This window comes from Aspergillus mulundensis (assembly GCF_003369625.1).
Source record: "Aspergillus mulundensis strain DSM 5745 chromosome Unknown scaffold_4, whole genome shotgun sequence".
Classification (NCBI taxonomy): Eukaryota; Fungi; Ascomycota; class Eurotiomycetes; order Eurotiales; family Aspergillaceae; genus Aspergillus; species Aspergillus mulundensis.
The window spans coordinates 246,799-463,644 of record NW_020797892.1 but is presented as its reverse complement, the minus strand read 5'-3'; the positions used below and the strand labels follow the sequence as shown (position 1 = coordinate 463,644).

The 216,846-nt window shown below is 48.5% G+C and overlaps 70 protein-coding genes across 70 annotated transcripts; 34 read left to right on the top strand and 36 right to left on the bottom strand.

The window, feature by feature from the left end:
- Window positions 1–16,285: 16,285 nt before the first annotated feature.
- On the top strand, window positions 16,286–17,669 carry DSM5745_04699 (putative integral membrane protein; the record flags this gene model as incomplete). The annotated part of the gene is made up of 5 exons (XM_026746715.1): window positions 16,286–16,438; window positions 16,502–16,669; window positions 16,741–17,114; window positions 17,165–17,232; window positions 17,287–17,669. The coding sequence occupies 5 exons, from the start codon at window positions 16,286–16,288 to the stop codon at window positions 17,667–17,669; spliced, it is 1,146 nt and encodes a 381-aa protein (XP_026604195.1).
- A 578-nt stretch (window positions 17,670–18,247) lies between these two features.
- On the bottom strand, window positions 18,248–21,701 carry DSM5745_04698 (stromal membrane-associated protein; the record flags this gene model as incomplete). Its single annotated transcript, XM_026746714.1, has 9 exons — window positions 18,248–19,528; window positions 19,578–19,683; window positions 19,740–19,784; window positions 19,841–20,009; window positions 20,077–20,229; window positions 20,314–20,507; window positions 20,563–20,992; window positions 21,043–21,417; window positions 21,470–21,701. 9 exons carry the CDS (start codon window positions 21,699–21,701, stop codon window positions 18,248–18,250), a joined length of 2,985 nt encoding a protein of 994 aa, XP_026604194.1.
- A 334-nt stretch (window positions 21,702–22,035) lies between these two features.
- On the bottom strand, window positions 22,036–24,206 carry DSM5745_04697 (uncharacterized protein; the record flags this gene model as incomplete). Its single annotated transcript, XM_026746713.1, has 13 exons — window positions 22,036–22,171; window positions 22,234–22,372; window positions 22,434–22,522; window positions 22,586–22,686; window positions 22,734–22,854; window positions 22,908–22,942; window positions 22,993–23,272; window positions 23,332–23,357; window positions 23,405–23,529; window positions 23,581–23,620; window positions 23,669–23,735; window positions 23,784–23,992; window positions 24,054–24,206. 13 exons carry the CDS (start codon window positions 24,204–24,206, stop codon window positions 22,036–22,038), a joined length of 1,521 nt encoding a protein of 506 aa, XP_026604193.1.
- A 445-nt stretch (window positions 24,207–24,651) lies between these two features.
- DSM5745_04696 (TauD/TfdA dioxygenase family protein) lies at window positions 24,652–25,801 on the top strand (the record flags this gene model as incomplete). Its single annotated transcript, XM_026746712.1, has 4 exons — window positions 24,652–24,918; window positions 24,981–25,055; window positions 25,103–25,170; window positions 25,219–25,801. 4 exons carry the CDS (start codon window positions 24,652–24,654, stop codon window positions 25,799–25,801), a joined length of 993 nt encoding a protein of 330 aa, XP_026604192.1.
- Window positions 25,802–25,857: 56 nt separating this feature from the next.
- Window positions 25,858–26,388, bottom strand: DSM5745_04695 (peptide-methionine (R)-S-oxide reductase; the record flags this gene model as incomplete). The annotated part of the gene is made up of 2 exons (XM_026746711.1): window positions 25,858–26,231; window positions 26,331–26,388. 2 exons carry the CDS (start codon window positions 26,386–26,388, stop codon window positions 25,858–25,860), a joined length of 432 nt encoding a protein of 143 aa, XP_026604191.1.
- A 1,426-nt stretch (window positions 26,389–27,814) lies between these two features.
- Window positions 27,815–28,512, top strand: DSM5745_04694 (ORMDL family protein; the record flags this gene model as incomplete). The annotated part of the gene is made up of 3 exons (XM_026746710.1): window positions 27,815–27,947; window positions 28,045–28,403; window positions 28,465–28,512. The coding sequence occupies 3 exons, from the start codon at window positions 27,815–27,817 to the stop codon at window positions 28,510–28,512; spliced, it is 540 nt and encodes a 179-aa protein (XP_026604190.1).
- Window positions 28,513–29,422: 910 nt separating this feature from the next.
- DSM5745_04693 (uncharacterized protein) lies at window positions 29,423–31,153 on the top strand (the record flags this gene model as incomplete). Its single annotated transcript, XM_026746709.1, has 2 exons — window positions 29,423–29,528; window positions 29,592–31,153. The coding sequence occupies 2 exons, from the start codon at window positions 29,423–29,425 to the stop codon at window positions 31,151–31,153; spliced, it is 1,668 nt and encodes a 555-aa protein (XP_026604189.1).
- A 497-nt stretch (window positions 31,154–31,650) lies between these two features.
- Window positions 31,651–33,540, bottom strand: DSM5745_04692 (calponin homology domain protein; the record flags this gene model as incomplete). The annotated part of the gene is made up of 2 exons (XM_026746708.1): window positions 31,651–33,310; window positions 33,374–33,540. The coding sequence occupies 2 exons, from the start codon at window positions 33,538–33,540 to the stop codon at window positions 31,651–31,653; spliced, it is 1,827 nt and encodes a 608-aa protein (XP_026604188.1).
- Window positions 33,541–34,238: 698 nt separating this feature from the next.
- On the top strand, window positions 34,239–34,679 carry DSM5745_04691 (uncharacterized protein; the record flags this gene model as incomplete). Its single annotated transcript, XM_026746707.1, has 2 exons — window positions 34,239–34,259; window positions 34,308–34,679. The coding sequence occupies 2 exons, from the start codon at window positions 34,239–34,241 to the stop codon at window positions 34,677–34,679; spliced, it is 393 nt and encodes a 130-aa protein (XP_026604187.1).
- Window positions 34,680–35,180: 501 nt separating this feature from the next.
- Window positions 35,181–36,785, bottom strand: wetA (developmental regulatory protein WetA; the record flags this gene model as incomplete). Its single annotated transcript, XM_026746706.1, has 1 exon — window positions 35,181–36,785. One exon carries the CDS (start codon window positions 36,783–36,785, stop codon window positions 35,181–35,183), a length of 1,605 nt encoding a protein of 534 aa, XP_026604186.1.
- Window positions 36,786–39,823: 3,038 nt separating this feature from the next.
- On the top strand, window positions 39,824–40,909 carry DSM5745_04689 (uncharacterized protein; the record flags this gene model as incomplete). The annotated part of the gene is made up of 1 exon (XM_026746705.1): window positions 39,824–40,909. The coding sequence occupies one exon, from the start codon at window positions 39,824–39,826 to the stop codon at window positions 40,907–40,909; it is 1,086 nt and encodes a 361-aa protein (XP_026604185.1).
- A 3,739-nt stretch (window positions 40,910–44,648) lies between these two features.
- Window positions 44,649–48,269, top strand: DSM5745_04688 (uncharacterized protein; the record flags this gene model as incomplete). The annotated part of the gene is made up of 2 exons (XM_026746704.1): window positions 44,649–47,000; window positions 47,049–48,269. The coding sequence occupies 2 exons, from the start codon at window positions 44,649–44,651 to the stop codon at window positions 48,267–48,269; spliced, it is 3,573 nt and encodes a 1,190-aa protein (XP_026604184.1).
- Window positions 48,270–49,184: 915 nt separating this feature from the next.
- On the bottom strand, window positions 49,185–50,035 carry DSM5745_04687 (GPI anchored serine-threonine rich family protein; the record flags this gene model as incomplete). The annotated part of the gene is made up of 5 exons (XM_026746703.1): window positions 49,185–49,348; window positions 49,455–49,558; window positions 49,653–49,784; window positions 49,853–49,934; window positions 49,981–50,035. The coding sequence occupies 5 exons, from the start codon at window positions 50,033–50,035 to the stop codon at window positions 49,185–49,187; spliced, it is 537 nt and encodes a 178-aa protein (XP_026604183.1).
- Window positions 50,036–52,033: 1,998 nt separating this feature from the next.
- On the top strand, window positions 52,034–52,459 carry DSM5745_04686 (uncharacterized protein; the record flags this gene model as incomplete). The annotated part of the gene is made up of 1 exon (XM_026746702.1): window positions 52,034–52,459. One exon carries the CDS (start codon window positions 52,034–52,036, stop codon window positions 52,457–52,459), a length of 426 nt encoding a protein of 141 aa, XP_026604182.1.
- A 451-nt stretch (window positions 52,460–52,910) lies between these two features.
- On the top strand, window positions 52,911–54,619 carry DSM5745_04685 (Smr domain protein; the record flags this gene model as incomplete). Its single annotated transcript, XM_026746701.1, has 2 exons — window positions 52,911–52,940; window positions 53,024–54,619. The coding sequence occupies 2 exons, from the start codon at window positions 52,911–52,913 to the stop codon at window positions 54,617–54,619; spliced, it is 1,626 nt and encodes a 541-aa protein (XP_026604181.1).
- Window positions 54,620–54,916: 297 nt separating this feature from the next.
- Window positions 54,917–56,975, top strand: DSM5745_04684 (zinc knuckle domain protein; the record flags this gene model as incomplete). Its single annotated transcript, XM_026746700.1, has 2 exons — window positions 54,917–55,999; window positions 56,055–56,975. The coding sequence occupies 2 exons, from the start codon at window positions 54,917–54,919 to the stop codon at window positions 56,973–56,975; spliced, it is 2,004 nt and encodes a 667-aa protein (XP_026604180.1).
- A 260-nt stretch (window positions 56,976–57,235) lies between these two features.
- DSM5745_04683 (putative haloacid dehalogenase-like hydrolase) lies at window positions 57,236–58,229 on the bottom strand (the record flags this gene model as incomplete). The annotated part of the gene is made up of 5 exons (XM_026746699.1): window positions 57,236–57,430; window positions 57,512–57,674; window positions 57,758–57,967; window positions 58,029–58,061; window positions 58,105–58,229. 5 exons carry the CDS (start codon window positions 58,227–58,229, stop codon window positions 57,236–57,238), a joined length of 726 nt encoding a protein of 241 aa, XP_026604179.1.
- A 381-nt stretch (window positions 58,230–58,610) lies between these two features.
- DSM5745_04682 (uncharacterized protein) lies at window positions 58,611–59,678 on the top strand (the record flags this gene model as incomplete). The annotated part of the gene is made up of 1 exon (XM_026746698.1): window positions 58,611–59,678. One exon carries the CDS (start codon window positions 58,611–58,613, stop codon window positions 59,676–59,678), a length of 1,068 nt encoding a protein of 355 aa, XP_026604178.1.
- An 81-nt stretch (window positions 59,679–59,759) lies between these two features.
- On the bottom strand, window positions 59,760–60,821 carry DSM5745_04681 (putative metallo-beta-lactamase domain protein; the record flags this gene model as incomplete). Its single annotated transcript, XM_026746697.1, has 3 exons — window positions 59,760–59,954; window positions 60,005–60,626; window positions 60,697–60,821. The coding sequence occupies 3 exons, from the start codon at window positions 60,819–60,821 to the stop codon at window positions 59,760–59,762; spliced, it is 942 nt and encodes a 313-aa protein (XP_026604177.1).
- Window positions 60,822–61,319: 498 nt separating this feature from the next.
- On the bottom strand, window positions 61,320–66,207 carry DSM5745_04680 (uncharacterized protein; the record flags this gene model as incomplete). The annotated part of the gene is made up of 3 exons (XM_026746696.1): window positions 61,320–61,478; window positions 61,532–62,956; window positions 63,007–66,207. The coding sequence occupies 3 exons, from the start codon at window positions 66,205–66,207 to the stop codon at window positions 61,320–61,322; spliced, it is 4,785 nt and encodes a 1,594-aa protein (XP_026604176.1).
- Window positions 66,208–68,650: 2,443 nt separating this feature from the next.
- has1 (ATP-dependent RNA helicase HAS1) lies at window positions 68,651–70,655 on the bottom strand (the record flags this gene model as incomplete). Its single annotated transcript, XM_026746695.1, has 4 exons — window positions 68,651–68,902; window positions 68,965–69,225; window positions 69,275–69,996; window positions 70,055–70,655. 4 exons carry the CDS (start codon window positions 70,653–70,655, stop codon window positions 68,651–68,653), a joined length of 1,836 nt encoding a protein of 611 aa, XP_026604175.1.
- A 3,908-nt stretch (window positions 70,656–74,563) lies between these two features.
- On the top strand, window positions 74,564–76,821 carry DSM5745_04678 (transient receptor potential ion channel family protein; the record flags this gene model as incomplete). The annotated part of the gene is made up of 2 exons (XM_026746694.1): window positions 74,564–74,936; window positions 74,999–76,821. The coding sequence occupies 2 exons, from the start codon at window positions 74,564–74,566 to the stop codon at window positions 76,819–76,821; spliced, it is 2,196 nt and encodes a 731-aa protein (XP_026604174.1).
- Window positions 76,822–77,790: 969 nt separating this feature from the next.
- DSM5745_04677 (putative U1 snRNP complex component Yhc1) lies at window positions 77,791–78,627 on the bottom strand (the record flags this gene model as incomplete). Its single annotated transcript, XM_026746693.1, has 4 exons — window positions 77,791–78,191; window positions 78,241–78,306; window positions 78,371–78,499; window positions 78,561–78,627. The coding sequence occupies 4 exons, from the start codon at window positions 78,625–78,627 to the stop codon at window positions 77,791–77,793; spliced, it is 663 nt and encodes a 220-aa protein (XP_026604173.1).
- Window positions 78,628–81,716: 3,089 nt separating this feature from the next.
- DSM5745_04676 (DUF3602 domain-containing protein) lies at window positions 81,717–82,205 on the top strand (the record flags this gene model as incomplete). Its single annotated transcript, XM_026746692.1, has 1 exon — window positions 81,717–82,205. One exon carries the CDS (start codon window positions 81,717–81,719, stop codon window positions 82,203–82,205), a length of 489 nt encoding a protein of 162 aa, XP_026604172.1.
- A 2,000-nt stretch (window positions 82,206–84,205) lies between these two features.
- On the bottom strand, window positions 84,206–85,449 carry DSM5745_04675 (actin-related protein ArpA; the record flags this gene model as incomplete). The annotated part of the gene is made up of 3 exons (XM_026746691.1): window positions 84,206–84,268; window positions 84,316–84,630; window positions 84,685–85,449. 3 exons carry the CDS (start codon window positions 85,447–85,449, stop codon window positions 84,206–84,208), a joined length of 1,143 nt encoding a protein of 380 aa, XP_026604171.1.
- A 431-nt stretch (window positions 85,450–85,880) lies between these two features.
- Window positions 85,881–86,588, bottom strand: alg13 (N-acetylglucosaminyldiphosphodolichol N-acetylglucosaminyltransferase catalytic subunit ALG13; the record flags this gene model as incomplete). The annotated part of the gene is made up of 3 exons (XM_026746690.1): window positions 85,881–86,019; window positions 86,073–86,211; window positions 86,264–86,588. The coding sequence occupies 3 exons, from the start codon at window positions 86,586–86,588 to the stop codon at window positions 85,881–85,883; spliced, it is 603 nt and encodes a 200-aa protein (XP_026604170.1).
- Window positions 86,589–86,898: 310 nt separating this feature from the next.
- On the top strand, window positions 86,899–88,112 carry DSM5745_04673 (mitochondrial 37S ribosomal protein mS35; the record flags this gene model as incomplete). The annotated part of the gene is made up of 2 exons (XM_026746689.1): window positions 86,899–87,454; window positions 87,517–88,112. The coding sequence occupies 2 exons, from the start codon at window positions 86,899–86,901 to the stop codon at window positions 88,110–88,112; spliced, it is 1,152 nt and encodes a 383-aa protein (XP_026604169.1).
- A 913-nt stretch (window positions 88,113–89,025) lies between these two features.
- On the bottom strand, window positions 89,026–90,540 carry DSM5745_04672 (uncharacterized protein; the record flags this gene model as incomplete). The annotated part of the gene is made up of 3 exons (XM_026746688.1): window positions 89,026–90,023; window positions 90,078–90,159; window positions 90,229–90,540. The coding sequence occupies 3 exons, from the start codon at window positions 90,538–90,540 to the stop codon at window positions 89,026–89,028; spliced, it is 1,392 nt and encodes a 463-aa protein (XP_026604168.1).
- Window positions 90,541–91,874: 1,334 nt separating this feature from the next.
- DSM5745_04671 (putative chromatin remodeling complex subunit (Chd3)) lies at window positions 91,875–96,412 on the bottom strand (the record flags this gene model as incomplete). The annotated part of the gene is made up of 3 exons (XM_026746687.1): window positions 91,875–92,512; window positions 92,563–96,094; window positions 96,155–96,412. 3 exons carry the CDS (start codon window positions 96,410–96,412, stop codon window positions 91,875–91,877), a joined length of 4,428 nt encoding a protein of 1,475 aa, XP_026604167.1.
- A 374-nt stretch (window positions 96,413–96,786) lies between these two features.
- On the top strand, window positions 96,787–98,496 carry DSM5745_04670 (TrmH family RNA methyltransferase; the record flags this gene model as incomplete). The annotated part of the gene is made up of 1 exon (XM_026746686.1): window positions 96,787–98,496. The coding sequence occupies one exon, from the start codon at window positions 96,787–96,789 to the stop codon at window positions 98,494–98,496; it is 1,710 nt and encodes a 569-aa protein (XP_026604166.1).
- Window positions 98,497–104,667: 6,171 nt separating this feature from the next.
- Window positions 104,668–105,689, top strand: vosA (the record flags this gene model as incomplete). Its single annotated transcript, XM_026746685.1, has 5 exons — window positions 104,668–104,785; window positions 104,839–104,923; window positions 105,007–105,053; window positions 105,103–105,211; window positions 105,269–105,689. The coding sequence occupies 5 exons, from the start codon at window positions 104,668–104,670 to the stop codon at window positions 105,687–105,689; spliced, it is 780 nt and encodes a 259-aa protein (XP_026604165.1).
- A 1,086-nt stretch (window positions 105,690–106,775) lies between these two features.
- DSM5745_04668 (uncharacterized protein) lies at window positions 106,776–109,570 on the top strand (the record flags this gene model as incomplete). The annotated part of the gene is made up of 2 exons (XM_026746684.1): window positions 106,776–106,907; window positions 106,967–109,570. The coding sequence occupies 2 exons, from the start codon at window positions 106,776–106,778 to the stop codon at window positions 109,568–109,570; spliced, it is 2,736 nt and encodes a 911-aa protein (XP_026604164.1).
- Window positions 109,571–109,646: 76 nt separating this feature from the next.
- On the bottom strand, window positions 109,647–110,744 carry DSM5745_04667 (ribosylnicotinamide kinase; the record flags this gene model as incomplete). The annotated part of the gene is made up of 2 exons (XM_026746683.1): window positions 109,647–110,463; window positions 110,575–110,744. 2 exons carry the CDS (start codon window positions 110,742–110,744, stop codon window positions 109,647–109,649), a joined length of 987 nt encoding a protein of 328 aa, XP_026604163.1.
- Window positions 110,745–111,152: 408 nt separating this feature from the next.
- On the bottom strand, window positions 111,153–114,614 carry DSM5745_04666 (DEAD/DEAH box helicase; the record flags this gene model as incomplete). The annotated part of the gene is made up of 1 exon (XM_026746682.1): window positions 111,153–114,614. One exon carries the CDS (start codon window positions 114,612–114,614, stop codon window positions 111,153–111,155), a length of 3,462 nt encoding a protein of 1,153 aa, XP_026604162.1.
- A 1,577-nt stretch (window positions 114,615–116,191) lies between these two features.
- Window positions 116,192–118,324, bottom strand: DSM5745_04665 (putative HMG box transcriptional regulator; the record flags this gene model as incomplete). Its single annotated transcript, XM_026746681.1, has 3 exons — window positions 116,192–117,733; window positions 117,796–117,941; window positions 118,018–118,324. The coding sequence occupies 3 exons, from the start codon at window positions 118,322–118,324 to the stop codon at window positions 116,192–116,194; spliced, it is 1,995 nt and encodes a 664-aa protein (XP_026604161.1).
- A 1,696-nt stretch (window positions 118,325–120,020) lies between these two features.
- DSM5745_04664 (uncharacterized protein) lies at window positions 120,021–121,073 on the bottom strand (the record flags this gene model as incomplete). The annotated part of the gene is made up of 2 exons (XM_026746680.1): window positions 120,021–120,758; window positions 120,825–121,073. 2 exons carry the CDS (start codon window positions 121,071–121,073, stop codon window positions 120,021–120,023), a joined length of 987 nt encoding a protein of 328 aa, XP_026604160.1.
- Window positions 121,074–122,031: 958 nt separating this feature from the next.
- Window positions 122,032–123,166, top strand: DSM5745_04663 (40S ribosomal protein eS6; the record flags this gene model as incomplete). Its single annotated transcript, XM_026746679.1, has 5 exons — window positions 122,032–122,136; window positions 122,272–122,344; window positions 122,500–122,520; window positions 122,593–123,010; window positions 123,070–123,166. 5 exons carry the CDS (start codon window positions 122,032–122,034, stop codon window positions 123,164–123,166), a joined length of 714 nt encoding a protein of 237 aa, XP_026604159.1.
- A 1,126-nt stretch (window positions 123,167–124,292) lies between these two features.
- DSM5745_04662 (ribose-phosphate diphosphokinase) lies at window positions 124,293–125,474 on the bottom strand (the record flags this gene model as incomplete). The annotated part of the gene is made up of 4 exons (XM_026746678.1): window positions 124,293–124,719; window positions 124,786–125,158; window positions 125,248–125,339; window positions 125,404–125,474. 4 exons carry the CDS (start codon window positions 125,472–125,474, stop codon window positions 124,293–124,295), a joined length of 963 nt encoding a protein of 320 aa, XP_026604158.1.
- A 610-nt stretch (window positions 125,475–126,084) lies between these two features.
- Window positions 126,085–138,390, bottom strand: tom1 (E3 ubiquitin-protein ligase TOM1; the record flags this gene model as incomplete). Its single annotated transcript, XM_026746677.1, has 4 exons — window positions 126,085–126,179; window positions 126,235–134,310; window positions 134,367–138,267; window positions 138,343–138,390. The coding sequence occupies 4 exons, from the start codon at window positions 138,388–138,390 to the stop codon at window positions 126,085–126,087; spliced, it is 12,120 nt and encodes a 4,039-aa protein (XP_026604157.1).
- Window positions 138,391–139,522: 1,132 nt separating this feature from the next.
- On the bottom strand, window positions 139,523–143,093 carry DSM5745_04660 (peroxidase/cytochrome P450 family protein; the record flags this gene model as incomplete). The annotated part of the gene is made up of 7 exons (XM_026746676.1): window positions 139,523–139,852; window positions 139,915–140,041; window positions 140,091–142,269; window positions 142,322–142,514; window positions 142,567–142,615; window positions 142,672–142,769; window positions 142,827–143,093. 7 exons carry the CDS (start codon window positions 143,091–143,093, stop codon window positions 139,523–139,525), a joined length of 3,243 nt encoding a protein of 1,080 aa, XP_026604156.1.
- Window positions 143,094–144,743: 1,650 nt separating this feature from the next.
- On the top strand, window positions 144,744–145,798 carry DSM5745_04659 (trans-2-enoyl-CoA reductase (NADPH) TSC13; the record flags this gene model as incomplete). Its single annotated transcript, XM_026746675.1, has 3 exons — window positions 144,744–144,783; window positions 144,842–145,057; window positions 145,119–145,798. The coding sequence occupies 3 exons, from the start codon at window positions 144,744–144,746 to the stop codon at window positions 145,796–145,798; spliced, it is 936 nt and encodes a 311-aa protein (XP_026604155.1).
- Window positions 145,799–146,160: 362 nt separating this feature from the next.
- Window positions 146,161–147,259, bottom strand: DSM5745_04658 (putative alpha-1,6-mannosyltransferase subunit; the record flags this gene model as incomplete). Its single annotated transcript, XM_026746674.1, has 3 exons — window positions 146,161–146,391; window positions 146,481–146,914; window positions 146,968–147,259. 3 exons carry the CDS (start codon window positions 147,257–147,259, stop codon window positions 146,161–146,163), a joined length of 957 nt encoding a protein of 318 aa, XP_026604154.1.
- A 1,341-nt stretch (window positions 147,260–148,600) lies between these two features.
- rvb1 (RuvB family ATP-dependent DNA helicase pontin) lies at window positions 148,601–150,196 on the top strand (the record flags this gene model as incomplete). Its single annotated transcript, XM_026746673.1, has 4 exons — window positions 148,601–148,744; window positions 148,841–149,060; window positions 149,119–149,666; window positions 149,732–150,196. 4 exons carry the CDS (start codon window positions 148,601–148,603, stop codon window positions 150,194–150,196), a joined length of 1,377 nt encoding a protein of 458 aa, XP_026604153.1.
- Window positions 150,197–150,501: 305 nt separating this feature from the next.
- Window positions 150,502–151,056, bottom strand: DSM5745_04656 (uncharacterized protein; the record flags this gene model as incomplete). The annotated part of the gene is made up of 1 exon (XM_026746672.1): window positions 150,502–151,056. The coding sequence occupies one exon, from the start codon at window positions 151,054–151,056 to the stop codon at window positions 150,502–150,504; it is 555 nt and encodes a 184-aa protein (XP_026604152.1).
- A 2,154-nt stretch (window positions 151,057–153,210) lies between these two features.
- On the top strand, window positions 153,211–153,931 carry DSM5745_04655 (v-SNARE protein VTI1; the record flags this gene model as incomplete). The annotated part of the gene is made up of 3 exons (XM_026746671.1): window positions 153,211–153,390; window positions 153,455–153,857; window positions 153,894–153,931. The coding sequence occupies 3 exons, from the start codon at window positions 153,211–153,213 to the stop codon at window positions 153,929–153,931; spliced, it is 621 nt and encodes a 206-aa protein (XP_026604151.1).
- A 382-nt stretch (window positions 153,932–154,313) lies between these two features.
- On the bottom strand, window positions 154,314–155,297 carry DSM5745_04654 (DSC3 family protein; the record flags this gene model as incomplete). Its single annotated transcript, XM_026746670.1, has 1 exon — window positions 154,314–155,297. One exon carries the CDS (start codon window positions 155,295–155,297, stop codon window positions 154,314–154,316), a length of 984 nt encoding a protein of 327 aa, XP_026604150.1.
- A 703-nt stretch (window positions 155,298–156,000) lies between these two features.
- Window positions 156,001–156,782, bottom strand: isa1 (Fe-binding Fe/S cluster assembly protein ISA1; the record flags this gene model as incomplete). The annotated part of the gene is made up of 2 exons (XM_026746669.1): window positions 156,001–156,038; window positions 156,092–156,782. 2 exons carry the CDS (start codon window positions 156,780–156,782, stop codon window positions 156,001–156,003), a joined length of 729 nt encoding a protein of 242 aa, XP_026604149.1.
- Window positions 156,783–157,499: 717 nt separating this feature from the next.
- DSM5745_04652 (ARMH3 family protein) lies at window positions 157,500–159,844 on the top strand (the record flags this gene model as incomplete). Its single annotated transcript, XM_026746668.1, has 7 exons — window positions 157,500–157,580; window positions 157,639–157,842; window positions 157,896–158,049; window positions 158,102–158,214; window positions 158,286–158,620; window positions 158,672–159,082; window positions 159,142–159,844. The coding sequence occupies 7 exons, from the start codon at window positions 157,500–157,502 to the stop codon at window positions 159,842–159,844; spliced, it is 2,001 nt and encodes a 666-aa protein (XP_026604148.1).
- Window positions 159,845–160,356: 512 nt separating this feature from the next.
- Window positions 160,357–161,706, bottom strand: DSM5745_04651 (MRG family protein; the record flags this gene model as incomplete). The annotated part of the gene is made up of 4 exons (XM_026746667.1): window positions 160,357–160,568; window positions 160,619–160,994; window positions 161,095–161,326; window positions 161,543–161,706. The coding sequence occupies 4 exons, from the start codon at window positions 161,704–161,706 to the stop codon at window positions 160,357–160,359; spliced, it is 984 nt and encodes a 327-aa protein (XP_026604147.1).
- Window positions 161,707–162,538: 832 nt separating this feature from the next.
- Window positions 162,539–163,135, top strand: DSM5745_04650 (Cnl2/NKP2 family protein; the record flags this gene model as incomplete). The annotated part of the gene is made up of 1 exon (XM_026746666.1): window positions 162,539–163,135. The coding sequence occupies one exon, from the start codon at window positions 162,539–162,541 to the stop codon at window positions 163,133–163,135; it is 597 nt and encodes a 198-aa protein (XP_026604146.1).
- A 770-nt stretch (window positions 163,136–163,905) lies between these two features.
- DSM5745_04649 (Ctf8 family protein) lies at window positions 163,906–164,361 on the top strand (the record flags this gene model as incomplete). Its single annotated transcript, XM_026746665.1, has 1 exon — window positions 163,906–164,361. One exon carries the CDS (start codon window positions 163,906–163,908, stop codon window positions 164,359–164,361), a length of 456 nt encoding a protein of 151 aa, XP_026604145.1.
- A 1,040-nt stretch (window positions 164,362–165,401) lies between these two features.
- DSM5745_04648 (Dabb family protein) lies at window positions 165,402–165,786 on the top strand (the record flags this gene model as incomplete). Its single annotated transcript, XM_026746664.1, has 2 exons — window positions 165,402–165,503; window positions 165,574–165,786. 2 exons carry the CDS (start codon window positions 165,402–165,404, stop codon window positions 165,784–165,786), a joined length of 315 nt encoding a protein of 104 aa, XP_026604144.1.
- A 428-nt stretch (window positions 165,787–166,214) lies between these two features.
- Window positions 166,215–169,045, bottom strand: DSM5745_04647 (putative GTPase activating protein (Gyp5); the record flags this gene model as incomplete). Its single annotated transcript, XM_026746663.1, has 4 exons — window positions 166,215–166,277; window positions 166,335–167,276; window positions 167,346–168,944; window positions 169,010–169,045. The coding sequence occupies 4 exons, from the start codon at window positions 169,043–169,045 to the stop codon at window positions 166,215–166,217; spliced, it is 2,640 nt and encodes an 879-aa protein (XP_026604143.1).
- Window positions 169,046–169,794: 749 nt separating this feature from the next.
- DSM5745_04646 (Rab geranylgeranyltransferase BET4) lies at window positions 169,795–170,764 on the bottom strand (the record flags this gene model as incomplete). The annotated part of the gene is made up of 2 exons (XM_026746662.1): window positions 169,795–170,168; window positions 170,254–170,764. The coding sequence occupies 2 exons, from the start codon at window positions 170,762–170,764 to the stop codon at window positions 169,795–169,797; spliced, it is 885 nt and encodes a 294-aa protein (XP_026604142.1).
- An 826-nt stretch (window positions 170,765–171,590) lies between these two features.
- Window positions 171,591–174,357, top strand: DSM5745_04645 (WD40 repeat domain-containing protein; the record flags this gene model as incomplete). Its single annotated transcript, XM_026746661.1, has 2 exons — window positions 171,591–172,425; window positions 172,700–174,357. The coding sequence occupies 2 exons, from the start codon at window positions 171,591–171,593 to the stop codon at window positions 174,355–174,357; spliced, it is 2,493 nt and encodes an 830-aa protein (XP_026604141.1).
- Window positions 174,358–174,891: 534 nt separating this feature from the next.
- Window positions 174,892–177,480, bottom strand: DSM5745_04644 (WD40 repeat and Utp12 domain-containing protein; the record flags this gene model as incomplete). Its single annotated transcript, XM_026746660.1, has 2 exons — window positions 174,892–176,875; window positions 176,927–177,480. 2 exons carry the CDS (start codon window positions 177,478–177,480, stop codon window positions 174,892–174,894), a joined length of 2,538 nt encoding a protein of 845 aa, XP_026604140.1.
- Window positions 177,481–179,649: 2,169 nt separating this feature from the next.
- DSM5745_04643 (putative transcription regulator BDF1) lies at window positions 179,650–182,188 on the top strand (the record flags this gene model as incomplete). Its single annotated transcript, XM_026746659.1, has 3 exons — window positions 179,650–179,753; window positions 179,803–181,792; window positions 181,853–182,188. 3 exons carry the CDS (start codon window positions 179,650–179,652, stop codon window positions 182,186–182,188), a joined length of 2,430 nt encoding a protein of 809 aa, XP_026604139.1.
- Window positions 182,189–182,955: 767 nt separating this feature from the next.
- DSM5745_04642 (uncharacterized protein) lies at window positions 182,956–184,215 on the top strand (the record flags this gene model as incomplete). The annotated part of the gene is made up of 4 exons (XM_026746658.1): window positions 182,956–183,099; window positions 183,169–183,267; window positions 183,341–183,882; window positions 183,942–184,215. The coding sequence occupies 4 exons, from the start codon at window positions 182,956–182,958 to the stop codon at window positions 184,213–184,215; spliced, it is 1,059 nt and encodes a 352-aa protein (XP_026604138.1).
- A 193-nt stretch (window positions 184,216–184,408) lies between these two features.
- dph3 (CSL family zinc fnger-containing protein) lies at window positions 184,409–184,715 on the top strand (the record flags this gene model as incomplete). The annotated part of the gene is made up of 2 exons (XM_026746657.1): window positions 184,409–184,603; window positions 184,659–184,715. The coding sequence occupies 2 exons, from the start codon at window positions 184,409–184,411 to the stop codon at window positions 184,713–184,715; spliced, it is 252 nt and encodes an 83-aa protein (XP_026604137.1).
- A 673-nt stretch (window positions 184,716–185,388) lies between these two features.
- Window positions 185,389–186,184, bottom strand: DSM5745_04640 (frataxin family protein; the record flags this gene model as incomplete). The annotated part of the gene is made up of 2 exons (XM_026746656.1): window positions 185,389–185,661; window positions 185,825–186,184. The coding sequence occupies 2 exons, from the start codon at window positions 186,182–186,184 to the stop codon at window positions 185,389–185,391; spliced, it is 633 nt and encodes a 210-aa protein (XP_026604136.1).
- Window positions 186,185–186,500: 316 nt separating this feature from the next.
- On the top strand, window positions 186,501–187,916 carry DSM5745_04639 (uncharacterized protein; the record flags this gene model as incomplete). The annotated part of the gene is made up of 1 exon (XM_026746655.1): window positions 186,501–187,916. The coding sequence occupies one exon, from the start codon at window positions 186,501–186,503 to the stop codon at window positions 187,914–187,916; it is 1,416 nt and encodes a 471-aa protein (XP_026604135.1).
- Window positions 187,917–188,042: 126 nt separating this feature from the next.
- DSM5745_04638 (SNARE-binding exocyst subunit SEC6) lies at window positions 188,043–190,322 on the bottom strand (the record flags this gene model as incomplete). Its single annotated transcript, XM_026746654.1, has 1 exon — window positions 188,043–190,322. The coding sequence occupies one exon, from the start codon at window positions 190,320–190,322 to the stop codon at window positions 188,043–188,045; it is 2,280 nt and encodes a 759-aa protein (XP_026604134.1).
- A 450-nt stretch (window positions 190,323–190,772) lies between these two features.
- On the top strand, window positions 190,773–191,057 carry DSM5745_04637 (mitochondrial 54S ribosomal protein uL30m; the record flags this gene model as incomplete). Its single annotated transcript, XM_026746653.1, has 2 exons — window positions 190,773–190,812; window positions 190,834–191,057. The coding sequence occupies 2 exons, from the start codon at window positions 190,773–190,775 to the stop codon at window positions 191,055–191,057; spliced, it is 264 nt and encodes an 87-aa protein (XP_026604133.1).
- A 496-nt stretch (window positions 191,058–191,553) lies between these two features.
- On the bottom strand, window positions 191,554–193,443 carry DSM5745_04636 (sphinganine-1-phosphate aldolase DPL1; the record flags this gene model as incomplete). The annotated part of the gene is made up of 4 exons (XM_026746652.1): window positions 191,554–192,565; window positions 192,614–192,747; window positions 192,806–193,283; window positions 193,352–193,443. 4 exons carry the CDS (start codon window positions 193,441–193,443, stop codon window positions 191,554–191,556), a joined length of 1,716 nt encoding a protein of 571 aa, XP_026604132.1.
- An 854-nt stretch (window positions 193,444–194,297) lies between these two features.
- Window positions 194,298–195,906, bottom strand: hcsA (homocitrate synthase; the record flags this gene model as incomplete). Its single annotated transcript, XM_026746651.1, has 5 exons — window positions 194,298–195,252; window positions 195,304–195,371; window positions 195,422–195,502; window positions 195,565–195,788; window positions 195,843–195,906. 5 exons carry the CDS (start codon window positions 195,904–195,906, stop codon window positions 194,298–194,300), a joined length of 1,392 nt encoding a protein of 463 aa, XP_026604131.1.
- Window positions 195,907–197,263: 1,357 nt separating this feature from the next.
- DSM5745_04634 (DUF4448 domain-containing protein) lies at window positions 197,264–198,380 on the bottom strand (the record flags this gene model as incomplete). The annotated part of the gene is made up of 3 exons (XM_026746650.1): window positions 197,264–197,345; window positions 197,404–198,235; window positions 198,299–198,380. 3 exons carry the CDS (start codon window positions 198,378–198,380, stop codon window positions 197,264–197,266), a joined length of 996 nt encoding a protein of 331 aa, XP_026604130.1.
- A 1,033-nt stretch (window positions 198,381–199,413) lies between these two features.
- Window positions 199,414–200,309, top strand: DSM5745_04633 (uncharacterized protein; the record flags this gene model as incomplete). Its single annotated transcript, XM_026746649.1, has 3 exons — window positions 199,414–199,734; window positions 199,810–200,207; window positions 200,264–200,309. The coding sequence occupies 3 exons, from the start codon at window positions 199,414–199,416 to the stop codon at window positions 200,307–200,309; spliced, it is 765 nt and encodes a 254-aa protein (XP_026604129.1).
- Window positions 200,310–201,235: 926 nt separating this feature from the next.
- DSM5745_04632 (uncharacterized protein) lies at window positions 201,236–201,754 on the bottom strand (the record flags this gene model as incomplete). Its single annotated transcript, XM_026746648.1, has 1 exon — window positions 201,236–201,754. One exon carries the CDS (start codon window positions 201,752–201,754, stop codon window positions 201,236–201,238), a length of 519 nt encoding a protein of 172 aa, XP_026604128.1.
- Window positions 201,755–202,373: 619 nt separating this feature from the next.
- On the top strand, window positions 202,374–203,076 carry DSM5745_04631 (aminoacyl-tRNA hydrolase PTH2; the record flags this gene model as incomplete). The annotated part of the gene is made up of 2 exons (XM_026746647.1): window positions 202,374–202,695; window positions 202,772–203,076. The coding sequence occupies 2 exons, from the start codon at window positions 202,374–202,376 to the stop codon at window positions 203,074–203,076; spliced, it is 627 nt and encodes a 208-aa protein (XP_026604127.1).
- A 755-nt stretch (window positions 203,077–203,831) lies between these two features.
- Window positions 203,832–205,841, top strand: DSM5745_04630 (U4/U6-U5 snRNP complex subunit SNU66; the record flags this gene model as incomplete). The annotated part of the gene is made up of 1 exon (XM_026746646.1): window positions 203,832–205,841. One exon carries the CDS (start codon window positions 203,832–203,834, stop codon window positions 205,839–205,841), a length of 2,010 nt encoding a protein of 669 aa, XP_026604126.1.
- Window positions 205,842–216,846: the final 11,005 nt, after the last annotated feature.

Here is a 216,846-nt window from a genome sequence, read left to right as displayed (position 1 = left end):
GCATTCAATAATCAAGTTGACTACCCTATTAGGAGCTAGTAGTTTCTCATAACATTAGAGATAGAGACATCAACAAATTAGTCACCCTCAAGCATGGTACTGGGAGTTCACGCATAACCCTGAGCACGGACTTCGCTTAATGTGCCTCGATTCTGCATATCCTCTTGAGCCCGTAATAATTGCGCGAGGCCGGAACGAAGTGGAGGCCCGCGCACGATAAATCGTAGGTCCCGGCTCCCGGTCACGTGAGCTTTATTAGGGATCATGTAAAACGGCAGAATCGCTCAGGGTCGCTGTGATTGGTCCAAAAAAAACACTGTCACATGACCTCTTCTTACCGCCTAGACCTCGCGGCGTTGGGATTACTGTGATTGGTCTAAAAAAAAACACTGTCACATGATCTTTTCTAACCGCCTTTCGTACGTAGCTCTGCCTTAAATATATATATCTGCCTTGCAGAGCTAGGGGGTTTAAGGGGGCGCAGCCCCCTTAGTTCTTAAATTCTTAAATACTACTTAAAGGCCTTATTCTGCAAAGAAATAAAGCTACGCCCTATTTCCTAATTAGGCCAGTATTATCACTGCTATGGTGTTGCAATTGCGCAGTGTTGTAATAACGCAATTTAGTGGCCTGAGGCCGCCGGATGAAGAAAGGCCGCGCCAAGGCGGCAGCCAGTTACATAACACATAGTGGCCTAAGGCCGCCTAACGAAGAGACTTCGGCGCCGAACTAGCCCCGCGCCAAGGCAGCGGCCAGTCACATAACGCATAATGGCCTAAGGCCGCCTGACGGAGGAACTTCGGCGCCGAACTAGCCCCGCGCCAAGGCGGCGGCCAGTCACATGACGCATAGTGGCCTAAGGCCGCCTAACAGAGAGACTTCGGCGCGAACTAGCCCCGCGCCAAGGCAGCGGCCAGTTACATGACGCACAAAACACCAAGTTCGACTTAGAACTCTGACTTAGAGAATTAGTAATTAGTTCTTACTATAGATATACAACGCCTTCCTATTAAAGGCCTTATTCTATAGAGAAATAGAGCTACGCCCTATTTCCTAATTTGGCCAGGTTACCCTTCCGCGCCTCGCGCATGAATCCCGGCATTAAAGCCTGCGCCCTAAAAATGACGGGACCTACGTACCTAGGATCGATGGTCCGCTGTTTCAGGCTTGTCCTTAGCGCAGCGCTAGATGCAATTTAGGTTTGATGATGCATGAACTTCTCAGCCGTCATTCAGAATCAACATTGTCAACGTCGCTAAGAACTCGGAAGGATTCTAACCCTGCGGCGATCGCCTTCCAGTTCCCATCGGTTCGCAGGCCACGTTCTCATTCCTAAACAGAGCAACCTTTTGTTCGTTATGGTCCAAGCGGCGACAGACGTGTCTAGCCGCCTTGATCCCCTCCCTTATATTCGGATGTTCCGTTGTACTCATTGGGTTCTGCCTTCCCGCTCCGCCTTCTGGCTTCTGCCACCAGGTACCGCCTTTAGTGGTTCCGCGTTTATGGCCATGTGTCTACGTTTGTTTTTATATTTAGGGACCTATACCTTTTATTTTTATAATATATTTAAACTTTGCGTGTAGCTAGGTTAAATCCCTTTATTATTACTACCGCCTTTATTATTTTTAGTAATTTTTAGGGCTGTTTAAGCTTTGTTTAGGGTATATTAATCCCTATATTAATCCCTAACTCCAGCACCGCCTGCATTATATCTAGTGCTTTTAGGGGGAATTTTTTTATTATTATTACTATTTTTACTAATATTTAGCTATTTTTTAGGCTAGTTTAACTTTATTTAGGCTTTTTAATCCCCGGATTTTTAGGCATGTTAATTTTTTTATTTCTTTATTTTTTTGTACTGCCGTCCCTGCTAACTCTGGTAGTTTTTTAGGCTAGTTTGCCTTTATTTAGGCTTTTTAATCCCTAGATTTTTAAGCATGTTAATTTTTTTATCCCTTTGTACTAGCAACCCTGTTTAGCTTTGCTTAGGGTAATTCCTGGATGTTTAGGCATGTTAATTTTTTTATTTTTTTATACTAGCAACCCTATTTAGCTTTGCTTAGGGTTTTTAATCCCCGGATGTTTAGGCACGTTAATCCCTTTATTTTTTTATACTAGCAACCCCGCTTGGCTTTGCTTAGGGTTTTTAATACCCGGACGTTTAGGCTCTTTAATTCCCTTTATATGCTAACTCCGGCAGTCTTTTAGGCTATTATTTAGGCACTTTAATTCTTGGATTTTTAGGCACGCTAATTTTTTTTATGCGCTGCCTCTAGCGGTTTTTTAGGCTATTATTTAGGTATTTTAATCCCTGGATTTTTAGGCACTTTAATTCCCTTTATACGCTGACTCTGGTGGTTTTTTAGGCTATTATTTAGGCACTCTAATCCCCGGATCTTTATGCACCACTTGGCCTATATCCAGCGTCCCCAGTAGTGTTTTACCCCTAGTTATTTCTTTGTGGCTACCTCTCTCACTGGCTCTCCCGTGGTTTTTTAGGCTATTTTAGCTTTATTTAAGCATTCTAATTCCCTAATATTTAGGCTAGTTTAGTTATATTTAAGCACTTTAGTCCCTAAAGCTAGCCTTATTTAGCCTATATTTAGCTCCAGTAATGTATAGTTAGGCATGTCCCTTTATCCCTTTATATTACTATTCCCGCTAACTCCAGCAGTCTTTTAGGCTATTTTAGCTTTATTTAGGCACTTTAATCCCTAAATATTTAGGCTAGTTTAGCTTTATTTAAGCTATTTAATCCCTAGATTTTTAGGCATGTTAATCCCTTTATTTTTTTATATTACTATTTTTACTAACTCCGGCGGTTTTTTTAACCTAGTTTAGCTTTGTTTAGGCTCTTTAATCCCTAGATATTTAGGCATGTTATTCCCTTTGTACGCTAACTCCAGCAGCTTTTACCCTTAATAATATTTTACCCTTAGTTAGCCCTTCGTGGCCAGCTTTAATCCCTAAATATTTAGGCACCACTTAGCCTACGTCTGGCGCCCCCAGCTATATATAATTAGGCTAGTTTAGCTTTATTTAAGCACTTTAATCCCTAGATCTTTAGGCACCGCTTGGCCTATATTTAGCGCCCTTAGTATTATATAATTAGGCATGTCCCTCTATCCTTTTATACTACCGTCCCTGCTAACTCTAGCAGTTTTTTAGGCTAGTTTAGCTTTATTTAGGCACTTTAATCCCTAGAGCCATCCCCGCTTGGCCTACGTCCAGTGCCCCTAGCAGTGTTTTGCCCTTAATTAGCTTTTTATGGCCACCTTTTTTATTATTCCTATAACCCCTTTTTTACTAGTAAAGTGGGCGTAAACATTTAATTATGTAAAAGTTATTTTAGGGGGCCTAGTTTATATAGGGTAAAGGTGGTAAAAAAAAAACTTTTATATAAACTAGGCCTATAAATTTACCTATTTAATTAAACTGGTAGTATACTTCTTTCCAGCCTTATTATTTTTAGGATATGTTTTAAGGGTGGATTAGGCTTGCCTGCCCTTAATACTAGCCCTGGGTACCGTGTGTTTAGCTATTTAAGGTGCTATGTGGGCTTTTAAACACGCCGGGAGTTAGTTTTTTACTATAAACGCGTTTTTTTATTTTATTTTTTAACGCGTTTTAGGTCCTATTATGGGTATAGCTTTAAATTTATTATAATTATTACCTTTAGTTATGTTTTAGCGCGTTGGGATAAAGCTGCCAGGCTTACTATAGTTAGTATTTTTACTTAGGAAATTATTTTTTAAATATAAATATACCGCTTTTTTTCTAATTTTTTATTATATATGCTTTTCCTTCTTTTTATTCTTTTCTTTTTTTATTATTTTTAGCTAGTTTTTTATTATACCTTGCTATTAATAGCAATAACTGCGTCCCCGCCCTTTTAATCCCTATTTAAAGGTCCTAAAATAAGGGATGGTTTACTACGGCTGTTGCTATAAAAGGGTCCCTAGGGATTTTTATTTTATTAATATTTACTATGCGCCATGTAACCATACTGTTAATATATATAGCTAGGCATAGTTTTTTAATTAGCATTATTATATTTAGTGTGGCAAGTCCTATATAAAAACTAAATAAAATATAATATATAAGCCATGTATAAACTAAAAAAGTGCTTATATTATAAACCTTTTTTTACTAAAGCACTGCTGCTAGAAGCTTACATGCTAAATTTTTTTGCCTAACTAGGAGCATTATTAAAAATATAATTAGTGCTATTATAGTAGGCCTTTTCTTACTTAGCCCTACTTAATAGGGTTTTATTTTAATATTACTAACCCGGGGGATAATCTAATTCTCCTAGATTATAAGTAGTATGGCATTTTTCTATCCCGGCGTGAAGTACGGGCAGGAAATAGGTGTTATAATAATTATTAGGCTAATAAGCTAAATCCCTACTGCTAGCTAACCTTTTTAAAGGTATTTTAGGACTTAATAAAGCCCTAAAATAAGCTTAATCTTAGCTATATAAATATAAAGTGCTTGGAATACCATGCTTTGCATTAAGAAAATAAGGTTTTAATTAAGCATGGCTTAAAAACCTTTTTTAATAAGTATTATAAAAATAGTTTAATTAAGCTTTAGGTACCTTTACCACCCAAGGATTTTTATATCCTGCAGTTTTTTAGTTTAAATAACCGCGTTGCCACCACCTTTTATTTATAAATTTAGTATATTAATAATTAGCTATTTTTTACTTCCCTCGGGCATACGCAGGATAAATAGCTTAAAAATACCTAAAAATATATATTTTAAATTTAGGGTATAATATATTACCACTAAGGGCCTTTAAAAAGTTAGTTTTATTTTACGCCTTGCTTTATTTTTATGGCTAATACTCTTAGGCTTAAAATCTTTATATACTAATATGTATATACTAGATCCCTAGGCTGCCCGCATACTATAAAAAAAGTAAAATATACATGTTTCTTTTAATTTTAGGACTATTATTTATTATTTAGGTAATATTTTTTATTAAAATAACCCTTTTGCCAAGGTATTTGCACCCTAATCTTAGCTTTTTATAGTTTTAATATTTAGTATAAATCTTTTGTTATTATTAAGATATTTTACGTGATAATCCCACTAAATTTCTTTTAATACTACTATCTCTTACCCTAATATTAAATAAGGCCGGTGGCTGCTAGTATAATAATATTATTTTTTTTAACAAGCTGGCTGGTTTTGTCCCCGATGTTGCTAATAATTTTACCTATAATAAGCCTTATTAGTATATATATCTTTACTTCCGTGGGATTCCCTGTTTATATAACATGTTTATTTTATTTGCTTTGCCCGGTATTAATAATTTTTATGCCTAGGATTTTATGTAGCTTTGCTAAAATCACTATATTATTAATAAGTTTAAATACTTATAAGGTACCCTGGATAACACGGTGGATAATACTAATAATATTAAGAATATTGCCTTTCCTAGTTTAAAAAATTGGCAGTATTTAACCTGTATTTATTAGTCCTATTCTCTATATTTACCCCTATTTTTTACTTTATTTTATCCCCGCGGTGGGGTTGGCTACTATTAGGCTATAAAGCTTATTAAGGGCTTAAATAAAAATAATACACCCTGGTAAAAAAACAGGCTTTTTAGTTAAATATAGGCGTGCTGGGCAATATACACCCATAATGGTTTTTTTAATATATTTTACCATGGTGCCGCTTTTTAGCAGTAGTTTATTATTAAGGCTTATTTAATAATTAAAAAAAAGAACCTAAAATGGCACCAAAGCCACTAGCAAGTAATTTATGCAAACTTATTTAAAAAGGTTAAGAAGGTGGTTACCCGTGCTGGGAAGGATAGTATTAACTTAAATAAGCTAGGCCAGCCTGTTATACTGCCCTTATCTTATATTAATAATAGCTGCTATTAAACTAACTAGTACTAGAATTTTATAGTTATTATATAGGCTTATGGTAAGCCTACTTTATTTATTATTTTTATAGCTAACCTTAAATAAAAGGAGATTACCCGTGAATTAATCCTAGGTAATAATAATTAATTAATATAGGATACCTTTGCCCGCCTGGATTTAATAGCATATGTTTTTTATATAAAGCTTAAGGCCTTAAAAAAAAAGATTATAAATAAAAAACATGGTATTTTTAGTAAGCACTGGGCCATAGTTTATATTATTAAATATTAAAAATATGGTTTACCTTATACTTATATATTATTATAGCTAAAAAATAATTATTAATTCCTGGATGCTAATTAGGTGGATTAGATTATTTTTATAAAGCTACCTAATCCGGCTGGTTAGGGTAGGAAAAAGCTTTATAAGGTTATATAAAAGTTTATAATACATACCCCGTGCGGTAAGCATAACCTGGACATGGTTTATATAAAAATATTAGGTAATAATTTAAAGGTATGCGGCAAGGGCTATTTAAAGCCCTTTTTTAAAAAAATTACTATTTATAAAAATAATTATTTTAAATACTATTAACAGGACCAAGGTTGTTTTTGGGTTAATTACCTTACCTATTAAAATTTTAATAGAAGCCGGGAGTAAATAAAGGTTAAAAATAAATAGGTTATGCTATATAATAATTATTTTTATGTAAAGTACAAGGCCTATATTAATATTAAGGTTTATAGTAATATTAAGGTTATTTAGTACCTGTATAAGTACCTTTACAAGGGTTTTAATTATATAATTATTAAGTATACCTTTAATAAGATTAAGAATTATATTAACGGGAGGTATTTAGGATTTGTAAAGGCTATTTAGCGTATTATAAAGTATAGTATTAATAGAATAACCTTATTTATTATATTTTTAGTTATTTATAATTATATTAACTAAAATATATATTTTAATTTTAATAACCTGCTCCCGCCCCAGGATTTAATTAACATGTAAAAAAAAAAAAAAACCTATTTAATGGCCTATTTTAAGTTTTATAATAATTTTAAGAATAATAACTTTTTTAAGTACTAGTACTAGGATATACCATATTATTATACCTAAAATACTAAGAACTATGCCTGGAGGCCTTGTAAAACCTATAAGTTTAAGATTAGTTACATGCATTTTTTTAAGCTAACCTAGGCTAAGTTTTATTATATATATTATTTATTATTTATGGTACATGGTGCAACTAGTTTTAAAAACCTTTAAATTATTAATAGTGTTTTTTATCCTACCTATTAAAAGGCGTGTTATGCCCGAGGTATTTTAACGCGGGATAACAAGTAAGTGTATTATTTTAATAAAGTTAAGAAGTTTAAGACTAGTTTTACTTTACAGCAAATATTTAATATAACTATAATTTATGTTCCCCTTACCCGTGATGCAGCCTCCGCTATTTAGACTTAATTTACTAAGAATATTAGTTTAGATTTTAAGTAATAAGTTATAAATTAAAATATTAAGTATAACCCGGACATGAATAGGTCCCATAAAAATCTAGTATTATAATATTTATAATATACCCTTGCTTAGGTGGACTTAATACTTTTTAGCTATAATTTACCTAAACCGCAGGAGCCCTGGCAGTTATATATTAATAATTAGTTTAAAAAGATTTAAAATAAAATAGTATATAACTATATACTCCAGGCGGAATTTTATAACTAGTATTATAAGTATTTAAACGCTGGCCAGCGGGCCGCATTTAATATAATTATTATTATTATTAATATTAATTTAAGTTATGCACTTTTTTTTTTATATAGGGCGGGCGGAACCAGTATAATAATAAAATATATATATATTTTTATTCACGGCTAATATATTTTTAAGCAAGACTTTTATATATAATACCCTTGCGGAGTACTATTAATCGCGCGGGGAGATTATTTTTTATATTATATTTACTAGTGTGGCTTTTTTACTACTTCCTGGTGGGCGTATGGCGCATAAACATTTTTATATACTAGTTCCCTATAACAAGATATCTAAGTGCGTGGTAAAGCGCGGTACAGGGCTTGCGGAGCTACTTTACCATATTATTTTAGTTATTTAGGATAAAATACTAATAACGTCTTAATTTATGTTTAATGCTATTAATAATATACTTAAGAATATTTAACATAATCTACCTGGGGGTACAAGGCCTTTTGGGGAATTATTTACTATGCTAAGTAGTAATTTCTAGCAGATTTTATTAGTTATTATATAGGGTAACTATGTAGCTATGGTGGGTGCCTGCCTTTAGCATGCTAGGGTTTAGGAGTATTTAAAAATTTTAATATTAAAAAAGAATATATGCTTGCAGGCCACCTTAAAAAGTAATTACCTATTATAAAAATAGCTTTAAAATCTTTATATAAATAAAAAAATATATAAAGTAATTTATTTACTAGATTTTATTAAGTTCGTGCATGTTATTAATAATCTTATTAATAAAATTTATTCTCCTGCCTATTTATCCCGCCTTCCCGTGCCGGATTCCCGTGCCCAGAGCTATTTAAATTTTAACCCCTTTTTTTATATAGCCTTTTTTAAAAACCATGCTATTTTAATAGCGCGTAATATTAAGGTTAATAATTTTAATTAATTACTTTTAAAAAGTTTGCCCGGAGAGGCAGTTTACCTACCCTTAGTTAATATTTATAATATTAAAATATAACCTACTAATTTAAATAAGGTAAATAATATTAATATATACACCCCTAACTTCCTGCGCGAATTACATACCCTAAATTTATTAAAAAAAAAATATATTTAAAGGTAGGAGCCTTAGTGGTCTTAATATATAATTATAATCCTTTTTTAGGTTTATATAATAGTACCTAATTAGTTATAACTAGTATTAATTATTTTTATTTACATGTATATATTATAAGTAGTACCAAGGAGGGTAACATGCACATACTACCATATTTAAAATTATTATTAATAAATAATAATTTTTACTTTATACTAAACCAGACGTAGTTTCCCGTGCGTTTAGTATTTGCAATAATTATTAATAAGTTTTAGGGGTAATTATTACTTTATATAGGGGTTAATTTTTAGCGCCTGGTTTTTATATATAGTTAATTATATATAGTGCTATCCCGCACTATTATAGCCCGTAATTTACGTGTGTTATTTTTTAAAAAAAATATAAAATAGGTAACTAAAAATATTATGTATTTAAAGGTGCTGCAGTGTTTTTAAAATAGGGTAAAAAATATATCCCATAATGCCTAAAGCGTGGATAATACCTAGGATATAAAAATAGTATAATATATACTTAGTGCGTGTAATATATATTTTAGCTATATGTATTATATTTATTTTTTTTACTTTTAATTTTAGTTAGGTACCACGTGATTAAAACCTCTTGGCATAAAACTTAATAAGTTATTTTTTTTTTTTAGGTTTTATATTTTATTAGCCTGTTATATAGTCCAGTCCTGTGCATTTTTATTAAATTTATTTTATTTATTATATTATTTTTGTGTTAAGCAAGTAATATGTCTTAATTTAGTTTTAAGTATAAGGGTTATACTATTATTTCTAGTAGGTTGCTTTATATTTATTTTAGCATGGTAAATACTAACTTTAGTTTTATTATTTAGGTTTATTAAATTTTAAAAAGCGCTGCTAGACCCCTGCCCTTGACTAAGTGCCTGTTTATATAAAGTATTAGTATTATTATTTGCTAATAATTTTTAAGTATGCGCCTTTAACTATTTATATAAAGCCTATGGCTATGGACCCTTTTAGCATTTTTTTTTTATTTTGTTTTTATAACTATTTTTTTTATTTATGGCATTTGCGGTATTTACACTAATAATAATAATAGGGACTATGGGCCTACTACCTTAGCCCTAGCCTTAGCCTTAGCCTTAGCCTAAAAGGGTAACGGTCCCTGTGGTCCTGTTTATTAGGTATATTAAAAAAAAATATATAAATACATGCGAGGGGGTAATTATGGTTTTAATATTAATATAGCTAAAAATATAAAGCTTAATAACTATTACCGTGGTGCGGCTATTTTTAAATAGTTTATTTATAAGGGGTGTTAGGTTTTTTTACAAAATTATTTTAATAAAAAGGCTGTAAAGCAGGCTTAGTTATTACCCTAAATAAAATACTATTTAGTATATATAGTTTACTATAAGCCTGCCCGGAATACTAGCTAAGTATTAGCTATAAAAATAGTGGTTTTAATGCAAGGTCTCCGTAAGTTATATATATAAATAGCTTAAAGGGTAAAGTAGGATAGTGCTAAGGGCATTAAAATAACCAGGTATTATTAATTATAGGAACTAGCAAAGGTTATTAACTTTTAGCCTAATATTATATTTAGGTTAGGGTATAAAGTTATTTTTTTACTATTTTTTAATTATTTGTACTATTAGTTTTTTTAGTTTAGCGTGTGTAGCTTGGGTTTTTAATAATCCTTTAGATTTTTTACTTAAAAATCTTCCCCTCCTACTAAACCATAAATTTTTTTTTTTTTTTTTTATATTTTTTTTTTTATATTTTTTACTGCTGTTTTTTAACTGCTGCCACTGCTATTATTATGTTTTTTATATTCACCGCCCGCGCACTTAATAATACCTATTATTTTATTACTAGCATGCTGTATTTAAATAATGTTAATACTAGTAAAAATACTAAACCGTGTATTATAGCCCAGATTTAGGGCCTAGACCTAGGTTATAATAAATTTATTATTTACCCTAAGAAAGGAGTGCCTTTTAATATAAATTACTAAAATTACTAGTGCTATAAGTTTTTTTTTAAAGCTATGGCCTTTTGCTAAGGGTAGCTATTAGTAACTAATCATGCCAGGGGTAATTTTATTCTTACTATATATGTAAAATTTTTAACCCCGTGAGTTTTATTTAATAATAAATATATACTATACTAACTTACTTGCTCCTGTTTAATATTCCTAGTAATTTTTTTAAGCCTAAATATAATATGCACTGCCCCCTAATATGCCAGGCAATGGTTATTTTTTTTAGCTTTTTTATTAATTAGGTTACTAATAAAAATAGTTTTAAGGTGTAAATTATTAAGATAATAATGTATAACCATAGTTAAAAAACATTTAACTTTTTTACCCTGGTTTATACTATGTTTTATATAGCCTATAAAATCCTTTTAACCAACCACTTGGCCCATTTTTTAAAGCCTATTACTAGTTAAATACTAAAGTTTACTAGCGCTTTAGTAAGCTTTTTTTTTATAAAAGCATGCGCTATATTTATATACAAGCCTTTATAATTTTATTTTACCCCTTTACTCCTGGTATTATTACTCCCGGGCGTGGTAATAATACTATGTTAAAAAAGTGCAAGTGTAAGGTAGCTAGTAATAGTTACCCCCTTGTTACTAGGCTAAATTTTAATAATAATAGCCTTAATATTCCTAGTAATAACATGCTAATAAATAATACTATTACTAGTACCATGCCTGTAAATAATACTATTACTACTAAAAATAGTATTGCTAAGGCCTTTACTAGTAAATACTTTTTTTTTTCCTAGTTTAATTTAGCACCTTAATCCTAGTTTATATTAAAGGCTATTCTAATAATATTAGCAAGGCATAAAAATAAGGTTAATTTTTTTTTTGGGGCCTTTAGCTTTAAGTTAAAAAAATTAAAAATAAATTTATTTAAGTCCTTGGGATTTAAGGTGTTGGGGTTTAAATTTAACCTAAATACTAATAAATTTATAAATAAGGCTCCCCCCGCGAAGAAAAGGTCTAGGAATAAAAAGTAAATAATTACTTAGTGGTACTTAGTTAATATTATCCTAGTGCGTAGTAGTAAAGCACGGTGTTTATAAAAGGTGTTTTTATTTTTAATACTATTTAATATATTATTAGCTAACTAGCTTAAAAAAGTCCATAGGCTACATATATAGTAAGCTTATATTTTAACTTTTTTTTTATCCCTAAAATTATTTACCTTATTTACCCTATTTACCTCCGCTTTTTTTACTTAAGTGTCCAAGTATTTAAGGGTTTAGTTTTTTATTATTTATATGGGCTTTTACTAGATAGGCTTTTACTAAATAGGCTTTTACTAATAGGCTTTTATATTTGGGCTTCTTTTATATTTAGGCTTTTTTTTTAGGCTTTTTTTTAGGCTTTTATTTTATTAGTCTATGCCTTGGTACCTTTTAATAATAGGCATCCTAGTATTAATTAGTACCCAGGCTAATATTAACTTAATATATTTATTTTTTAACTTACCTTTTTTTTTTTCTTAAACTTTGGTCTGTCCCTGTGATTTGTTATTATTAGTTTTTAAATAAAAAAGTAGGCACTTAGCTTTTAAAAAATATACTAAAGCTTAGCATTTAATAATAAATTACTTTAGTATACTTAAAAAAGTGCATGCACGGTGGCTTTAGTACTAATACTACAAGCAATGCTAATATTAATATTAGGCCAAGCCTAATAGTCCTAAGGTGCTTTTAAAGGTGCTTTTTAAGTAGGTATCTCCGCCTAAGTTACTTTTAAAGGCGTATTTTAAATAAACTATTTAAGTAACAAAAGCACTGCTTAAACAGGTATTTAAATAGCATTAAGCACTATTTAAACAGGTATTTAAGTAGTATTAAGCACTGCCTAAATAGGTATTTAAGTGGCATAAAGCACTACCTAAACAAGTATTTAAATTACCCCTAAAGGCGCTACCTAAATAATACATGCATGGTGGCTTTAATAGCGGTTTTATAAGCAGTTTTATTACTAATTTTAGGCCAAGCCTAATAGCCCTAAGGTGCTTTTAAAGGTGCTTCCCGGGTAGGTGTCTTTGCCTAAGTTGCTTTTAAAGGCGTATTTTAAACAGGCTATTTAAGATGCTCCCGGGGGAGCTTTTTAAATAGTAATGCCTAAATATTACTTTTAGGTATGTTATTTTAAGCAAAGCCTATTAAATACTCCCGTAGGTGTATTATAAAAAGGCCTTTTTTAATTAGCTTTTATAGGCGCAATTTAAGCAAGGTTTTAAATAATTTTTATAGTATTTTTCTTGCTATTACAGTGTGTTTTAGGTTAATTTAGCCATTATTTAGGTTTATAGTTTTTCTTTAGATTTTTTGCTTAATAGTTTATTTTAGGTTAATTTAGCCATTATCCAAGTTTATAATATTTTTTAAAGGCTTAATAATTTACTTTAGGTGCTTTGCTACCAGCGGGTTATATTTTTTTTTAAGGGTTTAGGGCTTTAACCTTGCGGTATTATTTTTTGCTTAGTAGGGCTTTTAGGTTTTACCTTACTATTATAGTAAATTAATCTAATAAACTAATCTAATAAGAATAGTGTATGGTGTGTGTAGTATATATATAATTATTAAAATAATAGGTAATATAGGTACTAGTATCCCATAATTATTAAAATAAAAGGTAATATAGGTATTAGTATCTTATATCCAAGTAAATAAGGCGCCCCTTATTTACTAAATATATTATTTAAAATAGCGTGTAATATCCTTTATAATATACAGCCCCTAATAGTACTAGTTATACTATAAGGGCTACCTTTAAGTTTAAATAGGCTAGCCAAGCTAAACCTTTCCTAGGTAAGAACTAGCTTATGCTAGTATAAGGTATTTAAGATATTTAAGCTTTGTTTTTTTTATACCCTTTTTAGGGTTAATAAAGTATATTATATAGTAGGGTTACTTTAATCCCTACTAGCTAAAATTAGTTTTAAGTATTAGTACTTTAATAGCGCCTATAGTATACTATTAAATATTATTTATTAGTAATATTAATTAGCCCTTAGCATTTTCCTAAAGTTACTATGCACAAAGGCTAAATACTTAAGGTTTTTTACTTAGGGTACTACCTACAGCCTATATTAAAAGTATTTTTAAATAGCTTTATTTAGGTTTATACCCATAAATAATAAAAGGCTTTAGCTTAAAGTTTTAACAGCGCTACTTTATTTTTTTTAGGTATTACCTTTTTTTTACCTAATAATATATAACGCCCTAAAGGGAAGAAAATAAAATTAAACTTTTAGCCTTATAATCTTATTTAAAAGCAGCTCCCGCGGCCCACAACTGCCTAGTATAGGTATTTAGGCGTGATATATATTTTTTATAAGCAGGATAAATTAACTAACCTAGGTTAATAAGTATATAGCTAAGTATTTATTAAATATTTTTATTTTACTAGACCCTAAGGCCCGTGGGTAGTTTAGCCACCTTTTAGTAGGTGTTTATAATGTCTTTTTATTCCCTAGTACCCGTGGACGTGTATTTATGCGGTAAATATTTTTTTAATTTACGGTTTCTTAATAAATATGTTTTTATTTATATTTGTTTAAGCTTTTACTTGCGGCCGACAATCGGGAAGATAAGGGCCGCTAATGGCGCCTACGGCGCCGCGGCCGGAACCGCTTGTAACTTGATAAATTATAAGGGCTCTCCACCTAGCTGAATGATCTACTACCCCGGCTCTGGACGAGTAATCTCCGCCTGACTCAGTGCTGGAGTAGTTGACTGTTGAACAGCTTGACCAACGTGACGCCGTGACCAGCCATCCAGACCATCGCGTTGACCCGTGGTAGCTGTTTTCGCATCGAGTTACCACGGCAAGCGGCTGATCACTATACAAGTCCCAAGAAAGAGGCCTCGGGCTGTCAGCGGTCTTTCCTTTTCTCATGCTCTCAACTCCGGAGTACAAACACGAGCCACGACTCCTCTTGACTCGTCTCATCACCCTGCGCTCCAGGAGAGTCATGAATCGCCACTAACAAATACTCCGTACATCGTGCCCCGGGTCCGAACCGTTGCTGGGCTTGCTGCGGAATCACTTGCTGTCCCCAATGCAGATCCCAGACTCGTGCTCGCATTCGTCTCGGACGTCTCCACGAAGGAGATCGACGCCGCTAAACCGTGCGGAAGTTGGCCCGCGAACGCCTTCAGATCCCAAATCCCAATCCCAAATCCAGGTGCGTGCTGTGCTATCCTTGGCGTAGGCGCTCATCCTTTAGCGAGTCAGGAAACCAGTGCTCACGCTAAGAGTGACGCTATCAAAGAGTCAAGCATCACTATGAGATCCCCTATATTATTACTAGCGCTCAGACGCCGCTCGATTCAAAGTGCGCTAACAAATTACCATCAAAGCCTTATTCATCCTTCTGAGCACTGCGTTGCTAACATTGGTATTCAGTCGTTCCAAAGATCCTGCCGTTGCGGTATGACTATCATGACGAGAGTCAGCATCTAAAGGTCTCGCTCAACTGTCATATTGCCATACCATGGTTGAAATCCTTTTTAGCGGGTATTCTTTCGCATTATAGACCTTATATGGCATGGGTCCCACTCCACATGACAAATCCGCGAGTCTGTGTACTTGCCTGTGGGTATACATGCGCCTGCCTTTACCCAATTGTCACTAACTCGGAACTGTACTTGACTGCTGATTTGACACTTGATCGAATCATTCCAAACTTTCTCTCTCTGAGTCTGCACTGACATTTCCGCGGGTGCCTGGAGTTGCCATGCTCTATAACCGGGACACGGTCCGGGAGTCCATAACTTTTTTGTGAAGAGCACTGTGCCCTCTTTGCACAAAGCTGCTTGAGAGGTCTCCATCTTCAGATCCCAAGCGCAGGGTCATATGCCCATTGCCCACCGAGTCCACACTGCATTTGCAGTTAGGCGCCCGCTTTCGGGTCAACTCGCCGCTCGACATCAGGACGGGAGACAAACCTCGAACATTACCTTGGTTAATGCCATTTAGCTATGTGCCGCAACTGGCATTTGATATCTCCACACATCTGTAGGCCAGGAGGAACCGGCGAAAGTCGGAACGCTATACTGCTGCTGGTGATATGGAACGGCAAGATTATGGCTCTATGACTAGGTTTGCCCATGAGCAAGACCTGTCCTCATGTAGGCGCTTGTTATCATCGTCATGACTATACTATCATTCAACTAATTTCAATAGCCAGCGCTACATTGGTTAAATTCGAACTAGCGGCACCGCAACGGTGGCTCCGGCTAGTCATCTGGGCTTGGGACTGAGACTAATTGGCTTTGGCGATCTCTTTAGGATCATGACTCCATGAGGCTGTTACTGGCTGTCTTTCTGGCCGTGGCCCGTGTGCAATGTTTTGATTGCATTACTTAGTGCTCCATGTCCCTCCCTCTTTGCCTTCGAGCCGCTGGTGATTCTCGATCCTCATTTCAACAGTCTAGATCTACGGGAATGAAGTCTTTCTGATCCCACTTTCCTGACATTACCGAGCGTACGGATTACTCTTCGACCGTGTCTGGTCTCTGATTTATAACGCCCTCGCCGCCCGTGTTCGATCCGAGTTTCTGGGACATAGGAGCGTCGTAATGGCTCTCGGCGTACCTCGCGGTCGACATGCGTTGGCAACCAGTGCCATCTTCACCTGTCTGGCCACCGCGCTCGCAGCAGTCCGCATATATACAAGAGCATTCATGGTGAAACAGATGGGGTCGGATGACTGGACAATTATCATATCCCTTGTATGTTGCTGAACTCGAAATGCCGCACCGCTGGAAAGGGCTTCGCTAATCTTACCTACACAGCTTTTCAGCTGGGCTTTCTTCGGTCTCTTCGTTGGAGGTTTGTCTCTTTATTTCGCGCCTACATTACAGCTCAAAGTTAACACTAGTTTTCTCCACCTAGAAACTGCGTATCTCATGGGAGAGCATTATAAACTCATTCCTGAGGAAACATACAGGAAACAAATGATTGTACGTGTACTCTCGCGGGGACCATGAACAGTCTGTGCTAGTCAGGAGTGCTAATCATGCATCTCCTGTAGTGTTTCTGGGCGACAGTTCCCATATATCAAGCCAGCCTGATCACCACGAAGGCGTCCATTCTTTTGCAGTACAAGCGTGTCTTTGCCACCCCACGCATGCGCGTAGCGTGCTATTGCTTAATCGGATTTCTCGGAGTATGGGGAACTTGGACGTTCATCAGCGCGTGGCTGAATTGCGTCCCAGTCGCAAAGTTCTGGGACCCTAGCATCGATGGCTACTGCTTGGATAAGAAAGCCCTATGGTTCTCCAACTCTGGAATCCATATCTTCACCGATATCGCCCTCCTTCTCTTTCCTATGCCAGTGCTCAAAAACCTTCAGCTGCCGCGGCGGCAGCGGTTCGCCCTCATGGCGGTCTTTGCCCTGGGTGCTTTGTATGTCCCTTGTCCTGTCCTTTCCCTCATCTCCGCTAACTAGCCCTAAGCGTGCTTGTCACCAGCATCCTCCGTTTACAGAGTCTCTTGGTTATTTCTGACTCCACAGATCCAACCCGTGGGTTTCCCACGTCACCCTCTCTGGAAAAGTCTCAATGCTAACAGCCTCTAGACGACAACGTAGGAGCAGCTACCTGGTCCGCAGTCGAATGCAACACCGCCATCATCTGCGCCTGTCTCCCCGCAACCCGCGCCTTCATCTCAAAACTTATCCCTCGCTTGTTCTCCACCGGCAAGAGCAAGAACACTACAAACCCTTACGGCCGAAGTCGAAGCGCGAACTTCCCCGGGTTCCAGGCGTCCGCCGCTGGCACCAATGAACCCCCACCCGGTTACCACATGAATACATTCGGCAAGCGCTTTGATAAAGACATCAGCCTTCTCTCGACGTCGCCGCCGACGGAGATCAAGGTCACGACGAAGATTTCCCAGGAATCTGTGATCACGCCGCAGCAGGATGAGTTTTCCAGCCTGAAGGGGCTGATTAAGGATTGAAGTCAGTCCCAGTCCTGTATGACCTGTTCTCGACACGAGCGATTTCTTTTACCCTTACTCCTTCTCTCTAATTTATCTTGGCTTCTGATACCACCTTCTCTCGACCGGCGGCTTTGATCTTATTAGCATTTTGACCTGCCCAAGGCGCCATTCTATACCCCAGTCAGCCATACCCTTCTTTGATAACTGACTATCTCTTATTATTTCTTTCTGTCTACGATGGTACGAATGGAAGACGGGCAACTTCGTGTTACATATTATGTGATGATAATAGTCAACGTTTCTGACATTTGTCTGTATCATGCCTTACTCAAATTACTGTGAAACAGGGTTGTACAAGGAAAGACGGACCATTTCCCTCCACAGGGTATTTATTAAGATATACGGTGACATTGCGAGCTAGCGCCAGAGTCTAAAAGACACAAAAGGTCCGCATTATGTACAGCATGAAAACTTCGTGGGAAGATATCAACTAGGAAAGAGAACTCCAGTAGAAAAGGAAAGCGCAAAAAGACAAGTTACCGTAGCCAGTTTTGATAAGACAAGAAGCAACGAAGAACGAGGGAGTAAGTCTTAGGTTACTCCCAAACGTTAGAAAACAAGTCATCAGATCCTCCAAACCCGCCTGCCGGTTTAGATGAAGTGTTCGCATTCGTGGTAGTCGTAGAAGAGATAGGGGCCGCACTGGCCCAGCCGCCGAAGTCTTCGTCCTCTGCGACAGAGGGCGCAGGGGGCTTGGATGCTGCTGCCGAGGGGGCGCCCCAACCAGCGCCGACGTCGTTGGCGGTTAATGTGTCGGGAAGTTTCATCATGGAGGAGGGCTGCGGGGCGGCGGGAGCGGCCGGCTCGGGTGTGCCCCATGCGTTTGAACCCCATGGATCGATGGCTGCGGCATTGAGACTGGGGAGAGGTGTCGTGCTTACTGGCTGAGGTGGCGCTACAGTTGGCTTGGGTGCGGGGTTGCTAAGATTGAAGGCAGAGCTTAGGTCCGGCTGCGGGGATGTCACTTGTGGCGGCGAGCGCACTGGGGGTGGTGAGACGGCAGCAGTGGAAAGCGGGGGAGAGGACAGTCCAAAGAGGTCGTTGGACAGGGAGGCCGAGGGAGGGTTAGCCTTAGGTGGCGGGGGAGATTGGAAGCTGGAGAATCCCCCGAAGTCGTGGCTGTTGGATGATATAGATGTAGTGCGCGATTGCGGCTTTGTGGGAGGAACGGTTGGGGATGTCAGGCTGTCGAACAAGCCACCGCCTGCGCTTCCAATTGAAGCTGTAGGTGAGGTCACCTTGGGTGCTGCAGGTGCCGACTTGGAGTTGGCGAAGTTCGTCAAACCTGCAAAGGGGGAGGGCTTCTCTGCAGGCTTTTGAACCGGGGGAGAAGTGGGGAAGCTCAAGCCACTGAAGGCGTCGGTCAGACCGCCCAGGTTGGAAGAAGAGGTCGATTGCGGGGGCGGGGAAGTCAGATCCCCGAACGAAGAGGTGCGCTCATGTGCGGCAGGCTGCGGCTTGGAGTAGAGAGAGAGGATCGATTGCTTCAGGTCTGGCCTAGACATCCCACCAGCCGGCGTAGACGCAACACTGGCGGGACGGTTGTTCGCTGCGGGTTGTGCACTTCCAAAGAAATCGAGGCCGAGCAAGGAGTCGCCGGGTCGCGAGGGTTTCGGAGCAGCCTGCGGCTGCTTGGGAGGAGCTCGAATTGAAGGCTCGGTAGTACTGGGGCGGATCGGGGGAGCGACATCGTCATCACCAAAGAGATCAATGGACGCCTGTGGACGATGTTGCACTGCAGGCGGCTGTCTGGTCGCGGCCACTCTTTGCGAAGCGGAGCGTTCAATCTTTGCTTTTTCCTGGACGACAGCGAGAGGCTAGGTCATTAGCTTCTGTATACGCCGAAGCACAGGATAAGATACTCACAACATCATCGTCGCCTCCGGCATTCAATGTTGAGGGGTCGGGCATTGGTCCGTCCATAACCCAGCGCTTAGATTCATATTTGGTCCTGATGAAGTTCTCTATCTTCCTGTTTATTGTCAATTGCAGTTCACGAGTAGCGTGTAAGGCATAAGCTTCACTCACGCTTCTGACGGAACATGGCCCGGTGCCAACTTCGCTTCCCAGTACCTATCCGATGTATTAGACCACCATATCCATAAAGTCAATTTTTTCGGGAAGCTAACTTATTCGCTCTCGCATTACCCCAAAGAACAACGCTCTGAAGTTGTTCATCGGTCCACGCATCAAGATCCACAGACTTCACTCGACTGATATGGGTGCCCATGCCCCTGTGTATGCCCGAACACCGAATGCAGACGAATATTCCGAGGTTCCAGGATGCCCATCGTGGATCTAGCAAGAGAGTATTAGTGGCCGTGGCGCAATGATGGTCATGAGTTTGAGCGCAAGGAACACTCACGTTTGTTGCGTTTACAATCGGCGCATGTCTTGTTGGCTTCGAGTTTCAAGAGAGCTTTGATAGTCTGCTGGTTCTGGGCCGCCTGGGCGGGGTTAGGACGGCGAGACATAACCGGTTGAGATACCACAATCTGCTGTAATGACTGAAGGGAGACTGGCAAGGACAGGATAATAGGGGAAAGAGGGAGTCTGCTAGCAAAAAGTGGATGGACAATGGAGCAACCTGGAGATTATTCACAAGTGGCGGTTCCGATGCGGTGTCGGGGCTTGAGCGCCTGAGCGCCTGAGGCTGCAAGACCCTGCCCGATAACCAGCACGTGATACGGCTTGCCTTTTCGATGCCTAGGCCCTTGACTCTTCAACCCATTGCTCATCTTTCTCGTCGATTTCAAAACGCATATATATGGGCTCTCCGTTCGCAATCCTTTTAACCTAGTTGTCATTTAGGAGGTCTTTCAAGAACCTCCATCTACCTAGAGACTTATACCCTACCGAATCCCAGTTGTTGAGCTTCTTAGGGAAACTAGGTAGGATGCTCTCCAGGTCAGCGTCATGAGCTATAATGACCAGGACCTCGGCTGAAGCATCGAAATTCTGCACCCTCTCTACCGCGACTTTAGCATCATGAGGGAATGGTTTCAATTCCGTACTTGCCTCGTAGAACGGTGTCGTTCTATATTCCCTCGGTCTCGTTCCCTTTCTCGGGTGGGCTTTTTCAATGACACTTCCTGGGCAAGCAGATAACGGCAGACGCTGAGGATTCAGGGCGTCTTCATCCAGCGGCGACGGGTGGATTTCATCCGGAAGAGGAACCTGGGGTGTCGGGCGGAACTCCCCAGCATGGTGAGCGACATCGCCTCCAAGAAATAGGAATTTATCCTCAGAGGTTCGCGCAAGACCACACATGTGGTCGTGGGCTATACACCATTAGTAAATGCATCAAGCAGGCTTGATGTGGTCGACTTACTATGACCCTTTGAGTACAGCAAGAAGAAGCTCCCGTCGCCAAAGTAGTCAATGGCTGGGAAGCCGCCGATCTTCATCGCGGCACCGGTGAAATCAAGCTCAACGACTTCCCGTCCCTGGAATGCATCGTCAAGGGTTCTAGCGTCCGGGTTCCTCGGATACCCAGGGAACGTGGTCTTGTCACTCTTGAACCCAGGCCCGACTATAAGCGCGGTAGAGGAGGGGAAACCGGACGGGTCTCCGATATGATCGAAATGATGATGGGACCAAACAATAGCGTCAATAGACTCGAGCGAAACACCCCCTTCGCATAGTTGATCGGCGACATCCTTCGGGGCATCAATAACCCCCTTCGAATCCTCGATCGTTCTAACAACTTCGACCCATTTCAGAAAATTGTTCGCAAGAGAAACGTGAGATACACTAACCTCGCGGAGGAAGCTTCTCCTTCCAAGCCTTCGGCAGCCCTAGATCAAACAGGATCTTCTTGCCCTTGGCTTTGTTCTGAACTAGAAAGCTATAGGAGGGAGCAGTCATAGTGTCATGTCCTGCAACCTGCTCTTTGATCATGAAACTCGTTGGAAGAGTAACATGGCCGCCGACAATTACCGAAACGTCGACCGTTGAGCCGCCGTCCGTTGGTAGGTCTAGAGATGGCATTATGCTGCTGTTTTGCATTTGTGAAGGTGTTCAATTGGGCTGTGATGTCACCGTAGACAGCATTTATACTCTGTAGTTTGGCTCGGGAGGCCCGCTCCTACAATGGAGTAGGTTCCAAGGTTGGAGCCTGAGTATATCTGGAATATTATGAGGTTATCCGGGATCAACTTGCATAGTACCATCTGCGCCATACTTTCTAGGTACGGTGCAAGGCTTTCTTCACTCGAATCATATTTCGTGTGCCCTTATTAGACATTCTATTCTGCGGATACTGTGGTCATCATGACGGCATACGGATGCGGTCATTCCACTTCAACTCTCCAGGGCCGACACACTACATCCGCACCTCCGACACACTACCAAGAGCCTCCTTCTCCTCCATACCAGCATGAGAACCGCGATGTTGTTCGTCGCCTTCGGCATGGGGGGTCATTGATGGCTCCAGTCCTCGTTCCAGAATGTATGAATGGCTTCAGAAAAGACAATATCTCAGCATTGAAAACCTGGAAGACGAGTCCAAGAGCCTACATACCTCTTTACATAGAAATACATCCCCAGGAGCGCCAGAATACTTCCCCCGGCGAATGCTGTAGCAAGGGGGAAACCAACCGGGTACGTGGGGCTATCGGCCGTCCGCCATGCGCGGAGAGGTATGGTTGCGTGTCCGACGTCTGCAATAACTTATTAGCCTTATACAAGCAAGCCCAGGTGGGCATATGGTAATAACCCTACAAACAAGCGTCACCGATGCACCGACAAGGAGCGATCGAGCCTCCGGCTCCTTTCTGAGGATCTCGCTCAGCCATGCAAGGAGGGAATACCTAAAGAAGAAAGTCAGAACGAACAGATCCCTTTGCGGCCTCTAGTTAGTTAGGGCAATATACCCCCACGCCGCTGTGGCAAAGGTCAGGAAATAAAAGGTCATGATTGTAGGCGTTGAATTGGGCCATGTGGAGAGAACAGCGCAGCAGATTATTTGCAGGACCTGGTAGTGTCAAAAAGCGATATCGCAAATATGGATAGTAGACTTACTGCAGGGCCGACTGAGGTCTGGATACGCCATTTCTTCCAATCGCTAATAGCGTTCAGTAGAACGTTGCTTACAATCGATATGCCATATCCGCCGAGGGGAATTAGGTTGACGGTATACGTGCTGTTAAGTCCTATTAGCACTGGTCAACTGCAAATAAGTAGCCATGATCAAACCTGTATAGCGGTTCCCCATTTGGCTCTTCAAGTCCCTATAACCCGGTTAATTCTATTTGGCTCCTCGAGAAGCAGCACAGCAGACCTTCAGATATAAGAGGAAATAACTGTTAGCCCTTTGGCTCCAGGCGTACTGCAGATAAGCTGCCATGTAGAGCCATGCAAGTGGGTTGAGTGTAATGAGCTTGGCTTTCCTGAAAAGTCTCTTATAGTCAATGAGCTTGGAAGTCTCGGTGTCGTTCTTCTCCATGCGTCTAACAGCTAGACGGCGCTCAGCATTGGTTAACCACACTGCTCGTGTAATGCTCGGTGAGTCTGGAATGATCAAGAAGCCAATGAGACCCCAGAATATTGTTATGCAGCCACTTCAATTGAGTTAGGGCTAGCTCGAACAAGAACGGAAATCTTCTGAAAAGGAGCATACCTGACTATGAAGAGCCATTGCCATCCCTAAATAATCAACATTAAATTACGAAACACGATGCAGGAATACTAACTTCAAGGCCTCCTGCACCGTTAAGGTTCTTGTATAGAGCTGCTTGCAAGATGCCGAGGAACATACTTCCTGCAACGCCACTGACGCCGAAGATAGCCAGCCTTTTTCCGAGCTCAGCCGGGGTGTCTGTATAGTCGGCGTTAAATAAAAAAAGTGTCAGATGGACGCAGTACGTACACCAGTTGAAGATAAGACTGACCAAGCCAGGCCACGATGTCTGATATCGTCAGTAGTGAACAATCCCGTATAAACGCGCGCGTCATACTGATTCGAATATACCGAGAAAGAAACGGAGTGCATAGACAGCCCGAGCATTCTTTGCAGCGTATGTCCTGCCTCAGTGTTAACAATAACATTGGCGTCAAGAGGAAGACACATACGTTAGGGTCAAAAGTCCCCAAATAACCTCGCAGGCAGGCAGGAATATGGACGGCCGTATCAGAGTCTGGATCATTTGTGAAGGAACGATGGCCAAGGCGTATCCGACAGAGAAATAGGTGGTAAACTCGACGAGCTCGTTGCCGTACAAAGACAGTGCTTCTTGCCATCCGGACACATAAGCCTGCGTTGTCGACGATTGGTCCATGTCCTAGGAGAGTATATAGTTAGGGCTTGGTACCGCGTGAGTAGAATGTGAATTTGACCCATACCTTGGTGAGACCTGCCACGAAGGCCCAAGTGAGAAGCAAGGTGTCAAGCTTCAAAACAAGCACTCGCTCTGGATTGTCGAGTTGGAGGACCCGCGTAATCCATTTTGTCTCCCTCGTCGATCTCGTTCTCGAATCCTGAGCTTGGATGTCCATATTGTAAACCGATGAATTCAGGGCCACAATGACTTCAGAATTTGAAATGCGAGATGGCTTCCCTCTTCCTGGGCCGTCAAGTCTGCGATGAATTTGTAGTGATGCTCCAATGGCGTGCTTGCCACATCTTGTGACGGCACATACTGCCCTCCAAACAAGGCCGCGCCGAGTATCGCTCGAATATCAATGGAGAAGATCCTAAAACTAACTGACCAGGAGGCATGCAGCGTAGTCACTAGGATGCAGTCGGTCAGTGTCCGAAACTGTCCTATGGGGCATAGTGCTACGCGTGACGCCTTTCTTGGCCGGGATGAGACAATGTCAAGTTACTGCAAGCTTCTTACTCCAAGTCTTGACTAACGGCTATATATTCAAAGGCGCTGTTATTTCGTGGGGTCTGACTGAGAAACCTTGTTCAATTACAAGCGGCAACCACGTCGTTCTCATGGCTACAGAGCCTCTATACCCTGCTTACCTCCCTGTACGGCCAGAGGGCTTCACACCAACCCTAGACATTCCACTCTTCGAAACAGAAGAGCCGGGCCTACGAGCCGATCCAGAATTACCAGAGATTCGATCGTCAAAAACTGCCTTGAAAAATGTTACGCCGCGCGTTGGAACCGAAATTCGCGGCCTTCAGCTGAGCCAGCTGACTCCGGCAGGTTTGGATCAACTAGCACTCCTGGCAGCTCAGCGGGGTGTCCTTGTACTTGTGAGTCAATTTCGCAGTAGGGTGCGTCTGTGGTTACTTATTACCGAGCCCGCCATACAAAGCGAGACCAGGATTTTGCCGACATAGGGCCGGAGAGGCAGTTGACAATTGCGAGAAACTTTGGTCCCCTTCACAAAGTAAGAGATACCAAACGAATCTCGAGCAGGACTTAATATGTTCCAAGCATCCGACGATGGGCTACCCCAAAGGCACCGGGCCGGAGTTTCAGGTAGTCTACGCGGACGAGAAAGTGTACGTCGACCCAAATCACCGCTGAGCTCAGGGCCTAACGACGAGCAGAGGAAACCTCCGTGATCTTCTGGGCTCACAGACGAACTACGACCTGTGGCACATCGACCAAACCTTCACCCCGAATACACCCGGTGCGACCCTCTTCTGGGTCCTCGAGATCCCCGCATCAGGCGGAGGTGATACGGCCTTTACGTCGTTGACGGCAGCCTATCAAGCCCTCTCGCCTCCATTCCGCGAAGGCCTCCATAGCCTGAAGCTCCTACATACTAGTGCAAGCGTTGGAGAAGTTGCTAGGGTAGGTCAAGAGCGAGCTCTCAAGGAGGCCGTCAAGACAGAGCACCCGCTGGTCATATCGCATCCGGTGACGAAGGAGCCAGTGTTGTTTGTAAACCCGACCATCGCTCGTCAAGTTGTGGGGTATAAGCCGAGTGAGTCAAATCTATTGTTGGGCTTCCTGCACGATCATATCCGGTCATTAGACTTCTCTTGTCGAGTATCTTGGGAGAAAGGGACGGTTGTCGTCTGGGACCAGAGAACAGTCGCTCACTCGGCAGTTCCGGACTTCAAAGATGGAGAGCGCCGCCATATGGTCCGTATTATTCCGTACGGAAGCCAGCCCCAACCTCTGTAAGATGTGTATTTCATCATATACAATCCAAATCTATTCAGTTGAAACTCCAACAGTCATCACGCCTTAGCCTTAGCTCCCTCCCCATCGTCCTCCGTAAACTTCAAACTGACACTGTTCACGCAATGCCTTTCATCAGTTGGCGTCGGGTAGCCTTCTCCCTTGAAGACATGCCCCAAGTGCCCCCCGCAGTTCGTACAAGTGATCTCTGTTCTCTCCATTCCGAAGGAGCTATCCACATGCCTCTGAACCGCGCCGGGAATCGAATCAAAGTACGCGGGCCATCCGCACCCGGATTTGAATTTGTGGGCCGCTTTGTATAGTGGTGCGTTGCAGCCCGCGCATGTGTAGACGCCTTCCGAGGGGTGATGGGAGTCGTATTCGCCTGTGCCGGGCCGTTCGGTGCCCTTTTGGCGGAGGATGCGAAATTGTTCTATTCGGTCGTCAGCCTTTTCATTTTTGCTTCGACGAAGAGGCTCGAGTAAAAGCAAAGGATCGGGTTCGTTGAGTGGGTAGGATGGAGACTGCTTACCTGGGCTCAGCACAGCGCGCCACTCGTCCTCGCTTCTGTTGTCTGGGGGCGGAGCCATCTCGCTGTTCTGCTTCTGGGATTCGGTTCGGGCACCTGAGCTGAAGAAGGTACCTAGGAAAGGAATATACGGAGCGGATCTGAGCACGACTTTTGAAGCCGAAGTTGGGGGAGGGAGGCGTTGGAGACGGATGGCGGGGAAGCGAGTGAAACCGAGGGGTGATAAGATGCGGAGAGGGGTCTTGATGAGGCGCATTAATGCTGTTGTTCGGATTTGATTTGGGTCTTCTTTTTCTCGACTAAAACTCGGTGATTTGCTGGTAGGAAGAGTAGAAGGATTGAGATCTGTAGCCACCGAAATGATAAAGTAAGTCAATAAGTTAAAGAAGCCAGTAGATTTGTAAATTTGGCGGAAGTGTCCCCATTTACGTCATCACAAGGAATACTCCGTAGTCATTAAGCACATAACTAATCAGCAACGCTCGAGATTGTGGCAAAAGATGTGGTAGTTAGTAAATAGGTTTATAGAATGTATGGGGTATGTCATGTTGACAGAGCTCTATAGATTCGCAGCGAACGCCCCTGAGTGGTTGATAAACGAGCTTGTTAGCTGAGGACCCTGGCCGTTAGAGATATATCAGCGCAATATCCCCGTCATTAGGGGGTAAGATTGAATTATTTATTTATCGACGATATGGTATGCGTGGATGTGATTTTGAATTGCTAGAGTAGTTGAAACATGCCCAGCACTTGTGATTGATAAATGGGTGAAACTCGCATTCCGAGGATCTAGATTCCGAGAGCTGCAGTAGACCTGTCTGACTCTGCACTGTGCAGAGATCAATTTGAGATAGGAGATATTTTTGGACATTCTAGAAAACAAGCATCGATCGAGTATCAAGGCCTAGAACGCGCGACAGCCCTGAGCCTGGACATGTCCATACAGGCATTGCATTTGCCTTCGAATTCCGTTCTGATGGCTATTATTAGACACCTCTCATCTCCCTCCTATTCAAGGCCCAGAAGCCTGGCTTGACTTTTTTTTCTCTGAGAGTTCAGGACATTCGCTTCCGAAGAATTGAGTCAAACTTGACCACAACAGTCATAATAGACTTTCTAAACCGCATTTCGGAGTATTGGAAGTTGAAAGGCTGTATTTCTACTGCTGCAGGTCTGAATACTCACCCATCCCGTGACCTGCCGATCGGTCGGAATATCTCCAGTTCTTCCGTGCCGCCATTGTTACTTGCTATTACTGGTATCATTAGCTATTATCATCCCTCTCCAGCTCCGTCACTCTCGGTCCTTTTTGAAATTTCTTTTTTCTCTCTCCAGCTTACTTTCTCGCCTTTCTTTCCGGAACCTTTTACAGCCGCTTCTTTCACCGATTGAACACCGCCAAAGTGTCGTCCCTACTCATGCCCCGTGCCATCTCCTTCCCACCGGAGGTTGACACAAGTCCGCACCGGCTAGCACCAGACCATAACATGTCCCAGAGCAAGGCTGGCAGGCGGAGGAGGTCGAGTAGTATCATCTACCAGGAACCCGCCGAGTCCATTGAGCATACTAGCGACCAGGCTGCCCTCCCGAACTTGAATGCGAACTGGGTTAATGCTAAAGGTGAGTGATTTGCGTGGGCTGTTGTTGCAGCGCTACTGGGCCCTTCTCTGGAAGCTCTACAAGCAAAGCAACCATTAACGGCTTTGTATCGCTATAGGTGCCTGGACCATCCACTTTGTTCTGATTGCGGCCTTGAAGATCTTCTACGACATCCTCCCCGGCATTTCGCAGGAAACATCATGGACTCTCACCAACATCAGTTATATGTTTGGATCCTTTCTCATGTTCCACTGGGTGCGGGGCATCCCATTTGAATTCAACGCTGGCGCCTATGACAACCTCAACATGTGGGAGCAAATTGACAACGGGGACCAATATACCCCGGCGAAGAAGTTCCTGCTCTGTGTGCCAATTTGCCTTTTCCTTCTCAGCACGCATTACACTCACTACGACCTGACGTACTTTGTCATCAACTTCCTAGCCACCTTGGGAGTGGTCCTTCCCAAGCTACCCTTCGTACGTGTTCCCTCTCTCCATTTGACACGGATGGCATTGGCTTGGCTAACCCAGAGTACAGTCCCACCGATTACGGATAGGCCTTTTTTCCGATATACCTGAAGAGTAACGGAGAGGCTCTCTTTATTTCCTATTGATCGTTTCCTCCTACGCATTTCCTTGCTACCACTTCGCCGCGTGTCCTTCTCGTGTTTTGTTCCCTCCTTTAAGTCTACTACTCTCTACTTTTGTCCTACTTTAATACCTACTCCCTGTTCAGGAGCCATACTGCTGGCAGATTGGGGCGGAGTCTATCTTTCACCTGCTTTGTTTCTGGGCGAAAGCAACAGTCTGGGTCCGAGATCAGGCATCAGACTCGCTGCGACACGAACACAAAGCCAACCACGCGACCAGAAATGACGCAAAAGATTGGGGATAGAAAGGTGTTTGGCGAGGGACTTAGAAAGGACAGATATTTTATTACAGATATCCCACGATGCTTTTTCAGGACCACTTTCTTGCTGCTTTACTACAACTGTATTATACTTGGGTGTGTGCGCTGTTTGTATTACGAGGCTGGTCTGGTCATCAATCACTGCGCAGTCTTACTGCAGCTTACTTTTCCATCACACATCCCTGAAACATGATTGACTGATAATTGGGCGGATGATCTTCATTTGTCTCAAAGCTGTTGTCTTGCAAGGGATGTTCCCCGAGTCATGAACAGAAACGGTAAACTAAGTAATAGGCAATAATGACAGCCATTCCATGATAACAGAATAAAAAAGCAAAAAGATACTTATACAATCAAGTCAACGCACTTGGCGCTGCTGGGAATCGAACCCAGGTCAATTCGGCCACAACGAATTATGATCACCACTACACTACAGCACCTTGATGTATCAACGTGCTGGCTGAACTTCTAGCTCTATAAGGTTGCTTTCATTGTTGACAATTCAATGGACTTCACCTCCGCACTGGACTAGCTCATCCTCAACTTCCACCGACCACGACTCAATCAATCCTCTTCGCCAATCGCGATGGCTATTTCAAACGAAGAGGCTCCCCCGCCTCGCCTACATCCCGCGAAGCCTCTTCCCTTCGAGTTGGTTCAACATGTGGGCATCTTTTTCGAGGAGAGTCTACGTACGTACCCTCCCACGCGTCTTCGCGTCGCGGTAGACTTAATTTGACTAATATGTACATTAGATCTTGAAGCACTCAGACTGCTCATCAACACCCTGAGCACAGATTCCAACACAGATATTCCAGTATTCACTCCATCACCGCAACATCTCGCACTCGCTGCCACCTTTCTCGTCCATCCCTCCACCACCGCGCGACTAAAGACAGATGAAGAGCAGGAAACGCCGCATGTATCTCTCCGCATGCTGCACCTGGTAAACAATCTTGTCGGGCCTGTAAACGCCAGGTTCGATTTGGCGTTTAAATTCAAGCACTTTGAGGCCTCGCGTCATGGGGGACGGCGTTATATCGACGGTACTTCCAGAAAATTGACGAACAGCGAGAGGAAAATAAACCTGGATGAGGATATCCCTATTGAACTTGCACAGTCGGCCTCGGTCTGGTCGCGTGCTGAGGACTTCTGGCACGCCGTAGGATGGGCTTTCAACTGCGCTGTCCTGCATCCGGCCCGGTGGAAGTACTGGCGGATCTGGCTGGAGTTTATGTGCCAGGTACTAGAAGATGATTGGGTCCAGCGCCAGCGCATAATGGAACAGGACCCCTCGCATGACGACCAAATCTTGAAAGACAGCATCATAGTTAACTATATCGTCAATTCTCATGCCGGCTTCGGCCGCGACCGTCGCATCCTGCGCGCCATATTCGCCGACGGCGGAGCGTCTGCGGTCAATGAATTTCGCGAGGTCTTTCGTAAGGAGCTGAAGCTGTCACGGAAGAAGGAAAACAAAGATAAAGACTCAAGGAAGAGGGGTGCTGCGGTCAACGTGGATGCAGATGAATACGGGGATTTCTACGTCTCAACCGATCGTGAAGACGAGGGCAGCTCCCCCGGCCGCGGGTCGAAGCGTCCATGCAGAGGAGCAGCCGCCAGGACTAAAAATGACGCTGCCATACCGACCCCAAACCCGATTCCTGACTCTACAATACCAGACCCAACACCCTCTTCCTCCCTCCTCGGTGACATGGCCTCACTCGCCCTGCGCCAGCGCCTCTGCCATCTACTCTCTATCGTCTCTAATTCCTTCCCAAAGATGTTCATGCGCCTCCTAGACCTCTACCAGCTCTTCGTGGAAAATATCCGACACCTCCCCCTCCCAATCTATCAGGCCTTCGTCTCTCCGCTTGCCTTAACCCACTCCATCCCCGCAGACTGCTCGACGCTCTGCGAATTGCTTCTGTTCGGCCTCCGCGATTCATCCGCAGCTGACTCAGACGAGCAATACCTCACCCAGAGCAAATTAGAGACTTGTTTTCTCCCGTATGCCGCCGCATCGTCGTCCCTCTCCGACAACGTCAAGATGTCCATAACCCTTGAAGCCCTTCTTGTTCTGCTTGCCGATGGAAACATGATCCAAGTCACGGAGGAGACAAAGCAATTGACGAAGAAGGGGATCATAAGGCGCGCGGAGAAGGCTCAGCATGAGACGAGGAAGAACCAGGTCGCTCGGATGTCAGAGGACCTAGAGTGGGCTTGGCTCGGTGAAAGTGCAGAGCGACTGACCTTTTTGGTCGAGGAGGTGATCCCGGCTAGTGCCAGGGTGACTTCTACTGCCATCGGGTCTTGATTATTCTCCTTTTTTTCTTCCGTTCATTCGATGTACTTAAATAACTCTTGCATTGCATTGCGGTGCGCTGGCTTGTTTCGGTAGGACGGTTTACCATGTCTTGTTTCATGCAGTCTCTTCGTCCATAGATACCCCTCTTGATTTATATTGTTATTTAAATATGAATTTATAGCACCCGTTGAATTTACCAAAAGCCCCCGTACTACGTAGTTTCGTGCTGACGATGGTGTATGGGGCTAGTGAAGTAACCTTCTACGTGGAGTGTGCCGAGGTTAGGGCTAAGGGGAAATGAGTATAGTATTGAGAGGCGCGATCGGGAAGGACTTGGTGCCCTTGTAGCATGCAGGAGTGGTAGTATGTGCACTTGAAGAAGACATCTTATTGAACACAATGCAAAAAGGGGAATGGGTTGGTAAGAACATAAAAGACGAGTATCCAGTCGCAAGCAAGCCAACAGCCCAAGCCAAAAGCCCAAGCCAAAGCAAAACAAAACACAATCATGTAGGCGGCCGAGGGCCAATAATTTGCCGCCTTGCACCTCCAATACCCAAACCAGGGCCACCCCGGTTCTGGTTATCACCGCCCATAAAGCCGTACTGGTGTACATCCCAAGCACCGCCAGGCCCCGCATTCAGTGATGGGTCCTTGACGCCTCTCGCCGCAGCTTCCTGCGTCTGCTTCTGGCTCTCTTCCCACTCTCTTTGACGCTCGCGCTCGCGCTCCATTTCGCGTTCTAGGAGGGATTTGGAAGCCCACCCGCCGGCGCGGGTCTTTTGTTGAGACGCAAGACGGCGGCTGTTCTCGGCGTCCACTTCGGACGTCGTGGTGTAATCTTGGAAGCGATGGGTAGCGGGCTTGGGAGCCACAGGTGCCGGGTTCGACGATAAGAAGCGGTCGACTCGGCTCTCTGATGCCTGGGGTTTTGGTGGCTGGGCAGCACTAGCAGGGTCGGGGAGAGGCCGTCGAGGGGGCATGGGCGGGGGAGTTTGCATCTCAGCAACAGATTCTGGAGCCTGGTGTCGTTCCCACTCGCCGCGGAGGAGACGCCGTTCTTGCTCAAGAGATGAGAGATCGTAGCTTGGTTTAGGTGGTACAGGGCGCTTGGTTTCGGTTGGCTTGTTATCATTCTCCTTGAATACTTGTCGTTCGCGTTCGTATTCGCGCTCCCTTTCCTTTGCAAGCTCTAATTGCTGCTCCAGTTCTTTGACGCGCTGGCTTTCCTGCGATTCAATGGGTGTAGGCTGTGTAGGCGCGGCTTGAGTTGCTCGATATTGGCTGAGAAACTGGCCGGTCAGGCGGATGTCATTCGTATCTTTACGCCGTTGTCTCTCGTTCTCAAATCTTTCCTCTGCCTCCTTTTCCTCGCGCAGACGTTGTTGTTCTTCTTGCTCCCACCGACGCTGTTCCTCATCCCACAGTCTCCGCTCCTCCTCAACATCTCGCCGCTCTTTCTCCCTCAAGCGAGACGTCTCTTCGGCCCATCGGTGCTCTTCCTCCTCCCGGGCACGTGCTTCTTCTGCTTCGCGCTGTTGTCGACGAATCCGCTCAGCCTCTTCTTGTTCGAGCCTCAGTCTTTCTTCCTCTTCACGTCTGCGGTTCTCTTTTTCCGCGACACTAGGCACATGAGGGGCAGCAGTAGTGATTTGTCGACGGGCACCAAACGCGACACCTTGGTTTGCTTGGCTAGCACCTCCCATGTATCCATACTGGTGTATGTTCCAAGCTGGCTGCGTAACCTGATGATCCGATTTCTTACTCCAACTGCTAACCGTCTGAGGAGACTTTGCGGGACTTGAGCGGCCAGAGGCGTTAGAGTTGGCGTCACCGAATCGGTTTCTCGTAGGCGTGTGGGGACCCTGGCTGGAGCCGGTCAAAGACGGACTCAAGGTGCCGGCTTTGCTCTGTACTCCAATTGCGCGTGGAAATTTACCAGGTTGGATTGCATTTGCCCGACGGCTGAATGCTGAGATACATTGAAGGACTTGCGCAGGGTCCTTGGCCTCGTAGAGGTCGACGGTAAGGAAGACATCGTGGGGAGGAAGGCTTAGAGGAGGAAGTTGACAAGCGCGGAGGAAATGCGATATGTTTTCCATCTGAACGAATGGCATCGAGGATTGCTTGTACTTGACACCGGGCGAAACCGCAAGGTTAAGAAGCCTATATCGGGGCACTGTCAGCAACCGGGATTGGGGGATTCAGCCACGACCGTGTTTATCTTACTTGCAGAGCGCGACACCATCTTTGAGTGCTTCAAGAAGGTCCCCAGGTGCTAGCCTCTCGCGCAACACTTCTTCAATCCAGGAGCGGACTTCGGCCGCGGCTTGCGGGGTATAGCGGGACAGGCGCAAGTTGCGCAAGTCCTTATCTAAAGATGAGACAGAGGCCATCCTTGAAAACAAGTTTTACCTGTCTTCAGCAGACCCTAAAACACATAAACAAATAAGTCCAAAGGCGCCAGAGGGCTATATCTGGGCCTGAAGGGAGGGGGATCGTCGCAACTTTTGTGTTGACAAAGGGGGAGCGAATGACGTAAAAAGGGGCTCGAAGACAGACGGACAGGAGCACACGAACGAATTCGTGGGAAGAAAGCAGAAAGAATATCTCAGTGATAGAATGAAGTCGGATTAGCAAGAAAAATATAGGAAGAGAAGACGTGAGGGTCCAGGGCGGGAAATGGAATGCCTTTGGGCCGTTATTTACCGTACGGGTAAGCCAACCAGTCAGCCGATGACGCAGCCAACGCAGTACTGCGGCGCAGCTCAGGATTTCCCCGAATATCTTCATCTCCACCAGTCAATCCGATTCGCCTGCCTGATTGCAATTCCCTCGCTTATAATTGGCAATCTCCCCTCTACAGACAGATGAGTCCGATCAATAGTCTGTGGTTCAAGTGGAAAAGCCTCCGGTTACCCTGGCGAAGATCCTTCCTCGTCGGTACGTTCGAGATTCGTCCATGGCCCTCAGCAAGACTAACATCGTTCTTTGCCAGGGCACGATCTCGCGGGGAACACATACTGGGAATTCAGGGACCAATTGAATGCGGGCCGCTTCCGACGGATCCTCAAGCCTCCGTCCAAAACCCACTATGGCGACGTTGAAGTTAGCCGTGAGCTGTCTCCTGTCTAACCCTTTGCTTGGCCAGGTCTGACCCTAGTCACTTCCAGCTCAATGGCACCAATGGCTTCGCTACGTTCGACCCGAACCCCCATCCATCCAAGAACAGCAAGAAGATATCCTGAGGCGGCAAAGAATCCTGTTACTGGCAGATATGCAGAAAAAGAAATGGGAGGCTGAACAATCCCGTTTGGATGCGCCGGCAACACAACAACCAGGACCTGCAACGCAAACAAGCGACCCGACATTGAGTGCCGCCTCTGATGCACCGGGATCAGGACCTAAGGCCCAGGCGAATGACCTGGCTCAGGGCAAAGCATCAGCCAAAGAGGATCCCTTCTTTCGGCCCAAGGATGCACCAGGTGAGAAGTGGCAGCCTGAATCATGGACCCCTACGCCGTCTAAGAGGTGAGATTAAGGCGGTCAATGAGTTCAGTTCAGATACCCTGTATACCAAGCGGCCATGACGGAAACCCTGTGTACAAATATATATAATTACGCATGCAAAAGCATTGTTTAGACGTGAGTACTGCACGATAGTTATCGGTAGTCATGGGAGTATGAGATTAGAAGGGGCAGTGATACCTAGTTTTCTACTGAATGGATGACTTTACAAGTTCTTCAATTTGTGTTGATAGATAATGACTCGGAATTGCAGAGTTTGAAGTGTAAAATTGCATTGATAAGTGTAAATGGGTATTATCCTAAACCGGTATGCCCGCAGATCTGATCTAAAGCTTTCTCCGAAAGACCCGAAACACCCCAATTTTAATATAAAAACAGACTTTCTAGGCGCCAAAACGACCGATGCTGAAGCGAAAGGAAGAATAAAGACCAGGAAAGATGAAAATGCAACAGAGACACCCGAAACATATTAAAATGCATATGCAGATTATGCAGTGGACGGCTTTGATTAGCAGAAAACGGCTTCTAGGGCTTCGACATCGCCACCGGCCTTCCGCACCGCCTGCAGCGCAGCCTCGCTGAGCTTGCGCCGGCGATCGCGGGCCTCTTGCTCCCGTCTCGCTTTTGTCTTTGAGCTGCCGCTTGGGGCGACACCGGTAAGGATCTTCTGGCTGTCGTTGGCCGTGAAGTTGACAAACGACACTGTGACTGATTTGTCAGCCTTTGGGCTTGTGGATAGATTGGTGGGAGCCTTGACAGGCTTGGGGATGTTCGTTGATTGACCAGATAAGTTCCGGCCGTGATGACGACGAGGAGTATTCTTCAGTACCATACCGTCTCTGCGTTGAGTTGGCGAGGTTCCCGTTTTGGGGGAAATGGATGGCGATCGCGATGGATTAGGAATGTTCGGAGTGGTGAAGGAAGTTGAGTCAACGTATGTCTGTGGTGCGTGTGTTTCGAAATTGTAAGAATGGCTGTCCTGGGTATTGGCGGTCGTCGGTATAGCGGAAGAAGGAAAAGATGAAGAGAAATCAAACTGTGTAGGGTCTAACTGAATCATAAGACCCCCTTGCAGGAGGTCGCCGTGGTTAGCAGATGCTTGGATTGGCCGCTGCGGGGCCGGAGATGCAATTATATGTTGATACGAAGCGTGGCGCTGTGTGACCTCAGACGGCATAGGCGACCACCATGTTTGAGGATCATTTAGCTCAGGCGTGTAATGGAATGCTGATGTCCCGAGAGAATCGGAGTGCCAAGAAGACATTGACTGGGGATCGGAGGAATGTGGTGAAGAAAACATTCCACCTGCCGAAGGAGGGCTTGGAGTTAATGTAGATGTGTTTGACTGGTTTAGATACCTCTGGTGCTGACTGGCTAGAGCATTGACGGATGGTGACGGCATGGGAATTGCTGGAGATTGGGTCATATAGCCAGAGTCGAATTGCTGAGGCAGCTCCGTTGATCCTTGAAAGTTCTCTGCCGAGTTGTTCATCTGTGCGGCCGTGTGCTTGGAGATGCTCTCCCTTTGAACAAGGATGTCGGATGGAGGTGGCGACAATGGTAAGCCCTCATCAGAGCTACGGATAGTGAAATTTTGTAGTCGTTGAGCCCAGGCCTCAGGATAAGCCATCCTGTAGCTGCCTTTCTGGAGTTGAGAAGAGCGCATCAAGCCAGGGGAGAAGCTCTGTTTGCGTAGTAAACCGCGGTGGTCATTGGATTCTCGGTGACGACGGATGGTCTTTGGGGTGAATAAACCTCCCTTGACTTTGGAACCAGGAGTTGCTGGAGGGGTTGAAGGCGATGAGCGGGGTACGGAAGCCTGGGAATGTCCGGCTGAAGCGGCATCAAGGTCAAGATTCAAGCCCAATACAGCCGAAGGTTGCGTGCTATCTTGAAGAGAGAAGTTGTCTTGGTCGGTAGAGCAGCCCGTATTTTGTGAAAGTGACCAGAGATCTTTGCTCCAGTCCTGCGTTGACTGACGGGTGAGCTGTGCGGTGGAGATAATGGGAGATTGGTCGCCACAGTCGGTTGCGAACGAGTCGAGTGGGAATATTTGGTCGAATTCGCTGGAAAATTGAACATCTTTGCTGGCGTCCGTACTCGATGTGTCCATGTTGACGTACTGGTTAAACAGATCATTGAATGAATGATCGAATGGTTGAGCGAACATCTTGCCAGGCGGGAGATCACCTTTCCGTTTGCGGCGACGAAGAGGCTGCCAAAGACTCGACCCAGTAAGCTGTAAGCCGTATCAGATATGATTGGCGATAAGACTGCGGATATAAAGCCTGGTCCGAAACCAAAGTCTTGGATGGCGAGCCAGATCCGCAGGTACGGTAGGTTATGCAGGTGGAATGCAGCGCGTAGAGACTGTTTGATTGATTGACAACCGAAGAAAACACTGCAGAGGATGCAAAGAAGACAAAGCAAACAAACAACAGACCGATGGTCCTATTTGAACTGTCACGGCTCTCTCCAGCCTCTGCATTCCCTTTGCATTCCAGTCCTTCTATAGTAAGAGAGGAATGCGCACTAATGAGCCAAGCGGGGTGTTGATATCGTCCACTGTCTGCCAACCGATCCCGACTGAAAGAACTATGGATTCCCAAGTAACCTCAGCGGCCAATCATGGACGAGATAACCGACGTGGCTGATCGAGTTCCTCGAACCTCTCGACTGGGTGACGAAAGTTGGACTCGAGTGCTGAATGGCCACCCACTGGAATGCAACGCTCACTATGCCAGAAACGGAGTAAGCAAGTATCAGGCGGACGTGCAGCGGGGGCAAGTAATCCTGGACAGCTCTTCGACGCGAGCACTTGCAGGCGATAGATGCAGATCAGTCGGCTCCAACGGGGAATCCGTTCGGGCTTTCACTAGTTCCCCGACCATGGAAGTGGTCTTATATTCATGAATATAAGCGTCATCGTTGATCTTCGCCATAAGCCAGCAAGATAAAAGTAGTATCTCTGGGCCACAGTAATCAACATCACTTCTTCACCCACCCAATCGCCTTGTCGAGTATTCCCCGGTCGGTGGAACTATTATTTTTGGCATCGAGGGTACTATCCAACCCACTAGATGCCGATAAAGCTTGGTGGACTGTTTGTCGAGGGTCGATGTGATGGCTGGGTTGCTGATAGGAATGTGCGCCCCCAGCAATAATGCACGGAACAGGCCCCTGGTATGCCAGAGGATAAAGACACACCCGTACTTGGCGCATCTGTGCCCCACACGTTCAGAGAATATTTGTGCCGATCTGCAACTTCTGAAGAGATTCTTGCTTCAGGCTGGGCATCTATTATTAACCCAGGTACCAGATTGTGGGGAGGCTTTGGTGGTCGATATTCGCATTCAGCCTCTTTGATCCTTTGATCCTTTGGCTCTAAACAGACTTGACTTGCTCTGCACTTTGTTTCTTGTTAGCCTTAGCACAGGAGGAGGCTTACTAGTCTGCAGGGGTCTGAACCTAAAGGTGGGTTGCGAAGGCGTGCCGATGTAGTTTCTTTGTTCTCTGCCCTAAAGTCGGTCTGTCGTGCGGGAACCCAGCAGCATTACAGGGCCCTATTGGATGGGTAAGTCAAATGTAGCCATTCTCGCTCCCGTCGAGGGAGCTGCGCCCCGACCTTCCTGGACTCGTGGTAGCACAATCTCATCCTGTGAGTCGAGATGCCATGATTAGGATCCAAGCGCAAGTGAACAAAGGCGTACGACATATGGATTCGAAGGCCATTCCTCAAGGCGGCCAGCTCCAGGAATCGACACAAGAGTAATTGTCGAAGTATGCAGATCTGATATGACAAAGAACAGGACATCTTTTTCCATATTGCCTCTTGGCGCACGAGTAGAAAGCCACGCCGAAGCATTTCAGCCATGGTGACAAAAATACCCATGACAGGGGGATTCTATGAAACAAGCTTAGTTGTTTGATTGAACGTCTCAAGTGGTTTGTCAGGGTTGAAAGCCGTCTCATTGAGGATGGAATTCACATCCATATCCATCCCAAGATTGGGTATGCTGAGCGGCACACATTCGGTTGCTGCCGATAGAATGAGGAAGGGGTGAGACCGGCCTCTTAACTCTTCCCAGGCTGTAGCATATCAAGTAATAGAGCTCAGTGTGAGTGATGGCTAGGTTTTGTTTGCAATTCTATATTGGCGATCAAGAAACCAGCATGAAGTTCATCAGGCCTTGGAATGTGATGGAAAGTCACGTGTATGTACAATCAGAAAAGAGTGGCACGTGACTGAGCGCTAGCCCGTTTCTGGTCACCCAAGGGCCAAACCTTGGAAGCCGGCCGCCCGATGAGGAGGCGACAATGGAGCGGAGTCAGGTGCCGTGGCTTTGTCGATGACGGAAATATCACGACCTGAGTGTCAGCAGGGAATCTCTCCCCTTCTTCCTTCCCCAGCACTACTTCGCGTGCTATCTTTCCCATACACTATCATTCTTCACTATCTCAAGATTGAACTACATCTATCGCGACAGTTCATTTTTGAGTAGTAGTCGCCTCTTCCGTCTTTTCGCGCCGTCACCCCTCCCCGCGTTACTCGGACGACATCCCCACGAACAGCGGGCGTGACTCTAGTCAACACTCGCCGTCCATCGTCAACGATACAATTACTTCACTTATACTGGACTGCCAGTATTGGGCTTCGATATCCTTCGGCTTCGATACCGCGCATATACAAAACCTGTGTATCCAGTCTTCGGCTCTCCCTATTCTGACCAAGCGAAACACAGTCTATATGCATCACGTCAAGGAAACCCTGAAGACCGCATCTTTTACAAAACAATCACTTGAGAATAACATTATTTCAGCCATTTCCCAGAACTTGACGCACGAATCAAACATGTACTCCAAGCTACACGTCCAGGGAAGCCCCTGTTTTCCTCAGTAAACGGGACTGCTACCGACCGTCTACCATGGACTCTTACGAGCGTACTGGGAGGCCTTTTAAGCCATACATCTTTAACAACAAGAACAATTACACCTACCTTCTCTGCGTCCGCCGTAGGCTCATCTGAGAGTCTTATCAAAGCGGAGTTTGATACTCGATTTTGATATACATTACATCTCGGACATCTGTTCCTAGATTGGCTTCTTTCTTCAGGTGAAGTGCCGGACGCGTCCGCCTAAAGATTAGCAAAAATGAGCGTCGAAAACATGAGCAAAAAATCTTGGGAATCACTCTCTTCAACATTTTCGCATCTCGAGATTTCGCTCTCTCGTGACAGCTGTTATGCTTCAGATGAAGTGTCTGCGACTTTTGTCCAACCTGCGGTTACCAATCCAGCCACGAGATTGTCAGTCGCTCGTTCGACTGAAGCTACTTTCCCGAAATCCATACTGAAAAGGCCATACGCCGACATCGAGGAAGATGAAGAGTCGGAATCCGGTTATGCATCGGACTCATCGGATTACCCTGATGGAATATTTGAAGACATTGATGACGACATGTGCGACATCGTCGACTGGGATGACACCTCCGAGGTCATGTCCGAGCTCTGTGTCGATGATATTGAGTCTTTCGATGGCTCATTCATTTCGTTCGAGTCTTCGGTGCGTTTTGACTCAAACGTGCAATATATCGAGCCATTAGAATATCAGGAGGATGAGACTCCGGACAATGGCATGACCTTTCATGAAATGATGCTGGCAGCAAAAGTGTCATCTTACCCCAACAAATCCCATGAGGAAACGTACAGTGGAGCCGAAACCAGCGATGTCGACGAGGCCAGCCACGAAGCTATCGCGGATTCTATCGAGCAACTTCCGGAGCATACTGGCGATATTCTTGACCTTGACAAGAGGCTTTTCGTGGCTTACATGAATGGCATCAACGGGATTGGGAATCTTGAGTATAAAGCACGCCTTCGTGACCGGGTAGCAGACTTCAAGTCAGGTCGTGTGCCATCGCCTTTCTTGGACTTGGATAGCGCCAATGCGCTCTACCTAGACAATGTGCTTAGCCATGTTATTGGCACCTTTCGCAACATCGTGGTAAAGGATGAATTCTCCGAGCTCGCCAGGATTTGTGGGGTGCATATCCCACAAGGGACGTTGTCCACCCAGGATGTATTTGACAAGATCGAGCATCTACTATCCGAACGATTAACCAGTGATGACGTGGACATTGGGCCGGATGAGCTGAGCTTTTTTGCTAGCGGAGTCGCATACGCGCTTGAAAACTGGAGGTGCTATTCGGCCCCCAGTCCCATTCAGTCAGCGGCGTAAGAAGGCTCAACCCGCTTGGAAATAAAAGCTCTGCTATTGCCAATCATATTGAACGTTTTACGAAGACCCATGATATGGAAATGCATTTAAGCAGGATCTGAATGCTGTTCTCTTTCTCTTTTTAGCGAAAGATGTAAAAGTTCTCACGACGAATCTACAACCATTCGCACATTTTTTTTTTCATCCTTTTTTGTTGTTTCCAAAAAGAGCCGAAACTCATCCGTAGATCAGCGCCTCCGGCCACTACTGTTGGGAACACCGTTGGAGAACACCGTGACGACCCGCCTTGCTTCGTATCAAAGCCTATAGATAGGAGGGGTACCACGCTCGGAGGGGAGCATTCTGCCAACCAGGCTCAGAACGCGGAACGGAGAAACTCTTGACGAGGTTTATGTAGAACAAGACCTTTGATAGAGTATACAGGTGTATCTTGCCCCTTCGAGCTGTGATCCCATATAGTTGTCAACCAAGCATCACAATAGTCCAAGTCCTCAAGCGGTGACTTTGCAGTCGGCACCAGTTTCTACATGAAACAGCCCCGGCCCCGGCCCCCAACGTCCCGTGCCGAACTGCTTTACAGTACCCCATCCTTACCGACTCTTGAGCTTCTAGATTCTAGACCATCCCACCCCCGGACGGATAGGTGTCCTGAGGCGGGCCCCAAAGATGCCGAACTGTTACTGTAATGTTGGGTTCCGATGCATGCTGGACCGGCGTATCGGCGTGAATGCCTAGCCAGCTACAATCCGTTCCAACTCATCATAGGCACAGTTGCTGATTTAGTACTACGTAGTGCTGTCAGAAGGAACTGTGTTACTTTGGGCAATGGTGTCGTTTGTACGCTCTACGCTACCTAAGAAAGGCGGATTACTAGATACTGACCTACCCTAGCGGCAAGCCAGAATGCCATCCTTGTGGACAACTTACCGGGTCTTATGCAGTAAACCTTACGCATAATATATTTATGTTCTTAATTATTCGTGAGACAAAAATGCTAGATACGAACAGTAAAGGTACCTACGTATCTCTATAGGAAGGTCTAGTACACGAGATTAGCTTACCGGAGTACTCTGGGTAGTGCCGGGCGCCGAATATACGGGATCTGACTCAGGCTGAGAATGATACATATCTTACTCCAGGCCACGGGGTATACTAAGATTTAGGGTGCCTATTTTGTCCAGAATGGCCGTCAGGCCTTGCCGATGATCAATCTCCTATAGCACACTATATAGCACATCCCAGAGCACTAAAACTAAGTGGCTAGGCTTAAGGGTCAGCCCTTGTTTACCCGCATAGTCATATGCAGATAATCTGCGATTTCGTGATATAGTAAGATGAGACTGGGCTCAATTGCTTCGTTGAGGGTTTTAAGGCGTGCACCGAGTCGGGGGGTGATCCTAGTGGCGCCGCCCCAGGTCTTCAAGGTCGTTGCTACTGTCTTAGTTCCGCTTACGACCTCAGCTTGGGAAATCGACGCAGCCCTAACTTAAGCTGAGCCGCGGTCTAACAAGGTGCGGACTCTGCGGATCATGGAAACCACAGGGACCGGTTCCCCGAGTCAGGAACGGCCATTGCGGCTCGAGCATGAGTACGTCCACCGTCAAAGGCGGAGTCGACCGGCGATGCCGAAGTTTCGCCATAATTTCTGCTGTGTGAAGATAGTTATTCAGCGTCATGACGAGGAATGTCTCACTATAATTCCACAGATATTGCGATCTGAGGCGTTAGCTAACCAATTATCGAGGCTCGCTACCGATAAACTTTGGCCGGCGGCACCGAATCGACAAGCCATGACCCGCGCGAGCCACATGCACGCCCATGGTTCGCGGCTAAAAAAGCTGAATCTCGATTGAATCAGCGAACGAGGCCGTCCGACTCGCTCGAAAGTCGAAACCCAGGGTGAATCATGGCGAGGGGGTGGGTAAGCGGCACAATTGGCTAGAGAGGGTCAAAGCGGAAGAGGAACTGACTCGATGTGGAAGCTTCATCGACGGCGTGGTGCTGCCTTGGAAACATTCTAAAAGAACTTCGACGAGGGTTTCATGTGCGCTTCAAGTCTTTGGCCAATTAGCTCTATGGAGAGAATGCTGGAAGGAAGAAAGCGTCTTGGAGGTCAAAGATGCGGCGATAAATGGACTGCTTCATGGCAGGGATTTGTCATTGTTCGTATATACCCTGGTCTTCGAATGCATTTGACGAAAAGCTGGGCGTGTAGTGCTAGGTATCTATCAGACAGTCTTGTTGTCTTGTATTTTGTTTGCTTTTGGCGCTGTGACGACTGCTCCGTGCAGGGACGGGCTAAGCCTACAGTAGATGGATGGCAGCGGGTTTATTGAGATTGCCCAACTGCATTCCAGTTCTTGTTCTCCAGAAAATTGGCCAAGGCGGCAGTTAAATCCAGGGACCAGGTATGGTCACGGACATTAAGTCTTGCATTCGAATTTTTGGAGTCAAGCCAGTTCGGATCATGACCAGGGCAAAAGCAAATAGTATATGCATGTTGTGTCAACGGTGAGATGTCAAAGTCGTCCTTCTCCAGACTTCGGGCCAAAACTGCCCCTTTCCGAGGGTCGAAAGTTCTTTGCACATTCCTTTGCCTGCCTGAAAGGGTAAAGTGCATTGCGAATAGCCCCAATCGCAATGGAAGGGCAGTGGAACCAGGAGGGTCGGCGATCAGTCGGGGGTCTGCATCCTTGTTATCAATTCGATGCAGCGCCAGCCGGTCCCCGCGAGACGGGAGAACAGGAACCAACAGGTTGGACTAGCACGGGAAGCTGCCAGACTATTGGAATCATCGACATGACCAGAACCATGGAATAAGAACGAGACTATGAGTGCTTGCCCGCTAATCGCCGACAGCTCGATGGCTGAACGCGACGATCGTAGGATTCGTAGCAAATGCTCCGCGCCCTCGTGCTCTCTAGGATGCTCGTGGCTCTGCTTCTCGCGGAGTCAGTCAGGGACATCAGAAAAGAGGCCCACTGCCGACGGCATCCTATCATTTATGATTTGCGGGCTCTCGGGCTGGATACGCCATGGGCTGCTCCACCGTCTCCTGATTCTGCAAGACTACTTTTAGTGTGGTCGAGATGCGGGTACCTTAATGTTTCCAAGGTCCGACTGGGAGAAATTCAGTTGGCGATGGTTTGACACAGCTTGACCACTCCTGAATCTCTTTTCTCTTCTCCCCCAAGCTCTCACAATTCAATTCCTCGCTCTCTTCATATCCATCTATCCATCCATTCTTTTCTCTTCATTCATACCACCCTCGTTCCCTCCCGTCTGCCCGACACTTCCTCGGACGAAATGAACCACGGTCGCTGCTGTTAGATTGATCTGTCACACAGGGTATGTTCTAGGAGCAGCCCCCTCAACTCCGCATCTCACGCTTATCCTGCACCTTTCTTGCCTTCTTTCTTTTTCTGTCTCCAGGGCTGCCAGCCTGCCAGGCCGTTGAACCAAAAAAGTAAAAATATCACAAAGTTCAGGCTGCAGGCCAGGGATGTGGAAAAGTGTCCGGCCCCATTCGCCTCAGACAAACCATACAGCGGCACCGCCTGAAGACTCAGCAGAGAGAGCAGCCCTGCCGGGGTGAAATCGCTAGAAGTGCAGGCTGACGCAGATTTCTTACGTCTGATGTGTCTTGGATTCGACTAACTTTCTCAAAGAGAATCACCACTCCTAGTATCCGACTTGCCATTCTCTACCCTCCTCCCCGCTTCTTGACTGCAAACCAAAAATGCAGCACATCAGAGGGCCAGAGCCCGACTTTGGCACGACGCTCTCATTATCACGCTCGCGGTCTCGTTCCCGCAGCGCCAGTATCTCCAGTGATTCGCAACTTTCCCTCATCCACCTTGCCCCTCCATCCGTGAACCCGCCTCCGTCTTTCATCGCACCGGCTTCAGCCTGTCAAATTATCACCTCAGATCAGGAGTTCAACGCTGCCGATTTTGTAGCGGACGACGACGACGATTCCGGCGCTTTCGTCACTCCCGAAGCTTTGTCCGCCCTCAATGGGTTCCTCGATCACCTCCTTCTCAACATTTTAGCAGCTGCAAAGTCGACGCAGCTAGCGTCAATTCGACCTGCTGTTGCAGACGTACTGAAACCACGACTGGCGAATCTGGTCGTTTCCGTTGCTGAAGAGGAATTGGGCGAGTACCTTGGAGATGAGAGTGACAGCGAGTTTCGAGGTGGACAGGACCCGGAAGGCGAATTTGATCTCATTCGTACCTGGAAATTGACCCGGCTGCGCTGCATGGTGTACACACGCCTCGGCGACTTGGAGGAGGACGATGAGGAAGAATATATCGCCCAGGAAGGTCTAGTCGATGAGGAAGGTGCACCCCGACGATTCACCAATCACATCGGCAACATCACGCCTGCTGCCGCCATCTTCCTAACTTCAATCATTGAGCACATTGGAGAGCAGGCTCTCGTGATCGCTGGCGAAACAGCTAGGTCTCGACTCTCAACCAATCTCGTGGTTGAAGATGACACGAAAGAAAGAGGAAGCATGAACCGGCTGGTAGTGGAGGAGCTCGATGTGGAGAAACTGGCATTGAATCCGACACTCGGACGCCTCTGGCGAACATGGAGGAAGCGTACTCGTACACCTAACCTGTCTCGATTAGCATCCCGCGACTCTCTACGACGACGTGGCACCATTGCTATTGGTATGCATAGCAGGAAGAGCAGCTTCTCTATTGCCGATGATTCTCTATCGCCCCTTTCGCCTCCTCTCGAGGACCCTCATTCTGAGTCTCAGCCTGAAACTCAGCCTGAAGTTGACCCAGTATCCATTCCTCTACCCATGGGCAGAAACGATATCCAGGAAATTGAGAATGAGGATTCTCTAGAATTTGACACCGGCGAAATCCGGACTATGCAAGCTGTTGTCGCGCACAAAGTACGCCCACAAAGCCTTATGGTTCTTACTTTGCAATCACCGAAATCGCCATCCTCACATAATAATTCGCCTATTACCCCCCTTTCCGCTCGCAGTGCTCCTCCGCTCTCCCGCCATTCAAGATCTCGATCTCTCCCAAGTCCGACATACCCCTCTGAAGCTCCACCAGCAGTTGATCCGGCCTATCCTGTTCCTCGTAGACCATCCCCAGCAGCTTCTGAAGAGCGAAGACGCCTTGAGACCATGTATGAACAAGAAGAGCGAGAGGAGACAGAAAATGTGGAAGAAGGTAACAAACATCGCAAGATTGGGACTCAGCCAGAACACAAATCGGAACCGTCGGATACGTCTGACAGCCGTCGATCAGAGAGCGTTGCCCAAGAAACTATCACCCTCCCCGGTGAGAATGTGACTAGTCCAGTCAACGCCACCGAAGCTTCAAGGCATCCCGTTGAAAAAACTGGCGGAGCCATTGAAGGTCAAGGGGCAGTCGAAAAGTCAACCTCTGTACAGCGACCAAAGCAGAAGTTGAGCAGGGATGTTACGCGTAAGGGAGAACGACAGTTTGCCCCTGTATCAACCAGTGGCATTGAAAGTTCGCCCGAAAAGCAAAGTGAAGGAGTACCCGCTCTCATGCATCCTGTCAGCCTTAGTACTTCTTCAGCAGAACCAAGTGCGAGCCTACCTCCCACCCCGGCTCGTGAAATTCGCCCTTCTTTCGACAGCGTTCGTGGGTCGAGGCCTGCGTCCAACTCTAGTGATAGCGGACGCTCTAGCTGCTCACGAACTCAACAACGTCCCAGCGCCCTTAACCTAACAAGTGGTAGCCAGCGCTCCGCAACATCATCAGTCTCAAGCTCGGTAACAGAGCGTGCGGCTGTGCAGCGTATCCCAGCACGACCCTCAACTTCCGCAACATCATCGCCTCATCCTTCAATTGTCGCTAAACCCCGTCGATCCGGCAGCTTCAGCAGTGGCCGGGAGAAGCGCCCAATGACTGCCGGTTCTACGACGTCGCAGAAGCTGAAAGGTATCGTGAACCGTTCAGAGGAGCTTAACACGCGGCGTGATTCGGAAGGAAGCACATCTACTGGAGAGAAAGCTGGCTTGGAAGAACTTATTCGCAGTGATGAGACGCTCCACTTCACTCTTACACCTAGAAGTGTGAGGGAGATGGATGTATGTTACCGCCATTTTAGTGTTTCCAGCTCATACTGACTTTCATAGTTCCCCAAAGTCCAGCGATCAACTACTGCCGATTCGGACGCTAGTCGACCAAAGATATCACCCAGAAGCCAACCCTCACCCAAACCCAGAGCTTCTGAGAAACCTAGGCCTGCTCCAATCCAAGTACCTCGTGCAGCTACGCCACAAAGGCCCAAAGTAGGACAAGCTCGCGATGCTCGACCCAACTATGAATCATGCTCCGATCTTGCACAATTCATTCGAAACTCGGGCCCCGCCAGTCCCCCAATCCTCACCAAATCAGTTAGTCGTCAGTCTTCCGATGCGCAACTGTCAAGGAAATCTTCTCGGGCTGAGAGTGCAATGTCGGGCTCCATTCGCGGACCGCGAGCGCAAGCCAGGTCTACCGCACTTCCCAAGGCTGAGGCAAACTCTACATCGGATTTGATCGACTTCATCCGTGAAGGTCCACCCACTGTTGGAGCACGTCGCATTCCACGCACTGTCGCGCCATTCCGTACCACCATGGACTCGGACGACCTTGCGTATGAGCAAGCTGCGACTCCATCAATCTCCAGCACCCAAGGTGAATCGACAACAACCAGGTCCCAGGTCTCCGTGGGCTCCCGCACGGACTTGATCAATAAATCAAGCTCCAAGTCCAAGGCAGGGCCGACGAAACCGCCTTCGAGGTCTTCTGAAGTTGAAGACATGCCTAAACGAGTTCAGCGCCGAGTGCCAGACCCCTATGCCCTAGATTGGGACGATGAGGAGCTTGAGGCGATGTTGGAAGAGGAAGAGGAGAAGAAGAACCCGACAAAGCCAAAGCGTGACGAGGAAAGCTTGATAGACTTCCTTCGCAATGTGCCCCCTCCCCCTGAAACTCAGACCCAACCGATTACCCCGCGGACCAAAACGCCAACCGGCGGTTCATCCTCGATGAAGGCTCGCTTACTCCGCAACGCCTCGTCTGAGAAGGCTCCCATTTCAAAGGGGCCGTCTACCAAGTCTTCTCAGGCCTCTCTACGCCAACAGTCCGATCAGTACTCAAGGAGACCGTCTAATTACACGGTCAAATCAGAGCGCAACACAGACGCCATGTATGGCTTGCCGTCTGTCTCGGAGCGGCAGACAGATACCGGCGCACTGGCGGACTTTCTGCGCAATACAGGGCCTCCCTCGCCCACTCGCCCTCAGCCGCCGTCAAAGGACACAAGCTTTGCTCGCCGGTTCTTCATCCGACGTAAGAAAGTTGAAGCCTGATAATACATTATCATAAAACCATTTTTATTCATTCTTTTTTTTCTTGACACGTCATCTTGGTCTTCATTTCTCTCACTTATCAATCACGAAGTTTCCATGCCCTCGGTGATGACCTGTCTTGTCTGTCTTTGAGCGTCGCGAAATGTCTGGTGACACTCCCCTCCAAGTTGCAGGTAGACATCGTCGTCTTCTTATCTACCTGATTTTATTATGGCCTGCCTCGTTCCTATGGCTCTTTCGCAAACCTTGCACGGGTATCTATTTCTATCTCTATGCTTCTGTTTGGGCTGCCATCCGCCAAGTATGGTGACAGCCATTCCTGGTCTCATACATGTTCCATTTCTTTTCTTCTCTTCTTGTCCAATACCCCATCGGTTTTTATACATATATCTATTTTCTCTTCGCATTTCTTTACTCTTTCCCTTGGAAAAGGGTGATCGACTGAGTACATATTCGAAATGTCTCCCAACCTTCTTGGGCCCTCCATCTTTCGGCGGTTTTCTCCTACAAAATTCCTTGTCTATCACTTGTTGGTTCATTGTTCTTGTGCCATCGACTTCCAGATTTTCATTACTTTTCTTATTATTTGGTCTACACAATGGATAGAATTGGACTGCAATGAGAACAGAGTCTTTTTGACTGCCTTAGTCACGATAGTTGAAGACTATTATTGCCCAGCACAGGCTAAGAGACGTACCAAGAGCACCAACTTTAATTATACCGAATATCACAAGTCAATCTAGTCCTAACTCCTAAGCGATTATTACGTACCAATGTCCATAACCATATCCGCATTCATTCATCCATCAAATCACATCGCATCATATCATCGACGAAGTCCAGATCGACCCCTACCTCGCGCCTTGGGTTAGGCTTGGCTGCTGCCCTCACCTAACCCTAACTCTGACGAGAGGTTTACAGAGCCATCACAACCAAGGCCATCACACCCGCCACAGCAGCGGGCCCGACATAAACGCCCTTCACATGGGCGGCTCCGTTGGTGTCGTCTGTCTCCGTGGCAGCAGTCTGGGACTGCGTTCTAGTGGCAGTGGCGGTGGCGGTAGTAGTAGTTTCTGTGTCTGTGATTTAGTTAGAGAGTCGCACGACCAAATGTAGGCAGATGATGCCTCGATTGAGGAGAGAGAAGGTAAGAAGCAAGGAACAGCCAAAGGATAGGATACTAACCATCCTCGTCGTCCGCGACCTTGGTCACATTGAACCTGGGACTCTGAGCCAGAATACCCGTGCTGTCCTTCTCGGTGGAGCGGAAGTTGATTTGGTAGTTGTTTCTAGTTCATTCTGTTAGTGTGCCGTGCAGATACTTCTTTGCCCTTCAAGCAAAGACTTGGGGTTTTGCTTAGAAGGGGGCAAGGAATAACATACGCGAGAGGGATATCCGCGACCTTCTCAACACGGTACTCTTCCTTGGACGCGTCGACATCAACCGCCAGGTCTTTGTTAACATTGTGGCCGTCCATGTTGACGAGGGTGATGGTGAATTGCTCGGGGTCAGAGCTGCACATTTATGAAAGGGTTAGTTTATTTGAAGTTCAAGATGCTTGCTAGGATAGATGGGTATTTACGGCACTGAGCCCCATTTGATGGTGAATGGCTTGCTGAAGTCGACCTTTTGGTTGGTTGTGCTGGGTGAGGTGATAGTCAAGGCTTTTGCATGTTAGTATGGTACGTGGGTTTGAGAGGATGAACTGACCCAGTGCGGAAATCGCAAAGGCGAGAAAGAGGGAGAGCGAGCTGATGAGCTGCATTGTGCTGATAGAGAGGTTTGGAAGTTTAGAGAAGATGATCAACGGAAGAATTGGAATGATACAGAGAATAGTGGATTTATTAAGAGGGATTGACGGACTTATATAGAGTACTTCACACCGCATCGCCACATAGAGAGAGTTTCTCATCAAGCTAGGGGTTCCGGGGCTATACAAACCGACCTCACATAGCCGACCGTTTTTCTTGCCCTAAACTGCCAGAAGAGCTATTTGCGAAGATAGCCAAGACATCTGACATCGGATACATCTGATTCGTAAGTCAGAAAAAGGGAATATTGGTTGTCACTGCAACGCCCGAACAGCTATCTTTTCTTCAGAGAGCAGAGGCGATTATGCTGGCAGTAGTCGGTGTCAGTGGGATACTAACAAAAGATCAAATTCTGTCAGGTGAGATATCAGCTCGCAGTGATAGCGAAAAGCCTCTGCAGGCGCTATTGACGGTTCGCAGCTGCAGTTGGACGTCTCATGTGGGCTGCAGGCGTTAGATGCCGGATAGGTCAGATCACAGATGTGATGCCCAGGCAACATCCCATCAGCTCGCAATGGCACCTAGTCAGAGGACTATCTCACAGATGTCGGCAGAGTCACTCCTCAATGCGTCGGGCAGTTGTCTCGGACAAAACGCACCACGATGATTGAGTCACATTCTTGATATAGGCAACCACAAAGAAGCTAAGGCAAATTCTCTTCGACGATAACCACTGGCTCAGATCACCTTCTGAGTATCCGCTTGGAGATCCAACATGCTTTGCCTGTGATAACAACGTACACGAAGTACGTGTCCCCTACACCGCGTCTTTCTTAGGAGGTATCGAATGCCATCAATTGAACTTGAGAATGCTCGGCGACATTGAACGATCCAGTCTTAGACTTCGTGAAGCGAGCAGAAAGCTTTGCACGGAGAAATGGTTGAAGACGACGCCGCAGGAAAAGGAGCCTGGACGGGCTTAACTTGTGTATGACGGAGTATACCGCTGTTTTCGTACTGACATACCCATATACCGGACTCATATTGCAAGAGTACGACTTCACGCAATGTCTCCGAGTACAATGCTCTATATGTTGCAGTACAACCCAGCGTTGTCACGCGTGGACTCGAGAAAATCTGTCGTTGAATTGAAAGATAAATTTACGCAGGCATAAAGTGTAGGATTTGGACAATGCACCGCGGGCTATAGCCATGGCCTTTCAACCTCGCAAAGTGCATGCTCTAGTTGGGATATAGGACCGTTCGAGTGGTAGTGATAAGCCTGAAAACATTGAGTCCTCAGCAGACTGCCAAATTTGTGCTGGTAAGACCGACAAGGAGTTCAATGTGCAAATATGGCACAATTTCTCCGAATTGCGAGACGTTTAACAGTGCCATTTTGATGAGCGCAAGCTTGCTAACAACCGGAGGTGTTGGGTTAGAAGCACAAGCTTCTACCGATGATGTTACATATTTTAACACTGCTTATCGGAAATGTAAATAGCGGTCGGAGAAATGTACCGCATCGGCCTCAGATCTTCGCCCGCAGCAAACACTGACCAGATACCGCTGCCAGGGCCTGACCCCAGAGTGTTACCGCAGCACTGGTTGCATGCTGCTCATAGGGTGGCGTATGTGGCCCCGAGGGAATACTCGCGCGGAGGCTATGGTCTTTGACGGTCTGGAGCAGCGTTCAGGGCCCGTAACCAGCATGGATGCCCCAACAACCTTGTTAGATGTCATCCATACCGGGTGCATATGCGCAGAATCGTGAAGCACGGCATGGACTGTATCGATTGTCTTTCCTAGGGTGAGCCAAGAGTAGTATAAGTCATTCATGGAAGACGTCCCAAAAGACACCCCAAGATGTATAAAAGGCCGGGGCATCTCCCCCGTAAACACATCGCTTTGATCATCAGTATTTGCCTTGCCTGCTCCAATCAGTTCATAAGCATCTTTCAACCTCAAGCTCCACCATCCTAGTGAGAGTTATTCAGCCTCGGTACGTCAACATGAGGCTCCAACTTGCGACTATTCTTATCGGCCTGTGCGGCGCTACCCTTGCGGCTCCAGCCCACCAGCAGCGGGATAAGCGGCTGTGGCCATTCCCATTCCCTGGCGAAGGCCTCGAGCCGGGACCAGAGCCAGCACTGCCTTTCCCGAGCCTTCCTTTCCCGAGCCTTCCTTTTCCAGGCCTTCCTTTTCCAGGCGCGCCCGACGACGAGAACGGCTTTCCTCCGATCTTCCCAAGGCCTCCATCTGCAGGCGGCGGTACCTGGGGGGGAGAGTCTCCTTCAGGCAGTGTCTCTGAGGACGGCGAAGGCCCGTCTGGGCTTCCTTGGCAGCTGTCCGGTGCCGATGAGCAGGACGGCGACTTTCAGGGCCCGAGAACGGCAGATGAGGTGCTGGGAGAGGAGGAGAGCGGGTTGGAGGAATGATACGGCGAAGCTTTGGCAACTTGAATTGCACCGCTCAAAGCCAGATTGCTCGTGACGACACTGAGTATATGCGAATGTCTTCACGGAGTCGGATTCCCGGAGCATTTATACCTGCTACTGTGGTAACTCTCGGGGATTTATCTGGGCTTGGCATCGCCGGGCTGCGCAGCAACGTTGAAGAGCGTGATCTTTGTGGGCCTTGAAGGTTTTTCTGTAGTTAGTTTCATTTGAAACAAGACCAGTCAATGGAATGTTCATGGGTTGTTTGATGTTAAGAGGTCATGATTGTAGTGCAGGCATTCTTATGTCATCCACACGGCGTCATTTGAGATCTCGGCATTCTCTCCACCCCACTTTGATTGACAAACAACACACTCTCCAGATCTTTCAAACAGAGGCATGCACAGGAAAACTGCACTACATTTACGTTGGATTTTGTGCGATTTAGATGATGGGTGAGAACAATGAAGCCGCGTTGAAAGTCAGTCTGGCCCTTCACCCCTTCTCAAAGGCTGCCTCGCTTGCTTAACCGGATCAACTAACCTAGAGCCTGTGATACTTTAGGAGTTGGAGAAAAGTTATTGCCCGCCTCTCGATGCTGCGTTAATCACGGCGTTGGCTCTAGACTATGACCTCGGGGACTCCGTGCAGCTTCAGCAACTTCGCGATACCCTTGAGGCCCTTGCGCTCTCGGCCTGGGAACAGGATGACCTACCGTTCGATCCGTCGGGGACAAGCGGGCTGAATTCGAGCAGCGGAATAGACTCGGAGTTGGTATCTCAGGCTGATACCAGCACTAATCCATCCCGGGGGACCGATGCGACAAGCGAATTCTCGTCTCTCAGCCTGAGCGACAGGAGCCGGTCCGGATGTTCGTCAGGAGCGTCATACACTATAGGTGCGGAAGGGGCAATTTCGCTGACTGGTGATTCCGAGGAAGATAAGATAGTCTATCTGAGCGAGATGTTTCCGAACACCGATCGTTTCACGATCCAGTATACCCTGAGGAAGTTGCACGGGGACGTTGACCGGTCTATGGATGAACTACTCAACCTTTCGTTCCTGAAAGACGAGGCGCCAGATGCGGTACCCAAGGGAGTTAACGGTTTTGAGAATGAAGACGCTGGCAAGACGAAGAGTCGCAAGCGCAAAGGAAAGAATAAGAACGGAAAAAATCAGGATTCCGGGTCCCATGTCAGCTATGACAGCGAATCTGCTTTGCAAGAATCGAACAACGCTCTCAACAAATGGGAGGCTGCTCAAAAGGATGTCGACTTTATATGTGAACGGACCTTCCCTATTCTCAAAAAGGAAACAGTCACGTCGACGTATCACGCAAATGGAGCCTCTTTGCCTTCTACCATTCGATCTCTTGCGAATGCGCATGCTCCAAAGGACAAAACAAGTATCAGTGAAGATCCGGTCATGGTCACACAAGTCGACGAATTGACGCAGGATTTCCCAGACATTGCACCAGAGCTTCTTGCCGGTTTACTTGGAATCACGAGGAATTCAATCTCGGCCGCTCACGAATTGGCAAAAGCATACATGACAAACCCAGCATCGCGAGCAGCCACTGAGTTGATCAAATTCACCACTTCCCCGCCTCCACCTGATGTCGAAGAAGAAGCCCCCAAGCGTCGGACTGCTGCAACAAGGTCTTACGAGGAGGCGACGGCTTCGGCAGGATACCACTCTTTTGCCGCATCAGAGGCGCTCACAAAGGCTTCGGCAGCATACAGACGCGGGAAGTCCGATAAAAACATGAGACAAGTTGCCGCTTACTACTCGGATGTTGGCCGTGGGCATCTTGAGCGCGCCAAGAGGGACAACGCTGCTAGAGCCGATGCCCTCGTCGGCCAGCAATCGTCATGGAACGAGCTTGATTTGCACGGAGTCTCTGTCCAGGATGCCGTCCGCATAGCCAGCGAGCACGTCGCAAGCTGGTGGGACTCGCTTGGGGATACCAAGTATATGAGAGGAAGCGAGGGTGAGGCTGCTCGAGGAGGCTACCGCATCATCACCGGCTTGGGACGCCACAGTCACGATGGTACTTCACGCCTTGGCCCAGCTGTCGCGAAGATGTTGGCGCGTGAAGGCTGGAGGGTAGAAGTCGACCAGGGATTTTTAAGGGTAGTAGGAGTTGTTCGGCGCCGTTGATTGCTATCGTCGTATTTAGACACGATACCCTGTTAGCATTTGCTTATTAGCGATTTCAGTTGTATATGTTCTCGGCGGCGAATATCAGCATGCATACTAATATCTACGGAGTTTATCCCATTCAACAACAATGACAGAACAATTCTTTCACTGCGTAAAATCCGGCACACTTGGTTCCCCCGCCCTTCCGTAAATTTTCATTCTCTCATTTGTCCACCCAAGGACCCACCATCAAAGGTATCAATAAATTACTTCCTCCATTTCGGAGCTCCCTCACATCCACATCATCCTCCAGAAATGTCGGACGTACCGAGCGACGAAGAAGACTCAAGAACGGCCTCTTTGGCCGCCCAGCGCAACCGCGGAACCGCAAGCGCAAGCATCAGCAACCATTCCTCTCGACACACCTCGCGCGAACCGCCTAGCAAGCGACGACGACGCGGTCGCGGCAAACAAGATGCCGATGTACAGGACTTTGTCCCGAACGGCGCGAAATTCAGCGCAACTGGGTTAGAGGTTGATCCGGAGACCGATAGTACATCCTCGTCTGGTTCGGAGTCTTCGTCTGGGAGCGAGAGCGAGAGCGAGGACGACAAAGAGCCGGCGTCTGATAGACGAGATGGAGGATTGAGTGCGCCGGCGCCCAACTGGAATAAAACGGGCAAGAGCGTGATAAGGACGTCATTGCGGGCGAAACAAGCTGCCAAGGCGAACGCGAATGGAAACACGGACTCAGAGTCTGCGGCGGCGAAAAAATTCGAGGCTGTGAATGGGGCGTATTGGCGGAGTCGAAGTTCATCTGCATCGCCGCGCCGGGATGGAAAGGATATGGTAGAAGAAGGAGAGATTGAGACGGCGGCAAACGGGGACAATGACACCCAGATGGAGGAGGGCGAGGTCAACGAGGCTCAAGAAGTTTCTGCGGACTCTCAGTCAGACGACTCCGAGTCCCTAGATTCAGAAGCCGATGATTCCATCATGTTGAATATTGGCTCGCGGGGCCAGGATCGCAGCCAACACGACGTTATCCACATTTCAGATGACGACAGCGAGAGCGAGGCCGACGGATACGATCCTGAATCTCTATCGACATCACAGACACCAGCCACGGCTGGCATCTTGGACTACTCAAACACGAACGGGATAAATGGCGATTCTACAACCAACGCGGAGTCAAAGGAGAGTGCGCTTCTTCAATTTGCGCGAAAATACCCCGCCACGCCCTCTATCCTTGCAGATCTGAACCGCGAGGATATGGAATTACAAGCCAAGATTGTGTTCTACAACCGTGATATCAACGATATCAATCTGCAGCTGCCGATTATGTGCATGGAATGCATGCGGGAGGGCCACCTCGCTGAGGTCTGTCCTGCCAAGGAGGTACGTTCCGTCCGATATAACCCTTGAAACGAACTGCCCTCTAACAACACAATAGTGCGTCCACTGCGGTGCGTGGAACAAACACCAAAGCAGCCTCTGTCCCAACTTCCGCCGGTGCCAGCGCTGCCGCGAACGAGGCCACGACGCAAAACAATGTCCCTCGTCCCTGAAGAGCTCAGCGTCCGAAATCCCCTGCGATCTATGCGGATCCTCTGCCCATCTCGAATTCGACTGCGACTTTCTATGGAAGATGCCAAATCAAGATACAACGGCCGCACCGGCCGTGGTATCCATCTCCTGCGCCCACTGCACAAGTAATCGCCATTTAATAGGCGACTGTCCCTCTCTTACCCGCCCTTTCCTTTCGTCATCCTTCACAGTCCGCGGGATCGACCCGAATTTGATCACGAATATCAACTCTGTTGTGAAACCCAGGCGTGGCGGCGCGCCGATTGGTCCGTCTAGTGGCCAACGCGGCGGTGGCTTGAAGATCAGAGGTCGCGCAGATCACTTCGTTCGTTCCCCGTCGCCTGATAGCGACGACATGATTTCCATGTCCATGCCGCGTGGTGGGCCCGGGAGAAGAGGCGGCCCCGGTGGTAACCGGAACGCCAACAGGGGGAATATCAACATCCGGATTGGTGGGAATAAGAGCAATGGTGGTCCGCCGCCGCCGCCGTCGAGAGACTATCGCGACCGTGAAGACTACCACAGAGGTGGCTATAATTCTCGACAGCGCTCCATGTCTCCTGGTCGGGATAGGAGGCCAAGTCGTGGGAGAGGGAGGGGTGGACAGCAGCCACCTAGATCGCCTCCGCGAGGCCAGGGTCGCCCTCCCGGGCCGTCTGGGCCGTCTCGTGGCGGAAGAGGTAATGGTAGAGGTGGTGGCCGGGGAGGACGAGGAGGCGGAGGTGGAGATGCGTACCGTCCCATGCCGAGTGCGGCCAAGAAGGCCTGGGATAAATACCGCCTTTGATGGTTTGCAATTCTGATGTTACTAATGAGCCGCAGGTCGGTGTGATCATTGCATTGCTATATGGCGTCTGTAGAATTTATTCGGACTATTGGCGGTTGGTTAAGTTACATCAGGGCGTTATGTCTAGATCACGATATTCAAGATCCGCAAAAGCTTTATGCTGCACAATATCTAAACTCGCCTGTATCATACGAATATCCTCAACAGCAGTGCATTGAGGACTTGTTTGTCAACGTTATGCTTGGACTGGCTGGCGGTGGTCAGGAAGGGAGCTCCATGCGGGTCTTGTTCCCGACGAAACCATTTTCCAGTACGTCGATGAGCTCATGAAGCTTTTCAATGACCAGGTCTGTGTGGATATGCTCCTTAAGGTGGGCATTATGATCGTTGAGCAGCAGCACTGTTGCAGCGCCCGCCTTGTGGCCGGCTGTCATATCGTCGATGCTATCACCGACCTAGCGCAGTACGATCAGCCTCCGCCTCGACTATATGAAGATCAAGACCAAGAATTTGGTAAGAGGTCAGGAGAGTAGTACCATGATTAGATTTTCACCACCATTTGTCAGGCCCCATTCGTTTGCAATATGCAAGATTCCTGCCGGGTCAGGCTTCGGCAGCAAACCAGGTGTCTCCCTGGTGATAATAGGCACGAAGACATGCTTCGGGAGGTGGTTCTGAAGTAGGTTCGTGACGGGCATTCTGGCCATACAGTTAACTTCAGCTCAATGCCAGAACTTGTTCCATCCAGAATGTGTAATGCGAAGGGAAAAAATCAACCATACTCAAAATTCCTCGTACACAAAGCCCTCTTAACCTCCCTATCCCGTAGATACTCCATCAACTCTACAAGTCCAGGCTGCGGCTCTTGGTGCTGCATTGCCTCACGCTCAATAGCCTTGATCTTACTGCTCGCCTCGAGCTGTGCCTCGGGTGTAGGGAGGCTACGGATATGATGCAGGATGTCGACTGATTTGTTAATTCCCAAGGCTTCGCTGATGAGGTTAAATTGATGTCAGTTGAATGAAACTTCGTCTCGGCATGATTGGTGCATACCGCATTTCGCCAAACATGTAGTTTTGAGGGAGACTATTGAGTTAATTGGATTCTTTGGGGTACTGGAAAGACGCACCATAATGTGCCGTCAACATCGAATACAATTCCCTTCAGTTGAGGAGCGTTGGAGGGTTCGCTGGAAGATGGGTTGAGAGGGGCGAACCGTCTTTGGCGGGGACTGTAGTTTTCGACAGAGGACATGCTGTACGGATCCTCGGAAGAAAACAGGAAATGGCCGCGGAAGTTTAGCGAGATTGACGAGGAGGAAGAAATGGTGGTGGATGAAGGAGGAGATGATGATCATGAAGGTTGGAGGTGGTGGGGAGATGTGGTGGAGATAGTATGGGACTATCCGAGACAGCATGCATCCTCCATTGACTTCTCTATTTTGACTCGTTACGGCCGGCCTTGCATTCATCTTCACAGACACGAGTATCTGAACTACGTATGTAGAGATTTGTCAATTCTTGAAACGGTAGGTGCTAGTGCGCCGCTACTTCCCAGCTTATCATCCAGCAACGCGAGAAGTTTCCTCCTTCCAATTCCTGTTTACATCTTCATCTCCCAGGATGGGCTGTCCTCATGGCCTTCTTCATAGCATATTTCCTGACGATGACCAGCTTCTCTCACCCAAGCTCAGGTCTACTCTCTGAGCGGGACCCCGATCAACATAACATCGACGACCTCGAAAGCCAAGATGAGCAGGCCGCCGTTCGAAATGTCAATGTTGGAAGCACCTTTTCCCTTATGAGAGCAGTCGTCGAGCTCCGACTCCTGCAGACGACGACGTCTATCCTTCGTTTCACAAGGACCAATCCAGTATCAATCTCCGACCCAGACTCCTCTCTTCGTCGTGCCATAGATCGCAGAGAACAGCGCATTTCTCGCATTGTTGAATCCATGACGAAAGATGACTTTGAAAAGAATGTTAGCGAGATTGCATCGCAGATTGAGATGGAGGCGCCGGCGCGAACATCGCCCCGGGTCGTGCCTCGGCGAGTCCTTTCCCCGTCTGACATGATAGAGGAGCTCACGATTGCGGAGCAGGGCTCACAAAAGGAGGACGAAGGATACCTGCGTGAGTCTTCATCGGCAGAGTCAATCGCTTCTACCGTATCAACCGCTTCGACTGCGAGCACACCGAAGCTCAACACTCTGATCAGTGAAGACCCACTCCCGGTGGTGGATGAGAATGTTCGAGCCAGGCTAGAGGACATCCTGAGCGAGGAAACAAGGAGAGCACCCAGTTCTCTCTCTTCGTCAGCTCCACCAGACACCAATTCGTCTTACTCGTCCCTGGGGAGAAGTTTATCTGTGAGCAATGTGAACTCGGTCACGTCGATCCCGCGACTATGCAAGATTGTATCGGCGGCTCAATACACCAAAATAATCGCGGAGAGGCAACCGCAGTTCAGCATTATCAACCATCCCTATTCAATTGATTCTCTGGTCGCAGAGACCCCTCGACTTGATCGGTCTGCGCTCGAGCTCAACGAGCACCCTAACGAACAGCAGCGGAAATCTGCAGACAGTTTCCCAGGGGAGTTTCCGATTAGCGAAGGGTTGGAATATAGTGCGCTGGCCACTGCAAAGCACCATGCGCGCATTCCTTCAATAAGGACCTCTGTACGCCCATTTTCTGACTTGTAACCTGTTGCGCTTGGATCATCATTACCAGTGACTCATGCTTATTCAATCACTTCATTCTGTACACCACTTTAGCACGCTGCATCAATGACATTCTTCCTGATGAATAGCATGGTCAGGGTAGCCCATTGCCTTGACAAAGATCTGAGCACTGTCCAATAGGCGCTTCTTGCTGTCTGTGTCCGTCTCCATTCCAATAAACGCGCCGCGGGCTATTTCAAAATCCGTATGCTTGATAGCCTTCCAAATACCATGCACATCATTCGCAGAGAGCGGAATCTACCAAGTCAGCCAAAATCCGCCCCAAGCCCGAGCCAGATGAGACATACCATATTTGGGTAAGACCACATAAACGTAAAGGACGCCGTTCCAGCCGGCCGATCGACCCAATACCTCCCACTTGGCACAACCGCAATCGTATCCGCAATCAACAATGTCTTCAACGATCTCCACCAAAGCACTGTACTCCCCGGAAAGTGTCCTCCCGTCTTAATAACAACAATATCCGCCTTTCCATCATCGCCCTCATTGATTCCCGGTGCTGCAAGAGACAGGGCGCTCCCAAGGAAAAAGACCTGCCCCTCGCCCTTCATAACAGCCCACTCCTCATCCTCAGCCGACAGGTAAACGGGACATTTGAAGACCTTAGCCCAGAGAAGGTGCGTTGTGTAGTAGTGCGGATGGGAGATGACTATTGCGTCGATGCCGCCGAGTCCGTTAATTCGTTTTATGGTTTCTTCATCGATGTATGCTATGCAGTCCCAGAGGACGTTGAAGGGCTTGTCAGATCCTGTATTCGTCCGACACAGGTATGCACGCTGCCCGATTGCCTGCTTCGGCTCAGTGTGAATGGATATCAGGCTCTCGCCGTGGAGAGGATCAGGCGTGAAGATGTTTTTGTAACTCGGGTCTGTTGAGGTCTGGAGTTTGCGGAGTGTTGTCCAGGATTGACTAGCAGAATATCAATACTCAGGCTAATCGGGTGGCTGAGGTGCTAGGATGTAGGTTGGTGTATACAAACCCTGTTGGGGGAACATATTGGCGCGGGTCGTCGCAGATCTTGCATGAGGGAAGAGCTGACGCTGTAGGATATTGAGTGCCGCAAGTGGAGCAGATGAGGAGGTCGAGGGGGTCCAATTCTGACATTTCGGGCGACGATTGTAGGTAGAGGAGAAGTTTGGAGTTGGTTGAAGGGAGGGCTGATATAACTGAGATGAAGCTAAGATAAGCTGTCAAAGATGGAGGGATCGTATCCCCGCAGTGCATCAGGTTACCCCGCATCAACGGACAAGAGTGGGGGCATGGGATAGCAGAATAATAAACTCAATAAGGACTACAGACTCAAAGTATTCGAGAGAAAATGCACTGGGCGAATTCAATATGTTCGTGCAGGCTTTTCATTACACACATGACCGCAACAGGATATGCAGCAGAAGGGAATCGCTAGGTAGGTACATCATTGAGGGAAGTGAAAAAGTACATCCTCCACAACCGCCGTTGTCGGCAAATGTAGTATATGAAGGGGAATATTTTGGCAATATGCAAGACGCCAGTCATGATAGAAAAGAACCAAGAAAAAGATACTGATCATGAAGTCGTGTCATAAAATTAGAGGTGTGCACGAGTGTCAAACTCGCGTACCTATTAGTAGTCGTGCTCGTCATCAACATGTTCAGGGCTGTCGCGGTAGTTTCGCCTTCTCCTGTTAGGGCTGTTGTATTGGCTGTTGGAATTCAAAGGACGAGGTCCAGTCGGCTTGCGGGCTGGCGGCGTGCTGCGTCCAGGAGACTGCATCGCAGAGCTCTGTACGGTTACTAGTTAGCAATATTCGTAGAGAACAAGGTTAAAAAGCTTACCCGTGACACAACGCGGTCCGCATACGACTGCTCCTCGCCTTCCTTAATCTTAGGTGGCCTTTCGGGGAAGAGTGGTCCTTCGTCCTTGATTTTTGGTGGCCGCGGAGGTCCTTGGCGTGAGGAACGTCCGCTAGCTTCTGAGTAGCCTGCATCAGATATGGGAGAGAGGCGGCTTCCGCCACTGGACCGTCGGTTCCCATTGATAGCTGAGAAACTAGGGTTTGAGCCCCACTGGCCTGAGTGGTTGCCAGATACCCCATAGATCTGCGCCTGTGACTCTAACTGGGACTGATAGCGACCAGTAGGGCCCTGGCGGGGTTGGGGGTGTTGCATGTCCAGACTGTCCCGGTGCGCTCGATATTTGGGAGCCTCGGAGACTTGAGACGGCACCAAGGGCGAGGGAGGCCGGTTTTCCTGCTGCGGCGATCCTTCATCGTTGAGTGTGTAGTTTGAGCGGAGCCTATCGTCACCTTGAGGATCGTAGTAGTCAGCCGCCTTGTAAGGCCCATGCGCCAGGTCGGACCCAGAACGGGAAGTGTCGAAAGATACGCGCTCTTTCCGGCCAGTTTGCATGCTATTGCGGATGTTGTCTCCCATGGAGGACGCCGTGGTCCTTGACCAGCGGGAGATCTTGGGGAAGAAAGACGAGCTGCTTGACTTGTGTTTTCGCGCTTTGTCATTTCCCTTTGGTGTCGTCTCGTTGCTGTTACTGAGAGCCCCTGAGGCAACTGCTCCACGCGGAGGTGTCGAAACGGGTGCAGACCCGGCTCTCTCCCGTTGGGGTTCCACATTCTCTTGCAATGGTAGCTGCGGGCTCAGGAACTCGCCACGCTCGTCAAGCTCATCCTCATCGGCTTCTGGAACAGTGCTAACACGGTTTTCGGTATCTCTCCGCAACCCTGTTCCACGTGGTTCGGGAACAGCCCGAGATGAGTTGGAAAGGAAGCCAGAGTTGTCTCCTTGAGAAGATGTTCCCGCGAGGCCCTCAGGTTCGTAGCCATCAAGGTCAGCACTGGGTGGGCCTCGGCTTCGCATCATGTCATTTTGACTGGACCGCAGAGCTTCCATGTCGTCAAGAAGTTGTTCCAACATATCCTCAATTCTTGACAGGTCATTGCCAGACTTGAGACTCAAGCCCTTCAGCGCACGCTTGAATAGGTTCTTACGTTTCGCTGGCGAATCTTCCCCATCGTCCACAGAAGCCTGACGTGTTCTACTGCCACTACCTGGTAGCGGGCGCGGCCCGCCGATGGCTTTGTACGTGCGCTCATGTTGTCGCTCGTTGAGATCTAGCAGCATCCCATCTTGCTGGGCGATGAATTTCTTCATCTCCTCGAAAGAATTGCGCATCTCAGCAGCACTTCTAACCAGAGTCACAAGGATCTCCGTGTCTCGAGCATTACGCTGAGCGTCGCGAACCGTGAGCTGCCAAGGTTAGAAAAAGCTCTTGATAAGAAGGAAGGATAGGAACTTACATGATCCATGAGTGCAACGATATCCTTGGACTGGATTCGCTCAATACCCCGCCCTGTCGCGCTATCATACAAAGGCGACCCAACTCCATGAGAGTAGCCGCTGAAGTGCCGTTGGTGTGATGGTTCAAATGGGTCATCCCCAGGGCTGTCGAAAAGGCTAAGCCCATTGGTATCAATCCCGCCGAGTCCCTTCGTTCCGGGTTGAGGGCTTGGGGAGATAGGGTTAGCGGCCGATACGTAGCCTTCGTCCTTGGCACCAGGAGGCGTTCCAAAAGCTGGTTCATTTGCGTACTGCTGGTCCTGGTAGGCATCGGCATAATCATCTTCGGGATAGTAGTCATGACCATATTCCTGTCTGGAGGAAGCCAAGCCGAGACCACCGCCTGCGGCAGCAGCAGTAGCAACGTTGTCGAGAAGAGGTGAGTGGCCGCTCTTTCCTGATGATGTGTTGTAGGGCCAGGTACTGTCATGGCCAACACCTGCTGCGGGACCCTGGATAATCGACGGGTTCGTGTTGATTTCGGATTCTGTTTCCGGGCTTAGTTCACGGTCATGTGGTAGAAAACTGTCGCCATGCTCATCAGGGTGTAATTCCACAGGCTCGGTTAGGTCGTCTATGGATTGTGTAACGCTCTGAGGCGGGGACGTGACGCCCATTCGCCTTGGGAAAGAGGTTGCGTCAGGGCTTGAAGAAACATTGTGTTGCTGCTTGAGAGGGCTTCCCTGGCGAGAAGTTGGAGATGACTGGTTTAGCTGACCAAAAGATCTCGTACTGCCAGTTTCCCCCTGCACAAAAGTGTTGGACTGTGAGTGGCTTCCACCAGATTGGTTAGACTTTGTGTCCAGAATCGAAGGGTCCAGGACTGAAGCAACAGCCGACTCAACGGCCGCAGGGTGAACAAACCGAGGGTTCACACCGGCACCTTCGGCGACCGGGCGACCTTGGTTCGCCTTTTCGATGAAATCACTTTCGCTACCGTCTGCATAGTTGGTCATGTGCTTGGGGTCGATGCTTGCAGTTTCCGTCAGCGAGTGGCGGTAGGTTCCGTTTTCTGATTCTTCATGCCAGGGGTTGTCTTTCAGCGCCTGGCTAGAAAGTACAGATGATTCCTCGTAACCAAGATCTGGGCCAGTTTGGCTTTGGTATCGTGAGATCTCGTCCTGGCTTTCAGCAGTGATTCCTTCTCGTTTCGATCTTGCAAGGTTCGTACTAGGAGCAGAAGAGAGCGATTCGATCGAAAGTTTCGGCTCCATTTCTCTTTCGTCTCCGGAGTACTCCTGCGGAAAATGCTGTGTTGAGCCACGCCTAACATGGGATTCGCTCTGGTTGCTAGCCACGCTTTGTATCGGACTGAGGCCACGTCTGCTGCCGTAATTGAGTTCACGAGAGCCAGAGTGGGTGTCCAGCAAATTAGCCGCCGCCGCCGCCGCAATGGCACCAGCAGCTTCGGCAGACGGCGAATGGCTCCATTCGCGACCATGATCTGAGGCGCTGTGAATTGACAAGTTGTGGCTAGACATGTTGCTATGCTTGAGTCCTAGATCATACCGCGAGTCTCGAGACTCGGGTTCGGCTGTTTGGTCCGAGAGAATGGAAGCCCTAGTCATCTCCGATTCAAGAGCACTGCGGAACGGCATCTGAGCGACATTGTGCTTCTGAAACACCAGTTCGGTCTCGTTGATGTTTTTGGGCTCGCTATCTGTTGGCGATTTGGACTTGCCAAGGCTTGAGTTCGAGTCGTGATGCTTGAGGTTGTTGGAGGTTAAACGGCTACCGACAATCCCAGCTTTTTCGGCATCGCGTAGCCCTTTGCTTTTTTGTCGACGCACCATGTCTTGTTCTGACAGCTCAGGTCGGAAACCTTTGATGTAACCCGATTCCGAAGTCATCGCACTATCACGGCTTGCTCTGCGCTCTTTATGAGACGAAACAGAATCATCGGCAAGAACAATGCCTTCATCCCGGCTGTCGCGGTTGAGGATTACCTTGGGCTTCCGCACATTCGGAGCACTTGCATGCTTAGAAAGTCGTCTTACAAGGCCGTCGCGGGATTCAGAGCTTGCTGGAGAATAGGAAGAACTTATGTCGCGCTCAAATTTGGATGTGTTGGTAATAACCTTCTGGTCCTTCTTGAGCTCCTTCAGCTCTGGTAGGATTAACCTTCGGATGGCATCTTCCACGGTTTCGAGAAGCTTTGGGTTGTTCAGAGACGACTTGGATGTGTTGGAGCGAAAAGAGTATTGATCCCCTGAGCGCCGATGTGAAGAAACAGCGGAAGCACTGAGCAAGCTCGACTCGGGACTCGCCATATCGTCTTCCTTGGTGTAGCCTCGATGCCGTGGAGGTTTGGCTTCAACTTCTTGGTAGTCGGTGGCGATTCCGCGGCTTTTACCTGCTCGGCGTTTACTCGAAGCGTCACGGGAGTAATTGCTGACCTTCTCCGCAGCACGTTGGGCGATTCTCTCCGTACTCAGACTGCGGCTTCTCTGTCGAGTTGGCGTTTTGAGATAATCTTTGGGATCGGATTCCTCGAGCTCTGGGCTTTGGCTATGTTTCTGTCGTGAATCAGATGATGGAGCTTCGAGCATGCTATCCGCAGGCATCGAGGAGATCTCGGAGGTCGGCAGGTATCTGCGGTCGCGCGACAAGGTGGAGAGCTCACTACCTTGATCGCGATTCAGAAGCTCAATCTCCACGGGGCCGGGTGTCTGGTTTTCGTCCGCGGAAGAAGAGTAACTCAGGTCATCGCCACCCGACTTTGACTTCGACGGAGATCCAAGGGAGATGCGTCGCGAATAAGACGGCCTCCGATTTCCAGCAGAGTCAGTGATGTGCACGCTCGGCTCCTTGGACTTTTTCCCGGACGAAGGAGTGACGCGGACGCGGACACTGGGACGGGAGACTATCGCACCGCCAGAGCCCCCAGAACCCTTCCCGCCCTCGAAATACTCGATGAGCAGGGAGGTCTGGGAGTGATGCGACGAGCGCGACAGTTTGGTGGAGTCCTCACCGCGGGAGCGGTGCTTCCGACGGGTGGGAATTGTGACGGGACTCCCGTCGTCGGGAATCGAGTACGATGTCTTGTCTGTGCGGCGAGAGATGTCAGTTCCCAGATCTGTGCCTGTGACGCTGCTTCCAAAGCTGTCGACAATGGATTCTGTAGGGGCTGGTAGAAGCGGTCTGCGGGTGGTGACGCCCATGACGGAGGGAAGGGTAGGAGAGCTGTTCTTTTGTATATCTCCTTCTTCAGGCAGCCCAACAGTTCAAAGCCTGTCGACCTTATCCCTTATCCGGACCCCTAAGGCTCTCTCCTCTCATCCCAAGTGAGGGGGTAGAATATGCAGCAGTTGGGCAAAAGAAATTGGGATCGGGCAGGGGCAAGGAACAGGGACAGGGAAGTATGGGGTTGACCTGAGCCCCGATGTTAACATGTGAAGTGTTAACACAGATCGGATGGATCGATGTGTAGTCTTCAAAATAAGGGTTGGTCAGGGCGCGAACGGAGAGATGGCAGGCGGGGAGTGGGGAGGTAAGGAATGTGAGGCTGAGGCTGTCAGGTGTAAAGAAGAAGGAAAGAGAATCAAGCGTACCAGTGCAGGCGAGTTAATGAGGGAAGGGATAGAATGGAGGAGAAGCAGCAGCTGATCGATACTTTCACAGGAGGGACGATGCTGACGGTAATGGTGGGTGGTGGACGGTGGATGATGGACGAGGTCAATTGAGGCTTGCTGGACGTCGGACGGTGGCTGAATTCAGCCAACAACAGCCAGGCAGACGAAATGCTGCACAGGACAAAATAAAGTATACTCCGTAATTGCCAGGGGGAGGAATTAGAGGCTGAAAGCAAATAAATCGCGAGCGAGGTTAGGAATGATGGAGACGGGGGAGAAGAGAAAAGGAATCGAGCGGGCAAGAAAATGAGAAGGCTGGGAGGCGCAAAAAGTCGTTCGACCGGGCGAACACAGTCGAGCGATACGCGCTGGTTGGCAAATGGCAAGGAAAGAAATTAATCTCTAGCAGAGCTCCAATCCTGATTGACCGGAGGTTCAAGATTTTCTTCTTTGCGGAAGCAAACACAGGCCCCGTTAGAATCGGCACTCCGACTGTACCGTCTTTTCATATATAGAAGAAGCATTAAGGGAATAGATACACACGGCCTTCTTCTGGATCATAACAGCAACGGTGCCAGCTCCAGGATGCTCAATTGGAGACCATCTCCACGCAAGGCGGCCCTTCCATGCTTCTTACGTGGGTAGATAGTAGCCTCTAATCGACTTTGGCAGTGCCACCGACACATCTCCATCTACTCCGGACGTCAGGTATTAGGTTGAGAGCAGTATATTAGAGACATCCTCTCTTCATGGACTAGCTCAGCTCGACCTCTGCTCGTGAGCACGTTGTTACTCAGTGCTTGCAACGATCGGGCTCTCGCCAGCCGATTTGCAAATCTACCGGTGATGTAAGGAGAACGGGCATTTACCTCCTCCAGGGCCAGCATCTAGACTGGCACATAGGCATTTGCCAACCAGCACATCTCTTGGGTAGCTCTTAGCCTTACTCCGTAGCTTAGATCCCACGCCTCCCGATCCCGCAATCGTACTACCCGAGACCAGCACCGAGATCTCTATCCTGCAGAATATCAGAGTCCGTCTCTTCAGAATGGGACAAACGACCCAAGACATCGAAGTCGCACATGTACACCCGTTCCCGGTCCTCACATCCCCCTAGACTACATGAGCATGAGCATGGATGACCATGCCGGCACGGGCATCGAGCCTGGAGTCTAAACTGCATCAGACGTAGCCTGTTCACCGCGGGTTTCCCGGGACAACCATCGATTGGCGATCCTGCTGCCAACTCATCAACAGCCATCCATCACATCACATCCCGGGCATCTATCTCTGCCACTTGAGGCTGGTGATTGGGTAGGGATATTCCTGGCTACGGTGCTGGGCTGCTGCTGCTGGCGCTGCCGCGATATCACACGGAATAATGCAGTGGGAACCTAAACTAACCTTGAGCTCAGTCGACTTTGAGATTTTTGCCCCGCAGCCAGGGACGGGGAGCGGACGGAGAGAAGGAGGCGGTCTCCAGCCACCCGCGGCCAGATCTCTCCACTTGGTATACAAAAGTCTCCAGCCACTTTGTTTTTGACAACTGGGTTCGGCGTCTGTTGACAGTTGAGTTCTTGTAGAAAACCCATGGTCCAACCGGAAGAACCGTGGAAACCGTGGAACCAGCCTTGAACCCCTGGTTCCGCACTTTGTTTCGGTGACCTCATGGCTCCTGGGATTTCATTTTCTAGAAGTCTAGGTTTGATTTAAGTTATCGCCTGGAATGAAGGGCGGATCGGATCTCTTCATGCCGTGATAACCAGATAAGCTTCTCCCTTCAACGCCCTTGCATGCGCAGCCATGTTTCGCTTTCTCGTTTCATAGTGGAACAATAATTCGATTTACAATTGCCACAGCATTGTACCTGGGCCCTGGATACGATACACTCTACGGATGACGGAATTGAAGAGGATTCTTTGGACAATTAAAACTTTTGAATGATATATGAATCCATAGGCTATCATGTACAGCACAATCAAATAACTCCGAACCTTATGCTAATCACAAAGCATACCTAGGTATAACAAAATTAATCATCCTCGTGCTTCCTCTTAAACTTCAGCCCCCCCTTTGGCTGACTACCGTAGCTGCGTCGTCCCTGCTGCTGCTGCTTTTTGTCCCGGCTCAGACTAGACCCAAGCTGGATGTCAATACGTGGTGGCGCTTGGAAACCAAAGCCCTTTGCCACCTTGACGAGATCGAGCTTGTGGACGTCGAAGACAGAACGCAGTGAGTGGGAGGCGTAGGCCTGGAGGTAGGAGCGGTAGCCTTCTTTGGCAGACTAGGAAGGCCGTCAGTATATATGACTTGCAATTGAAATTAGTATTATAGTGTGGAACTCACCTTGTTGAGATAGTAGTTTTGGCTGATCAGCTTCTCGAGCTGGGACTGGACGTTGACGATCTTCTTGGCGGGGAAGTCGAACTCTACGACAGGTACTCGAGCTTCCTTGAGGTACTTCAGGAACCCAACTTCGGACGGCTGCAGGAACATCAAACTACGGCCCTTGCCGTTGGCTCCACGGGCGGTACGTCCGACACGGTGAATGTAGTCACGCGTGTCATCTGGGGGATCAAACTGGATGATCCAGTCCACAGCGGGAATCTAAGAAATGTTAGAGTACTGGGATATTCTGAGAAGGAAAGAGACATACATCGAGACCTCGCGCGGCAACATCTGTGCAGATCAAGACTCCTTGTTTAGCATTGCAAAACTCGAAGAAAGTGTTGGTTCGCTTTTGCTGTTTCTGCTTTCCGTGCAAATCCAGGACTGGAAGGTCGATGTAGTTGAGAAGTTCGGCGTGGTATTTCACGCAGTTGCAGCTGGAGAAGAAGACAATGATCTTCTTCTTGAGGTTGCGCTTGAGGAAGGAGAAGAGTAGCAAAAACCGCTTGTCAGCCTCGCAGATAACGTATCCCTGTTCTAATCCCGCCACTGTGCTGTGCTCCTTCCTGTGGTCGACGTTGATGTACAGGGGTCCCGGTCGGAGCGATATCCGCGCCAAATCCTCGACTTTCGTGGTCTGGGTGGCGGAAAACAGCATGGTCTGTCTGTCCTCGTTGGGCAGGATCTTGATGATCTGGCGCATTTCATCTTCGAAACCGACTTCCAGGATTCGGTCCGCTTCGTCGATGACCAGGGTCTTCAAATTCTTGAACACAAAGCCGGGGGTGTTTTGCAGGTGATCGAGCAAACGACCGGGTGTCGCAATGAGCAGGTTGACACCCTTTGTAAGCTTCTCCGCCTCTGCTCGTCGGTTCGCGCCACCGATAACAATACCATATGTCTGGCTGTGCGCCGTGAGGAGTTCCCTCGCCACACCAAAAATCTGCAGCGCCAGCTCGCGCGTCGGGGAAACGACAAGAACACCGGTACCTTGTAAAAGAATCAAATTAGAGCAAGCAATGCCATCAAGGCGAGAACCGCAACCTACCGTTCCTAGGCTTGAATCGCAGCGCACTGAGCATCTCGATGGCAGGGATCAAAAACGCAAGTGTCTTTCCGGAGCCCGTCTTCGCAGCACCAAGAACATCACGACCGGCAAGGAGCGGAGGAATCGTCCGCTGTTGGATCTCTGTCATCGTCTCGAATCCCATCTCTTTAATACCCTGGAGTGTCTTCTCCGACAGGTTCAACTCAGTGAACTTTTTGGGGCCCCCATCAGGCTGTGGCAGGCTAACAGCATCGACAGAAGGAAGATCGGGCACATTATCATCCCCAGACTCCTTTTCCTCCTCCTCATCCTTCTCCTCAGCAGTAGCCTCCTCCATCTCCTCCTCTTGCTCTTCTTCACTCCCGCTGTCTTCGTCACCAGAAGAATGGTTCACTTTCCGCTTCTTTTGCGCCTCCTCCTTCACGATCTTCTTAGCAAGCTTGATGTCCTTGTCCTTGGTCGACTTGGTCGCGACCTCGGTCTTGGTCTCGGGTGCAGGAGAGGGAACATCTCCGTTATCGGTCGCTTCGCGAGCGCTTCCACCGTGCTTTCTCTTGCGCTTCTTCGAAATAGTTTTTGCGGTGTCAACTGCGGCCGGCATCGTGTCCGTAAAGACTCAAAGTCTTCCTTGAAACTCGGGTTGGGGCGAATTCGTTTGGCTGCGGAAAGCTCGAATTTTTTGCTAAGGCTTTTCTTTTTTTTTCTCCGTCTCCGCATCACGTGATGATAAGATAGGACATGCAATCGTCAAGGCATATTCAGGCATCAAATGGAGACTTAGGGTATGGAGATCAAATTGTCAAAGCTACAAAGTACAAAGCCCACGAAAAATTATTATTTCTTAAGGGGGATATGACCTGTAGTACTTAGTTACATAAAAGGGCAAAGGTAAGATTCTCTGGCTGTGTTTTTAGCACCCTCGAATAAGCGAATGCACTAGACAAAATGTTTTGTATATCTAGTACCTAGCAGGAAACTCTTCAAGCGTGCCCAGATAGTGGTTAAGTAAGTGATAGACTAACGGGAAATGATTTGTCAAGCATAATCTTCCAGTATTTCTACCGGGAGAACGTACCTACCTCACGACAGCACGGCCTACTTGAATACATCCATGAATCCCCAGGCTTTGTCAGGATAGATAGGCAGGCCATCATCAGCAATAAGCTCCCTTGGGGTGTCATTGAAGTTCGCCATGACAGAGTCTGAGGGTTACTAACGATCATGTCCCCATTGAAGTATCGAAGAAGGGCTATCGTGAGATTGTCTCCAAGTGCCCAACGGCGGCTCAAGCAAGCACAGGGCTTACACAGACAGTGACTCTGAGCAGCTGATGCTTCGACAGCTCATATTATGATGGACTCCCGGCTGGCAATATGTGCTACTCACCTATTTCCGTCTGTGCGATATACGTGCTTTGTAACGAGTTTCTTCCTTAACCCTCTCGACTGGCTGCGCGGATGTCGAAAAACCACGCTTGGATAGCCTTGGACGGAGTGAACCGGTTCCGCTTGCGGTTCTTCTATCCTAGACGCTTGAATAGTATGCTTCGCGGCTGTCATCAACTACTCCGGAACAGATGGCGCGAGGCTGAATTGTAATCGCGAATGGTGGGGTTCCAGGTGTCCGGGACCAACTGTCGTTGACATGCGCAACCGCGAAACGTGCTCGTTGGCCAACACATTCGATCTGCGTGGGAAGAACGCGACGACTTCGCCGATCCGTAGCTTCGCCCTGTTCTGACGTGCTTAGTCCACCAGTAACTCTGATCACCTCGGGGACACACGATGGACAATTGTGTAACGAAGTCCCTCCGCACTCGCAGACCTCTTAAGGAACTTGCTGTAATTCCCGCTTACAGATTCAAAGACGGATCTGCGCACGTCTCAAAACCCGTGTCGATCCAAATCTCCTAACATCAGCCCCACTGAGATCTTCGCCGTTCCGTTTCTAGCGGAGGATGGCTGGGGATGCGTTGGGAAGGGAAAAGCGCAACAAGACCTGCCTGGTAATGTTAAATGAAGAGGCCGAAAGTAGAACCTGTGACAGGATTAGCATGGATTGTGCTCGAAATGCGGGCAATAATCGGGCGCTGTTTAACTTTACCCCGGAACAAGTATGCAAATGCACGTTCTACGTCATTTCCACTGACTGGTTCAATGATGTCGACGCCGAAGAGTGCGTCTACAGTCTTCATCTTGCCGACACCATCACCGCGGGTAAAGTAGCTTCATTCTCTGGGGCGAAAGGCCGCATAAGTCCTATTAAACGAGACTATATGCTCTGGTTCAAAAGCGACTGCCGACTCGCCTAGATCTCGAGGGGAAAGTAGACGGTGAAATAACAGTCCACTAATCTTCCAAGCCTCCGGATACGGCGGTATTTGATGCGATCATAGCACAAAAGTAAATGGCAGAAGCATCGCTCGCTGAGCTGCTCGATCTAGAATGCTCCGGCTGGTGCCGCATTGCTCTGTCTTCGATTATTTTGCGTCTGCGGCCAGATGTTAGAGACCTGGGCAGCGAAAGCATTCGTGCATCAACTCCGTCTGCCTGGTAACATGGAAGGCCAAGGTCACAGTGCCGTTAAGCAAGACATGATGATGTGTTGAGGGTTAATTCGGGCCCTTGGAGACCTCAATCCATGTCAGATGCACCCATCGGCAGTATCAGCTGTCACATTCAGCTCCACATGCAAAGTGCCAAAGAGGCATATGACGCGCTCATTAGGGACATTGCTGGCAGAGCATTTGATATTGACCGATTTATGAATCTGAGACAAGGACTCAAAAAGGGTCCCGGTGGCGCCTCAAAGAAGCAAACCGGCCTGTTCTTTGAATCTCAGCGTGGGTAATTAAATTGTTAAAGTAGCAAGAACCCATTCTCTGACAATTGTTCGTACTCGTTTCTTAAGGAGGGGGCTGTGCAACGGGGGCGAACAAATAATCCCCTCAGCAGGCTCGGCGCTAAGACACTGCAAAAAAGGGACGAGGTAGACGAGTTTCTTTTTGATTGGGTGCGTTCTTGCGAGGGTTGGTGGATTAAGCAAATATTCACCTTCAGAATGTGAGATTTGATCTGGCAGGCGCTTGAAAGAGTTCTTGAGGCTGGATGAGAGCTGCAGGGAACCCAACACTTTAATGGCGGTTAAGACAATGTCTCAGTTGCAAATACCATTAGCCCTTTCTGATCTAATTTCCATTCATTGATAGCCTTGAAACATGGCCACCCAGTAAATAGGCAGAAACAATAACCATGGGGCGGCGTTGAGAGGTCCTGGAGAGCAACCTTGGCAGGAGTTCATCATCTCGATGGCATCAGCAGCAGAGTCGCTTGACAATTGCTTGGCCGTTACGTTAGTGATTATGAAGAAACCCTCGTCGACTATCAGTGGGCACAAATCAGAGGCTGAGCCAGTGGATTAAGCGTCTAGCAATCATCCATAATTGGGCCTGGAACTACGATCCCCTGAGGAGTGAGGACGCGCGTGCGCTATTCATTGTCTTTTAACGATGCCAGAGAACTGACGGGCAGAGAAAGCTGTGACAAACTTGAAACTCTACTTTGAGTCAACAACAATCAGTCCAGAGTCAAAGAACCTCTGTGATCTGTGAGTGCAGCACCTTGTCCTTGGTTCCCTGCACTCGAGTCAGTCGAGACTCAGACCGTCCGCCCCAAGAATAGAACGCAGCCAGGCCTCTATTGGTCGCCCGCACTTCCGCCGCCTGGTCCCGTGCTGAGTCAGGCCTCCCCGTTCTGCATTCCTGCGAGAGTCCCTTGACTCCCTTCTGAAGTGCATTCCGACCGTCTGTCTCTCCTCCAACCGCGACGAGATCCCCTGAAGAACCGTCTCTGCCAGGCCGGGACTCGCATTCCAATCCTCCGTCATCTCTTTCGTTTCTTTGCCCCCTCTTTTATCCCGGTTCTTTTTTCTCCCCTCGTTCTTCTCCCCCATCTTCGATCTCACGCCTGCGCCTGTGCGTTCGTCGATTTTGAAGTGACCCGGCTAGGAGACGCTCATCATCCCATCCAAACCAACCTCCTTCTCGGCAATACTGGGTGTCGCCGCCACGCTCGCTATCTCACTGTTCCAACCTCTCGACTTTCGCTCTCTCCTCGATACTCCGTACTCTTCAATTCTTTCGAACCTTCGTTGTTCCTTCCACCTTTATACTTGATCCACTTCACCTTCCCGGTGCCTCGCTCCTTTCCCATCGACGATCCATGACGCTGTGAACACGCAACAACGGTTTACATTAATCACTATTTTCTCCAACACCCAAATACGCACTTTACAAGCTCGAGCATCCTCTCCGCCGCATCAACCGTGACCACGTCACTTCTATCCACACCAGAGCTGCTGGTCTTCAAACCCTTCCGCATCCGGCGTCGCCAAGCGTTGCTCCTCAACTGCAATACCACCTCCGCTTCTCCTTCTTACGACAGGCCCTCCTCTTATTAGTCTTAACCCCGTTCGCGATCCAGAGCGCCGGTGGGACGTAAATCTGTCAAAATGCGGTCAATATCAGTTTTACTCTGCTTTCTGGTCACCCTCCTACATACGCCTGTGGTAGCCGCTGAGAGGCTCATCGAGTCTAAGGCCCTCACTTTGTGTCAAGATAGCTCGAACTTTACGGCCACCTATTTCCACGTCAGATATACCCCCAATAATAATTCGCTTCTAATCGGCTTCGATGGAGTCTCCTCCATTTCCGGTTATGTCGAGGCCACAATCATCCTCGATGCCTACGGTTATCAGGCCGTGAAGCAAACATTCAACCCTTGTGATATGGACCTTGAAGGCCTTTGTCCCATGAACACTGGTCCCATGAATATTCGCGACACTCCCATTACTATTGGAGATGATGTCGCAAACCAAATTCCGGGTACGCTTTCCGAATTGTAAACTACCACAAGAAACTGTACTGACTATTCTTTTTTCTTACAGGTATTGCGTATACGGTCCCAGATCTCGACGCCTCTGTTCGCGTTTACATCAATTCAACCACCACACACGAGAGCATTGCTTGCCTCGAGGCTAGTCTTTCGAATGGTAAAACCGTCTATCAAAAAGGCGTGGGGTGGGCTACCGCCATCATTGCCGGTCTGGGCTTGACTGCGTCTGCCATCACATCCGGTCTTGGGCATTCGAACACTGCCGCCCACGTTGCGGCTAATGCTCTCTCTCTTTTCTCGTTCTACCAGTCTCAAGCAATGATTGGTATGACTTCTATTCACATGCCGCCCATTGTTGAATCATGGACTCAGAACTTCCAATGGAGTATGGGTATCATTCGTATCGGCTTCCTCCAGGACATCTGTACGTGGTACCAGCGATCGACAGGAGGCACTGCTGCGACGCTCCTTTCGGAACTTTCGACCGTCTCCGTTCAGCCCCTTAAGAAACGTGCTTTCGATGCCGCTGCAGGATTAGTCCCAAGATCTGTGGGAGCTCTGGTCAAACGGGCTGGTGCTGAGAGTGAGAAAGCCACTTCCGAGACCGTTGAAGTCCGTGGAATTGAGCGTGTTGGGTTCATTGCTGGTATTGAGGAGACGAACATCTTTTTGACTGGTTTCATTTTCTTCGTTGTCTTCGTGGCTTTAGTGATGCTCCTCGTCGTCGCCTTCAAAGGAGCGTGCGAGCTTCTTGCTAAACATGGAAGGATGAAGAGCGATAAGTTCCAGGACTTCCGCAACGGATGGAGGGTTGTCACCCGTGGTATCTTGTTCAGATTGACTTTGATTGGTTTCCCTCAGATGTGTGTTCTTTGCTTGTGGGAATTCACTCGAAACGATTCGCCAGCTGAAATAGTACTGGCTGTGATCATGCTCATCTCACTCTTCGCGGCCTTGGGCTGGGCCTCATTCAAGGTGATCAGCTTGGCGAAGCGGTCGATCGCACTACACAAAAACCCGGCGTATATCCTTTACTCCGACCCGACTTGCTTGAACAAGTGGGGATTCCTCTATGTGCAATATCGAGCAACGGCCTACTACTTTGTTATCCCCGTCCTGGGCTATCTCTTTGTTAAGAGCATGTTCATTGGTCTCAGTCAGCCGGCCCCTGTGGTGCAAACCGTCGCCTATGTTATTCTCGAGGCGGCGTTCTTGATTGCAGTCAGCGTTTTGCGGCCTTGGATGGACAAAAAGACTAACATCTATAATATCTCCATCGCTGCGGTCCAGTTCCTGAACGCCATCTTCCTCCTTTTCTTCTCCGATGTCTTCAATCAACCAGGCCTAGTGACCGGAGTCATGGGAGTTGTCTTCTTCGTCATCAATGCGGTCGCTGCGTTGGTTCTTCTGATTTTGGTGATTGTTGGGTCAATCTATGCATTTGCCTCCAAGAACCCTGACACGCGCTACCAACCCATGAGGGATGACCGTGGCTCCTTCATCAAATCACAGACCCAACTTACCACCGAACTGGATGCATTGGGTGCCACCGCTCGAGGCGACATGAAGACAACCCCTTACAAGGCCAATCCTTTCGACGATGAGAGTGGCTCGTTTTCCAGCGGCAATGGCGCCAGCGTTAGCCGTCAAAACCTTGAGCCCAATCCGCCGGGAATGCCAAATCCAGCTCCTCATTCTCCTGTTGACCCGTCGCTACCATTGTTCCCCAGCGACAACTCCAGCCCGCGAGGACCTGGTAGCGTTGATAACATCCAAAGGTCACAGTCGCCGATTCCTCGAAGCTTTACCTCGTCACCATATCGAGCACAGAACAACCAAAGCCCATGGCAAAGAGGAGCGGGTTATGACCACTAAAAGAGTTTTATCGCTTTTCTTCTTTTTCCCGCTTTCAAACGATTGCTTTATTAGCTTTGATTAAAGAGATGAAGTTATGGCCGAGTACGGGAAGGGACTGACCGCTCGACCCGTGCTTTATTCATTCTATATTCGTCGGTACTTGCACAGTGCCGCTTTTTTATTTTCCTGTTTTCTATTTGACTCTGCCCAACTTGCGTATACCGTGATAAACTGGACTCTCTTTTCCTTTCCTCTCACCACCTCTCTCTCCCTCTTTACCCCACCCAGGATTTCTTTACCTTTTTCATCATCCGTTCTACTTACACTCGGCGTTCTATAGCATTGGATCTGGAGATCAGGACTTGGGTTTGCGGTCTTTGTGCGCTTCTTTTTGGTAGGGGTTTATCCAATGTGCCCTTCTGTTTTTGTTCTAGTTATGGAAAACTTAAGGTACCATAATGCTATTACTGCTGCGTCAATCCGACGTTAGCTGAAATCTTCCAATTTCCTCGCTTGTTCTAGAGCTTTGTAAGGTAGTATTAATGGGGTGAGAAATGTGGAATTTGGGTCATGCTTGCACTTGGACTCTTTTTCAAATTTCGTCTCAGAATATATATATTTGGCTGTGATTGGCCCGCATGTGTTGAAATAGCCCTAATAAATATCAGCCGTATTACTCCGGAGACAAGCAAGCATTTAAATGTCCTTTCGTGCCATTGCAGCTACTAAATATTGATATATAATATCAGGCGAGTTGTTTGGTAGTGAAGTCCCAATTCTGAGTATTTTTTGTTAGATTCAACTAAGTATCTACTATTATGCAATGTCCACCTCGAACGTCGTTACCAGCTTTTCAAGTCTTTACAAACGCAGTAAATAACCACAACGAACACCACATACGCCGGAGATGAAGAAATGAAGGCGAGAGAGGATAAGAAACCCTCGTAAATCACAAAGAGCAATGTTGACAGACAAGAACCACAATAATCATCGCCTATCGCCCATACCCGGCGGCGGTCCCGAGAACCCACCGGGTCCCATCCCAGGCGGGGGCGCAAATCCTCCTGGCCCATCGGCTCCGGGACCACCACCAGGTGGCCCGGACAGTCCAGGGCTGGGGCTGAATCCTGCAGGTCCCGGACCAGGCGCACCAGGCATGGGAGGGAATCCGCCCTGGAAGTTTGGAGGCGGGACGGGGAAGCCGCCTGGCGGGGGAGGGAACTGGCCGGGGGGCGGTGCAGAACCTGGGAGCGCGGCCATGTTCGGAGGCATGTTTGGCATGTTGGGGAGGGGTGGAAGGCCGGCGGGGCCTGCTCCGGGAGGTGCGCCCATGGGGCCGGACGTTGGCGGGAAGGGAGGGGGGAAGGGGAGACCTCGTGCTCCGGGGGCTGGTTTGGTTAGTGACTTGTTTGGGAGCGAGAGGGAAAGAAGACGTACGTGGTGGCATGGCGGCGCCGCCTGGGCCGGGAGGAGGGATACCGAATGGAGGAGGGGGGAATTGGCCTTTTGTGTGGTTAGCTTAGCTCTCGTCCTTGACTTGTAAGCGTGAAAGCTCCCGAGTACGTACCTGGGAATCCAAACGGAGGCGGGTAAGCACCTGGCGGAACCATGGCGGGGTTTGGAACAGCCTGTCCCTCAGCAGCGTATGAAGACGTGATGGAGTCGATGACTGATTGTGCCTTTTCCTGTCCGATTTCTGCAATTGCGATTGTGAGCTTGCTTGTGAGATACCACGGACATATGATGGGTGCGCGTACGCTGATAGTATTCGACGACGTTTCTGAGATGGTTTCGTCCGGAGTTGTGTGCCTTGCGCACGCTCATCGAGTCGTGTGTTAGGTATACATCGCAGTAGTCGCCTATGAATCGAGCAGGCGGTTAGTCAATGGACTTGCGGCAGGCTCCGGATGGAATTTGATGGAGAATCGCGTCGCGAGATTTCGTTCCATGAAGATAAAGAATTCGCGGGAAAACCTACAGAAGAGTGCCTCGAAGGTTAGCTGGAAACCGATGTGGTAGGGGAAGGGATCACCTATATTTCGGCATCTTGATTATTGGAGCGCCGGCGTTGCACTCGTGGTCTTGAAGTAACAAAGCTCAAAATAAATAGAAGTTAGTCAAGTTGCGAGACGCACCCTCAGTTTTCAGTTCTGCGAGAGCTAAGGCGTTCCTGACTGTCTGGCGGTGGCGGGCCTCGCATGTGGAGATGTCGATGAAGATATTCGCGATGCTATCTGAAGGCGGTCAAACTGGGCAGTATAGTGCTTTAAAGCCTCAGGCTCTAAGGCATCAACCAGTACATCTGAAATTCTGAATTCAGTGTCTCAGTGACAACAAAATAAGGGACTCTGAAACTGAGACCGGTGCCAAACATCTTGCATAACCCAAGCCCTCAGAAGTTTTCATCTCATTCACATTGTTCCGGCTTCCGAGACATAAACTAAGAACAGTAGCTTATTGTGCTTGACATCCCGTACTGAAATTATAGCGATACTTGGAGTAGCTTGCATAGGGAATTGAAAGAATCAAGTCTGCGGCGCTTTTATCATAGGCCACTTGTTAGTCTTTGACATTGATTTAGAGGGATGATGTACAAGCATTTTTGCTCTTGCACCTGCCGATGTCCACTGTATGCACTATGCAGCCCAGGGATTTGATGATGAGCAGTCCAGTGGGCAATCCTCTGGTCAACCAAATATTATGCGAGGGCAACAGAGCCGTTGGTTATGTTGCTGACCTGCGCAGATGCATCCCCGCACTATGCCCGCAATTTTTGACTGTGCTTGGCGATCCTGGGGTAATGTACGGCTTACAGGTACTCCAACTTATTTGTTGTTCTCAAGACTTGGCCCGGAGTCCATTTACATAAGTTGTTGACACTGATTCGATGTATTGATCCAGACGGCTGAGCATCATGATGCTACGACGGTAGCATCGTATACGGAGTATATCCTCGTGGCTCCATAGACTCCATACTCCATAGAGAGCGAGATAATGTTGAACCCCAGACGAACCACATGGGATCAGGGTCAGCCCCTTAGTGGCCAACGCCGTGAGGAGATCAATTCTTTCGACAGCGACAGATGGAGAAGTGAGGGGTAGTCCGTTAGCAGGAATCTGCGGTAGTAGTAGTCTAGTAGTCTGTCAAAACATCCATCAGGTGACGCTCCAGCGTCAAAGCCGAGGTGGAAAGAAAGGAAAAAAGGAAGGATTGGGATTCTGATACGTCATGCCGTGTGACCTGCCGCTCTGGGGTTGAAATCCGGGGAAGGATCTTGAGGCAATTTGAATCTAGGCACCTGCAGAATATTAATATGGTCAAGCAGGCTCAGGAGTCTCTCCAAGTCACGGCACCCTTCCAGCCTCAAACCATCCTCACCGCATGACTTGCAAAGTTCAGCCGTCTATCCTGACTCTGAACAGTTGTCAAGTTTCAACTTGGAAGACGGCAAGACGCGGTCCCCAAGGTGTGAAGTGGAGCTGCAGATTTTTCAGCCAAACCCACTTCTATCCGCCAACTTGGACGCAGCTTCCTCTTTGGTAAGCAGGCTAGAGTCCAGCCCTGCAGCAGATCTGGGGTAATTATCCCTGCGGCTTGCGCAATATGCCTCATATACTTCGACACTGACAGGATTGAAGCATCGTAACCCTGGCAAGTTGTAGCCATTACTTGAGATATATGCAGGTGTATGCCTCCTCCCGACATACTTGCCTGTACAGTGTATAACCACCCCAGTAACAACTAGTAGCAGGCAGAAGGGGGGATCAACGTGTTCATGCCAAGCGAATGGTGAGAATCTGTTCATAATGATCTCCTGCCAAGCAGCAGCAGCGCCATCGCGCCTTGCCTCGTGGAATGCTACTCGAACGTCGCAACGCCCAACTTCTCGAAATTCCCTCAGCTGATGGCGCCAGATGGCGATACTCCGTACTCTGAAAAAATAGAAACATCGATGATGCAATTGTGCTTGAATCTTGACAGCATGAGTTCTCACCGGATCATGCGGGGTTCAGAAATTTTCCCCTGTCGAGTCATTTTCCTGGATTCTGCCGCCCGGCGGCTGCGGTTGTAAGCGCCAGATCTTTTCCTGTACTCCGTAGTCTACAACAACGATGCCCATAGACTTGAGATACTCCGGGCTCCGTACGGAGTACAAGAAAGGAGTCGAAGGCTGTGGTCGTGCCAGGAGCACCCCTTGGCCAACGTGTGCCTATTACCCTGTAGTGTGTCAATAGCGAGACGCCTAGAAATCACCAGACACCAGGGGACCAAGGAGGGATTTCCATTACCCTCACAAAACCGCATTCAGCCAGGGCTCGTCAGACGCGCCGTGGCGAAACGTAACAGAAACCGAGCAGGGCCAGGGAAGCATGAAAGAAGCGGTCGGCGCACACGGCCGGCGGGCCAGTTGAGGGACTAAAGGCCAATCACGGGCCCCGGCAGCATCACATGAGCAGCGGTTACTGGTCGCTGCTTTCAGGGGGTGCGTGGAAACAGCAGTTCCTGGATTCCAGCCAGATCCATCGCATCGAAATTTGCTAAGCGCATTGACGATGGGCAGGGCCTCTCCACTGCGGACTCAGCGTGTGACCTCGCGGTGTGCCTGGATTCGGTCTGTTGCGGTCGCTGAGTCGCTGGCAACGGGTCACTCTGACGACCGACTGCCACTCATCATGCGGCGTGCGGAATTGCGTGCCCTTGTTTCCATGCTTTCCCCGGAACAGCTCTGCTGGACCCAGTCCTATATAGAGCTCCTGTCCCCGCCCAATTCTCTGGTTCACTTCCCAAAGATCGCAAGACTCACACAAATAAAAGACTTTTCTCCCTCGTCTGTCAGCGTCATCTGTCGTCTGTCATCCTTTTCGAGTTGACTTCTGCGTTCCTGCATCGTTAGCAGCAGCATCCATACACCATGCCCGTCAACTACCACGTCGTCGAGCCGCACCCATCAGTCCCTCACAGCGGCCGTCCAGCTCTACATACGGCTCGCGGAGGCGCCGGCAATGTCATCAACCTGAAGAACACCAAGACTACACCTTCTCGAACCGCCACGGGCCCAGCATCCCTCACTCGATTGGACTCCCATGTCCCCTCAACATTCACATCCGGCCGCGGCGGCGCCGGCAATGTCCACCGCAGCAGCGAGCGTGCCATCTTTAGCTTCGACGAGGAGCTGGAACGCGAGATGCGCCGCGCCGCGCCTGTTTACCATGTTGGCCGCGGCGGCGCAGGCAACATGATCCACCGCGAGAACGACAACGAGAGCACCCTGAGCCGCAAGTTCTCTTCAACCAGCAATACATCGGCCAAGAGCAATCTCTCCTCGACAAGTGACCGCGCGCGCGAGATGGCCCGCCGCGGCCTTGAAAAGGGCTGGGAGAAGATTAAGGGCATGGCATAGACATCGACTTCTACATCGACTTCAACATTCCTGTCTTCCTTGCTTGGTTTCTTCCAGCGCCTGGCTTCCTGTCACAACGCATCTAGCGGCGTTTGGCTTCAACACTCACGATCACGATGATTCACGACCCCCAAAAAGTTCCTGATTTCTTCATTTCTTCGAATCTTTCCTCTGTCAATCCTCTCTCATCTCAATCTCCATTCTTCCATCTTCGACCTCGGTTCTACGCCTTTAATCCTTCGCTTTCGCTTCGTTCCCCGTTCATCGACCTTTCTTTCTTACCTTACTCCCGAACCGACATTCCTTCTACCCGCCCGCCTTGAACCAAATAAACAACTTCTTTTTCAAAAAAAAATATCTATGATACCCCAGTCTCCGGACACTTTTATACCCTTCTGTTGGTTTTCACTACCCTTGGGTTATTCCCTTGTCTGGGAGTATTGTTCTTGATTATCATTACTACCCCCAGCACGACGGAGTCGGCATTTGCATGCTTGTTTGCCTGCTTGCTTGCATCTTGGAGCTCTTCAGCCTCTATGTACTTCCATCTAGCATACTCTAATCACAAAAAAAAGCAAACAACACCCAAAACCTTCCTTGCGTATTGCGTATGAGACTTTTTCTCGTAGATCTTTCTATATAAAGTAACATCAATGTTTTTGCCTCATGATGGTCAGGAACATCCGATGTGCGATGTTCCGTTGAGGCGTTGACTCATGTCGGGCATGTCGATCATTAATGACGCCACCAGCGTGTCCTCGGGTATACCGATGATCACGCCTCACCTGGGCCCTGGGCCCTAGGCAAGTTCATCACAGCCTCGAAAAAGAAAAAGAGACAACAGCGGCAGAAAATCGCATCTGCCTACCGTATCTTGCCCAGAAGTCCGCGCCACTCCTTTCTGCTATTTCTGGACACACACGCAGTAGAACGTGTACGTAGACATTGTCGCGCAAAGGCATACTGCGTACGAGTACACCGTCAATCTCCAGTTCGCGATCAGGTACCCGCGTGGCGAGCGATCTGATTTCATCTGATGTGCCCAACGTCAACGTCACTAGTGACTACTGTGGTCAAGTCAGCCTTAGAGGTCGGTACCTAACCGATCCATGTCTAACCCTAACTTCTTATCCCAGCCCGCTGAACCCCGACATTGAGGTCGAGTGTTGGTGTTGGAACACGTCCGGAGGGGCATTTTACTGACCTAGCTTACTATGCGACGGCCTAGACGGTATGGCGATACAAGCTATGGATAGCTGGGTAGCCGGGTTGTTACAGTAGCGAGCGCTCGAAGCAGCCATGCGGAAGGGACTGGGGAATGTAAGTAGCATGTTTCTTAATGAACCATGTAGCAAGACAAATTCGGCGAACCTGACAATAACGTCCTCCTCAAAGACATCTATTCCAAGTCAGATTCCATTATTTACCTAAAGACTCCTAAGTCTAAGTGCGCGAGTAGGTCTATCTCCGTGCCCCGCTTCTGCGGATTACACAAGGACGTAGATAACACGGATGCTAAGCATGAAGAATAGGAGAAGACGAATGATGAATAGGTATGTCCCGCCTCAAATTTCAACGGCCTGCGCAAGCGACAGGATGAAACCGTTTACTTTGGCCCCTAGACCAAAGCAGCGGAAGCAGGTTGGATTGCAGTATGGATATGAGCCGACAGACAATGTGCAGGTGCGTTGCATTAACATTAGCTGTCACTTACAGGCGCAGCCGGTTCGCAAGAACAGATGCTCGTTCGTAATGAGGAGATGAGGGAGATGCGATCGATGGCGTAAAGTAAGGGTTGATATGATTAACAAGACCTTGGAAAAGAGACGGGGTATCAAACGCGGCTATATTCCGTCTGCCGGATAAAGCAAAATAAATCGGTCTTCAAGCTAAAAGACAGCGCTCGTTTTCTCTTGTGCATCCGATGGTACAGCTTCGGCCCCGCGGGCGCTGGGTGCGGCCGGGCTTCAGGCATGCTGAGCCGTCCAGACTATCAAGTCTTAAGCGAACTTTCGGTGAATGATCTCAGGGTCCTCGTGCCACTCGTCTGCGCTAACCCACATCTACAGATTGTTAGTAGAAAGCTTCAATATATGAACGAAAGAGTTACCTTTCGGAACGTGCTCAGCCCAGCAAGAATACCTCCACCAATCCAGGTAGTGTACTTTCGCTCAGCGGGCGCAGATATACGGATTTTCATGTCCTCGACAGCCAATCGCTTGATCTCGCGCATTAATCGGTCGGGGAAATTCCTGCAGAGTGTTGATCCACCGGAGAGAACAATGTTAAGGTAAAGAGACTTGCGCAGGTCAAGATCTGTGCGGATAATAGCATCTTGGACGATCTGGTGCACACCGGGGTACTCGAGGCCAATGAGTTCCGGGTCGAAGAGAATCTCAGGAGCACGGAAACGTTCCTGTCCGATCTACAGCCCGTGGTTAGCTTATATGTCCACTTGCTGGCTCCAGCGGAAACATACCTTGATCTTATGTCCATCCGGCAGGACATAGTCCGCCTGCTTCGATTCCGACTTGTAGGTGTTCATCCATTCCTTCTCCTCGCGCTTCGGATCCAAGGAGACATAGCAGACCTTCTCCTTGATCATCCGGACCACCTCCTTTTCGGCGCTGGTATGCAGCACGTTCCCGGTCTTCCGAAGCAGAAGTTGTAACTGTTCCGTCACATCTCGTCCGGCAACATCAATCCTCCGAATACTGTTTGGGATCGCAAAACCCTCAAACACCGGGACCGCATGAGAAACCCCATCCCCTGAATCCAGAACAACGCCGGTCGTCCGTCCGGAAGCATAAAGCGACAGCACGGCCTGAATAGATGTATAGAGCGCGGGTACATTGAATGTCTCAAACATAATCTGAGCAGCTATATCACGGTTCTTGCGCGGATTGAGTGGTGGTTCGGTAAGGAGGACCGGGTGCTCTTCCGGCAGCGTCTTGAGCTCGTTCTCGTACACGTAGTGCCAGATTTTCTCCATGTCGTCCCAATCTGTCACAATACCATGTTCTAAAGGATATCGGATCTTCATCAGACCCCGCAGTTCCTGGGCTCGTTGTCCGATGAAGACGTCTCCTTCTAGACCGCCGGCCATGACCCGGGGATGTTTGGGCCGACCGACAAACGATGGGAAGTAACATGACGGGATTTCCTCGCCAGCAAACCCGGCGCGAATAGTGCCGCTGCCATTGTCGATGACGATAGGGGCGTTGTGAAGCGTGGCCTCAGTCATTGCGGGGATCTGGGTGTGTAATAAGTTCGTTATGAGAGATCGGGGAGGTGTTTTGGGAGGAGTGCGGCTTTGTTTGTGAGGCGGCGGCCCCACGGCCTAGGAGCTGTTGATTGGGAACACGTAGGGAAAACAAGAAATTACACCTCAATTGTTGAGATGGGTTGGGAAAGAAAAGAAAAGAGTAGAATTGGAATGACTATGTGAAGTTGAAGAACAGGAGGCTTTCTCGCGCGTTGGCTGCAAACCAACCAAATTGGGATGGCCCGCCGCAAAGAAGCTCGGACCACTCAGGAGTATAAGTACAGGCACTTCTATCTTCTAGGTCGAGTCCTCTCTATCTGCACACCACATAGTCCACGAGTGACTCTGTCAAATTCTAGTCCCAGAAAGTAAGAATAACTTCGGCGCCAGTTAACTATCAGAGCCAAGTCTTAATCCAAGTAGCCCATCTCCTCCGAGACAACGCCCTCAAGGTTCTGGGGCTGTAGCTCACGCATACCATGAACCGGCGGCCAAGTGAGCATCTTGGTGCGCAGAGCCTCGGCACGTTCGAGTGCAGCGGATACCTCACTGCAGAGAATCAGCCACCATCAGGAAAGGGGTCAGAAACAGGAGTATCATACCGGTGATCACTCCATATCGCGTAGCCTTCGTCTTGAAGTACTTCAGCGAGCTCTGCCTGGTGATTGTCCTGGAGTGTAGGATTAGGCACCACGACCAGCGGGACACCAAATCTCAAGGCTGATAAAATACTGCCGGAACCTTTAATCGTCTGTCAGTTCCCTGAGCGTCCGAGAGATGAGGTTGTAGTTACCTGCGTGGCTAATTACCAGTCCGCTGCTTCGGTTTTCAGATGGCTTGGCTTTGGCTAGACGTATTTCATTGTCCAGACCGGCTGGATTGAAGTCGAAACCGTGAACAATGATGCCATGACGGTTGGGATCACCGGGAGGGTACTTTGCGCTGAACTCATCAAATAGCTGCTCTCCGTCCTTGCCATACTGGATAAGAAGATCCGTATAGCCGCGCTGATTCAGAGCTTCAAGAAAAATAGGATTCAAGATAGACTTCAGAAGAAGATGGAAGGAGGCAGTGGCTCCAACAGTCACGAAACACAGTTTTCTAGCTTCTTCCGACATGATGGGTTGAGGGGTTGACGGATTGATGTTCTCCATGTTAGTTCACACCACTCATCACGCAAGTTGGTATGAAGGGTTTAGGAAATTCGCAGAAATTTTGTTAAGCAGGTGGCTGCGTTGTACTGCATTCTTCTGTCCATAGCGATTCTAGTAAAGAAAGAGCATATGAAGGTGAGGGAGAATAACCACCGAGGCTCCGTCACAGGACTGCTCGATGCAGTCTAGCGCCGCCAAGCCCTGTTCAACATCCGCAAAAAAACAACCACCGAAATCTCTCCAGACCAGCCAGAAAACAGCATTTCCCCGCACAATGGTCCTATTAGCAAGGTATCTGGGCCGCTCCGCCCGGACGCTGGCCCAAAGATGCCCAATCGCCATTCAACGCCGTCCTTTCTCTGCCTCGCCCTCGACATTCCTCCCCGAAGACCCCCCAGACCCGGTGCAGCCGAAGGACCCTCGCCCCGAAGACCTGCCGAAGGCGCCGGAGTACTCGCCAGACTTATTGTCCCCGGAGGAGCGTCAGTACTATGATCTGTTGTCTCCGGAAGAGCGCAAGGAATTCGACGAGGAGCAGCGCAAAGCCGTCGAGCAATTCAACGACATCAAAGCGCGAAAGGCGATGTGGGAAGAGATCGACAAACAGGTAGCCAGTCTTGACCGACAAATTCCTCTGAGGTACGCGGAACCTCTTGGAAAGCCCCGAGGATTCTGGGCAAGGAACGAAGATGATGAGTTTGGCATTGTGGAGGACGAGGATGATTTCCATAACGACGATATCACGTCCATGGCGCATGCGGAGGTCGAATTACATCGTGAAGTAAGAGAATACGCGCGGATCACCGCATGGGACATGCCACACCTAAGCAGTAAGCATCCCGACACCTCAAATGCGTCTACGTGATCCGACGACCAAACTAACAGTCTTTAGAACTGGCCAAACCCTTCACCCTTCCCCCCGAAACCCACATCCTCCGCTTCCGCTACACCACATACATGGGCGAATCCCACCCAGCCGAAACCAAAGTCGTTGTTGAACTCGCCAGCAGCGATCTCGTCCCCAAGTACCTCACCGAGGCCCAGCGCCAAACACTCCTCAAAATAGCCGGCCCCCGGTACAATCCACAGACAGATATTATCCGCATGTCCTGCGAGAAATTCGACACCCGCGCCCAGAACAAGCGCTACCTAGGCGACCTCATCGGCACACTTCTTAAGGAAGCTAAGGAGGGTGACTCATTCGCCGACGTACCCCTCGACCTCCGCCACCACAAACCAAAGAAGACGCTGCAGTTCCCGCAGGAATGGATCGTGACAGAGGAGCGCAAGCAGCAGCTGGAGGCTACCCGGGCTGAGCGGAAGCGCCTTGCGATGCAGAAATCGGGCGTTGTGGACGGTAACTCGGTCATTGCGGAGGCAGTTAAGGTTATCCCCGCTCTGAATCCCGCTCTGAAGGCCCATGCGGCTGCAGAACGTGAGAAGGTTGCTATGAGGTTCGGAGCTCAGGCTAAGCAAAGGCTACGCTAGGAGGGTTATGGATTCGGCCACGAGACGTGGTCGAGGATGTTGTACAATCTTTGTATCTTTGCTCGAGGATGGCGCAGGGTCGTTTAGACCTTTTATTTTCATGTCAATGTACTATACTATTATTACCCTATATCTTCTTCCCACATACCCCATCTTGGGTCATAATACAGTAGAAGCTGTTATTTGGGACTCGGTTAGTTTGGCTCTGTTACTCGGTAGGTGCTCTTTTGTATGTGAAATCAATCGCATTTATTGTGTTAAAACCCGTGCCTAAGAACGCCAGGCGCCCTATCCCCCTCTGGTTTTCTATGTTTCCTATCTTCGTCCGCTGTTATTTGGTACAATATGCGGAACGAACGAAATACATGTAGAAAGAAGGGAGATCATATAGTACAGGTTGGTTGAAACAGCATAGAGAGAACAGACAAAGGAAAAGGAAGGAAATTGGGAAGAAGAAAAAGACGAAAAAAAAAACAGTAAATAAAATGGGAAGATCGGAACAAGTAGATGTCGAACGGAGATATCCAACCACCGCCGGCTACCTGCAAAGTAAATCGGCAGTTGTTTCATATATCCCAAGAACGTCCATCGATGGTTTCAGATCGTGATCAGAGCAGAGACCTCTGAGGTCAGACAATGGATGCTCGTCTAACCTCGTCTCTCTCGAAACCAGTCCACATATTCACTTCACTTCATCAAGTCGTATACAATACAACATACGTGCATGCCTCCGGGGTGCAGCAGGTATATTTAAAACGAGAAGTGGCCACCATCATAGCGGATCGTATGATATCATAGGAGGATATATCTTGCCCTGATGTTGGTAGACCAGGGAAGAAAACAGACAAAACGCTCGCTTCGGAAAACAATCTATCGAGTTGGAGGTGGCTTAGTGGACCGGTAAAAGCGTCGATTACTTCTTGCCGTGAAAGTACAAGTCTTCCTCGGAGGAATCAGCAGACTGTTTGCCATTGGTTTTCTTCGCGCCGACAGCACCATACACCTTGCCATGACCTCGAGGATTCCGTCCTCGGCCGCGGAAAAAGCCAGGGCTAGTGCCAGGAGACGGGCCGTTTGGGGATGGACCACGAGTGGATGGGTTTGAGTTGGTGCTTCCGCGACGGACGTCTGTCACGGGGCTGGGGAGCACAGAGCCGGTGGTCTTGGAGGCCGGTGAGGTGCCGTTCGACGAGGCTGTGGCCTGGTTATGATACGCGTGCAAGGTAGTCGCTTCAGCTAGCTTGGGTGCGCCACATTCGGGCGCCTCGTACAGACGGCGAGAGCGCGTCGAGGCCTTGAAGCCGGTTGAGTTCACGGGGGAGTCAAAATGACCCGGGAGATAGTCTGCGTTTGCAGCAGTGGTATTCAATGTGAGGCCGTGATAGTTCAGACGTACTTCCTCGTGCTGAGTCTTCGCAGATGCCTGAACAAAACCGGTTTCCTTCGACGACGGACGGTAGGGCGAGGCGTTCCCGGACAAGAAATCTGTTTGATCAAAGGAGATCAGGTCCTGCTTCATAGTGCCAGTGTGAAACTGACCAGAGGAGCTTCGTGGAGCCTGTCCTGGGGTAAACGGAGCGGTGGACGAGGCTAAAGGATTAAATGGAGGTGGTGGGAGGAGGGCCGTTTGCTGATGCTGCTGTTGCTGGGGTAAATAGGCTGGAGATATCTGGTTTGCATTTCCATCGAAGTTGGAACGCTCTCCCGCTCCGTTGATTCCCAGCTGGGGAGGGAAATGATTTGATCTAACAGCCACCTCATGATTGTTTGCAGTATGGGGGCGCGGATGTCCATGTCCGTTCTGCAGGCTTGGGATGCCGTACTTCTCACGATACCAGCGGGGAATGTCACGTAGACCGAGTTTTTCCAGCCCAGCACGGTCAAGAGGTATCTCATGCTTGTAAAGACATCCTAGGAAAACCAAGGTTAGCCGCTACGCATTGCACAAGGATACTTCGCTCTTACCTTGCTGCTGGTAATCACATTCACCATGACGGACCCAGTAAGAGCAAAACTCTTTGTTGTTGTTGTTGTTGCGATTGTGAGGCTTCCATGGGGCAGTTAGCATAATAGCTCTCTAAAGGCTATGCCCGAGCAAGATAATACTAATACCTACACGTTGATGGTTTCCAGCACCGGCATTTCCGCCATTGTTGAGGACCAAAGCCCCAGCAGTCGAGGGATTGGTCGTCTGAGAAGTGTTCTGCTGAAGTAAAGCATTCGCAGACACAGCGCCTTCAACCTGATAGAAATGACCGCGCGTCTTCAGGAAGCCCAGGCTTAGCATTCCATTTGTTTGGTCTGGAGACAACACGCGAGGGGCACCGTGGATGGTGATGTTGGTGGGGAGCTCATCGACCGCGATGAGAGGAGTGATACTGCCATCCGAGCGATGAACGAAGAACTCGGGACGCAACGAGGAAGACATGTTGTAGCACATCGAACGATCGTTGGATCAGAGGAATTTTGCGGAAAAGGGATGTGGAAGTGTGTCAGTGTTGGTCAGTACGTGGGGGATTTGGCCGGTATAAGTACTAGGAGCGGTGGCGGCGAGGAGGGAGAAAGAGGGGCAATTGAAAAGGCAGTAGGTGAATGAAGGACAGAGTGAAGGATATGACTCTGAGACCAGGTGTGATTCGCTCAACCAAATATATGAAATTCACCAAAGCAGGGCAGTGAGGAAATGAGCGCATGAGAGGGTTGACATTCACAGTCCCTGGTGGAAGACCAACACAAGGTACGCGGGGAGTTTCTATCTTTCGCTTTTTCTGCGCATGAGCAGCGGTCTGGAGCGAAGAAGAGGAATATATATCAGAAACAGGGGTTTTAGCAATCATCCTCTGTACAAGAGGATTTATACAGTGGGATTGAAGCGCAAAAAGAAAGCAATTTACAAGACAACCCACGAACAACCACAGTATTTCAGCACTGGGAAGTCAAACAGCGAAGGGTAACAAGAGGCAGAAAGTACTCCCAAAAAAAGATAACAAAAGAGATTGATCCACTTAACGCTGCCACTGTTTGTTGATGGGTTGATTAGTTGGCCAGTACAACCATCTCCCCGGCTGGCTGCAGGTCTTGCTTTTCCCCTTTCAATGTTCTAGCCGCCGTTTCCCTGGTTGTTTTCTTTTGTCCGGCGTGGTTATCCATTTTCTGGAAAGCGAAGCTTCGAGCCCCATTCAGAGTTTATCCCTGCTTGACTGTCGGGCGAGGCGCTTGTTCGCTTCTCGATCGAGTGCTGCTGGTCCTGGCGGACCTTGAGGTAGCACAGCCCGCAAAATCTCCTGGGAAGAATCGTCAGAGCTGTAACAGTATACTCGTGGCCTTTCCGCAACGATCATGAAGCAGTACGTACTCGTGATAACGTGAATGTAATGAAGCTTTTTACCCTGTCTGCGGCACGGTTGGATTCGAGATCTTGCGCTTCTTCAAACGCCATCCCTTGGCATTCATGGGTCACTAAATTGTAGGTGGCGCGATCAAACGAGGTCCAGGAATGCTGTCTGATTCAATGTGACGAATGGTCGTTGTTGAGGGGCTCCTCAAGCAATTGTCGAAGGAAACTCCAAGATATATCTTGGCCCATGTGACCACAACCGTCAACCCCATCACTCTGGGATTGTCTTTTCTTGAGAATTTTTTTCTTTTATTGATCAATGCAATGGTATTATACACGTGCAATAAGGGCATTTCTGCCCAACATCCTCTTTCAAACGCCATCCGCTAATAATTTGCCGAGATTCCCTCCACAGTATAGGAAAATCACTTCCTCCCCGATAGGTAATTACTCAAAGCGCTGTACATCTCGATGTCGTTTGAGCCGCCGGAGCCGCCGGAACCGCCAGGGCCTGATGAAGCCGGTTGCCCATTGCTATGCCCGTTGGGATACCCCGTAAGGTCTATAACCGGCTGTCTAGCGGGAGGGACACTAGCCGACTGAGGAGCTGTTGAGGTCGAAGCTGTCGCTGCGTTTGGCGAAGCTGTGGCAGTGCCTCCGTAAGATCGCGCAGGAATCTTCCCGGTCTTTCTCCTCTCACGCTGTGCGAGGTCACCCTTGATACCATAGACATACTTCTTGGCGAGAGCAATGAGATGTCGGTCTTCGTTGCTCTGCTTCAGGGCCTCTACCATCCTTGACACCTGAACGTCAGATCTCAAATGCGGGCAAGTGCGAGCCTGTCCATAATGAGCAAGCCCACAGAGACCGCAATGCTCAACCCCAGCAACTTTCAGTGGACAAGAACCGACTGGATGCGTCCGGCCGCAGACATAGCAATCATTCGCCTTTAGATCCACATGGCCATCCATCCCCACACCATTGGGCTTTGTTTGGGTGGGTTGGGCGGGTTGTGGAGGTTGGACGAGCTGCGGAGGAGGTATAACTCGCTCGAAACTTTGAACTGCAACTAGAATTAGCTTTCTGGATCGGGCCAACTGGAATACTAATTACCTTTGGGTCTGATAGCAGCGATTTCATAGTCACTAACAGCATCTTCCATGCTGTAATCGGACGCCGCTTCGGCTTCATCTGCACGGAATTCAGCATCGCTCTCAGCATCTCGGCTCGCACGCTGTTTGGCAGGTGACGGATCGGCATCAGCGGCCGAGTAGTCAACGTTGACACGCTTCCTTTTACCGCGACCAAGGATTTCTGCCTTCTTTCTTGCTTCGTCGGCTGCAGCCCGTTCACGCTCTTGAAGGATTTTCTCCCAAGTATGATTGTTCATCGTTGGATCGTCTTCGGTGACGTTGAGCTGATCTTCCAGGCCATCGTTCGCCCAAACTCGAGCATAGCTAAATTCAGAAGCAGAAGCATTCGCATCTGGAGTCCTGGCCTGCTCCGCTTGGCTGCGATCGAGAAGCTTGTCCACCGATTCGGACGTGTAAACAACATCTCCAGAGTCATCATCATCAAACAATGCTTTGGCTCCGTGACGAAGAATGGACTCCAGGTCCTTGCCATCATCATCTTCCGCAGCCATTCGATCAATAAGAACGTGATCGAGCACCATCTTCTTCTTGCCAATCTGCATAATCTTTTCCTCAACGCTCCCTCGTACCATAAGCTGGAACACGAGAACTTTATTCTTTTGCCCAATACGATGGGCACGCGATAATGCCTGCATGTCTTGATGAGGGTTGAAGTCGGGGTCCATGATGATGACTGTGTCTGCAGTAGCAAGGTTGATACCCACACCGCCAGACCTGGTCGAAAGAAGAAAGGCGAAGTATGGAGAGTTTTCGGCATTGTAGTCGTCAATCATCTTCTGTTTCTCAAGCGAAGTCATTCTACCGTCAAGACGACGATGCGGAAGACCTAACCCATCAAGAAAGTCTTCCATGACATCCAGATTTTCAAGGAACTGACTGAAAATCAGGACTCGATGACCGCGAGATTGAAGCTTCGGTAACATTAGCTCCAGCAATTGAAGTTTCCCGGCAGCATCCACAAGGTTGCGATGGGCTACGTCAGGGTCATCGGTTCGCTCTTCAATCGCTTTGCTGTAAATGAAAGGGTGACACAAGCACTTCCGCAGCTGCATCAGTATATTGTTCAGGTTGTGGCGCTCGGTTTGTTTCAAGGGCTGATCCTCCTCATCAGTCCTTTGGAAGATAGCTTGGATAAGCTGAGTATTCTTTGCAAGGATAGACTTGTAAAGCTTCTTCTGGAGAACCGACATGGTGGCGGGAACAATGATCTGAGCAATCGGAGGAAGAAAAGTAAGGACTTGGGCCTTGGTACGGCGGAGGAAGAACGGTCTGATCAATTCATGAAGTTCTGGAATATTCTCCTTTGACAACGTCCCATATTTCTCCTCCAATTCTTCTGCATTTTTAGACCGATCACAGAATTGCAGAAGGTTAAAAAGTTCCTTTGTGTTGTTTTGCAAAGGAGTACCAGTCATCAGTACCTTGAAGGGGAACTTCATCTTGGATAATCCCTCATAGATTTGGCTTTTGTCGGATTTTAGTCGTTGTCCTTCGTCGACAATGAGTCCGGCCCAAGGTACTCTCGATAAGATCTTTCGAGAAGAATCGTCCACCATGGTCTCATACGAGGTTATGACAACATGACATTTGAGGTCACGGTCACCCCTGATGAACATTTCGTGTTCTTGTGCAAGCTTGCGCGCCAAAGATGAGCCATAGTAGGTGACTGAACGGAGAGAAGGGACCCAGGTCTTAAGTTCCTTTCTCCAATTCGGGCATGTTGAGTTCGGTACAACTATGAGGAACGGCCAGCACTTATGATCTTGCACGAGTGTAGCTAGCAAGCCAATTACTTGAATGGTCTTACCAAGACCCATCTCGTCAGCAAGGATGGCGTTTTGCTGTTTGAACCATCTGAAGTAAAGCCAGTTCAAACCGTCTCGCTGGTAGTCCATGATTTCTCCGCCAGTCATGTTCTTAGGCTGGGCATCCTTTGACTTGAACTTTTGCTTCCTGACATTGGCAAGATGCTTCTGTAGCGAGCTCTGATTTGGCGTGCTAATGAATGGCTTTTTAGCCCAGTCTGCATATGCAGCTTCGAAATCGTTCCAAGCTTCAGTGTTGCTACGGTCTGGTGGCGCTTCCCACACCGCGTCCTCGTAGGGTAATCCTTTGAACTTCACATAGGCTTGGGAAACATTGTCCACGCGCTCAAGATCCTCGTCATAATCCTCACCGTACATGTGAAGGTCATCATCGGAGAACTTTACATCAAAAACGATATCGACACGCAGGTATTCGTCCGGAATGGCCTCCTCTGTGGTCATCCGCGGAAGCTGGCTTTTGTCTGATCTTAAGAACGCGCGTCGCATCATTGGATTGATATAGCCCCAAACCCAGCTGCCGGGCATCCAAGTGCAGTGTGCGTAAGACTTCCCTTTCCATTTTATGAGGTACTCCTTATCCAGTTCAGATGTCTTTGGCGATGTCTTGGAGGCGGTACTTGTTGGCCGCCAGGCGACCATGGCATTTACCTCCCCGGGCAACGAATTACAGTCATGGCATTGCCATTTGGAGGATATGCCTGAACCGGGAAGATGGTCGAAGTGGAAAGATCTATGGCAGGCTTTGCAACGGAAAAGCAAGTTTTCCGGGTTGTTGATGAGGTACGATCCAACTGCTGTGATGGGATCTTCACCTCCGTTCTCCTGCCTTAGCTGCTGTTCTTGTTTGGATGTTAAGCGTTGTCTTAGTGGTTCTGACATTTTCCCTCTCTTGTTGCACCCAGCACATTTTCCTTGATGGGGAAATTTGGGTTCCTTCGAATGTGCGGACCCTAGACAGCGACGGCACTGGAGAATGAATTTATCGCTTGCAACTTTCGTAACAAGATGTTCGCGCGCTGTCCGTGGGCCTAAGCAAGCCTGGTGATAGGCATCAGTGCAACCCTGACAGAAAACCAGTGGTCCCTTGTCAGGCAGATCGCCCTTAACGGAGCAGACTTCGCAGGTGTCTCGGTGACGGCTTCGAAAGGGGTCAGTTGATGGGATCTTCTCGAACTTCTCTTTGGCGCCGACGTATTTCTGATGCTTCGACAGCACGGCTTCATATTCGGAAATGTCATCCTCATACATCTCACGAAGATTGCGCCTCAAAGCTTTGCGAGGCCGGGTTGACGTCCTTGTTCCCAAGCGTGCATTTGTATCGGAATCGCTCTCTAGGAGACTGGTGTACTTTGGTCGCTTTCTCAGCCCACTGCGCCTCGACCTAGGCACAACAACCTCATCGTCACTCGAATCTGACTTTTTTGGCTTTTCGTCATCATCGCTGCTAATAACACCGAAGAACTCTGTGAACTTGGTCTTCTTTGCCCGGCGTGACGGCCTGATTTCCTCGGATTCGGGCTCGGAGGGGCTGCTTTCCACGTCCTCCTCTTCTTCGCTTTCGGACTCAGACTCACTGGTAGGTGCACGGTACCGAACGCGCGAGTTCTGGAAAGTCTCAAGCGCTTCTGGGCCATTTTCAAGCTCTTGTAGGCGCGAGGAGGATATCTGAGTAGAAAGCGCGGTATGAGTTGGGAACACCGCTGAAAGGGGAGTTTGGGTACATACCACTTCGGTCTCACGGCTTTCTAGCTTGACAAGGTAAGAAGGCTCGTAGCTATCCTCCGATGACACCTCCTGGATAATGTACCGAACAGTGAAATGACCGTGGAGCCACTCATACTCTTCTAAGTTGTGGAGGATCGGAACTTCCACAGCAGTCATTCGCGGCCCAGTGGGTTGGAGGTCATCTTTCTCTTTCTTGGAATCGGAGCCAAAAATATTCCCCCAGCCCCGGTTTATGGTGGAAAACCCGAAGTTCTCCATTTTTTTTTTTCACTTAGAGTAGGCTGTTACTACTCATCAGATCAGGCGGGATTGAATGAAGACTGAGGCGGGGAACAAGATCGAAAGCGCGAGTGTGTCGGGGACCAAGGAATTGCATATGTAAAGAGAATGAGGTAAAGAACAATAATGAGTGACAACCTCCCAGCCTCAGAGCGTCGCCAGATCTCGCTTTTCCAATATCCCTCAGGTCCCCTACCTGTGAATTCCGCGTAATTTCGATGATCGCGTCGAGGCGCGATAAAGTGGAGCGGATCAACGATATTGCGAGCTGTTATCTTATCGGAGATAGCCAAAAAAATATAGGCGATGAAAGTTTCAGACTGCGGAGTTTCTGGAGGAGCAAAGAGGCCACAATGTCCCTTAAATGCCCGTTGAGGACACTCAATTCCTCGCTGCGGATATCGCCTACCTCGGTAGCTCTGCGGAATTCAGTCAGATACGCCTCACTCACAGGAGCCATCAATCACGGGATCCGCAAATCGCAGGATGTAGGGCAGTCTTCGAATCCGTCTAACAACAGCCGCATTCGTTCTCGCGAGCAATCTGCGACTTCATCTAACAAAAGCCGTGGTCGTTCTCGCGAGCAGTTTGCGACTTCATTCAATAGCAGCCGTGGTCGTTCTCGCGAGCAGTCTGCGACTTCATCCAACAGCAGCCGTGGTCGTTCTCGCGAGCAGTCTCCGAATTCATTCAACAGCAGCCGTGGTCGTTCTCGCGAGCAGTCTGCGAAGTCGTTCAACAACAGTCACGGTCGTCCTGGGACTAAGGAGCAGCAATTTATGTCTCGACATCCGCCGAGGGTCGAGTTCGATGAAACCGAGTTCATTCGGACTGGGAGCTTCATGGCATTGCCTCGTGAACACCAACGATATCGCAGTGCCCCGCAAGTAAAGAGCAATAACTCGTCTCCAGATTATGTCCTAACACCTGAAGATGAAAGAAAGCGGCGCTTGCGTCGGGTCGAACACCATAAGTCTACAGAGACAAGGCCAGAACGAGTGAAGGAACATGTTCGGCCGCCGCAGGAGATCCCCTACACTACTCCTGCATCCGAATTTCTCTATGGTACAACCGCCGTCGAAGCTGCGCTGCGTTGCAAGAAGCGCAAGGTGTACAAGCTCTACCTGTACCAGGGCTCTAACGAGGAGGAGTTGCGCCCTGATAAGATAGTATTGCGAAAACTCGCTCTGTCAATGAACATCAGAGTCAAGTTGGTCTTTGCGGAATGGGACCGAATATTAGATAAGATGAGCGCAGGACGACCCCATAACGGCGTCATCCTCGAAGTGTCTCCGCTGCCCCGGATACCCATCAAAGCTCTGAGACCCGTCCAACTACAGGACGACGAATTCCGAGTGGAACTTGCGCCACAAACGGCCGAAGAAGCGGAGGTCAATGGGACAGGCGACTGCATCCCTATCAATCCTTTATACACTCAGCAGCACAGACGATACCCCGTGGTCGTGCTGTGCAATGGCATCGTTGACCAAGGAAACCTTGGAGCTATCATCCGCTCAGCCTACTACTTAGGGGTTGACGCCATTGTCTTCGCCGGCCGGAACTCGGCGCCACTCTCCTCGATTACGGTCAAGGCCTCCGCCGGCGCCGCCGAGAACATGACCCTTCTCAACGTTGAGAACGAGGTGGACTTTATCAAACAGTCCCAGGCCAACGGGTGGCGATTCTATGCTGCCGATGCTCTCGAAACAGGTGCTACCTATCTTGAGCCTGGCTCAATTCAACCTCCAAGCCCGACAGCTGCGACTGGTGAAGAACACCCTGCCGGCCTCATAGGGAGCTCACCGAGCGTCATCATGATGGGCAACGAAGGAGCTGGACTCAGCCGACACGTGAAGGCGCATGCCGATGCCGTCGTCACCATCCCCGGCGCCAGGTTTGTTTCTGGTTTGGGAACTACTGCTGATCCGGCTCGAGTCGACAGTCTTAATGTAGGCGTCGCTGCGACGCTGCTCATGCAGATCTTCCTCCGCATCCCTCTAGGAGTGAGCACTGCACCAAAGAGGACGAAGGATCCCGCTGTCAGCAATCAGCATAGCCGTTGACTGTGATTTATTGTATTTTTGCTGTTTGGAAGCGCGCGCAGTATATATATCCATTTATACCAAATGAAGCGTTAATTCTTCTTTCCAACCATCGCTCACCTGGTGCAATACAGAGTCAAGACCAAGGGTTCTGCCTAGAGACTGTACGGACGCTGCCCAGGTGTTGACCGACAGTACTGTGACTGCAAGAACCCTTGCAGAATTGCGTTTCTGTTATTGGTAAGTTGTCAACGTGATGATATCTGCGGTGTCAAAGTAGTCAGTACGGATCGCCTTGTATTATCTATATCATTTCAGCCTAACTACCGTACCTACCCAATTGCCGCATATAGATGAGGGTAGAGCAAGAGAATTCCCAGTAGAATAATAGAACCCGACCAGGAGCACCACCTCATCCCACGGGATAACTTACCCTGGAAATAACCAATAGCAGACCTCTCATTCGGCGAAATCGATCTATCACTTTATCTCGTTCTCAAAAGCCCTAGTCACTGTCAGCCTCCGGCATGCTATCCATACATACATAGGCGTATGGAGTACAACGGGCTTTGGAGTACGGGTCCAAGCCCCGGCCCGGCCTCGGCCCAGCTGCAGGCAAAAGTACCTTGCAGTTGAAAGCGAGGGTAAAGCCGAAACTCAAATCATGTCGCAGCACGGAATCCAGGAATGCATCTTTAGCCGTATGCGGTGGGAAGCCACTTCTCGGAAGGGCTACCTATTAGGTCCTCTCTTTGTCTGCTCATCGAGGTTCTGCATGGAGGCGCTGCAGGGCGATGATCCTTCGCGCAAGGACGAATAGAGCTGGCTGCTCACATTAACATACAAAGAGAAAGGGTGAGCTATTTGCTCAGTGGGATTGTTCCATTGGCTCTTCGCATGAAGCCGATAATAGTTGTGGTTAATGTACAATTGTACATGGGTCTGCTGGGCGCTGGATCAGGGATCAGGGATCAGGGGTCTTCGAATGCATAAAGAGGGCTTCGGTTACGGTATCAGTATCACCGCTGACACCTTGGTCCCTCCTCACTCCAGTATGCACATACATAAAGGTTGCCGTGTTTCCAATATGAATCCATTATGGTGAGATTTGGGGTGGCCTCCATATACTACAAGGTCACGGACCATGCGCCTAGGTAGCTGTTGTCAAAGCACATGCCGATTCACGACCGACTTTGCCCAGGGAGTTCCTTGCAAGCTACTCAAGGTTGTTTTATAGGGAATATGATCTGTCTACGGAGTAGATTTTTCTTGATTTGTGCCCGGGTACATACTCCGGAGTAGTTATCGGCGATGAGGCCCTCGGGCGGGGAAACAGGTCTACTTGAAACCCTGGTAGAGTTTGGAACGACCCGAGACCCAGAATAAGCATAACGGGAGCGTAAAATAAGCGCCTTTTCAACTCCGGTTCGGATGGGGATGCTCGCAGATCGCTACATCTGAAGGGTATTATTATAACCTGGCTTCCAGGTGTCGAGTTTCGACTTTGTTTGCTAGGGGCCAGGGCCCTGCCCTGTCTGCTGGTAATGGGGAAAGGCAACCGCTAGTCCCGCAAACAATTCATCGTGCATTTCCTTGACCCGCACCCACGCTCAGCTGCGGTGGAAGAGTCTTCGCTGTGTTGTATGCTTTCCCACCACTGGGTCCTGGGTCACTTTGAAGCGAAAGCCCTCTGGCATGTGCTGCCAACTGTTAGTTTGGACACTTTATTTACGTTGCAAAAGCAACCATGAATGACCTATCCCAGCCCCGCTGTTGTACCGGCTCGCCCGACAGCTGTTGCGTGAGGGCCTGATTCTTCTGACGAACCCACACATCTGTCGGCGGCCTGGCCCAATTTAGCTTGATCCTGACAGCAGTGTGGGCTGCACACTGCGCAGTGTTCTCCTTATGAACCACGCTGGCGGCTGTCGATCAACAAACAATGGTTCTCTGCGGTTCTCGCCCTCTTTCTGCTCTTTTGTTTCTTTTTCCCTTGCGCTTTTCGCCTGAAACCTCGTTGCATTACTCCACGCACGACACTGACCAGCATCCAAGACACTCTCGGTCTCCATCAGCTTACTTCGTATGCCATGCTTGTGGGCTGCGCGCAATATCTGCGTGGTGACAGAGCTCTGCAGTTCATACCCAACCCTTATGAAAACCCTGAAAGTCACCATTCCCCCGACGGCATCGATCGGGCCCTTCCGCAGGTACACCGGCGATCGGTAGCGCTGACAGCCACAAGCCATGGCCAGGGATGAAGCCTTTCTGCATTTCGACTGATCACATCCGACGTTATTCCGAGTTCTACCCCGGTTTCTTTTCTCGGTGTTTGTGAGGACGGGAGATTCCAGTTCAAGGAGGGGTAAAATGGGATTTGGAGGTTCAAGTTCGCACCACTGCAGGCAAAGACCCGGACCGGTCTTATTGGTCCGCTATACCCTTGCATGGCCATCGTGACATCGTCACATCCACCTGATGATGGTGCTTCTCCTGTTATCCCCGATCGCGACCCTGTTCGCGATGGTTATTTGCGACCTAGGGTAAGAGTGTCCGGTATGTTGGCTTATGATCGAGCAGCGTTTAACGGTATAGGCCAGTCCAGCCGTCAACAGCTCGCCCGATTCGCAACTCGGACGCAGTGACGCGGAGAAAGAAAACTGTCGAAAGCCTTATTATGCGGCTGCATCTGTTAGAACCCAGGATTCGTACACCCAGTATACGTCAGACATCATTGGCAGCTTGGCTCCGGGACACAACTGTGTAATCTTCCAAGCTCAGCCGCGCGCGCTCTTCCCCAGATCCGTCGCTGACCCTTGGATGCCGGATGCGAGGCGGCGTAGCCCAACACCAACCTAAATACGGAGTAAGGTTAGTTAGCTCTCATTTCTTGCGTTCCTGTCTAGGCCAGGGAGCGAGTTACTGCATTGATGATCCATCCTGAACAAGAGCTCGCATCCCTGTCTCCTCGCCGCATTATCACTCGACTTGACCGGTCGGTGCCGACGGTACGAACCGACTGGAGAGCGCAGGTCGAATCAACTGCTCGCATCGATCTTTTCTAATCTCAAGCGGGCACACTGGGCGGCAGATCTCTGCGACCTGTGTGTTAAGGCAGTAGGCGATGTGATGCATCTACCGCACTAGATCCGGGATACGCAGCCAGCAGGATTATGAGCGACTCTTGCAGCACAACTGCACGTTGGAAAGAGCCCACTCCTAAACCAACATCCTCCTTTTCGCTTAGTGCTGGCTCTGAGCACCCATCATACTCTTTTATATATATATTATCATCTCGTCCTCTCCCTCGCCGTGGTTTCTTGGGGGTTTCGCATCGCCTGGTGATGGGCTTTCCTCGTGTCGGAGCTATCGCTAATGAAGACTTCAACATCACAACGGCATTTGGAGCTTGCGTCTCATCTAACGACAAAGCATCAGCATCGTTCGAAGCTGCAATCAGGCATTCGCGGCGGGTTTCGCAACGAAGGAGATACGCCCGACGAGGAAGGGGAACAGGAAGGAAGCGAGGCGATCTGAGCGCTCTTTCGAGGAAGCTTGCGGCCTCTCCAAAGACACTTCGCCGCTGGAACGATCAAAGCGAGAATAGCAAGAACGTGACTGGCGCTTTATAAGACTCCGACAGTTGCTCTGTGGACCGCGTTTGAACTCCGAGCTCCCCCGCGCCCTTGGGCGAACTTTCTTTGTCTGACGCTGGGAAAAGGCTATTAAGGTTCGTATTTTTCCTGATTGGGATAAATCAAAAGCTAGCAAAGCCCTTCTAGGAGACTCGGGTGGTCGCTAATCATGGTTTAGGCGTTCAGGAGACCTCGCTCTGACAAGCAGAAGACGAGTATCGGAAGAAAGGAGATATCAACGGATGCTCGCCGCTAACGCATGAAGTACAATCAAAGTTTAGGTACGTACATATGACCGGACTAGCGCGGCTACGGCACTTGATCCTCTACTTTCTACTGGGCATGGAATTTGAAATCTGGGTTGACTGGAATGCTAGATCCGCACACGCAAAACACCACGACACCCGCAGTCACGGGAGAGCTGGGAGAATCGGAGACCCTGCGTTGGCGGACAGTTACGGGTCTGATCACCTGCATAGCCGGCTCCATCGTCCACGGACACAGGCTAGCCGTTACGTCGGTGGACTGGGGAGTGGTCGGGGAAGCGAGTCGTGGTTTGCCCGCAAACGCAGTGGATTTCGTGCTTAACTCGATCGGTCGTCAGACGATCTGCCTAGGCAAGGTAGACTTTCAGGCTTGCGCAGGTCGCCGAACTGAAATCTGACTTAATTTTGCCGGCATCCCCTCCTGAGTCCTGATCTGCTGGGACCTGCCAATGTGCGCATCACCTTCATGGTACAACGGCTCGTCTCGGATCGCCAGACTTGAGACTCACTTTAGCCCGTGTGCCCAACCGTGGTTGGCCTGACGACTCTGGCGACTTCTGGCGATAAGACAGCAGCGTTTTCACGCGCAGAGTCTGGTTCTGTCGGCTGTTCGGTCGAGCCTGTCTATACCTAACCACGGCATTAATATTGGTACAAGCTCCACTCCGAATTATCTGCCTGGCTCGCTGTCGTCTGATCTTAGTAAAACCCGAGCCGGAAACCTTTCTGCACCGCCGTCATTGCCTGCTTCTTATTATTTTATCGTGTCTGCCATTCGATGAGTGTTATGACTTTTTCCTAACCGTGGGTTTTGTTCTGTGCGCCAGGTATCCAGGTATCCGGAGGCGACTTCAGACCCATCGTTCAGCTACTGTCTCATCAACCGCGTGGCCGTGACTTCCGCCACCGTTGCTCGTCTGCCTATGACTGCTTTGCCTTTTGAAACTCCTGTCTGCTGCTGAATCTGTGGTTCCTTTACCTCATCTCCAACCTTTTTGCCGCGTCTGAATTTGCATTGCCATTGGGTAGCCCGAGATACACGGTCGGGGATACTCCAGTGACGATTTTGTCGCTCCTTCTTAGCCTCTGGAAAAATCGCAAAGGCCTGCTACGTGACAAAGTGCCCTTCCTTGCAAGTAACAAAGAGAAAGAAAAAAAAGTTACTTAATCACGAGGAAGAAGGAAAATAAAAGCAGACAAAATCCCAAAAGGGACCAGCAGGAAAATCAAAAAAAGGCAGAGGAGGACGAGTACGAAGGTAGCGCGAAGCTGAAGCCGAACATTAAAAGTGGTGGTGAAATAATTCTTGCACCTTAAAGTTTGGTTGGAACCGGAGCCTCTGAGTGCCTGCATCTTCGGGTCAGTCTGTGCAAAGTGCCGCTTGCGTTCTGACGACACCACCAACCGCCCGCTTGCGGTACATCTACCTCCGGTATCTCAACCTTCACCAAACACTCTCTTGTTCCGGCCGCTGCACTCTGCAATTTTTTATCGTTGCTCCACTCGAGCTGTTGCTTTCCGCCTGGGCTGGCCTTTGGTCCCGGCAGTCATACTACCGTTGTGCCATCTTCACAACAATTTCCCTCCCCCACTACCAGCATCGTTTCGACAGCTTGACGACCGAGCTCTTCTGTTGGGTCCCAGAGATTCGCTTCCCTTCTTTCTCTTCCACTCTTCTGCGATCCTGCGCCGACCCTATCTTTGTCTTACTCTTCATCCTACTACCTACCCTCTCCAACTGAGCCTCGGTTCACTTCAGTTCTGGTTCACGGTTCTCTTACTGACGGGTATCCCGCTATCCCGAACCTTTGGCTCTCTCGCCAATCCTTCTCATAGAGCTCGCCTTGATGAGTGCGGCGAACTACCCGGATCCCTCCCTTCCCCGCCCTTCTACTAGGTGCGTCTTCAGCGTCAAACAGAGCGTTGATAGCCTTGCTCGGTTTTCTGGAATGGCTAGCACTGACAACCTTTGCCTGCAGTGATGACTTCGAACTGATAGTCCGCCAAAACCCGAATCGGGCGCGCGTGGCCGGTGGGAAGGAGAAAGGTACGCGAGAACGTTCTCAAGCGCGGTTGCGCGCATTTAAACAACAGCAAGAGCTAATCTGGGGCCCGGTGCTACTCTGCAGAGCGCAAGCCTGTTGACCCGCCGCCCATTGTACAGATTCGGGTGAGGGAGGAAGGGACCTATTTGGCCCAGTGAGTGACAGGATCTCTTTGCTTGCTGCGAGCGAGCTGTTGATTGACCGCATTGCGCCGTCAGGCATTATCTGCAGAGCCCCTATTTCTTCATGTCCTGCAGCCTTTACGATGCTCAGGAAGATGCGCCAGCTCCCGTTCCACCGTCGACTGCGATGACTGGGACATTGGTTTCGTCGCTGCACCGGTTGAAGGATGTGGACAACACAGGTAAGGATGCGATCCCGCAGCAGGCGAAAGGTGACGGACTGACTTCGATCTAGACGGCGGGTTCTTCGTGTGGGGCGACTTGTCCATCAAGATTGAAGGAGAGTTTCGGTTGAAGTTCTCGCTCTTTGAAATGCGAAAGTGAGTCGAGCTTAAGCCCCGGTTGTCTTCTGCGTTAAACAGCGAAGGGAGAGCAAGAGCTAATAGGGCATTTGCCTGATTAGGACAGATGTTGTATTTCTGAAGTCCATCATTTCGGAGCGATTTACTGGTAAGTTTCAAGTCAAGGTCGTAAAATTACCTGGGCTAACGCAGCGAAGTCTCGCCGCCAAAGAGCTTCCCGGGAATGGCCGAATCAACCTTTCTTTCCAGATCTTTCGCAGACCAAGGGGTGAAGCTCAGGATTCGCAAGGAGCCACGAACGTTAATGTGAGTGGAAGATGGCAAATGGCTTGATTTGTGAGTTGCGCTAACAGATTTGTGTAGAAAGAGGTCAGCACCACGGCCAGAAGATTATGCCCAGAGTATCCCTCCGCGGTCTCCTGAACGAGCGTCGATGCAGATCCCTGGAAGTGGCTATCCTGCGCCCCCATACCAGTCCGCGAGTCGGGACTATGGTGGATACTACGCGCCCGTAAAGCGCCAGCGCACATCAGTGGACTATGGCACTAGAGGCATGTACGATGCAGACGGGCGCATGCGTCAGATGGAGGCATACCCCCAGACTGCGGCCATGTATGGCCAATCAGGCGGCTATCCGGCGCCTATGATGGGATACCCATCAGGACACGCTGGTGTTCCTGATTATGCGGTTCGTCAACCTCAGAATTATTGGTGGCCTGCCAATGAGGATCATCTCGAACCCAAGAGCGAGAGCGGTTCCAAGGGTGGGGAGAAGTGGCAGTAATGTACTTACTCTTTGTTCAGATGTCGTACGGGATCCCCCCGTCTGCTCAGGTGCCTCAGATGCAGGATCCTGCCGCTCAAAGTCGGACCAGTCAACAGGCAACAATGCAATCGCTGGGGATGGTGAATCCACCGGGTACACCTGTATGAACTCTTCCAGCCCGCTTATTTCGTACTAGGCGCTGACTGGCCATATATTTTTGGGCAGACACCAGATTCGGCTCGAGCGATGATGCAAGCCGCCTATCCACCTCGACCCCAGTATTCCGCCAGTAATGCAGTTCTTCCACCTTTGCAACAGAGTCGCAATTATCCCCAGGCCACGAATGGCACAACACGAAGTTATTATGAACAGTCGCCGCAAGCCACACCTATACTTCCTTCTCAACCCCTCGGAACAAGCGAGGCTGAACGATATGGCGTCGCGCCAGGTCACACAGGGTTTGAGCACCCAGGCTCAGCGAATGGAACACCTCGGTGAGGATCCTGGCTTGAGGAGCAACTGCTCCTCCTGATTCTCGTCATTGCCTTATTGTTATCGCGTTTACACTGGCTTTTCCGTTTTGCTCCCTTGTGTTTTTTCAAATAGACTGCTGGATGGGGTGTCATGGGTTTCTTTGCTTCTACGGTAGCAAATGTGCTTTACGGGATACACGGCGCCAGTGGGAATAAAAGGGGAACCGTGCAATCAACAGGGCTGGATGCTTGTTTCTTTATCGGTTTGCTTCTATTTTACTGGGTTTTATGGGAAAAGGTAATCATTCAATTCCTTGTACATATCCTTATTGCTACAGTGTTATTTGCTACTAGAAAGCAATGGACTGGTTTTCTTGCTGACTCGAGCCCTTCTTGACTATTAAGATGCTCAGTGTGAATGGTTGTTGCCAGGGGAGAGGCAAGCTCTGACGGTCCACAGTGTAGGTGTTGGCTCTTTCTGTTTTGAGGGGATTAAGCAAGTAGCCTGCTCAACACTTGCTCTGCATTACTTTCAGCCATAAACAAACACCCCTCTCATCTCTTTCCATTCTTTATTCCCCTTGGAGGTTTTCGTTACATATTATACCCATCGAATCCACGTTCATAAACCATGGCCATGACCACATATCAGAGAAATCGCAGTCAGCCATCCGTCGCTGTGCCCGAGTACGACAATCTGGAGATACGTTGCACATGGAGCGGAGAATATGAAGAAGTATCAAATACCAGAATTTCCCTCGAGGTAAATACTTTACGTTCTTCTTTGCACCGCATCCCCATACTGAACGTGGTTCGACCTAGGTCAAATGTGTTCCCAACACGCAGCTACAGCTATTGAGTTTATGCCGACGAGGCATAACCTTTGAAGAATCCTTTCTAGAACGCCTGCCGCAGACCGAAGATGATACGAATAATCAGGACGACACAGACGCCCCGGAAAGCCCTCTGTTTGGATTCTCTCCTCTCGCGCGCGACGTAAGGCGTGATGTTGAGCTGTTTGATGATTCTCCAACTCACGTACCAAAATCTGAACCGACATTCGGGGGAAACGACAAGGTACCTGCGGCTAGCGAAAGCACCCAAAACGACTTGAAGACCCATGATCCTGGGGATACACTGGAAAGCTCTATAGCTTTCATTCCAACTGCGAGACCTCGGTCTACTTCACTCGACTCCGACGCCGAGAGCTTCACCAGGTCGCGAAAGAGAAGCGCCGCTGACGCTGAGCTCCCGGACTCTGGATCCGAGATGGAAAACGCGGGCAGCGGAGTACTGAAGGATATCAGCAACCGCAAAGTTCGACAAGTGAGTCGGGTCGAACCAGCAAGTCCAGGTGATAGGGCTACGGAAAGCTCGCTATTGGACTCCCCCGATCTCACTCGCAGAGAAATAGCATCTCCCAGGAGCCCAAAGAAACCAAGCCCAAGAAAGTCAGGACCAACGAAAATACCAGGCTTGATCATTGCCAATGAAAACGCCAGCCCCAGGAGCCCCAATAAATCCACCATTGCCGGAGCGTCAGTCAAGGGAAAGTTGAAGTCGCCAGAAAAGTCTCTCTCCAAAGGCGACCAGGATGCGAACCCCAGTTTCATTCCTAAGCCAGCTTCAAACGTCCATCCAGAATCCTCGGAGAGTCTGGCAGTGACAAGATTCGCTAACACCGCGGTGGGATTCCATCTTACAAATAGAGGTGCCCTAGGAGAGCGCCCACCCACGGCCGATAGCCCCAAGGCCAAATCAATCAAGGAAACTCGGGTCCGTTTCCAGATACCCATTGATGCGACAACTGCCACCGAACGTTCCGATGGCCACCTGTCGTCACCTTCTCCAACCAAACAGCTGGGAGCTGCTTTTGAGCGGATGAGCGCCAGGTCTAGTGCCATCCGTGGCGAGACGAAATTGCGCTATATACCAGGAAATCTCGAGAAGTTCCACCACGATCAGGGGAGTTATCACGTCGAACAGCCCAAACTCTCCAATGAACCAGAGGTCGATATTGTGAATGGATTGGTTATCCTCAGAAATTCTGAGCGAGTACATCCAGCAACATTCAAAGTCACCATAACAGCAGCCCTCTCTATACGAAAACCAAAGGATCACGAATGGAGCGATTTGGTCATCCCAGGAATTCCTAGGACACGGGGCGACAGGATTGGAGTCCTCCTGTTCCTCATGCCTGCTCGCCACGGCCTGGAAATCCGGACCACGAATGTCAATAGAGCAACTATCGTGGAAAATTGCCTCATCGCGGAGTTTGCAAATACCGGTAATCTCGTGATTCCCCTTCGCCGATGCAGCAGGAAATCCTGCGGCGAGATCAGTGACTTTACTGTGGAACAGGAGATCATTTCTCACAACATAGTCAGTACCGCAGCCGCAAGTGGCCAGAGTGAGCAATCATTTATACAAATGAGATGTCATGCTGCGTGCTCCATAAAGCTATCTAATCGCTGTCTATGGAGCGAGACCTGCATCGTTCCTCTGCATGTGGATGGTGGCCCAAGCGGTTTCTTCTATTGTGACGTGACTTCCCAGAAAGGAGATATGAAGACGATCTGTATCAACGCCCGCAAGGGGACGAAGATTGGAGTCTCCCGTATCCGGGTGATCTGCTCATTAAAAGATATCGACAAGATCTATTTGAGATGGGCACTGGAGTTTCCCGGCCGAAGGGCGGCGTATTGGTCTCCACGTATATACCCGGCTTCCTCAACATCTCATCAGCTCAACCAGCACACCCTGCGATATGAGTTATTGGAGGTGCTTAACGAGCCGACGTACTTGAGTTCTGGAGTTGAGGCCACACAAGTTACTTGTGATAATGACGACGAAATCGCTCGAAGAAATGAGGACTTTGGACTAGTCTCTGATGATTCGAGTGAGGAATCGGAAAGTGACCCGTCGCAACAAGGTCCATTAGCAGGTCTATCCCATATCGGACAATCAATCAGAAGTCAGCTTAGCCCGGACCTAGGCTACTCCTTGAAACAACTCCTGATAGGTTTACTTTGCCTTGCTTTCTTACGATCTGGTTTTTTCGCGCTCTCCAATCTCAGTTTGGGGGATTCCTTGTCCTGGATGCAGACATCTCGGCAAATTCCCGAGCAGACAAAGCAGATATCGTTAGTCTATCCTTGGGAGACATTATCTGAGGACGAGGGAGAAGATGCTAGCGACCAAGATCCATCACCCGATCTGAACACGCTGGATATGGACAATCTTGTGGCCAGTGATGAGCATATCGAAGAGGCTGAGGTGCTCGTGAACGACGAAGAGCAGGATGAGCAGAGATTTGAGGTGGAGACTGAGGCGGAAGCTGAGGCGGAAGCTGAGGAGCACACAAAGACTCTAGTCTCTTTCAGGGACAGAGTCGATTATTGGCTTGGTTGGACGGGACCTGTTTAGATGTTGTTCTAACTGTTGCATCGATATAATGTTTAAGCATAAGTAGGTCGAGGCACAAAGCATCAAATCACTATATTCAGAGCTCTGTGCTTTGTCCTACGTGTTTCAAAACCTCTTCAACAGCCCACTTTAGCAGGTCCGCCATCGGAAGGTCTCCTTGACCAGGAGCAACAGTAACGCCAGCATCCGTCCTCAGCTTCACGCCCTGCCCGGCTCTTTTGATCAAATCGTCCTCGTCCTCAGTAGACAAGTCTGCTCCGCCATCCTCAGGGAGCAACAGCCACGCATGGTCCCTCACATACCGCGGCCAGACAACGTCATCCACATAACCCGGCGGATCCGTCCAGAAATTCTGCGGCGGCCGATCATCCTCTGCCTCCAAATCCACCCCTCCCTCCTCTGCCTCCAAAGCGGATGACGACCGCTGCGGCAACTCCGTCGTCGGCGCAGGCCCAATAGTCACATACCCGCTCCTCTTCTCCCTCCTCTCCTTCACCAGGCCATACGGCGCAGCCAGAAACATCGGCAGGTCGATCTGATCGTGGACCCCACGGAGCCCATGCCCGCACCCCCCTTTCTCCTTCTCGGGTGGCGCATAGAGTAGGAAGCCCTCCAGCAGCGCTAGCGTCAATTTTTCCTCCCCCGTTGTCGACGAGGACAGGATCTTATGCATCCGCGCCGAGACGGTCTTCCTCAACTCGTCGACCAGGGTATCCTCAACCCCTGACCCCGGCGAAACATCATTCAGATCCTCCTTTGAGCGCAGGCGGGGCGGGAGGTGGCCGTGCTCGTGCACGTAGCGGAGCGCCGCGGTCAGGAAGTTGATGTCCAGGGCGCCCAGGCAGTCCCAGTCTTGGATGCGCTCGCCGGATTTGGTCGTGGTGTAGGGGATCCTGGGGTGTTTCTCTTAGCGGAATCCTTGTCCGAGAAGGGGAATGGGTGTGTCATCTCGTTCATAAAATCAGAAAGATAAGAGGGGCGGCGGGTAAGGTGACAGGACATACCTGTCGTCAGGTTGATAGAAGTCATCTTCGTGGATTATGAACGTCGATATCTGTTTCCCTGTTTGTGGTTGGTCTTGTGGCTGGTTGGAGAAGATGCGCTGCAGGAGGCGGGCGAGGGTTGTTTTCCCGCTGGAGGAGGGGCCCGAGAGGCCGATTATGGACGTTGGCATTGTCCTCTCTTTTCCTCTTTCGCTCAGGAGCCAAGGTATCTGCGAAGGTACCAAGCATCTACTCTGACAGATCCTGGGAAGAAGAATGATGGTACTTGGAATTGTGGGGATTGTGGATAAGTGTGATGTCATGTGATAAAGGTGGGCTTCCGGATTAGGTAAGTTTGACACTATCCCGAGGTCCAGAGGAGGACAGGGGGCTTTCAGATGGTTGATTATGAGGCGCTTGCCCGGCAGATTTGAAGGGCGAGCCAGACTATAATACTTCAAAACCCCTAACTACATGAGCCTCAAAGATGAATAAGCCCAGAAAATACATCGTTCATTGATCTTAGGGTATCCGAAAAAATGAAACGGATAGATACTAACAGCACATCACCAAATCAGGTACAACATGCCCAATCTAGACTACGGACTCGGAGTCAAGTTGAACAAGGTAACGTAGGCAGGAGAAATGCTCCTTCCCGGACTCGGCGATTCCATGATTATCCCATTCGGATCGAGAAACTGTGGACGTGGTGACGTCCGCCGTCTCTTTGACGAGGGTGACAGAATATCCGGTTCCAGAATTGCAACACCCTTATTGCCAGGTGAAGTTTTGGTGGTACTGTGCCTGCGCTTCACCGGCGTTATGGGGAGCTTGTATTTTTCGACTTCCACTTCCGCTTCCGTCGCCGGACCCGGAACTAGTTCGGCGCTATCTGGGATTGGTAAACGGTGTCTGTCGAAGAAACCGGCGGGGTGGCGGAGGAAAGCAAGGGACGTGTAGTCTTCGCAGCAGGGCATGGGAATGAAAGGCTCCTGCTGGATGATCGAGCTCATGGTATAATCGTCGAGAAGATCACTTTGAATCTCGGTCTCAGCCATGGCTTTTCGGCGCTGGAGGATCTTATCCTCGAGGGTGTCGCGGAGGACGAGGGTTTCGACAAATACTGGACGGGTTTGTCCAATGCGATGGGCACGCTTGATGGCCTGGGACTCGACGTTTGGCTGCCATATAGGATTGACTATATAGACTCGCGAGGCGTGTGCGATGTGCAGACCATGCGAGGCCTGGCGGAGATCCATGAGAAGCACACGAACTTGTTCTGATTCGCGGAACAGGGTTAGATATTCCTCACGAAGCGATGGCTTCAAGGTGTTGGCGTAAATCCGGAAGTCGATCCCCAAGAGTTCGAGGCCTTCGGCGATCCAGTATGCAGAGTTGTTGTTGTCGTAAAAGATGATGATTTTCTCAGCCTTCTGGTGCTCTTGAACCTGGTCCAGCAGATACGTTAGTTTGGCTGACGCAGTGGCGATTAGCTTGGTTTGTGTGAGCGGCGAGTCAGATGGCAACTCCGCGTATAGACCCTTCAGGAAGGTCTCTTTCGCTTTGCGCTTCACCGGACTCTCTGGTGTGGTTTTTTGGGGGGCAGCAGTGGAGGCGTCAAATCCTTCGCGTCGAGACAATTCCCTTCGGATCTTGATGCCAGCGCCTGATAATCCTTCAGCTGGATCGGACGCTCGGAGATGCTTCGTTACAAACTGCTGGGCGAGACGAGCTTGTGATATCCCAAGCAAGAGAGGCTCGCGCTGGAATTGAACGGGATCTAATGCCCAAAAGCCTCGGGCCTCCGACGGAAAACCGGCGACAAAGACCCCCAGTTCATGCATGTTCTTGAAGCCATTCCAGCTGCCAGAATCAAGCGCTGTTCGAGCTATCTTTACTCCTTGTGTGAGTAGTGCGATGTCGGCTTCGGTCATTGTGTTCCGGTTCTTCTCAAGGTAATTAGTAGCGACTTCGACCGTTGCTTGTAACTCGAAGTCGGTTCCTGCCCACCAAAACCCAGCTTGTCGCAAATTGCTGATGACGCGGCCAAGATGCTTTCTATTGCGTTGATGGAACATATAATCTATGTCTTGTCGCTCCGATGTGACCGCGTTAACGGCAAGAATGAAGATGAACAAGTTCAGACTCAGTTTATCGTAGAATGTCGGCTCAAGATGGACCACCTTATTATGCAGCCGGGGCAGAGGAATTTCACGGTGAATGACGTCCAACTGATGGCGCACAACCAGGCCTTGTAAGGTTGCGCGAAGAGATGGCGCCTTTCGCCGCCTCCCGTCTGGTCCCACGGGCTTCATGTACGTTGTCCAGTCAGCAGGGTCGTCACTCCTCGAATTAGACCAGGGCTTGAGACCCAAGAAGTGAACGACGATTAGACGCAGCTTGTCAATATCCTTTAGTTCGCTATCCACACCCTTTCCAGTCTTCTTCCTTCCGCGAAGCACAGCAGTGGTTGCCTCGGTCAAATCTGTATCGGTCGTGTGTGTTTCCTGGGAAGCCAGACTGACTTCAACCCCATACAGTCCGTTAGACGGAGTACCAGACACGACCCAACGTCTCTCCACGCGAATCTGATCGAGAAGATGCGACATGGTCGTCTTGTGTCCGTGGCCGGCGACGTTGTGTCCTTCATCAACAATAACCCTAAGCCAATGAAGCTTTGTCAACGGGGAAGGCTGGTTTCGGCCCTTTTCGCTAGAGTCCTCCGCCTCTTTCTCAAATCGAGTTCTCGAGTAAAGGACAATGTCATAGGGGAAGAGATCCTCAGGAGGCGGCGTCAGGTCTGCGCCGCTCCGCAACGTGAGAACCTTCAGACCCTCAGTATGTGTGGCAATTTCGCTCACCCAATGGTCGAGCAGATTAGGTGGTACGATGATTAGAGTCCCAGAGCAAAGATGGAGGCGAGGGTATTCCACAGGCGTGCGACCAGAGTATCTCCCTGCAGGCGGACGAATGATATATGAGCCACGGTTGGCCTCGCAAGCCTTGATACACCGATCGTAAACTTCTCCCGTTTGGCTAAAATGATCAAAATGGGCTTTCCAGGGTAAAGACAACCGACCTGCGGTCGCCGCCGCCATGTCCAGAAGGCTACCGGTTCGAGGTCTCTTGGGAATCCGTATAGATTGATGTTCGAGAGGTATCTGCGGAAAGTGGCCACGGGTAGCTAGAATCACAGTCAGAGAAATCAAAGTCTTGCCGCAACCCATGGTTTCCGCAAGTATTCCCCCACAAGCCTCCGAATACAGTGTTCTCTCCCGCACGATCTTGCCTTTCTCCCTGTCGTAGTAGTATTCCCGGCCAGTTGGACTTGTACATGACTGAAGGCGCGGATCCAACATCTGATGAGGTTGTACTTCTCGCTGGATCATGGTAGCAGCAGAACGTCGCTGGTAAGGATATAGTGATGTTTTGAGTCCAAGAACGCCGGTATACATCTGGCCTTCCTCATCGTCGGCCTGGTCAAGAGCGGAGATTGATAGTATATCCTGCATGGCTTGCTTGGCATATGGGTCCCGGATCGTCTCCACATCAGGGCTGGGATCCTGAAGAGTATTGAAGATATACCATAGAGACTCGTCATCGGCACTCACAGAAGAGAGGTCCACTATCTTTTCACCAGATCGTCCTTCCCCAGTCCAAGCCTTAGCCGAAGGATCCACTCTCAACATGACGGCTTTCAGCGCTCTTCTAAGTGGGGCGCTGGAGCGCGGTATAAACTTCCGCCCAACATCATCAGGCAAAACATAGACACGAACATAGCGAGTTTGGAGGTCGTGTTGGCCTTCGTGAACGGTGGTTCGTATCCATTTGTGCTTTTCCAAGGTAGCGAGTTCGGCAGCAGGAAATCCAGGATCACCCTGCTCTAAAACACCCACAGCAATAAACGAGTCCAAGTTCTCGAGCAAAAGCGCCATCTCGGTCTTCGGAGTACCTATCAAAGACTCGGGAGTGGATGAAGTTGCAGATGTGAACTTCACGCCAACACTATCCGCAGAAGTGTTGGGCGGAGACGATGACTCCATGAAGTGTGGAGGAACCATTATGGAGAAGGGTCCTTGAAAAGGCTCACTAGGAGCTGTGTTACTTCCCTTCATAAAGAAGTGAGTCCATAGCCTCGGAAAGATTTTACATGGCCTGGTTGCAATGATCTGGCTCGTTTGGATCTGAGTGAATGAAGACAGTAACACACCTGAGGATAAAAATATTCATCTGAGACAAGAAGTGGGAAGCCAGAGCACACTTTCTCCTGACTATGTCCTAGTCCCATGTCTAAATGAGCCCTCGGGCCCGTATCTCTGCATTATAAATAAGAATAGATAGGTGAAGAGAGGGGAGAGATTAAGGCTTGATATGTTCCTGGGGCTATTTTTCATGGAACTGCCGCCTACGCTTTCCCTGATACGAAAGAGTGGGTCTTTTTGTCACGTGCCTCTCATCGCAGCTGCCATGAGGTTCTTGGCATTTTTCAAAATCAACTCTGCAGGGTAGCCTAGCCCATCGTCCACTCTAGGTGCCTCTCTCATTATTGCGTTGGCCCTAAAACCAGGTACAAATGGTGCTCATGCTCTGGGGTAGTTTAAAGATGGGGTTATGACAGGCTGACAGCGGCTCCCTGCGGACCCGGACCGTTTATATCCCTTGCGTCTGCCTCTGTTCATGTCAACAGAAGAGCCTCAACTCTCTCCAGCTCCATCAACTTTATCACTAGGTAGTCAGCAAAAAGGCTATCCTCATCGTTTTCAGGAAATATTGTACGGTATATATGATGCTGGCATTACTGGCCTGCCATAGTTATTGTTGCCATAAGCCAGAGGCTGAAGCCCGTAACTGCGCTGCTGTCCAGGCCAGAACCTCAGCCTTCGGCCCCTAACGAACAACCCACTTGAATCGCACGCATTGAGATGTCCGGCCCCAAGCCAGGTATCCTGGGTACGACAAAGCTGCCATATCCATCCGAGCAGGTTTTCAGCACGCTTACCAGTACTCCGGTATTACCTATGTTGATGTACGTGCAGATCAGAGAAGCACAGTTATGGGATTGGGTGTCTAAGATAGAACTGCTGACCGATGGGCATTGCATCTGGAGCGGGACGGACAGGGCTCCTCAGAGTTCTGCAGCAAAAGCGTACGCAGTAGTGTTAGCTGCTGGTAGAGGTGAATAGACCTTGCCATATTTGCTTGGTATTGATCAAGTCTGTCTCTAAATCAACACATGTTACCAACAGCGGTAAGGACTGTAATGTTAGAAAGCCTGAAACATTGAACTTAAAACACAATATATTGCTTGTGCAGCTTCGCGAATCATCTGGATCCTTTCCAGGAAGACCTGTATCCACTTGCATTGATACAAGGCGATATGAACTATATATAAGTGTACTATTGTGCATTTGCGTATAGAGTAAGAAGACCTTGAGAAACCAATTAGAGCACTTTTATTACTCTGAAATAACTACTAAACCAACAAACACCATCCATTCCGCAAATGAATCCAGAAAACGTCCAATAGTCCACCCCAAGTAAGTGCAGGTCACAAACAGATAACCTCCCAGTTGTCCCACCATTATGCTAAACCGACCGACAATGAGAATGAAACATTCGGGAATAACAAAAGCTACAATTACTGCGTAAGGTAATCTTCAATCTCAAAACCTAACCGCTTTAGAACCTTCTCTTCTAGCTCCTTCGGGCCCGGGGCGTTTGAGGCTCTCCGCACGACAACCGTCTTCGCGTCCTGCAGACGGATCTCGACGGGGTTTCCAACCTGCCTCAGCTCCTGTACGTCGCATTCGCGGACGTATACTGTGATGTCAGGGCCCACGGCCCCGCGCCACAGAGATGCCATCCACTGCCAATGGTCGGCGACGTTGTAATGGTCAGATATGGGGGCCATGCATGCATATGCGTCGGCTGTTGTAAGCTGATACCGCGGAACTATAGCTACCCGGAGGGAGTTGGAGGTGGGATTGGGGGTTGACGCAGTCTCGGGAGGAGACGATGCAGCCTCTGACCCATTATCACTAGAGGCGGGCGGGGAGCTTATGTTTGCTTCAGCAGTGGCCTTGTCGGGATTGGCGGTTTTTGGCGAGATACGAGGGGACCCTTCTTCACCTGATCCGGGGTCTATGGAACGGCGTGGTGGTTCTGACTTGACAAAACTTTTGACCTTTTCAGAGACCTGATGCCATTTGGAGATGCAGCCCCAGTACTCAACCTGCTTGTCGCACATCTCCCCGGGCTCGGTGCTGCCTTCGCGTTTTTGCTTTGGCTCTGAGATCTCCGGGCCATCAAAGACGCGGACCTGGAATTTGCCTTCCTTTGACAAGGCATTGCTGAGGTATTCGGTAACATTCTTCACCAATGCTGTATCTTGTCCATCGACAGCGATGACGGGGCCGCGACGCCTGGAGTCGCCGTCGCGGAAAGACAATGGGAGCTGAGGTGATATCTTCGCCAGCAGCTTGATCTTGTTCAGAAATGGAATACTCATCACAGCTGATCCTTTATCCTTATGGAAGCCGTCCTGCGCGAATGGAGTGATGGGTGTCATGCCTGCCGATAGCGAGGGTTGGGTTTTCAGCGGTGGGAGAGTCAGGCTGGGATCCGGTTGTGGGTGCTCCTTTACTGGACGAAGACCCCGAGGGGCTTGCATTGCATGACCGTGGCCGAGGCTCCGAGGGCCGCTCATGCTCTCTGTGCGACCGGCACCAGGCTGTACCGAGTATGGTGAGTTTGGCGGGCTCTTGTCGCGGTGGAACTCCGCCCTGAATGGCACATGGGGGTTGGGGTTTGTTCGGCGTCGCTTTGAGTCCGGAGACATTGACCCGCTCTCTTCCCATTGACGTGCTCGGGAGAGACGGTGCTCTGGATGGCCTTGGCTTCCATGTTTCATGCCTCTTGGTCCTTGGTCCACACTGTAGTTTCGACCGGAACCTTGTTCCGCATATGAAGACCTTCCGCTGCTCACAGAGCCGCCAGAAAATCCAGCGTCTGGGGATGCGGGTGGGTTCATGATCCGGCCTCCACACCTGTTGCAGATGGTAGAACCTGGGGGATTATGTCCCAGCCCCGAGCTCAAACTTCTTGCAGTCCCATCGCGACCATATCGACGGGGTTGGTATCGGTACTCGGGGTACTGTTGCTGATGCCGTGCTTTCTCTTCCTGATACCACGTTAGCGGCTTGAGCAACAGCGCGGGATTAGAGCCTTGTCAGAATGACTTACTTCTGCTAGAGCCTTCCATTCGTCCTTGGTCGCCTGCGGAAGCTTTCTCCATTGCTCGCCAATGATTTTGGAGATGTCCGGGTTAGCCAAGCCCGGGTTCTGAGCTACCACTGCTCCTTGGTAGTGCTGACGATAGAGAATGAAAGCTGTAGTGAACGATAGTTAGCAGCTGCTTGCATCTGTTTTATTGTGTGACGCTGGAAGAGATGATTATTGACATACCATTGCGAGGTCGAGGGATTTTAGGATCTGGCTGGCAGAGACAGAACTGGGTGACAGAATCTCTTGGACCCTGAGCTGTTGACTTCACCGGACTGGAAGATGCCGAGCGATCTGCTGCAATAGATGGCCGTTCTCTCATTGGAATGGTTCTTGTGGGAAGGGCTGATCCTGGCTTGGGAGCTTCGAGGGCAGCTGAGGGACCGGGTGAACCCTTGTCCACGCTAACCCTAGAGCGATGAAGAGACAAGAGATCGACCTTTGGCAAGCTCTCAGAGTAGCGGTACGAGGGAGGTCGATGGTCAGCCATGGTTGAATCGTTGTTCATTATCTTGTGTTCGAGAAGGTTGCTGGTCGGTCTTGATAGAGAAGAATCATGATGCAAAGCAGGAGGCTTTGGGAGAACTCGATCGTAAGACATTTAATTAATACAAAAGCCAGTGAGCAGAGAGGCGGAGGCGAATGCACGAGACAGAGCAGAGTGATGAAAGAAACGATGGGGCAAGGAAGTCAGAAAGAAAGGAACAAGCAGCAAGAGGAGGGAGGAGAAGAAAGAAGAAAGAAAGCCGATATGTATAAGGCCTTGGGCGATGACTGCAGCCTCGTGCTTGAATGGCCACAATAGTAAATAAGATAAAAATAATAAAATGACCAGACCATTAATCTGATTCGCGATTTCCTTTTTGTGCCTCCTAAACTGGGATTGGATTCTCAAGTCCTTTGTTCTCTTAAAGGCCGACCTTGCCTGGAGTTAGCCTCTTTAGCCTCGCGCTGACCCTGCTTGTTGCTTCTTTGTCTCTGGCGTTCCACTCTGGCAGTCGCCCTCCAAACAGGGAATGAAACATTTTGATTGTCTGCAAACTGGCATGAAGATGGGCCAGATGGGCCAGGAACCGAATGGACCAAGAACTGACTGAGGGCAACTCTGTAGGCAGGGTAGCAGTGCCCAAACAGGCTGGAAGGATCGTGGGATAGTAGGCTAGATAGGAAGTGCGATTATTGTTCCCTGGGGCAGTTCTTTGTTCTTCCCGCATGCGGCGCTGCAGGGGGTTACCACCCAATGGCGGCACACCAGCACAGAATAGCTTCGGTCCTGGTGTGACGCTCAGCCAGTGATTGCTACCGAGTAGTAGCGCCGTTCCAAGCGGCCACTCGTGCTGCCCATTATGCCTCCGCCAACCACCATCCACGCCATCACCAACAGATCTCCGAAAGACAAAGAAAAAAGCAAAGAATAAGAGAACAAAGAACTCCAGGCAGATCCCACCCCACCCGCCCTAAGGAGAGTCATGGAGGCCCCGGCTTTTGCCAGATTTCGCATTGATTTTACCAGATGCGATCTTCGAAATTTGAAATTCTGTTCTGGTGGAAGTTGAAGTTTGCATTCCTACCGGCCTCAGCCCATTCCGATCCACCGACAACTACTGCTTTCATCATCGCGTTACAACAACCACGTTTCTTTCTTCCTTTGACCCCTTTCTCAGGCCTCTCGCTCGCTTCTGGAAGCATACTACCCTGTCAAGCCCGCGTCTCGCCGTCCACCCTTGCCGCTGGTCGTCATTCTGGTGTCTACTTCCAACTTTCTGGGTGAACACGGTGTCTAAGACTTACTACCCACTAGTAGCAGCGATTGGAACCGGCGTCTGAGCGGCTGAGCGAGCCAGCCAGCCGGAGACGCAGCTCTCCGTCCTTGTCCGTTCGCTCGCTTCTGAGTCGTCTCGGGAACCGGCCGTTATCTTTACCTAGCTCTCTGCAGGAACGTGCTTGTAGTTGTACCCTTCCCATGGATCGGATTTCGACGTGATCGGTCCATGTACAATTTGAGAAACACTAGCCTTTCATTAAACGATCTGCATTCTGGGCTACCGGAGCCACATCTCCTCGATTCCATGGTACACTTCTGTGCCCATCAATCGGTGTGCAGAAGGGCCAAGATGCATATCATTCCTACCATCCATGTTAGTTGAGCTTCCCGAAGCACAAAGGACACTAATAATGCTTCAGCCTTACCAGAAAAGGTACTTGTCCGGATGGTCGCAGCGCTTGTTCTCTGATGTCACCACCCACTGTTGACTGCTTTCCACACAGGCGTCCTCAACATTCTCCCAGCCGGGGTCTTGGTTCTTTCCCAGCCCGTTGGATTCTTCAACACCCGCAACAAAAAGCTGGCGATCTCGGATAAGATCGGTGACAAACGACTCTGTATCGAAAAGATAAATGGCCCCCCTCCCCCATTGCTCCGCTGCGCCTCGTAGTTTGCTGTTCCAGTGAGAAACAAGCTTGACTGTCTCTTTGTAGGTGGAAACATTCTGATCCCCGTGTGGGCGGAAGGCGGGAAGGAAGGTCACATCGGGAACCAGTGTCAGGATGATTTTGAGGTCGTCGTTGCCCCAATTCTGAGACAGTACTTCCAATTGTTCCATGATGACCTCAACGATGTGATCAACAGACTTGGTGGCTGTCTCGTAGTCCTTCTCTATCATATTCCACAAGTCCCAGACCCCAAAAGAGACTACCACGATGGTGCGATTGCGGCGATCATGGATCACCGCCTCGTCGAGCTGCTGAATAGCCTTTGTCTCAGTGCCCACCCACTGTTTGACCTGGGCCTTGAAGTCAGACAACGGGGACTTGTACAAGTTGAGAAAGGTGCCCGCAAGCTCCTCATTATCAACGACAGACCCAATATAGGTCCCCTTCAGAGACTTGGCAGTTTGCGCAAGGTTCTCGTGATGACACGAGAACTAAAATGTCGTCCAATTAGCTATGACTTGGTAGGTCCGATTCACCCGGCTGGAGTCATGACTTACAGAAGAGCAAAGCCAGTCGGTCCAGACTTTCCCACCCTGGATCTCTTTGGCATTATTATCGCTCCAGGTATCACCAAACACAACTAGCCTGCGGTCAGGTGAGGCCGGTGCCTGGAACTCCACAGTTGGCTGGTCCGCCGCGCCGACCTTGCGGTAGTAGAAATGCTGGGAACCGAGGAACAAGGCTGAAAGCAGAATGCTGAACACCGCAAAGGCACAGACTATGTGAAACTTGCTAGCAAGCCTCATTTTCGGGCGTGTCTTCCAGAGACAAAGCTGTATAGGAAGAAACGGCTATCCCGAATTCCGCGATAGCCAGGCTCGGCGCCTAGAAAGTGAAGTAACAGGGATCGGCGAGCGTTCTTTGTCCTGCAATTTTGAATCTCGAATCACCAATTTGATATCAGGCGACGGAGCAAAAGCCGAAGTTTGGGGCCAGGTGATTCCGGGAAGTCGGGTTTTGGGGAGAAAAGTTGAAAGGACGCTGAGTAGTCGAGAGCCGGAGATGGCCCGGGGTGGGTATCCAGTGTCGCGTGAGAACTGGCGGGCGGAGTTTATGAGAAGCAGCAAGGCGAGGGAGAAGAAGAAAAGAGCGATTAAAGAGAAGCGAGCGATAGAATACTCTAACGATAGCAAGAAGAAGTGGATATATACATGTCTCAGGGGCAGGAGGAGAAAAGAGAGAGGAAAAGGGGAGAGGTCCTGTCAGTTGTAAGGCTAACGGTAACTATCATGGACTTTCTCCGTCTGGAGACCGGAGACTGGAGGAACTCTGGTGGATTGCGTCACCCAGACTACGTACGCTGCGCAAGAGCTGGAAACTGTGTTAGGAACTTCTGCTGGGCAAGTCTAGAAGACCAGTTCGTAGTAATCTATGCTCTACTGCAATGTAGAACATGCAGAACTTGACTAGAACAACTCCTCCCAAGATCGATTCCAGTTAGACGAATCGAATCGATGCCTGACTGAATATAGTTTTTCGACCGCCTGAAGGGTCAGGTGTCTACCGCCGTGACTAAGAGCCCTACCGAGGCGCTAGCCCTTCTGGGCTAGTCGCTGAGTCAGCCACCCACAGACCGAATTCTCGCTACACCAAAAGGAAATAGACACAAAAATCCACACTTGTCTTTCGCTTGAACGACCGAACGCACCACTTCGACCGTCGACAATCCCGCGCCCTCCGTCTTGACCGCGCATCAACGTCAAGATGAAGCTCAACATTTCCTACCCGGCCAATGGGTCGCAGAAGATCGTCGAAATCGACGATGAGCGCAAGCTTCGCCCTTTCATGGAGAAGCGCATGGGCACCGAAGTCAGTCGAGTCCAATCCATCCCCGAAGCAAAGCACAAATCCGTCCTCCGCGAAGAACGCACAAAAGGAACATGAACACGCACGATGAATGAAATGAGAATTGGTGGCTGATTGCGGCATCTTTCTGGTTATTAGATTCCCGGCGACTCTCTCGGTGACGAATTCAAGGGTTACCTCTTCAAGATCACTGGTGGTAACGACAAGCAAGGTACGACTGGACTATCTCGATTTTCGGTACTCGGCAACAACCTCGGCTTTTGAATGTGGAATATGGATGCGATACCGGATCATTGCACATGTCATGCGTGGAAATTGTTGTCGGGGTCGACGATGGAATCTAATGCTAACATATTTGGTTCGCAGGTTTCCCCATGAAGCAGGGTGGTATGTAACGAATCGCCGCCCAAAACAAGCCGACTACACGCCCAGACAGAGAAACTCACACCTTCCCTACAGTTCTCCTCCCCACCCGTACCCGTCTCCTCCTCGCCGACGGCCACAGCTGCTACCGCCCCCGCCGCACGGGTGAGCGCAAGCGCAAGTCCGTCCGTGGTGCCATCACCGGTCTGGACCTTGCCGTCCTCGCCCTCAGCATTGTCAAGCAGGGTGAGGGTGAGCTCCCCGGTCTCACCGACACCGTCGTTCCCAAGCGTCTCGGCCCCAAGCGCGCCACCAAGATCCGCAGCTTCTTCGGTCTTGACAAGAAGGACGACGTCCGCAAGTTCGTCATCCGCCGCACTGTCACCAAGGAGGGCAAGAAGGACTACACCAAGGCCCCCAAGATCCAGCGTCTGGTTACTCCCCAGCGTCTCCAGCGCAAGCGTCACAGGATTGCTCTCAAGCGCCGCCGCTCTGAGGCTGCTCGCGAGGCTGCGTAAGTCTTCCCGGAAATATTGGCACAAGCATCGGAGGTGGGAACTAACGGATATACAGCAACGACTACGCCAAGCTCCTCGCCACCCGCGTCCACGAGGAGAAGGCCAAGAAGGACGAGCTCCGCAAGCGACGGGCGTCTTCCATGAGGAAGTAGAGGGGTGTTTTGGTTTCTATTCTTTCTTTCTCCGAGGGGTTTCTAATGGTCGGGTTACGTACGTCTCTCTGTTATGGCTAGGGAAAGGAAAGGAAATGTTCAAAAAAGGATTAAGAAATCTCAAGACATCGACGGTCATACCTACCTCTTCCCCACCTGCATCTGCATCTGCATCTTTTCATCATCCTGTAAAAGAGAACTATCAGGGTAGCGTGTCGGATTGAACTGAGCTGAACTAAACTGAAGCTAGAGAAGGAGTACACTCTTTTGGGAGGAAGAGTGGTTCTGCCTCCGAACCTCGGGGAAGAGAAGAAGGGAAGCGAACGAAGCAAGTCGTGCTGTGCCGATCTATCACGGATCTCTTCTTTTTTCTCTTTTGTTTTCCTCATGCTGGACTGTGGATTAAAAAATCAAAACGCTTTTCATGATTTATTGTTGGTTCCACATTCCACACTATAATGTCCCGGCCGGCCACCCCGCTTTGGATGGATGCAAGTCCCGAAACCATCCAGCCCTTGGTCCTCAACTGCGCAAGCTGAATCAACATCCAGTCTTTCTGGACGTCGGCAGAGGAAAAGTCAAAGCGTGGCCCAATGTTTATTTTTAGTCTTTTGATGCTTTGGGCACTGGCCTAAGATATCACAAGCCTTAGCCAACAAAGCCCTACTAAACCGTGGTAGATGCCACAGTCCTAATGGCTTCAGTGCCTTGAAAAATAGAAAATCAGAATGCCTGACAATGCTCACGTTATCCCAAGGGCAGAGTCATGATGAACACAAAACACAAATAACCAGAGCAATCAGAGTACGTCTGACATTGTATGTTGGGACACCTTCTAGATGTAACAAGCTCATCCAAAAACAAGAACTCCGACAGCATGAAAGGTATATACAAAGATGCATAAGCTCGTAACCTATTTGGAAATAGAATGAAATGGAAAGACCAATAGCGCCGTCAACTTTTCGACCTGATCAACGGGATCCTCTAAAAAGTTTTGTTTCTGGTTCATGCTTCATTACTCGCAGTTGTATCATATCATATCAAAGCAAAAGAACAAAAAGGCAAGGCCACAGTCTCCCATAGAATCCTCACAAAAGACCTTGCACTATCCGAGATGACGAAAGTCCTAGGCAACCGTGTGGGAGAACAGGAAACTAACGGACTCGCCGTTGTGAGTTCGCCGGCAAGCCTCAGCAAGCGTAGGGCTAATGTCAATGGTCTCGATCTTGTCGCAGGCCTCCTTCTTCTCCTTGTGAGGGACAGTGTTGGTCACAACGATACGCTTCAGGCAGCTGTTGTTCACATTATCGATGGCCTTGCCGGAAAGGATACCGTGCACCACAATGGCGTTGACTTCCTTTGCACCGTGCTGCATCACTGTGTCGGCGGCCTTGACGAGGGTTCCACAGGTATCGGCCATATCATCAACTATGATAGCAACCTTGTCCTTCACGCTGCCGACAAGGACCATTCGCGAAACTTCGTTCGGACGAGGGCGCTCCTTGTGAATCAAGGCGAACTGGAGGTCTAATCGATCGGCAATAGCAGTAGCCCTAGAGCCAAAAAGTTAACATCTTATCCTTGGGTTAAGCTTAAGCTGAAACATGGTATCCACTTACCGCTTAGCACCACCGGCATCGGGACTCACGATCACACAGTTGCTAACGTCAAGGTTCTCCCGAATCCACTTGAGCATACTGGGCTCAGCATATAGGTTGTCGACGGGGACGTTGAAGAAGCCCTGGATCTGACTGGCGTGAAGGTCCATGGTGATGACGTGGTTGCAGCCGGCTGTTTGCAGCATGTTCGCCATGAGCTTAGCTGTAATCGGTGCACGGCTCTTGTCCTTCTTGTCCTGGCGGGCGTAGGGGAAATTCGGGATCACAGCGGTGATACGTCGCGCGGAAGCAGTCTTGCAGGCATTGATCATAATAAGCAACTCCATCAATCCGTCGTTGATATCGTTCGGCCGGGTGGATTGCAGGATGAATACTATAGCCGACGGACAAGGACGCCAGTCAACTTTCAATTGCCCCAAAAAAAGCCTCAGAACAAGGGGAGAGCCGGTAAGGGGCTCATACCGTCCTCATCTCGGACACTCTCTCCAATCGTTACGCTCGTTTCCTGGTTCGAGTATTGTAGGACCATGATCTTGGTCAATTCGATGCCTAGCCTGCCGAGCAATTGATGCAATTAGTGGACGCTGATAGTAGAAGATGTAGAGGCCTCGGACACACCTGTCTGCAACTAGATTGGCCAGCTCTGGGTGACTGTTGCCAGTCAAAAGCTTGATAGAATTCGTCGCCATTATGGGCGTGACTGAGTAGGGTGATGAGCGGAGAGTGGGAGGGAGGAAAGCCGAAGAAGACGCGTTCGACGGAAATACTAGTCGAGGCAGCTGTATGATATGATATATACTAAATCAGCCAAAATGAGCTGGATATAGCCATGCAGAGTCGAGCAAGCGGAGAGATGGATGGACCTCCGAAAAACCAAAGATTTCCCCGCCGTCGGCACCTGACTTTTTTTGCTGCACGCTGAGACGCTCCTGAAGACCCCACCCTAAGGCATCAAGGTGTCCACGAGATGATGACGGAGATGGCTACGAGCACGGGTTCTACGGCGTTGTACTACAATAGAAGATTGCGCTTTTGATTCCAGAAAATGAATTGGCTGAATTACATGATATAGGCAGGGACCCTAGAGCTCATATCCCGGTCAGTCGACCTGCACTTCGACTGATTCCTTTGGAGCATTTCAGGTACGCCTGCTCTAGCCAATAAGCGAATTGAGTACATAAATACATGGAAAACAAAAGGGAAAAGAAAGACACATGTGTCAAAACGCCGTGAAATGCTTAGGCATTACAAGGAGAAAATTAAAAGAACCTGCGAGGATAGTAGCAGACGGCCACCGACTTATGCGAACCCGAAATATTCACTACCAGTGGTCATTGCGATGTACAAACGCTGCCGTAGAGTCTCGTAGCTATCATATTCGGGAAGATCAAGCTCTGTATGGAAAGATTAGGTGATGTACTGCAACGAAGACAGGGGAGTAAAACTTACGGTTAAAGCATGTATGAGAGCTTGGCAAACGGTCTTTGTTGCCATAGTCGCGATGGATGTTGAATCGGCTCACACCATTCATACCCTCCAGCTCCTTGAAGCCGTTGAGAGGCACTTTGCTCGTACCAGTAACGAACTGTAGCAACTTTGCCCGTTCTTCTTTATCAAATGAGCGAACAGCGCGCCAGAACCATTGGATCTGAGGGGACGAGGCTGAATAGTTGTGGTATTCGGTGTTTGCCTTCCAGTCATCCACATCGATTTCGGGAAGACCTGAAATGAGTAGCTCCAGCTCCTGTTCATTGAAGATGGAAATCAACTCGGGGGGAATGATCTCGTGGAAGCCTTTGAGGAAGTTGTCCAGCTGTTCTCGAACGGACGCTACCAGACGATAATCAACCACTTTTTGAACGTACTCTTCCTTGTTCTCCTGTGTCACGGGGATATTTCGCCCGTTTTCAATCAGGTCAATGGTCTGCTTCTCCCCAAAGTCATCTGTCTCCACAGCGAAGGTCTCAGTAATGATGTCTGTGATGTCATTCTCGAGCATCCAAAGAAGAGACTTATAGTAATCCAGATCGAGAGTCTCCATGTCCTTGATTGACACGTTGCGGCTTAGGATGCACTTGTAGACTGCACGACTGAAATGGCAATCAAGTACACGCCCCTCGTATAGAGCCTTGCCAATGATACGCCCAATGAACTTGAAGAACATCAAATGCTCAGGATTCACGCCACTGAGGCGGTTAGGGTGGAAGGTGGTCCTGTCGGCAGCAACAGGAATGAAGAGCGCGTAATCTGGGTTGAACATGCCGCGGGCGAGAACTTGGAACCATTCTCTTGTCACACCACCCGCATCAACACCCTCTTCCCCGTGGAAGCGCACATTGAGTTTACCGTATTTGAGCTCATCGGCGGTTTTGAAGTACAAGGCCCGGAAGGAGTCCAGGAATACCTGATCTCTCCGCACACCCAGCTGAAGCGGTGGGTGAGGGTGGCGAGGTTCGGCTCCGCGTGAGTGCACTCTGCGAGTGAAGTAGTTGCGCTTGTTGTCGAACTCTAGCACCTTTGGGTTCTTGACCAGTAGGGAGAAAGTACCACTCATCAGGCGTGGGTTTTGTCGGACCAATTCGTTCAAGATCTTGCGGTGTTCTTCCGTGAATTTGAAGAATAAGCTCTCCATACTCAACCCTGTGTCACCCGAGCCGCTTGAGACGGAGAGCTCTCGGCTGTTACGGGCAAGAGAAGTATCCTTGAGTGTGGTATTCTTGCAAACAACCATTAAAGCTTCAACTAGGGGCAGAAGAATTGTTGCGACATTCATCATATTCTCCTTCTGTCGGATAAGCGTCAAACATTCACTGAGCCTCGTCCATAGGGGTCCAAATGTTGAGCATTCGTATAACGTCTGTAGAACATCTGTTGCTGAGCTCTCAGTGTCATTCGCTTTAGACTTATCGGCGCGGCTGGGATCGAACAAATAATCAAGGGCTGTCAAAACACGAAGTAGCTTGACCTGATCAGAGCTGGCTGGAGAGAATTTCGCAAGTGCCAGGCCTTGCATATCTGTGCCGTTCTTGGCTTCGTGCACATGATTTATCAGTTCATCTAGGTCAAGTAAGATCGTGGTGCTCAAACCCTGGGCCTGGCTGACAAGCTCATTGCCAATAGTGTCTCGAGCACCAGGGACAGCTGAAAGGTTGTTGATGGTGGAAAGAGCGTCTCGGAAGATCTTGCCATTGCATTCGCGAGCCGCAAGAACATGAACCACTAGCTTCAAATTGGACTCTGGGATAACTGGGGGCTCGATAGTCCTTCTCTTTGGTTTTTCGTCTTCGTTTTTTGCGGCTTCCGTCTTGACGTCCATTGCATTCTCACCTTGAGTTTCTGCTGATGTCACGCCATCCTGCGAGTCTCCGCCTTGGGTATCCGGGGGGGCATCGGTCATATTCGTATCCACCGTAGAGCCAACAGCTGCTGTCGTCTCGCTGGTCTCTGCTGGCTGCTGAAGCTCTGCTGGCTGCTCACCCTTATCTTGCTCAGGCTGCTTATCCTTCTCTTCCTCCGCTTGTTTTTCTTTTTCTCGGCGAAGGAGTAGAGTGAGGGGTTGGGTGATGCTTGCCAATAAGCTCGAGAGTTGCTCCATACAATTAGGGCTCTCGAGTATCAACTTTCGATCCAGCAGCGAAAGCAGGGCGTTCAGTGCAAACTTGTTGGCTTTGTTCTCCTTGCCTTTGCCCTTGCGGAAAGCCTTCAGCTTGAGAGCAGAAGCCGGGTCGTGCTCAGTTAGGAAGAACCAGGCAATATGAGGATTGTATTGAGACAAATATGAAAGTGCTCCAAGGCACTGCTGCACCACCATAATCGGAGTTACCTCGTTGCTGACATTTGATGATTGGAAACCTAGGCTTCGCTTGACAGACTGTGGGGTTTTCGGAACAGAAGGAGTCTTCGCTCGCAGAGACAGTTGGGCGAAACTGCGTTCGATCGCAGAGACATCAATGCTTCCATCTTGTAGTACGGAAAGAAGAAGACTAATCACTTCAATCCGATTCTGACGGTTTTCACATACATTGTGGAGGATATCGTTCAGCTGGTGACGAGCGTTGCCTTGGAGAGGCATAAACATCAAGCGAAGCAGTGTGGCAACCCCAGCTTTATCCAACATTTGTACAATCTGGCGGCGTTGCTGTTTCTTGGGCTCTTGATCATCAGCTTGTTCTGTTCGCTGGCGATGATCAATTCGTGGGATATCGCCGAACTGGGTGAGCCTCGACCTTCCTCCTGAAAGAGCACGGGCTTCTGTAACGAATTCAGGACCGAGGCTTGCGAGTAACTCTTCAGGCTGTTCAGCAAGGACGGCGGAACGTAACGTCGGATCAAGAGTAGCGAGAAAACTGGCTGGGTCCATCTCTTCAGCATGAACCGGGACAGCGGCGGGGCCTGCTGTCCCTCCTTGCCTACGAGCGTTTTCGCGCTCCCGACGACGACGGTCGGCGGCTTCTTGTTGGAGGAGCTCATCCCGGATCTCTGGAGGCAATGCCTCAAGAAATTCGGTGTTGATTTCACTGGGCTCCTCACCGGCCGCCGCAGCTTGAGAGCGCTGTTCAGCCAATTGCTGCAATATCACTTCTTCTCGTAGTTCCTCGGGGAGAGCTTCAAGATATTCTTGGTCGATTGCTAAATTGCTGATTTCAACACGGCTGCCTCGTACTGTTGTCCACACTCGGCGAGGAGGTTCGGCCGGGCCTGCTTCAGCTTGGGCTTGCGGCACGGCGATGCTAGCCTCGGCAGTAGCATCAGTTTGCTGCACATCGTCCATGGGTTCTGAAGCGGGGGCTGCATCTGACGCCTCGCGTTCTGCTTCTTCTCGTTCCCTTTCCTCCTGCTGGCGAGCATTTTCCTCCTCCTCTTTTTGTTTACGTTCCTTTTCCTCTTCTTCCTTTCGCTTTCGTTCTTTCTCTTCCTCTTCCTGGGCGACGCGCATTCGTTCCTCCTCCTGCCGTTTGGTCTCTTCAATGGCCGGAGGAACGAGGACCTTCAAGAGTGAGTTGACAACACGCTGGGTTTTCTCAACATATGTGCTGCTGAACAAGATACGGGCTTCTTCCTGCCAGCGGCTTCGAGTTGTTGCTAAAGCAAAGCTTACTGCCTGAGAAGGGTCGTCTCGAGACCGTGCTGGAGGGGCCTGAGGTCTACCCAGCCCAAAGATATCCTGAATGCGATTCGAGAACATAGCGCTCCTATCAACATGAACGTGGATGCCATCTTGGCGATGGAAGACTCCAAGCCCCGGACCGCCTTGGCCAATGGCCTGCATGATGGCATTCATGAAGGTAACCGGGCTGTCCATAGGCTGCAGGCGCCCTGTTGATACTGGCCCCATACCATGCACCCAGTCTGTGAAAGCCTCGTTAGTGGCCCCACGACGTTGTCCAGGTGCGTCTAGGCCACGATCGGTTCGCACCAGCAGAGGGTTTGTTCCATCGTCGTTGCCACGTGGCGGGACCTGGGTCCGTTGCAAACGGTACGATGGAATCGGAACGATGCCATGACGACTTGGCAACATGCCAGTGACCGCAGCCCATGCGGGGTTGGAGCCACCACGGAAACGGTGGTGATGATGACCACGCGGCAGTGGCGGCTCGTCGCCGTCCCATCCCCAAGAATCAACAAGGTCATCGTCATCATCAAATCCGTGATAGGAGCCTTGGTCTTCATCGGCGTCATCAAGCTCTTCTTCCAACTCATCAATTTCTTCGTCTTCTGAAGTGCATGTTAGCAGTGAACGTGAACCTGTGGGGAAAGGGGATAACGAACCATCGTCTTCGTTCAACTCGTCATCAACAATGTCGTCATGAAGATCTCCCAAGCTGTCCGCTTGGAGATCTTCAACACCACCCGCGGCCTCATTTAAAGCACGGAAGATATCATCTAGCCGGCCTCCATCATGACTTCGGTCTGTGTGTCTAATATCTGCGAGTTCGTCCTCCAGCTGGTTCATGATGTCAGCTTCATCATCGTCCTCCGACATTTCTTCGCTTTCCCATTCGTCCCCGTCACCCTCATCAAGGCTCTCATTGTCTCTGTCACCTGTAATCTCTCCCGCCAGGATCTCATCATCGTCGATGTCGGAATGGTCATCGTCCTCATCATCTTCTTCATCGTCATCCTCATCGTCCTCGTCGTCCTCATCATCGATTACAACTTCGATGTCCATGCCGTGATCGCCGGGGAGACCTTCAATGGGTCCGACGCCTTCAATTTCATCTTCTTCATCACTGACCACTTCCCCATCATCCTCCGCCATCTCTTCTTCGTAGTCCATTTCGTCAGGATATTCATCATCGTACATCTCATCGTCTTCTTCTTCTGACTCCTCGGAACTGGTTACTTCTTCGTCGTGGCGAGGTTCCAACATGCCTAGGGTAGAGTGGCGGAACAGATCGGGTGTCTCCTCACGCTCGTCTTCCATGTCGTCGGACACAGAAGTAGCGGAAGATATTTCGTCATCTTCCGTTCCTGCCATGTTCGAAATGTCTGACGTCTCGCTCAGGAGCACAGCGGTCTGCGTAAGCTTATTCAGAGGGCGTAAAATGTACTTGATGACCCGCTTAGAGGACGGGAAGTTCAGATCGATTTCAGCAACAGATGCCGTCAGAGCGGGGATAAAATGCTTTTCGAACATAGTTTTCGCAAGTTTCCTTGTGGACGAAGGGAACGCTGTGTCACCCGAGACGAACGCATAGCCGCTAAGCATCTTGTCGAATAGGTCCGCAAGAGACATCAAGCGAGAGTATTTGGCATCCAGAGGCTCGTTGGACGCGTTGGCTTCCTTGTAGGCTTTCAGGGCGTGTTCTAAAACAAACCTCCGTACGAAAGCCAGGTCAGGTTCGTCCTCTTCATTAGGACTCTGATCGTTGCGCCGCCTCCCATGACCCCCGAACTCTCCTGTTCTAGTACACAATGCGACCAGGACACGCATCGTCCAGGCCGAGGTGTTACTGCGCTTCTTGAAGGCGACAGATTCATCATGTTCCATTGTGCCAACGGGCACGAGAGCATTGAGAAGATAGTTCAAAATTCCGGAGCGGGGCTTGGATGGCGTGGTTACCAGAGGGTCCGCCTTGCGGGAGAAATTAATGAATTCGACCTTGGTTTGATTGTATGACGAAAGCAGCTCCGTCAAGCACTGAAGCAAGAAGCATCGATAGATGTAGATTGGGTGATCGTCTGCTTGAAAGGGAGGCTTTTCTGATTTCTTTGAATTCCGTGAACCTTGGGCTTCGGTACTTGAGACGGAAGGGGCTGGCTCGTCAGTCGACATTTCAACATCAGTTTGAGTCGGAGTTTCCGATCGCTCAAGGACGGGGCTCTCTGGGTTGTCCGCTGGTGGCTCCTTGTCATCGACATCTTTATAAGATAAGAGTTCAGAAAGAAGATAGTGAATGACTCCATCCGGCCTCTCCACGACGGGCGTTTTCAGCTCGTTGGCCTTCCCCTTCTCTCTGTCGTCTTGGGCTTTGTCAGACTTCTTGTCACCAGTGCTTTGACTGGACTTCGCGTCCGCACCAGTATTTTTCTCAGACTTCAACGCGAGGTGCTGAGGACGTTGCCGGCTATCGTAACGCAAAAGCTTGAGCTTTTCGTTCGAAACTTCAACGAAGATTTCCGGGGATCTGAGTACTAGATGGTACATTTGTCTGACGTAACCTGTGGTATCGATTGGCCGGGAATGTGACTTCGACTCAAAATTGGCGACAATCTCACTCCGCATGATTTGCCGGATAGTATCTTCGTCTTCGATGATATGCCTCAAAATCAGCATGAAAGCGCCTTGAAGTTTCTCATTTGTGGAGCTGGAAAGCTGCTTAACCATGACGAACAGGCGTTGTAGATTCCGCTTTTCGCCAAGTCGGACGGCAATATTGCGAATTCTGGTGAGTATCACAAGGATTCGACAGATCGACAGAGCAAGAGTATCGTCCTTCCCAACCCTGGGAAGCACTTCGATCAAGACTTCGAACAAATGCATTTTCTCGTCGTGGGGTATGAGAGGCGCCTGCAACTGAGCCGGTCCATCTTCCCTCGAACCGGGATCAGCGTTATCAGGTAAGGTCCAGTTAATTTGAGGCGGTTGAGCGTCATCAGATAGAAGTTTTTCGAGAACGAGCAATACGTGTCCCACCCACGGAAATGATTCGTCCGGAGTTTTCTGCGAAGGAACGGCGATGAATTGAAGGAACGTTGTGAAACACTCCTTGAGCTCGTCTAACGTAGCGTTGTACATCTCCTTGTCCTGAACCACCAATGCTAGAAGATGAGCATAAGCAGCGACTTTCTTGCCTGCGGCTTGGAAGTCCTCCATCTGCAACGAGACCAACGATTGGACCAGAAGTTCTCCAACCTCTCTTCTAAAGCTTTCCGGATCCCGATGCTTCTTGATAGCAGAGCCGATCAGATCGGACAACTCAAAGGAGACATCATGGTGTTCATTTAGAACGTCCAAGCATCGCTCAATCAGATTTGACCGAACCTTTTCCCTTTCAGCATCCAAATCCTCGACGGTGGCTAACTCGCGTCGCTTCGTGGGTTGCTGGTCAAGGCGCTGTTCCGCTGATTCAGCCGAATTGCTCGCGCGAGCATTGCTAGGCTCTGGCTGATTGCTGGCTGGGCCAATGTCATCTCCAGACGCTGAGGTCAGCATCTGCGTCAAAGCTCTTGTGAAATCCTCCGGATTCGTGTCCCGATGACCGTCCTCTGAACGTCCGTGCGCCTGGGCAAGAAGCATGGAGAGTGATTGATCGAAGAATGTAGTGCCATCAAAAGGCGCAGCATCACCGCCAGCCGAGTCCTCGAGTCCTTCAGCAGCAGAGCGGGCTGGTTCGAGCTCATTCGCTTCTGGCGGTATAAGCTCGGGCGCTCTAAGATACCCCCGTGCTCTGCAATACTCCTCGGCGGCTGGGAGAGAGTTGTTGCAACGAAAGAGAGCTTCCTGGACTAGCTGGCTATCGAAACCCTTGTCCTGTAAAGTCTTTACACGGTCCTTATGAATGGGGAAACGCTTCCGTTGCACATCCGCCAGCATCGGTTGGGAGTCAGATCGCCGAGCTGCACCTGTTTCATATTCACCGTCCAGAGACGAACGCAAGATATCAACGAGGCATTTGACAACGGAGCTCGTAGATTGAGTCGCAAAATCCGAGTTCCACAAATCGCGCGCCATAGGTAGGATTTGCATTCGAAGGTCCACCAGAAATTGACCGGCATGAAAATAGTCAGGGCGCCCACGATCGCGTTCACTGGTCATGGCCTGTGTTTGGGTTGATTCCATAATGCTCTTGCCGGAGGCTAGCTCAGCAAAAAAACTTAGGATTATTTTGATGCCGCCATAGGCGGACGTCAACCTCGCAGACACATCGGTTTCGGAATCAGGGACAGACTCGGGTGGCGTAAGAGCCTTGACTTCACGCACGAACAGATCACAGACATCCTTTAGAACCTCCAGTCCGTTGCTCTTCTTGAAGGCAAACAGGACAAGCGTAAGGTAATAGGAGTGATGACGGTCGGGTACAGCTATAAAGATTGGTCAGAATGGGAGTAAGGGAACCATGGCGGGAACCGAAACTTACCTTCGAATAGCAGGTGAGAAAACGACGACAGGATGACAATGAGGTATGCGAATCTGAGCTTTTGATTACCACTTGAATTGGCAGCCTTAAACTGCAGTTGTGCAAGTACGGCTCCTGCGATAACCTCGGCCACCGTAGTGGCATTCTGCTTCTGATATGCTTCGATTCGCCTCTTTCCAATCAAGCCAAGTCCTAGGTTACGGAAGAATCCGGTAATTGAAGAGGGTAGCGAGCTTAGCAGATACCGAAGCACCTGCACATTCTTGAAAGCTGCGCCGGCTTCGGTAGGTTTCGGTGGGACGTCACTAGGCGGCTGGGGTGTTTGCGGGTTAGGAGAGTTGCTACCGGTTGGCACATCTTGACGAGCCACATTCGTGAGGAAATCGGAGGTAGTTCGTTCCAAGCGTCCCGAGTTTTCTGCAGGTCTATCAGACGGGGGTGGCTGGACTCTTGTCGCTTGGTCCCAAGTGTCCGGAATATGCTTCTCAAGCAGGATCTCCTCCCATACGCAAGCCGCATGCAAGCTGCCAAGCTTCCTGACCAGAGCGCTATAACGGTCGGCTAGGTTGACTTGAGCAAAGACCGAGGTCTGCTGACTAGGTCTGGATTGATAGAGAGGCAAAGAAAATGCTTCGCGGAGGAGGTCGACAAGTATGAGCGCTGATGCCATATGTTTCGCGAAGAAAGTTCCGTTATCTCTCGAGGTCTTAGATGGTTCGTCAACCGAGCTGGGGGCTTTTCCATGACCTTCCTTTCCTGGTTGGACCAAGGAGGAGAAGAATCCTTGCTCTTCCGATGATTGCCAGAAATCACTCAGCATGTCAACAATTCGTTCGGCACGACAGATAAGCGACGGTACAACTAGATGGGGTTTGGTTTCAACGAGCATATGGACCAGAACTGTTAGCTCCTGATTTGCTTCGGAATTATGGAAATCAAAGGGAAGGCTCTGCAAAGTAGCAAGATCCAGAATGAATTCCACGCCTCCAGATTCAATGAAATAAGTGCAGTTGGACTGGTTCTCGAAGAACGCCCCCAAAAACCGCAACATGGCGAAGAGATAGTCAGTTGTCGTCAGTCCATCCGTGTCCTCATCCTTGGGCTCAACTTGGGCGTCTAAAGGCGGAAGAAGCCCGCTCAGATTCCCGATGCTTAGCTTGCCTCCGTTTGGGAGTTTTGCATCAGTATTTATGCTAGAAACACCGTAAACCTGCATGTCATCAGAGCTTTCATGCACAGAGCCATCAAGACCAATTGCTTTCAGTAGCTGCCAAGGTTCCCCTGAGATTATAGGCTTGCCTTGTGAGTCCTCTTTCCACAACTTCGCGCCCATACCATGTGACCAAGCCTTGGTTCTACACAGAAATCCGACCCGGGCAACCATCACCATGATTGCTGTCATGATTGAAGATTTCAAGCGCGGGTGATGACGAACTAGTTCATCGAAAGTACTTCCCAGCGAGCGAACCAGATTCGTATCGTCCTTAATGAGGCACTTCACATGCGTAGGATTCTCGAATATCTCAAAATAGCTTTCCAGGGCATGCGATGATTGGAATAGTTCCAAGCCCGAGCCATTCAGACAGATGGCTCCAAATGCTGAAGGAATACAAGAGAGAGCTTCAGTAGCGGGCATGATGCCAGGAGCTAAGCGAGCATCTTTTGTTCTCGCGACAACGTAATCCCGGGGTTTCTGCTTGTGCTCATCCGAGAGGCCAGTGGGCAAGCTCGATGACACCGTAGGTAGGCCCTGTGTTTCGGCGGTATACGGCTCCACAGACTCGCCCTCACCTGGTGAGGTTTTTGGAGCGCTGACGTTTGAGAGCGTAATGGCTTCCAGAAAACTCTTACTCAACCCAGCCTCTGCAATGACCTGGTAGCTAGTTGGTTCGTTATGAATGAAACTGCTGAGAATGTTGACGGCGCTACTCCACACATGGGAGCCAAATATATGCGCATTTTCAATGACAAGGCGCAGAGAGGTAAGCAACTGCGGGGAATCAATCAAGTTCCGAAGGACTCGATCAAATCCACCGCCACTGTGTTGCATTATGTGATTGACGAACCGAAACAGCCAGCGTAGAGTCTGCTGTTGGAAATAGGGGATTTGGTAATCGATTGACGATGTCTTATAGTGGTCTGGAATTCCCGCTCCCCGAGATACATTGTCGAAAGAAGATTTGGCCTCATAATCAATCAAGTCTGAAAGCGCATCAAATCCCTTGGCGTTGGTAAGTATTCCAAAGGCGTCCCGGACCGCAATCACAAAACTGTCGAGAAATTCCATGACGCGGGAATAAACACGACGAGCCTTATCAGTGCGAAGATTGAGAACATCCACAAACATAGGGATCAATCCAGCAGCTACAAGGGTCTCCGGGGTCCTAGTGCTTGAGCCTGGAAGAGTACGCAGTAAAGCGAGTAGAGCATCCCGCCATTCGTCTTGGCCACTTTCATCACTTTCATCGCCCTCCACACTCAGTTCGTTGACAGCTTTTCGGGTCAAGAACATAAGAACACCGTGATTCACATTGACGCTAAGCGCAGCACAGACGTCAATGGCTCGCGCTTTGTGCTTTGCTAGCGCATCGAGAGCCTGGATGGACAATGTTTGCACAGTCCGGGAGACAGGGAGATCTCCACTAGCCCCAAGATGGACCAACTCTCCCAGTTGATAGGCGAGTTGAAGACGTTTTGGGTGCTCCATATCGAATTGGAGGATCTTTTGTTGAAAGAGCGGTTCTGGATAGATGTACGCCAGATTCGTGATTGCGAGGATTCTTATGGCGAGTATCTGTTCTCTCGTTGACTGAGAGGTGGCAAGCCCCTTCGCATTGCGGATCTTATTCAGTAATTCGTACTTCGAATCGTCCGGCAATTCTTTAGAATGCATTGAGAAAACTTCTTCGGGTGATGCCGAGGAAACTATCGAGTTCGGAATATCCAGCGTTTTTCCACCAGGCATATTTTCTTCGGGTTTGCCAGCGGGTGTGTTGACAACTGATACCGGTGAGTCCTCAGTCGAAGAGATGCGGCCAATCCGCGGAGTAGAGCCGGTAGTATGACTTCGGCGCAAAGGCGTGGGGGTCGTAGGAACGTGCGCGTGAGAGCCACCCGGTCCGTTTTCTGCGTTTGCTGTCGCTTGTTCGACAGATCCCGACGGGTAATAGAGGAGGTGCACATGACCCCAATCATCCCAGCTATCGTCCTCCCGCGTGAGGGACGTTAAGTCATTGGCATTGTGTTTGGTCTGACGCGCTTTGTCCTTGCTCTTGATACCCGGTGGCGAGAGCCCTGGTCGTCCGGTCAGAGCAGGGCGGGAGAAAGGCGCCGCGATTTTTTGCAGTTTCTCGAGGTCGATGTTGTAATGCGTTGCCAGCAAACTGTGTTGAAGGTGGGAGCCGCCCCGGTGCCGCGAATGGTACCTTTGTGCCAAAGAGAGAGACAACCGAAGTGTAGACTGTAAAAGGCTCAGCGACGTCGTGTTGAGTAACTCGCCTAGGCGTTCACTGCTATTGTACAAGCTGCGGTTGCCACATTTCTCCAAGAGTAGCCTAGAGAAGTCAATTATGGCTTCCAGAAGCTCTCTATCTCCCTCTGCACTGTACTCTAAAGCCGCAAGCTTGGTCTCAGCGTCCCGTACGTCTAACTTAGGGTCTTCACTTGTATAGCAATGCGCGAGGTATTGTCGGCTAAAGGGCGCGGTTTGAGGGCCATTGCCGAGACTGTATTTATCAATGACTGAGGCCAGAATTTCGTCAAAGCGATTCAAGACATTGATCCAGTGATACAGGTCACCTCTTGGGAATGGCCAAACTCGAGCAAATGAGCGAAGGTGGGAAGGCAGCTCTGGAACGGGAACTGTAATCGCACGAGCTACGAATTCCGCAAGGTAGGGAGACTGTGAGGAAAGAGTTTCAGGTCAGCCATCCTGCAAAAAGGAGTAACGCAAAATGTGTCTGGAAGTTAGACTTACCAAAGTAGCCTCGTGCTTTTGTGCCGCAACCTTCTTGATTCTCCCCATGCTGAATAGGGTTCGACAATTAGGCAATCATCAGGAGACTTCAAAAGGTCCAGGAGAGCGCCTCCTAGAGAGGATGGTTGTAAGATGAAACTCGTGGAAAATGCGGTGTTGAGGGGAGGTGTGCGAGAATCTTTTATGGATGACGTTTTTTTCTTCCTCTTTCGGAGACTTTCCTTGACCGAAGCAAGGTAGTGAAGAAAACGGGGAAGGATGGTTCGCTTCGCTTCGATGACCGTCCCTAAAGTGAAGGAGTGAAGGAGGAGGAGAACTCGACCCGGTAGTGACTGGGTGTCCTTAGAAATGGGGAAGATGGCGGAGTGAATACGTCTGAGTTGGTTACTAGTCCGCTGGCAGAACAGCAAGGAAAACGGTGCAGTCGTCAACCCTGGAATAGCGCTCGAGCGGAAAAGGCTAGGTGACCCCTAAGAAGAATTACAGTAGTATGTCGAGTGAAGAGAGAGAGAGAGAGAGAGAGAGGGAATTAGAGAAGTGATGAGGAGAGGTGGGGGAGATGTGAGAGCGACAAGCAGAAGGGATGCGATGATGTTGGTGATGGAGCTTGAAGTCGAGCCCGCCGCCTCCCGCCTTCGAGCGCTAGGTAATACGGGCTATCGTAACGGCTGTTACCGTGCCTGGCGCTTTCCGCGAACAATGCCCGGCTCTTCGTTGGTTCTTGTTCTTGAGGCTCTAAGATGGCTTGTTATTATCTATTTTGCTCATCTGCTTAATTGCCGGACCACAAGAAAACCTATCTTGACCTGACTTGCCAGTTCGAATGCTTGTATGACGATTTCGTGCCCCTCATCCAGGTAATCCGAGGCTATGTCAGCGATGACACATAGATGCGATATCAGCATACGGATACACGAGAAGTCCATTTGTCTTATATGTATGATGATCTTCCAATCTTTATTAAAACTGGGACATCCTTGGCTGAGAGAACCATAACCTAGCCCTGAACTGAAACGAGATTCAGCCCTACCCGCTATTATATATCTCCACCTACACGAAACTACTAGATGTACACAGCAAACAACAGCTGTATCATGCATAGATATCTTCGTCATAGTGTACAAAGCGATAGATATTAAGCTACTTACAACTTAATTTTATATAACACATTGTCATCTACCTACTCCTCCTCCAGTTGAGGCAGTTCGCCGTCCCATCGAATCTTCATAGTTGACGGGAACGGGGAAAAGCCGCTTTGATCCGCCGTCATGTATTTAGCGATCCCGCCAGGCCCAGACAGCTTCTTCAGCTGTCCCTGAGTTCCAGGAGCGCGACGGAGGTTGTCCAAGCGCCCAATTACTTTGAGCATCGTACTCAGCCCTGCTTTGCATAGGTCTATGCCCAGACACTTGTGGGCGCCGAAGCCAAAGTGGGCATATAAGTTCATATCACGGTCAAGTTTGACCTTCTCTGGATCCTGGAAGGCAGCAGGATCCATGCACGCAGAAACCTGGCATCGTCAGCAACGGGATCAAGAAGTCTCAGTCCCGCGGTGGGGTATGCTTGACTTACCAAGTTACACATAACGGCCTGGCCAGCCTTGATGGCGAGCTTTTCACCGTTATCCTCAACCACCGTGGGTTGCACAGCCACCCGAGGCAGGGCAACAGATGATCGTAGGCGAGCGCCCTCCATGAAACTGTTGTGGTAAGTATGTACGTGATTAAAAGTTACAAAAAGTTACTTACTACCGTGTAAGTAGGTCATCAGCTTCTGGGGTATTTTCCTTGGCCAGTCGGTTGATCTCAGGAAGATGCACAGAGCCCTCTTCCGAGAGATAATAGTCCAGGCACTGCGAGAAAAGCTGTGCTTGGTTTGCCACCATTCCACCAGCGGTGGGAAGGATATGGGTCCATACAATCTCCGTAGGTGGAAGACCGCTATCCAGTAGATGCTGAATCATATGTACGCCATACTCGCTAAGGACGTCACGCCGGTGAAGACGGTTCACCAAGTTGGCGATGAAGCCAGTCCTGGCAATAATCTCAACATTGGCCATGGTTAGCTCGCCTAGCTGTTGTGTCACGGCCCGAGCAGCTTGATTTAGCTCGAACGACTTTCCGACGTCCACATCATAGAAGATGGCTGTAAAGACAGCAGCCATTATCTTGTACAGTTCCGACTCAGCAAAGACACCCCTGGGGTTAGACTCTGTTTTCAATGGCAATGAGAAGACGGTAGAGCAGAAGTGGACTTGAGCGAGGTTTGCCACATCTCGAACGATGTCGACTTGGTTGACACCAGCAAGCTTGTAGGAATTCTTATGCAAAAGCTTCAGAGTTATATGTTCGTAGAACTTTTTGACTTCGGTCTCCCACTCATCACGATACAACGCAGATCCCATCATTTTGCGCGACGCAGCGTTGGGTGCACGGTCCCCTGACAGCATGAAGTTCATTCCGTAGGGGTGCTTGTCACGATGCATGAGGAACTCGATCTTTTTACCCCAAGCCACTTTGAACACCTTTTGATCGTTGAGAATGGACATGCAAGCGGCATGAGAGCTGATAAAAGTCGGATGAGAGATACGACTGGGTTTGTCCCAGTTATACTTCTCCGCAACCCCAATGCTCTTCAATATTTTCTCATTCTCTGAGGGAACGACTAGAGGGAAATGAGCGTAGATTGAGTTTCCAGCGAAATGGTTTGGGAAAGCGCGAAGAACCAATTTATGGAAGACCTGGCCTTGGTCGACTGAAGTGTTCGGCTGAATCTCGCTATACGCCCAATTGGTGAGGTGCTTTGGAGTGTAGTCGACTGTGTAAAAGCGGTCACCACGAACCAATGCCACCGCATCTGAAAGAATAGCCCTAGAAATGGTGAAATTCGTGCAAAGGCCGCTTCCTGGCACCATGGCGTCTTTGGCATCTTCCACAATGACACCTGGGTATATTTCCACAAGATCAGGGTGATCATACAGCCGTCTGAGCTGATCGGCAATGTACGGATCGGAATTGATATCTTCGAAAGTCTTATGGGGCGCCAAGTTGAAATATTGTCGGAACTCATTGAGGGTTCCCAAGTTCCACCTCCGGGCCTGCATTATACCAAGAGCTTCAATGCTCTTGAAGATGGCAGGAACATGAGACGCGCCAAAAGCTCCTGCGCAGTCTTCAACACTCTTTTCGAAAAGATCAACCAGGTCGTCGTCGTCGAATGTCCCGTCCGGCCCACGCTGCAAACCAGAGAATGGGCGATCAAGCGGCTCTTGTGGAAGTCCTGCCTGCCACCGTCCTAGGCCAGCAACAAAGTCTTTCATCGACAGAGAGTTTGGATCCACCCCAGGCATGATCTCGCGATGAAAGTCCTCAGTCCATTTCTCATCTCGCTTCGAGATGCAAGCGTGCCAACGGTATACGACGTTGAATTCAGCTGAGACTTGGTTTCCGGTTGCCATCGCTGCTGCCTCACCCAAAAGGCCATCTTTCATCTCCATCCGCGGGTCCAAACTCCATGTGCTGTCTGTCCGGTTTATATTCAAAATCGTTCGGACATAGTCCTTCAGTATGATATTTGCATATAAACCGCATGTCACCAATCGTCCGGTCTGGAAGAGATCCATATCGTATTTAGCGTACTCTTTCACATTGGACTCGTCAGGCTTGGTAAACCGGCCACCTTCGTTGATCGCCGCAAGCTGCTCAACAACATAGTTGTGGAAGCGGTTGAACATGATAAGAAGGACTCCCACTCCAGGAGGGAAGCCCAACACACGTTTAGTAGAAAAGCAGTCTGGCTTTAGCTTCCCATCCTTGAACGTGCGGACAAGATTTTGCTCGTCTTGATTGTTGCCGTACAAAGGTGAAAGGTCCAGGTAAGATGATGTCTTGGTCACAGAATCATCATTAGGGTCGGTCTGGAAAAGGTCTTGATGGCCGTTAGTAATCGGATTGCCATTAGATTGTTGGCATGGTCTTACCGTGGATGATAATTGAAGCGAGGTAGAAAAGAACGCTCGATATCTTATTAGGGTGCTCTTTGTATTCTCTCCGGCGGAGCAGGCAGTCGAAAAGCGTTTCGGGATCTGGCAAGGATGGAGATTGCACCGTCTTCGGCCGCACCGATCTTGCATAGGCGCTACCGGCAGCCCCAAGAAAAGGCCAGAATCGATTCTATGTTGAATTAGCACAATAGGTGTGAATGGTATGAACGGGGCCATTTTACATTTCCGGAGCCATCAGCTTTGCGGTACATGGATTCAGATCCAAGATAACTGGTTGCCTGTTAGACATTTCAAAACAGCTTGTAGATAGAATCCTGGCTCCTTACGAAACTGGTGGATGTTCCAGATCATTCCACAGCATGTTCAGGAACGACTTTGTTAGCTCTGCAGCATTGCGGGACGTTGATGGCAAACCAGCAGCAAGCTATTTACTGGTCAGCTACTGAATTTGCACATCTCAGTCGCCACGATGAAAACTGACCTGGATTACCCTCTCCATGATATATTGCTTGTCATTTACCGGATCTCCTGTGGCTGCGCTTTTGATTACATCGGCAAGTGTGCGGACATCCCCGAGGTCAACGTGGCTTAGATCCTTAACCAAGCCTGTTTGAGTGGATTCGGCAATGTAGGTCCCATCTCCTGTTGCCGTGGGCAAAGGCCGTAGCGATGCGGCAACAACGTTTTCTACTTGGGAAATGGCATTACCCAGGCCATTGAGAATAGTTGCCTCTCTGGTTTCACCCATTATGAGTTCGGTACTTGAAAGGTAGTATATATAAAGTCGAACAGGTGGAGTGAATGCTATAGCCTGCAAGTGCAACGTCAGCTACGCTCTCGGCACTAGGATAGGAGCTGTTGATCACTAGGTTTTTCTGTGGAAGGTTGATGCATACCTTGATTGAGCACTGGCAAAGAAGTGCTTATGACGTGAGAACCAAAGGAGAGAAGCGCCTCAAGCACAGGGCACAAATATGTGTATTATAGACACTAACAAGGAGGGGAATACAATGAAAGATAGTCGAGATAGGGTTTGGGAAGGAGTAAAAAGCTTTGGGAGATAGCTATGGGGGATGCCTCATTTATACGGAAGATTTTGAGCGATGGCTCGAATGACATTGTTCGAGAAATGGGGCCCACCAGTGCGGCTGATAGTACCTAGGTGTACAAGCCACCATGTCAGTTGATACTGACAGCGGTATTAATATGAGGATTCCAAATGAGTGGAGGAATTGGGCGAAAGAGAATGGGCTCCAGAACAGGGGTGTATCGCTGCAGTGCATCGCAGCGCAGCGCAGCTAGCCAGCCACTTCAGTCAAGAACGCCCCACTGAGTCACTACTGACTAGTATTGCTGCGCAAGCTGACATTTCGAGGTATTCAATTCGTCGCCATGTGCAGAATCTAGTCGAGATCCAGTCGCGATCCGGGCCTGTGGTTGTAGCCTGACACAAGCCAGGCTGGACACGAACATGCCCGGCCTTAGCGGCTTAGCCTCTGTGCCGAGTGGATTCATTGATCGAGGCTGCTGTCGTGCAACATCATAGGAGGATGAGATAAGACCAAGAGACTAGGTTGTCTAGTAGTAGCACCTTGAGAGATTGAGCAGCCCTCTGTCTGGCCCGCCTCAAGCCGGCGTGGACCGCGTGGTTGATTTGCGGCAAACTCAAGCGATCAGCAACTGGCAAATGGCTGCGCCTGACAGTCGGGAATCGAAAACGCTTTTGCTCGACGTTGCATCAACGATGAGATGTGACGGAAATTGTCAGCTGCCGAAGGTGAAATTCAATATGTTTCCCATGGATGAGAACGTTTCCCAGTATCCCTTTACCCATTATTGATGCGATGAAGCTATGGGCCTTCATTATTGCGAAAGCGCGCAGAGACTGGGCTAAACGCTAGTCTGGGGGCTGAGGGACGCCCCGTAGTTAGGGACCGGTAGTGTACTCAGGAACGCAGGGGCCAGAGCTGAGCATCGGGGCCGCCGTACATACATACTCCGTAATCCGTACACATTGTGCTAAGCCAAATAGCGATAATGGGCCCGAGTAGAGTCGATTGGCGTCTCGTTGGCTGTGAGACTTCAGCTGAATACAAGGTTAACGCTGGACGTCAGTTTGCAGTTGTCCTCCGTATTTTCTCCTGCAAAACCAAGGACCAATTTCGAATTGAATGTTTGCTGAATCTGTTGAGTTGTTCGTCCTCGCCCGATGGATGATATGATCGACGCCACGTGATAGATGGCCGAGGTTAGCTCCAGGACAATCTGTTGGGGCCTTGGCTTTTTCCGTGCCTCCCTGCCATCTTCTGTCCTTCCTCGCTGAGTTTAAGGCCAATTGATTCGTGGCAGTCTCACCGAGTCAACCCTGTTGCTTGATCCAATTGCAATCTAAACTCCAATGGCTCCCTCAACTGTCACCGTGGCTGTTCAGTCACGGGGTGAGTTATGCCCACATCACTTGAAGCTAGCGAGCAACATACTGATCTGATGACATAGGGAAACCCATCAGGAAGCTCCCCAAGGAGGTTCAGCTTTCTCCGGATGAGCCAACCCAGAAGCTCTATGAACAACTAGCCAAAGCTTCCGGTTACTCCATTCATCGTCTGCGAATCACTAAAGCTGCCGACCGGGCCTTGGTTCCAAATTCCAAGGACAGCACTATTGAGCAGAATGGACTGAATGAGAAGACAGTCCTCCATGTGAAGGACCTGGGTATGCTTCGTACATGTACTGTGGCATTCATGTGTAGCGTATGCTCATTTATTGTGTCTAGGTCCCCAGATCAGCTGGCGCACTGTGTTCATCATCGAATATCTCGGCCCACTCCTGATCCCAGCTCTTTTCCTCTACCCGCTCCGCCCGTACCTCTACTATAATTTCGACAAAATTCCAGAGCCAACTGACATCCAGCGTCTTGTATGCGCACTACTGTTCCTCCACTTCCTAAAGCGCGAGTATGAAACCGTCTTCGTTCACCGATTCAGCAATGCCACGATGCCGGCGCGCAACATCGTCAAGAACAGCGGTCACTATTGGATCCTAGCCGGCTGCAACATCGCCTACTGGGTCTTCCGGCCTGATTCAGCTGCAGCAACGGCGCGCGCCAGCCCGGCCCTTGTGTACACCGGTCTCGGCCTCTACGTGTTCGGAGAGTTGGCGAACTTCAACACTCACCTGGTGCTGCGTGATCTCCGCCGCCCAGGCTCCACTGAACGGGGCATTCCTCGCGGATTTGGATTCGGCGCTGTGACCTGCCCCAACTACTTCTTTGAGGTTGTCTCTTGGGTTGGCGTTTACCTTGTCAGTGGGCTGAACTGGAGCGTCCTATTCTTCATTGCTGTCGCCGCTGCGCCGATGGCTTTGTGGGCCAAGAAGAAGGAGCGTCGCTACCGCAAGGAGTTTGGCGACAAGTACAAGCGCAAGAGATACGTCATGATTCCTGGTCTGGTCTAGGGATAGCCTTACTGGGAATCAGGATTTTAGGTCCTACAGTGGACGCGTTACTCCCAGCAGTTGAAGAACATGCGGGACACACAGCGCTCATGTGATGGCGGTTTCCCCCTACAGATGATGACATGGCGCAGGTCTGCCGCTAATAGAGGTCCGAGCATTGCGAAAGTGAGGTACTGGTATTATAATATTTGCTATCGAAAGGCATCTCACCGCTAATCATAATGAAGTAAATCAGTACTGGTTAATAGAAGCCGCCTATGAGAATGGAAAACGTTGAACGCTAAACATGCACATGAGTAGATGCCAGCATGCTGATTATCGGCACCATGAAAGGAAGCCCATCTTTTGTCCAACGGTAGTCATCATTCGATCTTCAGCTTCTTCGCCCACAAACTATAATAAGGACCCATCTCCTTCTCGCAACTCCGTTTGGGATCAGTGTCGCATTCGAAGAATCGAATGATCAAGTCCCCATCCTTGTATGTGCCATCCACCGCAGCGTGAGTGGAGTCCTTGCTATAGGAGTTGATAACTCGCTGAGGCACTAGTGCTAATCGAGCCAGAACAGTTGGATGCCATTGAACGATATGTTCCTGTTTGACGCGCAGTCGCGTACACGGTTAGCCAAACTGGCGCATCTAGAGAGCAAGTAGATCATGCGGGATAAATAGAAAAATTATACCAAGCTGTGAGTCTCCGCCTTCGCAAAGTTATAACTCCTATACAGAGGGTCAAACCACGTATCGAGGAAGAAGCGAGCAAAGTCCCCCTGTCTAATCACAAAGCTGCCCGTGGCCAGGTCTTCTGCGTCATTCGTGGCGATCAGGTCAATGTCCTCGGAGCGAAGGTGAGAGAATGTCTTGATAATGCTGTCTGGAGGCACGACGGGGACATCCCGGCGCATTAAAGATTCAAGTCGGTGCTTGTTCAGGAGACGAGCCTCGAGTGATTCATTCGGGTTCATGAATAGAGCATGCGCGTCAAGGTGGAAGAAGTAGGTTGCGGAGGGATGCGACGCCATTGCATGGCGGACTGCGGGGACTATACCCCAGCTCCGGGGGGAATTGCCTATGTATGAGTCGTAGTCGGAAAGATTGGCGAAGAAATTTGTATAGCCTGCGCAAACGGTTACTAAATGATTTCAGACAAAACCTATGGTGAGGACGTACCATGTCGCTCCGCGTAGTCTTCCCTGTTCTTGATGATCTTCTGTAGATAAGAGTCGCTGTACGATGCTCGGTCGAGGAGAGTCACGATAACGACACCCGAAGTACCAATTGGAGCTGCTGAGTTCCCGGCCCTGTTACGGAAGAGCTGCGACAAGAGAAAGAAGACGGCGAGAAGGGCCAAGGTCAAAATGGCGGTCGCTTTGAGCTGTTTGCGACGGTGGAAGGTGAGGAGTGAGGCGCGAGCATAGGGCGGAGGGCTAGGGCCCTTTCTAGGAGGCACAGCGAATTGCATGTTGGTCAATTCGTTGAACAGTCATTACATCCTCATGTTCATCTCCAACCAACGAGTTGAGAAGAAGTGGAAGTTGAGGTTGAAACGACGAAGCTCATACATGGTACTACCGCATGCGGAAAACAAGGCCAGGGACCGGGATCATCGTTGGACCGAAGACTGGAAAACCCCCGATATTTGAGGAATGAAGCTGGAAAGAAAGCCTTTGTATATGCAAATTGTGAAGTCTCAGCTGCATTGGCAAAGAAAATATGACCCTGTAGAGTATAAATACAGCAAAAAGGCAAGAAAATTGAGGAGTCGCGCGAAACCCTTTGACGGATTCTGAAGTCCCATACATTCGGGAGTAATGTCCAGCAATCATCATATAATACAAACACCCAACGGCCATTTGCGCAAGAGTGGTTCTGAGTATTGCCGCTAATAGTTCTTTTCGTTGTAGGTCGGCTTCGTGAGTTCGGCGATGTTGGTATGTTCCTCCACTGATGCCTTAACTTCACCCTCCTTCTGTTTCAGCCACTCCTCAAAAGACGGTGGCTCTGGCAGCCCCAAATGCTTTCGCTCCTTCTTGAACTGTTCTTGAATCTTGTCCGTCTGCATCACTTGCCATCGGAGCTTCCACCCGAAAAGACCCAGCTCCTTGATTCGCGCGGGCCGATCGTCCAGCAAGTACTGATCAAGACCTCCCGCCTTTCTGATTGTTCGCAGAGCCTTCTTTGTGACCTTGATGAAGAGGTGTTCTTGCAGCGCCTCACTCCAGATCTTCTTTCGTCGCACGTTGGGTTTCCAGAATCGCCGCGTCTTCCCTTCGTTTCTGCCTTGGGAGATTTTGTTTCCAAATTGAATTGTCGCACCGCCATAGAGACCCGTGTTCGACTGACGGTACATGTAATTAGGGCTATAAGGATAAGGCGGGATGTAGTCCGGTAGTTTCGGGAGTTTCTGGGCCGGTCGTGTCGTCGAGAACAATCGTTTTGAAGCTGTCAAAGACAAGCTCCGGAAAGCAGCCGAGAGGGAGGAAGGAAAAGACATGATGGAATAGGTCGGCAGGCCTGCCAGTGGGTTCTGAATTGAGGTTCAGAGGCGCTGCGACTGGACAGGGGAGCACGGAGTAGCGCCAGTGGTGAGGCTGGAGACGCCGCTGGAAGAATTTGGAGTTGCTGACCGCCTTGGGCAATAATGAACGGATTTCCGCAACAGCTGTATTCTAGACTCCTCAATCAACAGTTTCATTCCTTCTTCTTGTTTCGCTAGGCTCAGTCTCATCGAATTGGTGTCTACTTTCTACTTTCCTCTGTATCTCCGTGTGGTTGTCAATCGAGGTCGCATCCCACCTTCGCCATGGTCCAGATCAGTGAAGTCAAGGGCAATTCGCGCGACAACAGAACAGCTGCCCACACGCATATCAAGGGCCTCGGTCTACGTCCAGATGGAACCGCAGAAGTCTCCAGCGATGGATGGGTAGGACAGGCGGCTGCTCGAGAGGTGCGCGACGCGATCCCCTTCCAATTTGAAGTCATTTAGAGCTCTATTCGAGAGCCGCATAGATGCACAGGTCGACTAATTCAATCTCGCGAACAGGCATCCGGTGTTGTGGTGGACTTGATCAAGGCGAAGAAGATGGCCGGCCGGGCTGTTTTGCTTGCTGGTGGCCCGGGAACTGGAAAGACTGCTCTTGCTCTCGCCGTGTCTCAGGAGCTTGGGACGAAGGTCCCTTTCTGCCCGATCGTCGGCAGTGAGATATACTCCGCAGAGGTGAAGAAAACCGAGGCGCTTATGGAAAACTTTCGGAGAGCTATTGGTATGAATCCGTCGGACGGACAATTAAGATAAGCCCGAAGCGCTAATATATCTTGCAGGTCTCCGTGTACGGGAAACGAAGGAAGTCTACGAAGGAGAAGTCACAGAACTCACACCCCAAGAGGCCGAGAATCCACTGGGAGGATATGGCCGCACAATCAGCCATCTGATCATCGGGTTGAAGTCTGCAAAAGGCACAAAGAAGCTACGCTTAGACCCCAGCATCTACGAAGCGATCCAGAAAGAGCGTGTCACAGTCGGAGATGTCATCTACATTGAAGCGAACACGGGAGCTTGCAAGCGAGTGGGGCGATCTGACGCCTATGCGACCGAGTTCGATCTCGAGGCCGAAGAATACGTCCCAGTTCCGAAGGGCGAGGTCCACAAGAAGAAGGAAATCGTACAAGACGTGACACTACATGACTTGGATATCGCCAACGCCCGGCCGCAGGGTGGTCAAGATGTTATGAGTATGATGGGACAACTCATGAAGCCCAAGAAGACTGAGATCACAGACAAGCTGCGACAAGAGATCAATAAGGTAGTGAACCGCTACATTGACCAAGGAGTTGCAGAGCTTGTTCCTGGTGTTCTCTTCATCGATGAGGTCCGTACTTATACTTCCCCGTTTCTAGATTTTCACAGGTTTCCTAATCCAAATATAACTTATAGGTCCACATGCTTGATATTGAATGCTTCACATATCTCAACCGCGCCCTTGAATCCTCGATATCGCCAATTGTCATTCTCGCCTCAAATCGCGGCCACACCGTCATCCGCGGCACCGACGACGTCTCTGCCGCTCACGGTATCCCTCCCGATCTTCTTGCCCGTCTCCTCATTATTCCGACCCACCCCTACTCTCCCGACGAAATCAAGACCATCATTCGTCTCCGCGCGAAGACAGAAGGCCTCAACATCACCGACCCCGCTCTAGACAAGGTTGCCGAGCACGGTAGCAAGGTCAGCCTCCGGTATGCCCTACAACTTCTGACACCGGCTAGCATCCTTGCTCGGGTCAATGGGCGGCCGGGAGGAATCGAGGAGGCGGACGTTGCGGAATGTGAAGACCTCTTCCTTGATTCCAAGCGAAGTGCAGCGATTGTGAACCAAGATAGCGAGAAATTCCTTATTTGATGCTGCAATGAGAGGGTCTAACGTTGAATGGCTGGGCGTGTCTTACATTTGACAGCAAACAGGATAGGGTGGCGCAAAAGGCTAGAAGCAGACGGTTAAGTTATTGAATAATACTATGTATACCATGTTCTATCGCTTTGGGTTCCATGCACTGAAAAGGCGAAATTTCGGCTTTTTCATGAAAAATAAATAATGTTGATGCCAAGATATCGTGTCAAATGCTTTCTGATTAGATGCTTCCAGTGCTCAGCACATATAGCGAGTTATTCCTCCAGAATCGTCCATTCCTAGAATGAATGGGCGGCTCAGGTCCTGCTTTTTCTGGAAAGACTAAGGCGAGACCTTACTCTGGATCCAGGGGTGTGTATGCGACCCAATAACAGCAGAATAATCTCTAACACAAGAACCATGGTGCGAATTGCCTCCAAGACAGTCTTAAACACGTTGTATCGAAGCCCCGAGCGTTTATACAAAAAATCTGTTGAGTCCAACGACTGAGGATGGAATGCCACATCGAAAGGAACCGTCGCCCCGAGGTCCTCTACAGCCATCTTCAGGCCGGAGGTAATCGAGTCTTCTAATAGACCACGGCCTGTCCAGCAGAAGCCGTAGCTTAGACCTCGTGTGTTTTGTATCAATGCCAGGCGTGACTGTGCGTCAAGTGATTCTGCTGAGGGTTCGGGTTCGGTGAATTCCCATATTCCCTGAACGAGGCTGGGATGTGGTGGTGAAAGTGAATTTAAGGTGATGAAGACCTCGCCGAAACGTGATACAGGAATGTCTTGAAGTACATTAACATCGTATCTCAAGCAGGACTTAGGGGGAACGGGGTCCCGTCGCCCTGGGTTGTTGGACGCCATGATGAAATTATAACCCGGCGCAACCTGATGGCTAGATGTCTATAAACCAAGGTTCAGTGGAAGCATGCACGTAGGCGAGGAGCAGAATGGGTCAGATAATAAATGGTTGATTTGCTTACACGAGAATCTGAATGGAGGACTGCAATATTCCTGGTCACTCCTAAGGATTGGAGAACAATGCTCTCCTCTTCAGTTACGGTCGAGCCTAGCAGCCGAAGAATTTCAGGGCCATCCACCGCGAGTATGATATGGTCGAAATGCGAATATCGTCCGTCGGATGTCACAAGGTCATATTGTGATTTGGACCGTCGGGCAATCTCGTCGACCTTTGTCTGGAGATGCAGCTTTCCAGGAGGGAAATCCCTAGCCAAGACATCGATAAGATATCTCACCCCGGGGTCGATACGCCGCCATTTTGGCAAAGCTTCACATGCGGAGAGGAGCTGATGTTCACACAAGGCATGGACGAGTGCCCTAACGGGTAGACTTGGGAGAAACCTTCCCGCATTCGTCCTCCACAAGGTAGACAGCAAAGGAGTAAGGTATCTGTCCCGAAAGCTGTTAGAGTATCCCTTCTCCAGAAGATACCTCTCGGTCGATATCTGAGTTTCTGCACCCTTAGACCTTGTTTCAGTGAGCACATCGGCCCCGAGGCACCTTAGGCTGAAGGCGTCGAGCAATAGCCGGTAGGTCTCTAGTTTGCAGAGGATTTGAGGGCACCGAAAAATACTTTTCAGCAGACTAATATGCCACTTGAAGACGGATGTATCGTCTAGAACGCCAAAAGAAAATGGAACTGCCGTGGTGGGAATACCCAGATACCGAAGTAGCGAGGTCAGGTTGGCTGAGTAGGAGGGTCAGCCGTAGAAACAAACTTGAAGGACAGGTACTGACGACAAGCATTAGGGTTGAATGTTGGCAACTCCGTGTCAACATGGATTTGGTTGCCGCTGTTCTCGAGCACAAGGGTTTTGATATGCCCGCCTAGTTCTGGAGAGGCTTCGAACAAGTGAACTTCGAGACTCGACCCTTGTAGAGCCCAGAAAGAGGCGACCCCAGTGAGGCCGCCACCGATAACAGCGACCTTTCGAGGCTTGGAGAACCCCATGAGCAATGATACTTAGATCGCAAATCAAAATAACCAAGCAAGTGAGTAGTCAGACAGCAATATTGATCTTGAGCACTTGGGACTCTTAGGGGCCGGGGTCAGAGTCGGTCCACATCAGTCGAAGCCTCAGCTTCTGCCCACCCGGAATGCTGGATGACATGGGCAGAAAGAGGCCCAGATCAAGATCAAATATGACGGGATACCATAAGAAAAATACACCGAGAGGTAGTTGAGCAAATCCCGCAGGTCATAAACATCCAGCTGCGTCACGCTTAGCTGCACGGACGCACACTGCCGAAGTATGCAGCCTTAGAGCGAGGCTGATCGTATCAGATGACGGGCAGGCCGGACGAAAATAGGTCTGTTCTATTGCGGAGTATCTACCGGTTAAAGCCCGGCCCTGGCCAGAATGCATTGATGTACTCCGTAGATGCTAGTGGCTTAAAGGAACGTGCCACAAACCGCCAGACCCTGCAGCTTGTACAAATACTGTACCCGTGGGGGCAATTATTGGGTTGGAGGCGTCGGTTAATGCTTATGATGATTCAGTGCTCTATACAGCACTTCAGCCATCATCATTCTTGATGATAAGAAAGAAGTTGTCTCACCAAGTGAGTAAGAAATTTCGTATACTTGGGAGCTGAAAGCAACAGCAATGGCAAAGGTCCAAACAATGGGCCCCGGGGAGTGGAGGAAGCTTCCGGATACAGAAACGTCTCGGCGGAGTTGACAATAGATCACGTGCCAGTCTTCAATAATGCAATCCATAGGCTACATCAATCATCATCATTGTCGTCTCCTCAAGTCATATCGATTGTTTGTGAATATCCGATACTCCCTTCTCATCCTGAGCGTCCCAGTTACATTTTGCCTTGTCTTCGAGTCGTTCATTTGGGCACCCACCGTCCACCGGCCCATATCCTAGACGGTTACCGGTACCAGCCTCCCGCCCTCTTATCGACATCCCCGAAGTCAATTTAATCGAGTTCCAGCAACAGACTTGCGATATCGCTGCCCATACAACCCGATCCCACAAGTAGATCGTCATGTCTAATCCTCTTGATACCGATGCTGGCTCTGAGATGTTCAGCAGCTATGAGACGGAGCTTAACCTCGTCCAAGCAGACCTAAACCAGAAGCTCGACCAAATTGCGGAGCTGAGCGGGGAGCAACGCAACTCTACCATCCGACAAGCGGAGCGCGCACTAGAGGAAGCGACAGAGTTGGTGAGTCGGACACAATCTCAGTGTCATACAAAGCAAGGTGGCATGTGAGCTAACTTCCCCGCAGTTGGATCAGATGCGCCTGGAGAAGCAGAACATCCCTAGTGCAGCAAGATCGAAAGTCAATACTCGGTTTCGCAACTATTCCTCCGATGTTGACGAGGCGAAACGCAAACTTAAGTCTCTATCCGATGACCGCAAGGCGCTTTTTGGTGATCGCTACACCGACGACCCACAAGATGAACATTTAGAGCAAAGACAGCAGCTTCTGTCTGGAACGGAACGCTTGGAACGGAGCTCTGCCCGGCTGCAAGAGAGCCAGCGGATTGCCTTGGAGACTGAGGGGATCGGCGCTAATGTTCTGGCCGACTTGCATCAGCAGCGGGAGACTATTACGCATACTCACGGAATGCTGGGACAGAGCGAGAGTAACGTAGACAAGAGTATCAAAACCCTAAAGGGAATGGCTCGTAGGTACTGTCACCCTTATGTTTTTTCCCTTCTAGTCCATCGACTCCAATACTGGCTGTTGGCACCAAGCTAATCTCTCTCGTGCAGGATGGCTACGAATCGGTTAATCACTATTGCTATTATTACCGTTTTGATTCTTTTGATTTTTGCTGTTATCTACAGCAAGTTCAGTTAGACATCGGGTTCGAGCGGGCTTTGGATCTGACTCATTGGAGCATGTTAACTTTCTTCTTACGGCAAGCGCGGAACGTTGTATGATAGCACCAACTGTTCATGATAATCAACCTGTTTTAATCATTGATATACCGAGCAAAATCATTCATTTCTTTTCTTTAACCGTATGGCATATGCAACATAAAAAGGGTATCATAGGCATCAGCAGTCATCCAATCATAGAAAACGTAAAAACCTCTAAAATGCCATCATAAAAGCCTGGATCCCAGCAGGCCAGTAGATCAGCCCATAATGCGCATCGCTCCGAATGCAATGTTCACCACAACACCTACAAACACCGCCAACCCATTCCGCCAGCTCCAAACGCCCTCCTCCCTGCGCAACCACATCGCACAGCCAACAGGCCAAAAGAACCCCATCACCGCTCCCCAAAGCATGTCGTCAATAGCCCCTCTCGAGTTCGACCCAAAGCCACCATCATCATCAGTAAAGGAAACACCTTCCCCGCCCGCACCAGCTCCGCCTACCGCCATTGCGGACGACCCTTCGTCCAACCATCTGTCTTCGAGCTCGCGAAGCTCTGCTCCGCTGGGCATCGTATCCAGAGTACGGGAGACAGACAGAGTAGCCATGAACTGAGACCGAAGGGCTGTGACTTCGGCCGCCGTGAACCCAGTTGAGAGTAGTCGGTCGAATCCACGGGGCGCGGGTATCGTTGAAAAAGAGGCTTGGCCATGGCGAGTCTGTTGTTGGGAGTTTTCCTTGTTGGTTCTATCGCCGCTGGACTCGTGAGCGTCATGATCGTCCTTTTGAAGCGTTGAAACAGCTGCAGCTTCAGCTTCGAGGTCTGCGGCGCTCAAGACGATATCACCAATTGAGCAGTGAACGTAGAGCCGTGGTGGTTCGCGGACGGGCGCTTTGCCCTTGTCCGGTTTAGCGGCTGTACCCTCCGCAGCATCGATATCTGGGGCTGATAGGGACTTTGAGAATCTATGTGGTGGAGGTGGTAATTTCAGAGATACGGCGAGCGGGGTTGTGTCTTCGAGACCACGACCGGCGTAGATCAGACGAAGGCGGTGAGAGGATAGACTTGACGGGAGACGGGCGCGGATTGCTTGCTTGAGTCCTGCGGCTGTGGTGGTTTCGGGGAAGTCGATATCAAGGCGGAGATCCGGTATCGATGCGGAGAAGCGGACTGTGAGGAAGAGAGGCTTGTTCTCTGGCCCCGGAGGGTTGGGGACGAATATGTTTGGTGAGCTGGACATTGCTTCTTGATCGTGATTTCTGTACTATTGAGTGGTCAAGGGCAGCGCTCATCTTATGATTATGTTCGGACTAAAGAATAATGGGGTGCGGTGAGGTTGCCTTGACAATGATAACAGCGCCACGTGATGTCATGAAACTGGACATGATCAGACGAAAGAGATGCAACAAAGAGGCAGTTTTCGATGACCTTAGGAGCCACTGATATATGCAGTGGATATTGTTAAACTGATTATAATCTAATCGTCGTCCACGGAGGCAATGTCTCTTGATTACTGTACTCATCTACGGATTGTCGCAATCTGTGTTGGACCTCGGCATTTCCACCGCCTATGCATAAGTAACTAGGAGTCCGTCATGAACTAGAAGGGTGATACAGAAGGAATCGGGGCACCAGAGCATTGCTTTGTGCATCACAAAGCGCTGATCTAACCACTTCATATATATTTTAGGGTTGTATATTAGTTCTATAGCAATGAACGCGGTTGGTGGTGAACATGCGGTAGACCACATCTTCACGGAGAGGCCCAAACCGGGCCTAATGTATTGTACATGGGTTGGGATTGGTATCCCGGGAATCATTCATCAAAGCAATAGTCCTAAGCAATTATCCAAAGAAACGCCGTTCAATGCACCAAAACACGAACCCGGAAGTAACACGTTGTAATATTTGATCAAGAAGATTGTTTGTGCAATGTAAGAGGGCTAAACCATGAAGGATTCACCACAGCCACATTCTTCCTCTGTATGATGAATTAGCATAGAAGCCAAGCAAACATCAACCGGGGCTACTCACTGATGTTAGGGTTGCGGAACACAAATCTCGCGCTAAGCTTATCCTCTTGCCAGTCCATCTCACTACCGATGATGCTGAACAGGGCTTTACTGTCGATCAAGACCTTAACTCCATCTTGCTCGACAACTTCATCAAATGTGCCCGGCTTCTCCACGTACTCCAGGTGATAGGCAAGACCGGAACAACCGCGGTTCTTGACGCCAACTCGGATTAACTTCGGCTCAGGCTGTGATAACAATCTTCGAAGTTGTTCAATGGCAATAGGCGTCAGTTTCATGGCCGCCTTGCGAGGACGGAGCTTCCTGCGAGGTTTCTCGGTGGGCTTCGCAGTGGCGGGTGTGGATTCAGTGGGCTTCGACTTTTGGGTCTCTACTTGACTGGAATTGGTCTTTGGCTCGGCGGTTTGTGTTTCTGGGCGGCGCTGCGCAGGTTCGCGAGGAAACAGGAAATCAGCGGCAACAGACGAATCTTTTGGCCCGGGGCTTGGTGGAATCGGGAAGTGAGAAGGTAGAGTATGAGGTCGGTATGCCGTAGCTGTCTGCATGTCGCGCTTCGATGACCGGTGAGCGTTTCCATATGAAGAGAAGAGACGGTAATTCGGCGCCAGGCGCATGCTGGAAGGCTGCTTCACGCAGCGAAGGAAGGCGGATGATGTCACTGGGGATTGCATCGTGGGTCTGCAGAGCGACATTGTGTGTAAAATGGAATGCAATGTGCGAGATGGTTCTATGCTGTGAGAAACGGCGTGTCTATCAGGCGTTCATGCGCTCTATGTGACGGGTTGATGTAAGAGGAGATGACTCGGAGCAGTTCGTTGTATTTTGGAGGCGGAAAAGTTCCCAGCAGCTGGCGGCGGAATCGGTTAAAACGGGGCAGCCAGAAGCAGAGTACCCGGGTGCACCAATCACCATCAAGGTGTTTCTACACAGTATGGCACCACTCTCCGCTCTGTCTCCTGACAATTGGACCGATGACAATCAACTTTATAATCATGACACTCGGAACCAGGTGAGACTTGATCCTTTTATTGACCCCTTCTTACAGGGCGTTCTTTAGAGCCCTCTGCGCCTCTGCGAGTCTTGCGTCTGAAGAGGATTAATAATGCTTTGGTGCCTTAAGGCATCAAATTTATACCCACGTCAAGTGACTTCTATGACTAATACATTGGGGCATGGCCGCATGGGCCAGACTCAAGCCACACGTAACTAGCCACACGTAAGGCTGGGTCAAGCCATGTCACATGTGGCCGTTCCTGACGACTTGTACGGCGGTGGTTATCTGCCAGCAACTTGAATAGAGTCGAATGGAGTCAAAGACAGGGTAATTCTTTGGTTCCTCGGTGCTGTTTCTACTGCTCATTATCGTCGCTTCCTTCCTGCAATGCCGGCCGTGGACCATGTCTACCATTATGGAATCCCCCTTAACGCAGCAAAGTAGACCCGACTATTTTAAGCCTAAAGTTGTCCAGCTCTATGAGAACTTATTTCAAGTACCGACCTATCCGCCACCGAATCGGCTAATAAGGATATCTGCTAATTACTCTCTAGAGCTCAGATTATGCTGAACCTTCAGAAGGTTTTTGGAGGGAGCTCTTCCTGCTGCCGCCTGACCGGGCCCTGCTGAATTCCATCCTCGAGGCTCTTAGTCCAGATGAAACGCTCAACCTTCAGTCTCACACCCAGCAACTCTTTGCTCGTGCAATCCGGGAGGCTGCTTCAGGGCCCAGTCCTGTAAACGCTTATGCTCTGGAGGTAAGCGAGCCCAAATGAGGAAGATTTCATCTCGGTTTCTAAGGAGGACGTAGACCTTGACGGTCTTCTTAGCTTGTATTCTGAAAAAGAAGTACACGAACCCAAGCTCCGACGTCATCACTATTCTGGCAGGTCTCGACAGAGTGGATCAGGTCATATCCAATTTCGTCGCGGTCTTGGATAGCGTCATCCGCAGCGGAAGCAACAGTGAGCAAACCTCAACACCTATCCTATTGGCTGCAAGCTAACTCATACTAAGATGACATCCGGTTCAAGGCCATCAGGACGGCTATTGCTATGACGAGTGGAGCTTATAAGACGAGCCTCGTATCGTACTTTACTCATCGCGATTTGTTCCCTTCAATCATGAAAGTTGGTCCTCCGATGCACTTTGATTGACCCTCTACTTTAAACGGTGTACAGGCTGACTGAGCTACCCCAAGCTTGTGCATGAATCGGAGTCACCGATGCAAGTTTTCGAGCCTTTCCTATTGCTGGGGTTACTTGCCAACTACAACAAATTTGAGTTCCAGAATCCATACCAACTACGACTCGATGACTTTGTGAACGAAACAAGCATTCAGAAGATTGTGAAAGGTGTCGGCCTCTCGTGCGGCGCCTTGAGGAACGGCTATGTGGCGGTACAGGACGATTCTCCCGAGGGCTGGACCCTGATGGGGACTCTGATGTATTTCGGACTGGGCGTGCTTTCTCCAGGTAGGAAGGAGAAACCTACTCCCCCCTCGCCCGAGGAGGCAAAGGAGATGTTCGCAGCCTTGTATGTCCTACCAAAGCTTGCGCTATACTGCATCCTTGCTAACGAGAACAGGCCCGCGCAGCAAGCAGCCATTCTGCTAGCAACCTACGATTTCACCAACGCGAATAAGCTCTTTGGTTACCACTTGATCAATTCCGCTTCCGACAAGGATAATGAAGAGTCCCCGTTCTCGAGCTTCCTCTCTATGACATCTTATCTTCTGCATCACGCATACCGCTCTCCGAGAGTTGGTCACTACGCCGAACTCAGCCTTTTTACTCTGCGTATTCTCTCAGAGGACTCGACATCGTGCAAACTGCTTTGCAGCGAGGAGAGTAAGCGGAAAGTCCGCCTTTGTAGGCAAAGGCAGCCCTATCTTCCCCTTGTAACTGGGGACAGAGTTTTGGCGACCGTTATCTTTGACGTCTTAATCGATGCTATCTCACACAATCTCCGACGTCGTCTTGATGTCCAGTTATACAGGTATGCCTTTATCAAAATCCGCCATCCCATTATGTGCATGCATCTAACACTTTGCTCAGCCACACAATCGCAATCCTCCTCCGCATCCTCACCTACCTCTCCATGAATAGAATCCGCCTTGCCTACCACTGGTCCGAGCTCTGGCGCACTCTGCTCTCCCTCATGCGCTTTCTAACAACCTATGTCTCCGACCTGGCCACCAGCCCACACATAACAACCCTAACAACATCCCTGGTAGACCTAGTCGCCTTCTGTGTCTCCACGGGCGACACCTTCCTTCCCGATCCAACCTCTTACGATGACCTCTTCTACAAACTCGTTGAGACAGGGCCCATCATCGCCAAATTCCGCGATGTTTACTCCCTTAAGACCTCCCCAAGTTCCTCCTCGCTCTCCAAAGCCGATGCAAATAAGGACATCCACGTCGCGGCTGTCGAGACACTCATCTCCGTCTCCACGCATTTCTATGCGCTCCTCTTTAACCCAGGCACAGGTGCAGTCACGGGGACTGAGACAGAGGAAGCCACGACGAAGACCGACGGTGATCAGAGCCAAAGCCCTGTACCAATCCCGGCCGCTCAAAAGAAGAATTTGAGTCCACGCGAGGTTCATCGTATCATAAAGCAGGGTTATGATACGCTGAGCATCCAGCCTCCTGAGGGCTTGAGCGCGTGGACGAGATACCGCGAGACGGACTGGAAGCCAGATTTGAAGCGGGCTGCGCGGTGTGCGGTTGATGATGCTACCCAGCTGGTGGCGTAGTACAGTTATCCTCCATCTTGGTGCTCTTCAAGAGATAGGCATTGTCTGACCGTCACCTTCTCTCAACCTTCTTCACCATTTTCTCATATATGGTTGACAGGCTTTTTGAGACGGAGGAGAGCCGTCAGATGTTAGGTTTACTAGGTAGTTGTCTAGCTGTATATGCCCTGATGATCCCAGTTGGATTAAACCAGATCAGAAAATGTGAATATTCCTTTTAGCTTCTTCATTTCTCCAATTTGCTGAGAGCTCCCGTCGCCCGTAGATTGAAAGTTCGCATTCCCATATCCTGAATTCGCTGATCTAATAAGATAATGATACATACAATATAGCCGGTTGATCCCAGTAATGCGTGCAAAAAGCGAGAAATTTTTGTCCCGCCCATTTGTTGCGGAAGCTGACGAATATAGCAGAAAAAGATGCGTAAGAATGAAGAAAAGGATTGAATGAGGCTGGAATACATGGCCACGAAGTCCTCCGCGAGCCTGGAGCCAGGCTTATAATAACTCTGCTCAGACAAGGCGCGAGGTAGCAGTCCCAGGAGTTGGGTTGGGAACGCCGCGAGATTTCTCAATGTACTCATTGCTTGCGGTCATGTAACGTGTTGCAAAATAGTTATCAGAATTCTTGCTCAGCCAGATCGTAAATTTCGAAAGCTCCTCGCGGAGTCTATTTGTGGACTGAAGGTCCATATTTGTTTGCGCAATGAGCTCCGGCATCGTGGCTATGAATACAGGTTAGCATTGCTTCTAGGAACGAATTTCTGAGCCATACCAAAAAGTCGTGTCAAGTGTTCTGCACCGTAGATGTCAAGGGGCCCTTTGTCTGCAGTTTCAGATTCCCATCTTTTGCGAAGGACGCGATACTGCTCCCGTTCAAACCTGTAAAGAAGAATCTTATCCAGAGACTTGTCGAAATAATCGCGCACGCCCATGATTACTTCTTCCAGCACATCCGAGTCGGATGTGCCAGTGCGCTTGGGCTTCTCCTCCTTGAGATAGTCGTCCAAGATCTGATTAACCGAGCTCTTGGCTGGCAACGCCACCACTTGCTGGTTCTTAGTGACATTTTCCCAATCATCGACAAGGAGCGATTTGAGATTGTCGGGCATCACAATTCTGACTGATGGCCGAGTATAGAAATTTTCCTCCTAGGCAGGAGATAGTCAGCATACGTAAAACATATAGCCGGCGCGATACCGGTGGCCTCACGCCCCCTCACTTAGCGGCATCCTTTGCAGGTGAACAAACCTTTTCAACATCGACATCTCTAGCCCGTTTCGTCCCTCGGCCAGGAACAGATGTTTGTCTCTCCTCGCTACCCCGGGCGGAACTGCGGTCGGAGCCTCCCCTCTTCTTGACAGAGGGTTTCGTGGTCTTCTGGCGAAGCGCAGCCTCAGCTTCACGACGAAGGGTAGTCGCCAACTCTCTATTCTCCTCCGTAAATTTGCGCAGGCGATCCTGGGGTACCCAATCATCCCACCTGTTTCACGTAGAAATAAGTATTCGTACATCAAAATTCATGGAGGACGCGCTGGCATTTTCCCCACCAAGGTGCGAGCTGCCACGCGAGAAAAGTCAGGGGGTGTTGGAACCCGATTCTTCCTCCCTTGTGGCGAGACATCACAACCATATCTTGCCAAGCACGCTGAAATTCAGAGCACCCAGTCAAGAAACCTAGGAGATAGGGCATACGTACGTGTTCTTCCAGCCTTTGTAATGGACTAGATACTCGTACGGGCTCTTTCGATCATCTGCATCCGTGTGTCGAAGATCGAGGATTTTCGCCTCGTAAAGAATCTCATGATGAAAACAGAGTACTCTCTCGTCCTTCTGGTAGGTAGTCTGGCTTGCTGGTGCCATATTGCGGGCGATAAGGCTTCAGGCAGATTCTTGAGAGTTGAGAGTTTGGTGGCTTCAGAATCAAAAGCCGGCTGCGTAATCAGTTGCGGATGCAGGATCCCAGCTTGACAGCACAGAGATGTGACGGAAGTCAGCAAGGCTACTGGGGCTCAATCGAATCGATGGTAGCCACTTGATTGCCCAGTTCCGGGGAGATATGACCCTGGTCCGGTGCACTGGATCACACCAAAAATGCAGCAGAGAGCGTGCGCGTATCACAAAAGCACGTAATCAGTCCGTCTGTTAAAACAACACGACGAGTCCAAGAGGTAAGGGCCTGGATTTGTTCCACGAAGGGTGAGTCTTCAACCCTGATGTCTGATAGCCTGGTAGGCGTCGGTGTAGACTCGACCTGGGTCGACAAACAAGACTCAATTTGCTGCGACAATAATCAGGAACAGCCAAGGTAGGTCAAGATACAAGTAAGACAGGCAGTTCTTTTGGTATGTGTGTTTGGCAAGATATAGGGAGCGAAGTGACAGGGAGAGAGAGTAGAGGAAGCGGAAGAACTACTTTACGCGTGCCTCTCAAAAAGGGAAAATCGCGAACTCTGCGGGCCTGACCACGGAACATCTCTCCTGCGACCACCAACATCGCCATTCCCCCTTTTCAAAGTCAATTTATCCGGGAAGTAATCTAACACTAGTCCTGTGTTGAGACTGTCTCTTCACTTGTGTTAGCCCTTTCTTTCATCGTCCCCGAGCAGCTCTCTTGGTTCCCAGCCACCCATCCACAGCCCCTTCTGCTGCATTGTCATTGTGCACCTAAGGACACACTGAGAGTAGTCTGAGTCATGGCGCCGTCAGAGACCTCCATCCTCAGCAATTTTTTGCTGTCTGCGGCCTCTTTACCACAGGTCATGTCATTGCGACAGTTTACAGAGCTATTTCCTAAGCGTCTGCGGTCTCATCCGCATATCAGGGTTCTGTACCGTGAGCTACAGCAGCTCCGAGAACAAGATATGGACATAGTCAATGAAAATATTGACAAAGAAGTCCGTCAAGGGGATAGTCAGAAAGCAGAACTCCGGAAGTCTATTGCAAAAACCGGTGTTGATGGCTCTAGCTCAAACGATCAACGAGAAATGGACATGGATGTTCAACTATTTGGCTCTACGTCGGCTTCCTCTGCCGAGCATCACACGGTCTCAAGCCTTCTGTCGGCAATGGAGGCAGCCTGCGCTGATATCGAGCGTGAAGTAGCCGGGGTGGACGGAGAGGCGGCCAGCCTCCTGTCCGAGCTCAATACTACCGTTGGTGACTTGAGTGATCTGCGATACGGGAAGATGCACGGCTCCGTGGGGGCAACCGATGAGGAGGTCGTTAGCGAGGCCATCCGGGGACTTGATAACCTCGAGGATGCGTGCTATCGTAAGAGCAGCGCTCCATAGCTTGCGTCTACACCTATGTTGTATGTCTCAATCTGAACCATTGCACTGATATTGCGCCCTCGTCACTGCTCTTACTCCTGGCAATTTTGTCTCGATCCAAAGTCATGCCAAATGATGAGCCACCGAGAGGTCACAAGGGACGTGGTACACAAGGAATGGTAAGACCATTCAGCTTGTCAGTCCTCCATCTATCCAATGCATTCTCGAATGCCGTCGATCTCAGTCAAAGGCAGATTTGTGCGCAACATGCATCACTGCCTAATCCAGTAAATGAACTGATGGGAGTTCTACAGCAAACCCCGGCACAACGTCTTGCTCATTCCAGAAGCAGAAGGCGGGCTTACGGCTGGATATGTATACAAGTTTTAGGAATGTGCTGAGAATGGCAGAAACCTGGTTGGTGCGGCTTCAGGCTAATATACGCCTAGGCTGACAATAGTAGTTCTGCTTTTGCTATAGCGAAACACAAAACACCTGCAACGCCATATTCTACATGTTCCTCGTCTATGTATGCTCGTAGCCAAGTAGAGATCCTACATTATTTTGTCTCTTTCCGTAGCTGGGGTACATGCATACTTGGTGCTGATCGCCGAAACCCCAGCTTTAATTAGTTTGTGGAGACCCGCGCTAAGAATCCATTTCGCGACTCGACCTTCCTCTTTCTTTCCAACTCCAACTTGCTTTCAGAACAGCTGCCCAACTTCAAGTTTCTACAGCGAGTCGCGTCAAAGTCATATTTGGTCCAAACAGCCACATTTTTTACAAAAATAATGCCATCAGTCCCCCTCTATCCTCGCGCGTCATCACGCGACGGCACTCACAATCCGCTCCCTCAACTCCTCCAAACCCCCTCTGGTCTCGCGCTTCTCGAACTCCAAGGCACTATAAACCTCCCTTCTCAGGAAACGTCCGAACCCGACAATGAAACCATCAATTCTGACAATCCCTCCCTCACATACGAAACGCCAATCGGCAAGCTCATGTTTCCGGACTACTCGCCACAAAACGTGAAAGACGACACGAGCTGGATGAAGAGAGCTTATCTCTATGTTGGGAGGTACCAGAGAATGACGGGAGAAGTTAAGAAGCTGCCCAAACCACTTGCGATTATTCAGCGCCGACAGACGGACGGAGAGAATGGTGCTGGGGAGCAGCTGGAGATCGTTGAGATCGTGAAGTATAAGCTCATGTTCAAGAATCGGCCTGAGCCGGTGAATGATGCTTGATTGCCGCTAGTGGCGAGATAATACAATACCAAGCTGGGAACAAGGGTTTCGCATGATGTCTTGGTTAGTCAACGGGGACTATACAACGAGTTCATGAACTGTGCTGTCGGGTCAGTCAAAGCAAGGCTTCCGAGGTGACTTGGCTCGCAACAAGGCATGAGCTCAAGCTCCGTAAGGCTCTGCATGCACCCGGGATCATGCCAGGAATTGCAACAAGGTGCCATGGCCAGGCACCGCCCGGTGGACAGACAACCTTCCTCCGTACCACGAGTTCGGGAAACCATGGTATACCCGGTCTCAACAGTCAAAGAGAGACGAGCGAACCTACGACACAACTAAAAATCTTCAACTAAGTATAATAGGCCAATAGCAGTTCCTCTCAAGGACCGAGCGTGAAGGCTCGCATTCAGATATTTGTTTCTTCAGTGAGGCTGATGTCGGGAGTCCGCGCGGGCCGAGCACCGTATACAAGTACCCGTGGCGGAATAAAGCCGATGTCTGGGATTATTCCGCACTCGAAGAATAACAACATCGTTCATCAACGTCCCAAATAATGATGCATAACATTCATCTTTGCGTCTAGCTGGGCAAATCTCTAACAGAACACTATACAAGATAGAAGGCTCGTGCCTATATACAACTGATCCCTCTACATCCAATTGAATTTAGTGGGCATGCAATATCCGACAATAGCCGTTCCGAGGGGACATCGGAAGAATTCCAAACAGTCATAGAGCACGACCATTGAGTAGTGTCCCAATGAATCCACATTAATAATGAAATTCGTGATACAGTGATACTACTACGGACTACCTATGTACGCCATATCTCCTCTACCCCGCACAAGGCCAACTGCGGATAAACTCCTGGCTTCCTATAAAGCTGCCCCTCGCCATCACATCCGGCTGCGTACATGCCTCTACATTTCCTCCTCTGCCTTCACATCTCACATCAGAACCGCAGTGTCCCCTCCAAGGCTAGCCCACTCTCAACATCGAAAGACATCATCAACCCCAGCTCCACTACCCCGCACCGCAACAATGGCCCCCATCGAGCGCATCACCCTCTTCAACATCCCCGACGAAGCTGCCCGGGACCGCGTGCTGGAGCAGTATAAGATCCTTGCGAAGACGGCTGTTAAGGTGAGCACCTTCCCTATCTCCTCGCCGCCAAGCTATCAAGTCAGATCACTAAACCAACCGGGTCTGATAGGATGGCAAGCCATATATCGTCGCCGCGGCAGCCGGAGTGTCCTACCCGGACCCGCGGAACAAGGGCTACAATCTCTCGGTCAAGACTACATTTGCGTCGCTGGAGGATATGAAGTACTATGATACGGAGTGTGGGGCGCACAAGGCGTTGAAGGCGGTTGCGGCGCCGGTGAGGGAGGATGTTCTGACGACATATTTTGAGAGTGTGCTTTGAACTTAACTTAGTAATTCGCCTTGCGACGTTGTACATGATATTGAGGGAGTGGTTCTTGTCAATGGCTGATTGGTATGATATAGCAAGTCTATTCGTGATATACAGTGACCGTCACTGCGTATTCCTTCTGAACCCGCTCGTTGGGGGAGGGGGAATGGGATAAATCCAAACTTGAGAGGAAAAATACATGGCATTCATGACACGCTGGGTCGTCGCTAGGCTGGGACCGTTGCCATATGCGCGATCAAATAGGATATAAAACATCAACATGATACAGTAACGTCTAGGTCTCATCCAGGAGTACCATAGATCAATATCCTGATCAGCAAGGTGAATGTACATTAGAAAAAGGTAGAGGCGCTGCGGGCCAAGTGATGTATCGGCGGGTTCCAAAGTTCGTAGAAGCAAATTGTAGAGAATGCATGATGCTAATCAAGAGCCTTGCGAATGTCGTTCCACTTCTGCTTTTGAGCTTCGTATTGCTCGTGTATCTAGAGCCTCAAATTAGTACAGGCTTTCGAAAACCGGGGTCGCGAATGTGTTCTTACCTCCGCGTAACTGAGCTTAGCCGTCACAAGCTCCTTTTCCATCTCGGCCATTTGTTCCACCATGGCGCGGTTCTCATTTTGTACCTCGAGATTACGTTGCATGATGCGGTCCATTTCCGTCTGAAGTTTCTGTTCGACTTCCGCGGGCTGTTTATCCACCACAATCTTGAGTTCTTTTACCTGCATTTTCAGTGCATCATTCAGGTCCGAAAGCTCCTCGTTTTCGACCTTCAGGTGGACAACCTCTGAAGCAAGCTGAACATGTTCCTTATCCGATGCTTCGTTCTGCTCCTCCAACGCACGGATGCGAGCACTCTGCACAGAGACGGTATGCCTCAGCTGGCTCAATTCGGCTTCACGCTCTCTCTCGGCGCGCTCCTTCTCTTCCCATTCAGCAGTGTACGCGCTTATAGTCGCTTGGTCTAGAAGGATATCACAAGCATCATGGACCATGATGTCGGCACGGTAAATCTCCTTGTCGGCAGCACCTGATGACCCAAAGAACCCAGACTCGAGGATAGACGATGGGGTGGGCTGCTTATCGATATATACATCGAACAACCGATCCTTCAAAAATGTCGTCAATGGTGTCATGTCCTTCATCGCCAGAAGAGCGTCTGCGTTGCGCCGCATAATCGCAAGTGAAAACTTCAAGATAGTACTCTCCAATCCTTCTTCAAGGATGAGATCGTAAATTCGAAGCACAAGTTGCAACGGGAATCGGTAAGCAAACAAGGTCAAAAACCATTGAGTAGCGTAGAGTTGGGGGTGGACTCCTCGCCGCCTTAAATGGCAATAAAGGGCGGGCTCAAGATCCTCAAGCAGTCGTTCAAAGACGTATAAGCTGCGGTGTAAACCAGGCATATCCTGAATGAACATTTCCCGCAGACCGTATTGGTTCATGAGCTTGACCATTAGGGTAAAGGCCTCGGCCTCGTCCATCTGCATAATCATATCAGTTAACCGGAAACACGAATAATTAAGTAAAGGACACAGTGTCAAAGTACTCACATTGAACAACAGCGGCATGACAATGAAGTTCATCCCTTGAGCATATCCCACAGCCTCGTCGTATAGAGCATAGGCCTTGCATAGACCAAAAAGTCCCTCCTGATTACCCTGGGAGACAAAGTAACGCGAGTAGCTCGTCCGTGCTCCCAAGTCACGTCGAATGGTCTTCTCAAGTTTCTGAAGCGCCGCCGCTTCCTCCTTCGCCTTCTGCTTTCTAGCCGTTTCATGCGCAGCCTGCTCTTTGGCGAGCTTCTCAGGGTCCTGTTCCTGCGAAGGGCTAATAGAAGGACTATGGTTCGAAGGGGCCGCAGAAAGAGATCGCTCTGAACGAATAGATGAACGCGAAGATGCTGTTGAGTCTTTCTCTACGCTTCCGTTGGTCAAGCCATTTGCCCGCGGCTTTTCCTTGTCCGTACCTCGTGCAACAAGCTCCCTATAAACCTCTTCTAGTTCCAGGTTTCTACTGTCAGCCAGAATCTGCCAGATGACGCCTCGAATGGTCTGCGGGATTCCACGTTTGATAGCACCATTCAGCTCCTCTGAGTTTCTGCCTTTCAGAACCTGAGGCCCATCATTTACGAGTTGCTGCCATAATTCCCAGTCCACAGGCGCAGCGGCATCACTCGCGGATGCTGAAACCCCCGAAACAGTCCCTGGCGGAAGATTCGGGTTGACAGTTGAGGTCGGCGGTGTTAAGGGCGAAGCTGCTGGAAGCGCAGCCGTGGCATCATTCTCTCCTTCCTCCGGAATACTAGGAGGGCTCGTGACTGAGTGGCTGACGCTCGCGCGTCCCGATGTTCGCCCGGACGCAACACTTGCCTCGTCAATCTCTGGACCATGTCCTTCCTCGCGCATCCTAAGCAGTTTGAACTGGTCCTTTAAGCTATTTCGCTGTGGTTTTCTAGAGCCCACACTCGAGCCGTCCGGTTCTGCATCCTGCAATCGGCCCGCAATTTCAGGATTGCTACCGATCGTCGAGATGGAAGCAGCAGTGTTCCGTCGTCCAGTTTGCACAGCGTCCTTGCTTCCCGTTGAAGCCCGAGAAAGCCAGGCAAAGGGGCTTGTAATTCTTCTAGTTGGAGGCGGCGGAGGTGCCGCGGGGGGTTGATTCTTGTTTTGCGGTGGAGGGGCCCATGGCACGGAGGGGAGGTTGCCGGAAAACCCTTGTAGAAGAGAGCTCTGCGTTGATGTGGAGTCTCGGGAAGGTAATGCGGGCGGAGATCCTATGCCGGCCTCCTGGTTTGGTGCAGACATGTCAAGAGGACCATCTGGGTTCTGAGTGCCAGTCAAGTTCACCTCGTCAAGAGACGAGGTGGAGAGCCGATGCGCTGTCAACAATGGAGACTTTTGTAGCTTCTGTTTGCGAGGAGTTGCCTCTGCTTCAGACTGTTCGTCTGTGCCGGCCTCGTGGAACTCGTCTTCAGTCTTGTGATCCTCATCCGGGGTTCGTGGGATCTGAGGGGCGTCCGTGAACTGCGGCGTTGTGGCAGTACCACTCGGGGGGCTATCGGTTAACGATCGAGTGGAAGCGCTCTGGGGGATCGAGAGGGTGAGGTTATTATTGGCATTCGGGACTTCCGAGGAGTCATGGAATGAATCCTGGGCAAGATAGAATTGGTGAGTCTTTTCTGACGGTATACCGAAGGCAAAAATAACACACGTACCCCTTCATAGTCTTTGTTATCTAGGCCGGAAGACATGTTGAGTGTTGACCACCAGGGTCAGGGGCTGAATGCAATCGTGATTCCGATTTCAACTGGGTTCAACAAGAGGGTAGCGCGCGAGACGCGAGAACAGACGACGCTTTTTGGAATGATTATTCCATAGCAGGTGTTTCTAAGGAAGCCGAGCAGAGAGTAGGAGAGGGAAAGAAGCGACCTGAGGGGCGGGTGGGTGGAATGAGGAGGGCAGAGCTGAGGTGGAACGGAATTCCAGCCGCTAGTTGAATTATTTAACGCGAAAAAAGAAGCAGGTATTCCGAAACAGACAAAAATGAGCAATAAGCAATGCAGAAGAAGGGAACTGGTGGAAGAAGAATACCAGGTGGTGCTCCTGAGGCCGATTAGCCTTACTAGCACAGCTGGGGAAAGCTTGGCGTTGCTCTAGTCTCTTCTGTCCTGTGCTATGTCCTATATACAAATGCAATCATAGATGCACATTAGTATGGCTGGCATCGTTCGCAGACACCAGGATCGCAAATCGGCCTGGTCAGCACTGCCTGCACCCCATGCATCCCTGGTCCTGGATGGAGCACACTCGCATACCCGCGCGAGCACCAGGGGAACCAACGCACCCTGATCTCGGTTCAAACAAGCTTTTATCCAGCCTTCCTTGTTCTCAGCCAGATCACGGAGAAAGTATATAAGATTATTATGGCATGGAAGCGCGCTCTGACGAGTCCACTAACACTTCTCATCCCACTCATAGAGGCAAGGGAGGAACTCTTAGCTCAGCTGCAGAGCGACTGTTCCAACTCTAGCCACCGTCCTGCTCGCAGAGGATCCAGCTTCTTCAGCTCGGACAACCAGGCCGATACCTGCGTCTTTTGCTCTCCATCCAGCGTTCTCTGTTCCACCCTCGCGGCCAGTAGGGTGCAGTCTATAAGCGCCTGGTACAGATACTTGCAGTCTTCGGCCCCATCCAACATCTCCTGGATTTCCTCGATCTCCCGATGGATGTAGCCTAGCCGCTCTGTTCTGGTCAAATTCGGTGCCATCGTCTGACCTGATTTGCTTGGGTCAAAGGTACACATCAGGTTCTGGTGGTAGAACCATAATGACTGATCATACGGATCGCACAAGGCGCGATGGATAAGTTCCAGCTCTGTCAAAAGCAACGCACATTAACCGCTATTCTCACCTAACCCTTTTTTTTGCTTTTTCAATCCGCACGAAAGGGCGTTACATACCATTGTCAAGCATCTGTTTTCGTTCTTCGTCACTCGCCGACTTCTCGCTCAATAAACGCTGGATAAGTTTAGTACGGTAATGCCAGGCGGAGAAGTTGGAGAGGTTGGTGCCGATCATCTTCTTTGCATAGTCAAACTCCGTCTCCGCCAGGCTTCTTTCGTTCTCTTCATCAGCAGAAAGACTTTCCAGGGTTTCTACCACGAAGCGTCGATAGCCCCAACCATGAAAGTTGCGGCTGTCCAAGCTGAGCATCTTGCCTACCAGGGCGAGTTCCTGCTGCCATACTTTACGGGCGACGGTTCTGGGAAGAAGACGCTTGGCTTCTTCGAGAAGCCACAGCCGGTAGTTCCAGATCCAATAGCATTTGGGAAAGCTACGCAGGAGGGGGATCAGGAATTGCAAATCCGTTTGGATTAGAGTCGTGATTCGGCCCATATCGGGCTCCGATGAATCCTCGGAAACTGCTTGTGAAAACTCATGCTGAAGCACTCGGCGTCGATAATTCCACATGGTGTAGTACTCCGGATTCTTTTTGAGCAATTCGGATAGCTTCTGTAAGGTCTCCGGCGTATATTGGCGAACCGCGATCTGCTCCGCTTGGTTAGCGGGCTGTGCCTCACACCGGCGTCATTGACATTTTGAACTACCTCCTCTCTCACGACATGCTCTAATTCACGGTATGACTTGATTTTGTGGAGCTCCTGCTGACGAGCTTCACCGGTTGCCTCTAGTGAGCTGTGGCGGGGGACACCATGCTGCCGAACGACCGTTAACCATGGCTCTGCCCACTTGAGTAGGGACCATTACACTCGCCATATTGACCACGGGCTACTTCCTTGTATGCGGACGGTCGCGCTTTGCACTTCTGCGTATCCAACTTTGGTCCGAGCAGTGTCAGGAGGCGTTGATGCTGAAAAGCGACAGGAAGAAGCTGGCTCCGGGCAAAGTAGGCAGCTTCCTGATCGAGCGGATCACGTGCTGGCTCTCCATACGAGCAACTGCCACTCAACCGTGGAATTGGCAACTCTTTTTCTCTCTCATCACTCTATCTTCAGCAGTCTTGAGGTCTCGCATGTCCTTGGTGGGTCGATAGTTTTATATTTGGCGGCAGGTGACTCTATTCAACTTATTGACCCGGTCCGTTCGCTTGGATATATTGTTGACTTCAGGTACATAACTACTGCCTTCATCTGATTCAACACCTATTATTCCACTTGGGTGTGTCATTCGCTGGACTACGGCTTGAAACTGGGGTCGACCTTATTGACAATGCGTTAATACCTTCTATATCGGATACATTATCGAACGTTTCGCCTCACCGGATATCTCAAGCCCAATGTCGGATCCTACAGAGCACGGCTCAACAACATCGGTTGGCTCAACTGCCACCTCGGAGGGAGTGGGATTGGAAGACTGCGAATATCTCATCGGTCCATCTACGCTCGATCCTGACCTTTTCAGACAACAGATTTCTACTAATCGAGGCCGAGGGAGAGTGAGAGCCGTCCGACGACCTGCAGGCACACGACGAGACTCGAAGAGTCCAGCTTCTCCGGACAGGTTCATCCCGTCACGGGAACCAGTGGAAGCCTCATCTTCGCCATATAGAGTGGGAAAGGATCCTCAAGAACTGTCACCCGAAGAGAAGCTTTTCCGTCGCCGCTCACCTGGGGACGATCCGTTCACACCTAAAAAGGTCCGGAGATCAAAGAGCACAACAAGATCTGGTCGTGTTTTCAGTCCTCACTTTGGACCTCATCTTGTGAACGACTCAGCCGTTTCCGGAAGGACAGTCTCAACCGGGACTAGGGATGGTATCAGACGAGTAAGCAACGGAGCAATCTGGGCTGTTGGTGGAACGTCGGCCGCGTTAGGTAGACGGTCAACAGTCTCACCGGATGGTCCTAGAGGCATACTTGCGAGTGGAACCACGGCTCCCATGTATGCAGCCAAGTTCCTACCGCAAACTCGTTCTTCAACAGAGGATCGCGTGACATACGAGTCTAGGATTGCTCTTGCATTGGATATTGATACTGCGTCGAAAGTCCTTAGCAACAGCAGCCTCTTGTCTATATCTGACCCTCTGCCAAGTCCTTCATCTCCGGCATTCGAACGACTCTCGCCACTGGTGTGGAAAGACAACGCCTGGAGGAGGGTAGAACGCGGTCAATGTAAGTTTTAGAACGGTTGCTTTTCCGGAAAGAATAGATGAGGTGGTTGTTTCCCTGCGCTTTTCATCTCCTTTTCTCTCCCGGGAGCCTATTAGACAGCATGTTGTGTCTTTATAGACGGGTACCCGATATCTATTCAAGCATATAACCACCAGAAGATTTACATTTCGCATTAGTAAGACTACTGTCAATGGGGTTTTCACACTGGATCCTCAGATTCCATCCTTCCTTTACCAGAAGCATGGACGAAACTGACCTACAAACCGAGCAATAGGGGAAGCCAATTTGAGGAAAGGCAAAAATACTATAGTCCCGAGCCTCCCTTTCCGAACCCTTGATGCTCCTTTGTTGCGTGACGACTTCTACTGTTCAACATTGGCATATTCCAGCATTGCTGGCACCCTTGCTGTTGGGCTTGGGCACCGCGTTTATCTATGGTCAGAGGCCTTCGGCGTGCAGCACCCGCCCCTAGGGGAACACGACTCGTCGAATTACGTGACATCGCTATCATTTTCTTCCGAGAATGGTGGTAAAAGCATCTTGGCTGTGGGTAGAAAGTCGGGCATGTTGAGCCTGTGGAGCACTTTCGACTCCGATGTGCGCTTCGAGATCAGCCATTCGAGCACCATTACATGCGTTGCGTTCAAACAAACAAAATCGAAAAGGGTCTCAGAAAGGTTTGAGGACACCGAAGTGGATGCAGAGGATCTAGCGGTGGGTGACGATCTCGGTAATATTTGGTACTATTCGGTAGAATGGCCAAATGAAGAAGCAAGAGATCGTTTTGGCTGGCATGGCAGAGTCACCTTGCTCGCTAAAATATCAGCTCATACGCAGCAAATATGCGGCATTGCATGGTCACCGGACGGAGCCTATCTGGCGACTGGCGGCAACGATAATGCCTGTCTACTCTTTGAACTCTCGGACATTATTCCGGCACGCGAACTTGGAGTTTCTTCTAGATCGTGCTTGCCACATCAAAATTGCCATCCTGAAGGCATGAGCTGCCCCAATTCGTTTACTTGTTTTGCTGCAAATGCTAGCCGGCGGCTCTTCAACCAGCGCAATTTGTTGAGCAATCTGCTTCCAACATGGACCACTTCTCGCACGAGGTCTTTGTCATCTTCTCTCCCTTCAGTACTGACTCATTCTGGATCAGTTGTTTCGGGTGGTGATAGAACTGTATTTGTCCCGTCAAATCGTCAAAAGCATAAGTTGATCCATGCTGCGGCCGTCAAGGCTATTGCATTTGCTCCTTGGCAGCCATCTTTACTAGCTACTGGAGGAGGCTCCAACGACCGTGCTATTCACTTTTTTCACACTCCTTCTGGTGCATGCCTGGCGACCATCAACGTGTACGCTCAAGTCACTAGTCTGATTTGGAGCAAGACAAGAAGAGAGCTAGTAGCCACGTTCGGATTCGCGCAACCGGAACACCCGTTTCGCATTGCCATCTTTGCGTGGCCCAGCTGCGAGCAAATTGCAGCAATTCCCTGGGGACCTCATGGTACCAGCTGGGATAGGCCTGCCAATGATACTGTTGTCGATTGCGGACGTGCACTTTGCGCTGTTAGCTACCCCGGACGACCTCCCACATATATCGTCGACGGCTTAGATATACCAGAAGAGTCTTCGATTTCAAACCCGCAAGCCCAGGATAATCTAACGCGGGAAGACCGAACTGGCGTGACTCGACGTCTGATGGGACGTGTGGTTGTGCGTCCCAGAGCCAAGGAAGGCGGCCTTTGGTGCTCACGCACAGTGGAGGAAGGCTGTATCATTGTAGCGTCCAGTGATCAGAGCGTCAAGTTCCATGAAGTATGGAGTGGATCGACGAAGCATAAATCCTCGACTTCCGGTCCCTATGGAGGGAGTGAGATACTTGAGGGACTTGAAGGGTTGGAGAATCCAGGGCGCGAGATTATTCGTTAGGGCAAACTTGAAGATGGCAGAAGTCTGCAAGCTTGCTGCTGAAACTATTCTTATTTGATTCATCGTCAAGGAGGAATTATGTCAGATGGTCAGAGTATCCTTACTGACCCACGTCTATCTTTCATTTGTGACCTAACTCAGAGGGTGAGATCACTGATACATCACAACTTGCGCTTCAGATAAACCCACACTCCTTGTGATAAAACATGAATTGATTCATGCTGTACAAGTACAAAACCAGCTCAATAGATGCAAGGATGCAAGGATGCAAGCTAGACACACGAGCTCAGAATAGCCGTGTGATAGAGATGCCTGTCTCTCACCCCTACTAAGCATAATCAAAATATAGAAGAGCCGGACGGGAACAAAGGGAAGAAGAACAAGAACCAGAAATTATCCCTATACTTTTTTTGTGTGCACATCCGAGAGAGAGAAAGAAGGTACAGAAGAGAAAAGCCAATAACAAATCCAAAGTGCTGTCTGTGTGCAAGAAAAAAAAAGAACAGGGTATAAATCTAGGTATGAAAAGTAAGTCTATTTCCTTCCCGACCCGGCCTGTTTCTTCCCTTTCCCGCCTCCCTGGCTTATCCTGGCCTTCTTTGACGGTGGAGGCCGCGAAAGAGCCTCTGCCTCTGAGTCGTCATCCTCTGTATCCGCGATGAAGTTCGCAATCGAACCGGTGCTGTCGGCGTCATCGTCTTCATCCTCGTCCTCGTCCTCGTCAAGGGACTCCTCGGCGTCCGAGGAGCCGGCTGACTCTTCGGCTTCCACATCGAGGATGGCACTGGGGCCTTCTTCGTCGTCTTCTTCGTCGTCCTCCTCGTCGTCTTCGCTGCCTGCATCTTCGTCTTCGTCAATCATCGAGATGTCGGTGTGATCCCGGATGGCCTTTGTGCGCGGCGTGTCGATGGTCTTGATTGCCTCGGCGTCGCTATCCTCGTCTTCCTCATCGTCGTAGCCTTCAACGTAGATGACGTTCTCCTCGTCTTCGCTGTCCATGTGGTCTACGTTCTCGCGGAGAGATTGGCGGAGGCCGAGTTGGGCGTCTAGCATGTCGAGCTTGCCCTTGAGAAGTAGGAGAGAAGAGAGGGTTGAGGAGCGCTGGTCCATCACCTTGAAGAGAGTGGACATTTGCTTGAGGAGATCCTTGTTACCCGCCAGGGCTCCTCCGTGGGCGATGCATGTCCACTGGACCCAGACGAGCAGGTGACCGTATCGGCCGGGGCGGGCGGACAGTCGCTCGGCCAGTCTCTGGAGGAGGGTTGCCGCCAGAGGAGAGTCGAGACGTTGAATGGTGGTGCGGATGGTACCGGAATCGCCCGTGTGGAAGCATGCCTCGAGCATGTCATTGTCGTTTGTCTTGAGCGATTGTGAGAGAACTGTGGATAGGGAGACTCCAGAAGGGATTTGCTGAACCGTCGTGATCGGCTTTCCGGGGATGAGAGAACGGGTGTGAACATCATCTTCAAGTTCGGCTTCAACATCGATTTGTTCGGCAGCATGGGCCCTCATGAGTTCTCCAAAGGATGGCTCAGCACCTGCCTCTTCCTCATCATCTTCGTCCTCGTCCTCCGCTCCCGATGCTGCAGCGTTCTGCATTTCCACATCGCTCTCAGCTTCTCCCTGGCCTGGCGCCCCGTCCTTCTTTTGTGGTTTCTGTTCGGCGTCGTCATCTGAGTCTACGTCGCTGTCCTCTTCAGAAACCGGATCCTGCCTGGAATCTTCCATATCGATGTCATCATCCGCAAAATCGCCTTGCTCAACGACTATCCTCTTCTCGTTTACGTGGCTCTCGTTTGCGTTCTTGATTCCGTTCGTTGTCGCCGATTGTAGTATGGAGCTAGTCTTCGTCTTGGCAATAGTCTTGACGCCGGTAAATGCTAGCTCTTCGGTTTCCTCGTTGAGCCACTTCACCCGTTCGAACAGAGGAACAATACCTCCATGCGCCCACGCAACAAGGAGCTCGGGGCCCTGGAACGACATCGCAACAACGGGAACTAGATCATCCGAACCGGAGGCCTTGGTTATCCTGAGCGAGGCCTCCGCTCGTCTGGTCATCTGCATAGATCGCGCCTTCAAGCTGGAGCTCTTGGTTCCTTCTAAGCCCCGCGGCCGCACGAATGGTCGCGCAAAGAGTTCGATTGTACCATCCTGAGTAACAGCTGCGAGAACCTGCTTCTCCAGCGCTAATTTCGAGTCCACACCGTGTTTGGAATATAGGGACAGCGAGTTTACTTCTCTCTCGGCCACAAGGTTCATGGAAAGTTGCCCGTCCTTAGGGTCGAAGACGTTGATGTAGCGGTCATTGTCCGACGCCAGGAACAACCCATCAGAGACGGAGCTTGTCGAGGAAGTGATGATAGTTTGTATTGAGTTTCGCATTGCAGGGAATGTGATTGTCGAGTCTTCCTCGAGGTTGACAATGTGGGGTGTCTGAGATGCGCAGATGACGGGCGGGTTCAAGGCGAGCGGGCGGGAAAGTGTGCTGAACGCTGAGGTGGTCGAAAGGCTAATTACCCTGAAATTTCAGTTAGTCTGATAGAATATCTCCCAGATCAAGATCACTTACTTTGTCCTTTGGCCGGTAACAAGATCCCACTGGACCAGCTTGTTGTCCCCACCGATGCTCCAACCCTCATGAGGCTTGTCTGCCGTAAATTTGAAGTCCTTGACGCCGCCTGTATGTCCACCCGCAAGAGTTCCGACAATCCTATCTTCAGCAGGCGAGTACATGCGGATGTCGGAGGTGTTCGTACCGAAGGCGACAACTACGTCGCCTTGGTCGAGGTCGGCTGTTCCATTGACATCGGAAGCGCGCTTTCTCTTCTTCTTTGACTGGTCCCGTCGTCCACCATAATGACCCCAGTCCAACGACGTGACAAGTTCCTTTGGGCCCAAGACATGCTCACACTGCAACCGGCCGGTATTTGTATCGTGAATGCGGAGATTCTGACCCTCAAGACCCTGGATAACAGATGCGAATAACGCCAATTGATAGTCGGACGGAGCAAATGCCGCTTTCAGAATCGAAGACTTGTTCCCTGTGTTTGTAGCGTCGGCGACTGAGAGAGCCGCCGCGGAGGAGGTCTTGGAGGCCGGCTTTTGAGACGATTTCTTGCCCATTTTCAGTCGAGTCTATGTGCAATGAACTTGAAAATACAGAAGAAACAAACTGTCGGGGGACACCAGACAGTAAAGCAGAGGTTCCAGCCGAGCTTCGACTAGGAGCGACACCTGGTTGCTGGGTGCTGGCAATCGGTCTTCTCTCTTACAGCAAGGAAGAAAAAAAGTTCTGTAGAGCCTGGTCGCTTCATGCGCTTGGCCCTTTTGGGGTTAGTCTGGCCGGGACTAGAGCTGTCTTATCTAATCATCTCTTCCATCATCTCCATCCCGAAGTCCCATTCATCGATCAGTCTTTTAATGCGACATGTCCAGCGTTTCTTCTAAGCACACAGCAGTGTACTCCGTACTGCTGGCCGAAATGCGCTTTAGATGCGACTATCCGAAGAAGCAAGGATTCGCAGAAACACCCGGTGAATGCTTGGCACCTCAACTCTTCTGGCCTCATCATCTGCGATATCCTGTTTTTGCAAGATAACCCCAGCGTCCATGGCAGTCCGCTGCTGCCAGATCTGCTACGCGAAGTTGCTGACCACACAGTCTACATTATTGTCTAACAAATACGGTTGGATATTGACACCACGGCTTTGCTATCCATGCTGTCCTGCCACTCCAGTTTTACAGCTTTGTTGAGATGCGGTGCAATCTGAATGCTGAACAACCATGCAACTATTCAACCTGCATCTGAAATGATTCGCCCACTCAATGCTTGCTCAGCATCCAGTTGGCAGCGGGGTCATGTTATGGCTCATAGAGTCACAACTCATTACCAGCCACGGAATATGGACTTCACTTTGACCAGTGCTACCCGCTAGGCCGTATCCGACGCAAGGGAGGGCTCAGGGCTGAACCCTTGGGGCTATGGAGTCAGCGGATCAGCAGCAACACATGCATACCTTACCGCCAGAGCAGGTAACAATCCTCAAGGCTCATGCCCGGCCTTCGCAGCCAAACACAAGATGGCTGCTATGCAATCCCACCACCACTGCCTAACATATTTGGGTCGGTCATTTCGATCTCACTTCCTTTCGGTATCATGAGTGGTGCACTTGATCAAGTATTCACATCCACAGTTACAGCTAGTTGGGTTTTTATGGTCGGATGTATGGCGAAGCTTCTAGTGATGATGTTATTTTGTCTTGGACAGGAGTTGTCCCTTTTTTTTTTGCGTGTTTTCCAAGCGTTTCCGACAAAGGGGAATCTGGTACGAAGGGTCCACTAGAAAGGTAGGCCGCAGCCAATAATAAATAGCAACCTACAGAACGCGTCATCCCGGAGCCAATCAGAAGCGGCTGAATGGCCTGAGCTAGAATCAACAGGGTTAGCGTCTCGGATGGGGTTTTTAATGTTCGCGACGCGCCGTCGTACTTAAGGGAATCCGCTCCCAGGCTGATTTTCTCAGTCTCTGTTTCTGGAGCTTGACTGCGAATTTCCTTTTTACCCGTCTTTTCCCCCTGACCGCCCTTTTTTCAACCCTGTCTCCTCCAGGGATTCGCCACACCGCCTTCTTGATTCTCCCTACGCTCAAGCTCTCGGAACTTAGCGCGTCCTCTTTCGCGTCGCAAATATTCATCAGCCACACTGGCAAAACATTCCCCGATTTCCTTTTCTACGTCTAGGGGAGGAGTAAAAGAAACTTGGGTGCCTGATCTCAGTTTTCTTTATCCTAATCACAGCACCTGCTGCTCACTGCCTCACCTGTGGCACGTGAAATCGTCGGCTGTTCCTTCCAACTCTTATCGTGACCTCACTTGCACCTTCCCTCTTTGGTCCCGCTGAGTCATACATTCTGTCCACGTGACCGCGCCGCTTGGCAAGATAAATTCGTCGCATTCTCCACTCCCGGCTTGCGATCATCTCTCCTCAATCTCATCCGTTTTGTCCCTGTATCTTCCCCTCTCACTCCGTCGCGTTGCTACCTCTGTGACTGCCAGGTCAGCGATTCTCCTGGCGTCTTCTGTCATCTAATACGGTGTTCTTTCGCCACTGCTTCGAATCGATACAGTTAGTCTGGTAGCGCGCAGCTTTACCTATCCAGTTGATATCTGTTATTGTCGTTTTCTAAACCATTCCCGATAGCTGGGCTCGGCTTTTGCTACACGCCTCGCCGCCGTTAGATTTTCGTATTGCGCTCTCTTGCGACAGGAGGGCCTGGATCATACCCACAACCTGATGGCGACGCCGCCTCCTGAGGCACCCTCTATCTTGAAAGAGGAAAAGCCTCGACTGCCGCCGTCGCCAAATGGAGATTCCTCATCTGACGTTGGTCGCGCAGGGTATGTGTTCCCGCTCTTCCTGCTTGGGCGTGTGTTGACTTGATTCCAGTGTTCAGCCTTCCGTAACAGATTCCGCCCCGATCACGTCTACCAACGGCGCGGAGATAATTGAGAAGGATGCGAAGGGTGCTACTATAAATGGCCATACCCCTGCCCAACAGAATGGCGTTGTCGCAGCCACTACCGCTTCACCTCCCAAATCACCCGCGCCTTCAACTTCAGCAACCAACACTTCGCACAATGAGCCTGTTCGTGCGAGCCCTGTGGTAGACGACAAGACTACCTCTGCCGACAACACACCGAAACAGCCGCCCAACGGCACGGACACAGGCAGCAATGGTCCATCTGGAGCGCCAATGTCGCAAAGTGTACCACAGGGACTTTCTGCTACACCAGGCGGTGCGCAATCACCACAGAGCAATGCTGCTGTGAAAACCGAGCTTCCTCACCATCCCCACAGCGGTGCGCCGCCCGACAAGCCTTCTACCGCAGACGCTACCGCAGCTGCATCAAGTGTACAACCTTCAGCAGCCATTGACCAGGAGATGCGGGATGCACCGGCTTCACCGTCGAAGCTTTCGAGGGAGCGCGAGATTGAACCGGACGACGAGCCTTTGGCTAAGCGTGCGAAGATCGATACCCAAGGACTGACCGCGTTCAAACCTACGGAACTACCGACCCCTGCCGCAGGAGGATCGATGCATAATGGCGAGACGCCTCTTACTAAGCCACAACACAAGTTCATTCTGAAAGCCATTCAGAGCCTAAAGCGCATGCAGGACTCGCGATTCTATAAAGAGCCTGTCGATCCCATCAAAATGGCTATACCGACCTATTTCGATATCATCAAGGAGCCCATGGATCTCGGTACCATCGAGCGAAAACTAAAAGATAATCAGTACTCATCACCGCAGCGCGTCATGAGTGATTTCGAGCTTATGGTTCGGAACGCGCTTGTCTTCAATGGCTCCGAACATGTCGTCTCTGTTGAAGGGACAAGGCTCAAATCTTTTTTCGAGAAGCAGATGTTGAACCTACCCAAAGCTGACGAAGTGGATGATAAAAAGCATAAGAAGGTCGCGTCCTCCAAGACTTCTACCGCTCGTCGAGACGCGCGACCGTCACTTGGGCCAAACATAGCACGTCCAGCAGGTGGATCGCCCCAGGCTACAACGTTCGCACTGGGACCTGAGGGCCTGCCTCTTATTCGGCGAGACTCCACGAATCATGACGGCCGCCCAAAGCGATCCATTCACCCTCCCAAGCGCGATCTTCCTTACTCAACAAAGCCGAAGAAGAAGAAATTCCAGTGGGAGCTCAAGTTTTGTCGAGAAGTCCTCGATGAACTGCAAAAATCCAAACACTACTCATATGCATATCCTTTCTATTATCCCGTTGATCCAGTCGCCTTGAACATTCCTACGTACCACAGCATTATCAAAAAGCCGATGGATCTTTCAACTGTCACCAATAAACTGAACGCCGGTCAATATGAGAACGCCAAAGAGTTTGAGCTGGACATGCGTCAGATCGTCAAAAATTGCTTTAAGTTTAACCTCAAGGGCGATCCCACATATCAGGCTGGTGAAAAATTCGAGGAGGTATTCAATGTTAAGTGGTCACAGAAGGAAAGTTATTTAGCAGCTCACGAACCTCCTCCCGAGCAACATAGTGCAGCATCGTCCTCTGAAGAGAGTGATGATGACGAGGAAGGCAGTGACGATGAGGAAGAAGAAGCGATCAATAGGCTGAAACAGCAGATCGCCGACATGTCTCAACAGCTGGAGGCGATGACCCAGAAGAAAAAGAAAACCCCGCCCAAAAAGACGAAATCGAAGAAGAAGGACAGTAAGAAGATTGGGCCTACGGGCACTGGCAAGAAAGACAAGAAAGGTGGCGCGAAATCGGCAAAGCCTGAGAAAGCACGCTACGTTTCCTACCACGATAAACAGATTATCTCGAACGGAATCAGCAGCCTTCCAGACAAGAAGATGCAGGAAGCGCTAAAGATTATCCAGACTAATGTTCCGTCTCTCAAAGTATGCTATCTCCGTGATGCTAGTTTCTCGTTGTAGTACATGGACTGACAATTCTACAAGGGCACACAAGAAACTGAAATTGAACTCGACATCGATGAACTTCCCAATGATGTTCTTTGGATGCTTCTCAAATTCGTGAAGAAGAACGTGCCCCACGTTGTTGATGACGATGACGCCTCGTCTCCAGTTGCCCCCAACGCCGCGCCACCGAAACCGAAGAAGAACAAGCCCATGAGCAAGTACGAACAGGAAGCCCAGATCAACATGCTCGAAAGCAACCTTTCTCGCTTCCAAGGCGGAGGGGGCGGTCGCTCTCCTGAACCAGTTCCTTCGGTCGAGGCCAATGACAGTAGTGGTGATTCTGAAGATGACTCTGAAGAAAGCGAGGAAGAGTAATCTTCCAATGGCTTGTTACACAGCCTGCAGTGTATACTTCGTGCAGTAACCTGAATCACTATCTCTCCATACTGGTTCTCCCCGAGCCTTCTGCGCTCCGAGCCTCTGCGCTTCTTGCCGTTTCACCTTCCCCATCCATCACCTTTGGCCGGTTGCTCGGCCTTTGCCGGCATAGTACCAGCCGTTTCGACTCGACTTTTCCCAGCTCATCCACCCGTCTTCCCTTTCTTACGACTCAAGATTTGATTCACATATCGCGCGTTGAAATTTCTTGTACATAAGCGTTCACTTTTTCAGCGCGTTGGTGGAAGGTTTGCTCGGACTCTTTCGTCCTTTTCCAGGATTCGCTCTCACGATACTTCCATGCAGAATGGTGTTTGACAGGATCTCTTTCGTACCTGCCGGTTGTTGTCTCCGTCGCAATCAATACCCATTGCGTCTTCGCGAAAGGCGCGGGGGCTCCTAGGTTCAACTTGGGAATCTGTTTTTGCTTGCTTTCTTTCGGCGGTTAAAGAAAGCCTGAGACATGTATGATATCACGAGAGAACGTGGCATGGAGGCAACAAAATAAACCTTGTATTTTTATGCGACAGTCCTGGGGTAGAAGCAACTGAAACTGTAGGCTGAATTGTAGCTTTGTAGGGTTGTGCAGCTAGCGCTGAGGTTATGTTACGCTTCACCGCCGTCCACCGATCCAAAACAACTTCTGTCTTGTCAGCTTTTGGCATTCCCTGGACTGCTGCCTATGGATTGCCACAACTACCGATATGATACCACCGTGTGACCCGACGATTCTCGAGCAGAACCCGCATTTCAAACGCTTACACCAGCATCTAACCACCACTTTGCTTAACCCCGATGGCTCGACGCGCGCCATTGATGCGCAACCAGGAAGGAGAGATGCCTTGAACGTACGTTCGCCGCATGCGCCAAACCCCCAACGACACACTTAGTTACCAATCTTGACACGTAATCGGTAGGAATTGAGGAATTGCCAGATCCGCAACACGAAGAAACAGATCAAAAAGCAGACGTTGCGTCAGCTGGCGTTTGACTCGGACAATGAATTGCCGGAGAAGGTGGGCAGAGCTTCCAACATCCCCATTGTTGCTTTGAGATGATTATATGCTAATCTGAGCTATCTTGGACCAGTGCCGTGAGCCCGTTGCTGTTGTCAGTTTCTACCTTGAGTCTTCACCGAACCAGCTCGACCTGATCGACGACTCTCGCGACGGACCTAATTCGGATACACTTTTGGCATCGGACATCGAGCAATTCTATTCCAAATTACCTCTCATTGTTCCCTACTTTACACGAGCCCTCGCATCCGTCTTGCATGACCTTCAATCACTCGCGAATGCGAGCGACAGGGCCGCACTGTTGAATGCGTCAATAGAAGGCCAGATGTCTCACATTCAAGCTCGAAGCCGCGCAAAGGCCGCACGACAGGTCTCTTTGGCTCTCCAGCTGGGTGAAAAAGTGCGGGCTCTTCGTCATGTACAGATATCGGAGCTTCCCGCGGCTCGGACGCGCATGGCGGCAACGGCGGCGGAGGTCCTTGCCTTGCGGGCAGCAATACTGGAGCGGACCGTGACTCTCTTGGAACGTACAAGGCATGGCGCATTGGCTCGAGCGACGAAGGCTAAGGCGGAACATCTTGCTACAGTGGCGCATGGAGTGGAGGGCAAGCTCCGGTATGTGTGGCGCTGCTCACAGGATGGCTATGACCGGGCCAATACTGAAATGTTGATAGGGTGATGAGACTGGACGCTCTGGCTGCGATCCACACGCCCGAAGTCAATGCTGCGCTTTCCCGCTATTACCAGCATTTACGCGATACACGAGCCCGGCTGGAAGAAAGGAGACACACGGTTCTAGACGAGCTGAAAGCTTACGAGGACGTGGATTCGAGCAATATTAAGGGACCAGCAAGCTCTAGGCCTGTCGCTCAAACTGCTCGCCGTTTCGGATCTTTGATGAGGGAAATTGCAGAAGTTGAGTCGGAGATTCAGCGGCTACAGAGGTAATGCTGATAATATCCGATACCCCGATACCCCAGGTCTCGGATAAACCCCGACCTCATGAAAGCCGATGCGGTCACCTGACCGTGACGCCCCGCGGCCCCGCCAAAAGTTTTCTGACCATCAGTATGCGAACGGTTCATCTTTTGAGTCACCGTTGCACACCGCCGAGAACAAGGACCACTAACTACAAGTCAAAATGGCCGATGAAGCGCTTTCTATTTACGATGAAATTGAGATTGAAGACATGACTTTCGACCCGAACCTGCAGATTTACCACTACCCTTGTCCGTGTGGCGACCGGTTCGAGATCGCCATCGATGACCTTCGAGACGGCGAGGAAATCGCGGTTTGTCCTAGTTGCAGCCTGATGATCAAGGTCATCTTCGACCAGGTATGTCTCTAGGCCTATGTCTTGTTTATCTTGAGGTTGAGCCTAACCGTTACAGTCGGATCTCCTTAAGGAAGAAAAGCAGCAGACGGAAGGCGCCGCGGTTAAAGCATAGAAAAAGACACGAAACCGGAAGAAGGAAGCCGGGTAATACCAGCGGTTGTCTCTATGTTGACGAGCTGCAATTATGCTGCGGGTTAGGGCCAGGCCGTTTGTTCCCACTATGAGATGACACCGTGGTGTAACTCAAAAGCTGAAGGACTGATCATTTTATCAATGAGCGGGCTACGACAACTGCGCGTACATTCAACAGTGATCAAGGCCGAGCATCAACCAGCCGTTATCCGCCGTCGAAGAGGCATGGCCTGCCCAAAATGAGTCGCCGTTCCCAGCTCACAACGTTGCGATTATCACTATGGGATATGCAGACAAACAATATCTTCTTGGTGGCTCGTCATAGAATGTTCCGTCTCAGGACTGCGTGCGATTTGACAATGAGTTTGGAAAAGATTTGCTCGGAGGATTTTGGCCGCTGTCTCCGCTGTCTGTGTCAAAAGTTGAATCCACGATTATCGTTCAACGCATCATGAAGCTTGGGAGCACTAGGCCAGTACGGAGTATGCGTCAGGATCGCAGTGATAGCTCTTATCCGCTCGCAGCCAAACAAGGAAAATTGTTCAGAAGCTCGTCCTAACCTAATCTATCCTACATCCACCCCGGCATAAACTCGTTCAGGATATGTAAAATCACAGAGCCAATGTCATCATGCAACCACCAGACACGCCCACTTACTCAAGCTCGCTGTAAATATCTTTAGGTAAATCCAATCCCAACTCCTTGTTCAACAACTCGGTCAGGTTCGAACTATCCCTCAGACACACCCACTGCCCGTTAGCAAATGGTCGCGTATCCTGCTTCTCGTGCATCTGATCGCCCTCCACAACCCAGTCGTACTGCCTCGGCCCGGAAACCGGAGAACTAAGCCACAATTGCTTGATGGGGGGCTGCTTGTTTAGAACGTATGTTCCAACGTTGGCAACGCTGATGTGGAGGATGCCGGCCTGGTCATTATTTCGAATAAATTAGCTTTCGCTTTTCCCACTACGTGATATTGGGTTCTGTTTCTGCGCGTATCGCACTGCATTGCGTACTACTCCAGAAGAGCACAAAGAGGAGCGCGCGAAAGCAGCAGGATAGATAAAGTAGGCATAAAGGTTGACTCACGCCAAGGTCAGTCTCAATATCCGGTCTGTCCTCCTCCAACTCCTCGATTTTAGCTTGTACGACATGCAAGTAGTGATCAGAGTGCTCGTGGTACTGGTGGTTCGATAACGGCGAGGGCTCCGAGACTCGCACGGAGGACTCTGGGTGCGGCGCGGGCGGGTCGGACGAGCCAGGGGTAATGCCTTTGCGAATCGCTGGCGTTGAATTGAAGCCCCGACGCGGGGCGCCCTGGGGAATAGACTTCGTTGAGCTTGGGAAGCGAAGGTTCGAGGCGGAGGGGCCTGCGACTGCAAGTCTGCGGAGCCCCAGGCTGGAGGGGGTGGAAGAGAGAAGGGCGCGGGATGTGCGGCGGGTGAGCATGGTGGGCGAACGAGATGAATTGATTCGGTGGACTGGTTAGTTGGTGTAGTTGTAGTCTAGATGCAGGGCAAATGGAGAGCCTAAGCTGAGCCGAGAGCTGGGGAGGAGAAGCGGAGAAAGCAATCGATGGCATCACGGCGCACTAAAAAAGCATTAAATCATTGCCGATCACGCCAAGCTTTTGGCTCTATACTCCGTAGTAGCTCTCAGAACCTCACTCCTTCGGTCTTCCTGAGATACAAGAATGAGGCGCCTGTCTCTGATAAGTCCTCCTATTCTTCGCACATACACCACGTCATCTAGAACCGCAGCAATCATGGCCGAGGACACGCTCAACAAGCAGCACAAGAGCTCTAGACCATCCAACAACCCCAAACCAAAGCGACCACCTCTAACACACTTCCTTTGTCTACCTCTCATCAATTCTGTCTCCCTCCCCCAGCTAGAGTCCTCTCTAGCCACATTTAAAGCTTCGATTCCATCCACCATATCCCCAACTCCAGACGAAGGGCAACAAGGCGATCAACGGCAACCGCATCGCCCGCTTATTCCGGAAGATGCTATACGCCCTGTTGGCACACTCCACCTCACTTTGGGAGTCATGAGTCTCCCTACCCCTGAGCGCCTTGATGAAGCACTGCGGCTCTTCCACTCTTTGGACCTGGTCGCGTTATTGTGCAAAGCGCAGGAGAATGCTTCGCGGAAGCGACCACATACCTGGCCTGGAAAGAGAGACCCTCTGCCTCAAGAATCAAAGCAAAATGCCAAGCAAGAGATAGGGTCAGCACCTGATACTGTCTTGTTGACAAGAGAAACTCTTGAACCAGCCCTATCAAATGAACCCTTTCATGGAGAGCCTCGCACTCCCCAACCGTTCAATATCTCGTTGGAATCCATGCATGTTCTTCCGCGGGCACGCGCGGCGACGGTCCTACACGCCACGCCTGTTGATCCCACGTCTCGTCTCTACCCGTTCTGTGAGGCATTACGGGACAAGTTTCTAGAAGCTGGGTTCCTGCAAGGGGAGTATAGAGATGACCCTAACCAGAAGCAAAAGAAGCAAAAGACGGGAGCACAAAACAAAGACCAGACTCAGCCAGCCCAAGACCATCCGGACCCTGGGCCTAGTACATCCGCCAATCATAAAACAGAGGTAAAGCTTAAACCTCGCCGGCTTCTCTTACACGCCACAATCGTGAACACAATCTACATTAAGGGAAGGAGGCGGAACACTCGCGGCGGCCAAGATAAGCAAAAGAAGAACACTCGTCCTGAGCGCTACACATTCGATGCGCGGGATATCCTCTCACATTATATGAACTTCTATCTTGATAGTGCTAGGACAATTCCGCGGTCAGGTGGTGGGGTTATTGGCCAATCTCAGTCCCATGCTGATTTGGAGACTGTTCGTGGCATTAGCAGAGAGGATATCCAAACAGAGGAATACTCAGAGGCGGGTGTGCAGAAAGGTAACGAAGAGACCCAGCCTGCATCGGATAATGGGGAGAATTCAGGTTACCCGTTTGTCTGGGCGAAGAACATCCCTATTGAAGGAGTCTGCATTTGCGAAATGGGCGCAAAAAAGCTCGTCCCAGCAGCTGATGAGAGCGGGATGAACGCTAGGCTGGGGGAGAAGTACACAGTCGTTGCGGAGAGAAGCTTGGATGTTCAAGCGATCGACGGGCAAGGAATAGCAGGGGGGAGTGAGTCGGGTGTTGGTGTAGCAGCATGATTGGTATCATATAAGTAAATTGGTAGACGATAGGCCGTAAACTATACAGTGGCATCTCCAAGTGCCTGCTATGCAACTCCAAACGCCGCGCTAAAGATACAACGTATAAACACAGCCACAGCAAGATCAGCGTATCCTACTCATAAGCGTCTCCATTCCCCGTTCAACAGACAACTCAGCCGCCTTAGCCTTGACAGCAGTAATCATGCTCCGTTCAAAGTCATCCCTCGTCCTAAGGACTGTCTCAACCCATGAGAGCTGCAGGTCCCAATACTCAGTCTTGAAATCTTCATAGACATTGACCACAGCCGGGCCTTTCTCAGCCTCAAGAAGCCGGACCAGCCAGTCGACAAGTCGCCACTTCTGCTTGATTGTGCCTGCAAAGGAATCTGGGTATTTCTGGAAGAAGGCGAAGATTGTGAGGACATCGTCCTTGAATTTGTCGGTGTAGGGGTCTGTTTGTCGGCGGAATTTAACGCCCTTGTTGCGGACCGATGAAAGGTATCGAATTAGGAGTTCATCCGATAATTCTTCGACCAGGATTTCTGTGAGTGAGGGATGAAGGACGGGGGAATAATCGGCCATGTAATCGTCGAATGTAGAGGTAATTCGCTTCGCGGCGAAATCTCCATACCATTTCTGGGTGAAGAAATCGCGGATCGTGCTCCGGAGGTCGACGGCGAAGATAACCTCCACAAATTGAGAAAGACAGTACGTGCTCAGATCGACGTAGCCATCTCGTAGAGCGTCTAGCTCGGGGATTGCACGGGACGCCATGTATTTCGGGTCCACATACTGTTCGATGTCACGTCGGAACCGCGTCAAGTGTCCATATTGACCTGTTTCGTCGTTGTCGTCAATACAGGCGATCTGATCGTTGGCTACAGCTATCAGCCAGTCTTGCAGTATTTGCAATCCGTCAAGTTGCTCGCCACCAGGAGCCTTGTACTTGGCACATTCTTCTTCGAGGAGAGTCTGCCATGCAGCTTGGCGAGCCTTCAGCGCTCGGAACATCGCATCCATGATGCCCTCCAGGAGATCAGGGCGCGACGAAGAACTGGACACGGTGACCTGCTCGTGCAGCATCCGCCACATGTCTGGAAGAGTTTGGGTGCGGAAGCAGCCGTCTGTTGTAGTATCAAGTGAGTCGGGTATCCGCTCCGTAAGTGCCTTTCGGTCCGTCTCCCAGATTTTATCCATCCATTCTTCGACCGCGTTGATGATGACATTCTGCCACTGGCGAATGAGCTCAGGTTCGCGATTATCTAGAATATCGAGCTCGAGATCGGACGCTTGCCAACCAAGCTTCTTCATCTTTTTGTAGTACTTCTCCCTCCAGTGGAGGATCGCAAGCAAATTGTCAGCTGGTAGTTCGGGATCGTTGATCAACTCAATAAGAACATCGTGCATCATGCGGTGGTAGATATCAGTGTAGGTCTTGAAGATCTTCCACTTCTTTGGCATCAGCGACTGCATGCCTTGCTGGACAACGAATAGATCGTTAAAGAACCATCGGAAACTTTTCTCCAGGCCGTCGGGGTCATCCAGGAAATTCGCTTTAGTTTCCTCGAACTGATTTTGAGCATAGAACTCGATCGCTTGTATGAACTTCTCCTTGTACCCCCTGACTGTCTTAGGGCCAACGTTCATCGACTTGAACCGCCCGGCTAAATCTTGGTGGTCCTTCTGCGCCTCCTGTAAAGCCCTAACCGTCTCATCATTCTTCTCCTCGTTCATCACGACAACCGCAAGTCGAACCACCATGCTCGGGTTGTCACTCTGCACCAGTGGAATGAGGTTCATACACAGCGTTCCCAGATGATCATCAAACCAGTCAATCACAGCATCCAGCCCCTCAAAGTATTCATCCAGGGTAGCCTCGTTACTCGCGTCCTGCGCCCGGCGAACCTGATCCATCGCTTCGTCCCGAAAGTCCCGCAGTCGGGATATCCGCATATGCGCCCGCAGAAGATTGGGCTGGTTCTCAAGATCCTCGTCATCCTCCCTCAGCAGCTCTTCGATCTCAGCTAAATCAGTGCTAAAGTTCTCCAACCCCCTCTTCATAGTCAAGGTCGCCTCAAAGTTGCGCTGGATTTTGGCGAGTTGGTCGATTCGCGAGAAGTCGTCCACGCTGTTCTGCGACTCGGCGCATAGCCTGTCGATGCCCTGGAGCTCATCCCTCGTCTTCGATACTTGGCGCTGACCTTCTGTGAGAGCGCTGAGGCTTCTCTGTACAGATGCTAATTGTTCCCGGAGGCCTTCACGTAGCTGTGCATCGACTGCTGCTTTCTTTCGAGTGTATTCGGCTTTCAGTCCATTGATCTTGTCGAGGTCCTCGGGGTGTCGGAGGAGGTCCTCTAACCGGGGCATAGCCACCGCTCTGTCGGCATCGCCCACTTGTGCCATCTTGGTCGGATATTATACCGGCAGGTTGTAGAGACAGTCAGTAGCGTAGAAGGCCCCAATCAATCATTGTTCTCATGGAGAGCTGTTAGCATGAGCTGCGTGTCTCCAGGCAAGCTGCGGCCGGCAGTATGCCACTTCACGTGACTCTCCGCCCGAGTCGTGATAGATCGTGGAAATCAAAATTTCCGGCGAACAGTTTAGCTTTATCTTGACCGATTAACGGCGAAATACCAAATATTACAAGCTCACTTTGCTGTCAACCCTACAGAGCAGAAACCAATTGCGCCCTGTACCTATCATCCACCCGCCAGTGACCTGCCTGCCACGAACACACCCACCACTTCCAGTCAAAGCCCGCTATTTCCCACTCCGCGCTTGAAACTGCCAAACGACTGCTCCGTTCCTCGTTGAATCAAGAAATAATAGGCCTCAAATCAAGAAGCAGTCAGAATGAGCTACTTCCGTATCACCCTCGTCCGCTCCGCCATCGGTCTGCCGCGCCGGACAACAGACGTACTCAAAGCCCTCGGCCTGAAGAAGCGCATGGGAACCGTCTTCCACCCCGTCTCTCAATCGGTAGCCGGTCAGATCATGAAAGTAAAGGAACTGGTCGAGGTGCAGGAGGTCGACAAGAAGTTGACGAAACAAGAGATCCACCTGGAGCGCAAGCCTGATCCGGGGTACTATGTCGAGAGGACGCAGGCGATGGAGTGGGCTGAGAAGAGGGGCGAGTAGAGAGGACTTCTGGCATCATCTTTGGCTTGTGTGATATGGACGGTTGTGCGACTTCATCTGCTTTTTTCTTCATTTGCGTGTATAAATCATTTTTCTCAATCGGGTTTCCACGGAGTTGGGTTGCGACCATCGATGATACTGGTCAACTGGGAGATCGTTTCCAGTCGCATGTAGGGAAGGTCGAGATGAGACAGGGCGACATTAATGCCGGCTACTCTGGTTGCATTGAGCGATGTTACTTATATCACTGTACTATATGTCTATCATCTTTTGATCTTTGGAGGTTTGAACATTCGAACATTATGGATACTGGTATTCTCTAACAGCATGGTAAAAATAATCTTGGAAAGCCGATGAGGCTACGGGATATCAATACAAACACCAAAACACCGGGTTCCCTTATGTTGAGGGCTGATTAGGGCTGTGCGTTGCAGAAAGCCCTGATTCGAGCATGCATATTAACAGACAACGTTTTGAGCAAACGTCAAGGATCCTTCTAAGCTTTGTACAGTGTGTCTAGGAAGCCTTCTGCGAGGCGGCTGACGATGCTCTTATCCGGCATACTTCCAGCCACGCCATACAGGGCAGAAGTGTCGCCGCGTTTGACGACATACGATTTGCCTTGTCGCTTCCGCTCCTCAGCCTTTTCCAATTCCTTCTCGACAACCGCGACTAGGTCAGAAATAAGCGTTTCAACAGCAGCAGCGGTTGGAATAGTGAAAGCGACATGCATCGCGGGTGGAGTTTGCAAAGCATTTAAATGCCAGCCCTTCGCCGACAGGTCATCGGCAATGTCGTAAATGTCAATGGCCTCATTCTTGCTCTCGAATGCTATAACACTGACCATAGGTTGTCCGACGATCTGTAGGCTAGGAGAGAGGCGTTCGTGCTCGTTGATAGCTGACTCGAACTTCTTCGCGGCATTGACAATATCTAGACAGCTCTTGATATAGCCAGATTCGCCCACGCTCATGAGACTAGCCCAGCAGCCCGCGATTAGCGCACCTGGCCGTGACCCAGCGACGGAAGGAGACGCATAGACACCGCCAGACCAGTCGGGGTAAATGAAGTATTGGTGGCTGCGGTACGACTTGTTGCGGTACAAAAGGACCGAATTACCTTTGGGCGCAAACCCGTACTTATGGGTGTCGACACTAATGCTGGTCACGCCTGGTTGGCGGAAATCGAAGCCGCCCTCTTCTTCATAAGGCGATGGAAAGCCAGCTTTCTTCAAGAGTGCAATAACAAACGAGCCCAAACAGCAGTCGACGTGAAGAGGGATTTTGTAATGGACGGCAAGTCGGGATAGAGCGGGGATGTCGTCAACGATACCGTGGGGGAAGTTTGGAGCGGAGCCAACAAGCAGGACGGTGTTCGAGTTAATCAGTCGCCGCACCTTAGCAATGTCTACCTTGTGCTCCGGTGCTGAGCATGGAACGCGGTGTAGCTTAATACCAAAGTAACTGGAGGCCTTAATGAACGCAGCATGGGCAGTGTCGGGAATAATCCTTCGGAGAGTTTAACAAAAGACCATCACAGGGCTTCTGGGAACTTACATTTCGGGTTCAGTCACGCCTTGTTCAGCGCGCGCCTTGTTACGTGCGGCCAAACAAGCCATGAGAATGGATTCAGTACCGCCGCTGGTCGTTACTCCAGCACCATCAGAAGGGCCGTGAAACATTGCGAGGACCTATACCGTGCTCATTAATTGTCTGTATGCACCTCCACTCTCTAAATGGGTCTCTTACCATCGCAACAACTTCGGCTTCCATCTTCCGAACACCAGGGAAAACATCAGGGTGGATAGGGTTGGCGACACCGAATTGTTCGAAGGCCTCGGCCTGGATTTTGAGCAGGTCTTTTCCACCATGGTACACAGCACCGCTAACGCGACCATCCTCCCATCTAGTATGCTCCATATTCCCAAGCTTATCAAGCTCGGCACGAATCTGCTCGGGAGTCCATCCTTCCTTTGGCAAAGTCAAGTATCGTGTAACCCCGGGACCGCTTGCCACGAGCTTCGATTCAAGACCCTCAATCGCGGTCGTAACTTGTTTGTCGACCTGTCCACGAACTCCGGGGAAGCGCAGAAAGATAGAGAAGAGGAATAAACGAATCGCCAGGTAGACATTGCGGATGCTGCCGAAGATACCGTAGCCTCGCAAAGAGTAAAACGTCTTTCGAACATAGCGGAATAGGAATAAGACGAATACAATATTGCGAAAGCTGGGTGCGTAAATGTTGTCAGATACCTACACTCAACACTTCACAGCACGAGACGTCCCCCTACTTACAGATCAAGGTTCAGGGCCAGCTGGGCGCCGGGCGCTTTGCCGTAGCCAAGCAGTTTGTTCTGCAAGGCGACTGGCACAACGGACGATGCCATCCTTCCTCCAGTAATCCCGTTAATTCCACCTACTCACTCAACAAGGACGAAATGTAGGAAAAAAGCGAGTGCGACCCCGATTATAAGGATATGCTGATGATGGAATAGGTGAAGCGAAAGTGACTCGGATGTCGGAGGTCAGGGAAATTGGATGGGCCAAGTTCGGGAAACACACCGGAGGACAAGTCCTCTCCAAGTTAACGCTTCCTGCTAGACTGGATACAGTGCAGCTATCAACTCGAAAAGAAAGGCAGGGCTCTAGGTCGCTCGAAACCCCAGAGGTACCGCGAGACTTGCCTCGGCTGTAGGTTCCACATGCCACCAGCTCATCAGATTAGGAAAGCCCGTGACGTCGCCCGGGGCTTACGGTATGATCCATCACATTTCGGCTACAACTCCGCAAAGTGGTGCACCAACTGTCAAGAAGGAAGGGGAATTGGCCCATTGGGGCTTATATGTGTCATGGAGCTCCAGTATCTAGTCTATGATAATGGTACTATTTGTCTCTGACCTTCTCATTTATATGACTTCAACACCGAGGCCTGTTTATATACAGGGTTCACTTAGGAACCATAGCTCGCAAACACCGTCCACTCTTACCCTTCCATTGCTTTTGGTCCAGGGACAAATAACACTTTTAACCCCAAAGATAAACTGAAATATCCCAGACATAGATAACACCCAAATCATGAAAGACAAAGAAAATCGACGTCTCACTTCGTAAAAGGAGTCGCTCAGGGAATATGATCAAAGCTCTAAAAAAAATCACGGTCACTTTATTCCAATTGGAATGATTCACAGCGCAAAGCGAAATATGCATAGATCGTTTCGTAAGTAGGAAACGGAACGCCCATTTAGAGGGCGGCACCACTCTCCGTCAACTCCTTCTCCTTGGCGAGGAACTGAGCGTGCTCATCAGCGGTCAGGTCCATAAGGGGCTTGTTCTCGCCAGAGCTGAGGTTGCGGTAGTAGGCACGAATGATGCTGTCCGCATCATCGATAGCAATAGGCCTGATGTCAGCAAGAGCCTTGATCTTGGCTGTGCACTCCTTGTACTGGTCGTCAGTCATGTGAACATTGAGCTGTTGAGCACGCGACTTGATAGCGTTCCAGCCTGTCAGGCGCGAGGCAAAGTGCACGTATCTTGACATGCCGAAATCAGCGGGGTTGATGATCTCGTAGGTGCTGGGGTTATTCAGGATAGCCTTGGCATGGATACCGGCCTTGTGAGTGAAAGCACAGAAACCAGTGATGTAGTTATTGAAGGGAATGTTGACCTCAACAGCCTCGGCGACCAGGTCCTCAATGTCCTTGAGCTTCTCCAGCTTGTACTTGCTCTTGACATACTGAGGGTCGGCAACCATCATGCGGGCCATGAGACCACCAAGAGGGGTGATACCGTTGCGCTCACCGATACCGAGAACAGAGGTATCGATGTGAGTGGCACCAGCCTCCAGAGCACAGTAGGCGTTGGCAATGGCGCATCCAGTGTCGTTGTGGAAGTGGGTCTCGATGTCGCAGCTCACGACACCTCTCAGGACACGGATGAGCTCGTAAACCTGGCGAGGAGAGGCGCAGCCAACGGTGTCAGCAATACCAACACGGTTCACACCGACTTGGTCGACGGCGGAGTAGATGGAGAGCAGGTCGACGAGGTCGGAGCGGAAGGAGTCCTCGCTTGAGAATCGGATCTCAATGCCCTTGGACTTGACGAATTCGATGACTTCGATGGCGGTGTTCTTGATGTAGGTCATGTCCTTGCCGTGAGAGTGCTCACGGAGATAAGAGGAAGTACCAATGACGACATCACTGTATACCTGATTAGTATCCAATCCGACAGCAAAGATGTGAAGCTCTTACACTCCGTCAACACCGGTCTCAACAGCAACGCGAGCGTCGTCCATGTGGCAACGAATGTGAGTAAGGATCTGTTTTGACTCATTAGACTATGTATACGCTAGCCCTCGTCCAAACATACCTTGGCCTTCAAGCCGAGCTTGCAGATGGCTTCGCAGTCAAGCCTTGACTGCTCGGAAGCACAGGGGCTAGTAAGCTCAATCTGCAGCAAGCAACCGTCAGTAATGGCTGCAATTGAATGTGTGCTCTTTCGGTTTGACTCACGTAGTCAACCCCGAAGTCGTCCAGAGCCTTGGCGATCTCGATCTTCTTCTCGGTGTCGAAAAAGGCGTTGGCGAACTGCTCGCCCTCACGCAGAGTACTCTCAATGATCTTGAAGCGGGAGACATTGCTCAGGAAATCGGTAACGCCGACGTTGTGGCCGTAGGGGTTGCGGGAAGGGTGAGGGTTTTGGCGGGTCTGAACAGCAGTGAAGCCGGGGTGGGATCCTTGAGGAAAATCAGCATTGGGATACTGTAGATAGCGCACGTTTAAAGTCATACCGTTGGACTGGCCATTGGCGCCATTTGTTTGCCCATTGGGCTCGTTGTCTGCACCAGGGCACATTGTGTGTGAAGATGGTGGGGGTAGATTCAATGCGATGTATATGGGAGAGAACCTGGACTGAATGACAAGTTAAATTCGAGCGAGTTGGCGAGAGGTGGCAGAGGAGGATGATACTGACGGTCAGGTCAAGGGGCAAATCCAGGTGTTTATATGCTCTGCAGTTGAAAAGAAACAGAGAAAAGAGTCATAGGCTTGGGAGGGAAGAAAAGTGGGCGGGGATTCAAGGCGGACGATCTCCAATAAAGGCACAGGTGATGATGACTCCTCCATGCAGCGGCAACGAAGAAAAATTTCGCCCGCCGAGCACGCCCTTGGAATTTTTCCACTGTGGGGAACCCTGCATTTCAAGGTTCGTCACTTCGCCAGAACTCGAGGCGAGGTCAAATAGACCATCTCTTCCCCGGTCTTCTGGGCCTTGCAGCCATTAATAATCTGAGTTCTCGTGCTGATTACTGCTTTATCGAGCACTCTATAGTACTTGCGGTCTTCCTGCCACCCCGAATTGGTTGAACCTTCGGTGTCGCATGCGACATGCTTATACTCGTCACTCAGTTACGAGCGGATACCTGGGGTATGAAGAGCTATACTCTGACTTTCTTTGAGTCTGCCACTTCACACAAGGTCCATACTGATAATGAGTGCTGTTAGTAGCAATTATCGATTTTGTTTTCTCTGATATCATTTAGCAACCGATAATGGTACATTATCTTGTGCCTTTTAAGCTGCCGGTCACTCTCTTAGGGCCCGACATCGGCAAGCTGCTGTAACCAATTTACCAGATCTATTACGCCTGCCCCAGCGACCCAATTTCTACAACAATAATCAGTGTCTAAAAACCCCACGATTGCTAATCAACCTCAAGATATATTGCCTAGTCCCATCGACTGAAGCTGTTTATGATTAATGTCGCTGTGGTCAAGTGCTGCGCATTACAAATGTTGAATCTCTTTAGAAGTATGAGGATTAGCATGACCTAGTGACTTGCTCAAGATCGCCTACGTCACACCTCCCAGGACCGAGTAATTGTGCTGTTAGCAGAGCTAGTAATAATGACATTCCTCTCCGAGCTGGCTGGTCTCAATGACAATAGGAGGCCATATTGATCTCTCCAGCGTGCAGGCTGTAGATCATCCCGTCAACCCGGGAATCGGTCCGGGGCTACCTGATCAAAGTCCGGAGGGCGTCCGAAGAATCAAGATTGTATCAGGATGTCGGTTACAATAATCGAACACAAACTGGACTTCCTGCAAACTGGACTTCCCGAAATTGGATAGACAGAAGATAAGTATACTAATACTGGCGCAGGAACTACCTACACAATTGAGGTGCGAACGCTCTTGACGCACAGTGCTGACTCTCAAAGAATGTATCGAAGCTCTCCATGGTTGTAGGTCGTTTCCAGATAAACAATGACTCGAACTGGCACTAGCAACCCCGCCCTATTCATATCATAGCATGTCATGGCAACAGAGAGTACATGGTTACGTGCTCACTCACCCAATCCAACTCTTCAACCTTGCCACGTCCCGTCTAAATGGGTAGCTGCCAGGATAGCTACCACTATGTTCACGAACATGGTTGTACCTCTCTGCTCCGGTCCCTTCGAGTAGCCCTGTCTCAAGGTCATTTGCGTACCTTTTCGAAGCCGCAGAGCCGTCGGAGTCACTGCTGCCCTCTATATCGCTCTTTAGGCGCTGAGATCTGGATTTACCGATTCCGTAACCCCTTTTTCGAGTCCAGAACCCGCTCTTCACGATCGATTCCCTGGATTTCCGCATTGAGTAGACCAAGGCCACTACAACGATAAGGACAACAAAGAAGGACACGGGAAGGCCGATGCACAACGCTAGCTTGTTGAATCGTGGTGGCGGGGATGGTTTGTAGTGCTCCACGGGTCTAGGGCTAAGTGTGATCGTCGGGCCCTGGCGGACACTTGCTCTTCGGTCCAGTGTAGAATCTAGCTCAATGATGTAAAGAGCCAACGTATTGTTCTGCTTGCCCTGGAGCCACTCGTTGCTCATATGAAGCGGAATGTATCCATAGCTATTATCAGTTTTGTCAGAAGTGAATGCAGACGACCCTTCCAGCGAGTCGGTGTATCTCAGCTCGATCGTGATGGTAGCGTTCAGAGGATAGAAATCAGCATTCCACGTCACGTAGTAGGTTGTATCAACCAGGACATGCGCGCCATCTTCTGGGAGGCAGAATGGCACAAAAGGTCCCTCTAAGTCGGTGCAGACAGGGAAATCACCAGACGCGAAGCGGTTGGGTGTGTTTGCCGTGGTAGTGGCGTTGTGGTTGGCAACGGAAACATTTGCCAGGCTAGCGCCTATGAGCATGTACAAACGAGTGGTCAGGATTGTTAATCAATTGTCTGAGGCAGGGTACGAACTGAAGTCGAAGCTCATACCTCTCCTCACCACAGCTCCAAGGGCGCAGTTCGGCAGCCATGCGACGCTGCAAGCGAGCATCATCAGGTCGCAGAGGGGCCCATGACCACCATTCTCTCGGCGCCGCATTATAAATGTATGGAAGTGATATCAAGCGATAATCAGGAAATCGATAGCCGTACAACTTCAATGTAGTGGTTTAAGAGAATATCTTCAACGTGGATGCTGCGTCACCACTGACTTCCAGGCGCAAAGTGTGTGTTGGCGGTGCCAACGATCGAGGGAAGGAGCCATCAGAGCTGGGAAGGTGTCGCCAAGGGTCTGTAGATCTAGGATGGTCGTCATGAGCAGCCAGTTCCTGTCAGGATACTAGTTCCCGGGTAAACTGGACGTCTGAACAGACGATAGATAGCTCACTAGATACGGATACCCTAACCCAGATGAGGTACCAATTTCACAGAGTCTTCGACCTGGCGAATATGCTCGTGTGGACAAATACGCCAAACCCACTCCTTCTACATCTTGCCTAGTCTTGTCTAGGATATTATGATAATCTCAAGTCTCGGAGATCGTACGCAAGTCATTGAAGAAGTTCCTGAGGTTGCGGTTTGATCGGAGCTTACTTCGATGTCCAGTCGGAAAGCAAACAAACAAGATGACATAATCGGCACAGCATGATGAAGTTGAGGGGCGGTTTCACGGCGATTACGCGATGTTGGTGTCTGAGAAGCCATTGATCCTAGAAGAAAAGGAAGAACTTGCCTTTTACCTTGTCTTAGCAAGCTTCAAGAATCATTGGAAGACTAGTTGGGATCCATAACTTAGAGGGTGTCAGGTTCCCCGCTCCCCGGCTGCAAGTGCGAATCGCGGCCGACCATTTCGGGTTTAGGCCAGCTGTCCCGTCGCGTTCCATCCATCGTGCCTCTTCATTTGGTCGCCTCCAGCTCTTCCCTGCTGTTCCTAAGCTGCCTGCTGTCTGTACTTTGGCCCTCTGAATCAATCCATCCTCCAAAGTGCGCCTGTCACCCAAACAGTATCAGCCCAGGTTTGTTTTCCATCAAAAATCGTTATCCAGGTTGACAGCTATACTTACCACGTGTCTCCTATTGCAGCCATCATGCGCTTCGTCCCCCTTCTCGCCCTCCTCCCAGCGCTCGCTGTGGCCGAGGAGCAGGTCCCTCTCGCAGACCGTGTCCAGGGTTGGTTCAACAAGGCCAAGTCCTATCTTCCCACCGCGACTCCCGTCGTTCCCGTTGCCGAGAAGGTGGTTGAGGCCCCCGTCAAGGTCATCCAAGAAAAGACCGTTACCCCTTTCAACGCAACCAACTGGCAATCGCTGCTCGAGCCGGCCACCGATGCACAGGATTGGCTAGTTTTCATCACCGGCGGTAACAAGACCTGTTTCGGCCGTTGCGGCAAAGCCGAGGAGGCATTCAACGTGAGTGCGCCCAGCTGCACTGCAACGAAGCAGAGGTGTCTATCTGGATTGAATGAAGGCTTACCACTCTGACAGCAATCTGTTCTTCTTTTCGCTGCTGACCCGACTTCGCCTAACCTTGGCTACCTTGATTGTGAATCTAACCAACTTCTCTGCTCCGCCTGGTCTGCTGGCGCTCCGTCCGTCTGGTACTTCAACGTTCCCCAAGCTCAAGCCACCGAGGAGCGTCCCTCTACTCCTCTACACATTGTCTACGTGAACTCGACCACCGTAACCCCCGAGACCATCTACAAGATTCACTCCGAAAAGACATACGAGAACAAGCCTGCCTACGATGGTGCATTCCACCCGACGGACGGCTGGCTCGCTCAGTACGGCCTTCTTGTACCTCTGGGCTACGTTATCTACGGCTTTGGAGTTGTTCCAAGCTGGCTTTTCATGATTGTCATCAGTATGGCCAGCCGGACAATGATGTGAGTTTATCTGCTATATCGGTCCAATATCATCATAGCACTAACGTGTACGCCAGGAGCCGTCGACTTGGCAACCCAGGAGCTCCTGCTGGTCGTCGTTAAACGCCCTGTGATGAACGTTTTCTGTTTTCCAATACCATTATTGAGGGATGTAAACATTAGAATCTAGCATACCTTCTGCTCTGATAATCAGACCATGTCGGGGCTTTTGGTTATTTTTATTTCTCCGGCCTCGTGGTATTGTTTTGATTTTCCTTGAAACGTCTCGGGTAAAAGAAATGATAGAGCGTGCTTTTATTTGCCTTCAAGTTGACGGGCATACCTTGGGTTGACATGCGCCACCTAGTGCGAACTTTGAACCTATGTCGTAACTAAATGGACTGTATCAGCCATTCAACAAAAGACGATTTGACCGATAGCTTCAGGAACAGCCAAGCTTGATTCTAGGTAGGCCTTGTATCCCAGGTCCATAGCTAGGGTCCTTATTTGCGTGGTGGTCACACTCGCGTGTTCGACAAAAAGTTTGAGACTTAGCCGTTGACTGCAGTGAGGCAAGTCTCGGGTTATCATGCTCGGCTGCGGCCGCCAGTTCCTCAAACTGAGTTAGATAGACTTTTTCTTTCCAAGCGGGTTCATAATCTGGGGACAGTTATGGTACAGCAGGTCAGATGCTGTAGCTGTGGAGGCAGAACATCTATAAACTGATGGCCCTGCATGGGACGTCCCAGGAAGACTTGCAGTTGCACCGAAAGATTTTTGAGTTTATCGAAGTACACCATAGATCCGAATTTATCCTAGAGGAGCACTGCAATACTGCTCTGGGCACATATAAGCGTAATCTTCAAGACCGCAGAGGGCGTCGAGGTGTTCAGGTGTATCTGCATTGTGTCGCTCGTGCATCTGCTTCAGTTCAGACGCATTATGTTCGACAAGGTATCCGGTAGATGCGTTTAGGTTTCGAACTTGATTATCGCAGCCGTGTCGTGCGGCATATGGTGCTCTGAAATCTCGTACGATGACAAGCAGTCCTAAGCTGCATCCCAGATTGGGTCCCCGTAGCCCTTGTATCTGATTCCGATCGTAAAGTTCAGTTCCTCGAGAATCAGGAGGCGAATGTGCATGGCCATGCTTCCAAATGCGTAGTAATAAGCAATGAGCGGGAAGGACGTCAGGTTCGATAGTTGCATTAGCAGAACCCAACTCATCGCATGTGTGTTCGAGTTCTGGATCCGTTCGAGACAGTTTCTCTGCGTCTCCAGGATTCTGTCTTCCGCAGTCATCTCAATTTCTTCATAGTCGAATGTTCTACAACCACTGTCCCATTCGATATCGTTAGCAGTGATCTCGAACTTGCTTTCGTCAATCCGATTGTTGCGTTGATTGTCATCCAAATGGAAGAGTCTGTTCCCTTCTTCCAAATCGTCTTCTTTATCTTCGTCGTCGTCTCCATCATCTGCCTGGCACAAATTGAAGTCACTACTGGTCGGATGGCTCTCCTTCAACCCGGCGCCCCCAACCATGGCCGCAAGTTCAGGGCGTTTATCCATCGTGCGGCAAAGAGCAAGTACCCTCCGGCCAGTAGTTTCATATATATCGATATATGATACGCTCAACGGGTGCCTTAGCGCTATTGGAAACCAACAGCAAACCGGAAGCATCTCTAGCATCTTTCTCGCTGGACAAGTCAGTATCACTGAACAAGTCGTGGGTGAGCTGTTCCAATAATGAGAGAAAGAACACCTCAAGGAAGGTGAGTCATCATTCACATAGAAACGGCTTATTCCATTATCTATGGCTGTGGTTTCAATCTCCATAGAATTGTTGTTGGGTCCCATGGACTCTTACCCAACCCGTTGAGTTCTAGACCTTGCCAGTAAACAGTACTCAGTACTGGATGTTATGCGAATCGATGGGATGTTGTCACACAAATGTCTTGAAGCTCTGGATATATCCCCTTTTACAATTAGAGATGGTTGAGACCTACCAGAAACTCGATATTATGGTGGGTAAATTAGGTGAATGCGTGAACGGATTGAAAGAGCTCCCTTGGCCACCCGTCATAGTCTCATAGACCAAGACTCCACCCCAAAATACATATCCTCCGCACAAGATCCAATAAATTGTTTCTTCTCTTCAACACACCACACATACCACTCAGACTTCAAAATGACAGATCTTGACCGCGTCGCTCCATCAACAACGACATACGTCGTCGCCACTGCAATCGTCGCGGGAATCACCGGCTACTTCATCGGCCAGGGAGCGTCGCTGGGACTGTTCTCGACTAAAGAGAAGGAAGGCTGGCCGAACAGCTACAATGTGAAGCCGCACAGAAGCTCTTCGGATGAAGAAGACGATAGCGAAGATGATGACATTGAGGAGAGCGACGAAGAGGAAGGTGATGGAAGCGAACTGGCGAACTTTGAGAACAATACAGAAGAGGTGAAATTGGTGCTCGTTGTGAGGACGGACTTGGGGATGACGAAGGGTACGGACTCTTCCTGCTCATCTGTCGCGTTTTACTTGTACTGTATCAGTTCGAATTCTAATTTCTCTCTTTACAGGCAAAATCGCCGCGCAGTGCTCCCACGCGACCCTCGCCTGCTACAAGTATCTCGTCACGAATTCGTCAAGCTCTACGATTTTGCGCCGTTGGGAGTCACAAGGTCAGGCGAAGATTGCGCTGCAAATAAAATCGGAGGAGGAAATGCAAATGTTGCAAGCGCAAGCCGTCAGCCTTGGGCTTTGTGCTCGGGTTATCCAGGATGCTGGGCGCACGCAGATCGCCAGTGGCAGCAGGACAGTGCTTGGGATCTTAGGGCCAAAGAGCGTGGTCGACACTGTCACAGGCCATCTGAAGCTGCTATGATGGGCATTTGCTTCAATGCGCGGCTAGTCACCAAAGCACGTTAGGTGTTTGGAGTTGGGGCACCAAATTTTGTATACCCTTGCTTTTCGTCACCTTGATAAACGGCGCGTTTAGAAGACCGTGGACTGCTAGTCAAATGCTAGGATGTCAGTCTTTCGGGTTCTACGAACTATTTTAAAAATAAGATAGCTATCTAGAAAAGTAATGTTGGCTAGCCATGGTTTATCCCTAACCTCATCGGCCGACGGCCAGATCGGTAAAGGGAACAGGAATATGACGCCGTCGACACCAGGAACTCCAGCCGAGCTCACCAGAGGGAGCTCAAGACCGAAGTGAACCACCCGATGTCAACATTTAATCTGAGATCTGTCGACCGGAAAACATGGACACCAAACGAGAAAATGGGTGCCTCCTTGGGTCGTCGAACTGTCCAGCAATCAACCGAAACGCAGTTGCCCACGATCAGGATCGCTAGACACAGATCTTTGTTTGTTCTGTTCATGAAGAGAAAAGAGAAAAAAAAAGAATCAGAAAAATTGCGACGCAGGGCAATTTATAACAAGCGCTAGACAACGCTAACCGATCATTTGGCGCTAAACCTTACCGAGACGTGAACCTTACGTAATAAGGCGCGGGCAACTTGCTTGTCGGGCTTGTCGCCGGCGACAGTCTTTCAGACATACTATTGCTACAACCCTCCAGTCCCAGTTCAGTTTTGGCTCTCATCGTCTATTGCAGATCGCTTGATTAGCAGCATGGCGGACGCTATTTCTATTGAACAGAACAACAAGATTCGCGCGGCTCTGGGCTTGAAGCCTCTACCGGTCCCTGGGGGCGATGCCACAGGCCCTTCGTTCAAGGAATCCAACGACGACTCATCGGACGAAGAACCAGCGAGCACGATCGAGACTCGAGAGGCGGCAGCGTCAGGCAACTGGCAAAAGTTACAAGATGAAGCCGCAGCAAAGAAAACGCGGGAAGAACGAAACGCAGCCATTAAGCGGGCGCGCGAGTTAGCACAGCGAAATGCCAAGCTGGAAGGGACAACACTAGGCGAGAGCGTGGATGCTGATGTGGATACGAAAACTTGGTTACTACAGGCAAAGAAGAAACAGAAGAAGATCGAGAGGGAGCGCGCGCGCAAGCTAGCGGAGGAGCTGGAGGAGCGGCAGCGCGTGGCGGAATATACGGCTTCGGATCTTGCTGGTATTAAGGTTGGGCATGAGATTGGGGATTTTGGTGGAGGGGAGGACCACGTTCTTACGCTCAAGGACACGACGATTGACGAAAACGAAGAGGAGGGAGACGAGCTGGAAAATATTGATTTGCGAGACAGGGAAAAGGCTGCCGAGAGAATAGAGCTGAAGAAGCGGAAGCCGGTGTACGATCCGACTGAAGAGAATGCCACGATATTGGCCCAATACGACGAGGAGATAGATGGCAAGAAACGAAAACGGTTCACACTGGACGCCAAGGGATCTACTGTGGAGGAACAAGAGGCGCGGCGACAAGAGGTTTCCGAGAAGCTAAAACGGAATATCATCAGCCTTGACTTCGAGGCTGAAACTCCTGTTTCCGACTACATGGATGTGAGCGAGATCAAAATAAAAAAGCCCAAGAAGAAGAAGTCCAAAACTACCAAGAAGAGATCGGCTCTCGACGATGACGATATTTTTCCAACCACAGAATCTGCGGATACGCCGAATGACGCGTCTATGGATATTGACACTGTCAACGGCGCACAGGCGCCTGCACCTCGCAAGATAATAGATGAGAACATCTCATTTGTGGATGATGATGATTTGCAGGCTTCCTTGACTCGGCAAAGACGAGCTGCGCTCAAGAAGCGGCAAAAATCACGACCGGAGGATATCGCACGGCAGCTCAGAGAGGAGGGATCGCAAACACCGATGGACGTCGAGGAAGAAGAGCCCGGGCTAGTAATCGATGAGACTTCTGAGTTTGTTTCGAATCTACAGAAACCTGTTCTGCCCGAGCCCAGGCGTCGAACAACTACGCCAGGCGAGAGCCCCCGTGCGAAGACCGAGGAGCCGGACGATGAGAGGCCTCAAATTGAAGGCGGGGATGTAGATATGGACAGATCTTACAACGATATCGAGGACGAGGATGATCTTCAAGAGCGCATCAAGCGCGAAGAGTCACAAGCTGAAGCGGCCATCACTGGCACTGGCCTAGAGGAGGAAGCTACGCTGTCGCAAGGTCTGGGTGCTACGTTGGGTATGCTCAAGAAGCGTGGTCTAGTGAAGTCAACAGACGCTGCGGAATCCAACGCTCTTCTCCGCGACCGCAACCGTTTCCTTTCAGAGAAGAGTCGCCTCGAAACTGAAGCTGAACGCCGTGCGCGCCAGCAACGTGAGCGGGATCGCGCCTCAGGAAGACTCGACCGAATGTCCGCACGCGAAAGAGAAGAGTACGCACGACGAGAAAACACCAAGCGTGACCAGGAAGAAGCCCGGCATTTGGCAGCGAAGTTCAATGAGGAGTACAAACCCGATGTACAGCTCAAGTACATTGACGAATTTGGTCGTCAGATGAATCAGAAAGAGGCGTTCAAGCACCTGAGTCACCAGTTCCACGGAAAGGGCAGCGGCAAGATGAAGACCGAGAAGCGACTGAAGAAGATCGAGGAGGAGAAGAAGCGCGAGGCCATGAGTGCGCTTGACAGCAGTCAGCATACCGGCATGAACAACGCCGTCGGGGCAACTGCACGACAGAAGGGTCAAGCTGGAGTCCGCCTGGGCTAGGTTCTCCAACCGCTACATTGCATACTATTGCACAATCGCTCAATAGCATATTTAATACGATATCCCTACCAGTGACCTAGACCCTTGGTCTTCTGACACTGAATTCTTGACACCCCACGATCTGATAATTTAAAGGGGCTTACACGCTCGTACAGGCAATCCCGGAGCGCATCCGATTCGCATGGCCATCTGGTCTTACGACGTACGTCTCGGGATCTCGGCTTCTCTCCAAGGGTCCCGGTTTCCATGATCAGACTTGGCGCGTGGGGTAAATTAACCGATCAAAAGCAAAGCTCGGGAAGCACCTTGCGGTGTACACAGATGCCTAGGCAACGAGAGAGTTGGTTTTAAATAGAGCTAGGAAACTTGACCAGCTCCGAAGAGACCACAGTCCCAAATACTAGACGAGATAGCAGTAGCGATAGTAAATGCAAATAGAGTCGACATACAGGTTACCGATCTATACTTACTTTCACGCCGTAGAATTATTATCGGAGAGGTTGTCCCCTCAGCTAGGGTTGTACAATTTACCGTAAAGAATAATTCCTTACCCAAAATTGCTAACCAAGGTTTATTTATTACTAACAAAGTAATAAATCACGTGATATAAAAGTGGGTTTAAACTAATTAATAAAAGTATAGCTTAGCGCTTAGCTTTTTTGCTAGCTAATTAAATACAGGAATTCTTAATTACTTATATAAAAAAAATACTAAAGGCCTATATTTATAATTCACACCTTGTGTTTAGTAAAATATATATTTTTAAATATTAAAATTTTACTACCCCCACTAAAAAATTAAAGAACTTTACTAATATAGTTGGGTTATAAAATCCTTTACTAAAAAAAAATTTTATATATATTACTATTATTAGGAAGGTATTTTTATATTTTTATAATTTTTTTTAAATTTTTTAACACGTTTTAAAAATCTTTTTTTAAATTATAATTATTAAATATAAATATTATACCTGGACACGCGCTAAAAACTTTATTTAATAAAAAACCTACCTTATAAAAAAGTGCACTAACTACCTTGCCTTAGTTAAATTAATACCTTTAGGCCTTTTTTTTAATTAATTAATTTTTTTTTTAATAGCAATCTTAAGCAAGAAGCTTATTAACTTATTAAAATAGCTATTTTTATTAACACGCGGCCTTTTTTTTTTTTAATAACCCTTATTTTTAAAAACTTCTTTTTTTTTTTAATATAAAGGCTTTAGATTATTATAATATTACTAGCCTAATTTTAAACTAGTGCTATACTTAAATCTTAAAGCTTATAGTTATAAAGCTCTTAAAAACATGCTATTTTAATATTATTATTAATAAAATAACTATAGTTAATAAATAGCGGATAATAACTATGTATTTTAATACTTATAAGAACTTTTTTTTTTACTACCTTAAAAAACCGGGGGATATAGCTCTGGATGTAAATTAGGTTTTTAACTAAATATATAATTATATTAAAAAGTACTTTACTAAGAATAAGGCTAGTATTAACTTTTTTTATATTAATTTTTTATTTTTTAACACTTATAATACTATAATAATTATATAAGATTATTTTATAGTAAAGCTAGGTATAAAATATGTTTTTTATATCCCTTATAATTTATATAGCCTTTAGCTAGTTATTAAAAATCTTTTTATTAAATTTTGCCCCTTTATTAAAGCCACCTTTAATAAGGCCTTAAAAATTATATTATACTTTACTAAAGCGCTTAGGCAGTTAAAAGAACTTCATGCTTTTTAGGTTATTAAGTATAAAAATACTAAGACCTTAATTACTTTAATTATTACTTACTAAAAATTTTAATATAACATGCTTATTTTTATCCAGTAAACTTAGGAAGCCATAAAAAACTAGGCCTATAAGTTTATAACATGGCTAGTAAAGGAAATTAATCCTGGAATAACTTTAATTTATATTAATTTAGTTTTTTAAAGTAATTTAAATAACCTTATTTAATTACTTAAGCTACTAGATCTAGAGATTACTATAAGACCAACAAGTCTTGAAGATCTCTACTAATAATAAAAATATTGACAAAGGAATCTAACTAATAAAAATAGAGTATTTTAAACCCTATTAAATAATATTAAAAAAGTTGCTTAAAAATCTAGAAAAAAGGCTAGCCTTAAGGCTATTTTTATAAACCTTTAAGCTATGCTTAAGCTATTTTTAATTAAAAAGTAAATATAGGTTTAAATACTTTATATATAAGTCCTTACTTTAACCTATACTTAGGGCTTACCCTAGCCTTACCTAACTAATAGCTAAAACCCTAAATATTAATAACCTAGTTAAGTTATATAGCCTAATATAATAATAAAATATGCTAAGCCTTGGCGGCCTAAGGCTAAAGCTTAGGTACTAACTTTAAACTAATAATAAATTAGCTTTAGTAATATTAAATAAAAAAATATTAGCCTTAATAATTTTTTTCTCCCTTAATTAAAGGGTTATCCGCAACCCGCCGCTAAACTAAAAAAAAATAATAATAAAATACTATTATTATTATTAATATTAACACTAAACATAGCTTTATTATTACTATTTTTAATTTTATTAAAGTATTATTTAATATATTAAATTTAGTATTTTATTCTTATTATTTATAGTACTTTAAATAAAATATAATATTTATTTATAATTAAAAGGGGAAAGGCGGCACTTTAATAGTGCCTGGTATAAAAGTATAAATTATAATATAGTTTATAGTTTTATAAACTCCTAAACTTACTAAACTTTTTACTAAATAAAAAGTCACTTTTTTTTTATTATAGCTAAAAAAAAAGCCCTTTTAGGCGCTGCCCTAGCTTTCTAGCAAGTAAAAAAAAAGTGCCTTACTATAACTATAATAATTTAAAATATTCTTATTTCCGCCCCTTATACTTTTACTATAATATAATTATAAAACCCCTTTAATATAATGTTTTTATTAACTTTAAAAGCTCTTAACATTCCTAATCTTTTTTCTGCCCCCGTCCCCCTTTAAGTTTAAAAACTTTAATTTTAATTAGTTCTTAGGCGGTAATAATAATAGCAATAACTAGTATAACTTATATTTAATAGGTGCCTTTAAAATATATAGCAAGGTTATAGGTAATAATTTAATAAGTTTTTCTTACTTTAACAGCTGCTAACCGGCGGCGCTCCGCTAGTATTTTTGTCATCGGGAGATGCTTTGAAAGAGGATTCATTAATTCATTAATGATTATCTTAAAGGCTAGGTATAATCTGGTAAAAAAGAGGGGTTAAAGGCGGTGGCTAATAGTAGTATTAGGTTATTAGGTGCTACTATTAGTAGCTAATATTAATAAGTCCCCTGTATAAAAAGGCGGATGCCCTTATTTATTAATAAAAAAAAAAAGCTTTAAATAAAGAAAAATAAAGCCCAAGGCTTAAGTAAAAAAAAATAAAAAAAATACTAAAGGCCTAAAAGTAATTAAAGTAAAAAAATTACAGGAAAACAAAAGTGGTAGTCCCTAATACTAAAATAAAAATAGTAATAGTAGTACTTATAAGCTAGTAATAAAAATAAAAAATAAATAAAATAGGAACTTAGCGGAAAAAATATTATATTATAATAAGGGGTTATAATAAAAAACCTTGGGCATTAAGTTTAGTCCTATTTTAATTTTTTTAATATTAAATATAGTATATTTATAAAAACCTTCAGGACCTAATTCTTTATTTAGCAAGCTATATTAATAATAGTATGCCTTTGGGCTTTTAGTAAAGCTTGTATTTAGGCTTTTAAAAAAACTTATATAGCCTTATAAATAATAAGGTATTTTTTTTTTAGTATATTTAATATTATATTATAGTTAATTAATAATAAATTAAGGTTACTAGCCGGAGCACGGGCTAAGAATAATAAGGTTTTAAGTAATATTTACTAAAGTAAAAATAATAAGGTTTTAAGTAAGGTTTGCTGGGGCAAGAATAATATAATTAAATAAATAATAAATAAAGTTTTAAACAATGTTTGCTGGAGTAAAAATAATAAAGTTAGGTAGTTATTAATAAGGCGCTTATTAAAAGTAAATAAAGTCTTTAAGGTTTTAAAAAACACCTGTGCTAATACCCAAGGGACTAGTGTTATTTATTTATTAACTAGCTTTTAGGCAGCAGTAAATTTAGTAAAAATAAAATTTAATACTTATGCTAATATTTAAGGAACTAGCGTTATTTATTAGTTAGCTAGCTTTTAAGTAATAATAAATTTAGTAAAAATAAAATTTAATACTTTTTTAAGCCTTTACCTTTTTTATTTAATTACTAATACTATTATAGTTAAAATAGCAGGAGGAATTAAAGCATTTTTTTATTATTTAATAGGTTAACTTAGCACGGGTTACTGCCTGCTAAAAATTATAAAGCCTAGTTTTAGCTATTATAAGTAAAAACTTAAGTCCTACTGCAAGCCTAAACTAAATATACTAGTAAGTTTATATAAAGGGGTAATAGGCCTGTTTTAAGAAGTAAAAAAATTTAATAATTTTTAACTATTAGTAAAAGGATTTAATAATTTCTAACTGCTAGTAAACGCTTAAAAAGCAAAAAAATTTAATAATTTTTAACCGCTGGTAAATAACATGTTAATATTTTAAATATTTTTTTACTTATTAATAAACAAGTTCTTGGCCGCAGGCTTATTTAGCATAGTTTTTGCTTTTAAAAAACTTTGTTAATCCACGGCTTTATATAAATTTCTCTAAAATATTAATAACCTTTTCCCTTTTTAAAAGTGATTAAGATAGCCTGGAGTTTTTGCTTTTTAAGTAGTATTAGGCTAACTATTAGTCTATAAGTTAATAGTTTTTAATTATGCTTTATTAAAGGCAGCATTATTTTTAGAGTTATTCTTATTAGTATTTAGGTTAAAAAAAATATTATTAGATTTATTAGAGTTCTTGTTAAAGTCTTTGTCCTTGTTAAAGTTTTTATTCTTGTTAAAGTTATTTAAGTTCTTTGCATCGGCGTTATTCTCTAACTTTATTATAGTTAGTTTAGACTAGTTAATTAATTTTAACTCTAGATTCTTATTTATATATAATATTAGGGCGCTTTTAGTAGTTAATTTTAATTTTTAATACTTTTTTATTTTTTTAGTTTTTATTACTGGAAGGTCCTATTTTACTAAGGTTTAAAGTTAAAAGGCCCTTATCCCTGCTATGTTAAGGCCCTTAAGTACTAGTAAAAGGTATGTTTTTAATAATAAATTTAGTAAATCTTAGTTTACTATTTAATAAAAGCCATGGGTGGCGGAATTATTAAAAAGTAATAAATATAAATAGCTCCCTCCCGCTGCCTAAGTAAACTTATTATAATTTATTTTTTTTATTACCCATGTTACTAGGCCTCTTTTTAAAAAAATAATATAAATAAAAATATTTAAAATATAGTAACTTATAGTAATAATTAAAAATAATAATTAAAAGCTATTTACTTTAATAATTTTAATAGGGTATAGTCTTAGCCCGGTAACAAAGCTAAATATAAAATTTAAGTTTAATATACCTAGTAAAACTATGTTTTTTAATTTTTATACTTTAGTAAATACTAAATTTTTATTATATAAAACTATTTATTTATAATATACAGGGAACTAGTACTCCCTGTATACATAAATTTATATAATTAAGTTAATAAATACTTTTTTTACCTTAAAATTATTATTAAAATTAAAATTATATAAATATTTTTTATGCCTGGATAATTTATTTATCACATAAATAATAAAAAATACTTTAAGGTTTAAAACTTATGTCCCCTTTAAAAAAAAGCTATAAATCTTAAGATTTTTTACTTATTTATTTAGTATAATTACAAGCTTTTTCCCTACCTTTAGATTATTTAAATTTATTTTATTATTTACTACGCGTGTTTACGGGCGGTCGTGGTTATTGCTATTATTATTATATATTTAATATATTAAAAAGTAATTATAGTAATTATATTACTTTTAGTAATGTTTTACGTAGCCCTTTTTATTTTTTTCCTATTTTTTATTTTTTTTATTAATAATATTAGTGTAATCCTGCTTCCGGATTACCCTAAGTTTTTTTATTATTAATAAGGGTAAGGAAAGAGCTCCGAGGTAACAAGTTATATTGCTTACTAAAGTAAGGATTAGGAGGCTTTATTTAAAAAAGACATAAGCTAATAAGGAAAAAGGGAGCTTAAATAAATAAGAGAATTGCTTAAAGAAAAAAAGTTTTAATTACTAAAATAAGCTAAGTAAGAAAAATTTAATAAATTAAGCCCTGCTTAAAGGCAAGTTATGTTAAGTAAGAAAAAAAAAGCTTTAATAAAGCTTAATTACTTAAAAAAAAAGTTTTAATTACTAAAATAAGGGGAGTAAAAAAAATCTGGATTGCTTAAAAAAAACAAAGATTTACTTGCTAAAGTAAGTAGAATAGTTACTTATTAAAATAAAAGAATAAAAATATAGCAAAATAAAAAAACTTTACTTACTAAAAAAAATAAAAAACTATAAAAACCTGCAACGTGGGGGTTTAAGGGAAGGTAATATTTAATATAAAGTAAGGTAAAAAAACAACACAGGAGATTAAGTAAATTAATAATATAAAATATAACACTAAAATAAACATAATAAATATTAAAATAAATACTATAAACTACTCCGGGTAAGTCCTATTATATTTTTTAACTAGCTTTTCTACACCTTTTAGCTTAGCTTTTAATAACCACTAGTTATCTTTTGCTTTATAACCTATCTAGTAAACTAGGTACTTTATTACTAGTGTTTACTTGCATCCTATGCGTATTATTTTTTTAGTAATTATTTTTTTTATTTTATACTAATTTTTATTAGACAGGAAGCCTTTATTAAAAATAGCGCTAGGTTTTATTAGCCACTAATTAAAAAAGTTATTTTAAAAAAGCTTAAGTATTTATACCAAGATAATAGGGTAAATTTACTATTTCTTTGGGAAGTTTAGTTTATATACTAATTAACTTACTTAGTGTATAACATGAAAAGGACCCGCGAATTATTAGCTTAATTTTTTTAATATTTATTTATTCGCGGGGATATTATAACCTTAATAAAAGTATAATAATATTTTATTATTAATAGTAAAAAATATTGCTTAATATTTTTAATTATAATGCTTTTTTATTTAAACCATGGTAAATAATAAGGCCTTATAAGTGTTTTAGTATATAGCAAAAAAATAATTACCTAGGTATTTTAGTAAGTTTTAGGCTTAGTAAATAAATTAACTATATATTAATTTATAGGGACTCTAGCTAGTTAAGAATTTTTTTAAGCTATTAAGGGCGGCTTGTGTTAAAGGCAAGAGGTTTTCCTATAAAATTTATAGGTTAGGATGCAAGACTAGCTAGTGGCAAAGTATAGTCTTTACTATTTAAATTACTTTTTTAAACTAGCTATTTATTTATAGGTAGTATACCATGTTATATAGCTATTAAATACCAAGTGCTTTAAATATTACACGCTAAAAATTTAAAATAAACTTTAAATTTTAATTTAAAATAATTTTTTATAAAATGCCCTAGTCTTTTAATTACATAAATTAAATTAGTACTATATTTTAATCTTTGGCTTTTTATTAAAAGCGGCCTAAAATTAGGCTAACTTATTTTAAAAACTTATTAACTAGCACTAGGATTTAATCATGCCCTTTATTAGTTATTAATAGGCTTACTATAAAATTTATAATTAATATCTTATAAAAAGCGTTAAATGTAATAATAAAATTTAGAAATTTATAGGGCTTATAATATAAAATAGTTAATAACTTACAGGGGCAGGATGTAATATATTTTTATAATTTTATTATGCCTTTATATATAGCCAAGCCCTATAACTTTAATATATAAGTTTTTAAGCTAGCGTGGCCTTATTAATTATAAATAATTATAAAAATATTTTTAAGTAACCCGCGGGGAATAACTAACCAAAGCTCTTTATTATTTTTTTATAAATAAAAAAGTTTTTTAACTATTTAGTAAAAAATTAAATAAAATAGTTTCTTTTCTTTTACTTTGCCCAGGATAGTAATAATAGCCATGTAATAAAAGTTATTTTTATATTTATAGTATATTTTACGCATGAAATTAAAATTAATATAAACTTTTAAATATTTTAGTTAAACCGGAGCAGTGTTTAAAAATAAGTAGTTTATTAAGCTATTTAAATTAAGATTTTTTATTATTAGTTCCGCGTTTTTTTTAAGTAATTTTAATAATATATTAGTAACTAGGTTTATCTTGCCTGGCCTATAATAAATAAGCAGATTAAACTACTATAAATATTATAAGGTATAAACTAGGTAAAAATTTAAACCTTTAGTTACTTGTAATTAAAGCAATATTTTTTTAAATATTTTAGCTATTATAAAATAATTAAAATAAATAATTATAGGTAAGGCGCGTGAAGTAAACTTTATAAGATAATATATTTTTTTTACCACCTAAACTAGGCACAAAGTCTTAATTTTTATTAATTAGTAATTACACTCTGCTTGCGTTAAGCCCTAACTAAGAAATAAAATTAGCTTAATAGTTAATCTTGGTAAAGGCTTAAAAAAATTTATATATTTAAATAAGTCTTTAATATAATATATTATTACTTTATATTTATTTATAATAGCATTTAAATTAATATAAAAACACCAGGATAGATTATAATATATAAAAAATTTAAAATAAGTAAATTTAACCTAAAGTTTTTAATAAGCTTTAATTTCCTGGAATATTAGCTTAAAGACTAAGGTTTTTATTACTTATTATTTTTAAGGGTGCCCTATTAATAAAAAACCCTTTAAAAGGCGCACCTTGCGTTCTTGTAGGGGCGTAATTATAAAGGTATATTAAAATATATAGTAATATAGGTAACTAGTTATGCTAAAATATATTTTTAATTAATAAAAAGTATTAAAAAATTAAAAACACTATATAGCTATAATTTTTTTTTTATTTATTATTAGGCCTAGCGCGTTCACATGCTATCTTAATAGTTAAATACTTAAATAGCTAAGAAAGTTTTTTTTTAAATCCAGGCTAAGGTTTAGGTCTTATAGTTGCTAAAAGACCTGGCGTAAATAGGTTAGGTGCTAATTAAATATCTTTAATATAATAATAATATTATTTATATAGCACTAGTAAAAGTCTTTAAATTTAGCTAGCAAAAGATTTATTTACTACTAAATAAAAGTAACTAAGTTTATATACCTTATAATAGTAATATTAAAATATTCCTAACCTTAGTGGCTTATAATTATTAGTTAATAATAGTAATTTAGGTGTATTAGCTATTAGTAAAAACACGCCTTTATATTAATAATTAAAATAAAATATTTATTTTTAAGCATGTTTAAAATCTTTATTTACTCCGGAACTAAATATAGGTTAGGTTTAAAAATAATATTTAGGTATTTAATATTCACCACCACGCGACCTTTATAAATTATTTTATTATTTTTTATTATATTTTTTTAAATAATAAAAACAGGGTACGTGCTTAAAGTATGCCCTTTTACCTATTTTATTTTACTATTTATATAAAGTTTATTAAATATTTTATTTACTAGGTCCCTGTTCTTTTGCCCTAAGTAATAAATTTTAGGTTTTAGTATTTATAACTTTTAGCCTTTAATTAATAAGATACTTATCCACTAGTTTTTTAAAATTAAAACTATATTATTATTTAAAAAATTTTTTTAAATATAATAATCCTTTATAAGGCGGGAGATTTTTTTTATAACCTTTAAATTTTTATAAATAAAGATGCCGTTCCGTAGAACGGTAGTCTAAAGATTTTTAAATATTTTTAAAAAAAATAAATATAAAGGTGGCTTAGGAGGCAGTAGCTTAATAAGTAAGTAATTTTTTAAAAATTTTTATAAAAGCTATAATTACCTATTTACTTAAATATTAATAGCTCGTGCTACTAAAGCCTAAGTAGCTAGATTAAACCCTGCTAAATAGGCGTTATTACTATTAATTTATACTAATATTAAAAAGTCTATATTTAAAAGATAACCTAGTCTTGTCCGCTAACTAATAATAATAAGTTTAAATAAATAATTCTTAATTTTAATATAAAAAAAAATAAGTTAATTAGCTATATAAATAGCGTGTAGCCTAGCTAATTACTTAATTTAAAAAAAAATTTTTATTAGTAGGGAGCGGCTTTTTTATTATTATTAATAAATAACCTTTATAATAAGGTTATAAAGTTACTTAACTAGTAAAGTATACAAGTATTAAATATACTTTATTAAGTTTTGCCTAAATTTAAAAAAAAAACTCTAAATTTTAACAAGCATGTACTTGTTTTTTTTTAAGTTTAAAAATTAATTTTAAAACCCTTTAAACCCAGCGTGTTATTACTAATAAGTAGTTTTATTAATAAGTTCTTAATAATATATATAGTTATAAGGATCTTTTTTAATACTAGTTAATTATTAACCTAGCTAGGTAAATAGGTATTAAAAAATATTATTTTATTTACCTAGTAAAAAAAACTAATACTAGATACTAATATATATTTAGCTAATTTTAAAGTTAAACCTAAATTTTATATTATTTAGTGGTTAATTAAGGTCCTGGCACACCTAGTATTTAGGTAAACCTTATTTATTTTTAACTTTAAGCTAATACCTAAGAATATAGTTAAATATTTTTATAATTAACATAGTTTATTTTTTATGTTAATTTTAGCTAATATTTTTAATTTTATAATAGGTAAAACCTTAGTGTTTGCTAGCAAAGTAGCTAAATAATTTTACTTTTTATATATTTTAAGGTGGGCAAATAAAATATTTTAAAAGTTAAATTTTTTATTATACTTATAACATGTAGCTATTATAGTACTAGCTAGTATAATTTAGTTTTTATTAATATTTAAAAAATTTAAGTTTTTTAAGTTTTTAGTTTTAGCATATCTTTTTAAGTACTAATCCTTGGACGGCTTTTTAAAGTAAGCTAATAATAAAGTTTT